Genomic DNA, 269,729 nt, shown 5'->3' with positions numbered 1-269,729 from the left:
AACTCTAAATGGCTAAAAAATGAAAAAAAAAAAAAAGGTTTTGGAGTGGTCTAGTCAAAGTCTGGGCTCATATCCCTTGGAGAAGCTGTGACATGACCTCAGACAGACAGTTCACCCACAAGAAACCTTCCAATGTTGCTGATTAAAACAATTCTGCAAAGAGGTGTGGGTCAAAATTTCTTCAAAGAGATTTAAAAGACTCAGACAGTTATATCCACCACCAAAAGTGGTACAAGCAGTTATAGGGCATAGGGGGCCTTTATTTATTCACATAGGGTCAGGTTGTTGTTAATAGCGTTTTTCCTTCTAAAAATAAAATAATTTAAAAACTTTGTTTTAAGATTGCCTTTACTTGAAAACTTTGATGACCTGAAAATTATAAATAAGGACAGAAAAAACCTGATGAAATCAGTAACGGGGACAAACACTTTTTCCCAGCACCATCTGGCAATGATGCATGTATTACCATACGACATTGAATCTTATCAGATGTTATTAAATATAATTTTAGCTGTGTTAAACTTTCGACAGATTAGTCACAGAGGATAAACTCGTCTCAAATACATTACCCAGTCGTCCTCTTATCTGCTCACACTGTGATAAACAGCATTTTTAAGTGTTTGAATGCTTAAATGAGTTCAGTTTATTTTTTAAGATAAAATCACACTAAAGCCAAATACAGACAGCTTAAAAAACTGTTGCCAGACATGTGAATGATTTCCAGATTGCCAGGGATTTGAGCTGTTTTTTAACCAGTAAAATAATTTTTATAAAGCAGAAAACATTTTAGGTCTTACACATTCACAGATAATTAGCTGACTCTGAGAATTGATTCATTTATTTTGTCACAAAAACATCAAAACAAGACTCTGCTTTCATTATCTTCCCACTGAGTCATTCTTGGAAATAATTTCAGTTTCTGAAAAGCCAAGATGAACTTTTGTAATTAATTCTGGCATTTAATATGAAGAGAATGGACAGAAAGTAACTGGTAATAAAAAATACAATTTGTTACAGACCTTGAAAGCAGCAACCTGTTCCAGCTTATTTTCGCTGAGAGTCTTATTATATCTCTGCCTTTAAAATGCCACTGCACTGCCATGTGACCCCACGTAAGGCAGGATTTTGAGGGAGTTAAATGTGACATTTAAAAAAAAAACCTATTTGGCACGGTTCACATTTATAAAAATTGCCCACTATCATGTATTTTCCACTGGCCTTTGATAAGGACAATGTTTTCTAAAAGGGTTGTTGAAGCTGTGTAACGAGTGACATTTTGCTGACCTAAAAAGTCCTGCTTGTTCCATCTGTCATCACAGAAAGAGCTGAGTAAGCACTTCAAAGCTCAAGAAATTGTAATAAATTATTTTATTTATCTGTAAACTCTACAGCAGCAAGGTCTTACATAATACATGTACAGAAAATCTTGAATGTTTTATGACATTAAATATGATGTTTTTATGTATATTTGGAATAATAAAACCTGTGAGGATTCTTTGATTGGAATTATAGATTTATTAAAACCTGTTTCAGGATTTTCTCATGGATATTTTATATTAAATTTGCATTTTATTCTGCATAAATGGTAGATAAATAGGTGAGGTCGTTTCTTATTTTGTGTGTTGCCTTGTTCACTGTTTCAAAGTATTTTGAAGACAGATGGAAAGATTTGATGTCATGAGCTCCAGGGACCAATAGAAATATTTGCATAATATTTGTTAATCACTCAGCATGGAATAAAGTTCCTTGCAAAAGTATTCAAACCCCTTTAGGTTTTCCACATTATGTAACATTGCAATCATAAACCTAAAAGTAATAATTTTAGTTTTTGTGATAGACTACTAAAAAGTAATTAAAGAAAAAAAATATATCTGTTAAGAGGTGTGTGTGTGTTTGTATTCACTATCCTCGACTCTGGTACACCTAAATAAAACGGAGTGCATCTAAGAGCCTTCAGATGTTACCTAATTAGTAAACAGAGTTTATCTCTGTGCTATTTAATTTCACTATAAATCCAGCTATTCTGTGAAGTCAAGTTTATTAGAGAAGATTAGTGAGCAAACAGCTTCACTAAGAACAAGGGACACCTAAGGCACGTCAGGGATAAAGCTTATAAAACAATATCCTAAGCTTTAAATATCTTATGGAGCCCTGATCAATCTATCATTTGACAATAGAAAGGGTTCGGCCACTGTTAGGTATTATTTAGTCAACTCAGAGGCAAGAATGATACAGTCAATTTTACTTGCAAGGGTAGCTCTGCAGTACAGACTACAAAGTGTTGGCACCCCTGTCTATTCATACATGCTGGTTCACACACAGTTCAACAAACATTCAGGGTGTGTGTGTGTGTGTCTGTGTGGGTCAGAAAGGTTAGGGTTCATGTGTCTTGATTTTAAACAGAGAGGGAGTGAGGACTTGGTAATCATAACTCACTCGCCTCCCACATATTCCTTTCTGTGGCATGTAGGAGGGAAAAGCACTTAGAGCAGACATGAGTGATAAACAATACAAAAGTTTTCAAACCCTAACAGCCACCATCCAAACTCAGGCTATGCAAGAATAATATTACTCAGAGAAGCCCCCAAGACGCCCATGATAACTCTGGAGGAGCTGCAGACATCCACAGTTAGGTGGGAGAATTTGTTGCCAGAACAACTTTTAGTTGTGCACTCCACAAAGCTGAGAGTTGTGGAAGAGGATCAAGAAGAAAAACTTTCTTGAAAGAAAACCATGTGACATTTTTTTTTTTTTTTAGCAGAGACAGGGAAGCTGGCCAGAGTTGAAGGGAAGATGGACTGAGCTAAATACAGGAAAATCCTGAATGTACACCTCTTAGAGATTGCATAGACATCTAGGATGGAGGTTAGTTTTTCAGTAGGATAATGACCATAAACATACAGGTCCTTCTCAAAATATTAGCATATTGTGATAAAGTTCATTATTTTCCATAATGTCATGATGAAAATTTAACATTCATATATTTTAGATTCATTGCACACTAACTGAAATATTTCAGGTCTTTTATTGTCTTAATACGGATGATTTTGGCATACAGCTCATGAAAACCCAAAATTCCTATCTCACAAAATTAGCATATTATTAAAAGGGTCTCTAAACGAGCTATGAACCTAATCATCTGAATCAACGAGTTAACTCTAAACACCTGCAAAAGATTCCTGAGGCCTTTAAAACTCCCAGCCTGGTTCATCACTCAAAACCCCAATCATGGGTAAGACTGCCGACCTGACTGCTGTCCAGAAGGCCACTATTGACACCCTCAAGCAAGAGGGTAAGACACAGAAATAAATTTCTGACCGAATAGGCTGTTCCCAGAGTGCTGTATCAAGGCACCTCAGTGGGAAGTCTGTGGGAAGGAAAAAGTGTGGCAGAAAACGCTGCACAACGAGAAGAGGTGACCGGACCCTGAGGAAGATTGTGGAGAAGGGCCGATTCCAGACCTTGGGGGACCTGCGGAACCGGTGGACTGAGTCTGGAGTAGAAACATCCAGAGCCACCGTGCACAGGCGTGTGCAGGAAATGGGCTACAGGTGCCGCATTCCACAGGTCAAGCCACTTTTGAACCAGAAACAGCGGCAGAAGCGCCTGACCTGGGCTACAGAGAAGCAGCACTGGACTGTTGCTCAGTGGTCCAAAGTACTTTTTTCGGATGAAAGCAAATTCGGCATGTCATTCGGAAATCAAGGTGCCAGAGTCTGGAAGAAGAATGGGGAGAAGGAAATGCCAAAATGCCAGAAGTCCAGTGTCAAGTACCCACAGTCAGTGATGGTCTGGGGTGCCGTGTCAGCTGCTGGTGTTGGTCCACTGTGTTTTATCAAGGGCAGGGTCAATGCAGCTAGCTATCAGGAGATTTTGGAGCACTTCATGCTTCCATCTGCTGAAAAGCTTTATGGAGATGAAGATTTCATTTTTCAGCACGACCTGGCACCTGCTCACAGTGCCAAAACCACTGGTAAATGGTTTACTGACCATGGTATCACTGTGCTCAATTGGCCTGCCAACTCTCCTGACCTGAACCCCATAGAGAATCTGTGGGATATTGTGAAGAGAATGTTGAGAGACTCAAGACCCAACACTCTGGATGAGCTAAAGGCCGCTATCGAAGCATCCTGGGCCTCCATAAGACCTCAGCAGTGCCACAGGCTGATTGCCTCCATGCCACGCTGCATTGAAGCAGTCATTTCTGCCAAAGGATTCCCGACCAAGTATTGAGTGCATAACTGTACATGATTATTTGAAGGTTGACGTTTTTTGTATTAAAAACACTTTTCTTTTATTGGTCGGATGAAATATGCTAATTTTGTGAGATAGGAAGTTTGGGTTTTCATGAGCTGTATGCCAAAATCATCCGTATTAAGACAATAAAAGACCTGAAATATTTCAGTTAGTGTGCAATGAATCTAAAATATATGAATGTTAAATTTTCATCATGAAATTATGGAAAATAATGAACTTTATCACAATATGCTAATATTTTGAGAAGGACCTGTACAGGCAAAAATACCATACTTTAGACCAAAACATGCTCATGTGTTGGAATGGCCAAGTCAAATGGCAGCCCTAAATTTAATTGAGAATCTGTGGCAAGGCTTCAAAATTAACATTCACTGACACTCTCCATCCAATCTGACTGAGCTTGAAAATATTTTGTTTTGTTGACTAAGATCACAATCACACTATCCCAGATAATTATTTTAAGCAGATATGTCAAGTTCTTTTTGAGAAATCTGTCTCAATCCACAGGATCAGCTGAAGTTTCAACAAAGACATTGAAAGCCCCTGCTCCATCAGTAGGTCAGGACAATGTTGAACAATATATTTAACTTCCACACTGTTTATCATGACCTGCATGGTGGCGCAGTTAGTAGCACTGCTGCAAGAAGGTCCTAGGTTTGACTCCCAACCGGGGGTCTTTCTGCATGGAGTTTGCATGTTCTCCCTGTGCATGCGTGGGTTCTCACCGGGTACTCTGGGTTCCTCCCGCAGTCAACAGACATGCCTGTTAGGTTAATTGGTCTCTCTAAATTGCCCTTAGGTGTGTGAATGAATGTGTGCATGGTTGTTTGTGTGTTGCCCTACGATGGACTGGCGACCTGTCCAGGGTCTACCCTGCCTCCCACCTGGACTGCTGGAGATAGGCACCAGCTTCCCCGCGACCCACTATGGAAGAAGCGATTTTGAAAATGACTCACTGAGTGACTGACTTTTTAATTTCATGGTGTTGGGACCCAGTCATGGAAACAACATTAAAACTCCAGTACACACTTTTCTGGAACTTTCAAAATAAATTGCATTTAACTGACTTCCAGCAACTGAGGATAGGGGGGTAGCAGCAGACTTCCCATGATGCCACTGTCTGAATAAAAGCACCCCCTCTCCAACAAGCTGACCTCTTCCACTGTTCCTCTTTGTGGGACCAGGATCGGAGAGGAACAGCGCACTAATGTCTCTTTGCTGGCAAAAAGACATAACTCTTCAACTGGATCCAAGTGTCATAAGATCACGCGATCATATGCACAAGTTAAGTATGAGTGAATAACTGTTTTTGTACCTAGTATTCATCCATAAAAACAGGAATTAAGGTACACGCCTGGCTTGACTTTCTCTCTGAGGCCTGCAGAAGCAAACGGTGTCCCAGAGAAGTCCCTGCAGAGACGCTGTCTCTACAAGCCGGGTGAAGCGGTTTTCCTTGCTTGAAAGGAGGACAAACAAGTAGCCGCATTACGGCAGTTAACGTGCAGTGTGGTCAGCGGACAGAACGAGCCATCTTCCAGCCACTGCTCCAGTGGTTACCTGGAAGCTAACCCTTTGTTCACAGAGCTCTCTTCAAACTTCATCGTTGCTTGGACAACGTTCCTCAACGCAGTTCATGAGGTTAGGTTTGGGCAGAGCAGAGAAATAGCAGGATTTAGATTGAAGTGATCTAAACGTTTTTTATTTTATGAAGTTTGGTTTTGTTTGTGTTGAACTCAGCTATCTTGGTGCTAGCAGGCTATCTGCAGCACACGTGCTCAGGTTGTGTTCTTTGTGTGTTTTTAAAGTTAAGACACACTTTATTAAAGGGTGATTTTAAACAGAAGATTGACCATAACGCGCCGTCCGCTTATGCATTTTAACCCTTTTATCAACGGTAATTTTAAAGGTGTGTGTTTGATTCTGGTGCTAATCTATTAGCCTCCTTTGTTAGCTTAACTGCTAACAGCTAAGGACATGTGCTTGCTGCTAAATAATATTTACCCAGAAAGGTTTAGTTTTCAATCCAGTAAATAATGTGTCCCTAACATCATTTTACTAAATTTGATAACTAAGTAAACACCATTAAGCCCCATTCCTCCAGAAAGATTTGGCTCGTTTCCATAATATTCCCTTAATAATATTTCTTTAAATATTATTTCAATAAATAAAGGCAGCTAATGAGACACCGTTGAGAAATGGTCATCCAGAAGGTTGGTTTTATTCAGCAGATCATTCTTAAAACATTATTTTATTAAAATAATATTTTACCTGATCTTGTATTGTGAATGGTTGTCTAAATGTTGCTGATTATTGCTTAAGTTGGTTCCAAGACTAACTTAACTTCACTTCCAGATTCGTCAAGATAATCCTTGGTTCTCAAACATAAATAACATTGCATGGTAATGTTGCATCACTTTTTTGGTCATGGTTCTCAATCATCTTTAATCAAGTTGTTTATATTGTACATAGCTCATTAGTCTTTGTTATTCTTTAATTCTGCTTGGTAGTTTAGTTGGATTGTTTTAGCATAGTTAGGAGTTTGGTGATTGAAATACTTTTGAGTTGACTTATTTTTGTTAATAAATTCTTGTATTTTAAGAATTTGTGTGAATTCATTCCATGTGTGTGCAGAGTTTATGCTGTTCAATAATATCAGAGCTCGTCTCACACCTTTCTATTTTGTCCTAATACCATCGCCTTACTGGGCTGGTATTCACAGGACAACCCTTAACAGACCGAAATATTATTTGACAAAATATTAAAATATATATATTAAATATTAAATAATATTCTCAGATTCATAATCCCAACAATGGCTTAAATGAAACCCAACCAAAATATCTCTTGTCAATGAGTTGTTTTAGTGCACAAAACCATGGTTTCCATGCACAAATCTTGGTTGCTTTAGCATTCCTTCTCAATATTTCAGTTTTCTGTGAACACTCCAGGCAGTGAGTTAAAAAATGCAGTGCAAAAACATTAAAACAAAAACTGAAAGAAATACTCTACTTTTTTGTTGTTGTTTATGTTTGTTTTGCAAAATGTTCACAGTCATGTGGGCAGGATGTAATGCAAATAAATATTGAATTTAGCTCAATCATTGAATCTATTTAAAGTAACTGCAGGTATTTGAAGGTATATTGAACTCCGTAAAGCAGGTTTCATTTGGTAAATCTTCCAAGACGAGACCAGATATGAGGTCATTTGCTATTTTTCATAACATTTTTAACCTTCTTTCTTTTCTTTTTTTAATTTTCCTTTGTGAAAAGAAATCAGATATTCATTGGTTTTACTGCTACAACTGTGGGTCCATAAGCAACTGAAATGCCTATGCAAATGTTCCCAAACACATGTCAAATGTTCCCCACAGCCATCATTAAACTTTCATCTCACCTTAATATGGGTACAGAGCTGCCTCCTTTGTATTAAACAGTATTACAGAGTTGTAATTTGTTCATCTATTTCACACTCTGATTAGAGGAGTTGTGACTTTCAAGACGGATTGTCCTTCAAGAATGAGGGCGATGCCTCCGTCTTGTGTCTCTGGTCCAAAAGGAGGCTGCTTTTATCTCTCCAAACACCCGCTGCTTGATGAAATCAATGATTCAACTCTTTCTTTTTTGTCTCCATAATGATAGATGATAGACGCATTTTAAGTGCAGAGGTTTTTGATCTTCCAAGACATTTTTTATCTTCAAGCGCTGGTATCGTTCATGTTTTAGATGTGTCACTGCTCCAATGCTGCTAAACCAAGGGGCCGAAATACCTCCTCAGTATGTCATCAAGTTCTGCACAGGCCTGATTGTGGAGCCATTGATTTTATGAACCAGGGAACCATCTAACATGTGGGACACAGGCTCTTAATAAGTGGAGTTGGCTATCCTGATCTAGGTCGTGCATTTCAGCATATTTACCCATATTTACTGGGAAGTTGCATCCTGAAAGACAAATTCCTTGAGACCTTTGAATTCAATACATTAAGTTCCAACTGTGTGTGAATCAAAGATTTTATTAGGTGAGGAATAGCTGAATTCAGGTACATCAAAAAGTTGTGTCATAAACTTCAATATATTAGATTGGAATTTCTTGTGACAGACCAAGACAAGGTAAAAATCAAAAAAGTGTGACATGCATTTGCATTGGCCCCCTTTCAATCAGTAGCTCATATGACTCTTTTCCATTCTCTTTTCCAGCACGGCTCCACTCCACTCTACCTCACCCTAATGAGCATGAAACGTATTGTGTTTCAGCATCGTGTCATGTGCAAAGTAAAAAAAACACTCATCATCGCACATCATGGCCTCTTACAAGAGTAAAAATGCAGAGTCCAGACCACCTCCTATCTACAACTCACAGGATGATAGCAATAAATAGAGTCCATGATTCTGAACCACCTCCATGGGTTTTGGTTTTACCCGCTCCAGCCATTGTGGTCCTTAATATTTTTGTAGTCCCTCTGTGCGGTAAAATCTGTGACTTGTCATTCTCTCTGCTATCAGCAAACACCTTCTCATTACCTCTCGCTTCGTTGAGCTGCCACTGAATATTGTAGTCAGACTCATATGGCTGACCACCCAAAGGCCAATCAGTAACCAGCATTCTGCTTACGTCACATTTTGGCCATGCTCAGCCCCAATGGGGAATGCTGCCGAGCAGATACTGAAAAAGCCAGTACCAGGCAGGAAAAGCCAGTAACGGAAGCGGTTGCAAAATGGGCTGGGTGGAGTGAAGCCGTCCATAAAAAAGCCAATGGAAAAGAGGCAAAACAGCCATTTTTCCTTGAACTCTATTTACTAAAGAGGTGACTTCTGAAGATAGTTAGCACTGGATTTTATTTAGGTGTATCAGAGTTATAGGTCTGAATACATCCCAGATTTATTTTTTATCGGTGAAGCATTTTTAAAACAATGTATTTTGCTTTACTTTCACATTACAACTATGCACAAGATCGTGTTGATCTAATCCAAAAAAACCCCAAAAGAAACATTGAAGTGTTGAAAGATGACAAAATGTGCAAAAGTTCCAATACTTGGCAAGTGTATTTCTTTTGCAACTGTATTTCTAAGCAAATGGTTGATGGTGAACATAAAACAGAAAAAACACCCTAAAAAACAAATGGAACAGCCTTAATATCTGTCCTGATTGTGTATTTCCAGAAAAGCACGTGATCAAATAAACTCACGTCTGCACCCATTGCACTGGTACATGGTTTACGCTTTGTTCCCTTCACTGGAATGTCTTAGTTTCTGTATTCACAAGAGAACATTATTACAGCAATCCTGTTTGCACATATCTGGCATTTTGAAATGAGTCAGTTAGAGAATTTCTTTTTGGTGATTCTGTAGAAAAGATATTGATCTGATCATTATGAATGTGATTACTTGGAATGGGAGGAGAGCCAAGGTCTGAAAATCAATTTTGTCTCTGTGGCACTTAAATATTTTATATTTTTACGCCCAATTTTCTCCCTGTCCAGTTTTTTTAGACTCAGGTCATTTTCGATAAAGCTGCCAGCAAAACATGGAGGATTATCTTTTTAACATGGCAAGCTTTATTTCATTAATGTGTCACTGGGAATGGAATCAGCCCAAGCCATGTTGGCCACAAAATCACTCTTCAAATAGCAACACGGTAGCTTAGCTCTGACTGAACTCTTCTGTTGGGTTGAGAGAATTATGTTGTCATTCTCTTCCCTCCACCACAAACATAAGGGAGCTTATAGGTTCATGCTCTGGGTATTAACAGAGGGATTAGCGAAGCAAGCTTCTGGGATGCTCCAGTCTGTGATGCACAGAGCAGCAAGCTCTTAATTGTTGAGATATCTCCTTGATGTAACACAATGAAGTTTTTATTTCAAACGCCCCAGAACAAGATGGCAGGGGATTATAGATGCATTCATTTTTCATGTGGGAGACCCTAACATGATATGTGGGGAGGAACTGTCTTGCTTTAGAAAGCAGTCATAGCTCTATAATCTGAATTAAAACTATATGCACCGATAAGACGCCCTGAATTCTGAGAGATGTGGGTCAGATAAACTGTGAAGCTGAATGAATTAACATTATGACGTAACAAGTGCTTCTCTTCGACTTCATTAAAACACTGAAGATAGAACAACCAAAATTGGTAAGAGAAGTAGGAAGCCGTTAGAACTGTTGCCTTCTTGTGGTGGGAGAAGGATGTAGCAGGTCAACGGCAATGTTACAGAGACAGTAACAAAAAACATTGTATTTTTTCATGCTGAGAAATATTTTTAAAGACAAAACATGTTAAAGAAAACTAACATATAACAATACCATATTAGACACTAAATTCCTGTTCATTATTGTTGGTTAAATGCAAGCTGGCGTTAAGCTCTTCAGCACAGATAGCTGCAACAGGAAGTTATAAAGTAGAATTAACAACTTTCTATAGGTTCCGTTGTACAATGGTAACAATTTATGCAGTATTTACTGTAGTAAACCTGTTTAGTAGTTTTAAATTGGTAATGTTGGTTTAACACTGGTGGTTAAAATCCACCATAATGCAACTCCTGCCAGTTTCTATGGTATGTAATGTCTGCAAAAACGTAAAACAAATAATACTCTGCTGGTTATTTATGAAGCACAGTGCTTTTCAAAAGTACTCATATGCACAAATCTGACTTTTATTAAAAGGTGGTAAGAAGAAAGCCATTGCTGAAAGAAAGTTAGTAGAACTACTGGTTTATAACAACCATTGTGGAGGACACAGCAAGCATGTGGAAGGAGGTGCTTTAATCCAACTACAATCAAAGTTGATTTTTTTTAGGGTACAAGTAAAATGCTATTTGTGGTTAAAAGCTAATATGGCGCATCACCCTGAACACACTTTGAAACATAGTGGTGGCAGCGTCATCCTAGGGGGATGTTTTTTTTCAGCACATACAGAGAAGCGATACTATGGAGTGGTTTAGATGATACCATATTCATGTGTTAGAATGGCTGAGTCATAATCTAGACCTGGACACGATTGGGAATCTGTGGCAAGATTTAAAATGTTGTGTTCCCAAATGCTTTTCATTGCATCTGGCTGAGCTTGAGATATTTTGAAAAGCAAACTAGAAAAAAAAATGTTTATCAACATTCAAAGCTGATGGAGGCATCCTCCACAAAACTAACAGCTGTTACTGCAGCGATAGGTGGATCCACAAAGCCTTGACCCACCTCCTCTGGCAGGAGCCCAAGGTGTCCCCAGGCCAACCGAGATACACAGTTCCTACAACGTGTCCTGGGCTGTCACCTGGGCCTCCTCCTGGTGAGATGTGCCTGGAACACCTCCTGGGGGAGGCGTGTAAGGGGAAGAAGGTGCTCTGATCCAACAAAAACCATAATGGATAAAAACAAATGATTTATAAATATTATAATACATACTATACATTGAAAATTTCTAATTTCTTGAAGAATAAATGTTGGTAGCTCTCAACCACTGTTCCATTAACTCGTATTTCACAATATAAAGATCTGACAAGCTGGTATTTCTTAGGCAGGACAGTTGTCCTCACATTGTTCATTAATAGCACCTTCTGTACCAAGGAATGATTGGCTCACATCATGCACACCAGAGCACATCCTTATCACAGATGCTGATGATAGCAAGCCACATGGTTCAGCTTCTCTGTACCTTACAAATGTTTAATTTCTATTCATCATACCACAGGACAGTTTCACTTCCAGGCATCTTAAAAAAGCTGAGACCAAGCAAGGACTACAGTCAAAACTGAGGGAAGTTTTTACTTCTATTTGCATTCAAGAGGTGCAGAGTGAAGTCTTAGCAAATGCAGAAATTAAATTAGGTCATCAGCAATAGTTGTATTTGTAAAGTTACAAATACACAAGATAGTGTTACTTAAAAAGGGAAGATTGCATGGGAGGATTACTTTTTATCAACGGAAATGTCAATAAAAATAAACAGATATCTGATCCGAGCATCTGTACATCCTCAGCAGAGCTGAGAGGTGTCAGAAAATGTTTCATATTGCATGTGCTGGTGGCTACCTCAGCAAATTATTTATTCGAACTTCCTTCTCCTTTCTTCGAAGAGATCAGGAAGCTGAGTTTTTTTTTTATTATTTTCATTTTTTTACAACTTACAGTAAATGAAATAGGTAAAGCACACACAGTTTTTCCCGCGTCATTCCAGTGTGCAGTCATCTCCAAACTCTTTCAGTTTGTCCACAAATGGCTGCAGATAACAAAGCAGAGCCGCTCTTGTCTTAGCAGCACCATCTTGGAGCTCTTTAACAACACAAGAGCTCATACTCTCTGCTCTTAACAGCCATGACAATTGGACTCGAAAGTGGCCTTTTTCGTTGGGTGCAGAGGAATAGACACAGGGCTGGTTGATTTTTTTAAAACGTTTTTTCAGCTTCTGTACATTTTGTTTAAATATGTTTATACATTACACTCCAAAAGCACCTCAAAATCCCCTTTAGTATAATTAAATTCTAGTTAGCAGCTCCATTAAGCATAATAACTCAACCTCTCCAGTTAACCTCTGAACCACCTAGGGAAGAAAAAATTAATCTCTAAACAGCCACATTTGGTTTGATAAAATTAAGAGAGAATTTTCAGAATAAACTCCTGACCTAGCAAAAAAAATAAAAAAATAAATCACTTTCAGTCTTTTCATAAATTATTTTAATGGGAGCATCTTTGTGTCTTTCATCAGTGTTGCCTGATACAGTCACACACCATTACTTTCTACCCGTTGCTTTTGTAATGCATGATTTTATTCTTGCTGCTCCAGTAACCACACAGACTGCTGCTCTGATGACTTTTCTCTGTGAACCCCTGCATCACTTTTGAAACATGTCCTTGTTCTATTCTCTGCGTTCTGTCACAAATATCAATTTATTGCATCAGCCATGTCCAGCTATGTTGTGAGCACCTCAGGTTTCTGATGCTGTTGTTCATAGCCCGTTTTCAAACTGACCAGAGCTGATGGAAAATAGTTATTTTTCCAGCAGCTGACTGGAAGCTTAATCTTTATTATTGCATTAGTATGAATAAACATAACACTCCTATGAGATGAAGCAACCCTCTTTAACGGCAGAGGTTGTAACCATTTTTGTCAAGTCACAAACACAAACTTCAATCAATTTCATTGGCATGTTATGTGATCGACCTACACAAAGTAGTGCATAATTGTGAAGTTGGAGGAAAATCCAATCGATTAGCCAAGAGGCCCGTGGTAACTCTAGAGTAGCTGCAGAGAGCTGCTCAGGTGGAACAGTCTATTGACACAACAAGGACTTGTTCACTCTACAAACGTGGCCTTTTTATTGGCAGGGACAGGATGGATGTCAGAGTTGATGGAAAAATGAATGGAGCTAAACACAGAGCAATCCTGGAATACAATCCTGGATTAAAGTTTAAGAAGAGCAACCTTAAAGATACATTACAGCTAAATTGTGAAGGTTTGATTAAAATGATATTCATGTGTTCAAACAGCCCAGTCTAAGTCCAGACCAACATCTAATTGAGAATCTGTGGCAAGACTTGACAATTGCTGTTTGTCCAATCTGACTGAGCTTGACCAATTTTGCAACAATTGAGCAACAATTTCATCTTTATATGTGCAAGACTAGCAGAGACATAGGCCTACTCTTAAACAGTTAATGGAATAATTGCTGCAAAAGGACGTTTTACCATATCTTGGCCTGTACCTGTCACCCTTTTCAGATTTTAAAACTTTAAAAACAAACAACCTTTACCCTCAACAATTATACCTTTCTTTTTGTTGGTCTATCAGACAAAATCCCAATGTAATACACTGAAATTTATAGCTGTAATGTGATAAAATGGAAAAAAAAGGTCAAGGGTTTTTACAAACTGTATTTCTGCTACAGCACCTACTCCCATGACCTTTTTTTAAATAGTTTCACTGTGCTGATTCTGAATCTGTGGTGACCAGTGAAGTCATGGAACCGCCACACAGAACATCTAAGTTAAGTGTTGACCTACTTTTTACTTGAGATGCAACATCAGAGCTAAAGGTTCTTCTATAAGACAGATTTAGAGATTTTAAGGTTTTTTCACATTTTTAAAACTTAGTAGAGATAAAAAAGACAGAAATGTACCTTTACTTCTCACTTTGGATCACCTTTGCTATTTCTTCGCTGGAGTTAAATTTACAGCAAAGAAGACAAATTGGACCTAATGTTACCATGCAAAATCAAAGAACAACAACAGGGTATTACATAAGGATATGTAGTCAACATGCGTAACGCAGCACCGTTGTTCCTATTACGTCACAAACAGCATCACCATGTCTTATTTCATAATGCCTTATGAAAACAGAACATTCCACAAACTGTCACACAGTCTGAAATGACGTTGTTATTTTCTCATAAATTCCTATTATTTTAGCCACAGTTGCTTTTGTGCTATATGTACACTAATATATGTGTGTGATGAAGGGAGTATATTAAATTTTGGCTTTGACTCACATTCAGCTTTCAAGAACAACTGAAATCTGTTGGTTATTAGACAAACTATTGTACATGCATGGCTTCTGGTTGACTGGACATCTTTGAAACAAGCGATTTTTACTGCTTTATGTTTAAACCATGATCCTTCATCAGTTGAAACAAAGGCTAACTTTGAGTTGTCTATTTAAACATAAGCTTTATTATACAGAGCTGAAAGTAAAAATCCAAAAGGATGTACAGATGTCACAATGGTCTCAAAACTCAGGTCCTATTCTTCTAAATTCTCATTTCCTCTGAGAAGTGTGCTCTTTGTAAAACTCAAAACCTCTCACAGACCCTTTAGCATTATTAACACTCATAGAAAAGATGTGTAAAAAAAATAAAAAATTTAAATCATCTTTATTACATACATTCCAATTCGATCCTGATTGTAAATACAGCAAGTTCAATTTATCATGCCAACTGGTAAAAAGTTGGCTATCTATGGAAACGAAGCACATTACATTGAGTCACTGACATTGTAGCAACCTGAACTACTAAACATTAATGTGGTGATAGTGGAAAGGAAAGACTTCCTTTTGATAGGAATAAGCCTCCAGCAGAATATTTGGATTTCTAACAATGTAACAATGCTTTTCCTTATTTATGTGCAATTCCTTTTTAAACCACATCTGCAGATCATAATGATAGCTGAAGCTATTGCATTTTTATGTGAAGGACACAGTAGCACCACTGTGCAGTGCATCACCATAAGGGTTCCGTAATACTATAAATATACTTTAAAAAACTCTCTCTCAAACACACACGCACACACACACATACAGTTGATGGGGGGAATATTGGGAGGGGGCTTGTTTCTTTGACTTTGATTAGTTGGCTATAGTTAACAATAAGTTGGACACGCAAACTTTTAAAAAGTTAGCAGTCTGAATTCATCTAGTCAGACAGATGTTCTCCCTGAGGAATACAACTCAGATGGAGTTTGGCAAAGATTACAGAGGGAGTGTTCCAGCTGCAAGGGTTTCAATCTCATTTATTTGAACCAGAAAAGGAATTTACAATTTTGCAAGAAGAGATGCCGAGGCTGAAGCAAGTGGTGACCGTGATAATGATTGCTTAAGCTGATACAAATCTATTTTCATTCCTATTTAAGGTGTTGATTTGATTGATTTCCACACATTTAGCAATAGTAAATGTTGTATTCTTGTCATGATTCCAGCCCTTCAGCTCACCTTGACTGTGCTGATTACTCATTGCCTTCACCTGCACTGGGCTGCTCCTGTTTGATCAGCTGCTCGTCACCGGCTCAGTGCGAGATCGTCTGTTGCCTCTGTCACAGCTTTCAAGCCTTGATTCATGTTTCAAGAGTTTTTTCTGGTTATCTGATCCTGCCTGTTTTTTGACCACAGATTTCTGCCTTGTCCTTCTGCTGTTCGGAAAAGTCCTGACCTCACGTTGCTGAAACCTGCCTGTCTCTGACTCTGTCTCTGGATTACTGGACTATCCCTGCCTGAAACCCTCCAGTGCTTTACCTTGGATTGTCTCCCGCTTCTGCATCTAGTTGGTGGAAATATTCTCTGTCTCCTGTTTGTTCCTGGAACCCCCAAGACCTCCTGTTGTCCACTTCCCCTTCCTCCCCGGCTGGATTTCAATTCCCTGATAAACCTCCATTCCTGTCCTTCCTGTCTGACCGCTTCAGTGGAACCTCTTCTACCCAATTATTATTATTATTTTTTATATTAAAACTCTTGGTTAACCATTCTCTTGTCTGGCTGCGTTTTGGGTTCTGGTTGAGTAGCAATTCTGCCAGTATCACCCCACCTGTATGTGTGACCAGGTGGTACAGCAGTCATAATGACATACAAATGTACATAAACAGAGCTGAGGACTTCATATTGTGCATAACAAAATTGGGTACTGTGTTCCAAATGCTCCCTAGTTTACTCGCTGCAATATACCTCACTCCTTGTTTCAATTAATAACATACCTTTGGATCGTGTTTAACAGCTGCAAACATGATAGGGCTGACTGGTCGAAATAGACGTCTCATCAGGCTGTCTGCTTGCTGATTATTCTTGGTAGTTATCGTTGATGATACAGCAGTGACATGAGTTTGATTGATTTTAAAACGAAGTGTGGTGTCTGAGTTTAAAATAAACAGCCGTTATGTAAACCTGTTGAAACCAACATCAATTCATTGTTGCAGTTCTCTCGTTGTAACCTTTAGAGATTTTTTCTACCTTCCATACCAACTTACTCTTAATGTCTTGGCATAGGAACTTATAATAAAATCTTGTTTTTCACAGCTACAGTTGCTTCAAAGAGCTAAATTATTGCTCAGACTATAGCAAGATTAGGGAAAATTATATTATGTGGTAACTTTGGTAACTTCTTTGGCAAGATAAACACACTTTTACGTTATTTTAACAACCTACCAACAGGATTGTACACGTTGAAGTCTTTGTTGGATACAATCTTTCTGACGTTTAGTACATCTAGACTTTACACATGCACTCCCAACATTCTTTGCTAACTCAAATCTTAACTGTACAGGTAAGGATTGTATGAGGATTTCTTGTAATGTAGCTTTTTATGCCTGTTTTTTTTTTTTATATTTTAGCCAACTTCATGTTGTCAGACAGGTTCTTTTAAGTGTTTTCTTGAGTCAATAGGTCATGCCTGTAGGTGAATAGTGAAAGTAAACCCAGCTTGGGTTATATCAAAGTCAATTTAATTGATTTGGTTATTAAAATGTGATTTGGAACATTTAAGTGTGACAAAAAAAGCAAAAAAAGAATAAGGGGCAAATACTTTTTTACAACATTGCATGTATATAACATCCAAATGATAGGGTTAATAAATTTTTTTTCACAAACCATAAAATCTCAGATCTAACATTTGCTGCTTTATTACACAAAAAGCACATTATAAAAGTAGTTCCAATGCTGGTAGGGGTAACTTTAATAATAAAATAATGTTCTGACTCAGATGGCATTCAAGAAGATAAGAAAATGTGAAAGTCCAAAGTGGTACCCTGTATGCAAATTCTTTTTGATTTGCTCTTCTGCCTCCTGCCAAGAGCTCAAATTGTCTCTAATTCCTGAAGCAGTGTTTCGTAAGATGATGATGAAATACCACGCACCATCACGATTGAGACGCTAGTGGTCAGACAGTGTCTCTAAAATTCCCTGATGTCACTCTGTAAAACCACTTCTTACACTGGTAAACAGCCGCTTGCATAATGTACCATGACTGTCCAGGATTGTGCGAGGAATGCTAAAACTGAGATAAAAACACAGTGTGTGTTTTTTTACCTTCCCTGCAGTACAAAATAAATATGAAGATCAATAGCAGCAATTAGACATGAGTGGCAAAGTTAAAAATGATTAATAGATAGGTCTGGCAAAATACCTGAAACTTGCCCTTGCAAGTCAAGTGTTTAAAGAATTACTTCAAGTGAATGTATCTTAGAATGATTACTGTACATTAAACAACATCAAAAGGACTCTATACTCCTCTGAGTCATTATAACTTCAAAAGCCTGCGTAGGTGATTTTGTAAAAATTAACCAGGACTACCTGTGCCTTATCTATCACCTAAACCTGCTGCTCCAATTTTAAATACATGCAAAGATGATTTCTGACATGCATGAGAGTCTTTCAGGTGCAAAGTATAAATATAAACATGTTCTTATAAATGTATTCTTATAAATGAAATCTTAAGCAGTTTAGTTCAGTTTGCACTATTTACTTCTTTTATCACATGGGATTGCAAGCCTCTGTTTGTCAGCCATATAGCTGGCTTTACTACATGTTGTTGCAGGGAGGAACAGCTCTTACAGATCACCTCATTTATCTGCGTCATGTGATGACATGAGCTACTAAAAACGATTTAACCATCTACAATCAAACTGGACTGCAGAGATGTTTGTGACAGTCATAGAGCGAAAAGGCCAGTTGTTACCAGGGAGACCATGTTTGGCAAACGTGGGTGATAAACTGTGGCGGTGTCTCACTAATAATAATTTCTATCATCAGCTGTGAATGTTTGGATTATCATGTAAATAATGAGCTGTGCCAGATGAAGGCAGATTGGAGCTGAAGTCTGGTGAGTAGAAAATGTCCAAACAAAAAACTGAGCAATCAGGGCATGTGGGTTCTTCCAAGTAACTCTGCAGTGGAGGTAAGCCACCTATGCAATTTGTTTTGAATCGTAAACTTGTGGTGGTGGGACACGTAAACTGAAAGGAAAAAAAGCCACCTCATATAAAGAGGAAGTTTACAAGTTGCTTCAGTTAGTGTACTTCTTTGGTTTCATCACAACCTGTGGTAAGGACGTAAAACAATGCTTCCTCTTGCTTTATCATAAGTCTATAAGAGGTGAGCTTCAGCCACACAAGGAAACCTTTCAATCGATGCAGCTGTTTAAATAAAAGGTAAGAGATTTCCAGTTTTTAATTAAATATAAAACACATCTAAAAACATTGAGATTTTTTGCACTTGCGCTCATATTTTCTTACATCTTTAAAAAAATTGCAGAATGTAGATAATACTAGAGTGTTTCGAATATATTAAAAATGTATTAGAATGGTGCCATCATGTTTTAAGACCATTTTCTGGGGTGTAGTTAATGACGGTAATTTTGTTTCACAGCATGAGCACTATTGGTAAAAATAAACCAACCAAAAAAACTTAACAAGGAAATCCCCGAAACAATATAAGAATATACAAGTTTGGTAATTTTTATTTTATTTTGTTTTTGCAGTATGGAACCGTGATGCTTAATTTATTTAAGATTTTTTTTTTTCACAACTTTTTAAATGACATAAAATGAATGGAAATAATGTTGCTTAAAAGGAAATGTTTCCCAAAGTAAAATTAGCTTGACAATAGCTGAAACACATCCATGCTTGATTTTCGACAACTAATTAGAAGAGGATCCAACTTCTGGTTCCACTGGTTCCATTTGGGCTTGTTGTAATTTGTTCTATCCCTAAAAACGTTTTATGAACCTTGCATACCTATAAAAAAGCAAGATGGAAACTTACCTTATTATTTAGTTGTGTTGAGTTATAATTTAGGGGTCAAAATTAGCTTGTTAAGAAGCCCAGCCATGTGTTGAAACAGTGTCATACCAGGTGAGAGTTAAAGATTTATAGCATTTTTTTATAGCATATTTTCATTTTTCCTTTGAAGTAACTACTTTAAGATTGAGATGTGGCTTCCAAGGCTGCTCTGTTTAAAAAGAAACCTAGTATTTTGCATTTGCATTTGTTTGTTTTTGTTGTCGTACATATCATGGCCTACCATGATCCAAAGAATTGTGTTTAGGTTTACCCCCATCTAAGTCATGCAATACAACTGAAAACTGTATTCAGTTATGATTGGGGTGCCAAAACCTTTAGCAATCCAACCCATCACACATGCATATCTCCTACTAGTAGATTGCCTGGGTAATTATCCAAAGAAACATTCAGGCCAGAAAAATATGCTACTCAGATTAAAGATTTCTCTTTATCAGAGATTTTTGCATTGCTTTGATAAATCAAGATATGTAACAGACTGGTGTTTATGATCAGTTTCACTCTGCTATTTGAAAAAAGCAAAATACTATTAATAAAAAACCTGAATAAGAACTTGTAAAATAAATAAATAGGTCCTTAAATATTATAGTGATATGATCTACCTTTACCTGCTTCATTATAAAAACACAATTTTTTTTTTTTCCATCCGGGTGATTTTGGCTAAAATTAAAAGTATAATGAATAGTATAGCTGTGTTTTAAAACGAAGTAGCAATGGACCTGTAGGGTGAAGTACTTCACTTTGTTGCACAGTGCAGTAATCTCTTTCTATTCTTTCTTATCATCAGAGCTCAGAGCCCTCAAGGAAAAGATGAGCGCCAGGTTACTGGTGGGGACAGTGAAACCACCTTGTCTTGTCGGGTTGTTTCCAGGCCACTGACCAAATAAAAAGCCTTTGTGTCCTTTGCTTTGGACTGCATGATCAAACGTCCCTGTGCAGTGGCCCATTTATCCCCAGAGTCAGAGTCAAGGAAATAATGTGACACATCTCAATCCCTGACAGTTTGTAAGAAAAACTTTGAAGACAACATGCAGGAGTGCAACACTGGGCTGTGTCTCTCTGTCTACATCATTACATTTGTGCTGGGCTTCCCCACCAATGTTCTGGCCTTCTACACCTTTTGGAAGAAAGTGAGGCAGAGACCCACACCAATCGACATCCTGCTCCTCAACCTGACCATCTCTGACCTCCTCTTCCTCCTGTTTTTGCCCTTCAAGATGCAGGAGGCCATGAACAACATGCAGTGGGACCTGCCGTATGCCCTCTGCCCTCTGTCTGGCTTTGTCTTCTACATGACCATCTACACCAGTACCTTTTTCCTGACTGCCGTCAGTGTAGAGCGGTACCTGGGTGTTGCTTTCCCAATCAAGCACACCCTGAAGCGTCGACCCATTTACGCTGTAACCGCCAGCATCTTCTTCTGGATCTTTACCTTCATCCATCTAAGCATTGTATTTATAGTGCCATTTATTGGAGATGAACCCCTTCCAAATTCCACCTATGCCATTGCTGAAAGCAAGAAGGACGTGTGTTATGAAAATTTCACTGCGGCTCAACTGAAGATCCTCCTGCCTGTGCGTTTGGAGCTCTGTGTGGTGCTTTTCTGCATCCCCTTCCTCATTTCCAGTTACTGCTACATCAACTTCATCAGGATTCTGTCCAAGCTGCAACACATTGACCGACGCCGGCGCCTGCGGGCCATCGGTATGGCATTGGGAACACTGATTGTCTTTGCCATGTGTTTCGGCCCCTACAATGTCTCGCACATTGTTGGCTTCATTACAAAGAAGAGTCCCATTTGGAGAGACACAGCACTGCTGTGCAGTACTTTCAACACCTGTCTTGACCCTTTTATTTTCTACTTCTCCTCCTCTGCTGTGAGAGGAACTGTCAGCAAATTGAAGCAAGGGGTTAAAAGTCGCCTCTGCAGGTGCATGTCCTGTCACATGCTCCAGGCCTTGTGTGGGGGTGCTAACAAGACTGAGAAAGATAAGGAACACAAACAACAGGAGATCAATGCTATCACAGCTGACAGGAAAGGGACTGGGAGCAGCACCCTCAACTAATTTCTTCATCCCTGCAAGCAGGAAATTAATACCACGTTTATGTTTTTACTCATGTGAAAATGACTTTGCTGTGTACACTGTGGCAGTGTTTGTTTGACTCTCTGATGAACTTGCAATGTGAGGCAGCCTTTGTTTGCCTGAGCAAGCTGCAGCAATTTTTAAACGCAGCGTAGTGTGTAAAGCTGCAAAGACAGGCCCGCTTTGAACTGTCACATTTCATGTCGCATTTCTTGCATTACGAATGCAGTGGGCTGTTGTGAAGATGTGACATAGAGATTGCAAAAATGCAGCATCTAAGCAATAGCTTCAACTGTCATTTTCTTGTGATAATATATGAAGCTTGTTTTTTTGTGAAGGGGTTTATTTCCAGCTTTAATCAAAAAAGCAACATGTTGTCAGTTTGTGCTCATTATGTTTCAAGCTTTGGTGACGTTTTCATGCAGATTATACATTATATTTGCAGTGTGTACTTCAAATGTAAACATAATTTTTTATACATGAAGATTATAAAAAGAATTTTACATAACCGTTACTCAGAGTGTTTTGGGAGAAGATCAGCCATATAACACTGGTGTGTGTGTGTATGAGAGAGAGAGAGTGCCCAACAAGATTGGAAGAGGAAGAAAGCAGGTTACTGTATAAACTGAATTTTTATAAATAAATCACAAAATAATTCATTTGATTTACTATAACCATGCAGCAAGAAAGAATGCCACTGTATGTGAGTGCAAGAGGAAGTAGAGATAACAAGTAATTTGTTTTTTAAAGAAGCAAAAGAGAAGCATGACAACTGTCTGGACACACTGCATCTCATCACTTTAGATGCCATCATCAGATCAGTCATGGTGTGTAAGATGTACACTACTTGTATGTATTTTTGCATTCATAAAAGACAAAAAAAGATTAAATATGATTAATCAAAATTCAACCAAGTTAAAAAACAGCCTGTGTTTGACGTCACTAATCTGCTTATACTGTAGATGCATTTGCATGCTCTTAATATAATGTTCACAATCTCTGGCAATAGTTTTTCTTTGTGGTCAGGGCTATATTTATACTGTAGATCCTCCAACATGTGAATCAAGAGAGCCACCACATGTTCCAAACAGAAACAATTCTCTGACACAAGCAAAATGTTGGCATAAGCTGTGATCCTGTTTGGTGAGGATTGGAACAGCATGGAGGTTAAGCTAATCACTGTATCTGGTTGACAGGTGGATGACAAAATCTGTGTGATGAATTCATTTTGACTCCTAAATGCCAGTGAATGACAAACATGGGCAGGCTACCAGCCACTAAAGCAAGGGAAAAACATCCTAAACTACATTAACCAGCATGGCGCAGTGAAAGAGTTACGATATGTGTAAGAAGTGTAAGAAATCGGTATCAAATATGAGTAAAGTGAATCTTTTCAAGTCAAATGTGTACAGTTCAAATTAGAAGTGTAACAGTTATCATGGGTGTAAATGTCTTGTTAATTTTTGGCTGTTTTTGGGCTGAAATACACATACAACAAACTACTGTGTGTTTATTTTTAAACAATGATTGGGTTTTAAATTGTTCTTGGTTTTCCCAAATGTCTCCTTGCTACTTCTACCTTGACCACATGCTTTTTGCAGTTCCTGAACATTCATTGATAGATTGCAGCCTCTATACCCTCGTATCCGATCATAGCTGCGGGAAGGCTGGGGCTTATTTCCAGCAGTCATTGAGTACACCAGAGTTGGGTTATACCCTTCACAGGTCATTGGTCTATTACTGGGCAACATAGAAACAAGAAAAGCAACCATGTACATGCACACTCATAAATAAGGGTAATTTAGAGAGACCAATTAACCTAACATGCATAGTTTTGGACAGTGGGATGGATCAGGAGCACCCAAAGAGAACCCATGCATTCACAAGGAGAACATGCTAAGTCAATGCAGATAGAACTCAAGTTGGTATTCAAACTCAGGATTTCCTTCCTGTAAAGCAACAGTTCTAACAACATTGCCACTGTGCAGCCCTGTTCCTGAAAGTCGTAATTATTTCTATCTCAGGGTATCATAATTTGAAGGTGTTTGTTTTGGTTTGGTTGTTATTGCAAAGACATTTGACTTGATAGTCATAAAAAGACGTTAAAGATCTTTACTGAGCTCCTTTCTGAGTATTGGTAAATCCAATTAGTGCTGTCAAATAAAATTTATAAGTTTTTATAAGTTGGCCATGTCATGTTAAAACACATTTAAAAACTAAACTTAAGTTGTTAAAAATAATTAAGGTTATGTACTGGTTTGAGCCTGCATATAAAGTTTTGAGCCTTGTCTTGATGAGACAAACTTGGGAATAAATTTAAAGATTCCTACATAATTGTGTTTTTCAGAATCATTGTAGTTATGTTTTATAATCATTACACCCTGGGAAAGAGTGATTGTAGCTTTATAGATCATATTAACTGCTAACTCAGAACGAATCATATTCTTCCTATGATGTATTCCAACTTGAATTTGTTTGTCGAAGGTTGGTCTGCTGACAAAAAACACCCAGAATGCCAGCAGCCCTTTTTTATTTCCCCCCCTATTTGATTTTGTGCTTCCTGGAAGACAGTAATTGGTTATTCCGTCAGTGTTGGTTTTTTCCTAACACTGTGTGCTAAGTAACAGTTATAAGATAATAAAAGAAACAGCCCTGAGAGACAATATCACTACATGTACGTGCGTCCGTGTTTGCCAAAGGTAGAGGAACGCTGCGATCACATGACTGTGGAAAACAAGACTGCACAAATTGAACAAGGTTCTTTAATAGCATCTTTGTTTCTTCTTTTGTTGCTTCTTAGATAGTTGTTTCACCTTCCAGGAAAAATCTCAGCCATCGCAGAGAGGAAACACAACTTTACTGTATGTTCAACTGTCCAGTCAACTTATTTGGTGTGGCATCTGGAAGCTCAGGCAAGAAAAACATGCCATTTATTTCTCTGTTTCATCAACTTATTGAGACTGATACAAATATCTGAGCGAGGCTAAAGTGGATTAGGTGGACACACATTCCTGTCTTTGCTGGCAGTTTTAATCGTTGGATGGGTAAAAATCATTAATTTGCCCTACTATGTTGAATTTCAGGCAATCTGATGCCTCAGAATAATCAATCTCTAAATAGATCAGGCAGCTTAAGTAAAGTCATGTCAACCAGAACCTCTACTTCAGTGTAGAATGAGTTGATTTGCAGAGTGGGTTATTACCTTTTTATGGGTTAAAACTGGATGGCTAAATGTCCAGTTTATTGACTGGGTGTTTAAAGTCCTCAGTTAATTGGATAAAATGGAAATCTCACAGCTGATTTATCCGGTTTTGAGAAGTCTGACTAAGCTGCAGTACTAAATACCTGGCATAGAATAATACGTTATAATGAAAAAGTTGCACACTCAAATTAAATGAATTAATTGCAGACAGAATGATTTATTTCAAGTGTCTCTTTTTCTAATAAAGATCCATAACACCAACAAGACAAAAAAACTATTGTTTTATATAAAAATATCAGCCTACTGAAATGTCCATGTACGGTACAGAATGAACACCATACAATGTCGGTATTCTTTTTACATTATTAATGCAGCAGTGCGGTGTGGGATCAGGTTACGGCTCTGTTGAGGAGTTAAGGAAGTCCAGGTTGCTTTAATGGCTTCCTAAATCATCACTGAGTATGGAAACCTCCTGCTGGACCTCAGGCTACTTGGATTGTATGCCTCTTTACTCTTCTTCCACACTTTGGGACCTTAATTTAGAAATAATATGCAAATTATATTTTATCTAAAAAGCAGACTTTGGACCACTGAGCAACAGCACAGTCTTGTTTTTCCTTGGCCCGGGTAAGATATTTCTGACCATGTAGCTCATGTTTTTTCCTTCCACTCAACTTAACATTAATATTCTCGGACACAGCACTCTGTGAACAGCCAGCTTCTATAGCAATGACTTTTTGTGGTTTACCCTCCTTGTATCTCATTGACTGTTTGTTGGACAACTGTTAAGTTAGCTTCCCAATGATCCCCATGTAGACCTCAATGTAAGATTAATGTTAAAGACATAATTTTTAGTGGTTATAAATTGGCTGATTTTCTGAGAGTTTGAATTATGGGTTCTCATTATCTGGAACACATGATCATTAAAATGAAAAGAAATAAGCATTTGAAAAAAAACTGTGTAACAATTTATCTAGTGAGTTTTTCAATGGAATTACTGAAGTAAATGACTTTATTGATTATGTGTCATGATGTGCGGTTGTGGGTAGGAACAAAGTGCAGAGAAGACTGCAGGAGTCAGATGAATAATGGTAAGTCAGAGATTTATTGTTCTCACTCACGGACCAGGCAGGGAAAACAGAACCAGGCCAGGACGTAGGATGTACGACCCAGGAACAAAGATAAGCACGACCAGGACACAGTGGGGAACAAAGTCAACTAAGGAACTTAAATACAAACAGGAAAGAACCAATAAATAACAAGACCAGGTAATTAGGAGAAAGAGGAAACAGGTGCAAGCTAGGCTACAGTAAACAGAAGGATACAAGACCAGACCGGGTAAAATAAACAAAAACACTAACTCAAAACACAGACACTGGCTGGATACGACATGATGTTTTTATGGAGTGATTTACCAATAGAAACTTAAACATGGTCAAATACTGAGTGAGAAGGTAAAAGAAAACCTTCTGTTTTATAGGTTTCATGAAGCCTAAACACATTGTGTTTTATTTTCCTGGAACCATGTTAAATGAAGTAGAAGTGGCATTTATTGCAATGAATTGTGCCCCAGGTTTGAAGCCGTGATTCATGCCGCTGACAGCTTTCCTTACAAGCAGCAGTTATCAAAATATTTAGAGCAATCTGTCATATTAAAATGAAAAAAAAACAATACATCGTTAGATAAATTGCAGGTGCGACTAGCATATATAAGCTTTTGTGATGTTATGCTACCATAATAGTTTCAATAAAAAGAAATTGCCTGCAATACCCAATGTGAAGGAAAGTCAGAGTAGAGTTCATGGCAAGGTGGCCCCTAACCTATATAAATGTTATTCCTTCCTTTAGGGACTCCGTTCTGGGGAGGATAATACCACTAATCAGCTTCACTTCCAGATTTGGGTTGTCTGTCACAAGAAAGCGCTTTGACTGGCGTGGAGGAATGGAGTTCACCGACAAGCCTAAAGACAGCAGGGCTCTGCCAGCAGGAGGCTCAGGCATGCTGCCTTGAAAGCTACTGGCAGGGAGGGTGAAACTGGCATCTGACAGAAGATCGATATCAACTGCTGCGCCTCAATACGTCCAGGTGAGGGAGAGTCTGCTCAGCCTAGTAATCGCCCTATGTATAAGGAGTCATCTGGAGGTAGGGTTTAGGAGCAGAAGGTCAGGCTAGTATTTGGAGAGGGGTACAAAACCAAAATAACAGGTGAGATAAGGTAAAATAATAAACCTTTCTTCTTTGTACACACAATTAAAATAAAATACTTTTAAAAGTATATGGTGAGAAAGATTATCCGTTTTATGTATTATGGAAATAACAGAGTAATAGGAAGTTAAAATGCACAAAATGTCATAAACACTGATGAGACACCAAACAGGTGAACAAACAAACTCTTACTCAAACTGTAACAGCATTGTCTCATCCACAGTACCTTTCAAAAGTACTCATTCACATTTAGGCACATTGCATAATTATGAAGTGCAAGGACAACGATACCCCATTTTCAAGTGAAATGTATGGAAGAGTGACAAGAAGAAAGCCTTTTTAAAGCCAGAGGACAATGGAACAGTTTTTAGAAAGCATGTTTCTGTGTCAGACTTGCCTAAAGTCCAGATTTAAATCCAATTGACAATTTGTGGTAGGAAGTTGAACTTTGTTATTTAGAGACATTCTCCATTCAATCCACCTGAGATGGAGCTATTTTGCAAGGCAGAATTGGCAAAGGAAGTATAGAAAGGCTTGTATCACCAAAAAGAGAACTTTTCAGAAAATGAATAAAACAAAATGAATAAAAACGGAAAGATATTTGTCAGACAGTGACGGTATGACGTGAAAGGTGGCTCTACAAAGTCTAATCGCAAGAAGGCTAAATTCAACTGGAGACCACATGTTTCAAATTTTATTTTGTAAAAAATGTAGCCTTTTCCTTCCACTTTACAATTTATATTTTGTATTGCTCTGTCTTCTAAAATCCTGACGTTTGTGGCAGTAATTTAACAAAATGTCAAAAGGTTCACAGAAGTATGAAAGCCTTTGTATCTGATTCTTCTTTTAACACCCCTACAGTACTGAAAACATTTTAGGCAAACAATAAATAACAAAACCTTCACCTACAACAAATAAAGTCATAAATTGAAACTAACTAAAGTACAAAAAAAGACAACAGCAAGAAAAGGGATTAAAATAACAATATAAACGTGTAAAACATGTTGGCTATTCTGTGGGGACAACATCCAGGGGAAATCAAAAGAAAGCTTTTCTTCCGCATGAAGGATTTCCACATAATAATTTGGCCATCCCTCCTCGCCTTGTTTTCTGGTGAGTTTCAATTCCCGGGGCAAGATCGATACAAGGCACAGCGAATGGTGCCGAGGTGATTATTTCTAGATCTGTCATGAAACTGCTCAGGCAAAAAGATGAACTCTGAGGGAATTTCACTACTTGAATTTTTATAGATTGAGCCCGGCCATGCCGTTCTTTCACGGTGATGCATGGCCCTCATCAGGACCACACTAAACAGTGTAGCACTGGTGCACAGAGGATACAAATGAGACATAATTACCAGCACAGTAACATCTCCCAAATACGGCAGGCCTAATAAATTGCGGCCATGTTCATTTCTGAAACAGACTATTTGTTTCTCACCCAAGGCGAGCAGCTTGGTCCCATTTCCCAGCTCTGGGTCTTTCTGTAGGATGTTCACCACCCAGTAGTACCACCCACAATCCTCCAGTGTCACCTCAGTGATCACCAGAGAGTAGGTTTGATTCTTCTCCACAAAGATCTGCCTCGGCGACTTTGGGATGAGCTGCTTTTCAGGCTTCATTTTGAACCATTGAACCCCATACTTAAGGGACTTGACGTTGAATTGACAGGATAGGGTTGCCATCTCGCCCAGTGTGACAGGGAGAGATGGAGGATACTGTCTAACCCTCAGTCCTTCGGGTGTTGCTGTCAGGCCTAAAGACAGAGCCATTAATACAATGTGTTATACAAGGTACTTTGACAACAAAAACTTTAAATGTGTTTCTAAGGTGAACTGACAAGGGTTAATCTGGGATTTGTCATGTTTGCTTGTGGGGAAGGAAGTCACACCTATATATATTATATTAGAGTGAAAGTTGAAAATAATGAAATCTTTCTATAGCAATAGTGTTACAGCTAAAATATATTTTTGTAATGTAGTGCAACTGATAGGTTGATTTGAATTAAAATTAATCAGTCTCAAAAGCTGATTAAGAATCAATCTTTTTTTTCTCATAATAGAGGCATCATATATTTTAAACAAAGAATGACTAGGTTTTGTAGATTTATCAAAAAATATTTTATGATTAACTGTAACATATTCCCTCCTTGACATGTAGGTCTTCCCAATGTGTCACTGTAGCTGCTGTGTTGTATAAATTTTTTTTCGGGAGGATTGGTTTATCTTCTATCTGATAGATGTCATTCTGTTTAACAAGTCCACTGTTCAGCCAAGTTTTAACTTCTGTTGCTGGTGTCAGTGTGAGTCTTTCAGGATGTCCGCATCTATAAATAACAAATCTGACATGTTCAGTGTGAGGGGAAGTTTAGATGCAGCCTTTTGCGGAAACATATGCAAAGTTATTTTTGCTACTTTCAACAGTGTCAGTGCTGTTCCTGCAGAGGTTTTAAAGCCTCTGTTTCTCCAAATTCTTATTATTCTTTTTTATCATATTTTATTTTATTGGGGACTTTATTTTATTTTTTTAATAAAGTAAGTCCTTATTACATTTAAAAATGAGATCACTATTTTTGGTAGTTGCTATTAATTTAAATAGTGCTTGGTTTAGTTCTTATAAAAAAAAAAAAATACATAAAAACTCACTCACTGATGAACACAAAAAATGAAGGGCATATTATATCTTAGTTTGTCTTACCCAGTTTTATAGATACACCGTACAGTTTCAGTCAGCTTTGTATTTAGTTCAAGTAACTAAAGTTTGTTTCAATTAACTCAAGTTTTCTCTATTTCAGTCCAGTCCAGTAATTCTGTTAAGGTTCATTTCATCTTGTGTTAAGTTTGAGTGTAATTCGATAATTTTGAACCTGACTGGAAAAAGTCTAAACGTCTGTAAAAAATTTTTTTTGTTTTACCATAGAGAACTAACCTAATATTATTATGGTAATGTTGAGGACTCTAATTTTTACATAACATGAAACAGACATTTATTTCACAAAAACAGAAAGTCAAATACAGACATTTGGCCACATGAAAGTTTAAATAACCTGTTTGTAAAAGAATTGTGAAAAATTGAAGACGGGTCTATGAACTTTCTTATGGTTATCAATATTTTCAATACAGGTAGAACCTTTGCTATCTTTATATGATTTTTCGGAAAATATTTTGGAAACCTTATTAAGATATAAGTTTGGCAATGATCATCAGAACATTAGACCTTTATTAGCGCTTTTAAGGTCCCTCAAAGATGCATTACAATGAAATCAGTCATTCCCATTCACACACATTCACACACTACTTACTTATTTCTCTGTCAGAGTAATTTTATTTGCAAAAATTTGAACATAATTTGACTTCTATTATTCTTAAAATGCACATCGTTTCCTCATAACCCCTTTTGTTTCCACTAGGTCTGTTTTGGACGCTTCAATTCTTTTTTTTTTATTCAGCAAGAATCAATAAGGTGGTCTTAGTGGGTCCACCTTAAAGGTGTTATCTGTTGGGTGTCATGTTATCATTGTCAGGTCAGTGAGGTTCATAAGTCAGTCAGAACCTTGGTCATTTGGTCTGTGCACATAATGTTTCATACATCCAGCCTATGATTAGTCAGCAAAACTTCCACCTATAGCAGAAAAATTGATTGTTAATGAATGAGCTGCATTTCCTAGGAACACTGTCTTTCTCCTGGATGAGCATCACCTGTTGAAAAACTTTCATCATTGTTTGTTTCACATATTCACTCAGATCTTTATATTATACCAGTAGGTGAAGTTGTTAGTATCTCATGTAGACTGACATATACTGTTGCATTTGGAGAAGATCTCAGATTAAATAAACATAGTTAGAGCTTCAATCCAGGTTAATTTCGTGTCTGCAGACTTTACCCAATTTCTCTTTTTTTTTACATAAAGAGCAAGATTCAAAACATTTTCAAAAGGCAGATTGTGGCAGAATGTAGACAAAACTGCTTATTGATTGACAAAATAACATTCAAGCACACAATCACCATATCAAAGGCTCTACTTCTAGAGAATCACTAAACTTCTGGGGGCCGGTTTTGGCCTGCGGACCTTGAGTTTGACACATGCAGGGTAGAGTTACAATCTTTATCTCTCAGCAGCATCTCTGTGTCAAGGTCATTTCACAGAGCTGAAATTTAACTTCTCTCAAAGAGGAAAAATCAAGAATGCACACAATTTGTGCCAAATATGGAATTATTGTGTCATGCAATATATAAACAAACATTCATTCCAACAAAACAAACACAAAACATCAAAGACAGACATATGGCCAAATTTGAAACTTCAAGAATTCAAAGACATTTTAAACCATCTCTTTTCAGAATATGTTTTCTCAGCCATATCTTTTAATGCTGTAATTGATTAATCATATTTGCTCCTAACCCAGTTCATAATCAGCTTCAGACAAACATTATGCTAAAAAGCCGAAAACAAACAAAAAACACAGATCTGTTTTAAAATAAAGAAAAAGCATGCTTAAAAGATTTGGTACTGTGGTGGAAAATAACTCCACAGTTCTGAAGGCCTTTTCTATGCAGTCTTTTAGGAAACATGAGATTAGTTTAATTTTTGTGCGCTCCAGTTTCTAACTAGCCTTGCTGAATTATCCTATCCAGCTCATAGGTTATCATGCTGGTCTTGTTACAAATGTTATTTATAACTCACACTCACACTGACTGTCACTGATCTCACAGCCTGCTCATAGCTTCACGGGACTTTTGACTATGTGTTTTTAAGATTTACCACATCTGTAATCTGGTTTTATTGAGACAGAACTCAAATAAAACACAGCATTCAAACCTTTGTGTTTTTTGCCCGGTCTTAGCTTTCTGACTCCAGAATACAATGCACAACCTAGGGACTTTTAACCCTATTTTAAGGACTCTAACCTTGTTTTACTGGTTTATGGGGACTCGAACCCCGCAGAAGGACAATAACCTTCTTTTACTGGTTTATAGGGACTCGAACCCCGCAGAAGGACTCTAACCTTCTTTTACTGGTTTATGGGGACTTGAACGCCCAAGGGGACTTTAACCCCAGAATTTGTAGTATCTCAACTACAGGCCTCTAACCCTTTTACAGTACCATAATGCATACTTTACACATGTTAAATTTAGCAGAACATTTCACTTACTCAGACATCTGACACCAAGAATTTAGGCCCATCGACAATGCCAAAAGTGCAGAGTTTGTTTAAACAGGTTTCTGCTTACCTCGTTTCTGCTTACCTCGTAAGAAGTGCGGGGGTACCCCGGTGTCAGAGTCTTTTGGTGAAGTTCTGATTTAGCCGAAAGTCTCCGCTTTTCCCAAATCACGTCGGGGTCACCAAAAATGTTGGAGTTATCCCTAAACTCCTGCATGCTCGTTTGTTTGGTAAAGCTAAGACCTCCTATACTGTTATTAATAAAAAACAAAGTAATAAAAGAAACACGGAGACTGCAGTCTTTAGATGCCTGTACAGGGAGAAGATCGTCCGAATCCTTCTGAAACTTCCGAAACGTCTGATTACTTCCCCAAAAACAGCAGTCTTTATTCAAAAGCCTGGCGTATACTTGTACATGAAAAAACACACATTTTAATCGACTGTCTGATTTCATATCTGGAGCTGTCTGACACCCATTCAGCTGACTTTTTGACACTTCCTGTTTTTCTACTTTTGACCTTTATTTACATATGTAGAAATATAAACATATCTTGTTGTCACTGGGCAAAAGTAAGTCTTACATACAGAAATATGTTCTTGTCGTTAGGCAGAAGATTTACAGAGACACATCCAAAAATATCTTCAGTTACTGGGCAGATGACATCTAAGTCCAACACACACAAATATAAGCCTGCTTGGAGGCCTCTAAGTTACACAATACATTTTATTTCACACATTATTAAACATACTTAAGCATAGCCATACCAATCCTATAAGCATAGCATGAATATTTTCCAACACTTGGGTGACAACCCTCTATTAGACTTCAGCATGAAATGAGATATTCCCATACATTGAAAATATCATTGCTTAGAAGTAAGAAAATAAATAATATTTTTTTTAAATTAAAATAGATATTTTGAGGGTTTTTGAATTAGATAAACAAATATTGCATCAGTTAAATATTGCAGTGAAATTTGTCACAGTATTTAAGGTATACAAATGCTATATTGGCAACCAAAACCCCACCTGCCCCCATCACCCTCTGTGACTCCACAATTGACATTGTGGAATCTTTCCGCTTCCTGGGAACCATCATCTCCCAGGATCTCAAGTGGGAGCCAAACATTAGCTCCCTCATCAAGAAAGCCCAGCAGAGGATGTTCTTCCTGCAGCAGCTGAAGAAATTCAATCTGCCAAAGACTATGATGGTGCACTTCTACACAGCCATCATTGAGTCCATTCTCACCTCCTCCATCACCATCTGGTACGCCGCTGCTACAGCCAAGGATAAGGGCAGGCTGCAGCGTGTCATTCAGTCTGCTGAGAAGGTGTTTGGCTTCAGTCTACTGTCGCTCCAGGAACTGTACACCTCCAGGACCCTGAAGCGGGCAGGGAAGATTCTGGCTGATCCCTCCCACCCCGGTCACACACTCTTTGAGACTCTCCCCTCTGGCAGGAGGCTGCGGTCCATCCGGACCAAAACCTCACGCCACAAGAACAGTTTTTTCCCATCTGCCACCAGCCTGGTTAACAAAGCCCGGACACCACCCTGACACTCTCCCCCCCCCCCCCCCCCCCCCCCCCCCCCCCCCCCCCCCCCCCCTTTTTTTTTGCTGACAGGACACTTGTAACTTGTAACTGCGTTACATTAACGCTCAGCTTGGACTCCTGCTTTACTTGCACTGCCATACTTGCACAATGATCACCTGCACTGTTGTACTGCTCTCGCACCCAATACTGCTCTATATTTACTCTCACTCACTTAAAACTGTGCACATATATTTATATTATATTGTAGATATGTTTATACTGTTTAATTTGTATTATATTGCACCGACTACGCCAAAACAAATTCCTTGTATGTCCAAAAACGTACTTGGCAATAAAGCTTTTCTGATTCTGATTCTGATAAATGGTTTAAAATCGTTTTTAAGCTTCACTTTTATCAGTGCTGTACAAATATATTTTTTCATTATATCCAAAGTTCTCTGAATTAAACCAGAGGATTGTTCTTATTTAGGGTTCTTTATGAGAGATCTGGGGGTTCTTGAGTAACATGATCTGTGGCTTTGGTTTTTAATAGCAAAAAAGTATTGTCTAGATAATTAAAAAGACAGGTAGTTTGGTTGCTAACATCAGCCAACATGTTATGTTCCAAGTTAATGTGACAAAATAGTAATATTTAGTATGGCGGTGTGGGGGATGGGGAGTGCACTTAATATGTATGACTTAAAATGGAGAAATTGAGCTGTAGCTCCATTAATCCAGTGATCCAGCTAACCAAGAATTTTTGTCTGAAACATGTTAAAAATATTGAATGTTATGCAATGTAGTATTTACTAATTTTAAGTAGGAAAAAAAATCATTCCAAACAGACCTCAAAAATATTTAAAAATCTAATTAAATATTGTTGTAATCTAAAACCAGTCAAATATATCCAGTTAAATACAAAAACACTTTAGAACATGACTGGCTTTTAGTCAGACTGACCTGTCTTTGGGCTTGTTTTGTCATGCTGCTGTTGTTCCTCCCTCCAGTTCTGAGTGGTAAAATAATCTCTTTGAATCAGTGAAATCTGAATCTTGCTGAGCATTAAATTCTCATGGTCTCAGCTTTTTTAATCCGTCACTCTTTAGTTAGCACTGATGGTTCATTAATAGGTCATGTCTCAGCACAAACCTGCATCTCAGTGACCGATGGGGTAAAAAATTACATATGTCAGTGTATTGGAAGACAATTATGCAGTTTGTCTGCATGCTGACATAAACCGCAATGCAACAGTAAGCAATTTATTATTTTTCTGCAGGTTGCTTTTTTCCTCCAGATTAGTCTGGACACCTTCAGACAAGAGGGATATCATACTGTATGCAAGACATGCCTGTATGTTTTTAAGAACAGAAAATCCTTGATATGATCTAGAAACAAGATTTTCTTCTTTTGCAGAGCACTTGTATCAGAGCCCTGAAGGTGCAAAAGGTTTTTAAAGGTCTCACTGAGTTTTTTCTTGTAAAACAGCTTTAAATGCGTGATGTGCCCTGATGAGCTACAGTAAAACCTAAATTTGTCTCCTGTGTGGACCAACTTCATTTCAAGTTCAAGAATAAGCTGTCTGCTTAGAACCTTTATTTGTTTAAGTGAAACAGGACGAGAAACTCCTTGAAAACATTTTATTTACAGTGATTTAAAGACCGTGCATTCTGACAGTTAAAGACACACCTGTCACAAACATAGCAAAAATTGTTACACTGAAAATCAGAAATTACTATAAATTATAAACACGCACTCAACATATGCACATACTCATTTAAATGTACAGTATTTGGGTTAAGGATGAATACTGCTCTACAAGTTTAACAAGCTGAAAATAACCTGAGCAAATTTGATTTGAAGTAAAATGATTTCTGCAAAACTCCCATCTGCATTTACACATAAAGTTAGGTCATTTGATTATATTGAATTTGAAATTTTAACAGTAATATGTTACAAATCAATATAATTCTGTTAAAACCGAGTCTTAATTGCCTGGAATTTTATAGGATAATGTTAGGATGCATAGAAATTGTTTGAGAATGAAGCAGGTTGCCCTATTTCCCTTAAAAAAACTGAAATATCATTAGCATCTGTTGTTAAATTACATAAAAATGTAAAAAAAAAAACATTTGTTTGTTTTAATAGCATCATTGATATATTGGTTGTTTGCTGAACTGAGGTGATTTTCTTCTTTAACAATGGCTTGCCAACACATTAATATCCCTTTTCTCATTTTCGAATTTTGTCACAGTACAATCACAATCTTTAATGTATTTCATTTGGGTTTAATGTTATAGCCCAACACAAAGTAGTGCATACTTTTGATGTAAAATTAAACGGATACATGGTTTTCCTTTGTACATATATATATTCTTTTAACAAATGTTCCATTTGGATCCAAAAATCACAGCTACAGAAATTAGACCCCACTTGTGTGTAATCTAATCTCACTATGAAACCAGTTGTTATGTGACAGCCTTAAAGAACAATAGGGATTATGAAGACAGACAAAAACACTATACAGATCTGGGGATAAGGTTGAGGAAAGATTTTAGGCATGGTTAGGTTGTAAAACAGTTCAACACGTCATGCAAATATGCAAAAACATATAGCATGACTGCAAACCTACCAAGACATATCGGACCTCTTATACTGACAGACCTGGCAAGAACAGCATTAATCAGAGAAGCCACCAAAATGCCTATGGTATCTCTGGAGGTGCTGCAGAAATCCACAGGTCAGGTGGGCTAGTCTGTCAACTGCACAGCTATTAAATATGCATTCCACAAATCTGACCTTAATGGAAGAGTGGCAGGATGGAAGCCACAGTTAAAACAAAATCATAAGAAGTCATATAATGCAGTTTGCCGCTAGCTATATAGGTGACACAAAACTGGACGTAAGAAGGTGCTCTGGTCAACTGAGAAAAAAATTAAATTTTTGGTCTACATGCAAAACATTGTGTGGAATTACTAAGCATCACCCTGAACATAATCCCCACAGTAAAACATAGTGATGGAATCATCATTCTATGGGGATACTTTTGTACTGCAGGATTGAGAAGGCTGGTCAAAGGTGATGGGAAGATGAAATGAGGTAAATAAGGAGTAAACCTGGAAGTTAACTTGCTAAAGCAGGGATGTCCAACGTCAGTCCTCAAGGATTGGTGACCTGCATGTCTTAGATATGTTTCTGCTCCAACACAATGCATTTCAATGGCTTAACTAGCTCATCAGCATGTTAACAAGTTATCCAGGAACATATCAGAATCAGAATCAGCTTTATTGCCAAATTCATACATACAAACAAGGAATTTGACTCCGGGACACTTTGCTCTCTGGGTTTTTTAAAAAGTTTTATAAGATATATTTATGCATATATCTTTATGTCCTTAAATATATATACATATATGCAAAGGTGCATTTGCAACTTCAGTATGCAGTTGTTTGGTACTCTATTAAATGTTCATCAGAGAAACAGCCTGGGGGAAGAAACTGTCTCTGTGGCGGCTGGTTTTAGTAAACAGCGCTCTGTAGTGACGGCCTGAAGGCAGGTGTGTGACGTCTGCAGAGATTGTACCAGCTCTTTTCCTTACCCTAGACCTGTATAAGTCCTGGTTGCATTCGTTGCAGTCTGGACCTGTCCTGTTTTGTGGATGAGCCAAACCACACTGAGATGGATGAAGACAGGACAGACTGAATGATGGCAGTGTAGAAGATGACCAGCACATGAACTACCCATTCCTTTAATTCATGTGTACTAAGACAAGCTAATAAGTAAAACATGCAGGACATTGACCCTTGGGGACCGGGTTTGGACACTACTGTGTTAGAGGCTGCAAGAGCCTTTGTGGTTTACCATTATCCAAACATTTTTTTGTTTATTAAACATATACAGCTTATACAGTTTAACAGAACCAAAAAATGCTTTCAATATTCCACTATTAGGAAGATAAACATAACAGGAAAATTAAAGAATATTCCTGACAATAATCATAAACACAGTATACAGAACATGCAGAAATACTTAAACAAAAAAACATCCCAGTTCTAAAGTTCTGAGCCCTTGGCATATTCCTGAGTCAATTATCAAAAGATTTTATGCCCTATTTATTTAACAACATAATTTCTAAATAACGTCAAAAGTGGAGAGGTGCAGGTGCATATAACATGCAAGAAGGACAATTACTTTTTTGTTTTGTTACGCTTGAGAAACCTATTTGGAACATCTTTTGTCCTGTGCAATGCTTTCAATGTAGAATTTTGTATTGTATAAGCTGAATGTTGGCATTTTGGGTAATTTGTTTGTGCAAATTTTACTCTAATCGCTAAATCAACCTAAATCAACATTCCATTTACTAATAGGAAGTGAAACTGTTAAATATAATTCTGAAAGTTTTATATATGTAACTTTGGGGGTTGGAGTTTAAGGGAGCTAGTTATTACTAGAGGAGTTTGCTAAATTGTACATTTGGACAGGATAATGGATTTTAGCAGGTAATATTGAATATTTATTTTTGAAATGCCTAATGAATCTTGTAAAACATTAAAAGTTGTGGCCAGTTTTAAGTATCTGGGTGTTCACCTCAACAATAAACTGGACTGGTTCCATAACACCTACGCCCTGTAGGAGAAAGGCCTGAGTCTCCTTCATCTTCTGAGGATACTGAGGTCCTTCAGTGTGCAGGCCTTTGCTCAGGACATTTTATGATTATGTGGTAGCCTCTGCCATCCTCTTTGCTGTCATCTGCTTGGTCCCAGGCATCAAAGAGCAGGACAGTAAGAGACTGAACAAGCTGGTAAGGAGGGCCAGCTCTGTTCTGGGCTGCCACCTTGACTCTGTGGAGGTGGTGGGTGAGAGGAGGATGTTAGCCAAGCTCACACCCATCATGGACGTAACCTCTCACCCACTGCACCAGACTGTAGAGGAGCTGAGCAACTTCCTTCAGTGGCTGACTGAGACACCCTCTGTGCAGGAAGGAGCGCTCCCGCAGGTCCTCCATCCCCACCGCTGTCAGACTGTTCAGTTCTACTGTATAATAAGTCATGTGATATCCTCTTCATTTGCAAATACCTGCAATCAGTGTCACTTTAGCAAAATCACCTCTGCTTTTTATTTTTTGCACATAAGTTATTTTTCTTTTATTTTATTCTATTATTACTACTTGTTTTTGCACATTTACCTTGTTCTACTTTGCACGTTTTCCTAACTATCTGCAACCTACTTGTGTGTTACAAAGATCTGCTGTAATAAGGTAATATCTCCATTGTGAGATTAATAAAGTCCATATTCTCTTCTCTTCTCTTCTCTTCTCTTCTCTTCTCTTCTCTTCTCTTCTCTTCTCTTCTCTTCTCTTCTCTTCTCTTCTCTTCTCTTCTCTTCTCTTCTCTTCTCTTCTCTTCTCTTCTCTTCTCTTCTCTTCTCTTCTCTTCTCTTCTCTTCTCTTCTCTTCTCTTCTCTTCTCATTTTCCATCAAATATGTCCTCTGATGATTTTTTTTCCTTTACAGTTCCATGTTGAAATGTTAAGAGCTCCTCTAGTTTTCAGGATGCCTAGGTTGTTCCAGATGGCTGTTCACCTGTATGGAAGAATTGAAGGCCTATTAATTTCGAGATATTCCCACCAGGCTAACAACAGTGTACTGATATTGACGCCTTTAAAACAGGTATGTTGATTAATTAAAGTGCTGATAATAATCTGTATAGATTTCAGCTGTAAAATTCTTAAAAATGGGTTGGAGAGTGACCTTTAGCCAGGACAATAGCTATTTATTTAAAGCAAATTAATTAATTAAATAGTCTGGAAAGGAAATGAACACCACACATGCAGTGACAGCTATAATTTTTACATCAAAAATGAATGATGATGGCTGAGTCAATCAATAACTTCACAACAGATTGTTGTTTTTGGTTAACAAATTGATGCAAGCCCGAAATGAAAGAGTACTAATAAACCACACGTCAGATATTTCTTTAAGCAAAGAAAAAAACAAAAACAATGACAACAACACCTCAAAAACAATCTTGCTTACACTCCAAAAGCAGAGACGTTTTATCACAGCAGGAAGCCAAAAACAAGGTAAAGCAACCAGCTGACCTCACTTTGCTTTGAATCACACACACGCGGCCCCATTTTCAGCAATAAACCACTCAAAACTGGTCTGTTAAAAACAAAACTGTTTTATTTTTTGTCTCCCTCCACTTGATATCATTTTCCACTTTGTGGATTTTGAAAAAAAAGGAAAAAAATACCAACAGCAATAAAATAAAGGTTAAAAAAAGACAAGATCCGCAGCTAAATAAAAAACATACAATCATAATTTTAGAGCACAGAGCAACACCTTTCAGGATGGAAAACAAATGTTTTGTTCCTTTCAATCTGTCTTAAGTGTTTACATTGATAAGATCTCTAGGAATGTAATAAAAACTTGCATTCCAGGTGTATGTTATGAAAGAAACAAACAACCTGCCCAGCGGAGCTTAGAGAGAACACAAGCACACAGATGCACACATACTGCGCACATATGAGGCCCTTGAAATTTCTAATGGATAATGCATATTTAAACATGCATCACTTCAGCACTTGTGCTAGTTTATACACAATACATCTCTATAAAAAGCAAAAAAGTGGGTGTACCTGTAGGAAAGAGGGGCGGCAGATCCTGCAAAACAAAACAGAACCCGGATGGTAAAACCCATGAACCAAAGAATGTGTGTATAGAGAAATGGGCAATGAGAGGAACGAGGAGAGATGGGTTTTACATTCCACACTTATTCAGTTTATTCCAGCAATTATACACAGTGGGACTCCTCAAGTAAAATTTGTTATTAGTTTCCAATTGGACATTTTTCTCTTTTTATTCCCAGCAGTAATTTCCTTTCGGAGACACACAGCCCCTATACTATCTTCTCACGTATCCCAGATTCTGTCATATTATCCTGCAGCTGTGACTTCACATTAGCTTGGTTTGCAACAGAACTGTAGCATAAATGTAATATTAATAAGCACAAAAATACCAGTTGTGAAAAAATATCTATTTTTTTTTCTCCCTGTCAGTCCTTGTGCTGCAACCAATATTTACCCATCGGTTGATTGACAAGCAAACGCAGAGCGTGGGACGGTTATTCACAGAGGCCAAGTAATGGTACACTCTCTATGTTAATGATGCGAGGTGGGCGACTTAATGACTAGGAAAGACGTGGTGGGTGAGATTCCTGCTTTATGATGTGCGGCCCGCATGAATTTTCTTGTTGCCCAGCCAGTGGAGTACGGCATGCTGTTAATTAGACAGATGCTTCTGCTCATAGAGCGGGGAGTGATTGACAAGATTGCATCTGTAGCCACATATCTATCTATCTATCTATCTATCTATCTATCTATCTATCTATCTATCTATCTATCTATCTATCTATCTATCTATCTATCTATCTATCTATCTATCTATCTATCTATCTATCTATCTATCTATCTATCTATCTATCTATCTATCTATCTATCTATCTATCTATCTATCTATCTATCTATCTATCTATCTATCTATCTATCTATCTATCTATCTATCTATCTATCTATCTATCTATCTATCTATCTATCTATCTATCTATCTATCTATCTCTCTATCTCTCTATCTCTCTATCTCTCTATCTCTCTATCTCTCTCTCTCTCTCTCTCTCTCTCTCTCTCTATCTGCCCGTCCGTCTGTCCGTCCGTCTGTATCCACCCAGTCATCCATACTGGTGCATACATTAGCTGCTGTAATGAAACTGTATTGCGCCTTAATAAACTTGCAACACTGACTTTGCCCACGAGAGCTGAATGGGCCACGGGATAGCTGGTAAACAATGGATGATTGGGATAATATATGGGAATTAGGCGTGCTTTGCAGTAAAGGACATGAGCAGGGGATTTAGAATAATGATATTGATTCATATCCAATTATCACTCTGGTGTAGCATATCCTTTTGGTTTGCCTCTAGTTGCTGTGAGGCCCTGCTATATCTCACAAATTAAACTAATCTCGTACACATAATTTATTGTTCCTGCGCATGGTTTCTCCATATAGACATAATAGCTAAATGTAAGTCTGTATAGCAGTGATCCTGTCACTAAATTGCACATGCATTGTTACAGGAATGTCATGTACCAAAACAAACAATAAAAATACAAGGCTGAATTGAATTGAAAGGGGAAACTAATGATTAATTATTTCCCTGGATGTGACTCGTGCTTCTGAGTACAGAGTTTACCAAGCTGACATTACAGCTTGCCCAAATAGTTTTAGAGAAGGGCCTAAAATCGAAGTGCAATTAGGGGTGTCTTGTGTCAGGCATGATGAATTATGCTCTCTGCTCTAAGGCTGGGTTATAGACACTTGATCAATCGAGTTTCTGAGGCTGCGGCGATATTGCTCTATTTCAAAGCTGTTCAGTCAAATGTATTGATTAACTATTGTGTTGAGGATTGAAAGTCTATTCCAGTATTTGCAGTAAAGCTGCTGTAAGAAGGGCTGTGGTCTAAGCCTACTGCCATATATTAAACAACATATTATATTAAGGTTGTTCCAGCTAAACCTACACTACATTAACTTTTCTACAGTTAAATATATTATTTTAGTACAGTACTTGTATTTAGTACAGTACTTGTATTAAGAGCTTAATTACTTAACCCTTTTTGTAAAAAGCAGATTCCTCTGAATACTTTCTAATCCATTTTCTACAATGTTAAAGATATGCCACATAAATAAATAAATATCAAACTAATCCATTCATTTAAAATTCTTTGACTAAACCTTTATGAGACAAGTGAAAGAACCAAAGTACAGATTTTAAAGTGCATTAACATGCTACATACTGTAAACCGGCTGAAGTTTTGCGATCTCTAAACAACAAGGCCTCTTATTAAGAATGACTCAGTAACTAGATCATCATAACCTTCAGCTACAGGAGCCAATCAACACTTTCTCATCAGGGTACGCCGAATGTAATTAGGGACTGAAGAATTGTCTTGTTTATATCACTGTAAACTCATTGCAACCCAGTTGGGGTGTTATTTACTCCAAATAGGCCAGACTGCATTTGTGATCAAGGCTATGTTAATGATGTTCATATTACATGGTGCAACCATAAATAGAACGTGCTACATCCTCCCCTGGGGGACACCCAGTGCTCAAGTTTGGAAATGCAATCTAAATGCCTGTCTGTCTTCTTCCTCTCAATGAAGAGTTCACTGTCTGGTTAGCGTCATTGCATCTCTCTCTGGCTTTGAACTTTTGGATTTGTATTGTCAGGGTATCATCCCACAGGACCATTAGACTGGTTTCTTTCTCAGAAGGAACTTCATCTGCCCTAAAATTTTACACCCCAGGGATCTTCTTCCAGCCACAACCATCTCTGCATGTCATGATACTAGTGTGAATCATGTATGGCTTTAAGCAAAGCCCTAAGCTTGGGTATATAGAATTACATTTATGACAAAATGCAACAGAAAGACCCGTTGTCATCAATCTGTTGCTCACACATTGATAATAAATATTAAATTATAGGTTTGCAAAAAAAAAACAACAAAGATCTCTACCTAAAGGAGTGGCCACCTCAAGTTAAGCAAGGGTTTTAGTAATGGTTTAGGTTTTATCTGAAACTGGATGCTATAAAGACGGTTTGAGCACTTAGTATTTTGTAGAAACAGAAAGAAATGTTGCACTAATGCCTAATCACAGGGAGGTAATTTCAAGAGCAAATTACTTTGTTTTGTGCTTAACTTTTTGGGTGTGAAGTGGGGCCACCAATGGGGAGATTTAGCACAGACCATGCGTCAATTCATACTCACCAGGAGGATGTGAAAACACTTTATTGGCAAAACAACTCTAGTCCCAAAGATTTTATGACTTCTTGTGGTGTAAAAGCAACAACAAACAATGATTTGATTATTGATTTTTATACTTTGTTACTTTATCCACCAGTTAGTCTTGCGAAGCATTCTTAACACGTTTCTCTTTCCAGTACGGGATTAAAACATTTTGGCCGATAGCCCACAAACCTCCCAGATCTCTGGTGTCAATAAATAAAATAAAGATGTCAGGAGTGTAAAAGTTTATGAATTCTAATTCACACAATGAATAGCTAATTCTACAGTTTCGCCTGAAATAGGACATGCAGAGAACTCTCCTGCAAGATAATGACTGTTCGTCTCAAGACAGTCCAGAAAAATCCAAACTAGCCAGTTGAAAGGTGTCAAAACTGCCTTTGGTACTAGCTGTTAGCTTTGCATAATCCCTGTTTTACTACACTAAAACATTCAGAGAGTGATCCACAGCAAGACATCAGATCTAAGTCTGATTTGGCCTTACTTCAGACATTCTATTTTCCAACTATTATTTCCCATGGAGCATTTTGGTTAATGGACTGCAAACCTTGATCTTCAATGAAAATAACTGCAGAGTTTATAGTAAATGTGACAGCGGTGTAGGGATTTATAAATTCAAAATGGCATGAAATGTTAATGATTAAAATTGTTTTAGCATGGGAGAAATGAGGATTGGAGCCATAATCTCTGTTTTTCCAAACTAAGATGTTCAAAAAATTATCTACTCAAATATTTCAACTGCTCATAACTTTTCCAAAGCGTTTATTTTTAAAAGCTTTCTCTACACCTTTATTGTTGAAATAATTAGAAAAATAAAGGCCACTAGTGCCGTAAAAAGTCAAACTCTCCAACTGAAAGATATCAAAACAGCCACTTGCTGTTGGCATGACTAAATGTCACTCCTGCAAGATATCACCCGCTAATGACACCTTAGTTTCTTACTTCTTAAATCCAATGTATCCGGGTAAATGTGGTAAAATGACTTAAAAATCTAGAAGAATGGTAACAAATTCCTATTTGAATCAACGGAGAACTGAAAAAAATTTAAAGTAAGTCAAGTTAGGTTTCCAAGTTGTGAAGCCAAATAACTTGTAAAGAGAGATGTACTATGGTACAATGAAAAAACTGACTATACAATTGCTTTGAATCAGTTTTCAACCAATACCCCTTTTAAGACCTTTCACCATTAAACATGAACATAACAGACACAATTATATATATTTTTTCAAAATTCACCCACACAAATACTGACATGCTATTTTCAAACACACGCTGACAAACATGACAGTATGTTGTTTTTTTGTCCACAGTTTTTTATATCTTCATTTTATCTTTATCAACAACAGATTATGTACATACAGATGTTAAGGACCACTAAAAACCCTCAGTGGAAAGCTGACATGGGACAATATGTTAATCTAAATAAAATAAAAATGTAATAAAAGGCAATAAGGGTTTGAAAATATGGCAATAAAAGATTTACAGAACAAACAACCTGCTATTGTGCTTGAAATGGAATCCATCATTGTTTTGGGAGCAAGTAGTTGCATGCACAAAATGTGTTCTTTAACACCCAAATACATCGCAGAGGAAACGACATGTAGTTTTCTAGATTAAGGGCCATTTAAACGGAGCTTCACAATCATTTCAGAGGACTGTACACAGTAAAAGTACAACAACAGACTTTTGATAGAGCTTATTAATGGCAGATCATTTCTGAAATTACACCACAGATTTGACCATGATGGAAATCTCTTGCACAGTAAACTTAGGGGTTATTGCTGATTTGAAAAAGAAAAAAAAAAACCCAAAAGAAACAACACAAAAACACATTCACACATTTGATTCAGTATTGAGTAATTCCCCTGTTGTGTTTTAGGAGTCAGGGTTCAGCTGGGGTAACCTCATCCCTCGGTGCGCACTTGCTATGGCAAATTTGCATATAGTCTTTGAATGTGAGCTGAACAAAATAAATGGGTGCAGCCATGATCAAATACGGGATTTCCTCTCACTGTTTGTGCTGTACAGGGTTTTTTTTTTGTCACAGGTACACACTGGAGGGAATAGTGGTGCACTAAGGTGAGATTTGTCCTTGAAGAGGATTCCTGTCAGTGGCAGCGTTGAGCTTGATTTATAGGGGCCATAACTGAGCGATGGAAAGGACAGGTGGAGCCCGGGCTCCTTCGCTTAGCCAGCCACAGGTAATGGCTAATTACATCTTTATCTCCCCGTGGTCTGGCAGAACAAGAACTGACTTACAGCCATAGCCAGGGACCGACATGGATCCAAATCATTTATCTAGCTGGTCGGTAAAGGACACACCAAGACAAGCGGACAGATGTGCTGTAAATGTGTGTTTGATGCAGTTAAAAGCATGACAGAAAAGTCAAATACATAAACTGTTCCAAATTATAAATTACATCACCAGCCACCGCTTCAGGGCCTGAATGAAATGACCCCATCGAACTGTTTCAAATGTGATTTTAAAAAGCTTGCCATGACAAAATAGACCACATCACTTCAAAAACTTTACACATTTTTTTGTTCTGTTTTTTTTTTATCTTCATTGAAGTCATTCGATGTGTGTGAGCAAAGTAGAAAACGTGTCTTTTTTTCCCCCACGCACAACTTACCATCATATTTTGTTCATTTTTTTTTCCTTACATGGAATTACTATTTAGAGTTATTCAAATACTTATTAACATCATCATCATCATCATCATCAGAAGTAGTAGTAGTATTAACACCAAAAAAGTAAAAGCAGCTAACCTTGCAGAGAAAAAGCAGACACAGTGCAGGGAGCATATGGACTCACAACGGGAACATCTCTAACCAGTACATGCTATCAACAAGCGACAAAGAGGATGGAGCAGAAGCTTTGAAACAGAAGATATTTTTTGTCAATAGACAGTCTCTTGCTGCTTCAGAAGACTTAAGTGTAGTCAAGGCTTACAGAAGATCTTGTGAGGGGCAACCTGATGTCGCCAGCATGGCCTCTGTACTGCGTTTATTTACAGTGCAGGAATGAAAAGCGGGAGGACAATGGTTGTGGGGGCGACGCACAGCTGGGAACACTACAGCAATATGAAGGGCAACTAGACAAAGCACTTTTAACAGAGAGGCAAGGAGGGTGGGGGGGCTTAAAAAAGGTCTGGGTAGTGAGGGCTACATGCGAAAACTTAGTATAAACCTCCCCGAATTACATGAAGGGGACTGACTGACGCCATCACCACCCATCCTTTTTTTTTTATACATTTTGACATCATTCATAGCAGCTTCACTGCTACACTGGTAAAATAAAAAAACATACAAGTGTTGTCACTTGGTTTAAGTGTGTGATCATAGGGTGAAATTTCACATGACAGCCAGTATCACATCATAACTATCATTTCCATAAATAACCACCAAAATATTGTGATTTCATGTATTATTTCCATAAGGCAAACATTGTTGGTCAGTCAATAGTCTGTGTTTTATCTTACATAAATGACCATACAGTTGTTAGATTATCTATTTTCTTATTTGTCGCCGTGGTCGTTAATATACACTTTCCATCAACCTCACCTCAGTGTGAGTAATGGGGGAAAACAAAGGGTGGAGAAGGGAAGTACCAAGTCAGACGAGTCTGCAAGGCTAAAAGGACAAATTGTATGCGTGAAAGAGAAACAGAAGAAAGGGATATTGTGACAAAGTTGAATTCATAATCGAATTGAGGCTGTGTAGGGGAGGGGTTCAAGGGAGTAGTCGTGTTTGATGCAGTGATTCAATGGCTCCTGAAATAATGCATATTCTTTTTGTTCACAGTGATGGGTTCGTAATTAAAGAATTTCATTTCCGTTTTCCTTCCGTTGAGAGGAGGGAGGGAGGAGAGACAGAGGGAGCAGAGGAAGAAATGGGGCTTTCAGGGAACGTTTGAGGACGAGTCCAACAAACAGAGCTTCACACTTTCACCAGAAGAACAGCAGCGAGGGAAACCCAAACGCACAGGCTGGCTCTCATTCTAGCATGTAAACCGGCCCCTCGCCCCTGGAGAGCTCCTGGTCCTGGATAAAAGAATAGGAGATTGAAAAAGAGAAAATTGAGAGGGGTGAGGGAGAAAAAGAAAAAAAAAAGCAAAGTTACTATCGTATAGAAAATGAGTTTTTACACTCTGAAGGACAGAATCTCCACATCAGTAGCGCTCACATCCACCACAATTTACATCTAGATTCTGAGATTTTTCACACATGACTTAATGCATATCGATTTGTAATCTGATTCATAGTAAAAATACATTTTTTTCTAGCTTTTGACTATCTGCTGATTTATTAAATGATAAAACCAGGTATCCAATTTCCTCTCTGTATATGTCACTGACTGAAACATGGCAACTAAATGTAACAAGAATTTCCAGCAGAGCTTCATCAAATGTGCAGAATAATTGACATTTTAGTGCACTTGTAATGCAAAAATATGAACATATCTATCATGTTAGACTATAAATAGCAGGCTTGCACAAATTCTAATCTATTAGGTTTTCATGTTTTTTTAAAAAATCTTGACAAGCACATGTTGCACAGGGAGAAACTACAGATGGCTCCATCCATCACTCAAATCTCTCGCATTGTAAAGCTTAAAACCAACGAGATTATGATTTTTACTTGTTGCTTTATTAAATGACATTTGATAACAATGATTAGGCGCAGCAGTCATTAATATCACTTTGGTGCATTTGTGTTCGACACATCAGACACATAAAGGTGACATTAATGTCCTGATTTAATAACCTGAACATGCTGAATCCTGTGTTATGAAAGCATGTGTGAACACTATCAGGGCTTTTATTGTGACTCGTCAAATAACACTCATTTGACATCGGTCAAAAAATACCGACACTGATTGTCCTGTGGCAATTTTAGTTATCCCACTGAGGCCTTATACACTATCAATGTCTCCATAACCAGACAAAGATAACTAATACATAAACTTATTAGAAGAAAAAAAGGTATCTAAACCAATGATTATTGACTGACTTGTAAAATCACAAAAACACTTCAACAGAACCTGTCTGACAACATGAAGCAGGCTAAACAAACTCAAAAAGCAACACTGCCCCAATATAAAGAAATTCATGAAAAAACAAAGTGACTGACATCTGTCATTCTGGAAAGACAAAACTATTTCAAAGGCTTTGGGAAGTGTGAGCCATCATCCACAACTAGGAGAAAACGTGGAACAGTGATAAACCTTCTCATGAGTGACTATATGTTACTGTATGTGGATCAGAATAAATAAACATCAATTCAATCCACTGATGTGTATCTATATAATTTTGTCAATGAAACATGTAAATGTGTTGGAATTTAATGGTCCATTTGGTGGTTTGTGAGACTCATGAGTGGATCTTCACTGTTCAAACTTTATTTTTCTAATACATGGGTGTCAGTGTATCTCAGCGATCATCATTTGAATAAGCAAGCCCATTCCATCCAGCTCAGAAGTGTTCAATAATTAGTGCATTGCACACCGTCTGATACAGGAATTATTTATATTCCAGCTCAGATGGGGTTAATGTGGGGGTGTCTTGGTTAATCTGATATAAACCTAACAGTATGTGATCAATGCTGAGTCAGACATACAGCAAAAATAAAAACTCTACAAACATGCAGCTGACCACTGCAAAGCTGTTTGGCTGGTTAGCTCAGTTGGAGGCAAGAAGAACTTCAGAGCTGATCACCCAGCTAAACTTGTTTTCTTGATGATTTTGACTTGATATAATTGTGAAGTTGTCTGAAATCATTATGTAGGGGATGTCCATCATACAAGACTTAGCTATCTATTAATAAAAGTAGGCCTGGTCCGACATAAACTTCTCAGAGAATAGCAATCTTGAGTAAAAATACTATAATTTCACAGTATCATGGTAATTGTGCAAAGGTTTAAAACAAAAATGTATAACATGATCTAATGGCATGCACTGGCATGTAGGGTTATACTTACTGATACAAAAAGAACATAACCAATTGATAAGTATAGTTATATTAATGTTTTAAATATAAGTTTTGTTTTTATTCTTGATTTGCTTTCCCTGTTGCACTTATATAAATGTAGATTCTGGATTGTTGTATTTTTATTCCAGTTGATGGTGACTTCTGGTTATCAAGTAAAATGGCGTAACAAACAGTGATGGATTGACAATAGTTTTGAAAGATTTGGAGTGGTTCAAGTTCAGCTCTTTAATGAGTCCAAGACTAGCAGTATTCTTAAAAGCTAGTTTTTTGTTTTGGTTCCACTAAATTGATATTAAAAGGTTGATAAGTAATAATAATTATTTTCTGTTTATATTGGGCTTGGGCTACATTGTTGATTTAATAATTGTTTTAGGTGGTGAGTATTTGTGTCAATCTGGTCAATATTAGGATAGCACTTCCTCTGTAGATTCTCCATTTACTACCAATCATTAAATAAAAGCAGATTTTTATCTGTAGTGTCTACTGTTCAAAATTAGAATAGTTAGTAAGAGTAAGTCTCGAGTGAAGGTATAAACCTCTTGTTAAGGAGACTTTAAAGTTCAAAGACACATTTTTTGCACTTAAAACCTTGCACCCTGATTTTGATAACCAGGCTTCGGTTCAATGGAAGGAGAGGAAGCCCGGCCTTCTAACAACACAATGCTTTACATGCTGTAATTTATGTGACATCAAACTGTGGTCTATATTTGGTTCACTTAAACTCTAAAAGAAAAAAAAGTAAAACACAAATGTTTAAAAGATGTCTTAGATAACCCAAAGAGAATCGCAAATACTAACTATTTATGGCAGCAGAGGTTAAAACAGAGTGGCCATAAGTACTAGCAAATCTCACATAAAAAACTCTCTTGGTCCCAGTGTCTGGTGTAACCCTGAAAACCTTCACACAAAGCCCCTGTTTAGTGTAATGTGTGTGTATTTGTCTTGAAAAAGCCAGTGATTATTTATTATATCACTAGTAACATGTTATCTGAGCTAGAGGGCTGGATAACGCTTAAATGGCTAACTGTAAAACCCCTAATTAACCTTCTGTCTTCCTATTTGAACTTGTTTTAGAGTTCATATTGATAAAAGCAGGTATTTTATGCTGTACTGTGTGAATGAAAGGTGAAAGCTACCAGTGACTGCCAATGGCCTACGCAATGTAGTCACTAACAGAGTAATTTTAATAATGTTCCAATTGTGACATGATTGAGGGCTGCTGGTGTTAAAATATTGCATGTGGTACCCTTAAAATGGTAAAAAAAAAGAGGTACAGTAGCAGGAAAGTAGGGTGAGGTGATGACAGCGAGGGACAGAATATGAACACAAATACCACAAAAGGGTTCAAATTATGGTCCGATTTTTCATAGCTGATTGAGTAAAGTAGCAGGTTTGTTGTGTTCTAATGATGGCAGGAGAAGATTAGGAGGGAAAAGGAGGCAGAAGGACAGATGACGGAGAGACAGGCTGACAGAAGTAACTGCGTTGGTGAAAAAAGACAGCAGAAAGATGTATGGGTCTGGCAGAGCAGTGAGTCATTGAAGGGAGACTGGACGAGATAATGGGGAAAGGAATGGAAGAAGAAAAGGGATAGATGAAGGACTCACTTGAGATGGTAATGCCAAATGCACTAAAGGGAGGGTGATGGGAAATGGAAGGGTAGGAAATCGCTCATTGGGGACAGTTAATGTGAATTGGGCTCTGAGAGAAATGACAACTTCTCGGGTAACAGGACAGAACAGAGCGACAGTCTGTGTGTACAGGCGGGTGTGCGAACAGACGAGCGATGGCAGGGTAGAGTGTGAGCGCACAAAAAGAGAAAGAGGCTGTAATATAGGCAAGCAAAGCTTAAATGGGGCGGAGAATATCGTAAATGGGAAGAAGGACGGAGTGAAAAGGCTGAATGAAGGCTGTGCAGTATGCAGAGCAAAAACAGATTTAGAATATTTTTGCAGCAGACAGTCCTGTCTAACTCCAGATAGTCCCAAAAGATAAATGTGAGCATATTTGGGAACAAAAATCAATGCACTTGTACACACAGGTGTGTGAGATGTGTGTGATAACTTACGAAACAGCAGCATACTGGCGTTGGAAGCACCCAGACGGTTTGAAGCGAAGCAAGTGTAGTTGCCAAAATGCTTCTCTGTCACGTTGGTGAACAGCAACAGCGAGCGCGTCTTCTCGTTTTTGATCCTCAAGGTGTTGTCATTCTCTACTGGCCTGGGTTATGTGTGCAAAAACAAAGACAAGAAGTGGAGCGATTAAGTTTTTTAGAGACACAGATAGAAAACACATCATAACATCACACCTCCTGACTCAGTCTGCAGAGAGGAATACTGTACATTGCCCAGTCTATCATTTGACAGGTTTGCAGATTAGCTCCCTCTAATCATTGTCTTACTTTGTACCAACATTAATCTCACTGTAACAACAAAGGCATTTAAAGAAGCCCATTTTACTGCTCCTTCTTACAAAAGCGTTCTTTCTATTAGTACACAATACTTTAACTGATGCCAAAATACACCACTCCATCTATGTTCTTTGATTCAGTTCTACTGATTTGTACTTATAATATAACTACATTTAATATAAATAAAATTTTTGTTAGCAGTACACGCTAAAGCAAGGTGTGTGTCAGCAATTTTGACTGCTTTCCTGACCCAGTTAAAGAAAAGCATCCCCACAGCATTATGCTCCCACCACCGTATTTTGCAATGAGAGAGGCTTGTTAGGTTTCTGCCACATGTAGCATTTTGCATGTAGGCCAATAGGGTTCACTTTTGGACTCTATTGATGGGAGCAGCTTCGTCTACACTTGCACTTGACTTTAGACTACTTCTGGCACTTTTTCAGCAATGGCTTTCTTCTCGCCACCCCAACAACTAATAAGTGTCATGTTGACAGATTCTCAACAGAGCTGTGGATCTCTGCAGCTCCTCCACAGTGACCATGGGCCTTTTAGCTACTTTTTATGCTAGGTTTGCATTTGTGCCATACTCTTCCCACCTTATCCCTGCCTTGTCTAGTATGTTTGTTTACTAATGTTCTCCAACAAGCTTCTGAACAAACCTTCACAGAACAACTGTATTTATATTGAGATCAGATTGGAAACAGGTAGACCCAGTTACTAATTTGTGGGACTTTGAAGGCAGTCGGTTGACTAGTCTGTTAGTCATAGTTTTTTAAGGCTATCACAGTAAATGGGGCAGAAAAATCTTCAGAGTAAAAAAATATTTTTATTTATAATAACCATTAGGTGCTACTTTATCATGGTCTATCACATAAAATCTGGTTGTATTGTAATAAAAAATGTGAAAAAGTTCAAGGCGTATGAATACTTTTCTCAAACACTGTACTTTTGCCATTATTAAGAAGATTGTATTCAAATTAAAACTCCTATGTTTCCTCCTTATGTTTCATTATAATGCAGTTGACCATGCCTCATAGGGCCTCATAGACCTTGTATAGAGTTTCATTTACAGCAATAAGATTACCGTCTGAGAGTGGATGGTTTCATTGTTTAAACATTTTTAAAGCACAAAATGCGTAAATTGATTACTTAAGGTCTGTGTTCTAAGAGGAAGACTGGAAAATAAAAATTTTTTGTAGAAAAATATAGAAGATTGTGGAATCTGTTCTTCTCCTTTGGGGAATTAGTAACAAATCATTCTGAGAAACGTTAGACAAAAGCATTCTCAAGCTCCTGACTTTTATATGGCGAAATGTGCCATTTTACTTATTACAAAAAACACAACCTTTAAAGTCACATTTTTCAGAGATGGCTGCTGAGTAAAAACACACAGCACGTCTCCGAACAGCAGACTCCAGAAAGAAATCAACACTGAGACAGAACAACTGAGCTTTTAGACATTCTTGATAAGCAAACCTTATTTAAATGCTACACAGTTTTACCACACATTTCACATCTGAATACAAAGTTTTTCTCAAGCATGTTTAGTCTTTTTAAGTTCCTTTCAGTGTTGGCGATTTCTTGCAGGACCAAAGTGCAAATAGGAACTTGGGTGAGTTAAAATATTTAATAATAAATGAACTGGTAAATTTAGAAAGGAAAAAACAGGACATAGGTGCATAGGCAGAGGCTCAGGCAATGAGCCAGGCATGAACAGACAGGCAAACAGTAGAATCCCACAGTGAGCAATAAAATCCAGTGAGTTTAAATACAAAGGCAGGGTGGAGAAATGACCAATGAACTAGACAGCTAATCTGATGAAATTTGGAGCAGCTGTGGCAGGGAGAATATAGAGCAACTGATGGAGGGAGGCTTAATGACACAGATGAGCTGGAACACAAGTCCAGGGCAGTAGTAAAAAAAAATGATAATAAGAAAAACACCTAACAACTACAAGCATAAAGAAAAGAACTAAAGAAGGCAAGACCTAAGGAACAAAGTAAACAATGTAGAAATACTCAAAATACCAGCAAAAGAAACTCCTACAGGTCATGACACTTCCAGATTGAGACTCTAAAAACTCTGTTTACTTACAGAATGACCCGACCAGTATTGGGTCTGCTTGACATCTCGGTTTCCAGAGTTTATTTTGAAATATCTATCTGTATAGGTAAGCCTTCCTTTCGACGACTAACTGCATTTTTTTGGGCAAAAACAACTTATTCTTATCAGAATCAGCTCATATCTTTCAAAAACAAGACTACTATTCAAAGTTATTTAAGTCTAAACACGTAGCAACCAATATGAGTCCTTCAAGTGTGCCTTCCTGTTTCTCTCTCTCAGAGTCAGTGCCACTGCTGACCACCATCAGCAGCCAAGGCGGGTGAAATGTCTGAAGAGACAGACGGAGTGGGGGGTTCGAACCCACCAGTTGCAGGATGAACCCCTACCACTTGAGCCACTCTGCATAGATACAGATGTTCTGTGAAGGCCGTAGAGGTTTGTTAGAGAACATTAATAAATAATTTGCCTTTTAAAGACCAAGGAACACACTAGCCAGGTCAGGGAAACAGTTGTGGAGAGGTTTAGGTTGGGTTGTAAAACAATACCTCAAGCTTTGGACATCTCTCTGCTCTGTCCTTCATCTCAATGTAAAAGGAATATGGCAATCAATACATGACTATTCATCTAAACTGACCGGCTCGGCAAGGAGAGAACTAATCAAAGGAGCAGCCAAGATGCTCACGATAACTCTGGAGGAGCTGCAGAGATCCACAGCTCAGGAGAGAGAATGTGCCATCAGCTCAACTTACAACGTGGAGGAAGGGACTCTGGTCAGATGAGACAAAAATGTTACTTTTATGCCCATAGAAAACTAACACAGCACATCAACCTGAACACGCTATCCCCAAGTGTGGTGATGACAGCATCATGCCTTCAACAGAGTCATAAATGCTCAGGGTAAATGAGGAGATAGATGGGGCTAAAATATAGGGCAATCCTCCAAAAGTAAATCGCTGTTAGGCCAAAATACTTCAGACTGGCACAGAACTTCACCTTCAACAACCTTGGACAACTTTAAACATACAGTCAGCGTTACAATGAAATGGTAGATTCAACCAAGTTAGAATGACACGGTCTAGATATGACCTAAATCCATTTGAGAATCTGTGGCCAGACATGTAATTGCTGTTTTTGGACACTCTCCATCCAGTCTGACTAAGGTTGAGTTATTTTGCCAAGAAAAATGAGCATAAATCTCAGCCTACAGATATGTAAAGCTGGTTGACGAACATGCCAATAAACTAACAGCTGTAAATGCAGTGAAACGGGGCTCTACAGAGTATTGTCTCAAGGATGGTGAATACAAATGCAAAAAAAAAAATATATAATTGTAATATATAAATATATACATTATATAAAGTTTATGCTTGTTATATGCAACAGCATGAAAAAGAATGCAAGGCATTGTATGTGGTGAGACTTTGGGCCACTCTAATTCTACTAGATATACAAGTTGTGAAGTGCTTTCCTTTCAAGTGCAAACAAAGCTTCAAATAGTTTGTTTTTACACATTTTCATAACAGACCTAAAGTGTGGATCGATGTTACCACAGTTCCCTTGTGAAAAAGAATTACGGGTCAAAACTTGGGTCCGGTTATGAAGAGTATTTATTAAAATGCAACCAAGTAGGTTCTAAAAGTTTATCCAATGGCTTAATGTGGTCATAATAAAATAATTTCAACAACCCTGATCTGCAATCCCTGTAAACTTTGGCAGTCTTACCTATGATCTTCTCTGTACCATTCAAATGTGGCTGGTGGAACTGCCATTGCATCGCATCTCAAGATAGCTGTCTTCCCCAGGTTTGCAGGCATGTTCTTCATGTCTGTGATCATTGGAGGGTCTGGTGAGGAAAATCAGGAAAATAAAATCAGCAAGAGTTGGTTCAGTAATTAGTATACACTGGCCTTTACTGAATAGCCAAGTGAGGTCTAATAGGGGTTGCATACATTTTGAAAAATGCCTACAGAGAATGAGATTAAAATGTGTACAAACTAATGCATTCGAAACATTAACATATATTATTAATGCATAATTATGCACATGAGGTTGAGCTGAATTATGACCACTGGGCTTTTGTGTCCTGCAAACAGGGGGGTACTTACAGTTTACCGTGACTCTGACCTTTTGCTGGTCAGGTGGAGCCACGCCATTGTGGGTGATGCATTCATAGTCCTCAGCCTGCTGCCTCTTGATCTCCGTGATGTCCAAGAACTCTCCCTCGCTCACCAGCCCATCTAATTACAGAAAGGGTAAAGTCAAAGGTCACTATACATCAAGTACAAGGTGACTCAATGTGCAGATTTATAGCTCACTACTTAAGGTACAGCATAGGTCCTTCCAGTTTAAGACAGTTTAAGAGCATGCAGAAGGCCAACATGCAAATAACTGCAAATGAAGCATCATTCAATTCTGCCAGGCAATACTGATGTAGAAAGATATGGGATGTGGTGGAAATCAATATCATGATAATTAAAGCCATAACGACATGATGAAATGGTGGTGTATGATGATATTGAATTTATCAAAAGGGACACAAATGAAACATTTGTAATCAAGAAAAATTGATCTTATTGCAGTTTTTGCCAGCAGCTGGTTTAACAACAAAAAGAAAATACCTGCAGTGGATCGTGCAGAAAAACCAACACTCTCTGACATAAATGGCACGATAACTTTTGAAATGCCAGGGGATACTGGCCATATTCCAACAAAAAACTGGATGAGCTGGGGTGTAACAGCTAATTCACCACATTACATGGTGAGAGGAATATTTGGCTGTTATTTGATGTTGACAAACTCCCAGGTGCAGCTAAAACCAAATTAGTCAGTCTAGCACTTTTCCTCAGGCGTCGAACATCTCTTCAAAGGTGGAGAGTCGAGGGAATAGACTGCGAGTTATTGCTCCTTCATGTGAGGGGAAGGGATTTCGTTGGCTCGACGGTGTCAGAGGCAGGAAAAAACAAAGGACGAGACTGACGATGCACTCGTTCCTTCCAGTGAGCCTTAGCAGCCATCTGTCTCTCAACCTCTAAAACCATCAGGCCTATTTTTCCTCCTCTTTAACCAATTTAAGAAGTCAGACTGTGTAACAGCATAACATATAATCTAACAGCTAGCTAGAAAATCCAGCTAATAAATTGTTGCATACTTTTTTCCATTTGAACACCCCTCTAAGGATAACAAACAAAACAAAAAAACTACTGTCAGCATGTAGACCTTCAGCTCTCATCATGAACAGATCTGCAGCAGGGAATTTAAGGACAACAGAGACACACACACATACACACCAAAATAACACTAAACGCCACGATTATTCCTGTCAGAGATTAGCTCTGCGCCTCTAATTGAAGATTATACTGGAGGATTATTAGTGCGGCTACTGAGCTGGAGACGATCCATCATGGCTGAGCAGCAAACGTTGACGCGATGACGGCTGAATGTGCCACCCAAGAGATCCCAGGCAGGCGCTAAGTGTTGCGGTCGGTTGAGTGCAATGTTATTTACTCATTCCATTAGTGAAAAAGCTGTACACTGTGGGCCTTATGTGACAGAGTTTCTCCAATGGCTGGGCAAATATCATCAAGTCAAGATGTGCCATGCTGATTGAGTCCTACCTGAAAACGTCTGGTATTAAAATCCAAATGTGGTTAAAAATGTATTAGTTTAAAAGTATGCGCATTTATGTACCCATATTACTTTAGTTCTTTAGCTGTTATTTTTTTACCCTGAAAAAAAAAAAAATGTATGCATTTTTATTTGAGACATTAAAGGTGGAAAAAGTTAGAAAATTACTCTTTTTTTTTTCCAAACTTTTTACATTAAAAAAACAAATAAGTGAAACTGGTATTTTAATAGGAGACATGTAGATTACTTATACTCACTGCACACTAATGACATTAACAGATGAATTGTAAGAAATAAAGATGACAAATGAAATAACACACAAGAGTAATCAGGTGCTAGATTGTGCATTGCAGACAAAAAGACTGATAATATGCAACCGTGGAAAGAAGATGCAGAGATGAAAGATAAGTAAGATGGAAAAATGGCACACAGAGGAAAGCAGTGAGGTGTCAAGTCGGGTTTTTGAAATGGTTGGTTTTTTCACTGACATTTCATCGACAGCTCCTACAGACTGTATGATGTAATATGACAGCCCTCTCTTACTCCATCCCCTGAGATCTGCAAACCTGCCTTGCACACTTCTTTGCACTTTGGCGGGAGATCATATCTTAGCAGAAACGGCCTCTGGCACTCCTACAATGGTCAGTAAAATACAGCTCCATCAACCACTTAAGGCTTTTGAAGGAGGCTAACTCCTGACCACCAGAGATAATTGGATTCCACCTTGGAGGAGATAGAAAGGGGGGGGGAGTGTGAATGAAAAAACATGGGAAAAAGGATCAGGATTCTTGGCTTTCCCCGGCAGTGAAATGGTGCTCTATTTCTTCTGCGGCACTGAAAGCCTGAGTGGATCTTCAGGGTGCTTGATTTCTGGGCTCCTCTGATCCGATTCCATTACAAAAACTACAGTAACGACAAAGAGGTCTGAAGTTAGGCTGAAAAAGAGAATAATGGAGAGACTGAAAAGAATTTTACTAGGAACTGTAAAAGGGTGGAAATGCATGTTTGTGTTTCGTTTTTTGGTACTTGGAACTACAGTGCTGATCTGATTTTTTGGCACCACTAGTAAAAATGTGTAAATAGTTTCTAAAGTAAATTACTTTTTTATTGCAATTGTAAAATATTACACTGAACACTTTTTGAAAAACTCAGCCTTTTAGTTAAGTACATTTTTTCAGTGGGGGAAAAGATTCACAGAAATAAATGTTTAAAAAAAATCCCTGTTGACACAATTATTAACACCCTTACTGTCAATAATTGGCACACACTAGCTGCGTTTTCATTACAAATGTACACAAAACTTTGTAGACATTCTACTAATGTGGAAAAAATCACATATTTGCAATTGTTGTTTTTCTAATAAATAAGAAATGCTATTAAAATCATAAGTAAATAAGTTTGTTCATGCGATAACATCCCCCTCCTACTATTTTCTGTCATCTTTTTCGTCTTTTTCTCCAGTAATAACATCCAGTTATTGATCATGTGACTCATGTAAGGCGAAATAAAGTTTTTGCATTGCAGTTTTGTGAAACACAGCAATGTTGATAAGGCCAGAAAAACACCTCATCCTAGCGCAAAAACATATTATTGAAAAACAGGAGTTTTTTCCAAATTGCTGTGTTTCAATTCAGCAAATTTATTTTCGGAATTACAATTTAGTGCAATTTGATGGTCAATGGAAGTGATGCTAGAGCTTCTGTCAACAGGACAGCTCTTAGTCCTTTCCTATATTATTTTAGAGTTGGAATAAAAACAGAGAGATATACAGGGGTTGGACAATGAAACTGAAACACCTGGTTTTAGACCACAATAACTTATTAGTATGGTGTAGGGCCTCCTTTTGCGGCCAATACAGCATCAATTCATCTTGGGAATGACATATACAAGTCCTGCACAGTGGTCAGAGGGATTTTAAGCCATTCTTCTTGCAGGATAGTGGCCAGGTCACTATGTTATACTGGTGGAGGAAAACGTTTCCTGACTCGCTCCTCCAAAACACCCCAAAGTGGCTCAATAATATTTAGATCTGGTGACTGTGCAGGCCATGGTAGATGTTCAACTTCACTTTAATGTTCATCAAACCAATCTTTCACCAGTCTTGCTGTGTGTATTGGTGCATTGTCATCCTGATACACGGCACCGCCTTCAAGATACAATGTTTGAACCATTGGATGCACATGGTCCTCAAGAATGGTTCGGTAGTTCTTGGCAGTGACGCGACCATCTAGCACAAGTATTGGGCCAAGGGAATGCCATGACATGGCAGCCCAAACCATCACTGATCCACCCCCATGCTTCACTCTGGGCATGCAACAGTCTGGGTGGTACGCTTCTTTGGGACTTCTCCACACCGTAACTCTCCCGGATGTGGGGAAAACAGTAAAGGTGGACTGATCAGAGAACAATACATGTTTCACATTGTCCACAGCCCAAGATGTGCACTCCTTGCACCATTAAAACCGACGTTTGGCATTTGCATGAGTGACCAAAGGTTTGGCTATAGCAGCCCGGCCATGTATATTGACCCTGTGGAGCTCCCGACGGACAGTTCTGGTGGAAACAGGAGAGTTGAGGTGAACATTTAATTCTGCCGTGATTTGGGCAGCCGTGGTTTTATGTTTTTTGGATACAATCCAGGTTAGCACCCAAACATCCCTTTCAGACAGCTTCCTCTTGCGTCCACAGTTAATCCTGTTGGATGTGGTTCGTCCTTCTTGGTGGTATGCTGACATTACCCTGGATACCGTGGCTCTTGATACATCACAAAGACTTGCTGTCTTGGTCAGAGATGCGCCAGCAAGACGTGCACCAACAATTTGTCCTCTTTTGAACTCTGGTATGTCACCCATAATGTTGTGTGCATTTCAATATTTTGAGCAAAACTGTGCTCTTACCCTGCTAACTGAACCTTCACACTCTGCTCTTACTGGTGCAATGTGCAATCAATGAAGACTGGCTACCAGGCTGGTCCAATTTAGCCATGAAACCTCCCACACTAAAATGACAGGTGTTTCAGTTTCATTGTCCAACCCCTGTATTTGGCCATTCCTTTTTGCACAGTCTTTCTAGATCAGTCCTCTCCTGTGTGCTGTTCCCTTCAGGTCGGCCCAATGGTTTTTATCAGGATTTAGGTCTAAGGCGTCCCTGTCGGGAGTGCTGGATAGTGCCCCTCCCGGGAACTCCATTGTTCTGCTGGGGGACCTCAACGCCCACGTGGGAAATGACAGTGACACCTGGAGAGGCGTGATCGGGAGGAAAGGCCTCCCCGATCTGAATCCAAGTGGTGTTTCGTTATCGAACTTCTGTGCTAGTCACGGATTGTCCATCAGTGCACTTGGCACCAGGACAACCTAGGCAGGAGGTCCATGATTGACTTTGTTGTAATATTGTCAGATCTTTGGCCGCATGTTTTGGACACTCGGGTGAAGAGAGGGGCTGAGGTGTCCACTGATCACCACCTGGTGGTGAGTTGGATCCGCTGGAAGAGGAGAAACCTGGACAGACTTGGCAGGCACAAGCGCATAGTAAGGGTCTGCTGGGAATGTTTGGCAGAGCCCTCGGCCAGGGATGTATTTCAACTTCCACCTTCTGGGATGTTGGAGACATAGAGTCCGAGATGACCATGTTCTCCGCATCTATTGTCGAAGCTGCTGCCCATAGCTGCGACCGTAAGGTCTGTGGTGCCTGTCGCGGCGGCAATCCCTGAACCAGGTGGTGGACACCGGCAGATTTATTAAGGAACGATAATTAAGATACATCATTATCTTGTTGAAAATACTGCTTTAAGAAAAGTGAGAGGGTATTGATCTCAGTCTTCACCTTTACATATTTAACTGATGCAAAATGTACTGCATAAGATTGCTGGTACATATGTATTAAAATTACTTATAAGAGAAAGATGAGACAAAGCTGGAGCCATTTTATTTCCCTAAGAAAAAAAAGGTTTTACAAAGCCATAGCTCTTGTTTGTAATTGTTGTTGAAGGACCTTTAAGACTGCATCTATCATTTATCATTAGTGTGTCAGAATTATAAATTCTAATTTGTCTTGCTGCCACATGTTAATTCAGATTCAGAAAACTGTATTCATCCCCAAGGGCAATTAAATAAACAGAGCAGTGGGTTTTATATAAAACTAAAATAAATGCTGTTTTTGGTGTCTATGAGTATGCAATCATTAATATTAAAAGTCTAAATGGCAGTAAGCTTAGGAAACATGCAACAAGCAAGATAAGCCTGCTATTAGGATAAGAGAATCCATGCAAAGTTTTTTTTCAGAAAAAACTGAATCAAAATATCTAGTGTTTTCTCACATGTCCTTCTGTGAACAGTAAATAAGACTTTGCTTGAGGTAACTGCCCACAGTTCAAGGTGCATTGATGTACTAAGGTTACTAGTGGAAACCATGAGGTATTTTATAACTAAAGCCAAACAAAGAAGAGTGTAATTACCAGCGATAAAGTAAAATATAAAAACCAAGGTCAGGCATTAACCTGTACTGTGCCGAACTAAAGAGCAATACACACATCCCACGTCTGCTGCCATGGAGGCAGGTATGAGCTGGTCTGTTTTACAAGGTATACAGTTATGGATGACATGTGTCAACATTGCTTTTTGACATGCTCCTTCATTTCATAGTCATGCTATATGATACCCAGTTTTGGTAGGCATCACATCTTGTTGATGCTTTATATAGCCCAATCCTTCCATTCTTGCTTGAAAGATATGATCCCATTTTAACTGCAAAAATGTGCTGTGTCTGAGCTTTTTGTGCTTCCTTGAGATCTCTCTGATGCTTTTCCTGTTGATATTTTACAGTATTTAAATGTGAACTTTCAAATTTACATACTTGATTTTCAAGGAAGGCTTTTCTTTTGGTGGCTCCTCTATGAAATTAGTTTTTTAGGGTGGTATGGGTAAATGAAAGCTAACCCCTTCTGTGCTGAAAAAGGCAGCCTTGAACATTTCTTGCAAAAGGTTTGTTTTGTGCAGACCTCAACCTGACCTCTGTTGTTTCTGCATTTTGTATATATACAGTGCCTTGCGAAGGTATTCGGCCCCCTTGAACTTTTCAACCTTTTGCCAAATTTCAGGCTTCAAACATAAAGATATAAAATTCTATTTTTTGTGAAGAATCAACAACAAGTGGGACACAATCATGAAGTGGAATGACATTTATTGGATGTGTCAAACTTTTTTTAACAAATAAAAAACTGAAAAGTGGGCGTGCAATATTATTCGGCCCCCTTGCGTTAATACTTTGTAGCGCCACCCTTTGCTGCAATTACAGCTGCAAGTCGCTTGGGGTTTGTCTCTATCAGTCTCTATCAGTTTTGCACATCTAGAGACTGATATTATTGCCCATTCTTCCTTGCAAAACAGCTGGAGGTCAGTGAGGTTGGATGGAGAGCATTCATGAACAGCAGTCTTCAGCTCTTTCCACAGATTCTTGATTGGATTCAGGTCTGGACTTTGACTTGGCCATTCCAACACCTGGATACGTTTATTTGTGAACCACTCCATTGTAGATTTGGCTTTATGTTTTGGATCATTGTCTTGTTGGAAGATAAATCTCTGTCCCAGTCTCAGGTCTCTTGCAGACTCCAACAGGTTTTCTTCCAGAATGGTCCTGTATTTGGCCCCATCCATCTTCCCATCAATTTTGACCATCTTCCCTGTCCCTGCTGACAAAAAGCAGGCACAAACCATGATGCTGCCACCACCATGTTTGACAGTGGGGATGGTGTGTTCAGGGTGATGAGCTGTGTTGCTTTTATGCCAAACATATTGTTTTGCATTGTGGTCAAACAGTTCGATTTTGGTTTAATCTGACCAGAGCACCTTCTCCACATGTTTGGTGTGTCTCCCAGGTGGCTTGTAGCAAACTTTAAACGAGATTTTTTATGGATATCTTTGAGAAATAGCTTTCTTCTTGCCACTCTTCCATAAAGGCCAGATTTTTGCAGTGTACGACTGATTGTTGTCCTATGGACAGACTCTCCCACCTCAGCTGTAGATCTCTGCAGTTCATCCAGAGTGATCATGGGCCTCTTGGCTGCATCTCTGATCAGTCTTCTCCTTGTTTGAGATGAAAGTTTAGAGGGATGGCCGGGTCTTGGTAGATTTGCAGTGGTCTGATACTCCTTCCATTTCAATATGATTGCTTGCACAGTGCTCCTTGGGATGTTTAAAGCTTGGGAAATCTTTTTGTATCCAAATCCGGCTTTAAACTTCTCCACAACAGTATCTCGGACCTGCCTGGTGTGTTCTTTGGTCTTCATGATGCTCTCTGCGCTTTGAACAGAACCCTGAGACTATTACAGAGCAGGTGCATTTATACGGAGACTTGATTACACACAGGTGGATTCTATTTATCATCATCAGTCATTTGGGACAACATTGGATCATTCAGAGATCCTCACTGAACTTCTGGAGTGAGTTTGCTGCACTGAAAGTAAAGGGGCCGAATAATATTGCACGCCCCACTTTTCAGTTTTTTATTTGTTAACTAAGTTTGACACATCCAATAAATTTCATTCCACTTCACGATTGTGTCCCACTTGTTGTTGATTCTTCACAAAAAATTTGAATTTTATATCTTTATGTTTGAAGCTTGAAATCTGGCAAGAGGTTGAAAAGTTCAAGGGGGCCGAGTACTTTTGCAAGGCACTGTAACATTAGCAGCAGAGGCATTTAAGTGAATACCACTGTTCTCCTTAACAGGCTTCATTAGGGTTAGTTTTTCAAATGTTAAACTGCTGTTTAGTAAAACCCATTGCTGTTGATTATGAGTATAAAGTTTGAAAAATGATAAGATTTGGATAACCCGAATCTTTGTAATAGGTATTAAAAAAACATGGTATAACCTTAACAAGCTATTTTTTTCTGAAGAGCTTGCTTCCTTTAATGTAACAAAATGTTTTATTCCTCTGGCTTGGGCTTACAAAGAATTATGAAAAGCTTGTTCCATTCCTATTTAATTATGTTCAGAGATTAATTTATATGTATAGATATAGTTTAGTATAGTTGTCTGTCTGTCTGTGGTTTTGTTTTTGTCCTCAGTATGTTCTTGCTTCTAACCTCTGAAATGAATCATTGTAGATTGATCCAGAAGGCCATCTGTATCTTTTTTAAATAATTGCATGCCAATATATAAGACCAAGTGCCTGTTTTCTGCTGTTTGGGTACTGGCTTCAGTCAAGTAATAATAATAATGGTGCAGCACAGTATCACTGCAGCATGCAGGTAAGGTCTCAGGAAACTAAGACACACTCTGAAGGTATCAGGGACTTTGAGCAGGTCCCTGTGACCTCTGTTGTGCTCCGGCTCCTCCTAATCCACAGCCTTCGCGTGTAAATTCACACATAAACACACACACTTTCCATCCAACTTAGACTCTTCTCCAGAATGCCCTCCATGCAGTTTTTCCTCTGCAGTCTCTGAGTAATGGGGACAGATGGCTAGCAGCTTCTTGCTGTTTTTTTTTTGGGCTCAACAACCTCCCCAACCCCTATCTTCAGCAACCCCTGGTCTCCTACAACTGATGGCTTGGTTGTAGACACTCCCATGGAATAGCAATGTGGGTGCTATCTCATTCTCTGCTCGCTGAGGGGTTATGAGGGGGTAGGGGAGGGGTGGGAGGCAGGGTGAGATGATGGGGGGCGGCTAGAGAGGGAGGATTACTGCTGACAGAGGAGAAATGCTGTAGGCTTTCAAGTGAGGATAACCGCACAGAGTTTGTGATGCGAAGTTGTGTCTGTATGTGTCTGTTGCAGGTGTGCATTCATGCGTGCTATCCTTTTCTCTTGTATACTTCTATGTTTCTGTGGGTGTGTATGATCTCCACTGGGCTTGTCCCTGCCCGAGGTACTGTACTCTACTGTGCAGCATCACAAACAATAATTGCGCAAAGAAGGGCAAACTCAGGTAGGAACACAGGAGCGGAGGGGGATCCGACCTCTAAACAAGCCTATAGCTAACTGTACATACACCTGTTCAGTTGTTTGTGAATATATTAGCCCTGCAGTATAATTACAGTATGTTCAGTAGTTGTTCACACTGACCTATTTATTATTGCTATCTTGCTAGTGCTTTATACAGTACTCCAGCTTTTGAAGCAAAACATAGCATAGCACAGAGTTTCAAATTATACAATACGTACAGTACTAGGCAATCAGTGTGAGTGTGAACTCGCATTGGAACACTATTTAAGTCATATTAAATATATTTTGTTTAAATTTGAGACATATGTATTTAACAAGCACATTTAATACAACTGTTGTTGAACAAAGTACAATGCATAAAATAACAAATCACTAAAATAAAAATGCCCAAAAAATTAAATTCCTGACACAAAAAATGACACAATAAAATTATACAGAATTGAAGATTAATACCGTTAAAAACAGGCAGCTTGCTTAATAGGGGGAATTGGTTTTACAGTTTAGAGTATAACTGTGTGTCGCTGTGGACTTCCAGGCAGTTAAAGAAAGCAACTAGTATATCTATGTGAGCTGAGTGACACATAAATACATTGAAAACATTTTGCCCATCGATTGTGTCACATGATTAAGTCAGGATCCAGGGGAAAAAAATGCTTTTTTTACATTTACAATGGCTACACACATCTATACAAGAGGCAATGCATGTATCACTGTATTGAAACTTTATTATTTCAGTTTTGTCCTTTTTATGACTTAGGGAGATTAAAAACATTTAGCTTTAGCCCCTGAAAGGTAACATGTAGTATGTTTGTAGAAATGAAGCTGCAATATCTCAGACATTAGGTCCTCGCAGGGGATAGTGAGGGACTGCCTTTAGTCTCCATCCAGGATCTGTTTTAGATCAACTACAGGAACGGGAACATTGTCAGAGACTCCACATGACCTCTCCAACTGGCACAGCACTGTCAAAGGCTGAACCACTAGGCTACACAGGTTTCTGCCTTAAGCTGTTAAAACACCAAACTGCTGTTAGCCGTATATACTTTTAATTATTGCATTTTTAATGCATTTTAATTTGTTATTTTTCATATGTATTTTCTTTTTTCTATTTATCCTAATAATTGTTGTACAGTTCCTTGTCAAAATATTAGCATATTGTGATAAAGTTAATTATTTTCCATAATGTAATGATGAAAATTTAACATTCATATATTTTAGATTCATTGCACACTAACTGAAATATTTCAGGTCTTTTATTGTCTTAATACGGATGATTTTGGCATACAGCTCATGAAAACCCAGAATTCCTATCTCACAAAATTAGCATATTTCATCCGACCAATAAAAGAAAAGTGTTTTTAATACAAAAAACGTCAACCTTCAAATAATCATGTACAGTTATGCACTCAATACTTGGTCGGGAATCCTTTTTCAGAAATGACTGCTTCAATGCGGCGTGGCATGGAGGCAATCAGCCTGTGGCACTGCTGAGGTCTTATGGAGGCCCAGGATGCTTCGATAGCGGCCTTTAGCTCATCCAGAGTGTTGGGTCTTGAGTCTCTCAACGTTCTCTTCACAATATCCCACAGATTCTCTATGGGGTTCAGGTCAGGAGAGTTGGCAGGCCAATTGAGCACAGCAATACCATGGTCAGTAAACCATTTACCAGTGGTCTTGACACTGTGAGCAGGTGCCAGGTCGTGCAGATGGAAGCATGAAGTGCTCCAAAATCTCCTGATAGCTAGCTGCATTGACCCTGCCCTTGATAAAACACAGTGGACCAACACCAGCAGCTGACACGGCACCCCAGACCATATCTGATTGTGGGTACTTGACACTGGACTTCTGGCATTTTGGCATTTCCTTCTCCCCAGTCTTCCTCCAGACTCTGGCACCTTGATTTCCGAATGACATGCAGAATTTGCTTTCATCCGAAAAAAGTACTTTGGACCACTGAGCAACAGTCCAGTGCTGCTTCTCTGTAGCCCAGGTCAGGCGCTTCTGCTGCTGTTTCTGGTTCAAAAGTGGCTTGACCTGGGGAATGCGGCACCTGTAGCCCATTTCCTGCACACACCTGTGCACGGTGGCTCTGGATGTTTCTACTCCAGACTCAGTCCACTGCTTCCGCAGGTCCCCCAAGGTCTGGAATCGGCCATTCTCCACAATCTTCCTCAGGGTCCGGTCACCTCTTCTCGTTGTGCAGCGTTTTTTGCCACACTTTTTCCTTCCCACAGACTTCCCACTGAGGTGCCTTGATACATCACTCTGGGAACAGCCTATTCGTTCAGAAATGTCTTTCTGTGTCTTACCCTCTTGCTTGAGGGTGTCAATAGTGGCCTTCTGGACAGCAGTCAGGTCGGGAGTCTTACCCATGATTGGGGTTTTGAGTGATGAACCAGGCTGGGAGTTTTAAAGGCCTCAGGAATCTTTTGCAGGTGTTTAGAGTTAACTCGTTGATTCAGATGATTAGGTTCATAGCTCGTTTAGAGACCCTTTTAATTATATGCTAATTTTGTGAGATAGGAATTTTGGGTTTTCATGAGCTGTATGCCAAAATCATCCGTATTAAGACAATAAAAGACCTGAAATATTTCAGTTAGTGTGCAATGAATCTAAAATATATGAATGTTAAATTTTCATCATTACATCATGGAAAATAATGAACTTTATCACAATATGCTAATATTTTGAGAAGGACCTGTATATCCCAGAAAAAGTTACATTGTTTTGCTTCTGTTAGGTGTACAATGAAATAATACATTAGTTTCAATTCATTTCACACTTAATGAGTATCTGTGCAACTATAAAGAGACATGTGATATGACCTTAAGATTGAGCCAAGGTGGAGCATATAAATGGAGAATAATTTTGGTTTGAGAGCAAAACCCTATTGATCTCCAGAGAAGCGAAGGACTGAGAAGAGAACAGATTTACCAAAGCTTACAAAGAAGAGAGACTAAAGAAATTCAGCTGTGCAACATTATTTCTGGTTGTGGCAACCCGAAATCCATGGTTATGGAAATTAAACTAACACCACCCATCACCAACAATGTTTTAAAACTGCAGTTGCAATCTGGAGCGTCATGTGTTGTAAGCTTGTTCTACTTGTGTTACTCTAAAGGGCCGAAAAGAGATTTAGTTCCTTATTTTTTTATGTATGAAAATTAAAACAACAGTAAATTTATGTAACAGATAAAAGTATCAGAACTGTAATAATCAAATCAATATTTGGTGTAGCCACCCTTTGCCTTTAAAACAGCATCAATTCTTCTAGGCACAGTTGTGCAAAGTTTTTTTATCTTGAAGAACTAACCACAGATCTTCTGTGGATGTGGACTTTCTCACATCCTTTTGTCTCTTCATGTAATCCCAGACACACTCAAAGGTGTTGAGATCAGGGGTCTGTGGGGGTCATACCATCACTTCCAGTAAGTCTTGTATGCTGAAGATATTTCTTAATGACTTTGGCTGTACGTTTGGGTTCGCTCACTTAGCAATTTGTAAATTGATAAAAATAAGCAATCAGCATTTATGTTTTTGAAAGCATTCTTTGTTTAGAGAATATTTCCACACCTGCCTAAAACGTTTGCACAGTACTGTACATACTGTAACAATGTACTATTCTTACACAAGGCTGTCACACCGGGAGAATTTCATACAAGCCTAATTGAAGGTATTGTGCTTTATTCATTCAGCAACAACTGTCTTATTGTGTGATGCAGTTAAATCAGCGCTCCCAATTAAAGCTCTAAAACCAGTCTTTAGGCTCAGCACTCAGCAGAAGCCATGGAAAGATTGTCTTGTCTGACTCAGAACTGCCGATGACAAAGATGAGAGATTGAAAATATCTCATTCATATCAAAAACCCTGAATTCAAACAAAAGCAAAAAATGATCTGATTTAATGCCAAAAGTAGCTGTGTGGCCATAGCGGTGCAGACTGAAATGGTGGATGAAGACAGATGTTGATAATTATAGGTGATGCAGTGGGAATAATTATGTGTAATGTGTTTTTTTTAGAACAAAACATTAGGGGAAATACAAAATAATTTAGGCAGAGGACAGAATAAACGGCTAGATTTAAGAATGACAACATTGCGACAAAAGATAAAGCGATGGATGCAAGCTGAATGCTGATAAGCCTGCAGGTTGAAAAAGACAGCATGGATAGACTTTAGCAGACAGAACAGGGACAGGGATGAGTGTAAAGACTGGGAGAGAACGAGAGGGTGTTAACATAAGATATGTGGATCTAACAACAAGTAAACAAGAATATATAGCTTACATTTCTGGTCCTTCCAAGTGACAGTGGGCTCGGGCCGGCCAATAGCCAGACAATAAAGGTTTACGTTCTCTCCCTCATTCACTGACACGCTTTTTGAGATGTTTACGATTCTTGCTGGCACTGAAAAACAAGATTCCACCATTAAAACCCGACCTCAAAATCACCTTTCGCTTTCATAAATTATTGATAAGGTTTTGCCTAGCAGTTTATTAAGGTGTTAAGGTCTTTGCCTTTCAGAGACAGGCAATCAGCTGATTAATGATCTGACCCAAGGCACTTGCTGAACTGTGCAACAATATGGTTGACCATCTATTTAAAATGCAATAGATCCTAAACCACTGCAAATGAACATCAAAATGCCATCCTTCTAACACTTGATCTAATTTGATCTTTTGCTCGGAAGAGCATCCATAATGCTATTCACTTCTTGGAGAAGATTTTACTTGTATTTCTTTAATATAGTGACCCTAAACACAAAGCACTGGTGCACTACATATGCTCTTAGTCTGACAACATGATGGACCTTGAATTAAAATGACCCTGTATCAATATTTTTAATTAGTTTAGCTCAGAAATTTGTAACATGAACTGAGGATTTTTATGTTATGCCTTTCCTGAGTGGAAAGCTTGCAGTGATAAAGCACAGATTGCAGTGCTGCTACTGCTTAAGGGTATAATTATTTTGTGTACTATCAAGCTCTGACTTCAATTGCAGGAAACTCGGAACCGAACATATGCGGTCATCTCTGCCAACATTTAGATCCTGCAGACATGGCTGCTGTAAAATGTGTTAGGAAAGTGGCTCATATAGTCACCTGTGACCAACCCATATCTTCTCTATTCCAGTAAAATGTTACTAATTCACCTATAAAAAAAATCTTTATTCTGTTGACAACATATAACTAAGCTATTAACCAGACTATAAGCTATAAACAATGGGAAAATACAGGGTGTGAGACATTCCTGGCAATCCTGCATCAATACTTTGTGTCACTCAAGAACAGTCAGTTTCACTCACTAAGCTGACTTGATGACTGAGCCTCAGTCACAATCCTGCACTGAGAGTCACTGCATTTAGTCAGATAGTTGGACAGCCTGCAGTGCATTTAATCTACTCAACACCCATGCTCTTTCATTTGAAACATGCCTAAAAATCTGTTTACATTTTATGGAAACTTAACAGACTACAGAAAAAAATAAGAAATGGGTTCAAGTCTTTTTAAACCTCACTGTCCTCCATGACCTGCAAAAGTCTTTTCTTTTGTTAATTGCAAAGAAATAAAACTACCTTAATGTTTATATCACAAACAATCCCTAACAATAACAATTAATTTAACATTCATTTGTAGCTTTAATGAAAAGTCCACATACAGTTACAATGGTATAATTGTTAGTATAATTTTGGGTCTGCTTAAAGATGCACTTATATGATTATTTTCTTGCAACAAAGAACACATTTACAAAACAAGAACTGGCTGCATAAGGTTAAATTTATTGCAAAATTATACATATAAGCTTAAATAAATACATGCACCCCATCTAATGTTTGATAAAGCTCCCTTAGCAAGTTGCAGCTCAACATTTTGAAGCTATTAACAAACATCTCACATAATTCTGGCTGGATAATTGATTAATGTTCTTATCAGAATGCGTATTTTCCTGGTCTTGACCTGACTTTTAAGTTTAGTTTAAAGATTTTCAATAGGGTTGAAAAAAAAGGGGCTTTCTAGAAGTTTAATGCAGTCTTCTTTTCCCATTTAAAAACTAAATTAATGTGTGTTTGAAATTACTTTGTTGTAGAAACACTCAAAAGTGTCCTAGTTTCAAGCATCTGACTCAAAATGTCACCCTCAGATGAAAGAAAATTGTTCAGAGTGACCAGTAGCAATCTATAAATCATCAAGACTCAGGCCCACTATAAAGTGTAAGCGGCTGAAACACCAGTGTCACCGTCCACAGTGGAGCAAGTTTCACATCAACGTGGACTGTGAAGTTGCCAAGCAAGTGAGAAGACACTTCCTAAAATCTGACCTTCAAGCTTATCTATAAATCACAGCTGCCCAAAGACAAAGGCCTAATTCTTTCTTCAGAAACGTTTAATTGTCAGAGTTTTATTGTTGTCATTTGAGCTATTTGGCCACAATGACTAGAAAGAGGTTTTAAAAAGTGAAGCTTGTGATTTCACACTTACAAATACTGTACTGTCTCTCAAACACGGGGATGGTAGCATTATGCTGTGGGTTGTTTAACTGCTATTGATACTGCTAGAAGTGGTTGGAACAATGAAGAAGGAAGATCAGATCCAAATTCTTCAACTTCATCTTAGCTTAACACCTAGATGTTGGAAACTTGGATATTTGGTATGTTTTAAGAGGACACTGATCAGAAACATTTATCAAAACAGATTTTAGAATGGATAAAGCAGATTAACAATAAGCTTCTGAAAACAACCCTTAAATCAAATTAAAATGTGTAAACTATGCATAAAAGCTGAGTTCTGGCATAAAAAAAACCCAGCTAGTTTAAATAAACTTTACAATTGCTGATACGAAGACGGGTTTAACACCCAGACAGATTTCTACCAGTAATATAGTTTTGTTCATGGCTATAACCCTGTGTTGTTTTTCTGTAACTTGCTGAGGGTCATTTGACCAAATACTAATGGAGTTGTGTGTGTATGTTTGAGTTTTATTCATAATTTTGATTATTTTTAATTAGAGAGAATTGGCATTAAATTTATTCCATCTTTAAAAATTAACATTCAATCTTAGAGGTCAAAAATTAATATGACCGTACACGATGAATGTATGTAAAGTTTTCCTTTGCACAGTATTTGCATAGATAAATTCTAAAGTTCCAATATAAATCCAAAATGCTGGCTTTGAATGAACCTTCATTCATATTAAAATTCAGTTGTGACATCTTAGCGGCTGACCTTGGACTATGAGGTAGACATGGGCGATGCGGGGTTTGTTGTTGGCTTGAAATGTGCAGGTGTACAGTCCCTCGTCCGTTACTTGCACCTTGTCGATGTGAATAGAAAATTCTCTGTTGCTGGTGTTGACCAGCGTCACTCGCTTGTCCAGTGACCACTTATCCGTTCCCGCATAAAGGATGTTTGAGCGGTTCAACCAAGCTTTGTGGGTCACCTCCTCGTCGATCCGACATCTGTGAGATGACATTGAGTGATTAAAATGTGGGAGGAGTTTTCACTGCACAACATGTAGGGGCAAAATCATAATCTTTTCATGTCTTAAAATGCATTAGAGAAGGCATTAGAGGATAAACAGATACAAACATAAGGTTTTCTTTTTTTTCTTTTTTATTAATTCTTCTACTTTTTTCGATAGTAAGCTGACAGGAAAAGGGGTGGAGAGATGGGGAAGATATGAAGCAAATGTTGCCTGGGCTGGGAGTCGAACCCACAAGGGGATGCTTCGAGGACTGAAACTTCTGAGTATGAGTCGTGCGTTTTACCACCGCTTTGCCCCAGTTTTCGTTTTTTAACTTAAAACATCTATTGCCACTTTCTGAGCAACATATTAGTTTATGTCAATTTTACATGTTAGAAAGAAGAACAGCATAATGCAAACGTTTTGGCAACCTCAAAAATGTGGGCTCGGACAGTCTATTCTGATATAAGTGAAAAGAAGTATCTTGCAGCATAATTCATACCACTTGACAATTTACACATTATGTCACATTACAACCACAAACTTAAATATGTAATATGTATTATGTATTAAAATGTATTTTATTGGAATTATATGTGAAAGTCAAGCACAAAGTAATGCATAATGAAGTAATAGTATAAGTAAATATGATTATCAAAATGTATTACAAATAAAAATATGTGTAGTGTGCATATTTAGTCAACCCCTCTGATTTAATTATTTGTAATATAACCTTTCATTGCAGTTACAGCTGCAAGTCTTTAGTGGGTATGTCTCACACAGCTTTGTACACAACGTTTTGTCCATTCTTCTTTGCAAAATAGGCTGGGCTTTGAATGCATCTAAGATGCCTCTGAATTTTTCAAGATTGCCAAGTATTTAGCTCCATTCGTCACCCCATTATCTCTGAGCAGCTTCTCTGTCCCTGCTGATGAAAAGCACCCCCACAACATGATGATGCCACCATAATGTTACCTCTTTCATTAATGGCTTCCTTACCACCACTCTTCTTTGTGAAGTGCATAAATAATAGTTATCCTGTCGACAGATGATCGCACCTGAGCTAAGGCTCTCTGCTGCTCTTTCACATTTACTCCTCTGGTTAAAGCTTTCCAAGTCAGTTGAGCTACACTTTCCATGGTCAGATAATAGATTAAACATTAATGAGGTCCTAAAAGATTTGGAATTTTTTTTAAACCTAACATTGTTGTAAATGTTTTTAACTAATGTTCTCTAACAAACCTCAGAGGTCTGTATTTATAGCTGTATTTATAACAAAAAAGGGATAGACTGTATTTATTAATTAGGGGATCTCTGGAGGCAATTGATTGGACTGGATTTTATTTACGAGTATGAGAGTTAAAGGGAACACATTTCATATTTTAATGTTTAATTTTATTTTCACTTCACAATTATTTGCTACTTGTTGTTGGTGTATCACAAAACACCCAATAAAAATACGTTAACGTTTGTGGTTATTTTGTTGTGCAAAACGTTTAACAATGAATGTGCTCTCTATTTATTTCAGGAAAAATGCTGTGACTGCAAAGGCAACAGCACATCATTTACCTCATTATCATTCCCATCAAACCATTCAATGACCCAATGTGCTGAATCAGCATCGCTTTGTCTAGCCACAAATTTTGCACCACCTCTTTTTCTTTAATTTGACTTTAAACTCTTCTGCAATGAATTCAAACTTTTTATGCCCCACTCTTAGAGAAAAATTAAGTGATAAAACATTTGGCTGAGATCAGTCATATGTCCAAAAACTGCTTGTAAGCAACGCATTGCATGCAAAGAGGCTGTATTATTCATAGCTTAGTAATTTGTTTTGTCTGGAAGCAAACTTTGAAAACCTATTTGGTCTGCAATTCAAGAAAGTTTTCTTATCCCCAAATTAAAGTTAACAGCAATAAATTGAAAAATCTGCCAAACAATGAAAAGTAAAATTGCACTGCTGGAGCACTGTGATTTACTTTTGTGTTGTGCAAACCTGACAAAAATGCCAAAGCTCTGACATCAAATGCTTAGATTGGCCACTAGATGTCCTTACCCAGCTTTAACCAGTACGAAAACAGTCTTCTGAAGTCCTCATGTTTAAATGATATGACCTGGATAAATATCTCTGAGGTAGATCACTTGCCAACTTACAGGCAGTGGCACAATGCATAACAACCACAGTACAAGCGAGCTTGGAAGTCTTCAACAAATAGACTGCAAGGCACTGATGTGTTCAGGTTGATACAAGACCAAAAAGCAAAGTGCTCCTTATCATACTGATAAAGATTAGTAGCCTGTTTGTAGCTTGTGGGTTTAAATAGAGAGACGTTTAGTGATAAATCCCTCCATAACAATTCATTATCTATGTACACACATCGTCTAATAATCTATTTTTAAAATTAATCACTTCTGCACTGATGCTGTTGTGATGAGACTGTGTGCCCAGAGGAAATGAGCACCATAATAACATCAACTGAGCCTCATCTTAATGGGCTGCATCAAAGCCAACACAACAGCATTGTCTAAGGCATAACAGAAGTATTTGTGCCACTTGGGCATAAGCAATTTGCATGAAAAGAAAGCTGTTAAGTCTTTTGTTTAACAGCTATGCACTGACCAACACAGACTACAACCAAACAGATATGTTTTTGTAATAAGTTGCACTGATTAATCCATGTTGCAATCGTCAACACTAGAAATGCAGTTTGCACTTGATAATAAAGTAATAAAAACCTAAGAATAGAACCCATAAACCTAAAAATAAGAATAGATTAGAATGAAAGAGAAAAAAGTCACACTGAGAGGATTTTACCGCTTAAGTTTGTGCTTAAAAGAAACCCTATGTATTTGACTTCACATCAATAAAGCAGCTTAAGCCAACACGTCCTGATGACAATATAGATCTTGCTTCTTTGGTTTCCAACTTTGGTGGAGACTTGTTGATGCTGACAAATATTGACCGAGTTGTATTTGGCTTCACAACAGCATGTATGATTTTAAAGGAAGGCCCACTCCTCTTTCAAGGGAAAACTCTGGGACAAAAAGACAAATTTGTTCATATTTGTTAGAGATGTGTACACGCAAAGGTGATTTAAGCAATGTTGACTGTACTTTCTTTTGGTATTGCTGAGTGTAATACCAAGCGAGGTCATATCCAGGGGAAAAAAGCAAGTTAGCTTTTTTACTCAGTTGGGAGCCAGAAAAAGCTGTGCTTTCTACTTTATCACGCACAGTCAGATAGGTATGGTTTGGACAGAGAGGATGTTCACCCATCCATGGATGAGGACAAATTTATTGCCTCCTCTGGAAAACTTGGGCAAAATGCTGTAAAGGAAATGATTTCTTATGGAAGTAGCATAGTCTCACTCTGAAACAAAATTCAGCCTTTAATGTAAGGAAAAGTAATTTAGAGGTTGGAAAAATTCCATCTTTGATTTTTGACAAAATCTTAATTGGTATACATGAATTAACTTTTAGACTAGTCTGGATAAGGTTTCATATTGATCTTGCAACCATGCACAGTGAGCAGGAAGGTGAACCTGCTGTCAAATTCTTATCTTGCTATACACGTTGGCATACACAAGTCTTAAATGCTTAAATGCATATTGTAGGATTTCTAATTGAAGTTATGAGACAATTGGCAAATAAAGCTGTGTGACAGGTGGTGGAAGGGCAAACATGTTTTTCATATAATCAGTTGGTGCAGGTGTAGGATCAGGAGTTACCTCAAAGAGACGCTTTCGCCCTCCAGCACTGTGATGTTGTCCGGCAGGTGTCCGAATTCTGCTCCTAGCACACTGGACCCTGCCAAGAAAAATGAGAGAAGAGTGCAATGAGCATCCAATAATGACACCAGATGCTCCACGGCTGCTCATCAATCTTTGCTCAGGTGTTTGAAGATGCAATACCTCAACAAGTAATCTGCAGTGGGGATGTGTCCTGCATCCTGCTCACTTACTTCTAAAGGAAAAGTAATAACTATACAAAACAAAAAGAGAGTCATAACGTCTGCACTGACCTCCATACTTGAATAATAATTCGGTTTTACCCAGCATTCTGGTGGGATGCGCATTCATTGAACAGCGCTGATAATGAGCCAAGGGAAGAGGATTCACACGGAGCTGCCGGAGCATGAAATGAAGGGACAGCAACGGTAACAGAAGGGATGCTCATTCTGCCTACCAATACACACACAGAACTGGAGCACATGCGTGCAAAAGCACAAACATATACTGTATCACCAACTCTCACAAGAGCAAACACTTTGTGGAAGCCATTAGCTGAAGTGGAAAAACACAGTTGGCATCTCCGAGCGTCTTATTGATCTAAATTAGTTTGTCTGCAAACAATTACAGCTAAAAAACTATAAGATGGATGTGATGTTGCATAGTAAAGCATGCTGCTCCCCCTGTAGGACAGGTGGCACTTTTTATCTCAACTTTGCTAAAACACAACAGGACACCAAATATGCTGGCTCGTATGCTCCCTCCTTCTCTGATAATCTTTTATTCCTTCTTCGTGTAACATGACCTCAATATCTCAATAGGTTTTTGCTGGGACCTATCCTGGAGGTTTAATAAATGGTGACTTTATGAAATGAAGCTGCCGCTCTCAAGTGCTAAGAAGCACCTCAAGGTTTTAAGTAGATGTGTAAAGTCAGAGACACGTTCTGCACGGCAGATGAGAACCTGCTAAAGATGAAAGCCAGAAATGATGGCAATACACATCTAAGAAGATGAGAAATATGGGTTTTAAATTGGAGATGGTTCTTTTGAGGAATCATTATTTGATTGCATTGAATAATGAGACAGGGTTTCATATTATAATGGGCATCTTGCATCAGTAATCAAAAGTTCTTAAAAAGCGTAATAAAAAGTACTGCTACTGATGCTAAAGAAAAATTTATCATTTCTTAATAAATACAAGCTATTCTTTGACATTAGGACAAACAAAATTGCTGTACAATGCCTTGTAGAGGTATTCACACCCCTGGAACTGTTTCTCAATTTGCCATGTTACATCCACAAACTCCAAGGTATTTTATTGTGACTCTATGTAACAGACCAATAAAAGATAGAATGAAGTGGAGGAAAAACATCAAATCGCTTCTGTTGCTTTTCTTGCCAGCAGAAAAATCATTTGGCATGGAGCAGGGAGAAAAGTGTGTGAACCGACACATTGGTTGGTGTTTTGTGTGTAACACATGCTATCGTATCAGCACCTAACCTCCTAAAAGTCACACACCCACTTAACACAAAACACATGTGATGTTTGAGCCAGGTATGCTATGTGCAGTCAAATATTAACACCTGAAAACTACATCCCCACAGCATCATGCAGTGGGGAAGCATTTCTTCTGCAAGACAAGAAAGCTGGTTAGAGTTGAAGGGGAGGCAGAGCTAATCACAGGTTAATCCTGGAAGAAAACCTGTCAGAGGCTACTAAAGACTTGAGACTGGGGCAGTGGTAGAGACACACAACAAAAGCCTTGCAGCTGTAATTTCACAACATCGAAATTGTTCAAAGTATTGACAAGGGGGGGGAGTGAATACCAATCCAGACCACACTTTCCAGATTTTATCTGTATCATATCTATACCCTTTGTTAAATTCCACCACTATGCATTATTTGTGTTGTCCTATAACCTAAAATCATATTATTATACACTGCAGTTTCTAGTTGTCATGTGACAAAATGTGAAAAACTTATGAATACTTTTCCAAGACAATGCAGATGCTTAAAAGGAAAAAAATCGTTAAAAGTATCAACATAAAAGAGGCAAGAGATACATTTTCCGTTGCTATAGTGAGAATTTTCAAAACACAGGGTGAGTGAGAGTATGTTTTCCAAAGTGTCATGCTGTCAACAGAGGAAAAACAAAGGCAGGGGATGTGTGCGTGGGAAAATGGTGGTGGAACGGAGGAAACAAAAGCTTGTGGAGAGGTTTTATGTTGAGATTTTATGGCTCTTTTGTGTTTTTGTAAATGTAAATTAGGTTTGTCTTCCCTGTATGGATAGAGCATGGTACTGAAGGCTACACACTTGCAAGTGTAATTGTATATTTCAGTGTGTAATGACTTGTGTGTGTTTCATTTTGCTGTGTTGCTCCTGACAGATGCAGGGTATGATTGTGTATGTTTTTGTTTGTGGACACACCAACAGGCAGAAAGAAAAGAGGACAAACTAATGATGCCTCAGAAGAAAATTGGCCCTGAAAATATCCCACTAAAAGCTGTAATCGCATTAATGGGTGCTGCTGCTGCCACTGCTGCTGCTGCTGCTGCTGCTATCTAGGCCGGCCAAAGATCTGAGAACTGGCTCCAGTCATGAAAGCCTTGAAGGAGGGGCATGGTATATTAGCTGCTGCATCCAAAATTCAGAGACACAAGTTTTAGGTTTCTTTTCTTTGAACACTGAGGAACAATGTTGCATTGCTTTAATAGAGTGTATGCTTCCTCTTTTGTAGTTGTCAGCTGTGTTTCAGCTGTTCCCTTTAAAGTGCTTCATACTCCACACACCAGGCTTTATTTGGGTTAATTTAATTCAGTTCCGGAGCTTGGAGACATGTATGACATGCTGTCATAAAACATCACACAATTGCAATTATAGCCACACACATAAAGAGAAGATGCTCCCTATTGTAAAATATAACACTGGGGCAAACCATTCTACACATGCACACACACACACACACACACACACACACACACACACACACTTGTTTTGATAAAATGAATGCTATATGGAAACACTAAAGGCTCCAAACAACATTGTGAAGGTTGCAAACCAGCAGGGGGCTATTCCCATTTCCCTACTTAATTCTCATCTTTGCAGCTCAATTGGCACCACAAATTCTAAAACCTGCATCACCCAGTCCCCATTCCAAGGCAATGCGTATCGTGATAACCAGGTCAACACATCTGCCACGTCCTCCCTCTTCCTCACACTGAATCACCGGACAAACTGCAGACAAGCACGTTTGGATACACACAAGAAATGACGCAAGATGCCACACATGATGGAATTCACTGTGACATCAAAATCAGAAAAGATTCCTTTCATATTTCTTAGATAAATAAGACACATACACATGTACGCTTTTATTTGAAAACTTCCACTCAATGATTCATGCACTCACCTGCTGCACTATATAACCCTTTCTGACCTCTGCCGCTCTCTCTAAATGCATCAGTGAAACAGGACCTGCATTTCAGCGATGGGAAACCACCTCTCTCCTCCCACAAAAGTGCCCTTTAAAAATGCTGGGATTTCAATACCTTTTGTACCTGAGATTTCCTTGTAAAGTATCATACAGTTTAATTGTGAAATTGACATACTCATGGGCATGAAAGGTATTCACTGAGTCTTTAATGAATTGTTTAAACCATTTTTTTCAGCATAGAATGATCACAGAACAAACTACTTCAATGTTTTTTGTGGATTTTCTTAGAGCCACCCTCACTAAAATCTGGATAAATGTTCTTTAACATGTGCCCAAATGTGCCACGCACTTTTTGCAGCCATCAATAAGCTTATAACATAATTCTGGCCTGATAATGATCCCTTTGCTTGGGAGAATTTGTAGAGTTTATTTAATTTGGTTGGTTTCCAATCCTGGAACTGGCCTTTAGGAATATTCCACACACTTTCAAAAAGGTTTGGTGTCAGGGCGAATTCAGAGGCTTGATGTGTAGGTTTGTGGTTTGTGGCCTGTTGGAATGTCCAATTGTGTCAAATGTTAACTGTGTTCCTAATAGATAGAAGTAAAGTTGAAGAATTTGGGGGTAGTTCTCTTGCACTATTCTGACAACTGTGTGCAATGCATTGATACAAGAGGATGAAAATACTTGTGACGATTATGCAGATATGATCAGAGTTAATTAGATCAAACAACTGATTGTTACATGTGACAAGCCCTGTGAAAAGCAGCTATATAATAATCACAATTAGTTTGGCAGATGAATGTTGCTTTAGCCCATTTTCCACTGGCTCAATTTGGGTCTACTCGACTCCAATCAGCCCGCTTTGCGAGTATTTCCATTACTATTTTTCCCGTACCGGTATCTACTTTTTTGGTCCCTGCTCCTGAGCTGGTCTGACCGGGGCTGAGTCAGGACTACACATGATGTGAACAGACTGCTGTGCACTGATTGGCCATGGGACCAGGAGAAATGACGTTTTTGCTGAGGTAGTGCAGGGCAAAGGTAGTAAAGCTCAAGAGCGACTACAATAATATTAAGGAACACATTTGTTGGAGCGGGTCATACAGAAATATAATTTTACTCTTTACAAATTATAAACCATGTCTGAAGGCTGAAAGAAAAGAATGAGGACACATCAGCTTCCTTAATGTTATGCAGGCGGGGTGATATATTTAACAGCATCCTAAACCAGCTGATTATACATAAAATCAGCTGTTCAGATGCACAGATATTTCCCCCAAAACACACAAAACAATACCACCATGAAACAACGTGTTTAGTGCTGAAATTTATTGACCATACTTTAGCAAACCAGCATCTGCAGGAGGAGGGAGCAGGCAGAGAACAGCTGCCTGTAATCAGACTGGCTGCATCGGATCAAACAAGAGGAAGAGCCCACTGAATGTGCAGAGTGCAAATATCCAATATCCAACCTAAAACTAATTTCACCCTGGTCAAAAGTCCTCAATATTGTTAAGTTTTTCCTGGGCTGTGATCCATATAATTATCGCATTGGATCATTTTATACATAAAAAAAACAACATATAAAGACATTCTTGTATAGACAATAATGCAAACATTAGTATTTAGTTTATTTATGGGTTAGGGTTAATATTGTCTATTAAATTATTTATTTTGTATTGTTTAACGCAGGTTACTTTAATGTGACAAATGTCACACAGTAACATTAATAGCAGCACAGTGCACTACAATAACTGCTGGAGGCGGGGCTTCAACTGCCATAGCTTCAGCCTTCAGTGGGTCAACTGGTACCATACCGAGTAGAGCAAAACTAAGTTGAGCAGAGCTGCGCTGCACTAAAACAGAGCCAGTGGAAAAGGGGCAATTGTTAACGTCATGGAACACTAAAGCAGTAGCGAATGTGCAGCTCATCTTCCTGTCCTATGCAGCTCACAGCAACTTGACTGACCTGTCATGGTTCTCACTTTAGCTGCAGTTTGTGGGGTATTTTATTTTGAAAAAGTCTTAATATTAACTGCATGGGTTTGACTTATTTATACTGCGAGGATGCTTTACACACGCCATCTTTATTGCAGTGAATTCAACCAGTCCACTAGAGAGAGCACAGTTACACTAGAAAGTTCTATCACCTCACAACACAAGTTGGCACATTGCTCTTTAGCGAGCCATTTTTGCACACATCCACCATAAAACCTCCTTCCTACCCTACCAGAACAAGGAAAAAAAGAATGAGAAAAAAACATATGCAGCCTCAACTACTCATCTACTGAGATTTAGCCATTCATTTCAGACACATTTTGCCAGATTTAGTCGCAATTAAGGTCAAACTTTTCCCACTTGCCCATCATTGAGAGCCCAGATATACTTGAATGTGAGTTAGGTGTTATTGTGGCATGATGAGTCAGAGAAGCACAAATCTAAAAGAAAATATGAAGATGAGCATTGAACATTTTTATCTGAGTGGGAGGAATTGTATTTCTTTGCTGAAAGGAATGGGAAACCCTTCTGCTTACTATGCCAGACATCACTGTCACATTTGAAAGCTTCGAACATAGAGCGCCGTTTTTCTTTGCAGCTTGGCTTCAAGTTGAGAAATGGGGCACTGCCCTGTGTGATCCTGAGAACATTTTGAGGCTTCAGCTGTTTGTTTTTTCAACTAGTAGTTAAGGAATAAGAAAATCTGATATAGCAATATTTAAAGCTGTTTGGGTTTATGTCATAAGGCATGTGAGTTATTAAAAATGTGTGGATATTTTGTTGTGCAGCTCTTTGCTGCTGGATTTTATTCAGTCTCTTGACGATGAACTGGTTGGCCACCTCTGCACTAGAGGGATAAACATGCTGCTGTGTGTTAACATTATTAAAACCAGCTTTGCCACATTAAACAGTAGCCTGAAAGCTACAGAGTTTCTTCTACATTTTTAGAGTTGTACGTTTTCCCAGTACAGGTGAAGGACCACAGTGAAAATACATGTACAGTATCAAGATTAGATTCATTTAAAAGTTTTCTGTACAGTGAGGACAGATTTTACAGGTGTGTTGATGAGACAGAATGACCTCAAGTTACGTTATTAAGGCTGAAAAAAAAAAAAACTTAAAGTCAGATTGTTTGGAAAGGTGCAGCTTTATTCAAAAGTGAATATTTACATCAGAGACGATGTGAGACCAAAAGTGTAACCTTTGCTGATGTTCTCTTTTCCCACCAAAGTGAATAAACACACAAGAGTTGTTGCTTGCATACCAGTGCTTGGTGAGTAAATGGTGGTTGGTCAGTGATGCACTTACAGGAAATGACTAAGGCCACTCAGCCCACTCATCTTTCTGAAAATATCAGTCCCATATTCCCAAACAATATTTTAATTGAACAGAAAAAAAGACTATGAAGTATTATAATATAAAATAGAATATAGAAGCCCATAACATGTAGGGTAAGTTACATATTATGGGTAAGTTTCATGCACACAGGTGACCAAAAGGACAGGGAACAGTACATATACAGTCCTTGTTTACATTTGCTTTGACTAAATTGTGCTCTTTGAATATATTTATATTTATGACAAGTTTAAGAATTTTGAAAAATTCTTCATTGGCAGCGGCCAGTTTACATTTTTAAGGTATATCTGTCATAATTTCTTTTACTTGTTTGACTTCTGGAGGTTCTTGTAATTTTGTTCTGTACATTCTTATGTTTCTGTTCACTTTTGTGCAAATTTAGGTTAAATTTAGTTATTGTCGGGTGGCCTTATGTTTTCAGTTTCTTTGCCACCTTTTGTCCTTTAGACTCTTTACATTATTAAATCTTCATACACCTCATGATTATGGCCTTGTCCACATGTAGGCGGATATTTGGGAAAACGAGTAACTGTTTATGAGTTTTGGCCTTTCATCCACACAAAAATTCTGTTTTACATCACTAAACAACAATAATTCTGAAAACTCCAGCAAGAGATTTATAAAAAGTTTTTGAGCCTGCGTGTGTACATGATCAAACGGACTTTTGCAATTAGGCGCATCACTGTCTGCGACAAATATTGTGGCGCTGACTTCAAACCTGCTGATACATGGAGGCTGTGAACTGCTCCATCTTGCCTAGAAGCACGGGTCTTTTAGTTGTCAGAGTAGAGTGGCGGCTGGGATGGAGGTGACAAGTGACTCACTGTTCCACAACCAGAGGCTCTGCGAGCCCCAGAGCCTCGCCGTTAGCTATTTCTAGCCTTGATTAACCCTTGACAGGCACCCTGTGGCAAAAAGGCTTGTCCCAATATCGCTTCATCTCCTTCATGCAAACAGGAATCGCAGGCATGAACTGCTTTGATGGTCCGTGATGAGACATCATACAAATCCCTCTCCTTGCCCCTGTCAACTTGCGATGCAAGTCACTCAATGACTAGTTGACTTCACGCGGTTCCGTAGAAGGCTGTGGTCGCATGTGCTGGGGTCAGCCAACGACTCCTGCGCATGCTTTACCCTCATGCATACTATGCAGATGAGGATTCCTCCCTGAGATGGTCAGTCCACAGAAAGCTGTGCAAGGCCAGGACCCGATGTCCTTAGTCCTGCCACCACCCGCCTTTCCCTGAGAGGAACCAACGGTTGCCCTTTGGCTAGCAACAACAGAGATATGATCCAAGTATTAAAATGGATGTCCGCCACAACGCAAACACACCCCTGTAAACATTTTTCTTTATGAAAAAAACTAAATTTTCTTTTTTTTTATAGGTCCAAAAACCATAAGAACCCACGTTCAGGACTAACCTTGACAACTAAGTCAGTGAACAGTTAAATGGGTAATCCAGGCTTTGGACAGCTGAAAGAGCTATTTTGATCTTCACGTGGAAAAAAATCGAGAATGCCATGTGTAGAGCAGGGGCACTTATAAAGGGGGAGAGTGCCCCTGTGCCAAGCATGGATTGGTTTGTCAATGACAGACGTGGTGGTATTGGAGCTTTCATGATTGCTTACACCTGAAGGCGCTTGCCATTGTGAGATACCGATCAATGTTTGAAAGAGAACCCGGCCTATTCCTGATCCCACAACCCAAAAACATGACTGTTAGGTTAACTGGTTACTCTAAATTGTTTGTGAGCATGAATGCCTGTCTGCATGGTTGTTTGTCCTGTGTGTCTCTCTGGTGTCCTGTCATGGATTTGCTAACTGTCCAGGATGTACCCTGCCTCTCACCCAATGACCGCTGGAGATAGGCCCCCCGCGACCCTGCAAGGACAAGCTGGTATAGACAATGGATAGATGGATGGTTTCATAAAAAAAAAAAAACAATACATAAAAGTGACAATTAGCATTATTTATAAAAAGCAACTGGATCATGTTATATATTATTGTTTTACAGCTTTGTGTTAATGCTGTCATCTCATGCCATTCCTTAGATTGAAAATGTTGTACCACCTGACATTATAAATTGATCTAATTGAAATGCAAGTATTAAATTTGAATCAGTCTGCATGATTAGACGGATTTAATTCCATATTTCTCCACATACATTGGACCAATTGTCTTGCAAAGTACCTTGAGATGACGTTTGTTGTGCATTGGTACTGTGTAAATAAACTGAGTTTGACACAGATGTTTGCATTTATTTGGAACATGTGAACAACAACAAATACAGTGGAAAGACTACTATACATATGGAAGCAGGAGATGCTAGAATCCTAAACAATTGTGCATAATTGTTCATGGCCAAAGTTGTTTATAGGTTTTCTGACTGAATAGGAAATGTGCATCTGCAGCGCTAACTAGGTGGTAAAACAATAGATAATTATAATATAGCTCAATGACAATGTGTACCCAAACCATGATTCATTTGTAAATGAAGTAGCCCAAAAAATAACCACAAATAAGAAGTGAAACATTATTGAGGCTAGATCCAAAACTAAAAACATTACCGTCACCTTCAGCAGTAATTTTTTTAGTCTTACTGATTACTGTCTCAAATTCTCATTTTCTCTGCTCCCTCCTGGGTTTGGCACACAGGCTGAACTACACCCACCAGGATGATTCAGGAGTATTGGCCACCAGAAAGAAGGGTGCATGCCAACAAGACGCTTAAACCATCACTCTAAATGAGGAAACACAAAATGAAAAGATTGTTTTCTTTGCCACTTTATTACTCTTAAAACAGAACTGCAAGCAAAACCTAGTGAGTCAACATTTAAAAACACTGACAACAAATGATAAATACCAATGTAGAACAGAGCTGGAGAATGTTTCTGCAGAACACCGCAGTGGCCTCTCATGTTGTTGTTGCACACCAGCATATTGAATTTCCCCTCTTGCTGCTGTCTCCAGCAGATACAGTCTGGTTTGACTACTGGTATCTCTTGTCCTTGCCATGACCTGCTTTGCACACAAATGGAACCGCCACTAGTGTAGCCCACATGGGTAGACAAAAACGCTTACATAAATGCCATCCAAACAACCACCTCAACCTTTTATCACCACAAAGTTATGAGCCTCAAGCCTAAATTTGACATTTTTTAAAAAAGAAAAAAAAAACATTTTATGGACCTATCTATGGGATTGCATGCAGAAAATCATGCAGATTACTGTTCAGCCGTAAAGCGAGTGTTTTATTGGTTATTCAACTCTGTTGTTACACACAGCGGTAGCAGAAACATGTTTGGCTCAACTGAGGATAATGCTTTATCTGTCGCTGGCCTAGACATTCACACTATTATCCCGTCACTTGCTGTTTAATTTTTTGTCTCTAGCACACTTTGTCTCTCATCTGTCAGTATTGCAAGGCTGCTTGCTCCCTACCCACAAGACAACTATTATATGATTTGAATTCTCTTGACTTTCACATGAGCCTGTTTGTAATTGCACTTGCTACAGGCAGAAACTTGTGCATAGAGCTGTATTGAGCTCTACAACTTTACCTCACAAACCCCTCAAAAGGCTGGCTTTGTACTATTTATCTGTATTGCATTTACCTTGACGATCATGTAAACACATGGAGAATGGAACGCTACATCAGAAAGCATGATTGGCGTCATGGTGGATAAGATGCAGAGTGTATAATGGTTCCTATATTAATAATCTGTTTGAAAGGGGGCTGCCGTGGTTTTTGAAATTAAAAAGAGAAGAAGAGCACAAGGTGAAAAGTAGAGGTGGAGATAGATAACCAGGGTGAGGTGAGGACCTGAAAAGGAAAGTTACTGAGAAGAAGGAAAAGCTGTAATGGAATAGGGTATTATAGAGTAATGGTAACATCAGTCAAAGCAGCATAGGAATCTATTCAGACATAATAGCTGTGTACTCAGCTTCCACTTTTTCAGGTACAATTGTTCAATTGCTTGTTAACTAATCAGCCAATTACATGGTGGCAACTCAATGTATTTAGACATCTACACATGGTAAAGTTGACTGGTCTGAATATTTCAGAAAATGCTGATTTATTGGACCTTTTCTCCGAAAGGGAAATAAATATTGGTTGTACAGTGCTGTTTGCCACTAGTGTAGTGAGATACTAACCAATAAAAGTACAGGTTAATAGTTTATACCTGAAAAAATGTGCTGCATTTTATATGTGCAGGAGCTACAGTAGAAACTAAACTGAAGGCTGCATGGAGACCTCCAACTTTCCAGATTCAAATCCCAACTTCAGGGTGTGTTCTTGTTGTATTTCTGACTACAAACTCAGAATATCTAACTTCTGAGTACAAAGAAAACAAGCCATAAAAACTGTCCAATGTGCATAGGGTCAAGGGTTAGGTTACCTCATTATAGCTGCATATTTGTTATTAACATGGATAACAAACAATTTAAACCTCCTAGCATAGATATGGGCTTTAAAGGTTTTCTCTGGAAACATAAAATGCACTGCTTGCACAACAACAATTCGTGAAATAAAGCAACAATAATAAATTTATGAGCCCCAACAAATTTATGGACCCTGGGGTACTGCCCTGCTAAGCCTTTTCTAATGTTTGGCACATTTTAAACACCATAGCCTTCCTGAGTATTGTTGATGTCAATATCCATCCCTTTATGAACACAGTGTATCCATCTTTGGATGGGTACACTGGTCACCGGGATTCCAATTCATTAGGGCACCTTTGGGATGTGCTGCAACAGGGGTTTCACATTATGAGTGTGCATCCGACAAATCTGCACAGCTGCCTGATGCTATTATGTCAATATTGGCCAAAATCTCTGAGGAATGTTTCCAAAAGCTTTGTTGAATCTATGCTACAAAATATTACGGCACTGCAAAAGAAAACAGGGGTACTAGCAAGGTTTATCCAATGAAGTGGCCTGTGAGTATATATAGCAATGAAAAAGAAGCAACAGAAAGCCATCAATATGAAGTGGAGAGGACAAAGTGCTGCTGGAAACAAGAACAAATCAAACACAGACACACCCGCATAATTAACACCGGCATACTGCAGCCAATTAAATATTTACAGGGGCCCTTCCCTTCGACACCTTGATGATGAAGAGAGGCAGCCCAAGGATTATCAGATGCCAGAGCCGCAGGCAGGAAACAAAGGGGTTGGGGATGAGGGATTAAACATTAACAGGCACAGATATTCCTTTCTCTTCCATGTCTGATCCCATTAACTCTGGACGACCAAAATCCAACCATGTCCACCTCCCTTCCTGCCCTCATCTTTCCTATCCATCTTTTCACTCCAGCACTCATTCAGCCCCTCTATTGCCTATGTATGAAACCCCAGACTCCCCTCCTAGGCTGCTTCCACCCTCAGCACCACCTGTCAGGGACAAAGCAACAGGAGAGCAGGAAGAAGTGATGGGCAAGCGGCGAGAAGCCACCTGGATGCCTCGTGCAAACAGCTCAACAAGATGGATATACAGGTCACTTGCTTTTCACAATTGCCGTTGAGGCAAAATGGATGTCGGCAGGATTCCGTTTGACAGGAAATCTAAGAAATGTCAGAGACGTCAGGCTCGATGAATTGTTTTGAATCTGTCTGGTAATGTTATTTTTTTCCTCCTACTTCAATAAGTATGCTTTTTCTTTTGAAAGAATTTAGTGAAATGAAAAAGTTAATTGTATTCTGTTAATGTGATTTATTCTGACATTATAAGTGTTCCATTGGGATTGTTCAAGAGCTTTGACTTGACATCTCATTGCTCGTCCTTCAAGGTCATTTTGTTTGACAAGGAAATAATGCTTAACTCATCTTAATTTTAGATGCATTATGAATCAAAATATAAACAAATGGAACACATTACCCATTTGTGTCTTACCAAAGATGTGACATTGGCTTCTTTTCATAGTACACATGCTGCATCCACAATTCTGCCTCCAGTCACTTCCTCCAACCTAGCATCTTGCTCGCTCCCTCCCTCCCTCCTATCTACTAATCCCTCTTCACACATCAATCAATAAAGGACTGCAGTGCACAGAGCCATACAGTACTCAATGCAGCAGTTGTACAACTTCAATGGGCAGCCACAGATCTTTACCACTGAATCAAACGTGGCTAGGGAAGAAAACCCGAGCATGCTAAAACCTGGGACGAGCCCTGTTTCCCTCACTTTTACACCCTATTTTCCCTGAACTGACATCAAAACCCCTTAGCACTCTTGAAATCAATATCGCAGCTAAACAGTTACTTCCTTTTCCTGGTGAGTCCACTCACAGACACGCGTGCCTGCCTGCCATACACAAGGCCCTGTAGACTCCCTTAAATACACCCTGTGCACTGGTAATTTGACAGACTTGTGCAGTAGTGTTGACACTTCTTTAAAAAAGAAACACACAACAAAAAAGCAACCAAAAGGAATGTGATATCTGCTACACAAGAAACCCGACAACATCAATGTGGTATACCAAACAAACACATCTATGAGTCAACTCCTCCCTGATCCATAGAGGCCAACCGGCCATTATGTCAACTCAGCCAGGTAAGACTAAAAGAGGCCTCTATAAACTACTGCCACCACAGGCAGCAGAAGGTATTACAACGCAACACCCCTACAGAAATAAAATTAAGAATAAGACTTTTTCTTTTTTTTTTTTTTACATGAGAGCAAAATTCCCTGCTTTTATTAACCAGCTGCACAGATCTCTTTAACAAGCCAGAGGAATGTACAAGTTACTATGGAGTCATTAAGTACAACATCCTAAACATGACTCGCCAGTTTGAGCAAAACATTTTAGAGGTTTTTCAGCTATGAGCTGGTATAAAATTCTGACAGTATAATAAACTTAATACAGTTCAACTGTTTATTTATATCACAATGATTCAAAACAAATGTCACCTCAAGTCACTTTACAAGGTAATCATGTTTAATTCATCTCCAGAAATATACAATTAAACTAATACAATGCAATCTAGTCATACAGACACATAAAAAATTTAAACAAAAATACTGTTTTTACAGCATTGTGGTAACAAAACAGTAATTTAAAACAAACTTTAAAAAATATGTAAATTTCACTAATTACTTATTTTGACAAAGATTTTATTATTGCAAGAATTACATTACCTGTTTAGAACTGATTATTGTGACAAAGTGACCGAGCAGATATACAAAGTGGCATAGAGAAAAAGCTTTTCACAAGTAACATTGGACGCCTAACAAGGCAATGGAAGTATGTTCAATATATGAATCTTCTGCCTATGGTAAACCAGCTGTAGGCTGTATATTTAATCGACAGACTCACATGGCTTATTGCAAACATTTATTTCAAAATGTCATTTTACAGCAATAAAATGTCAAAATATTTATTGTCAAAATGTAGCCTATCTTACAAACCACCATCTAGTTGATGTGAGCAGGTGAATTTGTTTTTTGAAACAAAGTTCTGTTCTCCCATGGCACTAACATTCATCCTGAGTGATCTGACTGTGTCTGAACACCACTGAATCGGATGTAAAAACACACTCAAGAGGCATTGAAGACAGTTTTTCTTTGACTACTTTCTGAAGTCAGCAAAGGTTTAGGAGTTTCAATGAAATCCATCTTGGAACACATTCAGGGACACATTCAAGGACCACTGGCAGAAAGACTCATGATTAAAAAAACAAAAACAAAAGTAACTTTTGTAAATTGCACTGTTGTTAACTGATTTACTACTACTAAACAGCAGTCTAAACCCTGAAAACTAGTTTCTATCTGATGCAGACTTTTGTTTTTGTTTTGTAGCTGTCTTACCCCTCTGCTGTGTACTCATCCAAGAAAAGCTATTTTTGATCAGTTTTTTTAACGGGTTAAAATCTCTTGGTATCTTGTGCTATTTGTGAGCTTTTTAAGGTTTGTCTCATCTGTTAGGCAACACAGGAATGTTTTAGGAGCTTGTAGTATAAATAATCCTAAAAATGTGAATGAGGGGACGGTAAGTGCCGTGGCAGTAGAGTGGGCACCCAATATATGAAGGTTATTAGTTGATGACGCAGCCGTCCAGAATTTGATTGCCAGCTTTTGGACCTCTGTTGTATATCTTCCACCCTTCTCGATCTCTGCCCGATTACTTTGAATAAAGGCCACGGAGAAAAGGGACTGAGATGAATCTTGGGTGTTTTTGATATCTGAATAAATATGTAAAACTCACAGAACGGCTTGGAAAGGTCAGGACATGAAGCATTGACAAAAACAAGCATGAAGACAAACATGGGCATTGAGACAGTCATAGGAAAGGAGCAATTCACCAAAGAAGCAATCACCAACAGGAGTTTAAATAGCAGGGGAAACAGGTGAGTGGCATGAGCTTGATGAGCAGGCACATGTGGGCTGAATGAGCAGGACTGCATGACGCTATGGCACCGGGTAGATGAATAATTACCAAGAATGGATCTGAACAGCAATGCAAAGACGACATGAGGAGAAGAGATAAACTGAGTTCTAACAGCGATAATTCAAAATGTATAAACATAAGAATAAAACTAAGAAACTAAACACAAAAGCATGAACTAATAAAGTAAGACCCCATTGGCAGTAAATAACATGAACCCAGAGAAAACACTGAAAGAAATCATAAGAAAACAATCAATATAAACAAAAACCCAAACACTTGATGATTGTGACAATTTGTTAGCATATAAAGTGATGTAAGTGTGATTCAATTACTTGGGATGGATTTTAGTGTAAGATGTGAATGGTTGCTGTAAGGTTCATCAAAGTACGCCCTGATCATGTTGATAGAGCAGCTCTCAGCACAGCCTTAGCATGCAGACATGGGAGTGAGTGCTATACAGGTCCTTCTCAAAATATTAGCATATTGTGATAAAGTTCATTATTTTCCATAATGTAATGATGAAAATTTAACATTCATATATTTTAGATTCATTGCACACTAACTGAAATATTTCAGGTATTTTATTGTCTTAATACGGATGATTTTGGCATACAGCTCATGAAAACCCAAAATTCCTATCCCACAAAATTAGCATATCATTAAAAGGGTCTCTAAACGAGCTATGAACCTAATCATCTGAATCAACAAGTTAACTCTAAACACCTGCAAAAGATTCCTGAGGCCTTAAACACTCCCAGCCTGGTTCATCACTCAAAACCCCAATCATGGGTAAGACTGCCGACCTGACTGCTGTCCAGAAGGCCACTATTGACACCCTCAAGCAAGAGGGTAAGACACAGAAAGAAATTTCTGAACGAATAGGCTGTTCTCAGAGTGCTGTATCAAGGCACCTCAGTGGGAAGTCTGTGGGAAGGAAAAAGTGTGGCAGAAAACGCTGCACAACGAGAAGAGGTGACCGGACCCTGAGGAAGATTGTGGAGAAGGGCCGATTCCAGACCTTGGGGGACCTGCGGAAGCAGTGGACTGAGTCTGGAGTAGAAACATCCAGAGCCACCGTGCACAGGCGTGTGCAGGAAATGGGCTACAGGTGCCGCATTCCCCAGGTCAAGCCACTTTTGAACCAGAAACAGCGGCAGAAGCGCCTGACCTGGGCTACAGAGAAGCAGCACTGGACTGTTGCTCAGTGGTCCAAAGTATTTTTTTCAGATGAAAGTAAATTCTGCATGTCATTCGGAAATCAAGGTGCCAGAGTCTGGAGGAAGACTGGGGAGAAGGAAATGCCAAAATGCCAGAAGTCCAGTGTCAAGTACCCACAGTCAGTGATGGTCTGGGGTGCCGTGTCAGCTGCTGGTGTTGGTCCACTGTGTTTTATCAAGGGCAGGGTCAATGCAGCTAGCTATCAGGAGATTTTGGAGCACTTCATGCTTCCATCTGCTGAAAAGCTTTATGGAGATGAAGATTTCCTTTTTCAGCACGACCTGGCACCTGCTCACAGTGCCAAAACCACTGGTAAATGGTTTACTGACCATGGTATCACTGTGCTCAATTGGCCTGCCAACTCTCCTGACCTGAACCCCATAGAGAATCTGTGGGATATTGTGAAGAGAACGTTGAGAGACTCAAGACCCAACACTCTGGATGAGCTAAAGGCCGCTATCGAAGCATCCTGGGCCTCCATAAGACCTCAGCAGTGCCACAGGCTGATTGCCTCCATGCCACGCCGCATTGAAGCAGTCATTTCTGCCAAAGGATTCCCGACCAAGTATTGCGTGCATAACTGTACATGATTATTTGAAGGTTGACGTTTTTTGTATTAAAAACACTTTTCTTTTATTGGTCGGATGAAATATGCTAATTTTGTGAGATAGGAATTTTGGGTTTTCATGAGCTGTATGCCACAATCATCCGTATTAAGACAATAAAAGACCTGAAATATTTCAGTTAGTGTGCAATTAATCTAAAATATATGAATGTTAAATTTTCATCATTACATGATGGAAAATAATAAACTTTATTACAATATGCTAATATTTTGAGAAGGACCTGTATGCTTGACACTGTATCTGTATATAGGACTTCAACACCTATAAGTCATTTGTGTAGCATTTTCAATAATAAGGATGGAAAAGACATGATATGAATGATTTGTACACACTATGAGAATAGCATACCTGTTTAACCAGGACCTGCTAAAATTAGCATTGCTTCTGTGTTTCCTATAAGTGCTAAACTAACGGCTATTACACAGTTTTAGTTTTATGTGTGTAGACTGCTTTGGTTATTTCTAATTTAAAAACTAAATTATGTTGACCAATTAAACTTAGTAATGTATCATACAATGGAGATTATTTAAAACAAAATTTGAGATTAACTTAACCTTTATTCAACCTATAAAATTCAAAAATGAAGTATTTTAATTTCTTTTTTTGCATTAGGACCATCATAGAATCATGTATCATTTTGTCTCATGAGCTGAATGCATTTAGATATTTCTACAGGTGACTAATTCAGAGGAAAGGTTTAGGGGAACAGATGGGGGCATGCTCCTCTTTGCTACAAAAAGCTGATGATAAATCGTCTCTTTCCCTACCATCATGTTGAGGGATTTAAACCACTGTATCGGTATGATGAAAGATTGTGCTTTTACTGGGTTTTCATGCGATTTAACTTGTTTCGGCAGTAAATTGGCAACAAATATTGAGAATACTTTCCACTTGATATCTCATTCATGTTGGTTTGGTTAAGATTAAAATCATGTGGAGAGGTAACATACATGTTTTTGCAACTTGTTTTATGCCATTTTGGTAATAATTTGCCAAAATAGTATATGACCTATGGGTTGCATTTGTATGTTTTTTGAAGAAAAAGTATACAAGAAGTTGTCTGCATCTGAACTATCTGACTACATTAGGGTCCTCCCCTTAGCATCTTTACCACAAGACAACTTTTAGTATTATCCTAATAAGCAAACACTCTCATGCTTTTTATGAGGGCAATCTCAAAAAGTCACATATGATTCTTTTTTTACTACCATCTGCTAGGCAGAACTTTGGATTTCAAAACCTATTTCACACTTTCAGCTTTTAAAGATGATTCACATCTAAAACACCACTGATCAGAGCATAACTTTATTTTATTTAGTCCTAAACTATGAAGCACTTTATAAATCTGGCAGTTCTTTATAGTATAAAATTCTAAATATCAATCATATTTTAGTATACCCCCAATCTTTATTTTAGGTTGTTGTGAAACTAAACAATTGGGCATTTTCCAAACAGTATCAAAGGTCATACTGTAGCTTACACTTCAGCTTTTTAGAGGCTACAATGAAAAGCACAATTACCAGCTTGTGGTGACAGGTGACAAAGAAGTGTAATAGCATGGGAGCTGTTAAATTTTAAAAGGACTATTGCTCATAAAGTGGAGTCAAAGGGAATGAGGCATGAAAAAGTTAGTTGAGTGTTTGGGAACTATGTGTGTGAAATGGATGACGAGGCAATCCAAGCTGACCACAGTAATTTATTGCACACTTGAAAAGTTGCTCTAATGAGAAAACAGAGTTTTGACAAGAGCTGTGGAGTTGGAGCCTCTCTTGTTAATCAGGACGTTAATTTGGGAGAGAAAAATCATGCAATTTCTATCAAAGCCAAAGTTATAATGCACTGAAAATGTATTCAGTGGATTCCATAGAAAGTCTTGAGTTATTGTGGAGCTGAATAAAAGATTTCATTTAGCTTTTTGTTTGAAATGTTTTTTCTATGCATAAGCCTTACAGCTACCAATACTGACTGAGCTTATAAATTTTCCCACTGCCATTAATTTCTGTCTGATGACATATTTGTGTGGAAAACTGTGAAACATGTAATATCCTCAGACAGAGCAATAAGAACGGTTAATTGTAATGACTGAATGGAGGGCAATTAGTGACTGTATGAAGCAGCCATGCTAATAAGCAATCTAAAATAAGTCATTCTCTGTGGCTTTTGTGAACAACAAAACAAAAATTTTAAAAACTGGAAAAGCACTGCCAATTTCATATGAACTTCATCTCCAGTACATGCAAAAATTAATATATGCCAAAAATGTAACATGCACTTGGGTTATCGCTCTTAATGCAAACACAAAATCCAAAATCTTTAGCATGGGTTTTATCTTTCTTGTCAGTTGTTTCTGGACTTCGATGGCTCAACTTAGCATGCATAGGTGTTTTTTTTTTTTTGTGTGTGTGTATGGCTTAATGTTTTCTGGACCACTAGGCTGCTTGTCCTGGGGCCCTGCTACTTGAATCACAGGGGGTTGGTAAGAGTGTGACAATGAAAGCACGAGATCCAAGCGGGGAGGAAAGGATGGAGGGGCAAGGTGCAGGATAACGAATGGGAAATAGTCTAGGGGCCAGAACGGAGAAGATGGTGGGGACCAGAGCTTGGAGGTAAGGAACTGATACTTCACAGCTTCAAGCTTTGAGTTTTATCTGTGTTTTATGCCAAGGCAATCCTGGTCCTTGAGAACTGTTTTCATGCTTGTTTTGGCTCTTTCCCTGCTGAACACACCTGAATCAAATTTATTGGTCATTAAATGACTCTATTAGAAATTGGTGAAAAGCTGAGGAGTTAAGTTATGTAGGCAGAGCACAACTATAAACTGGAAGCAAACTGACACAAGTTTTTAAAAACCCTGAAATGATTATCCTTTGATCTAAACGACGGCATCTGTGGCTGTATATTCAGCATTGTTGTCCTGCTGGAACATAAACCTATCACTCAGTCAAGGCTTTTGCCGCCTTTCAGGATTGTGCTGTATTTATCACTGTATCCATCTTCCCATCTGCTCTGACCAGCTTCTCTGTCTCTGATTAAGAATAGCATCCCCACAGCATGATGCTGTTGCCAACATGTTTTAATGTGGGGATGATATTTTCAGGGGGCATTGTTAGTTTCCCACCGCACATAGTATGTTGCATATCGGCAAAATGTTGGTTTCATCTTCCGCCTATTTTATGAAGTCTCGACATGCTTTATGGCAATCTGCAAGCACAACATCTTAAAGCTTTCATTCAACAATGGCTTTCTTCAGGCCACTCTATAATTTCCAGATTTGTGGAGTGGCAGGGATCTGACAGATTCTCTCACCTGAGATGTGGCTCTCCGCAGCTCACCTGAAGTTACCATGAGCCTCTTGGCTTTTCCTTTCAGTTCTGCCACATCAAATCTCAATAAAATACATTGAGGTTTTTTGTAATGTGCCAAAATGTAAAAAAATGGTAAGAATATTTTTACCAGGCACTTTATGTCATGCTCTATGATTTGCATTACATCTTTAATCATTTTTGGTGCACGTGTTTGTGTGTTTTAATAGCAATGCAAGAATTAACTTGAACATGTGTCAGCAAGCTTTTTAAAATCTCTGCATGTGCATTTTTATTCTGCAAAGTATATGTGGGAGCATGCATTTCTCTGCAAGTGTTTGCACACTTACCCTTTGTTTGTGTGGAGTACGATTTTGCTTGGCTTTGCCCACAGTCATCCTTACAGCAGTGGTAGAGGTTCATTTGCATCTGGATTCACAGCAGCTCCTGCCATTGTTGCTGTATTGCTGTGACTAGTTGCAGCTTGAACCAGTACACACAGCCGCAGTGCCAGTTCTGTCTGGCTGCAGTCATGCTGGGGACCATGTGGCAAACATTTTAACCAACACCATGAGCTCGAGCCTGAGTCTGCAAGTCAAAAGGGAAGTTGGCTGACGTGAATTTCCTCGGCGCTCTGTTTGGTTCACCAGGCAAACATGTACTCCCCTTCTACAAATCCTGATGCTCTCCTCTCTCTGTCCTTGTCCCACACCAGATGGGAGGCGGATGAGATCTCAGCTAGCATTTGGCACCACCATCACGACATCCCCATGACAACATGATAGTCTAGTTCATGCTCAGTGGTCGTCCTCTTATCTTGATGAGAAAAGAGGGCCTTTGAGTTAAAAATATTCCCTGACTTTCAAGACATGTCTGCCCCCTTTTTCACCCTCTAGCCACTTCTTTCATTCTGGGCGATGGGACTTTGGGTGTTTTTGAGAGGCCAGTACATAAGAAAGCAGCAATCAATAGAGAGGCCATTTAATCTTTGTAGCTAAACAAAACTGAGAGGGGTCTTGTGTATGACGTGCAGAAAAAAACTCACAAACACACTCAGGAATGAAAAACAGGGATGAGTAAAGATGTAAAGGTGAATTAATGTGTCATAGCTGGTTTGAGAAGGTACCACGTATGCAGCTAAGATAAATGGAAAGCTAAGCTGTCCATTTATGTCGGTCCTGGTGGATTGAGCCACTTATGAATCAGCTGGCTTATGTTCCCACTGAAGCTGTTTTAACAAAGCCCGAGGCTATCAAGCAATAGGAGGAAATCAGGAGCATAACTAACACTGTGACAGAAGTAACGTGTAATTAAATGCAATGCCACTGGCTAATTTGCCTTTCATTTATCACGACACATCAGTTTCTTGTAGCGTTTTCCAAGTAGAAATGGTTGCATGTCTCCCATTAGCGTTTATTAATTTTCAGTACACTGTAACAAACATAAGCAAATTTATAAGTCTCCTTGAAGCTGTTGTAAATTGGATTAGTGCTCCTTCAGATGAAGCAGTAGAAACAATCTCTGTCACTTCTTTCCCGCGTATGCCACTGAGCTGCAAAACATACTGACTGCTGTGCAATAAACATATGCAACCTTCTAAATGTGAACCTTATACATATACAGGTGTATCTCAATACATTAGAATATCACAAAAAAGTCAATTTATTTCTGTAATTCAAGCCACAAAGAGAAACATATTTGTGATACATAGATTTGTTACAAACAGAGTGATATATCTGAAGCATTTATAACTGTTAATTTTGATGATTATGTCATGGTTGTGGTTGAAAAGGACCCTAGAGCAGAGCATGGTTCTGGCACAAAACGTAGTTTAATAATGAAAAAAAAAGGGAATGTGAAGAAGTAATCACTGAGGAACAGGAGCTTAAATAATGAGGCAGATAAATGACAAGCAAACAAGGAGAGCTATTAGTGGAAATGTGGACCAGCTGTGGCAGAGGGAAGGCAGAGCAGCTGAAGAAGGGAGACAAATTAACAAGCAGACATCCAAACCAAACCAAACTGAAATCTAAGAGGAAAAATACTAAATGTAAAAGACTACTGAAATAAAACACAAAAGGAATGATTTAATAAGGAGAACACCTAACAATAATAGGTACAGAGAGGTAAACTTACGAAGACAAAAAAATCAAACCCAAACATGTCAGTATAGTTGCAAATTATAGCTTACAGCTAAAACCTCAAAATGCTGTTTCTCAGAAAATTGGAATATCACAAATTAAAACAATAATTCTGGGGGAAGAGTGAAAAGGCAAATAATTTTAGATGCCTGAGGTTCAGGGGGCTTTACAAGGTATTTAACAGATTTGTTGGATTTACATTAGCAGTCAACCATCACCTTCAAAATGAGCATGAATTACTGAAGCTTTTGATGATATTCTAATTTAATGAGATGCAGTTATACATGCATACACTTTTTAACTTGCTATGTCATGGTGCAACTGAATATGGTGGTAATTAAAGTGAGTGAAAACCTTTTTTCATCTTAAGCAGGCAGTGAACATGCAATTACCCTTGTGCAACACACTGTAAAATGTTCATTGCAACGGTGTTATGGTGTAAGAAATGTGCTAAATTGAAGGGCTACATCACTGTTTAAAAACTCTGGACTAGATTTAATCATCTCTAGTTCAGGATCTAGGACACCTAATTATACATTAAGACATAGTTTGAGATTTAAGAACACCAGTTCATTTGTAGAAATGGAGAAAATAGCCTTTTTAATGTTTTTTTTTTAAAAGAGAACTGCAAAATAACAGCTGCTTGAAACACAGCTTCAATTTGTGGAACCTTTTATATATTTCTGTAAACAAGGAGGGGGTCACCCATGCAAGAATTGTCACTTTATGGCAAAACACACTGAGCAGACCGAATTCTATGCCAATAACAGTGGAATAATGAAAAGAAATGCTCTGACAATGACAGCGATTGCTGCCTAACTAAAGTCATACTAATAAATTTATGTTAAACGTCTTGACATCCCTTGTCTATTCTATAAGTTTTGTATTAATGTACTGCAACAACCTTCATAGCTCCAGTTTATAGCCATAAAAGATACTAAAGACTTTTAGACATTGTTTTTAATTCTCATGTCAGTATTCATTATTCTTATTTTATATGCACAAGTGCAAGAGACTGTCATAAGCAAGATTGCTTTATATCACACAATTTTAAACATTTTTACAAGCTGTCTCATTATCCTCCCTCACCCCATAACACAGTGGAACTGACTTCATCTGCAAATGACCCGAGAAAACATTAGCCAGATGTTTACTCTCTGCAATTGCACAGTCGTCTGGGTTATAAGATTAAAATCCACACTAACCTCCAGAAAGCCATGACTGTGCATGACTCATGACATTCAGGGCGTAATTGAAAAAACAAGAACCTTTTGATCGAAGAGAAGATGCCGCAGATACGGTTATTACCAGAAGGGGGAAAAAAATCTCAGAAATAATTATTTTACATTCATGGAACTTATCATATATTTCTTATGCTCAGTGTGTTCCAAGAGTTCTGTGACAAAGTAATTTACTCTCTCTGGTGTACCCACTTTACAGCAATCTGGCAAACCTACTTTCCCTAAATTTGTGCATTCCTTGTGCTGCTTGTGAACAAGATGTCACATTTAGAACATTTTAGAAATCTTCCTCCAAAATCAAATTTGAACAAACGTTTATTTTATTCAGTTAAAGATAAGATAATTTTTCAAATATATAACTAATTCAAATCTGCATAGCAACAAATATACATTTTTGCACAACGTTAATCTCTTGATGATCTGTCTTGGACTGCATAAATTGTCACTTTGTTTTCTTCTTATTTCATTCTGAGCTGCCCTGCTGTTTGTTCAGTTCCTTTGCTCTCTCACTGAATTGGCTTGTCAGTTTTTGTTTCTTGCAATACGGTGCAAAGTTTTGTTTTCGTGTATAACAATGCTGATGCAGAAGGATTTCACACTTGCATGAGTACATACAAGCTGACAGACTGTCTGTATGGCCGTTACATTTTATTTTTTCACAGATAACTCTGTAGCTGCATAGTTAAACACAGATGCCTGACTTCTGTTTTTTTGATTTTACTTCTGTTAAATGAAAAGCAACCCTCGCTCACAACTAATATAACAAGTTAAACAGCTTATTTTCCAGCAGTTCCTATGATTATTAATCTCAATTTTTATCTTTTAGGAAGTCTGCTAAACAAAATAGAAAATTATTTTCCTTTTATTTAAATCTTTTAAAGCTAATTATGACATATTAAGCAAAAAATATCTTCAAGTGTGCCATGCAGCCTTAATACTTTACCATGACTTTACCAAGGTTTGCTGAATGAAACCAGCCTAATGCTGCCAGTATTTCTATAATTAAGCTAACAATGGCAGAATAAAAACCTACGGTTTTAGACAAACATTGGAGATGCAAATGACAATCCCACTTAGAGACAGTTATATTTGAGAATTACTGCCAGTGAGAAAGAAAATTTGGTCTTAATTCCCCAAATTCCTTGCTAGCTGGGACTTAAAAATACTGCAGCAGAACTTCGAAAAATGCTTTGAAAAATTTTCTCCTGCGCCAAGTTCTCAACAGAACTGAAAAGGCAAGTTCAAACAATGTTCAGCCCGGCTATTTCAGATACTTTCTAGAGTAGGCAAGGGTGAGATTCCAGCTAGTAAAAATCCAATAGTTTCATTGTATCATATGACTTTGATAAAAATGTGATCAAATATACAATGAACCAATTATTTTGATTTAAAACAGAAAAGCAAGAATTACTCATCAATTGCTGCTGTTGAGATACATATAACATATGTATTGTTACTGTAAGAAACCTAAGACAGAACGTTTTACCATCTAGCATATAAAACTGAATTTGACTCCATTGGATTATAACTAGGAATTGCAATATATTGAATTGAATATGAATGTTTCTATATTATTAGCATGATTTGATTATACTGAATATATTTCTGTATATAAATCAGATCTGCTTGTCTTGTGAAGTACCTTGAGATGCCATTTGCTGTGAATTGGCATGTACAAAAAATTGAGTTGAATTAGTATCTGTAGCATTTAAACATTGTTTTTAATTTCATACATAAAATTAAGCAAAAATATTGAATAAACATGCCAAATTTAGTAGTAATAATTTTCGAGGTTTTACTGCTCAGAATATCCTGGTTACCATTCAGTTCTTTATAGAACAACACAAGCATAGCAAGCTCCTAATGGGTGGTTAAGATATATAAGTTAAGCTGCGGTATTTGGCTTGACAGACATGACACTCATTGCTTCACAACTGTAGTTTTATAAAGGATAAGTGTAGTGAAAGAAACCTTTCAAATTTCCATGCCACAATAGATCAGACATTTGCCAAACAACCAAATTTGTCTTTCTTTTAAGCACAGAGAAAGTGGATCACCTTTTGTCACCTGGTGAATGGCAGTGTGGGAAGGGGCAGCGCTGCATTATTTTTTGCTCTATAGAGCCAGATAAAACTCTGTTCTCTCAGGCTCTTTTATAAGTTTGGAAACGGTTAAAATATATTAACATCAGGGTGCACCTTAATACAATGCTTCTGCTATAAATGCTGTAAGAGTATCATGAAACTTAAAGCATTACCTAGTTCTTAACAATTTGTTAAATGTTAACCTTGTTTGCTACAGCTAGCACACATAGTTATACCAAAAAGAACTGAACCTTGGGAATACTTTACCTTCATTAATGTTGCATACCGGCTGCCTCCAGAACATCCTAATAGCTATACTGCATCGTCCATTTAAGAGTAATAATTTATGTTTGACTATACGTTTTACCTGATTTATAATGCATTAGAAATCATCTCAAGCCAAACCATAATGTATTAATAATTGCACTAATGTACTGTAGCCTGTCTCTTTGCTGTTGCAAATTTACATTAAAAACATTTGTAAAATCATTGTTATATCATAGAACAAAGCCTGACAACTATGGTGGCTGCTTAAAAGAAACAACAGAAGAGAAAAGAAGAGTGCCTTGCTGTTTTTCCAGCTTAATATACCAACACCCAGTTGGTGAATAAGTTGGGTTGCCTCATAAATCCAAAGAATAAGAGAACTAGAAGGAGAAGTTTAGCTGGTTCTAAACATAAGTATGTTGTTCCTCTTATTTGTTATTATTTGTCCAGACCCATACATATACAAAAATGAATTATAATGCTCAAGTTTGAATTAAAGGAAACTTTTTAGTACCTTCATTGTAGTTCTTGACTCTTATGAAATGATTATGATCTCTGATCAAACCATAATAACAATAAATGAACAAAACACCATCGTAATCCTAAGATATTGGATAACTTTAAATCTTTACCTGTCAAAGTGTCTGCAAAAAGACATGAAAAAAATGTAAGAAAAGACACATGGCTTGTACAACTAAACCTGAATCAGATGACAACATTTGGTAGTCATGATTGTCTGTGGGCCAAGAAACAAAAGCAAAGCAGCAAAGTAACCAACAACGTTCTGAGCGAAGCTAAAGATTGTCATTAAGATTGTCACCATTTTTACCATCAATCCGTCCGTCTACTGTCTATACAGTCCATATCATTGCAGGTCGGGCCTCTAGTAGTCATTGGGCAAGAGTCGGGGTGGACAGGTTGCCAGTCCATCACAGATAAACACAGGACAGAAAACCATGCATGCTATTACCTATGGGCAATTTAGAGAGACCAATTAGCCTAACAGTCATGTTTTTGGACTATGAGAAGAGAGCCCATGCATGAACAGAGAGCACATGCAAACTTTATGCAGACTGGGACCTTCTTGCTGCAAGGCAAGCACATAACTTAAAATGTCATACATGTATTGACAACTCTTTCTTATTATCTGCTAAGCCTACTGAGGTTCTAATTTAACAGTATGATGTAGGAACAAACGTCAAAGAAAGAACAAAATGTATGACTCCTGAAAAACCTAGAGTAATACCATAAAGTGCAAAAATTAAAACAACTGAAACTATCAGCTCGTTACTTTCTCCATCTGTGTTCCCAACACCTACAATAACATTGCTGATCTCTGCTTCATCCTAACAAGCCTGTTTCCTCTTTTCCTGTTCTGCTGCTTTTCCGCTTTTCTCTTTTGCCTCCCTCTGCTCTTATCTTCTCACATAAGCAGTTGCTCATCTCCTCTCTCCAGCAGTGCCACAGCTGATCTTCTCCTATGTCTAATTCCGTCGCTTATCTGAGCATACAAGTTCCACAAAGGCCTGCGATCCCTGTCACCTTGCTGCCCCTGTGGGAATCATAAGTCAGCGCTGCAGATAGATGATGATGATGATGTTGGTGTGGGAGGTAGTGGAAATGGCACAAGGATGATGACAATGTTGAAGAGACCCTGTGAAACCAGAAGAGCTCTTGGGTTTTGAGGTGTGGGTAAAAATTTGTCTTCTCACAATTGTTTGAGTACAGAAATGTTGCCACATTTAAACTACTTGTGTCTCCTGCCATTGGAGATAATCAGGGCATTATTTAAAAAAACTTAAGTAGGGACGAACAGAAATGGTATGAATGAGAGAATATAAAGTAAAGTAATGAGGAAAGAGTGGATAGAGCATGAGAGGCACAGCTCCCAAGATAAAGACAGAGACAGGCAGAATGTCGATGTTTGAGATTTGGTGAAGATTGTGTCACACAAATCCAGATCTTTAGTCAAACTCTGACAGGCACAAAGAACATCTACCCTCTAAGCAGAGACTCCCTGTTAGTCTTCCTCCTCCCCGTTCTTCGTCATCGACTCCCTCTCTTTGGCTCCCATCCCTCGAGGATCCATCTCTTTTGTCACTTGTTCTCCGCCTCATTTCTCCATTTGCCTCACTCCGTTCCTCGCGTTTTTCTGTTTCGCTCTGCATCGTGTCTCTCTGCACTCATTTTCTCAGTGCACCTACTTGACACTGCTCTGACACTCTTTCCTACCGCTTTTCCGTTTTCTCATTGCAACTCTTCAAAATTCTTTTGAAAAAGATGTTCCATTTCAAAAAAGCTTCAAAACACAGATTCTGCAGCCCTCTTGGTCCCATGCTCCTTCCTTCCTGTCCTTTTCTCTCCATCTGTGGCATTCTCTTGGTAGATATTTGCTCTTCATCTCGCTTATTCTCTGCACTAATGAATTTTGGGCACTTTGCAGCCACAGATGGTGCAGCAGGCAGCCCCTGGTGGCAGGGCCCTGGCTTGACAAAGTGGATAGAGAGAGGAAGACAAAACGGTGCAGCAACAGACCGTCTGCCAACACCTCTCTTTAAATAAAGTAGATAGAAACACATGTGAATATTTTCTCATTTAAGTCCCACTTCCTCCTTTGCATGGAAATATGTGCACGCTTCAGGCAGGCAGGTGTTCACAGCACACACATCACGAGTTTTAGAGAATCTTTGCCTTTTGTTTTTCACACCCACACTCTCATCATCCTTTTTTTCCAAGGTGGCACTCCAGTTAATTGCAATTCCTTGTTTCTTTCTGGTGAGCCTAAATCCTCTTTCCCTGTGGGGATGGCTTTGGGCAAAGAGAACAGACCTCAAGTTGCTCTTGCCACCTCTCCGACCATCAAAACAACCTTATCTGCTTTTCATTTTCACCCCACATATAGCTTGCAGGACTCTATGCTTAATTCATTCTGCCCTTGGACTGTGAAAGCTTAAAACACAACTTTAAGTCATATCAAAAATTATAGCTTCCCTCTTATCTAAGGTGTTATGTATTGGGGTGTGATAATACTATTTTTTTCACCAGGTTTTGAAGTTCAGAAAAACTCAGCTGAACAACAAGGGATGTTATATTAAACTATGTAACATTTTTTTTTTTTAAACTACACTTTCCAAAATAAAAAGAGACATTAGAAGCAAGCTATTATTTTCTTTAAAGGACATATATAATCATTTTTACACTTTTCAGTAGTGTTCAGACCTGTGGCTCATGGTAGTTAGATTCATTTACGTGACAGAAATCCAGAAATATGTAAAAACAATGACACAAAAAACCTCATTAGAATAAAGCTAAAAGTTGCCAAGAGATGATGTGGTCTTGTTGCAATTGTTTTTACTCTGCACATATCCTGTCTATCAAATTATGCATTATCATAATTTGCTGTTTATGCTGATGACAGGAATGCATCAGCATTTGGAGTGGAGGTTGTCACTGTTGCATAACAAAAAGGTCTCTGATTCAAACGTCGGATATGTAAGCCTTTTTGTGAAAGTTGTTTTACTTCTGCCTGTCTATTTGTTTGTGTTTTGTTTCAAGCCATTTCTTTTTGCGATCAAACATGCTGAGTATATGGTATGGAATTTCGTGACCCTAAGCTGGTCTGTGCAACTCAAGTTTAAGAACTACTGATATTTATAAATCTGGCAAAATGAATTAAAATGATGTCTCCGTGGTTCAAATTGGTGCATGTACTAATCTGAGATGGTCTCAGGAGGTGATCATGTTTGCTTTAATTCAGCGAGTCCAAAGCTCAAACATAAATAAAAGATAAATAGAGCTAGTACTGTAAACACGGGGTCATTTGAAGGAATGTACTGTCTTGTTCGAATGTCCCTATAGGGTCCTACCTTCCTAAGGTAATACTGAATGATTTATGAATTTGGGGAGATATAACATGCTCAAACAGCATTGCTCAACACTATTTTTTGTTAACCTCTATAGAAAGCTATGTATAGTACCATTGGGTATATAGGTTAATTGTGCTTACTCAAGGGCGTCCCAGCTTTGGTGTCCTTGAAAGATCTACCATTGTGCGTTTAAAGGCCAAGCAATCCTTCCCCTTTCAGCTTTTCCTCTCCCCTTTTTACCTACTTTATTTTAGAGACCCTTCCATTTCTCCTGTGTCACTAACCCCTGCAAACAAACTGCCTCGTCATCAAAATCATCATTTCCCCTGACAACGCTGCTTGCTTTCAGAGCCCCCCTCGGGTGAGAACTGTTCTCCAACACAGAGACTGCAGATGTTAAGTGCAATGACTGCAGAGAAACTTTGCAGAAAAACTGGGAAAACATCAGCTTGATACTATTAGATAGTGATGACATTTAAGATAAATTGCTTGCGATACAATAGAGTGGAGGAGATCCCTTGTGTTGAATGTTTTTTTTTTATGTTTAGGGACACGACAAAGTGTACTCATGAATATTTAAAACTACCTGCTCTCTGTTTGACTCTATTATGATTTGACACCTATAGTGAATTGTAAAAGAAGCAGTAAATGTTTTTATATATTGTTTTACTGCAAACAAAATGTTATATGTATTTAATTGGGATTTTATGTAACGACAACATACAGCATTGCATAACTGAATTTGAAGAAAAATAATGCTTGGCTGTTATCAACTTTTCCAATTAAAAATATGTGAAATGTGTGGATTTAGTATTAGGACTCCTTAAATTTACAGCCCCTATATAAAATCCTGTGAACAAAGTCCACTTTTTCATTAATTTCATTTTTTTAAATCTCTGAATAAATGCAGCTATTGTGTGAAGCCCTGAGAGGTTTATAAGAGAACATTAGTGAACAAACAGCATAATGAAGATCAAGAAACACACCAGAGAAGTCAGCAATAAATTTGCGGTGAAATCTAAATTAGGGTGAGGTTACAAAACAATTTCCCAGGCTTCAGGCATCTCAATGAGCATGGGTAAATCCATCATCAATAAATGGAAAGAGTTTTGCAAAACTGTAATTCTACCAAGAAATTGCTGTCCTCCTAAACCAACAGGCCAGGCAAAGTGAGTGCTAATAAGACAAGCAACCAAGAGGCTCAAGGTAACTCTGGAATAACTGCAGAGGTCCACTGGTCGACTGTAAGCATCTGTTGAGAGGCCAACTGTTAGTCGGGCACTCCATAAATCAGCCCTTAAATTAAAAAGTGGCAAGTATAAAGCTATTGTTAGAAGAAAACCATAAAATTCTCCTTTCAAGTTTGTTATAAGCCATGTAACGAACATTAGCGGAGGTACTCTGATCAGATGAGACCAATATTGAACTCTCTGGCCAACATGCAAAAAGCTACATGTGGAGAATAACTCTCTCCTTACTTCATCCTGGACATGCAATCCCCTTTGTGAAACATGGTGTTGGTAGCATCATGCTGCAGGACTGCTTTTGTGGCAAAGATGACATGATGGATGGAGCTAAATACAGGACAATCCTGAAAGAAAACCTGTTAGCGAATTCACAAGAGTAGAGACTAGGATGGAGCTTCACTTCCGGCAAAACAAGCCTAAACCTAATTCCAAGGCAAGCATGTGATGGTTCATCATGGCGTATTTAAAGTCCAGACCTGAGTTTAATTGAAAATCAGCGAAAATGCTTGAAAATTGCTGTTCACAGATGCTCTCCATCCAATCCGACTTAAGCTTAAGCTGTTTTGCACTGCAAAAAATAAATACAAATAAATGTAAAATACATTCTGGATTACCATAAAAATTAAAAAAAGATATTGCTCCACAGATTTGACAAAATTTTATATTTCAAATTAAATACCAAGAAATGTTAAAGTATTTTAGTGGTAAGTCAGTTTAGTCTGACATTTTGTTTGCATCATGATAAGTGCCCTGATTGTTTGTGTGACAATTAAAAAGTCCCACTGTTTAAAAAGCAAAAGTTCTCATTGATTTGCAGCATTGTCTTGAATAGACAACAAGTAAAAGGTTTAAAGGAATACAATAGACTTTATAATCCCCAATTTAGCTGACAAATATATCCGAATATCCTTCTTCAGTGTTTCCCAAATATGGAAGCATGTGAACACTCAGCTTTCTCAGTTTTTGCAAAAAAAATGTCTCATCACATTGTCTTTCCTATTTCTATTATTATTTCTGGAATAAACAAACCAAAAAACAAGTTTGCTCAAGTATTTTCCCCCAATTCATCCCCCATCCCTGAATTTCTCCTCTGTCTTCCACCTTCTGTTTTCTCATTCTGCCTCACTGGGTAGGCGGCATGGCGGGGGAAACTGACAGTCATCACTGCATCGTTTGTCGTCCTGGCTGCTAATCTGCATGGCGTTAATAATTGATTGAAGGCTGCAACCAGAGATCTATGATGGACTCTCTCTCTTCCCTTACTGTTATTCGTTCCATCTTTTCTCCTTCGCCTCTAAACACACTCCCACTTCACTTCCCCTGTAATATCTGAATCATATTCCAGTCTTATTTTCTTTCCCTCTTGATAATTTAACTAAGCCATCCAAATTCTTCTCTGTCAGCCTGAGTCTCTCTGACGCATACACATTCTCTCTTCCTATATGTGCACATTTTACACGTCTGTTTCAGCTTTTAATCCACCTGTTTGGAGTTTTTGTATTGAACCATTCCAAATTACTCAGCTGTCACTGCCAAATGAGATGGATTTACGTATCTTTTCTCCATCAACAACTAAACGTTGCTCCAAATGCTTCGTCAAGGCTTTTCCACCTGTCCTATCGTCAGCAATACCACATCAGGCACATATAGGCAAGTGAATACACACATTTTATTTGACATCATAATCTTGCCATGCAACAATCTGTGATTTATGGGACCCAGTTAAATGGATGTGAGGGTTCTCTCTTCTTCTCTCCTCTTTGTCTCATTTTGCCTCTCTCTTTATATCTCTAAGGGTTGTTTATGTTCGCATAAATCCGTTATGAGAAGGGCTGTAGCTATAAGGTACACTTTGAATCTAGACAATTGAAAATCCCCTGTGATTTATATCCACAAGTTCTTTCAACAAAGCAGTACATCAGATACACATGTAGTCCCATAGTGCCTAAAAACGTATCTGTGCCCACTGAACTACAGATGCTGTTAAGTTAAATCCACAATCTTCACTGTATTATCTCTGATAGACCAATGAAAAGTAGAATATAGCTGTGTTACATGCGTTTCAAAATGTTCTGTAATTCAGAAAATTCATAAAAAAGTGGCATGCATGTGCAGTGAGTCCCCTCTATTCTGATTCTTCTAAATACAATCCAGTGCAACTGATTGTCTTCAATGTGCTCACCTAAGAGTCGAACAAGATATTTACCAAGTCATATCATTCTGTAAAACATGGCAATGGCAGCATCATGTTATGGGAATGATTTTCTCCAGCAGGACAGGTAAGCTGGTGTGAGATGATGGGAAGATGAACGGAGATAAATACAGGCCAATTTTGCAAAAAAACAGAGACTTGGGCAGAGGGGTTCATGTTCCAGCCGGACTGCAAATCTAAGTATACAGTCAGAGTTATGATGGAGCGATACAAATAAAAGCATATCCACTTGTTAAAATGGCTCAGTAAAGATTCAGACCTAAATCTGTGGGAGGTTGTGAAAATTTATGTTCACACAAGTTGTCCATGTATTCTGAGCTTGAACTACTTTGCAAGAATGGCCAACAATTTCAGTCTCTATATGTGCAAAGTTAGAGGACACATACTACGAAAGACATTAATACATACAGTAATTGCAAAAAAGGTAATTTTGATAAGTGTAAAAGCACACACACTTTTCAGCTTTTTTATTTGTAAAGAAACCATGTATCATTAGGCTTTCAGTTTCACTTTACAAGTATACACCCAAAATAAACTGTGTAATTGTTTTAACGTGACAAACAAATTAAGCAGTATAAAATGTTTTGCAAGTATAAACTTTCAAACATGCATGAAAGCAATCACATGAAAAATAACAAAAAAGAGAATTCCCTTATTGTGTAAATTTACACAAACACAGACCACTACAGTTTTTCCTCCTTCTGAAAAAATGGACATTGCCTGACGATGAGCGCTAAGAACTATTCCACAAACTTATGCTAAACTCACTGCACTTTATTGTTCTTAAATTGAGACACAGGGGCTTTTTTCCCCCTCCTATAAGCAGATCTCAACAGTGGAACTGTGCCAACACATTTTGTTCCCACATGAGCACATGGGTAATACCCAAACAGACACGTATAGGCAGGCTATTTAAAGCTTGTTGGCAATTTCCTGTACAAGGAAGTTGTTAATGAATTTGTGGAATATAATTTAACAAATATTTTACAAAAACCTGTTAATATTTCTCTCAGATTTTGCAATTTTACATTCAGTCCCAAATGTTCCACCAGTTTCCTGTTTGCTGATCTCCCTACCCTGACCCCTCATTTGAAGTCGGTTGTCACAAACCTAGGTGTTAAATAGATGCTGCCTTTAGGTTTGATAACCATGCTAATTCTGTGATAAAATTATCCTTGTTTTCATTTTAGATGTCTCTGCCTAGAAACCTATTATTTCTATGCATGACATGGAATCAGTAATCCATGCTGTTATACCCTAATGTCAGGAAATACTGAGTGTTTCCAGGACCAACATGTAGATCAGGAGCTTCAAGTTCCATGTTGAGTTGATAAGTTCTTTAAATTAACTAATACAAGAAACCTTACAGACAGGCAAGGCACAGAACACGGAGAAGAAGTTAAACGATACGATCCACTAGTGAAAACAGAAAACCAGAGAGATTAATACTGAGGTAAGGAGGACAATGGACCACTTAACCTAGGGAACTAATCAGTAGGAATATGAGACAGCTGGTAACCAGGAATACAAGGTAACTGACGGCAGAGGTTGATTAACACAAATGACCAATGACTTCAGGGGAATAACAAAACATCCAAGAAAACAAAGAAACTAGCATAAATAGGATGGAACAGATCCACAAGGAAACTTAAAATATCTAACACAACAATGAATAGTGAATTTAATAAACCTGAAATGAAACAACAACTGAAGAACATGGCATTGCAGAGACAACCAATAGAATTCAAACTCAAAACCTAACAAAGGCGGATCATGACACCTCTCTTTTAACAGGAATTAGCCAGGTCACTCTGTCACACCTGCAACTAGTCCAAAATGTGGCTGCATGATTTTTAACAGCAAATTCAACCTGGAAACTCACAAGAGAAGACAGGGATGCAATTAGAAAAGTTTATTAGTGAATGTTTATATCTTTGGCGCTCGGACCCCAGTGGAAGACGTGAATGCTGAGAATGACATGGGCTTGAATGAACATTTTAGGGTTAGATTTAAAGATGTCTTCCCCCCTGGAATCCGATCCTGGTGGTGGAGTGGAGGCCTGAGGAGATTTGGAAAGAGTTTGGAAGCCAAATGGTGGAGATGGGGAGGAGGAGGGTCAAAGTCCAGCTGCAGAACGGAGGGTTCATGGATGAAGATCTTTTAAAGCGGAGCCTTGAAGGATGAATGGCCAGGGAGCAATGCAGACTTGACGCTGATTGGTGAAGCAGAGCTGCATGGAGGAGTAATTAGACGAAGCTGGAGGTAATGGTGAGTTTTCCATGTTGAATTTTCGTTTAAACTCCATGACACAAGAGCACATCACCTTGGTGTTAGCCTCTCTCCACTAGTTGCCTATTTATTTCAAGATAATTTTTAAAGTTCTTTATTTGTTTTTAAGTCTCTTAATGACCTTGCAGCAGCACGTTTGTCCAACCTGCTGCAATGCCCCCTCTCGTTCCCTTAGGTCAGCTGACCAGATGCTGCTGGTGCTTCCTAAATCACAAAGGAAAGTGAGAGGTGATCGAATGTTTTCTGTTGTGCCCCCAAAGCTCTGGAATGAGCTGTCCCTGCACATAGGGCAACCTCCCTCAGTTGATGTTTTTAGATGTCACTTGAAAGCACACTTTTACTCTTTGGCTTTTACCACAATGTGAGCCTGACATTGATTGTACTGTTTAGCCTGATTTAATAGTGCTTTGCAAGTGTTTTTAGGATTTTAATTGTTTTGTTGTTTACTTGTTGTGCAGCATTTTGTCAACCATGTGCTGTTTTTTAAAGTGCTACATACATAAACATGGTATGGTAAGGTATGAATATCATTTAACCAGCAGGACTAGTGGAAAATTGTGGGTCGGAAAAAAACAGGGTAAAGATGACACTGGCGCTTTTCAACTCTATCTTGTGCTCTTTTACCTTTTTGTTACATTTTTAGATATTCTCCTGTCATTAATGCTCATCATTATTCACAGCAAAAAAATTATTTTTTTATGACTGCGCTTCATAAAATGTGTTTTCATATCAGTCGGGACACTTCTGTGTTGATCTTCTTGCCCTCAAAGGCGGTTGAAGTCTGATTCCAGACTCTTCATTTAAAAAATTTCAAATGTATTTTCTGTTTTGACATTTTACTGCAGACTACATGCACTTTTTCTTACTGGAATTTTAGTGAAGAGATCCTCTCTCATGATACAAGCTGCTCTGACAAGGTCCCACGGTGCACTGACCGACAAACAAAGGCCAAAGCATTACAATCCCTACTCAAGTGTGGGGATAGCGATCTTGGAGCTGAACACTTTTTTTCCTCTGCCAATAGAAAGCCAGGTCTCTGTATCAAGACAACTCTATATTTGTCTCATGTGAATGAAGAACTATTGGATGACAAGTGTATGCAATGGCTAGACGAGCTTTTCTGTGCTTGTCTAGTTGAAGTGGAGTCCTGCTTCACCGGCATTAATTCAATAAGTTTTCCTCGCAGTAATCCTGAGGCATTGTGTTGCACTTGACTCCAAACAGAATATTTGAGTCCAAACAGAAAATTTGCTACATCTTTAATTCTTCACACTTCTGCTTCCACCTCTCTGCCTGCTCAGACGCTTTTCTCCTAAGCTCCTTGCTTGCTAGCATTCTTTTACTCCTAACTTTTTATCTCTAAGCCAAAATTTTGGAAATATTAGACTAAAACTACTTCTAACCAGCAGCTCCCAAGGATTATTATTATTTTAATTTTATTTTTTTCTAAAAGATTTTGATGTTTTTATAATCAAACTTATGAAAATCCATCGACTAGAAGTGAATGTGGAGGTGAATATGGGGTACAGAACACTGAGAATAAACCTACCCCCCTGGCATGTTTTAGGCGCATGCCCAAAAAAATCAAGGTGGAGGACTCACTGGAAGATCTCAGCAATTAAATAATTTAGAATGGCCAGAATTACAGAGAAATGCCCCCATTTCCGCTGGGAAAAGGAGACTTTGACAGCGAGCTGCTGTCACAACAACTGATAGAAGTGAGACAGCTGGAAATAATAGAATTCCACTCCAAAACAGATTTGTCCCACTACAGAATGAAAAACAGGAAAATTATCCATCTTCTGAGAACAATAAAAGGTTTGAGAACAACCTTCACTCAAAACAGTCTTCTCCTAAGCTGCCAGAGAAAAAGCGCAACACAGCTGTGGATGGGATTAAAAACTTCTGCAACAAGAAAAACACAGAAGTTATGATTGGTACCAGTAACGTGGTGTCTGATATCTCAGAGAATATTCTTGCAATCACAGAAAAGCGCCTGTCTCTAGAAAACCTTATTATACACTGGAGCCATGGATGACGTGGCCAAGAAAAAATCAGGAAGACTGAAGGAGGATTTCACTAGTCTTCTGAATATTGTTGGAGGTCTCAATATCAAGGTGTTTCTCAGCGGACCCTTTGCACCGATTTTCTGTGGAGATGAGATTTTTTTGAGACTTATGATGATTAATAAGTGTTTGAAAAAAACATGTGGTACTACATCTGTGAACTTCATCGACAACTTTAATATTTTTTGGGAAAAAAGACAACTCTTCAAGCAAGATTATTTCTGTTTGAACAAGCCAGGAGCCAGAGGTCTTACATCTAATCTCTTCTATTCAGTAAATAATCCGCCAGCAACTTCGACCTTCAGCTGCGAACATGGAGTATCAACAACAATGATAACGCTGCCTCCAACACCTCCAGCAGAAACAACCAGCCAGTTGGCTGAGAAAGAGAGGTCATCACAAAAGGTCTCCCGGTCGAAATCCACAGGAGAGGTGGACGCCCCCGTTATACACCCCTCCCCCAAAACCCAGACCCAGACCGACACCCTTGGTAAACCCCCCTCACCCCAGACCCCAACCCAGACCGCACAGAACTCTCCCATCTCCCCACTGAGCCCACTTTTTGCTTTACTGGATTCTGATAACATGAAAGGAGCTCTTAAAATCGGGACCCAAATGGGTCTGACATCTCCTCCATTCAACACCCCCTGTGGCCGAGGCCCTGCTACTAAACCAACATTTTCCAAAAGCCGCAGAGTTCCACCACCTCCTTATCTATCTCCTCCTAATCAGGACTTTCAAATCACTTCTCTGTGATACAGTCTGGGCCCCAGTGGTAACTCTATCAGAAATGAGCATGTCCAGGAAAAACTTGGGCCCCTAATAGGAGATAGTTGTAAAATCTCTGTTCTTATACGTGCCAGAAAGAACAAAGCCAAAAGGATAAGAGACAGTAATAAACAATCAACAAAAGCCATAAGCTGTCAGGTACAACCAGACACAGAGTTAATATCAGCAACTAAGTCATAAACTGGTGTTATTGAACATTAGATCTCTGTCAGGAAAATAATTTTTAATAAATTACTTCATTACTGACCACAATCTTGATGTTAGGTTTTTAACAGAAACATGGTTACATGAATTTAATGAAGCTCCCATTCTGATACAGGCGATGCCTCCAAACTACAATTTTCTTTATGAGAGCAGACAGCAAAGAAAAGGTGGAGGGGTGGCCACTTTGTTTAAAGATTTATTACAGTGTAAAAAAGTATTTTGATGCAAATTTGACTCTTTTGAATATTTGGCTCTCCAGGTAAAGAGCCTGGTCCGAACCTTGTTCTTGAATATTTACAGGCCTCCTAAGTCCAAAACAAATTTTTATCAGTGATTTTAATGAGCTTTTATCTGTGATATGTGTTGATTATGACTGTTTAATTATTGTAGGAGACTTCAACATTCACATGGACAATCCTGAAGACAGAAGTGCAATAGATCAGTGCAATAGATCAATGTGACACTCTTAGAAATTTTGGTTTGACTCAACATGTTAAAGAGCAAATGCACAAACAGGGACATATTTTGGACTTGATCATCACTAAGGGTCTAAACATATCCGAGGTGTCTGTAACTGATGTTGCCCTATCTGTCCACTTTTCTGTTATTTTTGAAAGCATCATCTCCAATGACTCAGTTTGCCAAAGAGACATGATAAGAAAACGCATCTTTAAGGACGGTGCTGCTGAAACCTTTAACCAGATTTACTCTTCTACCTCCACTTTGCCCTGTAACACTGTAGATGAGCTGGTAGATAACTTTTCATTCTAAAATCTCGGACATCATTGATTCAATTGCTCCAATTATAGTGAAAGTTGTTTCTGGGAAGAAACTGTCTCCATGGAGAAGTGCTCCACCAGTCAGAAGTGAAAAAAAGGAGTGTCAAAAAGCTGAACGTAGGTGGCGAAAGACTGGACTCCAGGTTCACTATATTATCTATGAAGAGAGACTATACAGATATAACCTACAACTGAAAAATGCAAGGGAATCTTTCTTTTCTGAGATCATCAGCAGAAACATAAACAATGCTCGTGCATTATTTGTCACGGTCGACAGGTTAACAAACCCTCCTGTAACTGTAGCATTTGAACTCCACTCTATCAGGGCCTGCAATGAATTTGCTAAATTCTTTACTGAAAAAACCCAAAAGATCAGAGGGGCAGTCAGCACATCCACATCAACTCCAGTACCAATGTTGTCTCCAACTAGAACTGATTATGTCAAAATTTCCCAATTTCACCAAATAAACTACAAAAACTTCGTACAGCAACTAAGCTCTTCTTCCTGCTGTCTCAATGTTTTACCCACAGCTTTCCTTAAGAAAGCTTTGCCTGTAATAACAACTGATTTAACACAAATAATAAACACGTCCCTTTTGTCAGGTGTGTTCCCCCAGGCCCTGAAAACAGCAATTATCAAACCTCTATTGAAAAAGAACAACTTGGACAAGCTGCTACTACAGGCCTATATCAAACCTCCCCTTCATCAGTAAGATTATTGAAAAAGCTGTGATTCAGCAGTTAAACAACTTCCTAACAACGACCAACCGCTTCGATGTCTTCCAGTCAGGCTTCCGTGCTCACCATAGTACAGAGACTGCTCTTGTCAAGGTGTTCAATGACATCTGTATAAATGCAGACTGTGAAAGAACCATAGTGCTGGTATTATTGGACCTTAGTGCAGCATTCGACACTGTTGATCACTCCATTTTATTAGAGCGCCTGGAAAACTGGGTCGGCCTTTCTGGTACAGCACTCAACTGGTTTAAATCCTACTTGAAGGACAGGGACTTTTTTGTGTCAGTAGGTAACTTTACATCAGAGACCACAAAAATCACATGTGGCGTTCCCCAAGGGTCCATCTTAGGGCCCCTTCTATTCAATATCTACATGCTCCCCCTAACTCAGATTTTAATAAACAACAACGTAAGTTATCATAACTATGCAGACGACACACAGCTATACGTTACGATGTCACCAGGTGACCATGAACCCATTCAAGCGCTGGGTAAATACTTAGAAGAAATCAATGCATGGGCGGGCCAAAATTTTCTTCAGCTGAATCAAAACAAAACTGAAGTAATAATCTTTGGACGAAAGGAAGAGCGTTTAAAAGTTAGTCCACAGCTTCAGTTAATACAGCTAGAAACCACCAGTCAGGCTCAAAACCTGGGTGTAGTGATGGACTCAGACCTGAACCTTCAGAGGCACATAAAGACAGCAACAAGGTCGGCCTTCTATCACCTAAAGAACATCTCCAGGATTAAAGGACAGATTTTTCAGCAGGACCTTGAAAAACTAATTCATGCGTTTATCTTTAGTAGAATTGATTACTGCAACGGTGTCTTCACAGGTCTGCCTAAAAGGTCGATCAGACAACTGCAGTTGATCCAGAACGCTGCTGCCCGCGTCCTCACTAGAACTAAGAAAGTGGAGCACATCACCCCGGTTCTAAAGTCCCTACACTGGCCCCCTGTAGCTCAGAGAATAGACTTTAAAATACTTCTGTTAGTCTATAAATCACTGAATGGCTTAGCACCAAAATACATTACAGACCTGTTGTCAGTTTATCAACCACCCAGACCTCTCAGGTCTTCTGGCTCAAATCTACTCTGTATACCCAGAACCAGAACCAAACATGGAGACGCAGCTTTTAGTTATTTTGCTCCACTAATCTGGAATAAACTCCCAGAAAACTGTAAAATCGCCGAAACCCTAATCAAGATTAAAAACGTATTTGTTTAGAGTGGCCTTTGACTGTGCCATCTAAACATTGTTGGTTGTGTTTTCAGTCCAATTTCCCTTTATTATATGTATTATTGTAATGTTTTTCCGTATGTACAACACCTTGAGTGCCTTGTTACTGAAAAGCGCTATATAAATAAACTTGTCTTGACTTAATTAGAAGTTCTGTTTCCCTGTTTTTGGTGTTGAAAGTCTGATCAGGTGAAAACTATAAAAGTTTAAAATGCAGCCAGCGGATGGTTTAAATTTACACTCCGGACCACCTGTTCCACCACATCCTAAAGATTGATATCTGTTTAGATTCATATCTGGTAAATGCAGAGGCCACTTGGGTACAGTGAGCTTATTGTAATGAGGAAATAACAGTTTAAGCGTTATGGTATAGTGCATTATCCCCGTTGAAGTAGCTATTAAAACTTGGGTATACTGTGGTCATAATAGATAGACATGACCAGCAACATTACCCAGGAAGGCTGTGGTATTTAAACAATGTTCAACTGACACTAAGACCAAAGCGTCCTAAGAAAATTGGAAATATCCTTCACACTATTACATTCGAATAAAGGACACTTCAGAACATCCTTACACTGTCACCACCAGATAAAAAGCAAAATGGATCCGTACATCCAGGTTTTTTCCAAATTCTGACCCTGCCGTCTGCATGACACTGCTGAAATTGAGACTCATCAAACCTGGAAAAATGTTTTTCAATCTGTGTGGTGAGCCTGTTATACCTATTGCCTAGGTTTCCTTTTCTTAGTAGACACATCTGCCACCTGATGCGGTCTTCTGCTCCTGTAGCCCATCTGCTTCAAGGTTCAAAGTGTTGTGAGTTCAGAGATTGTATCTGACATACATTTGTTGTAAAAATTTATCATTTCAGCAACTGTTAGGTTTCTATTATCTCACACCAATTTGCAATTTCTCATCTGATATCTGACATCACCCAAGCATTGTTCTCTACTCAACTGCTGCTCAATGGATATCTTCTTATTTTTTTACCATTTTCTGTGGACCAGATTACACCAACAATCATGCCATGTTTCAAGTCACTTGAATCACCTTTCCTTCCAATTCTGATGCTCGGTTTGAACTTTGGTAAGTTTGTCTTCAGCACATCTAGATGTCGTACTGCACTGAGTTGACGCTACATCGATCAGCTGATTAGCAAGCAGTTGATATTGTTTAGTCATTTTCAGTTTGTTCTGGTAAAACTGAGTCCTCCTTGCTCAATGCCATCAGTTCCAACTAAACATAATTTTATATCTGCATGGTGCATTTTACTTGGTGGCTAGTTTAAATGAAAAACACTAGTTTAGACAGAGGACTCATATTGACCCAATGGCCCCCAGCAGGTTAATAAAGCGTTATCCTATGCTATAAACATAAAAATTCCTTTGAGCTGCAATCTTTCTCAGCAGCACAATCAATCTCAGCTTTTCACATAGATGTAATATAGGTTCACTCAGCACACAACAGACAGACCCCCCCCCCCCCCCTCACACACACACACACACACACACACTCTGAATCTTTACACACATTCTTTGCCCTGCAAACACATCAATTCATAATGATGTCTCCAAGCAACCATCTATAGCAACGTAAACACATTTGGATGAATCTAAACAGCAGGAAATATTGTGGTCTGTGTTTGTAGGAGTGTCTTTTTGGGGGTGCATGGAAGTCTCTGTGTATGTGTGTGTGTGTGTGTGCGTGCGTGTGTGTGTTGGAGTGTGATGCTCGCAGGAGGCCTGGCCGAAGCTGGGGTTTTGGCAGTAGCCAATCTGCCCAGGCTGTTACTCATGACAACCGTGGCTCCCAGGAACTGCATGGGTCATTAAGGAGCAGCAGCACAGCCGGAGGATGACCAAACAAAAGCACACACGGAGGAATGCTGATACACACAAAAAACCAAATGTGACATCGCTTGAGAAAAGCTGCACCCCATCCTTTGGCACCATGGTGGTTATAGGGCACAGAGAAATTGGATGGTGTGCAAAAGCACACACAAACTCCCACCATCTTCCGCAGGGGGAGCTGGTGTGGATAGAACTAGCCAAATGGGAATCATTTATTCAATTACTTAATTAAATTCAGAACCCCCGGTGACTTCGGAGAGGGGGATAATTGAGAGGATGAAATTCTTACCGCAACCTTAGTGCTGACATGCATCTACCTGAACTTTGCTTTACCTGGACCAAGAGGGAGAGAATGGGCAAAGGTCACAAGATATGATCTTCAAGCAAGTCAGCACAAGAAGGGTCATAGCTGGATAAATCAATAAGATAAGAGGATTAGTGTTGATTTCATGCTTCCCTGGAATAGTCCAGGTCTTACATTATGTATCCAGAATGCAACTAAATGGGGAAAGGGGTTTTAACCCCCCTTCGCCCGTCCACACACACACACACAAACACACACACACACACACACACACACACACACACACACACACACACACACACACACACACACACACGCACACACACAGCCATCTTTGGACTTTAATTGTGCTGATCTACTGTTCTAATAAAAGAAGCTGGGAAATAATCAGCATCCCGGGAGAGAATGGAATGGTTTGTATGTCATCGAAAAGAGATGCTACCCACCTGGAGGAAGGAGTTGTTGCCTGTTAAGAGCACTGAAAAAAGAAGGGAAAAAAATTTTAACAGTTTTTTAATTAAAATTTAATCAAGAGATAATTTTATCCCTCATCCATTTAGCAGAAGCAGATAGATGAAGCTGAGTAGAAAGCAGAAAAGGGGAGCGTCTTGGCCGTGATAGATTGGATGTTTAAACCCAACAGAGAGGCCATCACTGGCGTCTTGTTAAAATTTAATCGATCAGTTGATTCTCAACGACACTGCCAGCTCCTAGAAAAAATGAAGCCACTACACTATAAAGGTGAAATTCTTCAACGTGGCTCACGTCCACTCATTTCAAGATGTGTATCTAATGTGCTAAGAGACAAAAGTCTCAGGAGAGCACTAATAAAGATCTCGTTACTTTAATATGAGGTCAAAAGGAGAAAGTCTTTGAAAATGTATTTATTCCCCTAAGTATGAATATAATTAATGCATTAGTTCCCTCTTGAGCTCCCATATTGTTGTTGATAATGTCACCATCTCCTAAACAACCACCAAAAATGACTCGACCTTTAAACAAAGCCCCTGTGCTCAATATGTCTTTATTACTTTATTGACTTCACCAGCTTAGTAGAGCAAGAGCTGCATAGTAGACATTTCATCCTGAATGTCACATTGCTGATGTCACAGATGACCGGGAAGTTGGACCCATCTTCATGAAACAACAGAAGCATGTAATCATCTAACCTCTCCTGCTCTGCTCCATTCTCTGCTCTTTAAAAGATGCTCGTTGGAATGTGAAGTCTTGCATTTAGGCCTGAAGCATGACTACATTACGTTCCCCTCACTGATGTGCTGCAATAAACAGAAACACCACCAGTAATTATATGATCGTATTCACTCAGCAGCTTAGAGCAGCGGTGGCTAGCTGTGAGGCTGGGAGCTGCACGGGATTACATTTCAGCAGACTGTTTCCTGGCATTACGGCTGGCTATTACTATTATCACCTTCTCTTGCAAGGCAGGATAACAGGAAAGCGGCACATAAAGTGAAAATGTCATGGCAGTTTCAGCCAGTAAGAAGAGGTTTGGAGAGGGAGAGCAGTGCGGGGCTTCGGTGCAGAGGGCAGAGTGTCTTTCTGACATGGTGTGTGATGAGGAGCATCGCACCGACCTCTGCTCATGAATAAGACATGGGCTGAAAGGACTGCTGGGGCGCCCAGTGTCCATTTGCCATTTGCACGCATGGCTGAAACCATGGTGGATGGCTGGTGAGGGGGTCACTCTAGCAATAAGCATGGAGCTGCAGAGTACACAGAGGAGACTGCAACATGCAGCTGTGCCATTGGTGAATTAAGGTTTTAAGGTCTACTACCATCTCTTAATTAATTACAGGGTTTCCTGATTACATGGGCACACACAGCAAGTCAATTTGATTGAATTTTGAGGAGGGAGAGCATTTGTTATTCTCATTTGTATGGCAACGGTGTCTTCCTGCATCTTAGACTATGGCTACAGCAGGAAATGTTCTCCCTCCGTGTTCAGAGCCAGAAAAGCGACAACAGTCTTAGGTGAACATAAAAGCAGAGAAATGGCTGCAGGGCAAGATTTAGTAATGCTGTGCAGAACATTCCCAATACCTACTTTGGACACAGATGTTTAAATTAATATTTTCCGAAGTTGGCCTTGAGCTTACAAATTAATGTCCTTCAACGATTTCCAATAACGACTGACACCCTGCAGTTGCACCGTTTGCAAGTTCGACAAAATGGAAATTGCTGAATGTTGAATGGAAATTTGAATTTTGTGGTAGCATTTAGGATTAAAATAAATAAATAAAAATAATTTTGTTAATTGTATTTCCTTAACTCAGAATAGACCAGCATAGATAAAGGGCCTTCATCAAAAATTCATTCAAACCCGCACCCAAGAGAAGTGAAAACCAAGATCGATCCACCACTCTCATTCCTGTCTTTCTCCCGCTCTTTTTCCACCCAACCAAGGCAGATTGGAATCAATAGAAAATCAAGGAAACAACTTGAAAATAAGTTGTTCGTGAAATGTTCCAAACTGAAGTTTTATATCAAAGGGAACCTCTGAAACAGGGAATGTGACAGGCGAAACCATCACAAGAACTTTGAAGCCTGGGTCTTTGGATGTGATGCAGCAAATTGAGGTGAGGAGTCAGAGAGAGGCTGCTGGCAGCACAGATAGAGGATAAGGGGTCAAAAACACTACAGATGAATGGGACAAATAAGTGTTCTGCTGTTAACACAACCGGACATCAGAACAGAGAGGCTAAACCTTGTTCAACATCAATGTTTCTGACTATTCGTAAGACAAGGGGGTTTGCGGGTTTTCAGCCTGCTCTTCTGACAGCTTCATAATGAGCAGATACACAGCATGCTGACAGAAGGCTTCTGTCTTTTTCTTGAAGTTATGACTGCATTTCACACAATCTTCCTAAACTACACTGTGACTCCTGCTTCTCCTCCTCAAAGCCTACTCAAACATCAACATTCCAAACTGGTGGACTCAGTGTTTAACCAGTAAACCCATGGGTTTTCTGCTATTACATTTTAATACACCTTTCAGGTGATAAATGAGGATTTCAGGAGGAAGCAGGAAAGTTCAAGACAGCTGTTAACCATTGACATTGTGACTCTGTTAGCAGAGCATGTCAGATGCTACTACACTATACAAAAAAAATATAAGCTATTAACAAGGCGAAAGACTGGAGGCATACAGCTAGGAGCTTAAACAAGAATGCCTTTTAGGTGGACATTCAGTGAGGCACCTGGGACCCGATACAGTGCCTTAAAAATACATAGCTTTCTCTTCCACATTTTGTTACAAAACAACCACAAAATGTACTTGTTTTGTTATGCAATAGACCAACACAAAGTAGTGCATAATTGTGTTTTTTATTAATAAAATCTGAAATTTTTTGCATGTTGCAAAAGACTAAAGACAAATGTTACATTACAAATAATAATAGTCAAAAAGATCAGTGTCTGTGTGCATGCTGCACTTTTAAAAAATGATTTATGTATTCTTGTTCCACCACTTTACTATGGAAGCAAATCATTACCATATTTCAAATGAAAAAGCATTTTCAGAAATGCTTTTCCATTTTAAGAATGTGGCTGCATTGTTTGACTCATAAATGAAATTAGTAATCGATAATCCTATTTGCATTTTAATTTTCTTCTTCAAGACTGCTCATTCTTTCACTTGAGATTTATTTTTCAAAATGTACCCAGCAAATAGATACCAAAATTCAATTTGAAATGTAAAATTTGAAAATGAAAAAGCATTTCCAGAAATGCTTTTTCATTTTAAGAATGTGGTTGCATTATTTGACCCATAAATAAAATTAGTAATCAATCATCCTATTTGCATTTGCATGTTCTTCTTCACGACTGCATATTTTATGCCATAATCAAAAAGAAAATAAAGCAGACATTCGTTTTCGTGGTCTGCCCGCAAAGTACTGCCCAGAACTCGAAAACGAAAAAGCATTCCGAGCAGCGGGCGCAGCAGAGTGACGTCAGCAGCCGCTCTTTCTCAGCTCCCTGCTGACCGAGCTACCCATCTTGTTCGGTAGGGGGCGCTGTGCACGTCTGCATTGCATTACATTGCAAACGTGCCGAGAAATTGATTAAATTGCAGCAGGGCCGAGCTCAATTTGTGGCAGTGGCAGGCAGAACTGGTAGTTCTGACGTCACTCTGCTGCGCCCGCCGCTCGGAATGCTTTTTCGTTTTCGAGTTCTGGGCAGTACTTTGCGGGCAGACCACGAAAACGAAAAAGCAATGTCTGCTTTGTTTTCTTTTTTATTATGGCATAAAATGTGCAGTCGTGAAGAAGAAAAGGCAAATGCAAATAGGATGATTGATTACTAATTTTATTTATGGGTCAAACAATGCAGCCACATTCTTAAAATGAAAAAGCATTTCTGGAAATGCTTTTTCATTTTAAAATTTTACATTTCAAATTGAATTTTGGTATCTATTTGCTGGGGTACATTTTGAAAAATAAATCTCAAATGTCTTTTTCTTTTCCATTTTAATTAAGTGAAAGAATGAGCAGTCTTGAAGAAGAAAATTAAAATGCAAATAGGATTATTTATAACTAATTTCATTTATGAGTCAAACAATGCAGCCACAATCTTAAAATGGAAAAGCATTTCTGAAAATGCTTTTTCATTTGAAAAATGGTAATGATTTGCTTCCATTCTTTATAATTATATACTACTTTGTGTTATTCTATCACATAAATCCCAATAAAATACTTTGGGGTTTTTGGTTTTAACACAATAAAATACAAAAAAGCTATATAAGTAAGGTAAGGTAAAATAGGTAAGAATGGTTTTTCAACTAACTGTGCCTTATTATCTATCCAATAATGAGATGTTCGTGGTATGGATGCCGGTTTGAAACAATTCCCAGTGTCAATAGAGTTGGTTTACTAAACCAGCAAGATTTTAAAGTAACAAATACAATGTGACATGTTTAGCTGAGTGTGCAAACACTATGATTTAAAATCTTCAATGTCAAATCTATCATCTGAGCCTCAATGACAGATTTGCTTTATATTGCTTAATAGTCTTAGAAAATGAAATGACAGAAGAGTAAAATGAAATTGGGACTCTTGGGCACACATTATGTAAGAGATACGTATTTAATGAGAATGCATTACATGTCTGCTACACCTTCAGTAGGGAGAACTCCGAGTACTACAAAATGGGTGTTCATATCAGACAGCTTTTAATTAGAGGTGAATGAAAAATATGTAGAGGACTGGGAGCTCAGCGGGGACTTGCCATGCTTGTGTGTGGAAGAAAAAGATGAAACATGTCAAGAAACAGTTGGGCAAAAAAGAGCAACTTGGGTGATAATTGGGAACAAGTTGGAAAAGTGTAAACTTCTGTTGGAGGATTGATGGAGTGGTTGGAGGTGTAAGACAATCAACTGTAGGAGGGAGACCTTTGGCAAAGTCTGTAATTAAAAGTGATAAAATGAGGGTCTTCAGACTGAAGCATGTAACAGAAAAAGGAAGTGGACAGGAATGGATGCAAGCATAGAGGAACAAAGGTGGGGGTGGCAACAGTGGTGTTGGAGATGTGGCGTTGTAATTGGCTGGCAGACACCGTGGCTCAGCTGATCTTTGCACTCTGTGCCAATTTGGTGTGTGTGCTGGAGGAGCAACAAAGAGAATTAATCATCAGATTTGTTCATTCTAATGGAAAAGATATAAACCCTGTAAAGAAAAAAGGTTTAAAAAAAATTAGGCTCATCTAAATCTGATCGAGGGAGAACAAAAGGGTTACATGGAGCAGTGGAAAAAAGGGGCAAAAAATAGAAATTGTTTGAAGATGAGACATCGGGAGAAAAAACTACTGAAAAGAGCAGAGAAAGCAAAAGAATCTCATTGACTCATGGGAGGATTAGGAGGCGAATGCAATGGGGACAAAAACAAGAAAAACTAATTTACAGAGGCCAGTGAGAGGCATCTTCAAAGTTTTAGAGTCGATCACGGAATTTCAAATTGGCCTGCCAGATTTCAGCTAACTAATACAGAGTTCACTGAGGGACCAAAGATATCGCTCTAAATTCAGGTGGCTCATAAATTGCATGTTCAAGACCAGTTCACACCAGTCTTTATTGTCTAATTATAACTCCAAATAGTTCAGCCTTACTTTGACATTTTTAATAGACACAGGAAAAGGGCTGCCAGGAGCTTTTAACCTTCCCCCAAAAAAAGGGTAGAATAATTATAACGGTCGAGCAGAGTGAGGTGAGGAAGCCACAATAAAAACTAAAATAAATATCATACACCCGCTTAACTATAACCTCACATCCCATCTGACCTTTTTAATCTACAACACTATGAAGAACATGTCTATCTTTGCTACAGTTTTCATAACTTCTTTCATAAACAGGATTTGCTCAGAACAACATCCTTGACACTAAACCCTATATGCAATCCTGCTAAAGAGACCTTGAAATCAGCAATTGTCAAATCTGATCAGGACCCAATGGCAAGTGATATCTGACTTATTCCAGATGTCACTTTTTGGGCACACTCAGGTGAGGCTCAACTGACAGGTTTGTGGGAGAAACCTGATCATATCACAGCACGCTGCAACAGCACTAGTCATTAACAATTAAAGCAAAGGACTTATTTTGTAAAGTAGAAGAGCAACTCCTGAAAGTTCTATCCAGACATGATTGATTGCAACAATAAAAAAAAACATGTTATGTTCCAAATGATCAACATTTCATATCAAAACAGAGTCGTCACTATACTAAAAAAGAACACCACTAATATGATTTCAGACAAGAGACATGAATGATAAGAATGATTTAGCATTCTGCCAAAGCAATATAGTGGGATTGCCTGTTAGTCACATTATTTGCATTATTGTTGCTCTATTTTCTTTGTGTTCATTTGAGTTTAGCTGTAGTTCTGATTATTCCATTTTTATTACTTATTTCCCTAAGTCTTCATACCCTGCATTCATGCCCCTGTGTCATTAGTCTATTTGTTCCTTTCCTCACAGTCATCTCACCAGTGAGGCATTCCAGTAATCATGACTGCAGTAGTCATAGTAAGTAAAAACACTTTGATTAGTGTGTATTTGACTGCATAAAGACAGCTGATGAACTGGAACACAACTTCCTTCAAACCTTCACAATAAAAGTCTTAAGCATATATAGTGCACTCTCAATTTTGAATTGCAAACTTTAACAGATGGGAGAATCTTGAAAATTAATCATAAATGTCATTTACTTTTTAAACAATCATAAAATACTTTTCTCATATTGCAAAGCAAGTACTCATACTCGGGTCGCGGGTACAGCAGACTCAGCAGAGAAGCCCAGACGTCCCTCTCCCCAGACACCTCCTCCAGCCCCTTCGGGGGGAGCCCAAGTCGTTCCAAGGCCAGCCAAGAGACATAGTCCCTCCAGTGTTTCCTGGGCTGTCACCTGGGCCTCCTCCCGGTGAGATGTGCATGGAACACCTCCCGAGGAAGGCATCCAGGAGGAATCCGATATAGATGCCCGAGCCACCTCAACTGGCTCCTCTCGATGTGGAGGAGCAGCAGCTCTACTCCAAGCCCTTTCCTGATGGCCGAGCTCCTCACCCTATTTTTAAGGGAGAGCCCGGCCACCCTACGGAGGAAGCTCATTTCAGCCGCTTGTATCAGGGATCTCGTTCTTTCGGTCATGACCCAAAGTCCATGGCCATAGGTGAGGGTAGAAACGTAGACCGACCGGTAAATTGAGAGCTTCGCTTTTCGGCTCAGCTCTCTCTTCACCACAACGGACCGCACATTGCCCCCATTACTGTGGCAGTCGCACCGATCCGTCTGTCGATCTCCCGCTCCATTCTTCCCTCACTTGTGAACAAGACTCCGAGATACCTGAACTCCTCCACTTGAGGCAGGAACTCCCCTCCAACCTGAAGAGGACAAGCCACCCTTTTCCGATCGAGAACCATGGCTTCGGACTTGGAGGAGCTGATCCTCATCCCAGCCGCTTCACACTCGGGTGCAAACCGCCCCAGCGCATGCTGTAGGTCTTGGCTAGAGGGGGCCAGTAGGACCACGTCATCTGCAAAAAGAAGAGACGAAATCCTCTGGTCCCCAAACCAGACCCCCTCCGGCCCTTGGCTGCGCCTAGAAATCCTGTCCATAAAAGTTATGAAAAGGACCGGTGACAAAGGGCAGCCCTGCCGGAGTCCAACATGCACCGGGAACAGGTCCGACTTAGTGCTGGCAATGCGAACCAGACTCCTGCTCCGCTTGTACAGAGATCCGATGGCCCCCACAGGGCATCACGAGGGACACAGTCAAATGCTTTCTCCAGGTCCACAAAACACGTGTAGACTGGTTGGGCAAATTCCCATGAACCCTCGAGTACCTTGTAGAGGGTATAGAGCTGGTCCAGTGTTCCACAGTCGGGACGAAAACCACACTGCTCCTCCTAAAGCCGAGATTCAACTATTGGCCGGACTCTACTCCAATACCCTGGCTTAGGCCTTACCAGAGAGGCTGAGGAGTGTGATCCCCCTGTAGTTGGAACATACCCTCCGGTCACCCTTCTTATGAAGGGGGAACACCACCCCAGTCTGCCAGTCCAAAGGCACTGTCCTTGACCGCCACGTAATGTTGAAGAGGCGTGTCAACCATGAGGCAGCCCCCACAACATCCAGAGACTTGAGGTACTCAGGGCGGATCTCATCCTCCCCCGAAGCCTTGCCACCACGGAGCTTTTTAACCACCTCGGTGACGTCCACCTGGGTGATGAAAGAGTCCAACCCCGAGTCCCCAGCCTCTGTTTCCACCAGGGAATGCATGATGGCAGGATTGAGGAGATCCTCAAAGTACTTTTACTTTTAATTTCACTTACATAATAAAAACTTTACCTTTTATTTCAGAAAATAGAAAATTGATGGTGGACAATAACTTTGAGATATTTTTCAGTTGGACTCTTTTAACATGGATTTACATATTTAATTAGTTAAAGAATATGTCTGCTTTGTTAAACATGAAATCCTGAAAAATACAAATCAGCAATTTGGGGAAATAAATTAGTAAAGTTTAAAAAATTTATACATATATACGATTTATTTAATGTACAGTGCCTTGCGAAAGTATTCGGCCCCCTTGAACTTTTCAACCTTTTACCACATTTCAGGCTTCAAACATAAAGATATAAAATTAAAATTTTTTGTGAAGAATCAACAACAAGTGGGACACAATCGTGAAGTGGAATGACATTTATTGGATGTGTCAAACTTAGTTAACAAATAAAAAACTGAAAAGTGGGGCGTGCAATATTATTCAGCCCCTTTACTTTCAGTGCAGCAAACTCACTCCAGAAGTTCAGTGAGGATCTCTGAATGATCCAATGTTGTCCCAAATGACTGATGATGATAAATAGAATCCACCTGTTTGTAATCAAGTCTCCGTATAAATGCACCTGCTCTGTAATAGTCTCAGGGTTCTGTTCAAAGTGCAGAGAGCATCATGAAGACCAAGGAACACACCAGGCAGGTCCGAGATACTGTTGTGGAGAAGTTTAAAGCCGGATTTGGATACAAAAAGATTTCCCAAGCTTTAAACAGCCTAAGTAGCACTGTGCAAGCAATCATATTGAAATGGAAGGAGTATCAGACTACTGCAAATCTACCAAGAACCGGCCGTCCCGCTAAACTTTCATCTCAAACAAGGAGAAGACTAATCAGAGATGCAGCCAAGAGGCCCATGATCACTCTGGATGAACTGCAGAGATCTACAGCTGAGGTGGGAGAGTCTGTCCATAGGACAAGACTATGGTACTATAGTACACTGCACAAATCTGGCCTTTATGGAAGAGTGGCAAGAAGAAAGCCATTTTTCAAAGATATCCATAAAAAGTCTCATTTAAAGTTTGCTACAAGCCACCTGGGAGACACACCAAACATGTGGAGAAGGTGCTCTGGTCAGATGAAACCAAAATTGAACTGTTTGGCCACAATGCAAAATTATATGTTTGGCATAAAAGCAACACAGCTCATCACCCTGAACACACCATCCCCACTGTCAAACATGGTGGTGGCAGCATCATGGTTTGGGCCTGCTTTTCATCAGCAGGGACAGGGAAGATGGTCAAAATTGATGGGAAGATGGATGGGGCCAAATACAGGACCATTCTGGAAGAAAACCTGTTGTAGTCTGCAAGAGACCTGAGAGTGGGACGGAGATTTATCTTCCAACAAGACAATGATCCAAAACATAAAGCCAAATCTACAATGGAATGGTTCACAAATAAACGTATCCAGGTGTTGGAATGGCCTAGTCAAAGTCCAGACCTGAATCCAATCGAGAATCTGTGGAAAGAGCTGAAGACTTCTGTTCACGAACGCTCTCCATCCAACCTCACTGAGCTCGAGCTGTTTTGCATGGAAGAATGGGCAAGAATTTCAGTCTCTCGATGTGCAAAACTGATAGAGACAAACCCCAAGCGACTTGCAGCTGTAATTGCAGCAAAGGGTGGCGCTACAAAGTATTAACGCATGGGGGCCGAATAATATTGCACGCCCCACTTTTCAGTTTTTTATTTGTTAAACAAGTTTGACACATCCAATAAATTTCATTCCACTTCACGATTGTGTCCTTGTTGTTGATTCTTCACAAAAAATTAGAATTTTATATCCTTATGTTTGAAGCCTGAAATGTGGCAAAAGGTTTACCAGTTCAAGCGGGCCGCGTACTTTTGGAAGGCAATGTAGCTCTTTTTGCACATTAGGTTGTTTTGTATTATTGTCTGGGTGTCTGTAACCTTTTATCTTGATAAAATGATAAAATTGATTTGCTGTTACATTGTTAATTTTGTTTATTCATGTGTGTAAAGTAAAGCAGTTAATTTGTAAAGGCATAAAAAGTAAGTTTAAGGAAAATTTTCTTTAGACACCAAAACATCTGAGTTTCATTAAGGCCATGCACAATGGCTCGGTAAGACGGACATCAAACAATACATCCATACACCGTTGGCGACTGTTTGGTGAGTGATACTCCTAAGGTGTGGCGTCCAGTGATTCTTTTCAAACCTGTTCCACTCAGATGGATCAACTGTTTTGATAAAACCAAACACAGCTGAAGTCCAGTAATCTGCTTTCATTGATGTGTGTCCCCCCTCGGGGTCATAAATAAACAAACATAGTTATTGTTAATTTTTTTTCTCATAAGTTGTCAGCAAATGAAATAAAATGGATTTCCTCATTAGTATTAGTTGCAGACCTTTGTCCTCATCTAGAAATCTGATTTGGACCTATGAACTTGAAGTCTGACAAGCCCCTGCTTTAAATCCCTAACATAAAGAAGAGGCTTGCCAGTGAAATTACTATTTGTAAGCCTTGCTTTGAAAAAAAAAGTATTTTAAAAGGCAGGGATGCTATTCTATTTCACATAGATGTGCCAGCCACAGTTATTTTCAGGTAGATGCTAAAACAGCGCTTTTAAGTGAAACACCAGTAGAGCGAAAAGCAAGCAGATGACAATGAAAATAAAAAAAGAACAAAAAGTAAAGGTGAAAAAGATAGAAACTCCAAGTGTAAGCCAAAGCAACCAGGAACAACAAAATGATAAAAACAAAAGCTTAGATCTGTGTCACAATGCAAATCTCTCCAGAGATAAAGGAGGTGAGGTGAAGGAAGAAGAGAAGATGATAATAATATTGCAAAAAAGTCAAGCAAAAAAACGGCCCCCAGTTTGTCTACCAGTACTACTGCCAAGCTATCAGCCTGTCCCCTTCAGGCAGTTTTTTCACAACACAAACAGACACCCATATTCAGAGAAAGAAGGGAAAAAAACTTTTCTCGCGGCAGATAATCAAGCTGCAGTTGCATGGTGCTGCATATGTAATGTGTTTTCCATGCTCGGGGATATATTTCAGGACTGAGGGATTCTTCAGCACTTACATAGCCCTGGTCACTCCGCTGTCGAGATTATAGGTAAGACGTTGATAAATCTTCCATGAAACTGTCTCAAAAAGTGAGCAGAATAAATGTTTAAGCCCAGCGGGAGGGTAGAAACAGACCAGTCGGAGAATTTTAATAAGAAAAGGAAAAGACAGAAAGCAGATACTGAAAGAAATCAGCCTAAACTCCTGACACTTTCAACATACATGTCAGGCTTTCAGGTTGAAACATCCCCCTGACCCTCCTTTAATGGCAGCACATTTTGCAGGAGATACTCGAATGTCAATCTGATCTGTCTATAGAGTTTAAATAAACTGCTTTAACCAAATGAAAAGCAAAAGTCAGGGAGACAAAGATAAGGATCATAGAAAGCAACTGTTGTTTTTTTCCCCAGTATTTTGAAGAGCAGCCTTCCCAACCCTTTAACGTCCCCCCAAAACTCGATGTGTCTGTCCCCTGGAGGCCACTAACTTTTCCTATATATTTCCCCTTTTCAATGCCAGAAACTGGAGCTTGTTGCTATAGAAACAGCCTTGTATAAGAGGGGTGGGGAAAAAAATCTCTGCAGCATAGCTTAACTTGGACTACTGTTTTGTATGTGAGAGTGTGTCCATGTGTGTATAGAGACTCCATGAATGACTGTCTAATCAGGGAGTTGTGGAGAGATGATGCTGTGTGTTTCCTAATATGCCTCGGCGAAACAAAAAAAGGAAGGAAGACTTAAGAAAAGAGTTTGCCTGTTAAATATTTTTAAATGTCTGGAAAGTAATTTTAAACACCAACTTCCTTTCTATGCCTCGTATTTCTGTTTGTCTCCATCTGCAGAGGTGACAGTAGGCTGCTACTGGCCTAATTACAGTCCATTAATGTGCAGCCTTAATGTAAATGAGACAGGTTATTTGATTAGTGGCATCACTTACATTCGCTGGACGCATGGCAGGTCCATTACACACCCCAGACTGGTTAAAGCCTCCGAGCCAATCCAAGGATTGCAGTGCTGGAATTGAATCTGTTCAATTTACTTCTGTATTCCAAAGACTTAAACGGTCTTTACTGCAGCAAAGACCCCCCCCCCACACCCCACCCCGAACCTTACTGGCTCAACATCTCTGGTGAGTGAGGTGACATATTGTATTAGACCATCACACAGAGGTTACTGAGCCTTGGTTTGTATCCTCTGTGATTCTCATTCAGGCCCATACTTGCCTCTCTTGCCCCTCCAGGCGTTCAGCAGCCTGGCAGCAACCATTCTCTATTGATCCCACAATCTCATCAAGCATGTTTCCTGAAGATGCAATTTCCAACACATCAACACACAGGGCCCGAGCACTTTGTTCTGGCCGCACCCGCCGTGTCATTGATCTTGTTTGCCGCCTTCGTGCAGGCTGCCAGTGGCCTCCTTCGAGTTCTGCTATCATCGCACCACTGCCAGCATCACCTCAAGCAACCCCACATCAAAACAGCCACTCCCCACTTTCGACACCATGCGATACATGCCTTTCCGTCTTCTCTCCAAATTCATTTTTCCACTGCTGCCAACATTTATGACTCAATGAGCTTCAGAGGAGGAGTGTAACCCACAGGTATGCGTACAAGTTCAATCCCGAGTCAATCTTATTTAATTCGATTCCGTTTATGTAAGACTTATTCACATCAAATGTCACCTTAAGTCACTTTAAAAGAAAATTAGGCCAAATTCATTCCAATGCAGTCATATAGACAGATTAGATTCAATGACACAAAGTCCAATCTGATCCTAATTTTAATACAAGACCATCTAATTCAGTTTCAAAAGCCAGTTAATAAAGATAACTTAATTTGTTTGAGAAGACAGAAAGCAAACAATAAAACAAAAAAAACAAAAAACAAAACTGATCCTGGAGCATAGAACATGTGCTTTATGATACTACAATGTGTAAAGGATATAAAACCATGATAAACAAATATAAAAACATACCACAGAGGTAAAGAAGAAAAATAAAAATAAAATACAATTTAAAATACAAACAATTACAGTGTCAACCATGGCTGGAAATCAGAATCAGAAATCAGAAAACAGAAACAGACAACTCAAAATGATAGTGAACAGGTATTCTCACTTTCTGTCTCTCACTGGGAGCCTTAAGGCAACATGTTCCAAAATCTGGGAGCCCAGACTGGAAATAAAATAAATATGCTGCTGACTTAGAGCTAGTTTTTTTGGACAACCCTAAGAAAGCAATCAGCTAATACAAGGGGCCAGGCAAGGAAATTAAAGCTAAAACAGATCAGATAAATATAGAAGAGCAAGACTGTTTAGGCATTTACAAAACTAAAAAAAGTTCTTGGAGTAAGACGTAATCGTGTTTTCATATTTCAGTTAGAAAACGAGCTGCAGCATTTTGAACAAGTTGCTGGCACAGAAATAGGCCTTAATGACGCCACTGCAGTAGTCAAGTGGAGAATTATTCTCTCCAGGTCTTGCATTGATAAGTTGAGATATTTATCTTTCATAAAGAAAGTGCTGTTTTCAGAGCTATTCATGCCTTGATGTCATCAAGACATTGTAGTACGGGCTGAATGGACCACAAAGTATTTGGTGTTAGGGGCAGATATATTTGCAGTCATCTGCATAGCAGTGGAAGCAGATGCATAAAGGGAAAAACAGGATCATTTCTTGAAGAAATGCATAGGGAAGACTCATTGCAGTAGATAGAAAACATTCTATGTTAACCCAGAGATGTCTGTTACTGATGTACAAGCAAAGCCAATTCAATGCACCTATAATCCCAGCCCAATGCTCCACTTCACACACAGGCACACAGACACAAACGCTGGCATTTGACCTCAATCAAAGCTGTGGCAGCAAAGGCCATGAGACCCCACAGGGATGTTGACAGGTGTCCTCGTTCTGAAAAACTAAAAAAAGTGCTTTTGTGAAAACTGAGTCACCATTGATCAAATCTCTGTACCCGCAGCAGCTGCCATGGACATAATATTTGTACTGTACAGCAAACAAAGACATAAACATAAGCATTCTCTGTATATTGCTTTATATTACAAGGTTATTCCACTTATTCCCCCTTTTCTTTACATGCATTTTTAAACAAGCATAAAAAGCTCATCCTCTGGCCTTTCAGTGGTGAGGTCACAGCAGTCTAAGCCTACACCTCGGGGCCTCCGAGACCTCATCGAATTACTTCGTCCTCCTATGGCTTCTCCTATGTCTCCTCGCCTCTCGCCCCTCTGTAATCTCCTCCTATTTTTCTTTTACATAATCTTGTCACAAATGTGTTTCAGATATGACTAACACATCCACCGTCCATTCCCCTTTCCCTTTCTTCCACTCCTTTTTCATCCTCTGTCTCTAATTACCAAGGCAATCACATTTACCAGTTCTCCTCCGCTTGTTTATGCCTCCCTACAACTGTTTGAATATTGAAATTGCTTTATTTTCTCTGCATTCTTGAAGAAAAGGGAAAATGTAGTACAGAAGCCTGGGAAATTTAATTGAGTGGGTCAGTGGCTCTGGGATGAATTATTAAATAAGCAGCAAATTCTGTTGATAGTAGTGGATAAAGAAACGCAACATGTTTTTGTGGGCCGCTTACACTGCCCATTGCCCTGAAACCCTTTCACTTTTTCTCACATCAGCATTTGTAATGCTCATTACAACTTTATTCAGGCAGGAAAACAAGAAAAGAACTTCTGCAAGTGGCCTTTGCTTTTCTGGTAACCATGATTTCAGGTGTACTAAATAAACAAAAAATCATTAAAAAAATTATTTTATTTCATTTACTCAATTCAAAAGTAAAACTAAGATATTATATAGGAGTTAATGCAAACAAAATAAGAGCATTTTATTTATGTTAAACCAAAAATGCAGTAAAATTGAAATACTACGTAAGACCAACAAAAAGGAATTTTATAACAAATATGTTATATTATTATGGGCTGCAGTTGGTAGCACTGTTGCCTTGCAGCAAAAAGGTCCTGGGTTCGATTCCTGGCCGGCGGTCTTTCTGCATGAAGTTTGCATGTTCTCCCCGTGCATGCGTGGGTTCTCACCGGGTACTCCGGCTTCCTCCCACATAGGTTAATTGGTCACTCTAAATTTCCTTTAGGTGTATGATTGAGTGTGTGCATGGTTGTTTGTGTTGCCCTGCAATGGACTGGCGACCTGTCCAGGGTGTACCCCGCCTCTCGTCCATACACTGCTGGAGATTGGCACCAGCTGCCCCGTGACCCACTATGGAAGAAGCGGTAGAAAATTATGTTATATTATGCCCATGTAATGGCCTAAACAATCATGGGGAAGAGATCTGATTTGACAGTTGTCCAGCAGACAGACGATCAACGCTATCAACGTCACAGAACATTGATTGCAGAACAGTTGTATTTTATTTTTTTAATTTATAAACAGAATCGGCCCCATGAACTCATTTGTGAACTCAGCAAAATGTGCCCTTGGGAACACCGACTTTGGTTTTTGCCTTAAGTTTGCCTGGTGCATCTGACTTTCCCTCAAGGTGCCCTGATGTAACCCTTGCCTTAAGCCATGAGTAACCATTGCACTGCATTCTGGGATATGTAGTGTGATTGTTATGTTCTTTATATAATGAACTGGCGGGCCATTAATAATAGATACATGAAGTTATCTTTCAGGCTTCTGCTTGACATTTCTGATATAGAGGGAGACCTGATGAAAAATTGAGTGCATATACTGTGCAGTACGTAGACATAAAGTTGAGCACAAAATATTTACACCACTGGTAGATGTGATTAAAAATAATTTTGACCCACTTTAATTTATATTTTATAAGAGATGTCAACATTATTTATACCTTGGGACAAGTGATATGGCAAAAAATATTATATTGTGTTTTTTATACTGTACAATCATGAATTTATCATGATTCCCTCAACATAAAAAGGTCAAAGACCATTTTTAAACATATTTGAATTGGTTTGCACAATTTCCCAAATTGTGTCATGCTCAGTTGGGATTTATTTTTATATTGGCATAATTGAGACTTAAAGTACATATAATCATGTCTCAAACTTTTTTTGCCTGACTCAAAAAAATATATATATATATTATTTAAAAACACTATCACTCAGGTAAGGTCCACCCTAGCTACATACAGGGGTTGGACAATGAAATTGAAACACCTGTCATTTTACTGTGGGAGGTGTCATGGCTAAATTGGACCGGCCTGGTAGCCAGTCTTCATTGATTGCACATTGCACCAGTAAGAGCAGAGTGTGAAGGTTCAATTAACAGGGTAAGAGCACAGTTTTGCTCAAAATATTGAAATGCACACAACATTATGGGTGACATACCAGAGTTCAAAAGAGGACAAATTGTTGGTGCACGTCTTGCTGGCGCATCTTTGACCAAGACAGCAAGTATTTGTGATGTATCAAGAACCATGGTATCCAGGGTAATGTCAACATACCAACAAGAAGGACGAACCACAGGATTAACTGTGGACGCAAGAGGAAGCTGTCTGAAAGGGATGTTCGGGTGCTAACCTGGATTGTATCCAAAAAACATAAAACCACGGCTGCCCAAATCACGACAGAATTAAATGTGCACCTCAACTCTCCTGTTTCCACCAGAACTGTCCGTCGGGAGCTCCACAGGGTCAATATACACGGCCAGGCTGCTATAGCCAAACCTTTGGTCACTCATGTCAATGCCAAACGTCGGTTTCAATGGTGCAAGGAGCGCAAATCTTGGGCTGTGGACAATGTGAAACATGTATTGTTCTCTGATGATTCCACCTTTACTGTTTTCCCCACATCCGGGAGAGTTACGGTGTGGAGAAGCCCCAAAGAAGCGTACCACCCAGACTGTTGCATGCCCAGAGTGAAGCATGGGTTGGATCAGTGATGGTTTGGGCTGCCATATCATGGCATTCTTCCCTTGGCCCAATACTTGTGCTAGATGGGCGCGTCACTGCCGAGGACTACCGAACCATTCTTGAGGACCATGTGCATCCAATGGTTCAAACATTGTATCCTGAAGGCGGTGCCGTGTATCAGAATGACAATGCACCAATATACACAGCAAGACTGGTGAAAAATTGGTTTGATGAACATGAAAGTGAAGTTGAACATCTCCCATGGCCTGCACAGTCACCAGATCTAAATATTATTGAGCCACTTTGGGGTGTTTTGGAGGAACGAGTCAAGAAACGTTTTCCTCCACGAGCATCACGTAGTGACCTGGCCACTATCCTGCAAGAAGAATGGCTTAAAATCCCTTGGACCACTGTGCAGGACTTGTATATGTTATTCCCAAGACGAATTGATGCAGTATTGGCCGCAAAAGGAGGCCCTACACCATACTAATAAATTATTGTGGTCTAAAACCAGGTGTTTCAGTTTTATTGTCCAACCCCTGTACTTGGAACATAACAATATAAAAAAGTTTTATTATCATTGCTAGAAATGTATAAAGGTTTTAAGTTTGACTTCAGCATAAATGTTAACACTAGTTAGTAGTATAGTAGTATAATTAGTTGTAATCAATTTTATTATTTCATTATTCAAACAAACACACTAAGGTCTTCTGCATTACATACCTGTCAGGGATTAATTAGGGCCTGTTTTCAGGGCCGGTACGGTTTGCTGTCCGGCTCTAAAAACAGAGGCATAAAGCATTGTGTTATTATCTTGGTGGCCCTCCCAAAATGAAAGTGAACCGATACGAAGCCTTTCATTCAATACATCTGGCACACTAGTAACAAGTTGCGCAGAAAAGTCAGACCAAGAGCACAAACATCCAGCTAAATGTTTACTTATTTTTTCTTTGCATTAGCTAACAGGCAGGTAAAAGCTGCTTGATGAGTCAATTGTTCTTTAGTTTCCTTCTGCTTCTAGTTAGGATAAAACTTCTTTATTTATGAAGCTGTAGGGAAAGGAAGAAAACAAAACTGATGTGTCTGGGAACATAGAACTTAAATTCATAGAAAGGACGTCATGAATGATCCCTTGATCCCTCTGCTTTACCAGCTCGTCAGCACTTTCTAATCCTTCAAGATCTAATATTGTCAATTCTCCTACCACTTTTTATACACTTCTCAGTTATCAATATAAAAATTATTTATTTGCATTACAATACTCATACCCTACTTATAATTGTTGACCAGTTTTTTCATATTTCCACTGGTATTTAAACGATTTAAGTTTGGTAAAGAGCTCTAGGTCTTTGAGGTTGGATTGTCTCCCTGCCATCCCTTTAATCTTTAGCTCCTCCCCCAGATTCTATAAAAGATTCAAGCCAGGACTCTGGCTGGGCCAATCCTGTGTTGCAATTTTAGAAGAAAAATTTAAGAAAAGTTAAATATAACTTTAAACCTAAATCGGGATATGAAATATGTGCATTTAGCAGGACAACGTTTCTGTAATCCAATTTGTATTGCTCTTATATAATACTGTAATGCTGTAAGAAAATAAATTTTGGGCTTTTATTAGCTGTAAACCATATGAATCAAAATTAACAAAAATAAACAGTTTAAACATATCTCTGTATTTAATGAATCTCTAAATGAGTTTTAGTTTTTGCATTAGAGAGATACATTAATCCCACTATAATCTAATTTATTCAGATGCACATTTCTTTTCCTCAACATTTGATTAGCATCACCTTGAGTAAATCCATGAAAACACAGTGGAACAAACATTTAGCAAATTAGTAATCATGACACATACCCACATACTGCGTATTTTTAGTTATGTACAAGACAGGTGGATGCAATGCATGTCCTTATAAAATATTTGCAACCACTGGATGACACCAAACTAATGGTGCAATAATCCAGGGTAGACCACAGTGATGTTGCTTTTCTTTCACTCTCATCTCTGAAGCTTTTATAGCCCCAAGCTATTTTATCCCATACAGCATATAGTAGGGCAAAGTATTACATCATACAGCAGAGAGCAATGTCCATTTACACTGGAAAACTGTGCAGTACTATTTACATCAGATTGCTTTTAAGTGGTAGCTAAGATTACTGTTGTCCTCATGAACTGGAGTTAGAGAGCGTGGAGCTGTGTCCAGTTTCTAATTTCAGAATAATCTGCCATAATTCTTGCATAGGCAGCCCATCATCAAGGACTGGCATGGTTGACACATTTTGCAATCAGCACAGAGCTTGTCTGGAAGCCAGCCTGATTACTGTGTGGGGGGTAATGACATTTCTGAGTGCAAATAATCACATGTTGAGCACCACTTTTCTTTGCACAAGGAAATTATATAAGACATATGTATCAGAGGCATTATAAAAAGCCAAAGAGTGACTGCTGTCTCAGCTTGTGTTTCATTTGCATTCTGTTACCTGGTGGTAAGAGCGACAAATACAAGTGCACTATCTTTCAATGAATACATTGACCTTGTTTCTCCTTACTTATGAAACAGAAATTAGAAAGCCTCCAACGTCTGACCAGTCCTTACGGGTGTCTCGTTGCTGGGCTCCTCTTGCTTTTAATCAGTAAAAGGATGGGACTTGCTGCTTGTCTGTGGTAATCAACATCAGGGGCCATAAAGCGATGCTAATTGAATGGTCTCCTCATTGTTATGCGCGAGGGGTCTCTCTTTTCTACCTCTCTCCTTTCTTTCCCAGACGTTCACTTTCCACTCTGACTCTCCCACTGCCTTTTCTCTCGTATTCCTCTCATACAAGTCCCTTGGAGACCCTCCATTGCCTGCACTGGCTTTTCCCACCGACAGCTCTAAGAAAACAAGCCTTGTCTGAAGTGAATTGTAGGAGCTGCGGAGGGAGTTCAGCCCTTGTTAGGATTCAAATTTAAGAGAAGGGGTGTTCAAGAGGGGGCAGGCAGCAAAGAAAATCATTTGAACCTTCTCATGGAACCAACATGATCTGCAAGATTTTAAATGTTGTTAGACGAGCAGCAAACAACTGTTTTTTCATGAAGAAATATGAGTACCACTTTAAAAGTTGGATTTGAGGAGGAAATTACGAGAGTAAGTGTTTTAAGAGTACTTCCTACACCTTTACCCCTCGCTCAGATCCTGGTTTGAATACCCACAGAAATAAGTAAAGACTGTGACCAAGAATATTGGCTTAAACAACAGGCTTTTAGATGAAAGGAATTAAGGCCATCTCACACTGCTGCATGATGGCACATTGGTGATTCACAGTGAAGCAAATATTGTGGGAGGACATGTTTTTCTGTTCTACACGTCATTTGACAAAATATAATGGTTACGTAACGAGTTTGTTTAACCTGAACAAGCACCATTGCTAATGTTTGAATCACAGAGGCAATCCCAACTGAGGGTTCTTCAACTAAGCCAACACCGCAGGGGAATGTCATAGGGGGTGGCATGTACATCATTTCCAAAAGCAACTCCACAAAACCCAGCCTGTGAAACAAAGTCATTCTTGGTACCCATGCAGTACAGGGCTGGCTGTGTTTGTCGACCAGTGGCTCAAGCAGTCACACCATAGCATCCCGCTGACAATTGATTTTCTTTTGTGTGTGCCCATTTTCACCTGGAATTGCATGAAGGCTGTAATCTCTTCCCATACCAACACCACACACAGGCCCACCTCCCCCTGCAGGCAGCTGATGCTCATGCTGCCATCTGGAGAGAAGCTGACCACTGCTTATCAGCCCCCTGGCTCATCACACAGCTGGCACTGTGGCACACAGTGCGCATGTGTGTGTACGTTTGTGTGTGTGTGCGTGCGTGTGTGCGACGTTGGCGAAGGGGGCAGAGATGAAACTGAACAGTTACTGAAACATAGAAATGTAGTTGTGTAAAGAAGGTGAAAAAAGCAACAAAGAAATAAGGAAAATTTTGAGTAGTAAATATGGGGTAAGAATGCTGTCATTAACAATGTGTATGTAAAGACAGAAATGTGTGCGTATTAGTCAATAGTTGTGCATAAGTAGAAGACTTATACACAAATAGAAAGAAATTCAACAAATTACAAAGACAAAGTTCAAGTTTACAGTTGTGGTTTATTCTTTATGAAAACAATATGCTATAACAGTTTGTGAATACGATTTCTTTTCTATGAGAATACGAATTTACATCAGCGACTTGTGGAGCACAGAGTTAGTTGATTCGTGTTGCGCATGCGCTGTCACACTCCTCACCGCCAGTAAACGTAGCACTAGCGCCAAGATGATGGACCAAGAAACTACGCTACAAAGCCAGGTAATGTTAAAAAGTTTATATATGTCTTAATGTCGTTAATATATGCTCTTGGTTCGTCATCTTGGCCCTAGTGCTGCTGCTTCTTCTTCTTCTTCTGCTGGCGGTATTCAACAAATTCAGAGGTGCATACCGCCACCAACTGTACATAATTGTATAACTCTACCCACTATATTCTATGTTTTAGTTTTGTATTTCATAAAAATAAGAACAATGCTTTATTTATAATACTCTTGATTTCCCCCACTATCTCCCCTCTGTTCCTAATATTCCTTTTAGACTGAATTATCTCCCATTACCGTTTTCCGTCATCCAATCCAGGCACTACGTTGACTGGCGGTGAGGAGTGTGACAGCGCATGCGCAACGCGAATCGACTATCTCTGTGCTCCACTGACCAGCCTGAGATCACGTGACGCCAAGTCGCTGATGTAAATTATATTCTCATGGAAAAGAAATTGTATTCACAAACTGTTATAGCATATTGTATTCAAAAAGAATAAACCACAACTGTAAACTTGAACTTTGTGTTTGTAACTTCTTGAAGCTGTAACATTTTATTTTGTATTCTTATAGAAAAAATATACAATACCTCTTTTGGATTTTACTTATGCACAACTATTGACTAATATGCACACATTTCTGTCTTTACATACACATTGTTTTTGACAGCGTTCTTGCCCCATGAGTAAAGGTTACAAAACAAAATACAGTGCCTTGTGAAAGTACTCGGCCCCCTTGAACTGGTCAACCTCTTGGCACATTTCAGGCTTCAAACATGAAGATATAAAATTCAACTTTTTGGTGAAGAATCAACAACAAGGACACAATCGTGAAGTGGAATGAAATTTATTGGATGTGTCAAACTTTTTTAACAAATAAAAAACTGAAAAGTGGGACGTGCAATATTATTCGGCCCCCTTGCGTTAATACTTTGTAGCGCCACCCTTTGCTGCAATTACAGCTGCAAGTTGCTTGGGGTATGTCTCTATCAGTTTTGGTGCACATTTAATTCTGCCGTGATTTGGGCAGCCGGGGTTTTATGTTTTTTGGATACAATCTGGGTTAGCTGCCGAACATCCCTTTCAGACAGCTTCCTCTTGTGTCCACAGTTAATCCTGTGGTTCGTCCTTCTTGGGGGTATGCTGACATTACCCTGGATACCGTGGCTCTTGATACATCACAAAGACTTGCTGTCTTGGTCACAGATGCACCAGCAAGACGTGCACCAACAATTTGTCCTCTTTTGAACTCCGGTATGTCACCCATAATGTTGTGTGCATTTCAATATTTTGAGCAAAACTGTGCTCTTACCCTGCTAATTGAACCTTCACACTCTGCTCTTACTGGTGCAATGTGCAATCAATGAAGACTGGCTACCAGGCTGGTCCAATTTAGCCATGAAACCTCCCACACTAAAATGACAGGTGTTTCAGTTTCATTGTCCAACCCCTGTATACTGCAGATCCTAAATCCTAAAACGGTATTGATGAGTACTTGTGTTATTTGGGTACAGGCAACACCTCACATTGACCCTCAGAAGGAAAGTTTAGGCTTAGACACACCTGGACCTAGATGGATGGAAACATGAATAAATGTTAATCTTAGAGGATTCAATTGCATTGTATGCTTAACTAAAAGTAGACAGTGTTTGAATTATTAGCCCAAATGGTTATTATTTTTCAAAATATTATTGATAGTAGATTTTTGTAGCGCCACCCTTTGCTGCAATTACAGCTGCAAGTTGCTTGGGGTATGTCTCTATCAGTTTTGCACATCGAGAGACTGAAATTCTTGCCCATTCTTCCTTGCAAAACAGCTGGAGCTCATTGAGGTTGGATGGAGAGTGTTTGTGAACAGCAGTCTTCAGCTTTCCACAGATTCTCGATTGGATTCAGGTCTGGATTTTGACTTGGCCATTCCAACACCTGGATACGTTTATTTGTGAACCATTCCATTGTAGATTTGGCTTTATGTTTTGGATCATTGTCTTGTTAGAAGATAAATCTCTGTCCCAGTATCAGGTCTCCAACAGGGTTTCTTCCAGAATGGTCCTGTATTTGGCCCCATCCATCTTCCCATCAATTTTGACCATCTTCCCTGTCCCTGCTGACGAAAAGCAGGCCCAAACCATGATCCTGCCACCACTATGTTTGACAGTGGGGATGGTGTGTTCAGGGTGATGAGCTGTGTTGCTTTTATGCCAAACATATATTTTTGCATTGTGGCCAAACAGTTCGATTTTGGTTTCATCTGACCAGAGCACCTTCTTCCACATGTTTGGTGTGTCTCCCAGGTGGCTTGTGGCAAACCTTAAACAAGACTTTTTATGGATATCTTTGAGAAATGGCTTTCTTCTTGCCACTCTTCCATAAAGGCCAGATTTGTGCAGTGTACGACTGATTGTTGTCCTATGGACTGACTCTCCCACCTCAGCTCTAGATCTCTGCAGTTCATCCAGAGTGATCATGGGCCTCTTGGCTGCATCTCTGATTAGTCTTCTCCTTGTTTGAGATGAAAGTTTAGAGGGAGGGCAGGGTCTTGGTAGATTTGCAGTAATCTGATACTCCTTCCATTTCAATATGATTGCTGGCACAGTGCTCCTTGGGATGTTTAAAGCTTGGGGAATCTTTTTGTATCTAAATCCGGCTTTAAACGTCTCCACAACAGTAGCTCGGACCTGCCTGGTGTGTTCCTTGGTGTTCATGATGCTCTCTGCACTTTGAACAGAACCCTGAGACTATCACAGAGCAGGTGCATTTTATACGGAGACTTGATTACACACAGGTGGATTCTATTTATCATCATCAGTCATTTGGGACAACATTGGATCATTCAGAGATCCTCACTGAACTTCTGGAGAGTTTGCTGCACTGAAAGTAAAGGGGTCGAATAATATTGCATGCCCCACTTTTCAGTTTTTTATTTGTTAAAAAAGTTTGACACATCCAATACATTTTATTGTACTTCACGATTGTGTCCCACTAATTGTTGATTCTTCACAAAAAATTAGAATTTTATATCTTTATGTTTTAAGCCTGAAATGTGGCAAGAGGTTGACCAGTTCAAGGAGGTTGAGTACTTTCACAAGGCACTGTAATAAACAAATATCTCTAAAATTGCCAAGGAAAATAACAGAAATAAATATAAAAATGGTTCAAACTGAAGAATTATTGGACTTGGGTTGGGCAGTTGGCTTCACAAATTCATGTTCGTAGCAGCTATTGATGTCAAAACAGTCAAACAGATCCACTCAGGTCTAGTAAGATTAAGCAATTTTGCCTCAGTTCATTATATTTCTTTCACTGAGTCTTTTATTACAGCTCATTCAGTTTTCAACTAAAGAGGAAAAATTTTGTGCAGTACATAATTAGTAGTTGACCTATACCTGCATACGTCCGAAGAATGTTGAATGCTCATGGTATCTCCTCCTGGGCTTTCTCTCCTCCCTTTAGTAATGAGACTTCATGTTGCCACGAGTCACTGTCAGTCAGCTCACTTAGTGTGTCTGTCAGGCAGATTGTGTGTGAATCAGCGAGTGTGTCATGTAGGTTAAATGGTACCCAGACCACTGTGTGTCTCGCCACTATCTATCATAAAGTACCTGATACTGATTTTCAAAAAATCAGTGTACAACTTTCATGTTGATGAACCTAACAAAAACCCTTTACAAAACAGTTCCATGAAAGAACTGCAAAGATAAGCTATTGTCTAAGCCGCTTCTTGCCATTTGTAAAATGCCAGTCCAGCTCATTATGTCCCACATATGCATGAGCTTTCAAAAATTTACCAAGGGAAATGTGGAATGGAACTAAAAATTATATAAATTGGCCATCTCTGTTCAGTTTTTAATACTACGGAAGAAAGTACTCTAAGCTGAAAGATATGTTCTGTATTGGTGTACTTTGCTGCTACCTATCCACAGTCTTGCTGGCAAGAGATGATGTGCATGAAGCACTGTGCTGTGGTATTCTAGTGTGCTTCTGCCCTAACTTTGCTATTCAGCCAGCCCTGTACATTGTTTGTCATCAGTACATAACACCTTTGAGGTTTGAAGAAGGTTAACTCGTCAGTCAGTCAGCCCCTCTTTCACAAAACAGGTTCTATCATAAAAGACATAAACACAAGCCCCTCTCTTAGCTTTTTCTGACTGTTCATAAATTACCAATCACACCAGGTATGTCCAATTCACGTGAGCTTTAAAATATGGAGCTGGCATCTTGAAACTAAAGGACACAGCAAATGTAACTAAGCAAAGGAAACACAAAGCCTCCTTCAAAATCTCAGAGGTGTAACAGTGGTGGGTTGAGTTCAATCTCCCCTTGTCATCTTAGTCCTTTCAGAAAACACACAGAGAAGTGCTTTATGAAACATGCTGTAGGGTCTCTCGCTGTTGAGAGGCGAGAACTCTGATTTCCCCCAAGGCTGGAAAATGGACTCTATTTTAACCCTTTTGTGTTCTTACTCCTCTTTACCTAACATAAATTCATGCCATGGCTCTGGAAGAATGCTGGCAAAGCTTTTTGAAACCCAGTTTACATCTTGCAGAATCATATGGTTTCACCAGTAAGTTGTACTGGCAAGAAACTCTGTGCTTTATGTGCTGAGCCAGTCTTATTTCCATTAATCAATCATTCAAGTTGGCTCTAAATTGGCACTCTAGTGCCGGGGTCTCCTGCTGGGCCTGCAGCTGGGGGAGCATGTTGAGACTCTGTGGGCTAGTGAATCTCACAGGAAAGGGGTTAGCCAGCACCAGCTGTGGTCCAAATTCCCCCTGAGAACCCAACTGGCTTCCTCATTTCCTTCCCATGCCTCACTTTAATAATCAAATTCAACTGGTCATTTGAATAATGACTCTCAATGCCTGTTCCAATTTAGTTTTTAAGTCCTGAAGACATGTCCTAATGAGATGATAATTGATCAGTACCTGACGTTGTACATCCCCAGGAAGAGGCATTAGCTCTTATCTTGGGTAGAGTAGATAAGCAAGATGCTTATGCCAAATCTCTCACCTGTCTTAGAGACAAGAAGTAAACACCCCAGTGAAAGACAGGCAAACCAACATGATTAAATTAGATTTATTTTTTTGTGTTTGTCCCAATTGTCTCTGTTCCAGTTTGCTACCTTTCTAGAGAGCCTGTGACAGGGGAATGAGGGGAAACTTCAGGAGCAGAAGCATCAGCTTTATTCTTGCTTCCTCAAAGGAGATTTTAGGTACCTGTGAAATAAGTTCAAGGAAAACACATGGAATTCTCTTTTTCACTTCATATCAGCCTGCAACCATGAAATTAAGACAGGTCCCAGGGAGGAAAAACCAATAGCATCAGACATCTTGCCACACACCAACCAGCCTTGTTTCTGCCTGTTCCCCCTCCCAGCATAAACATTTGGATGGTCTAACAGCTTGTTAGCCTGAATCTAGTGAACTAGTCTTGAAGGAGGGTCCAGAGAGTATAGTTGACTGGCAAAGGCAAAGGTCAGAGCATTGGACAGGCTTCGACCGCTAAACAGCCGCAGAGATGATTTACAGTGATCCCTTTAATTAGTGTGTTCAAGCGTGTTAATATTCCTGCTTTGCAGACCGGAGCTGCCTTATTACATATGCACTGTTAGACAGGCAGTACTGCTGAGCAGTGGTTGTGATTTATAGGATGTGTAGGGGTGTTTTATGTGTCAGAGCACGTCTTAAGATAGATGTTTTACAATGGTCCTTGCCTTTAATACTACCTGATACTACCTACTAAGCCTGTTTGTCACCAGACTAACTCATGTGTATAACTTTTCCAACCCAAAAAGACTGGTGCAATTTCAAGTGTGCTAAAAAATACTGGATCTGTATGCATGTGTGGCCTCTACTCACTACAATCTTTTAAAGTTTGTAGTATTGCTTACTCCTTATTCCTACTGTCCCGTGACACTCATTTCTGCTTAGTGGATATTCTAATGAGTTTTTGGCACAGCTTGGACTGATGCACTAGGTGTGGATATTAAGAAGGCTTTAATGCCAGGTGGTGAATTGCTCCATGGAAAAAAAAGATTCTGGGGTATAATTGCCCTCCGAAGAAACCTATCCAGCTGTATAAACAAATGAAACCTAATGATTTACTGTGTGGTTTCAAATAAATTAGGCTCATAAGTGCTAACACGTATGCTACATCAGCAGAAAAACTATTTGAACTACAAATTGATACATTCTCCTACCTAGACCAACACCTAGGCCAACAAATATATAATATAATATAGTCAGTCAGTCAGTAATTTTCTATCCCTTAGTCCATAGTGGTTCACGGTTGAGCTGGTGCCTTTCTCCAGCAGTTTTTGGGCGAGAGGCAGGGTACACCATGGACAGGTTGCCAGTCCATCACAGGGGAGCACACAAACAACCATGCATACACTCATTAATACACCTAAGGGCAATTTAGAGAGACCAATAAACCTAACAGGCATGTCTTTGGACTGTGGGAGGAAGCCAGAGTACCCGGTGAGAACCCACACATGCATGGGGAGAACATGCAAATTCCATCCAGAAAGACCCCTGGCCGAGAATCGAACCCAGGACCCTCTTGCTCCAAGGCAACAGTGCTACCAACTGTGCAGCCCACATATAATATTGTCGGGGAAGGACTGTGGGTCGGACCAAAGCGCAGACAAGAGCTCGGTAGCCGCATCATAGTTACTTCCTTGTTTATTCATAAAAAGTCCAAAAGGAAACAAAACACACTGCAGGGATGAAACAAGGACTAGATCAAAACTTGCGCAAACCTGCAGGTACTCATAGCAAGGCATAGCATAGTCCAAACGAAGCATAGGTATCCAAAGCGTAGCATAAACGAAGCATGAACAAAGCATAGACATAGAAACGTAGCATAAACGAAGCATAGACATCACCGACATAGAAACAAGGAACCAGCGACGAACTAAACAAACAGCACAACTAATATACACAGAGCACAGAGAGGGGAACAAAAGGCAGGTAATCAAAGAAACAGGGAACAGGTGTGACAAGGAACAGGTGAAACAAATACAAAGGCTGAGGATGGGTGAAAGGACTGAAACAGAAAACACAAACTAAGCAAGAGAATAAATCAGAGGAGGAAATAAAGAACTAGAATAACTATGAACTAAAGTAAACAGAGAAACTAGAGGGGAACATAGAAACAATAACTTAAGAAATAATCAAAGAGCCATAAGGAGAATCAAAATTACAAAATAAACCAACAAGTCCAAAATGTCACTCCATGACATAACCCCCTCCTCAAGGTCGGATTCCAGACGACCACTTGGAGACTAAAACAAAAGTTCAAAACAACCCGACCAGGGCGGGCGGAGGGGGCCCCGGAAGGAGGGCAAAAGTCCAAAATACAAACCACCAAACCAGGGTGGGCGGAGGGGGGCCTTGGGAGGAGGGCCAGAGTCCAAAACAAAAATAACTCCCAATAAACAAAACAACAAAACCAAAGTCCATAATCTCCAGGGGCGCATAACAAAATCCAGGAGGCCGATGATCCGGAGACCTGCGACGAAGTAGCCAGCGAAGTGGTTGATGATCCGGAGGCCGGCAGTGACGAAGTAGCCATCGAAGTGGTTGATGATCCGGAGGCCGGCAGTGACGAAGTAGCCATTGAAGTGGTTGATGATCCGGAGGCCGGCAGTGACGAAGTAGCCAGCGATGAAGGAGCCAATGTCTCGGAGGTCTGCGGCGAGGATGCAGGCGCCTCGGAGGTCTGCGGCGAGGATGCAGGCGCCTCGGAGGTCTGCGGCGAGGATGCAGGCGCCTCGGAGGTCTGCGGCGAGGATGCAGGCGCCTCGGAGGTCTGCGGCGAGGATGCAGGTGCCTCGGAGGTCTGCGGCGAGGATGCAGGCTGCCTGGAGTCCGACAGCGGAGATGCCAGGCAAACCCACGAAGCGAGGAGTCAAGCAGTGTATGACGTGGCGAGATCCTCAGAGACTTGGCCCTGGCGTCCAACTTGGACCCAGGCAGAAATCCTGAAGACTTGGTCCTGGCGTCCGGTTCGGAGTCAGGCAAAGAGTCAGGCAAAGAGTCAGGCAAAGAGTCAGGCAAAGAGTCAGGCAAAGAGTCAGGCAAAGAGTCAGGCTCTGGTGTGTCAATCTGTCAATCTCTGTAGATCCGGCGGCGGCCGGCTGAGGCTCTGTAGATCCGGCGGCGGCCGGCTGAGGCTCTGTAGATCCGGCGGCGGCCGGCTGAGGCTCTGTAGATCCGGCGGCGGCCGGCTGAGGCTCTGTAGATCCGGCGGCGGCCGGCTGAGGCTCTGTAGATCCGGCGGCGGCCGGCTGAGGCTCTGTAGATCCGGCGATGGCCGGCTGAGGCTCTGTAGGCTTAGCTGCATGCTGTGAGTCCAGAGGCATGGCTGCCTTAACGGCCACGAGAAGAGGATCGAAGGGACCTCCAGCGGAGAGTGGAGCTGGAGCGTCTAGCCATCCCTCTGCAAGAAACGCATCTAGTAAAATAGTGTGCACGTCAACCAGATCCTGAGGATTGATAGTCAAGTGAGGAACACACTCTAGGCAACGTGACTTCATAAGTTCCTTTTTGATCTCCTGCAACCCGGCCTGAACACATGGCGGAGCAGGAGGTCGTACCGACGACCGGAGACCAGCAGAGGGCATGACGAGCTCAGGTGCTGCTACTGCTGCTGCTACTGCTGCTGCTACTGCTGCTGCTACTGCTGCGGACGTGGCAAGCTCAGGCGCTGCTGTTGCTGCAGCTGTGGACGTGACGAGCTCAGGCGTTGCTGCTGCTGCGGACGTGACGAGCTCAGGCGTTGCTGCTGCTGCTGCGGACGTGACGAGCTCAGGCGTTGCTGCTGCTGCGGACTGCTTGTGGCGCCGGCGACATCTCCGACGAGATGGGGCAGGCTCCGAACTGGGAGAGTGCGCTGCAGGCAACTCTGGCTCCAAAAACGAGGAGGAAAAGTAGACTGGAGCCAGTGACTTACTCCGGGGATGAGGAGAGGGTCTGTGACGCAGCGGACCGGTACCCGGAAGAGGCCTAGCCAGTCTTGTGCCCCAAAACGGTGACCGCTGCTCTCTCTCCTCCTGATCTTGACGTGCGCTCTTCTCCGCGGCACGTCGGAAATTCTCAAACAAGGTAATCATCTCTGGTTCTGCTTGGTCCTCTTTTGGGCTGGTTCCTAATGTCGGGGAAGGACTGTGGATCGGACCAAAGCGCAGACAAGAGCTCGGTAGCCGCATCATAGTTACTTCCTTGTTTATTCATAAAAAGTCCAAAAGGAAACAAAACACACTGCAGGGATGAAACAAGGACTAGATCAAAACTTGCGCAAACCTGCAGGTACTCATAGCAAGGCATAGCATAGTCCAAACGAAGCATAAGTATCCAAAGCGTAGCATAAACGAAGCATGAACAAAGCATAGACATAGAAACGTAGCATAGAAACGTAGCATAAACGAAGCATAGACATCACCGACATAGAAACAAGGAACCAGCGACGAACTAAACAAACAGAACAACTAATATACACAGAGCACAGAGAGGGGAACAAAAGGCAGGTAATCAAAGAAACAGGGAACAGGTGTGACAAGGAACAGGTGAAACAAATACAAAGGCTGAGGATGGGTGAAAGGACTGAAACAGAAAACACAAACTAAGCAAGAGAATAAATCAGAGGAGGAAATAAAGAACTAGAATAACTATGAACTAAAGTAAACAGAGAAACTAGAGGGGAACATAGAAACAATAACTTAAGAAATAAACAAAGAGCCATAAGGAGAATCAAAATTACAAAATAAACCAACAAGTCCAAAATGTCACTCCATGACAAATATAATATAATATAATATAATATAATGATATTTTTACTTTAATAGAACCCACAAATCAATATATCCCTCATAAATCCAATCAGTGTTCTGGTTTAATAAAATAACAAAATAATCGTCTTCTCAGTTTTTATGAAGATGAACACTTAGAGAATCTGCTTTCAACTTTGTGTTCTGTACTTTGGTTTACTAAAAAGAAGCATGTTTAACTTCATCCAAATAGTAATAGTTTCTTTGTCTCTGTCCTAAAGTAACCCCATGCATGGAGAGGTTTTCTCCAGGTGCTGCGGTTTGCTCCCTCAGAACAAAAACAGCCATGTACAGGGGTTGGACAATGAAACTGAAACACCTGGTTTTAGACCACAATAATTTATTAGTATGGTGTAGGGCCTCCTTTTGCAACCAATACAGCATCAATTGGTCTTGGGAATGACATATACAAGTCCTGCACAGTGGTCAGAGGGATTTTAAGCCATTCTTCTTGCAGGATAGTGGCCAGGTCACTATGTGATACTGGTGGAGGAAAACGTTTCCTGACTCGCTCCTCCAAAACACCCCAAAGTGGCTCAATAATATTTAGATCTGGTGACTGTGCAGGCCATGGGAGATGTTCAACTTCACTTTCATGTTCATCAAACAGTAAAGGTGCACTCATCAGAGAACAATATATGTTTCACATTGTCCACAGCCCAAGATTTGCCTTCCTTCCACCATTGAAACCGACGTTTGGCATTGGCATGAGTGACCAAAGGTTTGGCTAAAGCAGCCCAGCCGTGTATATTGACCCTGTGGAGCTCCCGACGGACAGTTCTGGTGGAAACAGGAGAGTTGAGGTGCACATTTAATTCTGCCGTGATTTGGGCAGCCGTGGTTTTATGTTTTTTGGATACAATCCGGGTTAGCAGCCGAACATCCCTTTCAGACAGCTTCCTCTTGTGTCCACAGTTAATCCTGTTGGATGTGGTTCGTCCTTCTTGGTGGTATGCTGACATTACCCTGGATACCGTGGCTCTTGATACATCACAAAGACTTGCTGTCTTGGTCACAGATGCACCAGCAAGACGTGCACCAACAATTTGTCCTCTTTTGAACTCTGGTATGTCACCCATAATGTTGTGTGCATTTTAATATTTTGAGCAAAACTGTGCTCTTACCCTGCTAATTGAACCTTCACACTCTGCTCTTACTGGTGCAATGTGCAATCAATGAAGACTGGCTACCAGGCTGGTCCAATTTAGCCATGAAACCTCCCACACTAAAATGACAGGTGTTTCAGTTTCATTGTCCAACCCCTGTATACTGCAGATCCTAAATCCTAAAACGGTATTGACGAGTACTTGTGTTATTTGGGTACAGGCAACACCTCACATTGACCCTCAGAAGGAAAGTTTAGGCTTAGACACACCTGGACCTAGATGGATGGAAAAATGAATAAATGTTAATCTTAGAGGATTCAATTGCATTGTATGCTTAACTAAAAGTAGACAGTTTTTGAATTATTAGCCCAAATGGTTATTATTTTTCAAAATATTATTGATAGTAGATTTTTAAATTGTTTTATGTTGGTTAGAATGTCAGACTAAAATCCATTAAAGCGAGTGGTAAAATGATGAAAATGCATTGACTACTAAACTTTAATATGGGTAACTACCTTAATATATAATTTATAAGTTTAAGTGATTAATAGCATTATTTCATAGCAAATTTAAAGTAAAAAAAAAAAGCCATCTACATACCATGTCATTACCTCACTTAAAGTGTCTGTTGTAGTAAATGGGTAATTTTACTTTTATTTAATACTGTATCCCGGACAGTACAGTGCATCTACAAAAATAAATCACTGTATTTATTCCAGTATCCCAACAAATAGATAAGCTCACCTGTAAGGCATGCTTCTCATAACCTTTTTTATGAAGAAATTGACTTAAATGGTTATATCTGAGACAATGCTTATTTGTACTAACTTGTCCTTTAGTATGATTACCTTGATAGAAAAAAAATATATAATTTCATTTTTAAACATGTAACAAGTTCATTGGGAAATTTGCAGATGGCTTTTAAGAATAAGTTAGATAAGTACTCCCCTAAATATTTCTCCAAAATTCAGTTTTGTCCCTTTGTTTCAAATTCTGTTTAAAATTGTCAGCACATTTTCACCTAAGAAGCATCTAAACATATGGGTAACATTCTAATATTGTAAGAGAGTATTCATATATTATGTGCTTAAAAATCTACCTGTGAGTTATTTATGCATATTTCTGTGAAAAAGTAAATCACATGTATTACATATGAGAGTGAAGAAAGTAAACATTTCTCAACAATAAAAACTCTCCAAATTAAAGTATTAGATTCTCTATTTTAGAGGGATTGTGTCACATTTAACTCACAAATGACATTGAGGACACTGGAATGTCTTCTTTTTTTCTGGACAGTTAGTGATATTTTGTTCCTGTATGACAGCTCTCTTTGCCCTAACAGGATTAATTGCGGTTCAGCCTGATATGCACTATCGGTTTAAAACATTTTTACCAGACCCAGCTCTGAAATGCTCATGACTGGAAAAAAGATGAAAATAATAATACCAATTGCTGCAGCCACCCTCTGTAGCTACAATTTTCAAAGAAAACACTGCTTGATATTTGTTGTTGTTGGTTGCTGCAAGAGACCCAAATTCGCTGTTGGGGAGCCTGTGGCACTAAACGACGACAGAAAATTGTTTAAAGCTCCTGACTGATTGAATGATTTTCTTACAATTCTTTCACAACAAAGAAAATTGTCTACAGTAACCAATAATTGCACAATGTAAACCTGACTGACACGTCTAACTGCTGCTTTACATTGTGGAAGATTTTGCTGTACTGGTCTGCTAATGCTAGCCTGCTTCCCCTCTGTTTTTATAGCACTCATTGATAACTGACTCATATTTCAACATGGTCTCATGGAATTATGTGTGGACAAAACTTACAGAAAAACATGTTTTCCCATGCACAAACGCAGCACTTTGGTTTACTCTCATAATTCATAATCAATAGGGTTTCTTCTGTGCTCTATGCTATGTTTTTTTTTTTCAAACAGCCTTTTTGTAAAAGACCTGAGAGTGTTTACAGGAGCACCATACTTTCACTTCTCTTTTACTGTCACCTTCAGTTTCGAATTGAGCAGCTTCTTCCTCTGGCCGTGCAAACAGTTGATGCCAAAATAGAACCTTTTCTGAAACATTATTTAGACTTAAACAGATTAAAAAAGATTTGTAAGCATCTTTGCAGTAACAGACCCTGAAATTGTTTATTTTATAGAAAATTGGATTAGTTACACCTATGCCCCTCCTTGAACCGCCACCTTATCATGGTGGAGGTGTTTGAGTGCTCGAATGATCCTAGAGGCTATGTTGTCTGGGGCTTAAATGCCCCTGGTAGGGTCTCCCATGGACAACAGGTTCTAGGTGATGGGTCAGACAAAGAGCGGTTCAAGACACCCTCATGAGGACCAAAACATCGAGGCACGTGACGTCGCCCGGTACGGCGGAGCTGGGGTCCCACCCTGGAACCAGGCCTGGGGTCGGGACTTGTTGGAGAGCGCCTGGTGGCTGGGTTGCTCCTCGCGGGACCTGGCCAGGCCAAGCCCGAACGAGAGATGCGAGGCTATCCCCCAGTGGGCCCACCACCTACAGGGGAAACCGTGATAGGCTGGTGCAAAGAGATTGGACGGCAGATGAAGGTGGAGACCTTGGTGGCCCCATCCCATGCTTAGGCTGGCTCTAGGGATGTGGAATGTCACCTCGCTGGGGGGGAAGGAGCCTGAGCTTGTGCAGGAGGTCGAGAGATATCGACTAAAAATAGTCGGGCTTACCTCCACGCACAGCGTGGGCTCTGGAACCCATCTCCTCGAGTGGGGCTGAACTCACTTCTTGTCTGGAGAGGCCCACGGAGAGAGGGGGCGGACTGGGGTGGGTTTGCTTGTTGCCCCCTAGCTCAGCCGTCTCGTGTTGGGATTTACCCCAGTGGATGAGAGGGTCGCATCCCTGCGCCTTCGGGATGGGGACTAGCCTCTGACTGTCGTTTCAGCCTACAGGCCGAGCGGTAGTGCGGTATACCCAGCCTTCTTGGCGTCCCTGTCGGGGGTGCTGGATTGTGCCCCTCCCGGGACTCTATTATTCATGCTTGGGGACTTCAACGTCCACGTGGCTTTGTTTTTGTATCGTCAGACCTCCGGCCGCATGTTTTGGACACTTGGGTGAAGAGAAGGGCTGAGCTGTCCACTGATCACTACCTGGTGGTGAGTTGGATCCGCTTGACGAGGAGAAAGCTGGACAGACTTGGCAGGCCCAAGCACATAGTGAGGGTCTGCTGGGAATGTCTGGCAGAGCCCTTGGCCAGGGATGTATTCAACTCCCACCTCTGGGAGAGCTTTGACCAGATTCCGGGGGATGTTGGACACAGAGTCCGAGTGGACCATGTTCTCTGCATCTATTGTCGATGCTGCTGCCCATAGCTGTGGCCGCAAAGCCGCGGCGGCAATCCCCGAACCCAGTGGTGGACACCGGCAGTAAGGGACGCTGTCAAGCTGAAGAAGGAGTCCTATCAGCTGTGGTTGGCTTGTGGGACTCCTTTGGTGGCTGACGGATAAGGATCCAGCCTGTCGTGGGCCTGGCTGGGGCCGAGGCAAAAACTCGGGCCCTGGAGGAGTTTGGTGAGGCCATGGAGAAGGGCTACTGGTTGGCCTCGAAGCAATTCTGGCAAACCATCCGGCGCCTCAGGAGGGGGAAGCAGTGCTTCGCCAACACTGTTAACAGTGGGGGTTGGAGGCTGCTGACCTCGACTGGGGACATTATTGGGTGGTGGAAGGAGTACTTCAAGGATCTCCTCAATCCTGCCATCACGCATTCCCTGGTGGAAACAAAGTCTGGGGGCTCGGGGTTAGACTCTTTCATCACCCAGGCTGAAGTCACCAAGGTGGTTAAAAAGCTCTGTGGTGGCATGGCTTTGTGGGTGGATGAGATTAGCCCTAAGTACCTCAAGTCTCTGGAAGTTGTGGGGCTGTCATGGTTGACACGCCTCTTCAACATTGGGTGGCGGTTGGGAACAGTGCCTCTGGACTGGCAGACTGGGGTGGTGGTCCCCCTTCATAAGAAGGGTGAGTTGAGCTGAAAAGCAAAGTTCTTGATTTACCGGTTGGTCTATGTTTCTACCCTCACCTATGGCCATGACCGAAAGAACGAGATCCCGGATACAAGTGACCAAAATGAGCTTACTCCGTAGGGTGGCCGGGCACTCCCTTAGAGATAAGGTGAGGAGTTTGGCCATCCGGGAGGGGCTCGGAGTAGAGCCGCTGCTCCTCCACATCGAGAGGAGCCAGCTGAGGTGGCTCAGGCATCTATACCGGATTCCTCCTGGATGCCTTCCTCGGGTGGTGTTCCAGGCACGTCCCACCGGGAGAAAGCCCAGGGGACGGCCCAGGACACGCTGGAGGGACTATGTCTCTCCGCTGGCCTGGGAATGCCTTGGGTTCCCCCCTAAGGAGCTGAAGGAGGTGTCTAGTGAGATGGACGTCTGGGTGTCTGGGTGTCTCTGCTGAGTCTGCTGCTCCTGCGTCCCGGATAAAGCGGAAGACGACGAGTATGAGTACGAGTATGAGTTATACCAATGGTCATTGGCCAGTAAAGCACTGACAACAATTCATTCTCTTAAATCGGCTGATTTCAATGTTGTGAGTTTTAGAACATCTACAGCGTTAACATGTCTTATAGTGGTAGATGTCAGGAGATGCGCATATCAATGGTCCAATACTGATAACAGTTCCAGTAGATAATAGCTTATTTTGTAGCATTATAAGTCCATTTGCATGAAATGTCATCATGAATGCAGTGAATATGATAAGATTTGCCATATCTATATGGATAATGGGGTTTCTGGCACAGCAAAAAGAAATGAATTAGCCTGAACATAAATCTTGACACAACATTCTTTTTGTATGCAGATGAACTCTTGTCAGAATGAGGGAAAAGGGGATACTGCTAATTATAGTTATTAAATGCATGTCTGTCAGTATCAGCTTGCTAGGAGGCAAACACAGAGAAACCACTTAATTTGCTAATTATCTGAACAACCCCAGCAACTTATAGGGCTTATAGAAAACATTCATCCTGAAGTGCAGATGCTGTGTCCCTCACTGTGAGCCAAGGTCCTCTGCTGGGTTTTAGCACATCTACACTGCCATGTCAAGTCACACTTGTAAAGCTTTAATGTCATTCAGAATGAAAAATCATGTGCTATTTCCATTTTATTGGAGCATAAAAATGCATGGTGGCGGACCACTCACTGTGTGGACACAAGAAAAAAAAACTTGTCAATATGAGTGACATCCAGCAAGCTGGAACCAACGCATGATTGAACTCCACAAACCACCTTCTGGGCGAAGGGTCAAAAGAGACTGAGACCCTGACAGAATTCTTGAAGTCAGGCTCTTAACTCATAACTAAGTTTAATTTGAGGAAGACAACAAGGGCTGTGGCTGAAAATAGCAGCTAATGAAATGTGCCCGGCAGTAGTGTTGTGGAGGAAGTGACAAAGTGATGCTAAAGCAATAGGACATTTGATGGGCTGAGAGTTAAAATAGAAAGGAAAAAGGAGGAAAATGCCACTCGATTTGTATGTCTTTCACACTGGCTTACTGTATTTTTTCTGGCACTCAGAGACACATGCACACCACAAGCTCACACTGGCCACGACAAGTAAGGAAAACCCACAGGTCGCCCTGAGTGCTCTGCTTATGGGGGACTATTACTCTCAGTGACCTATGACCTTCCTCTTGCCACTTCATGTCACAGACTGTCTTTTAGCAGATATGCAGAGGCTCATTTTCTCTGTGAGCTACAGTCAAATAACAAAAATAAATGCAAACATCTGCACTGATTCACACTGTGTGTTTTTTTTCACTTGAACCCAAACCGATTGTTTGCCAAACAGGTTTTTGACATAAAGAGCATTGAGTGCATATACTAAGTGCTTAAGTAGAAGGCCACTGGACTTCTTCCCATCTTTCTTAAAGACATTTCCCCTATCAAAGGCGTCTTCAGTCCTGAACTTCAGTTTAGAGGTCCAGTTGCCTTCTACTTAAGCACTTTGTCATTGCCTGGATGACTGAGAATCTACACCAGTCCATGGACATCCTTTTCAGTAAGCCAACATTAAAAATAATTTATTTTATACAGTATTGTGCAAAAGTTTTAGGCAGGTGTGAAAAAATGCTTTCAGAAATATAAATGATGATTGTTTATTTTTAGCAATTAACAAATTGCTAAGTGAACGAACCCAAACATACAGCCAAAATCATTAAGAACTATCTTCAGCGTAAAGAAGAACAAGACTTACTGGAAATGATGGTATTGCCCCCACAGAGCCCTGATCTCAACATCATTGAGTGTGTCTGGGATTACATGAAGAGACGGAAGGATGTGAGAAAGCCAACATCCACAGAATATCTGTGGTGAGTTCTCCAAGATGTTTGGAACAACCTACCAGCCAAGTTCCTTTAAAAACTGTGTGCAATTGTACCTAGAAAAATTGATGCTGTTTTGAAGGCAAAGGGTGATCATACCAAATATTGATTTGATTTAAATTTCTTTCTTTTTCATTTACTGCTTTTTGTTGATTGATGAAAATAAATGATTAACACTTTAATTTTTAAAGCATTCTTTGTTTACAGCATTTTTTACACCTGCCTAAAACTTTTACACAGTACTCAAAGTTGGACATAAACATGTCATTTACTGAAAAACTGAAGTTTTGGGTTGTCTTCTATTAGCTGTAAGCCATTGTCATTCAAATTCAATTCGATCACAATTACTAGAAATAAGCCCTTGAACTATATGACTTTGTGTGTAATAATTTTGAGTTTCAGCTTTTAAGATATACAGGGGTTGGACAATGAAACTGAAACACCTGGTTTTAGACCACAATAATTTATTAGTATGGTGTAGGGCCTCCTTTTGCAGCCAATACAGCGTCAATTTGTCTTGGGAATGACATATACAAGTCCTGCATAGTGGTCAGAGGGATTTTAAGCCATTCTTCTTGCAGGTTAGTGGCCAGGTCACTACGCAATACTGGTGGAGGAAAACGTTTCCTGACTCGCTCCTCCAAAACACCCCAAAGTGGCTCAATAATATTTAGATCTGGTGACTGTGCAGGCCATGGGAGATGTTCAACTTCACTTTCATGTTCATCAAACCAATCTTTCAGTTTCATTGTCCAACCCCTGTATTATTAAAATAATAAACTTATCAATGAAACTAAAATTTAATGAGGTCCACCTGTACCTTCTGTGTTCTCTTCCTCTGGTGTAGTGAGTTGATTTCATGTGCAACAGAATAAAACGCAAAAACACACACTTACAGGGGTTGGACAATGAAACTGAAACACCTGTCATTTTAGTGTGGGAGGTGTCATGGCTAAATTGGACCAGCCTGGTAGCCAGTCTTCATTGATTGCACATTGCATCAGTAAGAGCAGAGTTTGAAGGTTCAATTAACAGGGTAAGAGCACAGTTTTTCTCAAAATATTGAAATGCACACAACATTATGGGTGACATACCAGAGTTCAAAAGAGGACAAATTGTTGGTGCATGTCTTGCTGGCACATCTGTGACCAAGACAGCAAGTTATTGTGATGTATCAAGAGCCACGGTATTCAGGGTAATGCCAGCATACCACCAAGAAGGACGAACCACATCCAACAGGATTAACTATGGAAGCAAGAGGAAGCTGTCTGAAAGGGATGTTCAGGTGCTAACCCGTATTGTATCCAAAAAACATAAAACCACGGCTGCCCAAATCAGGGCTGAATTAATTGTGCACCTCAACTCTCCTGTTTCCACCAGAACTGTCCGTCGGGAGTTCCACAGGGTCAATATACACGGCCAGGCTGCTGTAGCCAAACCTTTGGTCACTCATGCCAATGCCAAACGTCGGTTTCAATGGTGCAAGGAGCGCAAATCTTGGGCTGTAGACAATGTGAAACATGTATTGTTCTCTGATCAGTCCACCTTTCCTGTTTTCCCCACATCCGGGAGAGTTACGGTGTGGAGAAGCCCCAAAGAAGCGTACCACCCAGACTGTTGCATGCCCAGAGTGAAGCATGGGGGTGGATCAGTGATGGTTTGGGCTGCCATATTATGACATTCCCTTGGCCCAATACTTGTGCTAGATGGACGCGTCACTGCCAAGGACTACCGAACCATTCTTGAGGACCATGTGCATCCAATGGTTCAAACATTGTATCCTGAAGGCGGTACCGTGTATTAGGATGACAACGGACCAATACACACTGCAAGACTGGTGAAAGATTGGTTTGATGAACATGAAAGTGAAGTTGAACATCTCCCATGGCCTGCACAGTCACCAGATCTAAATATTATTGAGCCACTTTGGGGTGTTTTGGAGGAGCGAGTCAGGAAACGTTTTCCTTCACCAGTATCACGTAGTGACCTGGCCACTATCCTGCAAGAAGAATGGCTTAAAATCCCTCTGACCACTGTGCAGGACTTGTATATGTCATTCCTAAGAGAAATTGACGCTGTATTGGCCGCAAAAGGAGGCCCTACACCATACCAATAAATTATTGTGGTATAAAACCAGGTGTTTCAGTTTCATTGTCCAACCCCTGTACACCCCAGTTATTAGAAATCACAGCACGTAAAGAGCAGAAGCCTCAGAGCTACCAGTAAACACTGAGGAAAAAGTGATGCTGCAATTAGTAAGTCTTGTTTTTGTGAATGTTTTATATTGTTCTTTTCCCGCTGTCTTTTAAGTCCATCATTCCGCCATCACCCTAAATGTGGTACCCTCACATGCATGCGAATTGGCTAATTCACTGCCTCGTCTTATTTCCCCCCAGACTCATTTGTGAGGCCTGGCGTCTGCCGAACACAAGCTGGATGCACACCAGCAGGTTCACAGTCAATTAAATAAAACACAATGCTACTGTGATGAATAGAAAGCCAATGGATCTGACAATAATTGCGCTCTTGTAGCATCGCATGAGGAACTTTGCTTCTGAAACGTTCTATGATGCCATTATTGCTACAAAAAAACAAGGAGAATGAAGAAATCCCACGAAACTGGTGGCATCAGCATCCAACTTGTGTAACAGTAAGGTAGTTATAAAAGGCCTGTGAGTGTGTGGGTGTTCTGCTTTTAGTCAAGTGCAAACATTTTAGCCTAAAGAGGGAGACCTGTCAGAGTCCACTGCCAATATGAATGCACCATCAACACCCACACTGTTCCCAGTAACTCAAACCCACACCTCATACATATAAACAGCGCAAACACACACACCAAACAAGCTCTCCACATACTTTTACATTTGCATGTCATTACATGCTCTCATGTGCATTTCCTCATGTTTCCACATTGGGCAAATAAGTGAACACGCAAAATCAGAGAGCAGACTAATTAAGCTGTTACAAAGCAGGCAGTGCAGTACCTCACAGAAGGTAATCTAATGCTCTTCTGAGTAGGAAATGTTACAACTGAGGATCATTGTATCACCCAAGGACACCACTAATGTTGTATGAGAGTTTAATAGCTTATTCCTTAATATAATATTTGGCCATAATGGGTTCTGTCTTGCATTTGAGTGAGAAAAAAAAACTCTATGACCTTTTTGAAAATTGCATGTGTAGGCATTTTTAATATACCAGTTTAATTATTTTATTATGCTTAGATCTATGTCGGCTTCTGAGTTGAAGATAGAGGAAGATTAGCCTTTATGACTACTTTTTACCGGTGAACACATCTTCCTTCTGGAAAAAGAAAAAAATATATTGTACGAAACCCTTGTCAAAAAAATTCCATGATTTTAACAAGATAAAAATGTGTTCCTATAGATTAGTTGTATACTATGACTATTCTCTAAATTAAGTTTCTCTTGCTGTTTACCGAAATATATTTACTTTGACACTGCTGGCTGTAAAATTAGCTAAAATTGAGAGTCTGTCTAACTGTTAGGTACAAATTAGGCCATCCAGATGCTGATGGACACATTATTTATTATTTTTAGGATGCTTTCAACTTGCCTATTTTGGCCCGTAGTGCAAAAGGTTTGAACACAAATGCTCCAAATCATATAAAGGTATTTAAGGCCTAAAGTAATACTCTTAATTCTCCAGTTGTCTGAAGTGTGTCCAGACCTCTGCACAGTTTTTTATTGCTCAAATACCACCACCACCAAAAAGAACAACATCATCTTATGTACATATATTAAATCTTGGCCTGTAAAAAATATATTTTTGATAGGTATTGTAAATTAAAGGTAGCTTAATTAAAGCTCTAATCCAGCTATACATTATTGCTATAATGCATTAAATCCTCCAGATAAAGATATAATGCCCATGTCACTTAGAATATGTACAGCATAGAAGAAAAATATTAGCAACAATGTTTAATGAGTGTGACAGTGATTGTGAGCCTTGGTGTGTGAACTCTGGTCCTCACCATCTGTAGGAATGAAGGTCGCCACGACACTGTGAAACAAGCAGTTCACCCCGTCACAGTGTTGAGCAGGCGATGTTCCTGGTTCCCCTTACAGATCACCTCCTCGCTGACTAATTAGACTCATTCATATAATTGAAAGTCTTACTTTCACCCATTGTTCAGCTATGAGACTGAGGTCGGGGCGGAAAGACAGCGGCCATCACAGCATGAAATGTTGACGCAAGTTGACACCACATTTTTTCTTCTCCATCCTTTCCCCATCCATGTTTCTCATTGGTTTAGATAAGTCCCCCTCTTTTGCTATTTGTGCTGTAAATGACAGCCAGCCCACACCGGTCGTCCTGGGAGCAACTGGTGTAACAAGCTAATTAACTAATTAGGTCCTCGTTTGGGGGGCCTAACCAGGAACACGGACACTCATTTGTGTGAATTTGGACTACATTTGAATAACTAAAATGCATGTGTTTATGTGCAGAGGTCAATAAATGGAAAATAAAACGCCACATAGTGTGCACAGGTTTTTGCCAACAGCCACCTCCTTTTGTATGCATGAAGCAAAGAAGCAGAGATGCTGCAATATGGTGATTCATTTATTCTAATGATACTGCTGACATCAGCCAAGTGAAGAAGAGGATCAGATGTGGCTCAGTGCGGGTGGGAGAGTTGAAGCTCTTAGCCTTCTGACTCCTAATAGCATAGGTGCAGGTAAAACTGTAAACAGACATGAGCTGAATAGTTACTGTTTCTCCCACCGTCCGGTATCAATCTACATCAGGAGAAATAATGCCCATTGATCTTGCAGCTTGGTGCAGGCTTTGATGAAAAGGCTCTATAAATTAGGCCTGTGTCATGGAAAACTGAATGTAAAATGTGCCCCACCCTTGTTTATTGGATAGTGAATATGCAATGCATCAAATCACAGGGCCTCATGATTCATGTTCTAAGAAGTACAGGGCACATAACCTTGAACATCCCTCTGTTGTTGCTGTCTAAACTTGCGAATACTGATTGATTTGCTAAAAACGAGCAAATCAAATCCATAATTAGTAGATCATTTCATTCTTCAGGATAAATATCATATTTCACAATTTTATTCTTTGAAAAAAGAAAATAAAAAATGTAACATACTTTCTGGAAACTACAATAGGTGGAGAATTCACAAAGCAGTGGAATTCCTCTAGTTTTTGCAACTGTATTGGACGAGCTGTAGGCTTTATTTCGGCAGATTTAAAAAGCAGATTGTACTACTTTTTTGCAGATGCAAACATACCAATCGAGTTCAGCAAATGCAAGCAACTTGTTTTGGTGACAGGTTGCAATTCCCTTCACTTCAACAACAAACTCAGAAGGTACAGAAGTGATCAAAGAGATAGAGAAACATATTTCATGATAGCAAACTCCTGTCTCTCAGAAAAATCTGACTGTATTAGGGAAGAATCCCGCTTGAATGGCTTTTCAAACTCAATAAGAGATGTGGATATTTTTATCAAAATGCTGCATAATGGCTCACTGGTCTTGCCCTGATGAACATTCACCCCAAAATCAATCAACAAGGAGGTGATAAGGCAGTTTGATGAGGCAGGCTTTGTTTTCCTTTTTTTTTATTATTTAGTGTAATTAGTAAAAAAATAGGCTATGTAGGCATATATGTATGCTGACGTGTGTCGCATTGTGCAAGTTGGACCTTATGTGGGGCAGATGCACTGTTTTTGTGCGCCATGCGCATCTAGCTCCTGTGGCATATTTGTGTGGGTCAGGTGCAGTGTTGTTGGTTGTGTGCGCCATGTGTGTGATGTGCGTCGAGGCTGTGTCCGTGTGGGTTAGGTGCGGTGATGGTTATGTGCGTACCCTCCAATAAAATCCTACAGGTGTTCCTGTGTCTCACAAGTCATTATCCAGTTGATGAGACTTAGTCAGGTGATAAGCTATATTATCATAGGCCCCAGATATGGAGGTGAGTGTTTTAAGCTTGTTGCCATATTGACTTTTAGTCCCATTTCCATTGGAGGGCCTTTCAGCCATTGAAAGGTATTTTAAAAGCCCTCCATGCATTTCGACAGAAATTTACCCGAGTAATTACACTTTTCTGAGTCCAAACTGTCACGGATAAAAGGGCCCGTCTGGGGTAGGTCTTTTCAGATTAACCCAGAATTGTTGAATGGGTGGGGTTGGAAGGGTTGAGTATAGAAATGTATATATTTTTTACTATTAATTAGTCACAAAAAGTAGTTTTAAGATGTTTTCAGATTGTATCTGCGCAATCAGTTAATAAAGAATGTTCCTACATTTTAAAATTAGCTTTCAGAGGAGATGAGCCCCTCTCTGGCTACAGGCATACTGGGTGGTTAAAGTGTGTTTTCCCCACCTGATCTTGGCATGACACTCTGTCATTTTTCGCTCCTTGCTATCTGTTTGTGGCAGCTGAAAGTGGATATAAAGTGTTTAGTATGTGTGGTGAATAACTGCAAGCTCCAGAATATAAAATATATTCTTTTTCTCTGAAACTTTAAGACATTTTAAGTCACTATAGGTATGTTAAAAATTGTCACCACAGTTTTTCCTTACACTACAAATACATTTTATTTATTTCTTGCAATTACTTGACATCTTAATTCATAATAAAAAAGTGTTTTAGTAGAGTACCCCTTAATGATCAAAAAGAGCACTATTACTATTCCTTATACATAAAACATACACATTTGCCTAAGATTGGTTTTCATTTAAACCTAATTTAGTGTAGTGTGAACTATTATTTTCCACTTTTCATAGTTTTATGCAGACAACTCTGCAGAAGGAGAGACCACCCTCGTGTTCTGTCACTGTCTCCTCATCTTCTTTTACATTATTTAAATATTTGCTTATGATCAGATAGTCAAGATATCCATTTCCTGTACTTGCCAACTGACTAACTGTTTATTCTAATACCCAAAATTTCTACTTAAAACATTTTGTCTCTGTGTGTGCTTTATATATCTGCTATGAGTTTACCTAATGATAAAAATAAAATAAAAATAAGTTTGTTAATCAGTGTGTAAATGAATCATGCAGTAAAGCAACAACTCTGGCCAGATGCAGGTTGATAAAAATTTAAAGTAAAATAGTTATTTAAACTTTTCTTGCTAATGGATTGGGTGCAAATTTAAGGAATAGTGGAAGGATTTAATCAAAAGTATAACACTAAAGCTGGTCATTATCTACTATTATTTGTCAGCTGAGGCAAAAAAAATTATCTATGAGCAAATTGTCATAAAGCAGTGAGCTCTCCATCTTGTTTTGTGAGCAAATGGCTGGATATGGGCTTCTCTTAGTCACAGCTAAATGAATAACAAGAAAGAGTTTTTGCTTTATATTCCTTCTGCATGCTTTTTGTCAACATGATGTGTGCCATATTGTGTTTTGTTGTTATTAATAAAGATTGATAAAACAAAAAAATATAGGCTTCTTGGTTGGGCTTTACCTGTTTGGTCTTTGGTTTCTTATTACTGTCACCTGCTGGACTGGAGGTGTAGTGCAGTTATGTTTAAAACTTTCACATGCGCCGTTAGGCTGATTTGAATAAATGCTCCACAGTCTTTCAGAGCAGTGGAAACAGAAAGCACAAAAATACCTTGTATTCCATTTACCTGGGTAAAACAAAATCCCAGGTATTCAAATTCTGGGACTTACAGTGGAAAGGGGGCTTTTGTTCAAGACTGGAAATGGTGAAAGACCAAATGCAAACAAAACAATAAACAAACATACAAATTTAAGACATTCATAAATACTATAAGTATTAATATGTAAAATCTGGACATATTGAAGAGTTTTAAAGACCTAAAATGTGAAATAAAAGACTTTTTAAGACCCTATAGAAACCCTAGTAGAAGTCAAAACTACACTGGATTATTCTAGATTAGAGATTCTTCAAAACACTGTTTGAAATTTGTGAAACCTTTATTTGTGGAAACAGACAAAAAAATGTGGGTTCTTTGATTTCCCAAGAATTTTGCTTATATTTTGATTCATTTCGTGAGCCTGAGAGATTTTGTTATTTCATAAGCTGAATATATCATTACACCCCTAGACAGACAAAGTCTTTATGTTGCAATAGATGATCATGTGTGGTGAGTTTGCTTCCAGTCTTGTATAAACTAAAGTATTTTTGGAACTTCTATCCACTGAATGGAATAATGTCACACCTGGATGGCAGCAGGTAATGGCAGATGATGGGATCATGTGTCAATGGGTAAATCACACATGACAAGTTGAAATGTTTTGTCTGGTGGTGCAGAAGTGATGCGTAGAGTGCAGGGCTTTCATGTCTTTAAAAAAAGTACAACGTTTTTTCCAAGATAACAGTGCAGTGAGCATCCGGTTTGCCCCGAAAATGACACTAGGCTCAGTGCCATGTGTGTTATTAAGTGTTGACTGTAAATCCTTATCTGATAGAATCAACACTGTCAACAGCCGTGACTCTGATCAAGTCTGTGGCTAATCCTCGATGACTGAGCCTCCAATTTATGCACAAAATGGTAGGGGTTGAGATAAAGAGTATGCATATACTTTTTGTTTTTGTTCATGCTGCAATATACATATCAGAGCATACAAAACATAAAAAACGTTGAAAGATAAATGATATGGGAGGTAGAAATATGAAAGATTGGGTAGGAGATTGTTTGGATGAAAAAATAATGCTGAATGGAAAGAAAAGGCAGGGAAAGTCATCTGATTTGAGAAAAGTGTTGTTTGACAAAAATAGCTGTAGAAAATTGTATTTATGATAACAAAGATGGGCGAGGGACCAGAGTGTGACCTGTGTTGTTGATGGTTGTGATAACGACAGGGTGGTGCAGGATAGAAAGGGCTGAGGGTTGACTTTTGTTTTTTTGTCTCTCTTTATTTTCTGCTGGAAGTCAGCAGTTTCGGGTGTGGACTGAGGGTGAGTCGATCAATGTGAGTTTCTCCTGCCAGAATACTCTCCTCCATCTCTGACAAGCTCTGCACTGGTATGATAGACCACTGGGACCGTGGATGGAGGTAGTAAAACAAGAAAATGTGAAGAAGTGTCTAGAAAAAGCGATAGTGTAAAGATCATTATCACATTTTACAGTCTAAAAGGGCAGATGAATCTGTTTTCTTCACTGTGTCCTTTTACTGCTACATTTTCTCACCAGGGTGATTTATCCTAGACGTTCACAGCCACTACATAAGCTCACTATATTGATTACACACTCCTAATAAGTAAATGTAAAGTCATATCTGTTCAGGGACTGTCTAACTATAAATTAATTAGCTGCATGAATAGGTAAAAGGCTGTCCAACATGTAGATCAAGCCTTAATGCGCCTATGAAAGCTCACACAAACAAATACAGTTTAACTACTGGTAATAACTAACCTCCCTGCTACTGCTTGTGGGATGTTAATGGAAAACCACAACTCTGCCATTTAATGGACAGCATGAGTGCCTTCATTTCCCACTGCGATTCTGTCTCTCCTCTCATGCAGTGCATTCTATGGTAAAGTCAATACAAGAAAAATGTTTTGTGAAAACAAAGGGCTATATTCTACAGCCATTCCAGGTCCTTCAAGCCAACGAAGTAGAATAAAGTTCCCATGTTGTCAGACTTAAATATTGCAGATCAATCAAATTTTCTTATCAGGCAATGATAACTTCAGTAACTACAAAAGTGTTTTTTAAATGAAGAGTATATTTACTAAGGGAAAAATTGTATCCAAACCAACCTATCCACATTTCTGGATCAATTTCATTTTTGAATCAATTTCATTAGCCACACCCAAGCCTGTTTACTGTCTGACCTGTAGAATTAAGATACCTCTTGAGTAGTGACTTACAACATGGTGGGGTCAAAGGTCTTAAAAAGAAACACATTGTACTCCAATCTAAGGAAATTCTAAAACTGATGTTATTGATATCTATCAGTCTGAAAGAGACTACAAAGCCATTTATAAGGCTTTTTGATGCCAGCAAACCACAGTTTTAATCATTATCCACAAAATGAGAAAACATGGAACAGTGTTGAACCTTCAGCAGAGTGGGCGACCTACCAAATTTACTCCAGCAGCGCATCAACGACTCATGAAGGAGGCAACTTCTACCCAGTACTGTAGATGTTGCCCAGAACAAATTAGCATCACTGCAAGCCTCACTTGCCTCAGTTAATTTTAATGTTTGTGATTCAAAGATCAGAAAGAGACAAGGCAACAATTAATAAGTTCCAAACGGAAAATCCCAGCTGACTAAAATGAACCCAAATGCCTCCTCACATTTCCCCTCATAACATCTTGACAAGACTTTTGGGAAAAATGTTGTGTGGACTTGCAAGAAAAGTGAAACATTTTTGAAGGCATTTTGTTTACACCCAATACATTGCGTGTAAAACTAACAGCATTTCATGAAAATAATATCATGCTGACAATCAAAATTGAGGGTGGAAGTATAACTATCTAAGGTTGCTTTGTTGTATTTGACGAAACCATAAATTCTTCAAACCAAAAATCCTGTAGGAAAATGTCTGGCCTTTAGTTCGTAACCTAAAAGCCGAACCATTCTTGGATTATCCAGGACAATGATCCAAAGCACACCAGCAAGTACGCTTCTGATTGGCTCAATAAATAACATAAAATAAAGGTTTTGTAATGTTTTTAAAGTCTGGACTGTAATTTTATTCATGTGCTGTAGAATTACATTAAACAAACTGCCCGTGTTTATAAACCCCTCAGTGTGGCTGAATAGACTGGATACAATGATTGATTGAAGAAAGACTCATAGCCAGTTATCACCAACACTTTATTCAGGGTATCTTTCCCTGATATTAACCTTTGTTTGATGAAATGTGATAAAAAAAATAAATAAATAAATAAATAAAAACATATATATATAAGAAATCTGGAAGAGAACAAATCGTTACTTTATACATATTTATTCACACACACACACACACACACACACACACACACACACACACACACACATATAACTTCCCATGCAGAGCTTGCATTGGTTTCCAAGGAGAACATACTACTTAGCCACTGGGGCAACAAAGCTAATGCAACATCTATTCTTCTATGTTTAAGGTTGAAGCCTGCTATTGAGCCACCTGTTGAAGAGCCCCAACACAAGAAAGAAAAATAAACTGAAAACTCAGTGGATACAAGGAGGGAGAGTATAACATCTACGGTGTCCTTCAGGAAGCTACTTAACCTAGCAAACTCAGGCAGTACTAAGTCACGATTGTGCACTGTATGAAAAATTTAAGTGGCTTAAATTGCATTAGATTATGGCAGCCATGAAGCGAGTAAGTGACAGAATAAAACAATAAGCCTCAATGTGAGTGTTCCCAGCAGAATGGAAAAGCATGTGGCATTAGTTCCCAGGTCTGCTGATGCTGCCTCACCACAGGCAGCAGGCTGGATATGCACCACTTCCAGGTGTAGGAGGATGTAATGCTTGTTACCTTGTCCTCTGTGTGAATATTGACTGAAATTACAATCTTATAACCTGATATGTGGTCTAGCAACTTTGTGTTTTATTTATCTACAGTACCGCTACAGTGATTTCTGTCACTGTGGTGCTATGCGGCTGAAAAACGTCAAAGTGCTGCACTGCATTTTTTTACCTACTGCTTTTAGTTTTCTGCAGCGCAAGATGGAAATGTACTTTGTATACAGTGAGTAAGAGGTTATTTTGTCCCAGGTTGTTTCTTTTAAAGCAAACAGTAATTCACCAATACCTAAAGCAGAGCTTATAACACATTTGCAGGTATTAATGTAAGCTGCTCCGTCATTGACCCTGCCTCACTCTCTCTAGTTTTATTGAAGGCATCATTGTGTTGGAATTGGAAGTAATTGGAAATTCATTATACATAGCCGTGTTGAGGGAGACAGCTTTACAAAGAGAATAAATGCATATATTTCATAAATAGATTTCATAACACAAATCCTGAACTTGTGTGTTATATTTTGACAGGCTGTGCACATATTCTACAAGTATCTTTAAGAAAGGGTTTATTGTGACAGCATTAAGCAGTCTCTAACTGAAAGAAATGACAGGAACAACCCACAAAATAAAAACTAGTGGGTGAGTTAATTATAGTAAAGACATCTAATTTTTGTCTCAGGGATGAGGCTTTTTATTTTCATACAATAACTTAACATGTTACAGCAGCTCATAAATTCAGCTTAAATAATATTTGCTGATTAATTCATATTTCAGTCTTTGGTGTAATTTAAATAATAAATGAAAATGTTGTAGGCATGACAATGTTATAGCATAACTATCAATCACTGAGACAAGTATTTGTTTTAACCTAACCAACTGTTGGTATTAGATTAAAAATGATTAAATATAAATGCAAAGACAGCAGAGAGTGATAGTATCTTAGAAAAATAAGTCTCTTTCCTTTTGCTCTCATTGACAGATCTTTCTGGTGAATATTTCCAGTAACTAAGACAAAAGCACAGTTTTTTCAGTCAAAATAACTTCTATGTTGTGCCAGTAGTAGTAAAGATGGATGAAAAGTTGGGGTGTGGCAAGAGCATGAAATTATTTCTGTTTAAAAAGAAAGCCATCTCTTAAAGCGCTAGATTTATGAAACTTTTATTCTATTTTTGCCGCACAAAAAAAGCTTTTTAAAAGTTTTGTTTTGGCTTTAGGACCACGTTAAATAAAGGCAAGCATGAAAAACCACAATATGTAGACTAGTCGAACCTGGACTAAAGTATTGTGCGTTGTTTACAGATATTTAAAAGGCAGCTTGTAATCCATGAAAGCTTTATTCTATTTTTTTAAAACAAAAACAAATATTTTAAGTTTTTAACAAAACTATTGTTAAAATCCTTTTGTCCTGTTCTCATAAACCCAATATTTTGTATTATCTTGTCATGTGAGTTGGATCTATTGTTATATACCTCTAATAACAATGCATACAATATGAAGAACATTACCAAAACTAGGCTGATCCTCTGATAAAAAAAGAAACTTTATTCTTATAAACACATTCCCATAGGAAGAAATCTGCAAAGGTTTTACTGCCCTGCTTTAACCTAATATTCACTGTTGTAATATATATTTTAATAAAAATGTTCCTACAGTGTAAAACTTTGAATACAAAATGTACTGTAGAAATTAAACAAAAGGTTATTAATCAAATAAACTGAAAGTCAAATTTATTGCCTTACAACTGAGGTATAGGTTTTACCTGTAGACTAAAACCAATTTAAGATGACTGGAAATTGTGTACTATCATTATTCTATTTAAATCTGTGAGGTTTTCCTTATTGTCTTCAAATAATGGTGTAGAATGCAAAACTATCAATGCATTATGTGGAAATGGTTTTTGTGTCCTTTCTCAGCTTAGGCCTTTTTCTGTTAACTCTATTCAGTTGTTCAAGACTGAAGACAGAATATTTCCCTAATTGTCATTCAGCGAGACTTCCAAAATACAAAAGAAAAGAACACCATGATAAAGAGTCAAGGTAAAAACTGCAGTAAAGTAACTGTTCAACAGATGTCCTTCCCAGTCACACGATCTTCACCTAGTCTTAATTTTCACCTGAAACCACATCTGTCACTCCCATGGTTTTACACCAACTCTCTATGCAAATTTTAATTAACACCAGACTGTTTGGAAAAAGAAAGTAAGAATAAGCATCTTTCTATATTAAGAGTTCATTCATCAAGACAAACATGTAAGGTGCTAATTGTCCTGCCGGGAGTCATTCAATTAGAGTAGAAAATTGTGAAATGTTATGAAATTGTAAGAAACAGCAGATACAAGGAAATACGATATCAAGTCTGTCTCATTTCTCAGTATATTTACAGTCTGGGACTCTGGATTCCTGGTGACCTGTCTGTGGTAAACTCACTAGCCCCTTGTAACTCTGACAAGGAAAAAACATGTATAGGCATTAGATTGATGACTAGGACTCTCTCTGTTTGCTGTAATTAACGACACCTACTTTTCACCTCCACTGTGCAAGCAAAGCTTTGCAATACTTATTTTCTACATTTCTTAATTGTGATTTTTGGCAAAAAAAAAAAAAACATACAATGGGAGTACTGGCAAAATTATCTTTAGAACCACTCAAATGTTCTAAATATTTAAGCTTACAAAAACAGGGAGATTTTTTCTGCGTTTGCTTGAGCTACAGCCATTTTAATATTTTGTTTTCCATGTGGTTTTCTTTGGGTTTTCATGCATCCCTGATTTGAATTATTTTCTCCTTCTTATTTAACAAAAAAAGAGAAGCAGTGTTTGAAAAAACAAGGTTATTCTTACTCCTTTCATGACAATTAGAAAGACAAGTAGCAGCCAGGGTCTGCTAATCAAAGACCCTTGATTAACTAATCATCAGCCTTGTGACCACCTATTAAAAAAAAGAAATGTCTGTTAGTTGATGCTCTGGAACATTTAGAAATGGGCTAACATGATGCGCAAAGGGAAAGGAGATCAGTGTTTATCTTAGAGAAATAAATGTTGAAAAGAAACTGAAAAGTGTCCATAACTCAAGTAGAAAACATTCAACTGAAAGGGTGAGTTATCCAGCACCACCAGCATTATGCAGTCACTCTCAGTGATAGTTGGAAGAAGCTGATATTTTGCCAGAAATGTTAAGCTTTAAGCAGAAGAAATGACCAAATTTACATGAATAGATGCATGTAAGTGTAATATTAAATCATGATTAAACTCTTACAGCATTGCTGTTTAAGCAGCAAATCTTACAATAACATTTTGATGATAATTGAAAATGTTTCAGTCAACTGTACTTTCATTCCTCCTGTGCTTTATCCAGAACAGAATAGTAAAGCCGAAAGGTATATGAATATATGAGAGGTGTAGACCTCTCATATGTCTTATCTGTCTGACAGATTCCAGTTTGTTCGTGTAAATGATAAATCATCTTTAAACTCCAGGGTTAATTGTGGAGTACCACAGGGCTCAGTACTTGGGCCAATTCTCTTTACTATATATATGCTTCCAATAGGTCAAATTATTAGGCAGCATGGGATAAATTTTCACTGTTACGCTGATGATACTCAGCTTTACTTATCCATAAATCCTGATGAGCCCAACCAGTTAGATAGACTACAAGCATGTCTTGAAGATATAAAAACTTGGATGACGTTAAATTTTTGGCTTCTAAATTCAGACAAGACAGAAGTTGTCATCTTTGGACTGGAGTCTTTAAAAAAGAAACTGCTTAGTCAATCACTTAACCTGGATGGCATTAAATTGACCTCTGATAATAAAGTAAAAAACCTTGGTGTTATTTATGTCATTTAAATCCCATATTAAACAGGTTTCTAGGATTTCCTTCTTTCATCTCTGGAACATTGCCAAAATTAGAAATATCCTATCTAGGAGTGACGCTGAAAAACTAGTCCATGCATTTGTTACTTCAAGGCTGGACTATTGTAATTCGTTACTATCAGGATGTCCACAAAATGCAGTTAAAAGCCTTCAGCTGATTCAAAAGGTTGCAGCAAGAGTTCTGATGAAAATTAAAAAGAGAGATCATATTTTTCCCATTTTAGCTTCCCTTCAATGGCTCCCTGTTAAATCCAGAATATAATTTAAAATTCTCCTCCTCACATATAAAGCCCTTAATGATCTAGCGCCATCATACATCAGAGATCTGATTGTTCCATATGTTCCTAACAGAGCACTTTGTTCTCAGACTGCAGGTTTACTGGTGGTTCCTAGAGTCTCTAGAAGTAGAATGGGAGGCAGATCCTTTAGTTATCAGGCTCCTCTCCTGTGGAACCAGCTCCCACCTTTAGTCCGTGAGGCAGACACCCTGTCTACTTTTAAGGCTAGGCTTAAAACTTTCCTTTTTGATAAAGCTCATAGTTAGAGTGGCTTAGTTTATCCGGAGTTATCTTCCTTATTTTTTACCTCCGTCTTCTTCCCTCCCTGTTGGTTGGAGTAAGGGGGAGTCAGGTTTAGCCTAAACCGGCTCAGTTATGGTTGAGGTGCAAACACACCCTCCATTTCTGCTACCTGTATGACCCCTTCTCTTTTCCAATGGTTATAATCAGTCTGACAGAGAGAGGTATCCCAATCCTTGTGGTTTTTAGTATAACAATGACCAGCAGAGGGACCCTTTGTGGGGTGCCTTGAGACGACATTGTTGTAAATAAGCGCCGTTTAACTAAATAATCTGAACTGAAACTATCTGTGTAGTTATGCTGCTATAGGCTGCTATAGGAGAGGGGAATCGTCCGAGCTTCTGCTGGCAACACCTTAATGCTCACCCTCTACCGATGATCCACATAGCCCTGTCTTTTAGTGTTTAACCCTTTCTCTCTCCTAGACATGGCGATTGACTGAGCTTTTACTGTGACTAACTCTATGTGCTCTCTTTCAGACTCTAACCTTGAAAACTGGCTCAGAGTTTATCTGTTCTTTCTTTCTAGGTGAAACGACTAAAGGAGCTACATCCATTAACATTTACTTTTCCTTCCCATAGAAAGTACTTCTAGATCAGTGCTTCTGTGTTCTTTTTGTGTCTCTGCTCTGTTCTCTCAAACCCCCAGTCGGTCGTGCCAGATGGCCGCTCACACTGAGCCTGGTTCTGCTGGAGGTTTCTTCCTGTTAAAAGGGAGTTTTTCCTCTCCACTGTCGCTACATGCATGCTCAGTATGAGGGATTGTTGCAACGTCAACGCCAGTGACTGTCTCTACATGCTCATCCAGGAGGATGGAATGCTGCAAGTCACTGACTGGATGCAATCTGCTGGGTTTCCTTAGATAGAAAAACTTTTTATCCAGTTTGAATAAATAACTAACTCCGACTGCACTGTTCAATTGTTAGGATTAATTGGAATGTATGTACCTGACTGTTGTGAAGTGCCATGAGACGACATGTGTTGTGAATTGGCTCCATATAAATAAAACTGAATTGAATTGAATAGACAGACTATGGCTTGTTTTAAGAAGGAAACATAGGTGACCTCTGTGGAACTTGACACGTAAGTAGATTTCTCCTTACCAACCAAAAATAGTTTCCATTGCCCTAGGATTATGAGATAATGGTAATCTTGAAGAAAGGTCCGAGCCAGGCCTACAGATAGCTCAAGCAGGTGTAAACAGCCAGACCATTAGTGCGACTAAAGCTATTGTTCATGACACTAAATCAGGTAAGGGAATGCCTACTCATTCCAAAAATTAGTTAAAGCAGGATGATTTTTTTATTCTGTGTCAGCAGCAAATAAAGGAGAAAAGGTTTGCTCACAGTTGTCATCTGAGTATTTCAATTTTACGTCTAACCATGATGTGTAGCATTTGCTTGAAGTGAAGTCTTAGGGCCAAATAAACTATTATTGAAAACAAGAAAATTACCTGCAGACCGATTTATAGAGTTCTGTGTGTCCTTGGTATAATGGTTTGGCAGCTACATAACATTACTGCAGTTAAACTCTCACAAATATAAACATGGACTGGTAAGGTAGAGAAAATGCAAATGCACATACACTGCTTTGCTCTATAACATAAAGTCATTCTTCCATGTGAATGCTGCAAGAATTTCAGTGTTACAGTTCCTTTTTTTTTTCACAAATTATCTTTTTAAAAGTTGAGAATTACAGGCAGACTGACCTCACTAAGGAAAGGTTTAAAATCCTCCAGAGTGTGCCAGTTTGTTAGGTCTTCAAGCTATTGCTTCCAGACAACATTTCTTTGGCCATTGTCTTTCTCATTGAATAAATCATCATATAAATCATTGCTTTATTTTATTTTCACTAGTTTTGTCTCGAGGGGGCATTTTGTTATGCACTGATGTCCTAGTTTGGAGATCCAGACTTAACATGATTACTTAAGTGCAACTTTCGGCTGTATTTCTGGTTGCCTTTGTAACGTTTTTCTTTTTACACCGGGTTTACATATTTCTTAATTTCAGACATGGAAATTAATATAACTATTGTGACCTATAAGCCTGAACACAGGTGGAAAGGAAACGTTGTAAAAATTATAACACATGTCTTTTGAACTTGGGTAATTTACACCCAGAAAAAAAAACTTAAAATATACCCAAATAAAATGTATGCATTGTTAAATCAGTTTTATTGTTAAACCCTTGCTTTATCAGTACATAAGCAGACTGTACACTTATCATAGTTAAAATGTATAACAAGGGCTACATCTTAAACTTTATATAGATGTCTGAATTAGCATTTTAAAGTTTTGTTTGTGTAAAAAGTCTGTAACAATCTTTTCAAGACAAAGGCAAAATAGTAGATGTTTCCACCTATTTCTCGCTAGGCTTGGTGAAAAACAAGCACAGCACCTTAATAATACACACGAGCAAATAGATTACATAGGAACTTAGCTGTAAAACTAATATGGGCACCAGCATTACTACTGTTAGCATCGATAGGAAGATAGAATCCTATATACATGTTAAGCAGAAAAATTACAAGACGAGTATTGTCACTAAAAAGCAATGTTGCGGGATTAGACTGCGCAAAGGTTAATTCAAGCTACAACCTTTGAACTAGGTTTAAAAACTGTTCAGTTGCTCCCATGTCAGCATTGTCAGCAGCTAAACACATCTCTTAGCACTCACCAAAATATGAAGGTTAGTCAGTAATGCAGAATGAGGAGAAAAACTTGACAGATTTGAAATCATGTCATGTGGGAAGTTGTGATCATTTGCAAAGCCATCAACTGGATGTCCTTTTAAATCTGAAGTCTCTATCACTCATGCACACTGGGGATCTTAATGATGGCTCTCTTATTTGCAGTTATTTCAGGAAATTCAATGACTTACTTGCCAGGGTCATGAGCAAAATGAACAAGACAAGCATCTTTGATGATTATGATAATGGGAAAGGAGGGCACAATTCGAATTGTTTTAAAATTCACCCGCACGTTCCACATCTTATTATCCTGCCACTTGGCAGCCAACTATTTTCAAAGACGTGATAAAAATACACATTAGATATATTTGCTGTGACCGCTGTGTGGTTGAGAATTTTATGGCTTGTGCATTCTGGCATTTCAAAATGAGAGAAATAAACACTCTTCCCACAAAAACTAAAAGAGAAGGATCAGAAATCTGAAGATAGATGTTGGTCCATCTGTAAAACAGCTATACTAAGCACAGGAGATGAAATTTAGTCGTGCATCATATAATTTACTGTGCTTGGATTTTGAAGCTAAATGCTACATACGCCTATACTGAGATGAAAATTGATACCTCTCATTCTTGGCAGGAGGCAGACTATTCAAGGCTTAATACGACACTGAACTAAGGACCAGATGGTGCAGACTAAAACACGCTTTAGGAGGGAGGATACTTTTTTAAGAGGAAGACACATGCAAATCAGGTCTTCAGTGAACTGTTGACTCGTGCAATTTTTTTTGTGTTTACCAATACCAAATTGGATTGGAACATAAATAGGGCTTTTCATGTAAAACCCTGAATAAAACTAAACGTTTAGAGAAATGTGTTATTCTAGCTGACCCCAGAGCTGAAATGCTACATTAGCAAATTATGAAAGGTTTAGTAGGTGCTCTGCATGTAATGAAAGGGAAGAAAAGGACACGGCGACCTCCCTAAACACACACACACACACATTAAGAAAATGTCAGCCATGGCTTTTGATCTGTGCAGACTAAATAGGTACTGACTAAAACATATGCAATTACATTGGTGAGGGAGAAACATCTGAGACCGAGTGCCCACCCGTGTCACAGACAGTGTGGCTCAACACAAAATTATTCATCTCATTCTGAACCTTCAGCTTCTTCGCTTCACAAGTCCATCTGGTAATTAGAGCTGTACAGAATAGGTTGTCTGCATATCTCTGACATCGTTTTAGTTGGGAAGCAAGGCATTCCTCTTTAGTGGAAATTACTTTGGATTCGGAAGGTTACAGCATGTATTGTCAGAATTCCTGTACATGTAAACACATGTAGAAGATGATCTTATTTTCATTTGGTCATATCACAGTATATATATATATATATATATATATATTTACACAATGTAAAAAAGCTTAAAAAATTTATTTTATTTTAGATTCGTTAAAGTAGCCGCCCTTTGCTATGATGACTGAAATATATCCAAAGACTCTTTGGAAAACCATTTCAGGTGACCACCTCGTGAAGCTCATTGAGAGAATGCTAAAAGAGCAAAGGGTGGCTGTTTTGAAGAATCTAAAATATGACAATTTTTACAATTATTTCACACCTTTTGTTAACTACATAATTCGATGTGTGTTTATTCACAGCTTTGTTGGCACCGGTGAGAATCTACAATGTAAATAGACACACTATAGGCTGATCCAACTTTGATGTAATGTCCTTAAAACAAGTCAAAATGAGGCTCAGTATTGTGTGTGGCCTCCACGTGTCTGTATGACCTCCCTACAACGCCTGGGCATGCTCCTGATGAGACGGTGGAAGGTCTCCTGAGGGATCTCCTCCCAGACCTGGAATAAAGCATCTGCCAACTCCTGGACAGTTTGTGGTGCAACGTGACATTGGTGGATGGAGCGAGACATGATATCCCAGATGTACTCAATCGGATTCAGGTCTGGGGAACGGGCGGGCCAGTCCATAGCTTCAATGTCTTCATCTTGCAGGAACTGCTGACACACTCCAGCCACATGAGGTCTAGCATTGTCCTGCATTAAGAGGAACCCAGGGCCAACCGCACCAGCATATGGTCTCACAAGGGGTCTGAGGATCTCATCTTGGTACCTAATGGCAGTCAGGCTACCTCTGGCGAGCACATGTAGGGCCGTGTGGCCCTCCAAAGAAATGCCACCCCACACCATTATTGACCCACTGCCAAGCTGGTCATGCTGAAGGATGTTGCAGGAAGCAGATTGCTCTCCACGGCGTCTCCAGACTCTGTCACATCTGTCACATGTGCTCAGTGTGAATCCGCCTTCATTTGTGAAGAGCACAGGGCACCAATGGCGAATTTGCCAATCCTGGTGTTCTCTGGCAAATGCCAAGCGTCCTGCACGATGTTGGCCTGTGAGCACACCCGCATTTGTGCACGTCGGGCCCTCATATCATCGTGGAGTTGGTTTCTAACCATTTGTGCAGACACATACACATTTATGGCCTGCTGGAGGTCATTTTGCAGGGCTCTGGCAGTGCTCCTCCTGTTCCTCCTTGCACAAAGGCAGAGGTAGTGGTCCTGCTGCTGGGTTGTTGCCCTCCTACGGCCTCCTCCACGTCTACTGGTGTACTGGCCTGTCTCCTGGTAGCACCTCCAGGCTCTGGATACTACGCTGACGGACACAGCAAACCTTCTTGCCACAGCTTGCATTGATGTGCCATCCTGGATGAGCTGCACTACCTGAGCCACTTGTGTGGGTTGTAGAGTCCGTCTCATGCTACCACGAGTGTGAAAGCACCACCAACATTCAAAAGTGACCAAAACATCAGCCAGAAAGCATAGGTACTGAGAAGTGGTCTGTGGTCCCCACCTGAAGAACCACTCCTTTATTGAGTGAGTCTTGCTAATTGCAAAAGATTTCCCCCTGTTGTCTATTCTATTTGCACAACATCATGTGAAATTGATTGTCAATCAGTGTTGCTTCCTAAGTGGACAGTTTGATTTCACAGATGTTTGATTTACTTGGAGTTATATTGTGTTGTTTAAGTGTTTCTTTTATTTTTTTGAGCAGTGTACATTCTACATAACCTTAAACAAAACCCTGGGTGTGGTTTCTCTCTACTAATTTAAAACAACTAAGCCTCACTGAAGATCTTTAGCAGAAGAGGATTTTTTATTTGTTCTTCTAGAGAGCAGAGGTTTTTGGAATATCACACTTTGATAGATTCCTCCATGACCACTTCAATCTCCTGTTAATGAGAATCTTCCAATTTTACAACCAGTGAAAGAAGCCAGCAATGTGAAATCCTTTGTACCTATTTAAAGCTTTCTTATATTTTCTTAGACCCCCCCCCCCCCCCATTCTCTCCACAATTCATATGGTTCATACAGATCAGTTATTGCTAATTCACAACTACAGTTCTGAACAGAGTTGCTCAGGTCTCATGCCACCACATCTACACAAGATACATTGCTCCACCAAAGTGTTGCGCCCAAGTCTCATCTATTTCAGCTTGTTGGATATTAGGAATGTGGCAGTAGATAAAGAAGTTTGGAAGGACACAACAGACTGCAGGGAAGATGGGCACAGTATATAATGCAAAGGGGTGTGATGAAACCAGGTGCTGTGAAGTGTAAGGCTCTGCCCTCCCAGCTGATGATCAAAGACAAGCATAAGTACCACTGATGACTGTGGCTGCTAGCCAGACAAATGCACAACATAGGCAACATTATCTTCTGTATCAAGGGATAGCAGTGCCAGCCAGAAAAATACCATTACTGGCACCAAAGCACATTCACACAGAGACAAAAAAAAAAAAAAACACACAATGCATCATCAGTTATTCACATAATCCTTTTTGTGCTTTTACTAACCCTATTTTCCCCACATTTCTCCAGTTATGACTTTGCTTTGATTTGACATTTTAAAGAGGTTTTGCCATCTGGGGATTATTCAGAGTCTGATATTAAGAGAGTCTGTCCCACCAGTCAGCTAACAGAGATACTAGTAATGAAGTCTTGTGGGATCTTCTACCAGGACTCCGAATGTAGGCCCAGAGGGGTCCACTGAATCTTCCAAAGCTTTCCGATAATTCCTACCATTACTACTCTTTTACAGAATGAAACTCTTTAAACATCTCATTAAAAACATCATAGCATGATTATATATCATGTCAGATTATCAGAGCTCTGGTCCTGGGAAGACCCATTTCCCAGTTGGCAGTTACTGAGGGAGCTTTGGCTGGGGAATCTCATTGAGCAAGAAAACAGAAACAAAACGCTCAGCTGAATGCGTGAGTGCTGTCATGGTGTCCCAGTGCTCTACTGTGGAAAAGTGGCCACATGAGTAAAGACCATTCATTAAACTGATGACTTTTGGCATGTTTTTTGCTCTGAACCACCCTTATATAAAGGAACATTACAGCACTTCAGTTCATAACCAGAGCTGTAAGGCAAAATCACAGTAAATCCTACTTCAGCCATAGTAACATAGTCCCATGATAGTCAGTATTACAAAAATATGAGCACATGTTTAACTTATTGATGTTGAATTGAATTCTTCGAGGTTCACATCTTTAGGAACAGATGAAAGCTTATCTTGCTGCTGTTTTCTGACAACCTTGTGCAAACAAATGGGATCATGAGTTGTTAATTTTGTTGTTTTGATTTATATGTTAGAGGTTAATGTGTCTATTTCTAATTTAAATTGTATTTTCAGTTTTATTTTGTAATCTAGTTTTCTCATGGTGTGTTTAGTTACTGTGTTACAGATCCTCATATTCTCCTTGTGTTCTGCCATTACCCCACTCATCTCCTTCAGTTTATGATCCCCCACAGCTGTTCCATATTTGGTTAATCGGTCTCACCTGTTCCCACTCTAGTAATCATTATCTCAGTATTTAGGCTTTCTATTTTCAACCACTCTTAACTGGATTCTCATGATTACCTCTATGCCTCTAGCTGTTTCCCTCCAGTTGTTTATTCTTTTTATTATCTGTTATCTTTAAATCACTTCTAATATGATCCTGCATAACTCCTGCAAGGACTTGGGTCCTTCTACAACATAATGATAATAGCAAATAAATACGAATGTGTGTATTGTATTTCAGCCCAGTAATTTGAACTTAATTTGTTCAGATAAATAAAATTGCCTGAAAAAAGAAAACTCCGGCTTGAAATATAGATGAATTTCGAAAAAATACAGATTGTCTACTGTCAAATTACTATGAGGTTGAGTTTAAGTCTGCTAAGCATTTTAGTTAAAAACAACTTACTGTGAGATCTGTCATGTTTAATTAGCTATTTGAGCCATAATGCTCAATATTTTTTCCTTTGAACTGTTTGAAAAAGGTGTTTTATCCATTTCTCCTCCATGTTTTTCTAGCATATATTGTTGTTGCATATATTAAAAATAGATATGGGAATATTTATTTATTTATTCTTTGATATGCAACAAGTAATACAATACATACAACTCTTTTCTAACCTGAAACCGGATTATCTTTTACAATGAAATATTTAGTAATCTGCAGAAAAAATTTGAAAAGAGCAGGTTCTTTGAAAAATGTTTTCAATCAGTTTCATTAACCTGACATCTATCATTAGCAAATTTCCATCTGTAGATCAGAAAACAAATGAGCACATACGGTGTTCACAAGCTGCCACAGTGTCTGTGAACATTTGATAAATTAACCAATGGCTTTTGGTCTATTCGCCCCTTTGCTAATTCATACCCTACTTCCTTTTCATACATGCAAATGCAGCATACCAGTCGATATTTTTTGTAATTGACTGTTTTAGAAATTCTGAATAATAATTTTAAAGATGCCTAAAACTAGTTTAATTTAATGTAGGTATATATTATTCAAATGTTATACTACACCCTGTTCCCGTTGAATGTGGTTCTTGTCCCTGTTTGGACCTGTTGACTCATAAGCAAAATCGCGATAAGTTGTTGAACATTCTTAACACATTACAAATCTCCAGTAGGTGCATCAAATCAGTTGAACACAACGTCAAGTGCACTGTGGAGGATGTAAAAGATAACAACCAGCCTTTTTTGGAATGTTTGGTGCCCACTGAGAGAGACGGAAGAGTCAATATTGAAGTCCACCAAAATCCTAGTGCTCCAAAAGACCAGCACTTGCTTCATGAATCCGGACACCAACTAGAACATAAACTATCAATCATTAGAGTTCTACAGCATCGAGGCAAATAGGTCCCGACAAGAACTGAAGGGAAGGACATTAAGCACAAATACAAACGTAAGCAGGCTTATGTTAAAGCATCAAGGAAATTCAGAAAACAGTCAAATCATTCATATTTGGAACAGGGCATTGCAGTACTGATATGGAGGGATCTATGTTGAAAGAATTAGTTCCTTTAAAGCTAATTTAGTTATTTTTAGGTAGGTTAATCTGAACAGAAAATATTTTGTAAGATAAAGTTTTTTGTTTCAAAAAACCACATAATTTTATTAGTCATTCTCGGAAAACAGTATGTTTGAATAATTCTAGGGTGAGCAGTATACAGAGACACATTTCAAGTAGGAAGCTCACAGCTGAACTGTAATAATGTCTCATCATCAAGTCTAATCAGAGAGGGAGAGGCTGCAGAGATGCACTCAATGAAAATACATGTCCTTTAAAGTTTCTTTTGTTCATGCTCACATTAGAAAAGCAGATTATAATGCAGCTCTACTTTAATGTTATTTTAGGATTGAAACATGTGTTTCTTGTTAAAATTGTTAGATGGCACCATCAAGTACATGAAAATTGAAAATGAAGCACTGCCTGTGACTGTGGCATTTTGGTTTTTCGGCCACTATAATCCACCAAAAGCATGTAGTTGCACTTAGGTCCCATTTTAAACTGTAAAGACAAAGTAATGTCATGGATGCACAAAGACATGTAGGTTTTTCTGGGTGTTGGTCATTTTGCCTTTTCATGCTTTCCTAATTTTGCAGTCCTCTTTAAACAACTATTTTGGGTATAAAATAGAGCTGTCTCCTACAGAACATTTCAAACCAACCGTGCATCAGCTTTTACCCGGCCAGAGGGAGGTGACAACTGATGATCTAAAATATTTTTCTGTATTCTGCTCAAAGTCTACTGCATGGAAGTGTTGTTATGTGACTTCAATAAATAATAACTGGCAGCATGTATTTTGGTTTGATCTGGGATTATTATCACTCATGCAATATTTCCTAAAAGTCAATTGTTCTAAAAAGGGATCAGAAGAAAAAATCAATGAAACTGGGATGTAATACGAAATCGTCAGAGTAGCATAGAATATTATATAATTACATTGGGTTATATATAAGCTTTGAGTATTCTTATGGTTATTTATCAACATAATTATTCAAAAATACAGAATTACCATGATAAATAAATTGAAAGGCAATGTAGCACATGAGTGCAATAAGTGTTTGTCTATGGGCACAAAACTGATGTAAAAAGAGATGATCCATATGGTATGGAAACTGGGTAGGCCTAAACAATATTTATTTGTTATTTATTTAGACTCCATAGCAGCCTTTGCATAGCACGAAAACAAAACCACCTTCCAAAGCAAGGTCAAGTGCATATTCAACACAGTATTTAATTTAACAAGCATGCCAAAACATGGCAATAATTAAACACATTCACAAAGATCAGTAACAACAATCCTCAAAGAGCACAGGACTATGCCAAGAGTCCTCCCCAGTTTCACAAAATTTGGATTGGTAGTTTGGTATGATGATTTTGTTAGACAGAAATCAGGAAAGAAAAAAAAAAAAAAACAACAATCTGAAAAATACTGCCGTGATGCCAAGGGCTCAAGTTGTGTAATGGATACTAACTAAGTGTTGATGAGATGTTTACAGACAAATTTTAACACCTATCAAAGGTATCATATGAAAAAACCCAGATCTATTTCAGTCTAAAAGACATAAATATATAGAAATCAGCAAGTATTTCAAAGTTCATATCATAAGTGCTAAGATTTGAGAAAAGCAGTGATGCATTCAGTTTGGTAAATGGTAGTGTACAAACAAAGTACTTTGGTCATTAAATTCCATTAGTAGAATCAGCAGTTTGTGCAGCTTCCATTAAACATGAAGGTGTATTGATAGCAATGCTGCAAAACCTCTTTCTCATAAAGTACACTAGCCATGCTAAAGTGCTTTCTGTTCTATCAGTGGCATTCCCTATGAAGCACTCAAAGATTATTACAAATAGGAATACCAGCTTGTGGAGACTGGAGGCTTCATGAAAGACTCTGGTGCGTCGAAAGAAGAAGCTGGAATTCCCATGGACTCACTTTACAAAAGTTGGGAACTCCAGCATCTACTGCACACAAATATATATGTATAGGCACACACACTCAAACAAACAAACAAAGAAATAAACAAACAAACAAACACACAAACACACACACACACACACACACACACAGCAAGGACAGAGTCATTCATTCACTGCAGGAAAATCTGTGTATTTCTTCGGAGTTAACCTCATTTCTCTTTAGATTGCATGTACTATACTTGATTTAGATATATCTAATAAACTTCCTATAACAAAAGGCTCTACCTTTGTTGTTCTATAGACTTTTTTATTGGGTGAGCTTATGGCCTGATAGTATGAGCTGAATGTCATGCTCTCCTTGGGATGATCAATCCAGGCAATCAGATATTAAACACCTGGGACACTGCTCTAACCACAGATCACTTGCTGGCAGACTCTCTCTGCGGGCACTGAAATACAATTGAGACACATTGTTGATTATTTTCCAAGCACACACACATTTGTAAAGAATTCACAGAACTATGAGCAAAATCATGGCTGGGGCCAAGGACGTGAGGTTGTCAGCAGAGTAACATGCAGAGGCGAAAGGTTTATTCTCCTGAAACATTCTTTCTTCTCTTTCAGCCATTATATTATCTGCATGTCAGCTTGATGAGACGTCTCTCAAACCGATACAACCCTCTGTTCAATGCAATTGTGGCACTTGTCACATCCTCAGTGACTGAAAATTGCGTACCTTGCTCAAGGTCACAGACACTGGTTTTCACTCAGGGGTACAAGGAGCCAGACGTGCAACTCCCTCTTTTCACACGTCTGTGTCTGCTTGATTTCTAATTGCCTCCGTGAGAGGCTGTGGCCTGTGGGGGGACAATGGGACAGCCGGCAACCATTTTCTATTCCCCTGTAAAAGTCATTCAAAACACAATCAGCAATGGTAAACATGCAGTATATCCTCTGTGGTAGTGTTGATGGCAATCATTTTGTTAGCAGATCATCTGCTTCTAACCAAGTGGGATATCTGTAACTCACTTGTAAATGTAAGAAAGAACATGCTTACCAAGATCGCATGAATGCATATACTTTGCTTTAGATACTTACAAAGCTCAAAGATTGTGTTCACATTACAGAATTGGCATGAACAACTTTAATGTCATCCCCTTATTTATTTAAAATTAATATCCATCATTTCAACTTTGACACTATCTCCTGTTACTAATGCCCTTTTTTCTCATTTGTTCTACTTTCCAGCAGTTTCTTCTGACACTGCCATTAATGCTCATGTCGATTTGAACAAAAAACTCTTTAGTCTTGATCCTTAGCTCTTTCCACCCAATTCTCTGACATTGTTTTTGTTTTCTCTATTCCTGCATATTAGTCCCCAACAAGATACAGCTGTTTTAAACAAATTGCAACCATTCATTTTTCCACGACTCCTCTTAACTCCAATGAAGTCTCTGAAGGTTTCCAATCTATATGACTCAGCATTGCCAAACACCCTGGGAATTATATCAAATAAAGGGCCATATAGATAATAAATTTTTTTTAATAAAAAGAAAAAAAGTGACAGTGCTTGATGATGGACTTCATTTTGGAGACTTACTACAGTTAAAAGTAAGAGCGAACTCCAATCCAAGTTACCATGGTTGTGTATTTGTGGGACAGTAAAATCAACCGGGCTACCTCCCAAAACATTTAACAGGGTTAATCTACCTTGGTTTTCCAGATAATCTGGTATTTGGGAAAACATTGGTGGATAAGAGGAACTGCAGTGATGTTCCTTAGTAAATCAAACCCAATCTGAGAGTCTCCATTTACTCCCCAGTCACAGCACAGCCAACATATTGAGCCAGTATCTTAGTAGATAGTGGATTAATTGAATAAAAAGACACGGGGATACCATTATGTGCTCATTTGCAGTGTTGGGTAACACTACTTTAAAATGTAAATATAAATGTGGAAAAGGACTACTGCCTTGAAAGAGTAACCAGTTATTTAGCATGTTCTTATGCTTGTTTGTAACTACATTTCTTGTTTGTAAAAAAATTTTAATCTTTTTTATATAACACCAATTCACAAAATGTCATCTCAAGGCACTTTATAAGCTAAACAGGTTCAATTCATATCCAGTAATGTGGAAATATACAAGTAGATCAATCTAGTTCATTCCAATGCTATTAAATGATATACACAGGTTTAATTACATACATTCCATTTAGTTGAACATAAAATGCATAATGCAATGCATCAAATCTTTGACATTGTTGCAATCTATTCTCCTGAGCAAACACATACAACATTAACTATACTTAGAAATCTAAGTGATTTAACGAACAATAAAAACTAAAAAGAAATACATTTTACAACCATCAGGTGAGGAATAAATCAGTACATCCCCCACACAAAGGTATTTTGCATCATCAGAGCCAACTGTGGCTCACCAGAAGAGCAGTCATCTTGCAATCCGAAGGTTGCGGGTAGTTGGTATGACTGAAAAAGTGCTACACAAGTTTAGTCCATTTACCACATCATGTGCACATAAATAAAAAATTGTTGCTCAACATGTTTAAGAATGTTCTGCCTTGTTTGAACATAAAACATTTAGTTTGATGTGCTCCTGATTGTTCAAGTGAGACTGAACACCATGTTGAGATTGAAGGTATTTGTGGTCTACACAAAGAAGACTAGCAGCTTATGAGTCAGATAAGATTTTAAAGAGGTCTCAAAAGAATTTAATAACAGCCAGAATAAAGTTTGCCACATAGTACATACAGGTCCTTCTCAAAATATTAGCATATTGTGATAAAGTTAATTATTTTCCATAATGTAATGATGAAAATTTAACATTCATATATTTTAGATTCATTGCACACTAACTGAAATATTTCAGGTCTTTTATTGTCTTAATACAGATTATTTTGGCATACAGCTCATGAAAACCCAAAATTCCTATCTCACAAAATTAGCATATTTCATCCGACCAATAAAAGAAAAGTGTTTTTAATACAAAAAACGTCAACCTTCAAATAATCATGTACAGTTATGTACTCAATACTTGGTCGGGAATCCTTTTGCAGAAATGACTGCTTCAATGCGGCGTGGCATGGAGGCAATCAGCCTGTGACACTGCTGAGGTCTTATGGAGGCCCAGGATGCTTCGATAGCGGCCTTTAGCTCATCCAGAGTGTTGGGTCTTGAGTCTCTCAACGTTCTCTTCACAATATCCCACAGATTCTCTATGGGGTTCAGGTCAGGAGAGTTGGCAGGCCAATTGAGCACAGTGATACCATGGTCAGTAAACCATTTACCAGTGGTTTTGACACTGTGAGCAGGTGCCAGGTCGTGCTGAAAAATGAAATCTTCATCTCCATAAAGCTTTTCAGCAGATGGAAGCATTAAGTGCTCCAAAATCTCCTGATAGCTAGCTGCTTTGACCCTGCCCTTGATAAAACACAGTGGACCAACACCAGCAGCTGACACGGCACCCCAGACCATCACTGACTGTGGGTACTTGGCACTGGACTTCTGGCATTTTGGCATTTCCTTCTCCCCAGTCTTCCTCCAGACTCTGGCACCTTGATTTCCGAATGACATGCAGAATTTGCTTTCATCTGAAAAAAGTACTTTGGACCACTGAGCAACAGTCTGGGGAATGCGGCACCTGTAGCCCATTTCCTGCACACGCCTGTGCACGGTGGCTCTGGATGTTTCTACTCCAGACTCAGTCCACTGCTTCCGCAGGTCCCCCAAGGTCTGGAATCGGCCCTTCTCCACAATCTTCCTCAGGGTCCGGTCACCTCTTCTCGTTGTGCAGCGTTTTCTGCCACACTTTTTCCTTCCCACAGACTTCCCACTGAGGTGCCTTGATACAGCACTCTGGGAACAGCCTATTCGTTCAGAAATATCTTTCTGTGTCTTACCCTCTTGCTTGAGGGTGTCAATAGTGGCCTTCTGGACAGCAGTCAGGTCGGCAGTCTTACCCATGATTGGGGTTTTGAGTGATGAACCAGGCTGGGAGTTTTAAAGGCCTCAGGAATCTTTTGCAGGTGTTTAGAGTTAACTCGTTGATTCAGATGATTAGGTTCATAGCTCGTTTAGAGACCCTTTTAATTATATGCTAATTTTGTGAGATAGGAATTTTGGGTTTTCATGAGCTGTATGCCAAAATCATCCGTATTAAGACAATAAAAGACCTGAAATATTTCAGTTAGTGTGCAATGAATCTAAAATATATGAATGTTAAATTTTCATCATGACATTATGGAAAATAATGAACTTTATCACAATATGCTAATTTTTTGAGAAGGACCTGTAGACAAAGAGGAAGATCTCCGGAATAATGTCCTTTGGACAGATGAGTCTAAAATGTAATTACTTCCCAGAACAGAAGATGGCTGCAAGAAGGCTTCACTGAAGTTATGTTAAAGAAAGGGGATGAAAACATTTTCTTTGGTTAGAATACACATTTTTAAATCTTTTGTTTAATGAGTAAAACAAAGTTATATTTGAGTATTTACCTGTTTATTCATCAGTTTTCTTTACAGAGATAAACAAAAAAAGACATCGATATGTGAACATTTAGTTTTAAAGAAAAGTGGTTTTGCTTGCTGTTCTATTTTTTTCACAGAATAAAACATGTTATGCCATAAGACTTCACAGTCCTTTTTTTAAATTGTTTTTTATTTCAATAGATAAAGGCGCATACTGTAAAATGTCAGCTCTAACTGAGAAAACAACAGATCATAATGGGAACTAAGACACTACCATATCTTGATGCCGTATAGTTTTACCTGAAACATAGGTGTTCTAACTAAAGTTGACTGACATAGGAAGATGATGATATTGATTGTAACTACCCCACATTTTCTAATTCTTTTCCATCTTTTGCATCATCACAATGTTTTACTACTGTAACTAAAATACCTTAATAAGATGTAGGCACAAAGCTTACATCCAACTGGCTAAATATATTTTGGACATCCACGGCATGAATGTGTGGTACTTACATTCAAGCAGTCCTTTTGTGTTATGATATTGTGATTTGATGTATTGTGCTGCCCTAGTTCTAATAGGTTCCTCCTGATTTTAACAGCTACAAAGCATTCTCATATATCGCTTTTCTAAACCTACTTATTGCCTGTTTAAGACTGTGTGCACAGGAGAGAACAGGCAAACTCCAAAAAATGTAAAAAGTGAAGAAATTTAAATTAATTAAAGAGGGCATTTGGTTGCACAAATAAAAGAGAAAAGAAAAGAAGACAACAAAATGAATGCTGATATTCATACAATCCTTGGAAGATGCATTATGTTTGTTTTCTGATGTTTTCCCTTTGAAACTAAAGCTGTATGTAAACTATCCCTACCTACAGACAGGCTCATACACATGCACAACAAAATGCATCACTCTTTCACAAAGGCAAGGAGGGCGATTAAATTCATCTTTAAAGAAATAGAAAGAAAATTAAACCTACAAAACTTCTTTACAAGACCATCTGGCTCAAGAGCTTCAATCTCTGTTACACCTTTTTGCCGCCGCCTGAACACAAACGAGTGCTAGTGGTATTGATCCAGCCGTATACTCTTTTTATTATCTCTTCTCCCGTCCAAAGACAGCTTTTTGCTTTGATAGCGCCACTGTTGTAGAAAAGCATAAATTCTCAAGCTCATTTGCTGTGAGGGGGAGGATAAATGGATGTGAAATCAAGCCATGAAAAGCCAACATGGCATGGTGAGGAATTTTATCCTGAGCTCATTAGACAAACATGTTTCTCTCCTTGCTTCTAATGGTGCACAGTATGCTGAGATTTTTTAAATCTGTCTGGTTCTCAGGTTTTAATGAATTCATTTGATTGGGAATGTTTATTGGAGCTTTTGTTTAGCAAATACAATTTTTGGCATACAGTCTGTGGGAGAAATCCAGCCTGGCTGGACCCAGTTTGTCAGATTAACAGTGGGCCATAGAGGACTTGAGGAAGTTTGTCCTGAAGTCTCCCCATGCTTTATGACAATAGGCCAGCTGTGTGTCAGGGAGACCAGGGTAAATAGGGCTGTTTGTAGTTGCAGATCTACCCTGATCAAAGGCCTCTCTCTCAGCTGCTGTCAGTTCCTAACATCCTCTCCGTTGCTTCTCTGCCCAGTCTTTCTCTGACAGATTGACTGGCAGAGTCACTAGACTAACATGAATAGAGGGTGGCCTTAAAAGAAAAATCAAAAGACATTGATAGCAACACACTGTTACATGGAATCAGTTTGTGAGGAACCCTGAGGGTGCAGTAGGTTGGAATTCACAGTTCCTGCAGCTGTCTGTTGCCTTTATGAACCAATGTTGCCTTTTAGGATTCCTGACCAATGAATCCTAGGGTCCAGACCTAAAGCACACTGTCTTTTTTTCAGACTGAACTATAGTTAAATTATTAATGAGTTGCTTCCTCTAAGTTTTTTTTTTCTTGTGCAATTTCCAGGCCTTTGGAGACTGCTGCAATATGCATAGTTGGTATTGCAACAATGCATGCCACAGTTGACAGTTACATGTGTGTAGAAGCGTTATAATGCACATACCTAGAGAAACATATACTCTACAGAAAAATCCATTCTTTTCAGCCATGAAGTATTTTTATCTATTCTTTTGCTAGGTATAGTTCACCAACACTTCGGATAGAAACTTCACACTATGCTTCCACTACAGCTACTGCCTAGTGTGCATATCTTGCTCTCTTTCCTACATGGTGGGTTCCCACTGAGCTGATGTGTGACTGTTCATGATTGAGCCCCCCTGAGCTAACAGCTGCTATCATCTCTGCAAACCTTCAGCAGCTCCTCACACCAATAACCCCGCAAGAGGTGAATAAGATTACCAAATGTATGAATAATCTGATCCCAAAGACAAGCACAGTGTGAAATTCCAAACCAGAGTGGGTTGTTGCAGCAAACAATCACAATTTCAGAAACTGAAGAGTTGTCATTGGATTTCTATAGACCAACCCTTGTAATGTAATATTCTTTGCTGAGCAATGTGACCATGATTCAAAAGACTTGGTCCTGAATGGCCAAGTATGAGGGACATAGTCTGTCTGCACTTGTTTGAGGAGACCCTTTGTTAGCAATCATGTAATTCTAATCATTTAAATACGCCTTGGCTGCACAGTGGTGCAGTTGTTAGCACTGTTTAACTGTCCTTGGTCCGGATCTCGGCCAGGTGTCTTTCTGTGTGGAGTTTGCATGTTCACCCTGTGCATGCATGAGTTCTCTTCAGGTACTCTGGCTTCTTCCCACAGTACAAAAACATGCATGTTGGGTTTCTCTTAATTGTTTATTATAGGGAATAATAGCATCTTATATACAAGCACATACGTGCATTTGTCCTTTGTGTTTCTGTGTTGCCAGTGACAGACCTGTCCAGGGAGTAAGCAACCTTTTTGCCCATTGACGACTGGAGATAGGCACCCAACAGCCCGTTTTATGCATGCTTTGAACATACATAAAACTTTTGTGGAGAAATTGGGGGATACATCATTGTGCATTTATACAATAATTTATACAATAATCCTATTGCAACTCATAAAAACAACCAGAAACAGTAAAACAAACTTCAGGCTTCAGAGCCTTGGTGTGATTATTAAAACCACACTGATTTTGGATTATGTGTGCATGATATCCTCACACTGCACCCGCCGAGATATAAGCACTAAGTATTACGCCAGGTCAAATTGATAACACACTTGTGGTGTGCATTCCCTTACCTTATGTTGCTAATGAACTCATGAAAGCCCTGAAGGTGCTTGATCTACCTCACCTAGATCTACCTCACCTACCTAAAACTGATGGTGGAGATGCAGATCCCTGATCCCCAATATCATTAGGATATTGTAGATTGTGAAGAAACATAGTGCTAATATGATACCCATGGCTGTAGAGCTGTGATAGGATGACCATGAAAGCAGCAAGAAAAAAGCTATTTGGTGAGTACTATGAGCCCAGTAACTGCCTTCATACTAAAAGTAAGTTTTCCAGATTTGCTATGATCCTCCTACACTGTAATACATTTTATGTCTCGTGACTGAGAAACAAAAGTTCAAAAGCTGCCTTTAAACTATGAGTAAAATAAATTTTCAGATTTGCCTGACTCAACTCTGACAAAGTTAAGCATTAGAAAACTCTCAAACTTACATTCTGTGTAAAAAAAACTCCCTACAAGTGGTGTTTAAGACATAAAATAGGTGCATTTAACCTAAGGGGGATGTCAGTTTTTACAGTGTACATTTGAACATACTTGGAAGTCCTGAATACCACAGTAGTGTTTTTATCTAGTATGAAGGGATCCTAATTTGGACCTAAGGTTTCTTTGATTGCATGCCTAGTTCACTGAATGTTGAGTGTTTGGGAAGCTTGCCTACAAGTTGGAGTCATTTAAATTGTCCAGAGATTACTCAAAAGCACCTTCATTCATCAGGAAGATAAATGTCTATTGACATAGAGTGAGGTGAGTAGGGCAATCTCAATAAATCTCACTGGATGCCTGCTGGAGCCGAGCTCTGATCGCAGGACAAGGATCTAAAAACTAACCCTCGCCATGTTCCCCTCCTTATTGTTCCTCTGGCAACTCAACCGCATGCATCTCCAGGTTTTACCTCCACCTCCCTTCAAATTACCGTCTTTACACCTGTAACACTGGATGAGAAATGATTTCACCTACTTAAGCTCAAACCCACCTTAGAGTCAGTCTGTCTATCTATCTATCTGTCTGTCTGTGTGTTTGTCTGTTTGTCTGTCTGTTTAGCTGTAGAAGGTGGAGAATACTTTTCTGAACAAAATACATCAAATTTAGGTTGCTTGTAGAGACATCAACAAGATTTTTAATAAATATACGATGTAGACATCTTTTCTGCTGCCATTTAAAGCTTAGCTGACAAATTAAAGGTGATGTCTCCCACAGATTCTACAATGAACTCCACAAGAAAGAGACATGAGAGCGTGGCTAACCTCCCCACAGTCCTAAGGGCAAACAGTGAGAAAAGACAGAGAAACAGAACCACCATGGAAAGATTGAGGTTGAAGACATGTAGAAAAAAAGTACAGGAAAAGTGATGGGTTGAAAAGAGGGGTATTGGTGGTTTAAAAAGAGATGAGATGCCTTCATGGTAAGGTGTATGGGGGGGTAGGAGTAAGGAGGGGACACACAAAAAAAGCGACACACTTTCCTGGCTTATTTACACGTAGCTGCCAGTATGACAGGTAATTTGGGCAAATTCTCTACAGAGCCTGCAGCAGACGGTGAGGGGATAAAGACGAAAGGAGAGAGCAAAAGAGAGAAAAAAGGCATGGGGGACGTGAGCAGACTACCTGACAAGGTCTGAGTTAGGTCTGAGAGTGAGATAGCAAATGGGTTTCCAGATTCCAATCAGAGGAGAGGAGTGGGGGTGAAGAGAGGGAAGGATGAGGGTGTGTTCGGCGGGAGGCGGAGACGGTGAAATAGGGGCGGAAGTCATCGTGTTGACAGAGTCTGATCATTTTATTTATCTTCAGCAAAGAGGAGATATCAAAAGTCCTTTTTAATTCAATTTCTATTTTCCTGTTGAGGCTGAAAGATCAAGAAGAAGGCTGGAATAGCAAAGGGAAAAGGGAAGGGGGCGAAAAATACATCAAGATCTCCCAATTTATTCACACTCTGATTTATTCGGTTGTTTGTGTCACTCGTGCCTTGTGTGCATGTGCGCATTCGTCTCATTGAACTTTCAGGTTGAGTCAAAGAAAGCTTGTATTTATAGAAAGCTCACATTTGCATGGCTGCCTGTTAACGTCAAAGCCAATTAGAAAACGTGTGTTAAAAAGTCTTCCTTCCTGCCATTTTCTATGTGTGACTTTATTCTCCTCCACTGTGAAGATGAAGATTTTGCCTTTTAATGTATTACTTTAATGTCATACCAGAAATGTCAGCTCCACGATTTTGATACACAAACAAAAGGTGCTGGAGCTCCCAGTAATGCCTTTTCAGGAAACCACAAGAGAGTGTTAAGATGCTCAGATCAGCAAAGGCAGTTTTTAGCCTTGTTTGTCATACAAACAAGCAAGGCAAATATGTATGGAGAATAGAAGACACAGAGACACTATAGCCAGTAGAATCAATGTACGTGATGACACAATGCAGAAGTTGAGAGGAGAAAGTCAGCAAAGTGGTCAGACATAAACAAAGCCAAGACAGCAAAAGATTAAGCCATTGAACCAAAGCACTCAAGTAAACACCTCTTAAATTCATGCCATCACCACAAGCATTATGTTCTTTGTAGAGAGATCCTTCTAAGGAATCATTGTTTTAACCTCAGCAACAACAGTCGAAGTACAGATGACAGCAGATGAAATAATGAGCTATTTGGCCCTGTGGGTGGAGGCCCAGTCTGGGGCTATGTGTGCATCCGCTTCTTGTGGTGACTTGAGGTTTGTAGAAGTGTTTAACACGCACTGGCCTTTTCACGTTGTCTTTTTATAGCTGCTCAAACCTTCAGGTATCACAAACATGACCTGGCCTTCATGTGAAAAACACATAAGAGCATGGTGCACACACATCTGTCAAAACAAAGGTATGTTTGCTAATACATAGCCTTTATTACACCAGCCTTCTTTCTAGAATTTCAGATTGACTGACACTATATTGCCAGAAAAATTGCCTTTTTACCTACACAAGAATTTTAGGACATCCCATTGTTAATAGACTTTATCATGGAATTGGCCCACCCCGTAACAGTGTGTGCTTATGGAAATATTTTTTCAGGAGAGTATTTGTGAGGTAAGGAACTTTCTGCCAAGTTGTGGTCAGGACTCTTTGCAGGCCGTTCAATTTTCTCCACAAAAACTGGCTTATCAATGCCCTTCTGGACCATACTTTGTGAACTACTACTTAGTCATGTTGAAACTAGAAGGTGCCAACCCTACACTGGTCCTACACAGCTGAGTATATGACATTCCCTAAAATATTTTTTTTTATTGCTGCACCCTGTGTGTTCCTTTTACTGGAGCTATGGGGTCAAGCAAAAATCTTGATAAATAACCCAACACCATAGTCTCTCCTCCAATAGTTAGTCAAGTAGTTTTCTCCTGGCAGCCACCTAACTCAGAGTCATCCATAGACAAGACAGATTCGGCATTCATGAAAAAATAAAACTCCACTGCCATAGAGGCGGTAGCTACCGATTTTGCGTGTTGTGCTCTTCAGTATGAGATGTCTCCACTCTGTGATATTACATGGCCCAATACATCCGTACCTCAATCTGTACAAGCACAAGCAAATTACAAACAGCCTAGGTGGTGGATTTTATACACATTGGGCCATGATGAGGACTGCAACACCTGGATATAATTACTTGGAAAGGTGTCTCAATATTTTTCATAATTTTTGTGCCGTAAAGCTGCACACAGTCTTCGCCTCACACATCTCCGTACAGAGAATTAAGTTCCAGACGTAAGCTTGCATTTTGCAACTGGAAGAGTAAAAGAGGTCTCACCAATAAAAATCACTAAAGGAGTTTTAACTTTCAAAATTAAATGTTTGGAAGTAAGACAAAGACAGAATTTATTTAAACAAGAATAATTTGGAGTTAAATATGAGTTAAATAAGTCAGGAGAATGAATGAAACTTGTGAGAAGTATAAGTGCATTGGGTGGCTTTGGGTTAAAGAAGGGAGCAACAAAATATAATCATAGTGGGAGAACGGATTACCTCTTTTGCTTCAGTGGAGTATGTAATTGTAGCAAAAAAACACAGACTAGCTGCAACAACAAAACACAATTGTGCTGCAGAAAACCAAGAGCGATGCAGGGAATTAACAGCAGCAATAAAGAGGGAGATAGAAGTGAGACGATGGGGTGGACAGATTGAGCTGATTATTGGCGTTGATGATAACAGTGTAGGTGGTTATCATAATGAAGGTGGTGAGGATTAAATGTGGCATAATATCTTGATAATATGACAAAAAAAGATGACTTGATTAAAATTGCTACTGATGCCAGTGATGATAATGGTATTTTTGTTGGCAGAATTTTAATCACACAGATATCTGATTTCACATATTCTGCCATAATTCAGTGCAGCAAGAAGCTGTTATGTTTCACATAATTCCTTCTGGGGTTTTTTTCCCCCTCATTTCCGAACACAGTGCCCCATTTGACTTTATGAATATTCAACAACAAATACTGCCCTGGGGTGCCAACACTAGTGTCACTCACTTGCTTTTATTTAAAATCTAGTATGAATACTGACAGTAAAAATTAAATTAGTCCTACATGGGCCATTTATACCCAGAGAAGAAAAGCTTTTAAGCTTTTCAATCCTCCCCCTTCAGTCGTTGAAGGTACTACCCAGCCCTTGCCACGCATACTGATAAGCTACTATGCCTGAGGGCGAGGAAACAGAAAGAGAAAAAAATAAATATGTGACATACATCATACAAAAATAGAAGCATTTTATTAAATCAAAAAGCTATTTAACAGTTAAATTGAAATCAATATGTTGAATAAGAGAAGATTATTTACATAGGTCTAGGTTTTATGGGAGAATGATATTTGAGTGTCTTCACTGGAATAAATAAGTGCTGAGAAACAATGTCTGTTAAGCGTTCACTCTCGCTTAATGATTTGTTGAAGCTCTTAAGTGTAAAACATAACATTTAAGCCACAGAGGGTAGATGACCCTTGGCAAGATGCTCTTTCAAGTAGAACAAAATCTGCACCCTTTCCATAAAAAAAAATAAAAAAAATCTCTACATTTTTAAGTTGATAACCAATACAGGTGTTGGTATACCACATATTTCAGAAGTATCATACTAGCAATAAACTTTAAAACAGTGCTATACAAAAATGTATGTACAGGTCCTTCTCAAAATATTAGCATATTGTGATAAAGTTCATTATTTTCCATAATGTCATGATGAAAATTTAACATTCATATATTTTAGATTCATTGCACACTAACTGAAATATTTCAGGTCTTTTATTGTCTTAATACGGATGATTTTGGCATACAGCTCATGAAAACCCAAAATTCCTATCTCACAAAATTAGCACATTTCATCCGACCAATAAAATAAAAGTGTTTTTAATACAAAAAGCGTCAACCTTCAAATAATCATGTACAGTTATGCACTCAATACTTGGTCGGGAATCCTTTGGCAGAAATGACTGCTTCAATGCGGCGTGGCATGGAGGCAATCAGCCTGTGGCACTGCTGAGGTCTTATGGAGGCCCAGGATGCTTCGATAGCGGCCTTTAGCTCATCCAGAGTGTTGGGTCTTGAGTCTCTCAACGTTCTCTTCACAATATCCCACAGATTCTCTATGGGGTTCAGGTCAGGAGAGTTGGCAAGCCAATTGAGCACAGTGATACCATGGTCAGTAAACCATTTACCAGTGGTTTTGGCACTGTGAGCAGGTGCCAGGTTGTGCTGAAAAATGAAATCTTCATCTCCATAAAGCTTTTCAGCAGATGGAAGCATGAAGTGCTCCAAAATCTTCTGATAGCTAGCTGCATTGACCCTGCTCTTGATAAAACACGGTGGACCAACACCAGCAGCTGACACAGCACCCCAGACCATCACTGACTGTGGGTACTTGACACTGGACTTCTGGCATTTTGGCATTTCCTTCTCCCCAGTCTTCCTCCAGATTCTGGCACCTTGATTTCCGAATGACATGCAGAATTTGCTTTCATCCGAAAAAAGTACTTTGGACCACTGAGCAACAGTCCAGTGCTGCTTCTCTGTAGCCCAGGTCAGGCGCTTCTGCCGCTGTTTCTGGTTCAAAAGTGGCTTGACCTGGGGAATGCGGCACCTGTAGCCCATTTCCTGCACACGCCTGTGCACGGTGGCTCTGGATGTTTCTACTCCAGACTCAGTCCACTGCTTCCGCAGGTCCCCCAACGTCTGGAATCGGCCCTTCTCCACAATCTTCCTCAGGGTCCGGTCACCTCTTCTCGTTGTGCAGCGTTTTCTGCCACACTTTTTCCTTCCCACAGACTTCCCACTGAGGTACCTTGATACAGCACTCTGGGAACAGCCTATTCGTTCAGAAATGTCTTTCTATGTCTTACCCTCTTGCTTGAGGGTGTCAATAGTGGCCTTCTGGACAGCAGTCAGGTCGGCAGTCTTACCCATGATTGGGGTTTTGAGTGATGAACCAGGCTGGGAGTTTTGAAGGCCTCAGGAATCTTTTGCAGGTGTTTAGAGTTAACTCGTTGATTCAGATGATTAGGTTCATAGCTCGTTTAGAGACCCTTTTAATGATATGCTAATTTTGTGAGATAGGAATTTTGGGTTTTCATGAGCTGTATGCCAAAATCATCCGTATTAAGACAATAAAAGACCTAAAATATTTCAGTTAGTGTGCAATGAATCTAAAATATATGAATGTTAAATTTTCATCATGACATTATGGAAAATAATGAACTTCATCACAATATGCTAATATTTTGAGAAGGACCTGTATTTTGTTGCTCTTTTCACCAGTGCACGATGCAAAGCTGAAGATAAGAAATGTCATGTGTTTTCTTCTCTAACTGGGGGCAGCCCAGCTGCATCAACTTACAGAAAAAGAAGCCAGCATCATAAAATTAGCTGAGCAACAGCAGCATTAGAGCTAAATGATGTGTGCTGCATGCGTTGCCTCTGGTGCACAATTTGTGTATCTTCTCATGGCATATCCGCTTGGATTTGGCATGTTTTGCGAAAAGTACAAGTGAACTGACATGTACTGATATTTGTCAACAGAAGCCTCATCATTAACCAAGCTTCCAGTTCAGCTCATGGTATCCAGGCCATACAAACCTAACACCAAGCTAAACTAAATCTTGACAACTGCTGGTCAGGAGGGCACATAAATCAGGGATAACAGTATGATGTCCAATAGTCTGTTATTCCTGTATTGCTGCCAAAACAGCCTCTCAGCTGCAGATCCTAGACTTGTTATCAATTCACATCAAACCGCTTGCATTGTTAATGCAGTTAAGGTAGCATCAACCACTAATGTTAGTTGACGCATATTCTAAACATAGCTCGCCACAGTCTGTGTATTTCGCAATTTTGCCAATTTGCAAACTAAATACTTGTAACGCTAAATAAACTACTACCTCTAAAACACAAATACTTTATATTTTTATATAATTTAAGCTAGTAAGGGGTTAAATCCTGAAAGATCCAAGATGTGCCTCCATTGATTGCATAGCTTTGTGCAGCAACTCCCACAGATGCTGAACTGGACTGAGACCTGGAAAACGTGGTGGCCAAGTTAGCACCTCAAACTCATTGCTGTTCTCCTCAATCAACTCCTGAACATGTTTGCTTTGTGCCAGGCAGCATAACTTGCAAATTCAGGAAATACATCTAATTTCCATGACCTACAACAATTCTTGGGTAGATGTATGTGTCAAAACACAGCCACTGACAAGGGAGGAACAACCGGGTTATATGTCCCGGTCCCATGGTAGAGGGAAGAGCGCCCAGAACTGAGACAACCATCAAATTATGGTCAAGAATATCTTTTCAAAAAAAGGCCTGTTTGTGAAGAAAAATGTGGGCCTAATATTTATTAGCATAAAACCTTTTTTTCTTCTTAATTGTCATTGCAGTGGTGGGGGTGAACTACCCATTTCAAACACAAAAATGGTTTGGTCGCTGACGCAACATCTGATTTTGAGTCCAATAAGCCGCCCAAGTTAAGTATAAAATGTTCTGTGCACCACAGGCATAGAGAGAAACATTTGCAGCCTGAATCTATACCTATTCTCTGGGTCAGGCAGCTACTTCATCTCTTTGATATAATTAAACAGAACCACAACTGTTACCTGGAAAACAAGCCAAAAACCACAGATATGATACCTCCCGTTTGCTCTCGAATCAGCATCTCCTAATGATTACAGCTGGACCTCTCATCGCATTAACAAACTTTGCAGTTTCTGTCAGAGACATGTTCTGTATCTTTGCTGGAAAACGTTGCAATAAGGTAACATTTGGAGGCAGGTAGACCTGAATTGCTGCGCTGCTTCCTAATTTGCTCTATATTAACATTACTACCAGGTGACCGTGCACATAGGATTTGTTGCTGATGGTGAATGAAATGATGACACTGCTCTAGACCCTTAACATGAAAAGATTTTTAGCCTTTGGAGCCATTTGAAACCATTTAGACCTCAAATCTAACCATGTCATACAAGCAGAAGCCCAAAATACAAAAGCTTTGGACCACCAAGCCTTTTTGGAAAGACTAAAGTGTCACAACTCCATAAATTAAAAAGTCATAATATTTATATTTATACATGTGAAAATATAAATGAAACTGTATATGCGTATATCAAATAAATTAAATAAATAGATAAATATACAAATACATATTTTTTATTTTAATTATTAGTAATTATTTCATATATAGTTTTGCTTCAGTCATATGCTGCAGCATATCATGAATTAATTTTTTTATCTCTGCCTTACAGTTGTTGTGCAGGCTAAACAATGGCATATTAGGATTTAATTTAGTGAGACACAGCGGCAGTTTCAAAATATAAATAAATATATGTAGACTAGAGGTTAAAAACGTTTACCATATCTTTAATTCAAAATTTGATTAGACATCCTAATTTTATTTGCTTCATTAAGTAATGAACAGGGGGCCTTTAAAACATTTAAAACAATATGTATTTATTTGATAAATATATATTTTAAATTTTATTCAAATTATACCATATAATATATAATATTTAATGCCTACATTGATCCAGAGTAAGTAATGTTGCTGGCTCAATAAGTGCTCCATGAATAAACTACTTTTTAAGCTTTCACTACTTTGTGTGTTGATATTTGACTTATAAAGGTGAGGTTCTTGTGTCAGTTTTTGCATAATAGGTGAATTCCTGTGTATATTTATTTGGCTTGTTTTAATTTTAAGCTTTGATTATTTAGTTTCTACATCTGCAGGGAGTACACCTGTCATTCTTCCATATACCCACTCCCCAATGCTTATATTGCCCGATTTTCTTAGTCTAAAATCATATCCTCCTGTTTCTTGTCATGCACCATTTTTCTTAGTTTCTAAAATTTGGTATCTGCTTGTATGGGTTTGGCCACCTTTATGTGACAGTTTGTGATGTGATGACTTTGCCTACCTCTGCCAACCGACATGGCCAGTAGCTGGAGTAAAGGGTGAGTGGTCATGGCACAGATCGGCTGACTCTACAACATAGTTCACAGGTTCAAGACTTCCCTCTTTTCTGCATACCCTCTCACTGGCAACTTTCTTCTTTTCATGTTTTGGTCACAACCATTAGTTAGGCATAGAAGTTAAAAAATACATTATCAGAGTTAAAACAGAATAGATGGCTACAAACCGAAACACTTTTACACGTTTACAAAAAAAAATAACACCCACAATTTGTATTTATTGTAATGCCACACTACAAAACAAATGCCTAGTAATAATTTACTATTTGACACCTGATCTCATCTTCAGGGCCATTAGCCAACTTCAGTAAACGGCTATTTTGTTAATGGCGTTTATACTGTGGACAACACGGTGCCATCCACAACCCACTGACTAGACATGACAATAAGCAATAGAAAAGGATGAAACTGTCAAATAACTTTTGTTTTCTCTTTTCTTTTTTGATGCTCACTAAGTGGAAGGTGTCCTGTGCGATGAGCCATATTGCCCATATAAAAAAATACCACTGTGAAAATGTGACAAAGGCTGTCAGCATCCCTGCCTTTCTGTTAAGAGTTTTGAAGTTCTCTCTGTGCATGTGTAGATTCTCTCTGGGTGATGTGGCTTACTTCCCCCCACGGTCTAAATATACATCCATGTTAGATTAATTTGCCACACCAAACTGTCCTTCAGTATGAGTGTAGGCAAAATAATGTGACTGACTACCTGTCCAGACTGTAACCTAGGCCCTTGTGTAATGACAGCCCCCCACCTCCACAATCTGCATTTTAAAAACTCGACTTTCTAGCAATGTTGAAGACCTGACGTCAGTTCCTAAATCAGTTTCTTCACTTTCATTTTTTTTTCCTTAGCTGTGGATGCAGTTTACAGTGTTGTATAAATGTTAAAAACATCAAAATCAAGATGACTTGACAAAAAGCTAAATTATGACTTTTAATCAGAACTCTAAGAAACTTTGTTACACCAACAAATGTTAATTGTGGCCTTACTTCTCTGCCTGTTTTATAATGTCGAAATCTGCATATCATTGGTTTCAGATTTCCCAATCAGATTATATTGTCTACCTGAAAGCCCTGTGTGGTTAGCAGAATGCTTGTGTAAACAAAGCTATGATTAACTGGTCTTTACTCTGACCCCAATCTTAGAAAAGCCCAGATAGGCCCTAACTCTACATTGCTTTACACAGGTAATGTGAGGGAGGTCATCAGTCAACCATATGTAATTAACTGGGTGGACTGAAAATGCGCCTTAAGGATACCATTAACCCATGTGAGCTTAACAAGCCAGAGCAAACATAGTCCAAATACACCAGCAAACACATCTGTGGCTAGAATGAGTGGGTGAGCAGAGAAAAAAATCCATTTCATGAATATTGGATTTCATTATGAGGGTGAAAAACAGCTTTGCAGTGGATCATTCTTTAATGACCCTAAAGTCCACACACATGAATCTTTTAGCAGTCTCTGTCTTTTTGATATGGTGAAAAGAAAGGGAGAAATAACGAAAGGGGAGAGTTGTTCCCCAGAGGGTTTTGATGAACCACCAGACGGGTCTCAGGTTGTGCACCTCAATCACGATCTCATACAATCTTTCAGACAGGTGGGTCATCCTGTTGGCGACACAAAAAGAAGCCAACCGGGTTCAATTCTCATTTATGCAAATATGTCGAGGGGAAACAACAGCTCCTGGGTCCAGAATAAAAGTTCTTAATAAATATTAATGATGTGAAAAATAGATGCTTATAAACACATAATTGCAGGAACATCTTTTCTGTTTTATTTAGTGTAAGTGAGTGGCTTAGTTACTACCAGTATAAAATTAAAAGATACTTTTTTTAAAGATTTATCTAGTTTTAAAGTGCACCACTTCTTATTTTCAATACAAACTTTTGTTGTAGTTGAGTTATTGCACTTAGTGTGCTTTGTATGATGCAAGCTTTTACACAGAAAATATTCTAGTGCTTGCTGCACTGAGCAGCATCCATCCACACATCAACCATCACTCAGTAGGTAAAAGAACCCAATGGAGAAACTTCACACTTGAGGATAATGTTCCTGCAAGATGTAGAAGGAAAATTGTATCTAGCAGCTTTTTGTTGAACTGTTTTATAAGGTGGCACCATTTCAGTGATTTACAGAGTTCAGTGCAAAAGATTTAAAGAGACATATGTTTAAACTCTGCACACTCTATAAAAAGGAAAATATTTGACATAACATTCTTTCACGTATTAATTTTAGATTTAGCATTAGCTAAGAGCGTAGTTAATTACTCTAATCAATCAATGTTATCATAAGATAAAACATTACTATTATAGCATTAGCATTATGATTTATATAAAAACTGTGATACTTTGTAATATGGGTAATTCAAAACATTGCTTTAACAAAATTGTGTCCTTTTGCATCGTTTGTACATGGGAATCAATTAAGCAGGGAACTTTAGTTGCTGTCACACTATTTCTTGTATTGCCACCTACTTTTTTGTATCTGAAGAAATACTTTTTCATGGATCCACATGTGAAGCACATTTTGTGAACCCTCAGGTCCGGTCAGGTATATGAAGTATGTGTATTGTTTGTGATGTATCCCTGTTACATACATTTTGTGTATTGGAAAGAATGTTGTAAAATATACAATGTGTTGCTAACTAAAAAAGGTGTAAGCTATTAGGTTTTTATTCTGATGTCACTTACTCTCTTGTGCTGAACGTTCACTGCTCTATACCATTAGTTCCTTCCAGGAGGTCAAATAATCTATTTATTCATCCATTTTCCATACCCGTTCATCCCAGCAGTGGGATGCCAACCATAGGGGGGCTGGTGTCTATTACCAGCAATCACTAGATGAGGAGAAGGGTACACAATGGAGAGGTCACCAGTCCTACACAGGGTAACGTGGATACACAATCATGCATGCACACACTCAGAGCTAAGAGCAATTTAGAGCAATTAATTAACCTCAAATGATTTTGGACAATTTTGGACAGCCAGAGTACTCGAAGAGAACCCATGCATGCATGAGGAGAACGTACAAACTCCATGGAGAAAGACCTTGGCCAGAAATTTCTTGATAGAAGGCAACAACTGCACTAACTCGCTGTGCTAATCAAATATTTTTAGCTAAATTACATAGAAGACAGGTTCAACAACCACTCCATTTCAGCCACTCTAAGCATTCGGCATGTCAAGATTAGCAAATGTTCATCATTGTACACAGGGCATCAGCTTAGTATAGCATGCAATCAAAGGACATTAGGTTTGGGTCATTGGTACTACATTTGTGTCACATTTATATAGATTTTGTGGCAGCGGGGCCTGTATGCAGTATATAAGTATTACATTTTTCAACATGTCAAAAAGTAGCTGCCTGCTTAGCTGTATATCACACTACATATGCTAAAGTACCACAAACAGAAATAGGTGTTTCTATTGCATTATTTAATCAATGCTGCACATATCTATACACTATAAAAACATAGATATATAATAATGCAACCAGAGTATATCTAAAGATGCACAGAATAATTGAGTTTTGATTAAATTCATCTGACTTGCTGCTTGATAGGTCAATCTGAAACTCTAAAATCGGATATTTTTACCAGAGTTTTTAAGAGAGTACAGCAAAGGGATGGGTATGCTTTGATTTTAGTGATACTAGCTACATTAACCACAATCAAATTATTTCCAAAATGGATGGTTGGTTGGATGGATGGATGGATGGATGGATGGAAAAATATTTGTGTGCTCTTTTTAAATAGCACTTAAAGAGAATTCAGAATTACCTCAAAAGTCAAAGTTTTACAGAACCAGTGAAATCTGCCACCAAATTCTGCTTTGTGCACCTCTGTGTAGAATTCCAAACACCTTGCCATAATCTTAAGGGATATATGCCACTTATTTCATATGTCACACTTTGGTGTATTAGTGTAGGAAAAAATGATAGCACAGTTTTTAGCTTTTTACTTATGAGCAGTTTGTAGTTTATCTGCAGCAGAAGATAGAGTCCTCCCTCTCTGCCATCACAGAGTTTTTTTGGGGACCAGAACCACAGAACCAGTGAAATCTGCCACCAAATTCTGCTTTGTGCACCTCTGTGTAGAATTCCAAACACCTTGCCATAATCTTAAGGGATATATGCCACTTATTTTATAAGTCACACTTTGGTGTATTAGTGTAGGAAAAAATTATAGCACAGTTTTTAGCTTTTTACTTATGAGCAGTTTGTAGTTTATCTGCAGCAGATGATAGAGTCCTCCCTCTCTGCCATCACAGAGTTTTTTTGGGGAAAATCTAGGCCAACTGATGCACTCAATGGTAACCCAGGAAGAGCGCAATTTTTTCAGTCAATAAGCATATTAAAGCTCAAAATTGAACCTGTACTCTGAGTTTTTACAGTGCCACTGATTCAGATTTTTGCATGACAAATTTATTTGAAGACACAGTGAAACACATTGTACATTGCAATAAGACTGAAGGAAATTGTATAAGTTGTTGAATCAGATCCTGAAGTGACTATAGTTCAAGGCTTGAGTAATATATTTTCTTAAAAACTGTCTTGAAAATGGTCAGAAAGGCTTCCAAATCTGAACATACTTTCACCTATTATTCTAGAGGACTTTCCTCTCAATTCATTTCCACTCATCAGTGTGGTGTGCTGCTAGTTATTTAGAAACATTTCACCATTTTAGCCATTGCAATGCATACAGACACACCCAGTTTGTGATGATTTGAATGTTAGGCTGATTTGTATGCACCTCAAATCCAGCAGACGTTTATTTATTTATTTATTTTTTAGATAGTTATGTTTTAATACATTTTCCTTCTAACAAGTTCTCCCTCAGTAAGTCATCGTACAGATGAGTGAGATTATGATGAGCATCTACAAGCAACACTGGTGAGAAATGAAAAAGGGAAACTAGCAAGTCAGAGAACATGATGTAGCCAAATAAGAGACAGGGCAGGTGAGAGCTGTGCTGATTTGTCATCTTAAAATGTTGTGTCCTTGTAGCTCATATGGGGATTTCTGGTTATGTTACAAAAAATATTTAGCTCAGAATATATAAACAGAATATAGAATGAGATGAAAATGCCATTGTGGACTTTAAACGATTAGAGCACAACTGAACACATTTAAAACGTCATTAATCACTTCATGTAGCTTTTCTCCGCTGTTTGAGGGAGAGCCTGTGCTTCTTTATTTTGAGTTATCTGAAGTCAGCAACCTCAGCTCAAGATGCAGGTGTGGTAACACAGGCATGAAATTAATGTTGCAACCAACCTGGCAGAGCTAATAAATAAAACAACCGACTACAGCTGGACACAGTCCTCCATATGGTGTTCTTCTATCTCAATCTGCTGCCATACATCCTAACTGCGCAATACACAGCCAATCTCAGGAGTGGTCTCATACACTCCAGCCCGGTTTCTCTTCTCATCTTCGACTTCTCCAAATGAGACAGCCGGCACAGGTTCTGCTACCTTCCTGAACTACAGGCGGGGAAGATTCATGAGTTTAATAGGCCTAATGCATTAGGGAACCATTCAGTGACACCCTGGTTTTACAGCATGGGGCCCGGGTGCCCTATAGGAAGTGCATTAAGCTGCTTGAAAGCAAAATAAAACATTCTCCTTTGTATTGTTTTTACTCTACAGTCAGGGACAAATATACATTTTTATTTTATTCTGGCAAATTTAGGGAGCATTTTGTTCTGTACGACACATAGATAAATTATCAGCTTCACATCAGTCATTACCATGATTTACTTTTGAAATAATTTCATCTGTTCAATAAACGTCTCCATAATCATACCTACATGTTATTTTCTAAAACTGATTTACATTTCATTTCATCATAAACAGGACGAGTGCTTCCTACTTCAACAGAGTAATAATAAAATATCTGTTTATGTATGTTACTAGTTTGATGCAGAAGGCCTCTCTGGTATATTTCCTATATCAAAGAAACATAGAAAGCAGAACTCAAATGAGAAAAATAACTATGAAATATCAATCTAACAAGGGACACTTCCCACTGCCTCAATAAGCACTTTTGGCTAAGATAATGTCTACAAAATACTTAAAAAAAATAACATATCAGTGAAATGGCTTGAATAGATTTTAACCAGAATTTAGGCAATGTTAAAGCTAAAATAAAGGTATTTAATAATAAATAAAAGAACATACATAATTTGATCACCACATGAGCAAGCCTGCCACAGATTTATGGGCGACACTTGAGACCTGTAACTCTCCCATACCGCACATGTGCACCACTGCTACATAATCAATGTGACTCAAATCATGACCCAAAAATAATGTTGAATAATTTCATACTACACTACCACGCCTCTGACAGTAAAGTGAAACTTCAGCCATCACTTGCTGTATAATTAATATGGTTAATAATTATTTCACTATTTGGGGGCACTCATAGTGCATTGGAATTTAATGCCCAGTGGGTCAGTCAATCCTTGTTTTAAAAAAAATAAAAATAAAACGAGATTGTGATGTAATTTACCAGTATTTACTATGTGATGTAATTTACCAGCAGGCCATTTACCAGTATATGGTAAATGACCTGCACTTGTGCAACGCTTTATCAAGTCTCCAGAGACCCCATTTCGCTTTACACTACAATCAGTCATCCATCCATTCATACACATATTCACACACTGATAGTGGTAAGCTATATTGTAGCCACAACTGACCTGGGGCTGCCATACAATCGGCCCCACCGGGCCCTCTGACCAACATCAGCAGGCAAGGCGGGTGAAGTGTCTTGCTCAAGGGCACAAAGACTCCAACCCACTGGTTACAGAACCAACTCCTACCACCATCGTCACCGTCGCCACGTATGTACTATGCACTGGATGTTCCACAAAACCTTTTTGATTTCACATTCAGACCCGTTTATGTGGTTTTCCTTTTATGATGCTAACACCAATTAGAGTCTAAGTGGGCCTATTAGGATTGCTCATAGACTGAACTCAAACAGCTCACTTTCTGGATGCCAATCTTGACAAAGCAGAAGAGCGTTAAACCAAAGAATTTGTTATTCTGTGGATGAAATAGTGGGTTGACATGCAAACCAAAAGTACAGCTTTGGAATCTATCACTGCTGCAAACATTTTATTTTTCAAAAAGGAGTCCTTAGATTACATGGGTGAAAAAAGATGTATATAAAACATCAGATGGTAATTAATTCCAAACCTCTTTAATAGAAGCAACTCCTAACATGTTGCTTCAATAGCTCTTGCAGAGTTCATAACATGCCTGAGTCAATATATACCTTTTTACTGCACTGCCAGTAAAGCACCCCATAAAGGCAAAAAAGCACTACGTAAGCGATAGAAAACTGCTAAAATTGTAACTATACTACACTCAAATCTGGGCCAAATCTATACTGTGCTTACTTTCCAATGGTCTTTGTCTAAAAATGCCAAAAATGTGTTTTTTTGGTGTCATTTTGTTAAGTGCCACACTGACCCGCCCTGAACGATAAGCCTGTCTGAGGAGAATATTTGCCATTTTCACCCACTTTGATGGAATTAGCCATGAATGAGGCCATTAATATCCACCACAGCAGGGGAAATACAGCTTTTATTAAAGGTTGAGAGGATGTGGTTTGGTCCCCTGGTAATTAGCACAGACACAGCAGGGCTCACAGGTCTGCTGGTATTTTTTTTTACCACATATGCCTGCATCCCTATAGGCATCGAGCGGCCCCAGAAAAGGCAAACAGATGGCCTTAGGTTGTGCGCTCGTGTCTTGAAGTGTGAGCTGAGAGCAGGAAGCAGGGATGGGTGAGTGGGCACAGTCAGAAGGCCTGTGGGGTCCCCAGGGCTGAGCACTAAGCACAGAGTAAAAAACTGACTGAATTATAATAAATGTGACAGTGCTATAATGCAATTCCATCCCCTTCCATGTTTGACTGTGTAATTGCTGTTCTCTGAATTGAAATATTGCATTTTCAAAGGCGCTGCATTTCAAAGCTAGTCAGTCTATATGCTCTCACAATTTGCGTTACACCATCTTTGCTTTCAGCCTGAGCTGTACACTTGTATAGAAACGTTTCTTGGTTAGAAGACCCGTCTTTAGGAAAAAGAGAAAGGAAAAAAAAACTACTGCGCTACATCAAAAGGCACTGTCAAAATCAGGAGCACAGACATGTATATGTGCTTGAGAGTAAAAACCTCATAGAAACGCAACGAACACAAATTAGGTTTTAAATGAGAGAGGTATAGGATAAAGAACCTCTTATTTAGCTTATGATATCAAACCTTTTTTTATTACGCACATAAAACAGAGCCTTGCTATAGTATTTACACCCCTTGAGCTTCTTCAAATTTGTCCCATTACAAACACAACATTCCATGTATTTTATTGGGGCCTTATGAAATTCAATTCAATTCAATTCAGTTTTATTTATATAGCGCCAATTCACAACACATGTTGTCTCAAGGCACTTCACAACAGTCAGGTACATACATTCCAATTAATCCTAACAATTGAACAGTGCAGTCGGAGTTAGCTTTTTATACAAATTGGATAAAAAGTTTTTCTATCTAAGGAAACCCAGCAGATTGCATCCAGTCAATGACTTGCAGCATTCACTCCTCCCGGATGAGCATGTAGAGACAGTGGACAGTGACTGACGTTGACTTTGCAGCAATCCCTCATACTGAGCATGCATGTAGCGACAGTGGTGAGGAAAAACTCCCTTTTAACAGGAAGAAACCTCCAGCAGAACCAGGCTCAGTGTGAGCGGCCATCTGCCACGACCGACTGGGGGTTTGAGAGAACAGATCAGAGACACAAAAAGAACACAGAAGCACTGATCCAGGAGTACTTTCTATGGGAAGGAAAAGTACATGTTGATGGATGTAGCTCCTTTAGTCGTTTCACCTAGAAAGAAAGAACAGATCAACTCTGAGCCAGTTTTCAAGGTTAGAGTCTGAAAGAGAGCACATAGAGTTTGTTACAGTTAAGCTCAGTCAATCGCCATGTCTAGGAGAGAGAAAGGGTTAAACACTAAAAGACAGGGCTATGTGGATCATCGGTAGAGGGTGAGCATTAAGGTGTTGCCAGCAGAAGCTCGGACGATTCCCCTCTCCAGAAAGATGTCACAGGTAGACACAGAGCCAGGCCAGGTGTAGCTTCCAGGAAGAGAATAGAGAGAACAAAGTTAAAAGCTGAAATAACAGCAAATAATGCAAAATTGGAGAGTAGTGTGAGAATGTAGCGAAGAGGGTGAAAGCGGTCATTATGTCCTCCAGCAGCCTAAGCCTATAGCAGCATAACTACACAGATAGTTTCAGTTCAGATTATTTAGTTAAACGGCGCTTATTTACAACAATGTCGTCTCAAGGAACCCCACAAATGGTCCCACTGATGGTCATTGTTATACTAAAAACCACAAGGATTGGGATACCTCTCTCTGTCAGACTGATTATAACCATTGGAAAAGAGAAGGGGTCATACAGATCAACACAAGGCACTGCCTCTCTGTGAAATCAAAGATACATGTTTGATGATTTTCACTTGCAAGAATCTATTTAGTCTCAGTGAGACAATATTTTCTAGACTCACTTTTCCTTGCAATTGCAGCTGCTGTTCTGTTTCGAACATCAATTTTTAAGTCTTGTCACATTCTCAATTAGATTTAGGTCTGAACTTTGACTGGGTCATTCTAACATATGAATACACTTTGATCTAAACCATTCCATTCCAGCTCAAATTATTTGTTTAGGGTCATTGTCTTACCAGTCTCAAGTTTTCGCAGCCTCTAACAGGTTTTCCCTGAACTTAGTTGTATCTTCCAGTCAGGTTTGACCAACATTCCTATCCCTGATGAAGAAAAGCATGGTACCACCACTACAATCTTTCACCATGGGGATGATGTGTTCAGGGTGGTGTGCAGTGTCTTCTGCCACACAGTGTAATACATATATGTCCAAGTTCATATATGTCAAACTTTGCAGCTCCACCAGAATTAACATAGCCCTCAGGGCCACTTTCCTTATTACTGCTTTTTTGCCAGGTCTGTCAATTTAGGAGGGCAGTAATGTCTTGGTATGTTTGCAATCGTGTCATACTGTTTTACATTTTTGATGATCGAATGAACAACGCTCGATCAAATGTCCAAAGCATGGAATGCTTTTTTATAAGCTAAGCCTGCTTTTAACTTCTCCACAATTTTTGCTGACCTGTCTGATAGCGTTCTTGATCTTAATAGAGTTTAAACAAAAATTCAGAATGAAAGACTCACCCTCACCGTCTCCGCCATCCAATGACTTCCCCGTGCGTCTCCCGGCCTTCCAATCAGCATCCTGTCCACCTGATTCATCATCCAATCACCTTCCGACGCCTTGCTTTTAAAGGACCTTCGGCTGTGTTCCTCCTCGCTTCTCAGCTGAGCTCATACCTCCTCCACCCCACCTACACCATCTTCCTCCACCCCACCTCCACCATCTTCCTCCACATCTATTATGGCTTCCTCGCTCCCTGGCCGCCAATCCACCACCAGTGTCGGATCAGGGGGAAGACATCTCTAAATCTAAGCCTTACAAATGTTCATATCATTCTCAGCATTCATGTCTTCCTCCCAGGTCCGAGAGCCAAAGATGTAATTATGTAATTCCTCATCATTAAAACTTTTCTAATTGCAAACCCTCTCTCTGTGAGTCTTTTCAGATTGAAATGTGTGTTCACTAATGTTTTCTTACAATCCTTTGACGCCTTCAGAGAACAGTTAAAATTACACAAATCTATTGACATCTATTTACTAATCAGGTGACTTGTGAAGGCAAGTGGCTGCAATACATTGTATTTAGTGGTGTCAGAGTTAATACGAATGAATATAAAAGTTAGACTTTTTTTATTTTTATCCGTAAACAATGTTGAAAACCACGTATCGTGTTTCCGCAACTTTAAGGTTGTGTACTACTTTGTGTCTGTCTAGCACATAAAATCCCAATAAAATATACTGAGGTCTGTGGTTTCAGCCTGACAGATGCAAACAAGTTCAAGGGGTATGGAGACTTTCATGAGGCACTGCATTTGCAGAACATTAAGCCAAATACATTCCATACTGTGAGTCATGCAAGTGATTTAGCTGGGTAAAATAATAAGAGCAAGTGTTCACCCAGAGTCTGAGGTCTTCACATTAATTTACCATGCAAAAACACTGTGGAACAAAGTCTAATTAACGGAAAATCAATATCCCCAGCACAAGCAGCAGAATTCCCCCTAACATTTTTGAACTAATAACTGCTCCCTACAGCCCAATGACAATGCAGTTTTCAGCTGAAACTTTCACTGCTGCAGTCGATTAGCACCTATCTTTCTTTTTCTCTCAACTGTCAAAAGAAAATCTTAATAGAAGCCCACTGTCAATATGGCTTCATCATGATGGATTCAAGGGAGGATCAATCACGTCTGCCTGATGGAGAAAACACCTGCAGGCTCTGCCCAACATTTGTCATGTCAAGTTTAGCAGCCTCCCTGTAGCATACAGATCAATTTTGATTACAGTTGTCACGTTCAAAATAACAAACAAAGGTATTTGAAGATGCGATAAAGCAGATGTTTATGATACATGAGGCTTTAATAACAAGCTATGAATTGGGCTGTTTGTCTTCTGTGGCTCAGATAATGTCGATTCACGTCAAATTTCAATCTTCACAAGTCTGGCATTAGCCTGATAATGATTCTGTTTTATCTTTTCTTTTGCCTGGCTTTAATTTGATTACATTTACAGTCTTTTCTTTTTTAATCACTTATACTAAGCCGTCCACTGCCGCAGGAACAGACCCAGTGAAAAAGAACAAATCTTTCTTAAAACATGCTTTTGACGTGTGGTGCATGTGTGTTGTCAGGTGAATATATTGACGTGTCAGCAAATACGTGTTGCATTAAAGTACTGTTGCTCAACATTAAGCAGCTAATTGCCCTTTCCTTATTTCTTAATGGAATTGGAGGTCTGCTGGCCAGAGAAAGGTCACATCGATACAGGCTGTGCCCCCTTGATAGGGCGAAAGAAGATGTTCTACTGCCGTGACAAAGTGATTTCAAAAAGTCACTTCTGAGAGGCTGCTAAAATATGTGCTTTTATGCACGATTATTTTCCCCATTTCAGCGCTGCATTTTCTCACTATATGCAGCAATAGCTTTAATGTTATGGCCCAACAATTCAACAGTACTAATAACTGATGGTATCTCACACAACATTATAATTATCACAGCAGGACTAGATCTTCTTAGAGTCGGGTATACAACCTTAAAACTACAGTAATTCTACTTTTATTGGACTAGCACAATCACACTCTGCATCTAGGTAAATCTAACCTTTCATTTGCCAATAAGACAGACCATAGTCTTCTCCAACAAAATTTCACAGGATTATTCAGTAGTTAAAAGAGCTAATTCAATCATTTGATTCGGCTGTGTCAGAACAGGGATGTAGCTAGAAGTTGAATGACAGTACCTCTCGAGGACTGGAATTGGAGTTCTAGAGTCCTGTTCTAGATCATTTCCAGCATCTATGGTAAATGGCCGGCACAGTGTAGTCCGAGGACCAAAAAGCGTTTTGCACTACAATCAGTCATCCACCCATCAACACACTGACAGTGGTAGACTACTTCTGCACCTGCAGACTGACAGAGCGGGGTTTGAACTGGCAACCCACCGGTTACAGGACAAACTCCTACTACCACTGACACCATCACCCCATGATCTACTCTTCTATTTAGCTGAAACTGATTTGCTAGCCCTCCCCATCCTCCATACGCACTTAATTCAGGTTGTAAAACATCCATCAAAGAAGATGATGCATTGTCAGTGGTCTCTGATTTCTATGTAAAAATACATGACTTCATGTGTCCATGTGTGTCATATAAGCAGATATCAATCCCATTAATAAATAGTTTTTTATACCTGTTAAGGAAGAACAACATTTTAATACAAATGTATCCTGGTGAAAGTCTACTTTGATATATTTTCAAAGCATTTCAACTTTAAATAATGTATTTACTTGTTGGGAGTTATGATTATTGATTGATTAATCTTGATCAATAATTATAATTAAAAATCATAATTTGACAAAATCAATTTCTTAACCAAAATCCTCATTTATAAATCGAGACCAGAGATGTTTCTGGTGTAATTGTGGCTCAACGCCTTTGACAATTACAACCGTTAAATAATTAATAACTATTACCAGAGATGTCACTGTTTAATCGACCGTTTCTGCCGAAACGTGTGGAACTTTAACCTTATCTTGACTGACGAATCACTCTTGTACAAAATAAACACAGAACGCCTTCTGTTATCATCTATGTGAAAATGTATTAAATCACCGCCTGATACAATCCGTTCTTCCGATTTAATAATCTACACCTACTCAACATGCAAAGTTCTACATAAAAGGGGTAAAATATCTAACTAAGCAGAAATAAAGCAAAACAGCAGTGGGTGTGTATGGAATCAACCAGCAGTTATGGCAAAAATAACAATATGACAAGGGGTGTGGTGGTGAGGGGCGGTGGGGCGCAGCTCCACTGTAACTCAGTGATACTCAGTCATTATAAAATTTTTGGCGGCAAGCTAGCAAGCAGTAAGGTTGAAGACAAAGAAAATGGGGAATTTCACCATGAGGTTATTTTAGCAGTCCAGTCTCACAGCGCACCTGCGCTGGCTCTCAGATGGTAAATACCCCACAAAACACACACAGAGCTGGGAGCGCAGCGGCTTCCAGATGTCAACACAGCACATCAAAGTTTCAATAACAAGGTTACATGCACATATCATTCAGAACACATTAGATTCTAACTGCACTAAAAATCTCCTCTACCCTGCCCGGCTATTCCTAATAAAGAAATAAAAAGATTAAAGGATGGGTATTACTTGTTGTCGGCTTTCTTCTGAGCGGGGTTGCGAGCGAATGGGGGGGGGGAGTTGGAAGTTAACTGTGCGTCCACAATTGACTTCAGGAAAAGCGGTCAATCTTCGTCCTCTGGCCTCATTGGCGAAAAGGAAAAATATGATCTGACAATCAAAGTTGACTTCGGAAGAAACACGGTGGCGGTTCGTCTCCCCGAAACTCCGTGTTTTTAGTTACGTGTTAAACTCACGTCGATCGGCAAAGTGAAATTTCTGGCCTTCCTAGTCCAGAAACCTCAGTTATGAATTGTTTCTTTGGCCAACGAGAGAGAATAAATGAGATCCACTCGGGACTCTTCTCCAGGTGATGCTTCAGATGTTGGTAACCGAACCCGGTCTCCAGCTGAAAAGCGGGGTGTTCAACATGGAGGCCCTGTTATATAGTGTCTTGTGACGTCAGACTTGGGACGCCTCATAATATCAGTCGTAGTGTTCGGCGGGATATGTCGGAGCGGACTGTCCTGGATACAAAATGGCCGATGCCGTTGGAAAGGCATAGTTACGTCCTGCACCGTGCAAGTAGTCCAATATTCAGCAAACAAGTGGTCCAACATCCTGTATTATACTAGTACTGACATAGACATATGATATGGTATACAGCTGATCCAACATACATATATTCAATACAAATATTCAAGAAAACATTATATATACTGACAATTAGCATGCTTGCAGATATACTCTGATATTTAAAAACTGAATAGGCCAACATATATTTTTAAATGTCCTGGTATTTTAAAGAGTTCCTGATACTTTAAAAAAGTTCTCATTGCCTTTGCTAGAGAAACAAACTCACAGCTTCACCGATCACCTGTTGCAATAGTAGTGGGGATGAGGTGCTTTTCTACTTGGGTTTGGGACAGTCGTCAAGGGTGGGATGAAGGGATGGCTGGGGTATGTTCTGCTGCTATGATAAAGTGATTTTAAATATACTTTCTGAGGGCAAAGCTGCTAAATAATTAGCTTTTAATTTATAAAATAAATTGTTCTTGTAAAGCAGTTGTTCTTGTATTGTGGTATTGTAGCAGTTAGGACCCAACAGCAGCTGAACAAGAAAAGTAAATTGAAGAAATATGTAGAATATCATGCATTTTTTTGACAATTCTTTTAATGTATTGCTGCTCAAGCACAAGACGGCAGGGGGAAATAAAGAGGATTGAGCTTTTATCATTCATCCACATTAGACTGAAATTTTACAAGAAACTGATTTTTGGAAAGGACTTACAAAGCTATAGCCTTGCATTGATATTACTCAATAAATTAGATTGCACCATTCATTCATATCTCATACAATACGGCAGGAAAATCAGATTGAAGTCCAATTTAAAAGTACTGTGCACCCTTGAAATTTCTTAAATAATCTAATTCAAATACTGTTCTCAGGTCCAACTAATAATAGGATTCTTTTCGCTGAATTACAAGATCAGAAATAGCAAAAAAAGGCATTTAGGGTTATCTAACTGCAGATCTAAATATCGTAACAGTACGATACAACTGCATCTTCTTCAAACCCAATTAAAGGTCTGCAGCAGCACAAATATTTGATGGAAGTACACTAGACTTCAATTATAACAGCAACACACATTTCTAGCCTCTTACAAAGACTATTCCTGTGATCTTTTGTCAGTAAATATGAGGAACTATTTTTCACCACCCGATGACTGGAAGCCAGGGTAAGCAGAATCAGACTTTTTCAAGATGTCACAGTCTATTTATGGACTGTCACATACAAATCCTTGTTGAGTTTTTTCTGTCAGAATGTCATGCTAACATGGACACTTCATTACAAGAACTCCCATCGGCACTTCCACTGCTGGAGTTGCAGGCATGTGTCTCCATTGACGACGGGAGAATTGATATATCTATAATCACAGTGTGGAAGGAGACAATTGGTAAACGTAACAGCTTCTGCTCAGTGTTGACATTGTTGTTTTTTTTCTAAATATGTAGATTTCTTCACTGCAACAGCAGATCTTGTAATATTGATATTTGATTTTGTGTTGCTGGTTTTACATACAGTTGAAATACATTAATAAAGTGAGGTTCAAACCAAGTAGCAGGATGGGGTAGAAAGGGAATCTTTGAACATGGCATGGTTGTTGGTGCAAAACAGGCTTTTCTAAGGTTTTGACAAAATGCTACTAATGTCATCAAATGTTCACATACCAGAATTTTTCAGGTTTACAGAGAATGTCCGAAAAGAGAAATTATTCAGTAAGCAAGAGTAGTGTGAATGAAAATAACTTGCTAAAATCAGAAAAGAGTACAGACTAGTTTGGGATTATAGAGAGGCAACAGTAGCTCTAATTGCAACAGGAGTCGATACAGTTTCTGAAGTGTTGGGTAAGAGATGATAAAATAAGCAAAATATATTGTTATCACAGTATCACAGTAGGCAATATCAGCATTGCCAACAAATGCTTGGACTCCAATAAATGTTGGCTACTTACATGGATAACATTGATGCTGTCAATGCCAGTGTTATATTTGGTGATGCTTATTGTTTAATGAAGCATAAAAATATTTCAAGATGTTTTATTAAAGTCATTGCAAAACTACAATTGTTAGATTGCCAAAACAGCAGATGTAGCCTTGATGTAGCAACTTTTTCAATAAAACCAAGCTTTACCGTCATTGCAGCATTCACCAACATTAACAAGTCACAAACCTTCATCTCAAAATGCTTTCTTGGATGTTTCTTGGAGTTCACTGGACTCAAATGACCTCCACAGCCACCAGATTTTAATCCAATGAGGCAACTTTAAGATGTGGCTGAAGCGGAGATTAAAGCCGACAAATCCCATCAATAATGCTATCATGTCAACTTGAACCAAAATCTATGTTGAAAGGTTCTGACATCTTATTGAATCCATGCAACAAACAATTATGATAGTTCTGAAAGAGAAATGGTTTACAGTTTGATACTAAGGAAGTGTAAGGTGTTCCTAAAAAAGTGACTGACTTTATTAGTTGACATTTTGTTCTAATTATTTATTTTTCTACATAGAAACAGCAGATCATGTAATATTAGTATTATATTATTTGTCATTGGTTTTGCATACTGTCTAAATATAATAACGTGTGTAACCTGTGTATTTATGACAAGCTCTAAACAGCTTATTATGTGGGCGCACAGCTCTGCTGTCTTATTAGAGGTGCACTGCATGACTGAAATGACTCCCTAACCAGCAGCGTATCGCATTAGCACCAGCTCCTTAACGTTGCGATATCACACAACAAGTGACCCTGCTCCCACTCAAGCAGCAATATTACCAAACTTGGCCTTCATTGGCTGAATAAACCTGCCATGTATTTTTTTCGCTCCACCTTATCATCTGCTTCTAAAATGAATCTATCTCTATCACCGCCTATTGCGGGTCTTTGCATCCCTCTTCCTCGTCCTCCCTCACGCCATCTGTCTCTCTTCCCTCGCTCCCTCTCCCCGCAGCCCTCGCTTCAATCATTTTTTCATAACTCCTTCATCTCTGCGGCCTGTCCATCCTCATATGCTTTCCCTATCTTTTTTTTCTCTCACACTGCTTCTGCTCCATGCATTAAACACATGCACCTCGCTTCTCATGCGGCACGTAATACACTTCCAGATTGAGCAAATTGCAGTACATATCAGCTGATGATTGGCACTGACGACGGCTGTGCCTGATGAACGGTGACACGTTGGCCATCTCAGCTGTTGTGCGGCTCATTATCATTTAGAAGTGCTTGCTGCACAAACTACACTCCCACACAGTCTGCCGCTAACTCCTGACAGGAATTAAAATTAAGTGAAAGTCAGCGAGGGACAGACCCTTACAGTCATTGTTATAGTGAGCCAAACTTTCAGACCGCAGCCATCTCATATGGCTTTTTGGGTTCCCTTGGAGGACAATGTTGGTATGTGGTGCTTGTTAGCACGGCCTGTGTCTCTTTCTCACTCCTCACTCATGCCTCCTCGCTCTGTCTATTAAAGTCTGGGACCAAATTATCCCCATTCTCTGTTGGTCTCTTTCACCCTCCATCTCCCTCTGAGCTCGCTGTGAATAAGAGTCTGGAACACAATAACCCCTGTTCTCGCTGTCTCTCTTTCTTCCGCTTTATCCATCCCTCCCTCTCTCTCTGTGTGTCTGCCTCTCCATTCTTATGGCTTACAGGGGAAGTCTGTGAAGGGAGCAGATGCTGAAATATTTATTGATCTGTTTCCCTTAGTTTTATTTATTTCCCTCTCTTTCCCGTTGCTCTCCCATCCCTTGTGCACAGACCCAGAAACACCTCCAACGCCGTGAGACAGCAGAGGCAGGAGGAGAGGCTGAAAATCCACAACATAAAACTATTATTTAGCATTTGTTGCACCCAGTGGTTTCACCTGTGTAAACAAAAAATGAGAGGCACGAGCGTGGGATGGAGGCTGAAATGTGAGGGGAAAAATCGGCAATGTTGACTCCAGCTGGAACAGCAACCTTGGCATAGATTGTGCCATGAGACAGGTGGGCCGTTCGGCACGTTTTACTGCCGGCATCTGCTTCACGGGGTTGTTGACAGGAAACATTGATGCTTCTCTTTTTTTCTGCGCAAAGGAAGTTGTTCACAATTGCTGGCTATTGAAATAGAAGTAGTCATGGCAACAATGCTCTGACAAATTATAATTACAACAGCAACAAAGTTAGTGCTGGTTTTGATATGGGCAAAATGGCTCTCGGCCCGGAGCGGCAAGGCCTGAAAGACGTCAGGAGGGGAAAAAAAGCACCATGCATATGTTTTCTATTACTTATTTGCAAATCCAGTCAATGGGGAGTGAGTACCCCTCATGTTATGCACAGTATAAACACTGTAAGAAAACATGGCTGTACACTGCAGCTTATAGATGATAGTGAAGTTAGTATCGAGTCCATATTTCTATTCAGAGATAAGATAAAGTGCTATTTCACAGTTTTTAAGACATCTGGACTACATTTGATCAGTTATTTTCTTTTCCTGCTCTCGGTGGAGGTGGACGCTTTTTCTCTGTCTCCCGCACCCTTCCCATATCTGCCCTGCTTCAGCTCTGTGTCTTGTCTTTTTTGGAGCCTCTTTTTGCACATCTTCCAAATTCTTCCAAAATATGGATTTGGTCAGCTGGTCTCTCAATGCAATTGATCAAATTTTCTCGACGAGAAGACAGGGGTCGGGAGAGCCCACTTGCCCGGACGGGACATTTTTCTCCGGATACACGATGGACTCCTGGCAGAAGTGGAGGATTGTGTGTCTGTCCATAATGTCAGTTGAGGATGTGGAAGACGTGTATATAATTGGATGTTTGACATCAGGATTTCTGCTTTTTGGAGTCAGCGGTTACCTGGCATATCGAGAAATTTGGAGAATGTCAGCAGCTGTTCTGGCCATTGTAAGGCTGCCTGGCATGTGTGATGGGATCTTCAGAGCCATCAACACTCAGACTGAGATGTTACGTGAGCTGAATCGCAGACTGGATGTGATCCTTACACAGGATCGCAGGCAGGTTGCGGTTCCTGGACTAAGGGGTGAAACGGGATAAATCTTGGAGAAAGTTGTTCGCTCGGATCTGGCAGAAAGACCAGGAATTTGGCTGTTTGGATTCGCCTCAAGGCTGACGGAAAATTAAGAGTCAGCCTAACCCAAATAATTATTGTTTTTCTGAATCTGGCTCCCCTGCACGGCCTTGATGGCTGGCTATCTTCAACTTCTCCTGGAAGTTATGTAAACATGATGCTCTGCTCCCTCCGCCCCCTCGCTTCCCTGAGGACATCTGTGGACCTGCTCAGAACTTGGCCGGTTGATGTACATTCCAACGAACCATCAAGGACAATGGCCTCTGTGACAGTGCTTCATGGACTTACTTGCACACACTCACTTGCACACACACACATGCTCAAGATAAACCTATGCACCCCCTCACACCACCTTCACCGTTCCCGGCATGATGTTGTTTTGTCAACTTGTTGCTTCTTTGTGCTGAGGTTTTTTGCAATCTCAAACTGTATCCTGCTAAGGATAAAGTGTGAAATATGATTTTTTTCCCTCTACTTACCTAATGTGGCCTCTTTTCTCATCTAGCAAGGGCAGCGCCTGTGAGTGGGCAGCAAAGCCTCGGTGACCCGTCCCCCCCTTGTCTTGTGTCATGATGTATGTTTGGATGGGTTGTACTGGAATTCTAATTTACCCTCGGGGATCAATAAAGTATCTTTGAATTGAATTGAATCGAATATGTAAAAATCTGATTTATTTAAACTGGTCAAGCTTCTTTTAAACACAGTGTGGATGTTGTTTTTGCCATTAGGAACTTTTTATATTAGCCTAGCATGAAAACAGGCATGAAAACCACAAGTAGCACATAATTGTATGCAGTTTCAAAAGTTGTTTGAAATAAATGTTTTGTTCCAGTCTTCTGCAGAAGAAAACGGTTAAAACTTCAGCAGACACAGCAAAGTGTTTGTCCACAAACACAGCACATGGGCACAGTGGGACATAGAAAACACACAAATACAAAGCTGAGTCCCTTCACCAGACATGGCCTGCATTAGCACGTGAGCCTTTTCCATTGATTTGTCAGAGAGCACCTTGTCTTTTGGTAATGAGGACAGGGAGGAAAGTGAGACCCTCGTCCCTCAAGAGAAGCCGCTTGCACTAATCTGAATTGGGTTTCAAATGATGCTAACTCCCTGGCACAAAAAAAAGAACAGAAGAATGAGGAGTGGAGGAAAGAAAATCACACAGAGCTCTCCCTCCAATAGAACTCACTCCTTCTAAACATGTAAAATCTACACATTGCAAAACAATACAACACCTCTTTTTCTTCTATTCTTATTCTGTCTGCAAATATCTTCATCTGCAGAGTAAAAGCTGAAAAAACATAGGGAGGTTTTTTGTTTAACTCAGTATGAATGTTTTTAAAAAGAGGTTTTTGGAAGTATAGTCTCAAAGGTTTAAGGTTTAAGCAGGAACATTTGTCAGAGAAAAAATAACAAGTCAATGCGGCCATGCACTCCTATGGAAGCAAATCGTTACCATATTTCAAATGAAAAAGCATTTTCAGAAATGCTTTTTCATTTTAAGAATGTGGCTGCATTGTTTGACTCACAAATGAAATTAGTAATCAATAATCCTAAAATAAATAGCACTATGTGTATGTGTGACGTGTTGAAAGGATGACGAAGATTTATTGCACAAACAGCCGGTTTATTATAGAGCACGAGCGGCTATTCTGAATTGTCACTCACAGAAAATTATAAATAAATGCTTAAAAACACGCTGGATGTCACAGCCTGCCACCGGAACTACCAGTTCTGCCTGCCACTGCCACAAATTGAGCTCGGCCCTGCTGCAATTCAATCAATTTCTCGGCACGTTTGCAATGTAATGCAATGCAGACGTGCACAGCGCCCCCTACCGAACAAGATGGGTAGCTCGGTCAGCAGGGAGCTGAGGAAGAGCGGATTCTGACGTCACTATGCTGCGCCCGAAGCTGGAAATGCTTTTTTGTTTTCGAGTTCTTTGCGGGCAGACCACGAAAACGAAAAAGCAATGTCTGCTTTGTTTTCTTTTTGATTATGGCATAAAATATGCAGTCGTGAAGAAGAAAATGCAAATAGGATGATTGATTACTAATTTTATTTATGGGTCAAATAATGCAGCCACATTCTTAAAATGAAAAAGCATTTCTGAAAATGCTTTTTTGTTTTCGAATTTTACATTTCAAATTGAATTTTGGTATCTATTTGCTGGGGTACATCTTAAAAAAATGAATCTTAAATGTATTTTTCTTTTTCATTTTAATTAAGTGAAAGAATGAGTAGTCTTGAAGAAGAAAATTAAAATGCAAATAGGATTATTGATTACTAATTTCATTTATGAGTCAAACAATGCAGCCACATTCTTAAAATGAAAAAGCATTTCTGAAAATGCTTTTTCATTTGAAATATGGTAACGATTTGCTTCCATACACTCCAACAAGGTTTCCAGGGCCTTTCGAAACAGTCCCAAAACATCACAAATCCTCCACCATGCTCAACAGGGAAAATTAGGTCATTTTCCACATACTCAATTTGTCTGTCAAACCAGAACCCACAACTCAGTGTTCGTCTCGTTTAAGTTAAAACTTCACACTTAATGTAATTCCTCCTTTGAAGAGCGATTACAAGAAACAGGTCTTTGTGTCATATTGCATTAACTGAGGTTAAAGGTTGCATTTACCACAGGTTTTCATTGGGAAATTATGCTGCTGCAATAATGGTGCCAGTAAGTCTATAGGGCGTGGTATGTAATTCTTTTAAAAATTCTGATTTTTTTTTCTTTCAACCAAAATGTGAGCTAATGCTTTGTAACAGTCAATCTTGGACTTAGCTTTTTCAAAAAAACGAGCAATTGCTCTTTGACTGAACCATCAAAATAAAGTACGCATCTTAATCAGTCTGTGTTTGCTGTAGAAATAAAACTAAACGTCTTCTTAGAACAATAAAAAATTAAGTTGAATCTGGTGAACCAACTTAGAAAAGCTAAATATTTTACACTGTCAGCAAGTGCACAGCAAAAAAATATATATTAATGCTATAGGTTGCAACAAATGTAATTCAAGTGCAGATCATAATATAGAAATACCATATCCCTTCATGAATAAGGTTATGATGTCACTTGATCATAGTAGAATGACTTTTTGAATTTTTAATGATGCTGATCTTCTTAAATATTTTTTTTCTGCTTGTGGTAATCAAGTTTTCCTTACAAACTCTTTGTGGCTTACTAACATCACTGGGGTAAATGTTTCAAAACTTTGTTTTTGATCTTTTCAGCTACATGCTTTCATCTGGCAGTTTTCATCCAAGAATAGGATAAATTTCATCTTTTTAAAGGTCCCTAGCCCAAATAAACCAACCATTATTCAGTGTGTGTGTGCAAAAGTATATTGCTCTGCCCTTGGCTGTGTGTGTCTGTTTTGTATAAAGCGGCTGAGGCATCACTTATTGCTTCTTTGACAGCCACTCCTTTTTTCCTCGTGAACTATCCATGCCTCATCATTAATAATAGATTATCTTTCTCAGTTTGCAACAGTAAGAACACTCAAACAATGTTTGTAGAGATGCCAAAATCTGTGCAGATCTTTTTGATGAAACTGGGATACAGGGAGGTTCAGAGAAGGCTGTAACAAGGCAACAACCTCGTTTAATTTCAATGAATTTGTAGATGTCTCTGTCCTTTTTTAGATAATTTTTGTGTTTTTGTAAGTATTAAAGCTAGAACCCAGACTCACTATGATGTCTGGCAACCATACTTTAGATTAGACTGTTGCCTGTCGAACACGTCATGCTATGTATTTCAATGTATTTTGACATTTTCCTGTAAATTTCTATTTACAATGGTGACCTGACCAGGGTATACCCTGCCTCTTGCCCTTCGACTGCTGGAGATAGGCACCAGCTCCCTTGCGACCCACTATGGTAGAAGCGGGTATAAAAAATGGATGGATGGATTTTTATGTACTCAAAATAAGGTCTACCCTTACAAAACAAGACTCCACACATGCACATGCCTCTGGTGACATCACAGCTGACCACATTTCTTTCCATCAGAGAACACTGCGATTCATCCACCTTATTTTATTTTATCTTATCAGTGCATCTTTTCATATTTATCTTTGATTTGATTGGCCTCTTTTTTTCCTCCTTCAAAAGTCATTCCTTGTATTTTGAACAGCTGCAGCAAAATATTTGAGTTATATGTGAGAGCAATGTATGGACTTTAGCAAAGTGATGGATTTCAGCGATCGCTTTGAATCAAGTAGTTGTAAAAGTCATATGATTTGAATGATGAAATGCATTCAGATAATTTTCAAGTCCCAACTGTTTTCTGCAGAACTACTGCATAGCCTGCTACTTCCAGGGAAAATGATCACCAAGAGGAGAAACCAATATTCAGCCAAATCCTAGCAGTTAGCCCATCCATGCGGAAGCACAGCTTGTACCATCACATCACTCCTGCCAACTCCAGAGGGAAGAAGCGAGAAAAAAATCTCGGATCACTCAGTGGTATGAGAAAAGTCATTCCAGACTGCATGCAGCAACAATGTACTCGTAAATTACATAGCTGTTTAAGGGGAAACATTCAGAATGTGGAATTTACTCAAAAGTGGCAAATATGCATGGAAGCCAGATAGATGTAAAGCTTAATACTGTCAGGCACAGCAATATCCATCTCGGCTAAGCAAGTCATCAGTCAAACTGTGGCTCCAACATGTGAGGCCACACCCTTGCATCTCAAATGCAAATCAGTACTTCAGAATGTATGTTAAAATCTGTCCAAAGGCGCTTTTCCACCATAGTGTTTCCAAAGCCAGAATCGCTTCAAGGCCAGACATTTACGGCCGCAGCTACGGGCAGCAGCATCGACAATAGATGCGGAGAACATGGTCCACTCGGACTCTGTGTCCAACATCCCCCGGAATCTGGTCAAAGCTCTCCCGGAGGTGAGAGTTGAATACATCCCTGGCCAAGGGGTCCGCCAGATGTTCCCAGCAGACCCTCACTATGCGCTTGGGCCTGCCAAGTCTGTCCGGCTTTCTCCTCCCCCAGCGGATCCAACTCACCACCAGGTGGTGATCAGTGGACAGCTCAGCCCCTCTCTTCACCGGAGTGTCCAAAACAAAACATGCGGCCGAAGGTCTGATGATACGACAACAAAATCGATCATTGACCTCCTGCCAAGGGTATCCTGGTGCCAAGTGCACTGATGGACACCCTTATGTTTGAACATGGTGTTCATTATGGACAATCCGTGACTAGCACAGAAGTCCAATAACAAAACACCGCTCGGATTCAGATCGGGGAGGCCATTCCTCCCGATCACGCCTCTCCAGGTGTCACTGTTGTTTCCCACGTGCGCGTTGAAGTCCCCCAGCAGAATAATGGAGTTCCCAGGAGGGGCACCCCCGACAGGGACGCCAAGAAGGCCGGGTCCGTAGCTTGAAATGATAGTCAGAGACCTCTCCCCAACCCGAAGGCGCAGGGATGCGACCCTCTCATCCACTGGGGTAAACCCCAACACGAGACAGCTGAGCTGGGGGGCGACAGGCAAACCCACCCCAGCCCGCCGCCTCTCCCCTTGGGCCACTCCAGAGTAGAACCGCAAACCGTCCGGAGCCTCAGGAGGGGGAAGCAGTGCTTCGCCAACACTGTTTACAGTGGGGGTGGGGAGCTGCTGACCTCGACTGGGGACATTATCGGCCGGTGGAAGGAATACTTCGAGGATCTCCTCAACCCTGCCATCACGCATTCCCTGGTGGAAACAGAGGCTGGGGACTCGGGGTTGGACTCTTTCATCACCCAGGCTGAAGTCACCGAGGTGGTTAAAAAGCTCCGTGGTGGCAGGGCTTCGGGGTTGGATGAGATCCGCCCTGAGTATCTCAAGTCTTTGGATGTTGTGGGGCTGTCATGGTTGACACGCTTCTTCAACATTGCGTGGCGGACGGGGACAGTGAATTTGGATTGGCAGACTGGGGTGGTGGTCCCCCTACATAAGAAGGGTGACCGGAGGGTGTGTTCCAACTACAGGGGGATCACACTCCTCAGCCTCCCTGGTAAGGCCTACGCCAGGGTATTGGAGAGGAGAGTCCGGCCGATAGTCGAACCCCGGCTTCAGGAGGAGCAGTGTGGCTTTCGTCCCAGCCGTGGAACACTGGACCAGCTCTATACCCTCTACAGGATACTCGAGGGTTCATGGGAGTTTGCCCAACCGGTCCACATGTGTTTTGTGGACCTGGAGAAAGCATTCGACTGTGTCCCCCGTGATGCCCTGTGGGGGGTGCTCCAGGAGTATGGAATCGTGGGCCCTTTACTAGGGGCCATCCGATTTCTGTACAAGTGGAGCAGGAGTTTGGTCCGCATTGCCGGCACTAAGTCGGACCTGTTCCCAGTGCATGTTGGACTCCGCCAGGGCTGCCCTTTGTCAACGGTCCTGTTCATAACTTTTATAGACAGGATTTCTAGGCGCAGTCAAGGGCCGGAGGGGGTCTGGCTTGGGGACCAGAGGATTTCGTCTCTTCTTTTTGCAGATGACGTGGTCCTGCAAGCCCCCTCTAGCCAAGACCTACAGCATGCACTGGGGCGGTTCGCAGCCGAGTGTGAAGCGGCTGGGATGAAGATCAGCTCCTCCAAGTCCGAGGCCATGGTTCTCGACCGGAAAAGGGTGGCTTGTCCTCTTCAGGTTGGAGGGGAGTTCCTGCCTCAAGTGGATGAGTTTAAGTATCTCGGGGTCTTGTTCACGAGTGAGGGAAGAATGGAATGGGAGATCGCCAGACGGATCGGTACGGCTGCCACAGTAATGGGGGCGCTGTGCCGGTCCGTTGTGGTGAAGAGAGAGCTGAGCCGAAAAGCGAAGCTCTCGATTTACCGGTTGGTCTACGTTCCTACCCTCACCAATGGCCATGAACTTTGGGTCATGACCGAAAGAACGAGATCCCGGATACAAGCGGCAGAAATGAGCTTCCTCCGTCGGGTGGCCGGGCACTCCCTTAGAGATAGGGTGAGGAGCTCGGCCATCCAGGAGGGGCTCGGAGTAGAGCCGCTACTCCTCCACATCGAGAGGTGCCAGTTGAGGTGGCTTGGGCATCTATACCGGATGCCTCCTGGACGCCTTCCTTGGGAGGTGTTCCAGGCACGTCCCACCGGGAGGAGGCCCAGGACACGGCCCAGGACACGCTGGAGGGACTATGTCTCTCGGCTGGCCTGGGAACGCCTTGGGCTCCCCCGGGAGGAGCTGGAGGAGGTGTCTGGGGAGAGGGACATCTGGGCGTCTCTGCTGAGTCTGCTGCCCCCGCGACCCGGTCCCAGATAAAGCGGAAGACGACAAGTACGAGTACAAGTACGAGTGTTTCCAATGCCTGCTGATGAGCTCGATTTCTGTGCCTCTTTTGAAGTCATCGGTAGAAATACTCACAAACCTACTGGTCAGGATGGATGGATGGATGGATGGATGGATGCATGGATGGATGGATGGATGGATGGATGGATGGATGGATGTTTTCAGACTGTGTACAGGACTCCTTTACTTTTCTTTACACCCATCTCCATATTGTCTTACTGTAATCAAGCATTTTTCAATTGTTCAATACACTATGAGTAATTGCCAAGCTCCTAAGCCCAATGTGTGTGACCAGATAGCGGCAGTCATCAAACTAACAGAAGAAATCTCAAGGGTATCAAGATGGGGCTGCATCTCCTATCTTGCACAGAGCCACTGTGGCCAGCCAGCCTCAGAGGATTGTAACCCGTGACCTCTCGCTCACTGCTCTGACCTGAAAGCTGCTAATTCCATGAGATGAAGAGAGCTGAATCCAGCTTCAGCCTGACATATCACAGGGTCCCTGGCTCATTGGTTATTTATCTCTGTCTAACAAAAATTCAGAAAACCTTACAGAACATTACATATTAGTTTATTTGAGAGCATTTTACACTACTGCTTCATGAACACCTCTAAAAGGTTAGAGGTTACTTTTTTACGTAAGAGACCATGTTGAACAATGATCCATTAAAGTGTGTATTTCTAATGAAAATGTGCCTATATTGTTGGTTTGTTGTCTCACAATTTTTTACCATTTTACAGACCAGACTTGTTTGTCTGTTTGACTTTTTTGTGTCTTTCTTTTCTGCATTGAATTGCTTACCTCAAATCTGCTTAGGAGTCAGATAAGATAGTTTGTTGCTTTTGTTTCATTATGCCTCCAGCTAAATTATCTACTGTGGCCAAGAAAATTAAAGCAAAATGTTTTTTGCTTTTTACTGCTGTGGTTTTGTAACAACTAGAAATTCAATACAGGCTCTGCCAAAGGTTGCCAGCTTTACTGCTATTCCTTGCTCTGCATTCACAAGACTGAAGTCAAGGTACAATAGCCACTTCACACCTGAATGAGCGAGCAGTAATTTAAAACAGATAATTGAAGTGATTCTGGACAATCTTCACTGGGTAACAGGGACTCTTTTCAAGAACCTTTGGTGAATTCACAAAATCTTTCCCTTACGTACAGACAAACAAATCACAAGTTTGTTCTCAATTTTTCTGTCAGGCTGACCTGAATGTTTTGACAACACAAGAGTTGCCATGGTAACATCAGGCCAATGCTTTTCTATCTTCCTGAGTTTAATAAATGTAGTGTGAAAAAGTTTTCAAAAAACATCCCATGAAATAGGAAACAGTAGCTCAGTATTAATAGATGAAAGTACTATTAGTTAGAGAAGTATTGATCAGGCTTAGCTAATACCTATTCTAGGCTATCTTTGGGGTCTGACCTGCCTATTCCGATTCCCTTCATTATTAAACCCTAAAGGAGGGTACCGAAGAATACTGATGCATTTCAAGGCTAAAAAAGGGTGGGAGTCATTTGCTTTAATGCAATTAATGAATCGGCTGATTCCAATGATGCAGTTTTACTCAGCCGTATGAAACATTGAGTAACGCAGCAACCCCTCCCTTCGAAATGTTGCTGCAGACTGCCAATCAGGTGGCTGAAAGAAGGCTTGTACTCTTTTCACTCCCTGACAAAATGGAACTTTATGGTATGAAAACTATGAAGAAGCACTACACATGACTCTTACAAAGGTACTGTGTTAAAAATACACTATAGAAGCTATGCGCAGCATCTCTGTTAAGCAGCCAACTGCAGACCAGCTACCTAAGAAAGTAGTATATTACTTAACTAGATAATGTTATCTTGTTATATATGAATACATATACACACCACACATTTATTCACCATTTTCATTTATTTAGGTTTAAAGATTTTGAAAACCATCTATCATTTTCCTTCCAATTCACAGTAATGAGCTACTTTGTGTTGGTATGTCAAATAAAATATTAATAAAATGTGTTAAAGCTTCTGGTTGAAAAAGTTTAAAGGGTATGAATATTTTTGCAACCCTATCTGAGAGATTAAAATAAAAACAATCATAAAATCTTAAAAAGATACTGACTGCCAAGCAGCAACCTTAAACTTGAATCTGTCTTCTTGATGTTCAGGGTTTGTTACATACTCAAACACCCACACATAGATTTGATTTCACTGAAGTTTTAATAGAAGTAATAACATGTCTAATTGGTTCCCTCATCATTGAAGAATTACTTAAAAAAGAGACATCAAAGACCAGAATCTGAGGGGAATCAACCCTGTTCTCAACTATGTTCATTTTAAGTCAGCTTCAATGTATTTTTAGTGTATAATTCAATGATTGTTCTAAACATTGATTAAAATAAGCCTTAGATTTATTTATTTATTTTTTACAATATTTGTCTGTTATTTAAAACGTTTGATTTTCCTGAGGTTTGACCTACTCCATCGGGTATAAGCAACCCATTTAGTGTAAAAGTGACAAAAGTGGTGCACCACAACACAACAGCAGAGAAAGAGGAGGAGAAAGAAAAAAAGACACCTTTGGGGAAATATTCAGACCAGAGGCCCTCTCAGTTCTGGTTATACCTTCTACCCTTGTCCCAAAGGCTCTTTAGCCCTCTCACTTGAACACTGGCAGATAAATAAAAATCTGCCAAACCAGCAGAGCATTTCTAAGCCAAACATGGAGAACAACAGCTCACAGACACCATGGATTTCAAAGGGAGGGAGAAAAACCAGAAGCCCCTCCAGAATAGGAGCGTGAGGCATCTGTTGATGCTGGCAACTCTCTTCTCTTCATCTCCAAGCCAAGACTGTTGATCCAGTCGAGGACTTGTGTGTGTGTGTGTGTGTTTATGCATGCATGTGTGTTTGAGCATCCAGGAGCAAGAGGGATGACTATCTGCTAACATGTGCCATGAGCATTGACCCCACTTGGCCCCCATATGTTGCTGCAACATGAAGGATGGTGGGGTACAAAGTGACCGGCGACCTACCTTCTACACTTCCTGTTACCAGAGCTTCCAGTATGCTGCTAGCAGGACCAATCTGTTGAACTGGTTCAATGGAATATATATATTAAAATCTGTGTACAAATGGGTTTGAAGCTGGAATTTAAATTCATTTATGGATAAGGGAAAAACAGATTTACAATGAATTTAAAATTAGCACCAAAATTAAAATTATTTGATGCAAATTTAAACCTTTTTCGACTGAGACCCAGTTGATGTATACCTAAACATCTGAGGGGGTCAACCTTTCTCCACAATATTAAAGTGGTTCTATACAAAACAAAGGCATGTGCTAGATCTTTTCTTGTTTTGACACAATGTCTGCCATTTATATGAATTACAATGAATCACTTCCAGTCCAGCAGTTCATGGTGTAGGAACTAAACATCTTTGTAATGCAAGTTTATCTACCAAATGTTCTTGTGCAAAACTGTCAAAAACACCAACAATGTGCTACATCCAAAAATAAACACTGCTCACTAATAATTATATAATGGTTCAATAATGTAATCTATCAGCTATTTTCCTTGGAATATTTAAATAAAGGCCAGAAAACATTATTCCTTACAATTTTATTAAATATTTGGTTCTACTAATAACAGCAAATTACAAAATATAAAAAGGTTAATTTATAAATCACATTTTAAAGTTATTAGATTATAATAGGGTGTTGGTGAAAAGCTCGATCTTGATTTTCTTGTCATTTTCAATAATGCCAACAATGTTTCAGTAATTTAAAAACAATTTTTATTCCTTTTATGTAGTTTTTGATAGTGGTGGTCTAAATAAAATGTATAGGAATAGGGAAATTAACCCTACAAGTTAGAAGTTAGTCTACTTGGCCTTGTGAGAAAGGAATCACTGACAATGGCTCATCTGGTGAGCTCCTAAAAAATATTCCAAAAATATTTCAAGTGAAAAACACAATGTTGAAATAAGTATCACTTTTGAGGTTTCCAGTGCTGTTACACATGTACTCCTCAATTAAATCTGTAAATCAGATGCTAACCTCAAAATATAATGGAGATCAGCAATTTAGGATTGCTAAGGCTTATCAAAAGTACAACTTAAGGCAAAAGTTAGCTTAGCATTCACCTTCAAAGACTTTGCACAGTGCAAATTAATAAACCCTGAAGGGCAATGTTGAAACTGAATTAATTGAAACAATATTTTCTGTACTGTTGCTAATTCACATTTGACTGTGGCACTTTAGTGCAGAGGTTCATTTTATACCAAATTATAACTGACCACGGTGTGAAGGTTAAAATAACAGTAGGGGGTGTGAAATCCTAACTAAAATTTGTTCCACACCTATTTTTAGCATATTTGTTGTAAATATATAAACAGTCCAGGTAACTGGTAAATAGGCTAACAACAGGCCTTCAGATTGAATAATGGCCCAGTGTTAGTTGCCTACATAGGTTTGATTCAATACATCTCTGGGTAAATATGGGACCAATGAGTCTTTGATGTGTTGCTACATTTAAACAGATTTTTTGGATCCCATTTGAGATCCAGGCAACACCTTGATGTTCATTGTGAGGCTAAGCTCACTAACCTTCCAGTCTGAGCAAAATCCTGATAGGGCCCATATATACATGCTGATTATTTAAATTGTAGATTCTCACCAGAGACATACAAACCTGTGAATTAACACACATGGAATTATATTGTAAACAAAAAATTTGAAATAACTCAGAACATTTTTATATTTTAGATTCTTTGAAATAGCCACTCTTTGCTTTGAATACTGCTTTGCGCTCTTGGCATTCTCTCCATGCGCTTCATGAGGTGGTCACATTAAAATGGTTTTCCAAAAATACTTGAAAGATCTTCGCAGAGGTTTATTGACAGATGTCCAAAGGTTAATATTTCTGGCATCACAGCAAAGGGCAGCTACTTTAAGGAAACTAAAATATAAAACATATTTAAAGCTATTTAGCATTTTTGTTGTTTGCTACATAATTCCAAATGTGTTCATTTACAGTTTTGATGGCTTCAGGGAGAATCTACGTACAATGTAAAAGTCACAAACATAAAGAAAACCATTAAAGGTTCTAAAACTTCTGACTGCTGGTGCATGTTTTAAAACCCTCCTAACTGTTATGTTTAACAGGTTTAGGAAGTCCAGCACCCCCTCCTCTCCTGCCCACTTCACTATACACTCTGCTCAAACCATTTTAGCACCTTAAGCAAATTATCTTCTTACCCCCCACCCCCCCCCCCCCCACCCCCCCCTTTCCATGAATAATCAATAGAATTATTCTCTACATTAAATATTGAAGACTTCTATTACAACAGGACTCATTTTCTAATTTCATATGACTGTTTGTATGGATATATTTCAGCCATAATGTCCTGTGCCTGGTTTGATTTCAGTAATGAAACAGGTTTTGAGTAATCACAGACGCTGTACGTGCCAGATATTTTGCTGTGTATTTCAGTGGGCACTCGGCCATCCATCAACAGTAACTACATTTGTGTATTTCACATAATAAGGGCAAATAAATGAGAAAGGCAAAGAGATGATGGCATGCCAGGACCTGGACACCACATGCGTGGTGTGGTTTGTGCATTCAGATGCCAGGTCTGTAGGAAACCTTTGAAAAGCTTAATGGTGTTTTGCAGCACAGAAAAATCCTCTGGCACGCATGCCATTGTGCAGGTCTGAATCACATTTTACTGTTTCTCAGTGCATGTGCAAAATGTGTGCAACTCTTGTAAAACAGTTTTGTTGTGCAAGATGTGAGACTAAAATAATGAAATATTAAATAAATAGAATTATGTGAAAACAGTACAATAATTTAGAGAAATGTGTCTTCTACATCATTAAACAGGCAATAATAACTCACATACAATCTGCTAAATAATGCTGGTAAAGTATTTAGGCAATCACACATGTCTCCGGGGCCACAGATATGAAGGATTGTTCCTCTGCTGCATGATTTATAAAACATTGAATTGCAGCCTATCAACAGTTCTGTTCTTCCTTTATAATGCATGGTTTCAACCTTAAATAGATGGACTTTTGAAAGGCCTTACAGCACCTTGCATTAGCAGTCAGTATCCCTCTCAGAGATGATTCTGATTCACATGTGAGGCAATGTACTTACATCAATGTCCAGTCATTCCTCAACCGTGCCTGAGATGATTGATCGAAACTTTGTATTGTAAAAAACGCCACAGGTTACAAATTCAGACTAATTAAATCTGAAATGAGGCCCACTTTTTGTTGTAGGTTTGGTTTGTGTGACACCGAAGCCCGCTGTGGTTTTGTGAGGTGTGTGTACTTCCTGCAGGGCTGTCCATCTGCTGTCTGCCTGGACTGGATACGAGGGGCTTACTGCGGGAAGCCAAGCATGACCAGCTGGGCTTTATTGCCCACAAGAAACTCTGGAGCAGGAAGGTATAGGCCCGTCTGCATCTGCAGATTGTTAACCTCATATCTCATTGCACTGACACATCAATTATTGTTATTAACCGGACAGAGTAATTTATTTATATACTGATTTCCCACCAGACAGAGGCAGGACTAATTGAGACAGGTGTAAGGATTCAAGCTAGTTAGCCCAAGGGAAATAAGAGGATATGGTAAGGATGGTATATGCACAGGTAGTGAGTCATGGAACATCCTGTGGCAAAGTGAGAATTTAGTGGATGATATTATAAAATACATCAATAAAGCACAACATTATGACCACCTGTTTATTCGTGCATTGGTCCCCTATTTGCAAAGCAGACCTGGCTTCTTAATGCATGGACTCCACTAAAATCCCAAAAGTGTGCGTTTATCTTTGGCCCTAAGATGTTAGCAGCAGATCCTTTATGTCCTGTAAGCTGCAAAGTAGAAGCTCCATGGATCGGACTTGTTTGTGCAACTCACCCCGCTTATGCTGGATTAAATTCAAATTTGGGGAATTTTAAATCCAAGTTACCACCTCAAACTTGTCGATCCTAAAACCATCCCTCCATCCATTTTCTATACCCGCTTCTTCCATACTGTGTCGAGGGGGAGCTGGCGTCTACCTCCAGCCGTCTACGGGCGAGAGGCTGGGTACACTCTGGATAGGTCGCCAGTCCACCGCAGGGCAACACAGAGACAAACAGGACAAACAGCCATGCACAGACCCATTCACAGCTAAGGGCAATTTAGAGAGACCAATTACAGTCATGTTTTTGGATTGTGGGAGGAAGCCGGAGTACCCGGAGAGAACCCACACATGCACGGGGAAAACATGCAAACTCCATGGAGAAAGATCGAGGACCTTCTTGCTGCAAGGCAACCTTGCCACCAACTGTGCCACCATGCAGTCCGTACCTAAAACCATTCATGAATATTTTTGTTAATCAAGGACGTAGCCATAAATGGTTATTTTGTCCATGATCAAATAAACATCTTTGACCCATACCCAGGTACGCAGTTAAACTTGCAGTTAAACCCGGGCGGAAGCCCCGGATGTTTTCTGAATAGCCCCGGACTTCTTGATAGAAGAAAAAGATGCAGCCACAAAATGGTATTGGACTTCACATTTTTATTTAAAAACAATCAAATTTTTTCAATTGTGTTCCAAATAATTACGTCCCGCTCCACCTAACTTGACAATGAGTTAAAAGGAGAAGACAAAAAATTGTTATTAGTGCACCCGAGGCACCGCTAATGCGCAACTACGCACACAGCCAGAGACGGACTCCATTCTGGAGAAGTCCAGAACAGCAGTTTATTCCAGGTCGACCTGCCTCTTTCATTACCCTGAAGGTTATACTGAGCGCCTCGAACAGGGTTCATTTCAGAGCAACCGCGGAGCCAACCGGAGAGAGGGAGCCTGGTGGGTGTGTGTTCAGGAACAGGTGGACGCCGAGCGGTATAACCCAGGAGAAGATAGCGGTAAAACTTGAATGCCGACTCAGAATGGGCTAATTGTACATTACAGCTAATCACTTATTCACCCAGCAAGACATGAGGTGGAGGTTCACTCTAATGAGCATCTTCAGGTTCATGATGAGGAACTTTCACCTGAGCTACAGGTGAAGTTAAATGATCTGTGATAGAAAACAGCAGCAACCTTCTCTGTGAGCTTCTAGCCGGATTTGCATCATAATGTGAAAATATCTGGTCCTTTACTTCAATCAAAATAAAAGCATTTAATCCTAACGTATCTGAACACATTAAAAGGTCCTTCAGATCAACACATTGATCTCATTGCTGCAGCCAGTCTTGTAGTCTAGTTCAACATGTAGACAGAAAAAAGTGTTGTTCAATAAACCAAGAAAATATCTCCTCCTGCCAGTAAGACGTAGTAGAAAGAACAAAAGTAAACCTCCCTCTTCTGTTTCATATCTTCTGTGCTGATTCTAAACATACAGCTCTTAATTTAAAGATGCAGTATAATTAGGAAATAAATCATAGCAATTAATCACAGGTGGACCATTAATTAGTTAACTATTTTATTTTTCTGAATTACACATGTAATATTATATAAACTAAACTAATTAAACAAGGATACAGTTTTACTGAAGGTCAGACATACATACCATATGTATACAGTTATTCATAACTGTAATATTAGTACTGATAAGGTCCAGGATGAGGCTCTATGGTATATTTTAAACACGACAACTTAATACCCTTTCCTCTCAAAGTGTTTAATAGTAAGAACTACACTAATGTCTCACCTGTTCAGTGCAGAACAAAAGACTGTGTTGTAAAGTGTTTCTTTTATTATTTTTGGCTGGCCAAATGTCTTCAGAAGTGGAATGAAGGGCTGAAAAGATGGCGATAAAAGAGAACAGGTTCATAAAAGAAGGAACATTGTTAATAAAATGTTTTGAGAGCTCTTGGCATAATTAAAATAAATGTATTTTAGGATTTTACCATTTGACTAAAATTTAGGAAAATCAACTTTATTCCACTTTCCTTTTTTGAAATGTAAGAATAAAGACAATGGAGCCTCAGGAGTGAAACACTTTGATGAGAATGTAACGTTTAAAAAAGGTAATTTATGTAGATGACAAAAGAAGCACATTTATCTGGCCCAAAGTAAACATCTCTGAGTTTAAGAAAAACTTTTGACAGTAAAAATTCAGATTAAGTTATTTTCTAAATACCTCAAAATGTGTCATTATTTGCTTCAGCAAAATGGTTCTTCATCAGGACTAAACTTTTTCTCCTTGTCCTTCATTCAGCTTCTAACAAAAATAAAAAATAAAATTATTGCAAACCTTTTTTTTTGATTCACAATAATTTACATTCAGTCTAAAACCAGCCGAGACAGGGAACTGGTACAATATGTCCTATATTATTTTAATTTTACCATTATTTTAATTACCTATAAATTGTCTTATTGAAATCAAAATATTTTGGATTTGTGCTAAAGCCCCCAATGTTTTGAGACCCTAAAAACGCCCCTGCCCATACTCCTCTAAATTCTCTACAAAACATTGTCCACAGGCCACACTACCTCTGCTAACTTTCCTTCTTCCCATAGTGTATCCTAGTTCCATGTGTTCCCCAGGGAGGAAACGCACATTCACCATCCATGTGCTGAAAAATAAAGTGCAATTCATCAGAACAGGCCACATTCTTTCATTGTTCCAGGGTCCAAGTCTGATACTTATGTGCTAACTGTTGGTGCTTTTGGCAGTGAACAGGGGTTAGCATGGGCACCCTGACTGGTGGCTATGGCTATGCACTCTTCTTATAACATACTGCACTGTATATTCTGAAACCTTTCTATCAGAACCAGCATTAACTTCTTCAGCTATATGAGCCACAGTAGCTTGTTTGTTGGGATAATGTGAGCCTTCACTACCCATGTGCAGCAGTGTACTGGCCACAACCCTGGTTTCAATTCACCAGTGTTCCTTCTTTGGACTACTAATAGATGGATATTTTCCACTGCAGACCCCATACGAGCTATAGTTGTGGGATGATCTTATCCAGTTGTCAGGCAACTACACTTTGACACGTCAAACTAATTATGAATTTGTCCATCAATCCTGTCAGCTTTGTATCTGTCATCCATTGATCTATCAATGTATCAATCCATCCATCCATCTAATCATTCAGCCATCCTCCTAATTATCCATCCATGCATGTTCTTGCACAGGGGTCATTGATAGAATCATCTGTTGACAGTCCATTTGGCAACTTTAGTTTTATTACTTAAAATGGGCAAAAATGAACTGAAGACTCATCTGGAAAAGTCTAGAACTTCGACATTAAAAATCTGTACTAACGTCATTAAAATACTGTGTAAGCACCATGTCTCTGTTATAGGTGCAATAATTTTGGCGCATGTGCCTAAAATGCGCTTGCCTCTTGCGGTGAGCATAAGGAAAATGTTTTATGCCGGCATTAAAAGAGAAAACCCAGGCTGTTCATGTTGGACCACACCAGCATCCCGAAATGTCCATCAATCTCTCCTTGTCTCTCGACCTTGGTTTTGAGGAAGGAACAAAAAGATTGTCTCTCAGCGGAGTCTCTCTGCATTGCTTCGACCCGTGCTCACATTAACTCCACGCAGCTTCCCCCCCTCCCTCCTGCACATAAAATGCGTCGTGCGCGTGGGGATGCCGCCGGCCCATTCAAGTCACGTAGTAAAGGAATGTTCACCGAGAACCGAGGGATAGGAGTCTATTCCTCCCCCCTTCAGTAAACATTTCAGCATGCAAAACTCGATGCCCACGCTAAACCACGATGTCTACTTGTAGGTGCAAACTGCTCTGCGCTCTGTGTGCACAAAGCGTGCGTGCTTACAAACAGCTTTTCTTCACATCTGTGTGTAAGCAAACAGAAAACAGCAGTCACGCGTAATTTACATGCAGGTATGGACCTCTATCCTCCTCCTCTCCCTTGTCATCATTATTATCCCCCCCCCGGCAACGAAATAAGTGTGTTAAGCTCACTGAAAAAAACTTACCTTTAGACAGCAGAACCAGGATCAGACCAGCCAATGCGTTCCGCAATACAGGGCAGCCCATGATGGAGTTCTGATTGATTTTCTGCACAAATGTAACGGTATTCCTCCCTTATGGAACTGCTGCGGGAATGTTGTTTGTAAAAACGACAAACTGGATGAATGTCAGCAGAAATAGTCCAGCTCTTCTACATTCGACTTGTTTTCTTTCTTTTAAGAAGTCCCGTTAGACAGAGAGAACAGATAGGAAAAGAGAGAGAGTGGGATTTTTTAATGTCTCTCAGCCAGAAAAATATTACAGCAGAAAACCCAAATATCCCATGCAGACTTAGTTTGGCTCTCAGTTCCTTGAAAAACAGTGCAGATTCTCTCTAAAAACGCATGCGAATCAAATGGTAAGCGTTCAAACCTTCCGATAATCTGATTTATTGTGTTTCTTTTTCTCAGAGAGAGGGTTAGACTCTGTGCGTCCTGGCCAAAAAACCGAGCCGCTCCGTATGTAGCTCTGTTGGTATGCAGCGCGTCTCCTCGCTCCGCACTCAGCGCGTCGCAGAGAGCAGCGTTGAACGCGAGGCGCACAGCACGGAGCATGATTGGCAGCTCAAGTACGGACCCTCTCTCCCAATCGCTGGCCGCAAGGATGGAGGCGGGACGTACGATTGCACCGATGTCTCGCAGACAGAGGCAGATTGAGGAGCCGTGCCGGCCAATAGGAACGCGGGGTGGGCGGCGCGCCAAGCGAGGCGAAGCGCGGCGCGGTGATAATGCAATGTGATTTATAGCCAGTGTGGCGTTGCTGCAGTACTGAGAGAAGGTAGTCCACCAGAGGAGTGGGCGGGCATCCGTGATAACTACCGGGAAAGAGGAAGGAGGATGGAGTGAGGAGCTGGTGGAATCCTCACATCGACGTGACCAGGCTGGAAAAAGCTGAGGTTAAAGCAGACTAGGCATATCATTATGACCTCCTTCCTAGAATCACAATCAGCTTTATTGCTAAGTTTGTGCAGACAAGCTAGGAATTTAACTCCACTACAATTTGCTCTCAGTAAAGATTTTTTTCAATATAAATGTAAATAAAAAATATAACATATCTTTAAAATGTATAATACATATATAACAAAGTGAGTTTACATAGAAGATAATGTGAGATCAGTCCAAGATTGTGAAGTGTTCAACAGAGAAACAGCCTTGGAGGAAGATTACTGTCTCTGTGGTAGCTGACCTGAATGTAAAAGCCTAAGCAGTTTATGTGCAGAGTGTGTGGGGTCTGCAGAGATTTTAGCTGGCCTTTTCATGACCCTAGACAAATATAAGTCCTGGATGGAGGAAAGGTCAGCCCTGATGATCCTTTCTGCAGATCTTTCTGCAGATTGGTTGGCAGAGTGTGTTTGCCCCCTTTTGCTCTTTGACATAGCCCTGAGCCACTGAAGTATGATCTCCACTAGACTCCCGTGTTGTACTGGGATTTCTGGTAACAAGATGTTAGCAGCAGATCATTTAAGTCATTTAAAGGAGTACTTAATGATTTTTTTATAAATTTTATTTTTCAATTAAGAACAGACTTGCTTTTCACGATAGTTTTAAACATTTTCATGTCAGAAATCCAAACATTTGGGAAAACCATTTAGGAAATATATCTAGCACCTGCAGCCAAGATTGCAGCGGAAAGATAAGGAATGATGGTGTTAGGTTTACAACCTCGAGCTAGGGGATGAATGTATAGCCCTCGGCCACCCAAGACAAAAGTGAGGATACCAAGGTCTCCAGCTCCAATTTGAGTCTGTAAAGTGAAGATGTATTTGGGGATTTCTCTAGTGAGGTGGAGGTAGTCAGGTGAAATGTTAGAGAGCATGCTTAGAGAGAAAGAGAGACCTAACAAACCTGCACCCTACAGGAATTTAAAAGCTATCTGTGGTGAGTCCAGTCATTCTATAATTCACTAAAGTGATGAATGACCACTTGTAACAAAAACTGTAATTCATTAAACTTAAAATTATGGCAGTATTCAGGTGGACATTGCAATTTCTGCTCCATTTTTGGCCAGCATAAACCACCTCTCACATTACTTAAAAAATACTGTCAGAACAAAACAACAAGCTATGCAGTAATTGATAAAATGATCCAGGGACCTCAGCAGATGTTATGTACAGACAAAGAACACATAAAAAGTAAAAACAGCTGTAAAATAAAGCAATTTCTTACCTTATAAACATTATGTGCACAACAGCTGTGATGGCATTATGGTCTGGCTGCTGAATGTATTTCAGCTATCAGTTATGGCTGTGACATGAACTGTGTTATGTGCTTTTTCCTCATATTTTGATATTTCCATCCCTTAAATCATAGATTACAATTGCTAGTTGACAACTGTTTCCTACTCTGGCCCACTTTGAATAGATACTGACCAGTGCAGACCCCCCAACACCTTCAGTATTGGAGATGCTGTAACCCAGCCATTTAGCCACTGCAATTTGTCTCTTGACAAACTTGCTTAAATCCTTATGCTTGACCATTTTCTTTTTTGACACATCAAATATTCAGTTGCTGCTCAATATATTCCCTCCACTGACAGGTGCCATTAAAAAGAGATAATCAGTGTTATTTAGTTCACCTGTCAGTGGTCAAAATATGTTACATAAACGTTATATGGTGAAGCTCTAGCTCATATAACTCAAATGCTCAATGTCAGCAAACAAAATAAGGTGAATGGGAAAAAAACAGAAAATCATATTAATGTGATCACTGTCTGACTTCTCTGACAATCTGATTTTCCTGCTTACTTAACAGATGCTAACATAAACCAATTTAGGTAGACACCTTCAGTTTATGCAGAAATAGGCAACTAATGAGCCATTTGTAGGCACATTAGTATCTTTGTCTCTAAGCTGCATCTTTCACTAATTACATAAAAGGCACTAGCTTTTAGTAAGGGGCCTTAGTGAGCAGGTAATCTTGTTTAAAATCTTGACGCCAACCACAGGCAGGAAGGTAAATGCAGAAAAGTTAAAGTTTTAGATTTATGCTAAGATTACAATTGACAACTCATTAAAGTCATAAAACATCACGTAGTTCTTGTTATTCAGCTCATACAGTGGCCTTTCCATTCTATATACAGTATCCCTAAATAGGTTATTTCCATATTAAATGATTTATTTTATTTTTCATTTTTGAGTGCCATGTTGTTTTTATTCCCAGAATAGCCAATTAATGCTTTATAACTGCTGAGCACATACGTAATACAGCAGTGCTGGCTGATTTATGTTATTCAGACAAAATTAGAACAAATACAGCTGGGGATAAACAAAGTGTATCTCTTCCTGAAATGAAGGATGCACGGGGAGGAATAGGCCAACATTAATAAAGCCAAGGACTGATTAGTGAGTTCGATGTTAAATGAGCTACAAGCAGTGAGTGATTTGCTTGAAAATTAATATTATTCTTTATAATTACCTCTGACACAGCAGAGAGCGTCTGAACACAGTCATTAGTCTCTTTTTAAACATTACTTTCTGTTTGTTTTTCTGATTTGAAATGACTAATCATACTCCCTTATAATTTAAAGTGCTTCTGGTTAACCCCAAATAAAGTTTAGCTGTTTTGGAGGCTTTTTCTGACCTTTTCTGAGTCTCACTTCAAAGCATCAGAGGGAGTTCATTATTAAAATATAGCAGTCAGAAGAAGTGTATCTATCTATCTATCTATCTATCTATCTATCTATCTATCTATCTATCTATCTATCTATCTATCTATCTATCTATCTATCTATCTATCTATCTATCTATCTATCTATCTATCTATCTATCTATCTATCTATCTATCTATCTATCTATCTATCTATCTATCTATCTATCTATCTATCTATCTATCTATCTATCTATCTATCTATCTATCTATCTATCTATCTATCTATCTATCTATCTATCTATCTATCTATCTATCTATCTATCTATCTATCTATCTATCTATCTATCTATCTATCTATCTATCTATCTATCTATCTATCTATCTATCTATCTATCTATCTATCTATCTGTGCAAAAGTGAAAATGCTGTAACAAAGAATGCTTTCAAAAATGGTCTTTCCGTTTTATGAACAAAAGAGAAATCTAAATAAAATCAATATTTGGTGTGACCACCCTTTGCCTTCAAAACAGCATCAATTCTTCTAGGGATACTTGCACACAGTTTTTAAAGGAACTCGGCAGGTAGGTTGTTTCAAACAAGAGCTAACCACAGATCTAATGTGGATGTAGGCTTTCTCACATCCTTCTGTCTCTTGGTGCCCAAACACACTCGATGATGTTGAGATCAGGGCTCTGTGGGGGCTATACCATCACTTCCAGTAATTCTTGTTCTTCTTTACGCTGAAGACAGTTCTTGATGACTTTGACTGTATGTTTAGGTTCGCTCACTTAGAGTTTTGTAAATTGCAAAAAATAAACAATCATTTATATTTCTGAAAGCATTCTTTATTTACAGCATGCCTAAAACACCTGCCTAAAACTTTTGCACAGTACTGTATATATAGATATAAAACGTTGGTTTTAACTGTAAGACAATTTGCTCATGCAGTTGTTCACAAAATGGTGAACTTCAGGCCATCCGCACAGTGGCCGGAGGGTGCAAACCAACATTACAAAATCCGAAACACTTTTACAAACCTATAGACAAATTAACATTTCAGAAAACAATTTAACGAGATGCGAAATACTTTTACAAGTACCGAAACAAATTTACATTTCAGAAAACAAATTTACATTTCAGAAAACAAAATAATACAAAATAATATCTCAGAAAACAATTTAACAAGATGCAAAACACTTTTACACGTACTGAAACAAATTTACATTTGACAAAATCAACCGGAAAGGGAATGTACCAACGGCGAAAATCAACCGGAAAGGGAATGTACCAACGGCAATGATGACCCGGAAATGATAACGGTTGCACTCATAGTGGGTGTGTCCTAATTCAGAGGCTGCATCCTTCGAAGGCCGTATTTGTAGGCCGATTACGTTACAGCGCGGCGACGAAGGCTGTCCCAGTTCATGAATCCTTCTGAGACTCCTTCAAATGCGGCAGACAAATGTGTCCTTCTTTTGCCCGATTTGAAAGATGGGTCGTGAGTATCCTTTGCGGCCCATCATTTCCCATGATTCATCGCAGGTCGAAGCGGATTGGTCAAGCAGGGGAAGCCATGATGGACCATAGCGGCAAAAGCTGAGAGTAAATTGTGAAAAATTACACTTTCTGTGACACTAAAATTAACTTCTACGTTTTAAGTGCGGGAATATAACTATGTAGACGTGAAATATCTGCTTGATTTATCTAGACATCGCTTAATTTCAAACGTGCTCCGACGTGTTCAGAGTTTTCCGTTCCGTAGTAACTGGCTTGCCTCGCCAGCCTTGCCGGCGGTGAGGCAAGCTATACTTGGAGATATCTGACCGGACCCCCGGCACTAAGCTCCCGCTGGCAGTCATCACAGTGAACGTTTAACACAAGGGATTTCAGTTTATGTTAATATTGTTTTAATTGTTACTGAAAATCGATTTAACATTTCAGGTGATATTAAGGTTAACCAGAATAAACGGACAGTTTTATGTAATCCAACTGTATCGCTGGAGAGTGTGATTGAGAATAAATAAGCTTTTCAATATTCATTTTTGATGAAGAAATGTGCTATATGTTTTAAAAGTTTATTTATAATTCAGCTAGCAATATAATTTCTGATTCCAGGTAAACCCAACGAGGAATATACCTCCAAAAGTAAGTGAATCTCAGTAAAGAAGTTAAAAGTTTGAAAGAGCTTGTTTTAGGCATTTAGGCATTAGGCATATAAATATTTTAATATTTTCTTCAAATTAAGACAAACGTAAAATTAAAAAAGGCTTTATTTTTGCTCTTATATGAAGCAAGATGTTTTTTTGGGTATTTTCATATTTTATTTATGGACAAAGGAGCAGACGGGCCAGTTTATTAAACTCAGGGGTGAGAATGGCCACCTTTTTACTGGAGCTAAAAACTCAGCCACCTGTGGCTTGGAGGTACAACATTCTTTGCAGTCAGTTTCTGTCCAGTTTCCAAAATCTTTCTAACTTTCATAACTTTCATAGATATCCATCCAGGGATTAACATACTTTTCCCTCTTTTCTTTTGTTTGTATTGAACAATTCTTGAGAAGATGGGCCAACAGGGGAAGGTCACCCCTTTGCAGGCCAAAACAAAGTGGGACAATTTGAATTTAGAGTATGTTGAGAAGTTATCATGACACACAAATAAAAATATTTCTAAAAGTCTTATTGGTTTCTCTGTTTAGTCAACTCTTTTTCTTCCTTCTAACTTTAGGATTGCAAGTATCCAGGGTCAGGAGAGGGAGTCAGTGAAAAGCCCACTGCTGCTATTGGCCCTGGTTTGTCCTTATGGATGAGGTGTTGGGACAGAGGTCTTCCACAACACCACCTGTCCTGATTGCCTCCATCCCTGAGGACACTCCAGGGCCAAGCGGAGCGGTGGGCAACCAGACGGAGAAGGAAGACAGTGAGCCAGCAGGAAGGGGTCAGAAAAGAAAGAGGGACAGAGATGATGGAGTTGATCAGGGAGGACATGAGGGCACAGAGAATGGACAGACTGTTTTCCAAAGAATGGCACCAAAATAAGGTGCTAGAAAAGAAATAATATTAAGTTTTGTTCAGATTGTTTCGTAAAGTTTTAAATTGTTCTAATAAATTTCAAAATTGTTTTTGTCACTAATGTTATTTACATTTGATCTAACAATACATCAACTTCATTTAAAGTTATAAACATAATTTATTATGAAAAATACAAACAGCACTTTAAACAGAATGGGGGAAGAAAACATTCAAACAGATCAAGATTACAAGAAACAAAAGGCAAAAAATAAAACTATGTACAAGTATTTACAATGGCGACAGCAGGATCAACCTGAGTGATTGGTTCCTGGAACGACTCTTCAACAGAACAAAGAGGCAGATGTCTTTCTGAACAGAAAGTCTGGTGGTGTGGCTAAATCTTTCACAAGGTCAGAGACTTGGATGGGACGCAGCAACTGAGACCTTTGGTTAGTCTTTCTGGATGGTGAGCGAAGCGTCACACAGGTGGTCTGCAGATGTTTGTGATGCCTCTCTCTGCTGTCTACGTCATCATCCATCAAGTGGGTTGAAAGGGCTGGCTGAATTGACAGCTGCCACATCACTAAGATGTAATCGGAAAAGTAGAAGTAGAAGATGGTGCTCACAAAATATTACAATTAGTTATACCCCTCAAAAATTAATCACATCTATAATATACTTGCCTGCACACAGTAGTCACGTTCTGGTGGTACCTCCTCCAGGGCAGACACCTCAACTGAAAGCTGGTCCTGCCAGAGAGCACCGCTGACTGCCTCAGTCCCGACCTCACCCTCATCCTCTTCTACAGCCTCCTCTGGGTCATCCTCTGGGGCCATGACATCCTCAGCACCAAGGCAGACGTGGAGGATGGCTCATGCTGTTATGACCTGAAAACAATTTAAAAGAGGGTGCATATGTGTGTATGTGTATATATTATGTATAATGTATATATAAAATGGATCTAGGTCAAAACTTACATGAGGTACAAAGGTGTGGTGCACCTCCAGCGCTTGCAGGAAGATGGCCCTGAATCTGGTTTTCATCATTCCAAAAACACGCTCTATTATAGAGCATGTTTTTGGAATGATGGCTGTTAAAGCGCTAGGCTCCCACACCTTGTATTGTCCTCTTGTAGGGAGCGATGAGGGGGAGTGGATGTTGGAGGCATGGGTACCCTCCATCAGCAAGGATAAAATGCCCTGGAGGAGGATAAACTGTACAGTGGGCTGTGGCGAAGCACCCTAGAGTCATGCACTGACCCTGGCCAGCCCACATACGTGTCAATAAAATGGCTCCGATGGTCAGAAACTGCTTGCAGGATTATGGAAGGCAAGAGTTTCCTGTTCCTCTAGCACTGACCATCAGGGCCACCTGATGGGGATATGGCAGCCGTCAATTGCACCCAAAGCTTTGACAAAAGCTCTGTGGCGTGTCAGCCCTGCAAACCCACGGGACACTGCCTCCAAGTCCTCAGTGGTGTCTGGAAGGTAGATGACCATTGACGAATGGCCACCACCTCCTCTGTAACTCTGTGGACGATGCGATGCACAGTAGAGCGAGGCATCCCAAACACTCTGCAGACCACTCTGTAGGATGTGCCACTTGCCAGCCAGAAAAGAAAAACCGAGGTCTCAATAGTTGCACCCCATCCATGTTGCCTATGCTGGTGCAAAAAATTAAGCAGCACTGCCAGAGACTCCTTGCTCAGCCGAAAATCGGGCCTGGTGTCCTCCTGGTTGAAGAAGTGTTTCAGGACTGGGACATTCAGATTGATCCTGCAGTAAAGGGGTCTGGTGTCTGGGTTCTAGAAAAGGGAAAAATGGAGATGGAAAAACACATTATTTTTAAGGCATGCTTCTGGATACTTTAAGAGATCAAAGCAAGTAGATACTAATACACCAAAAACACTGCAGTATTATATAATTATCTAAGACCAGCCAGAGGGGATCACATACTTTATAATTCCCATCTATCTTAAAATTGAAAGTTGTTGTTTATATATATATAAAATATGTGGACATACATTAGCCATAAAGTTGCTGTCTATTTGTTAATTGGCTAGAACCTTTAAGTTAAATCAAACATCTTTTTTACCTGAACATGATTGTCTCTCAGCCAGAGATAAAGGAGATGTCTGCGACAACGATAAAATTGCTGAAGTTCCTCAAAAAGCTACGGTTGCTAGGCGACAGCTGTTATGCTGAGGTGAGGGCGGGAACAGCTGGTAAAGGCTAGACCGTCCCAGTCCGCAGCTGCTCACTTCCAGCCTCCGTGGTTTTAGCCAGCGCCATAGAAAGACCCTTTCTCTTGCGTTGGTTTTAGCGGTCGACGAAGGACCCAGCCCACGTGGACCGGGTCCTTCGAAGGATGCAGCCCCTGAAGGTGACTTCCGGGTCAGCCTCAGCGTTGGTACATTCCCTTTCCGGTTGATTTTGTCAAATGTAAATTTGTTTCAGTACTTGTAAAAATGTTTCGCATCTTGTTAAATTGTTTCCTGAAATGTTAATTTGTCTTTAGGTTTGTAAAAGTGTTTTAGATTTTGTAATGTTGGTTTGCACCCCCCGGCCACCGTACATCCGTGCTTGTGAACAACTGAGCCTTTCAGTGATGCTCGTTTTACAGTGGCTTGCGAAAGTACTCGGCCCCCTTGAACTGGTCAATCTCTTGCCACATTTCAGGCTTCAAACATAAAGATATAAAATTCTAATTTTTTGTGAAGAATCAAAAACAAATGGGACACAATCGTGAAGTGGAATGAAATTTATCGGATGTGTCAAACCTTTTTAACAAATAAAAAACTGGAAAGTGGGGCGTACAATATTATTCGGCCCCTTTACTTTCAGTGCAGCAAACTCACTCCAGAAGTTCAGTGAGGATCTCTGAATGATCCAATGTTGTCCCAAATGACTGATGATGATAAATAGAATCCACCTGGTTGTAATCAAGTCTCTGTATAAATGCACCTGCTCTGTGATAGTCTCAGGGTTCTGTTCAAAGTGCAAAGAGCATCATGAAGACCAAAGAACACACCAGGCAGGTCCGAGATACTGTTGTGGAGACGTTTAAAGCCATATTTGGATACAACAAGATTTCCCAAGCTTTAAACATCCCAAGGAGCACTATGCAAGCAATCATATTGAAATGGAAGGAGTATCAGACCACTGCAAATCTACCAAGACCCGGCCGTCCCTCTAAACTCTAATCTCAAACAAGGAGAAGACTGATCAGAGATGCAGCCAAGAGGCCCATGATCACTCTGGATGAACTGCAGAGATCTACAGCTGAGGTGGGAGAGTCTGTTCATAGGACAACAATCAGTCGTACACTGCACAAATCTGGCCTTTATGGAAGAGTGGCAAGAAGAAAGCCATTTCTCAAAGATATCCATAAAAAGTCTCGTTTAAAGTTTTCCACAAGCCCCCTGGGAGACACACCAAACATGTGGAAGAAGGTGCTCTGGTCAGATGAAACCAAAATCGAACTGTTTGGCCACAATGCAAAACGATATGTTTGGTGTAAAAGCAACACAGCTCATCACCCTGAACACATCCCCACTGTCAAACATGATGGTGGCAGCATCATGGTTTGGGCCTGCTTTTCGTCAGCAGGGACAGGGAAGATGGTCAAAATTGATGGGAAGATGGATGGGGCCAAATACAAGACCATTCTGGAAGAAAACCTGCTGGTGTCTGCAAGGGACCTGAGACTGGGACAGAGATTTATCTTCCAACAAGACAATGATCCAAAACATAAAGCCAAATCTACAATGGAATGGTTCACAAATAAACGTATCCAGGTGTTGGAATGGCCAAGTCAAAGTCCAGACCTGAATCCAATCAAGAATCTGTGGAAAGAGCTGAAGACTGCTGTTCACGAACGCTCTCCATCCAGCCTCAGTGAGCTCGAGCTGTTTATCAAGGAAGAATGGGCAAGAATTTCAGTCTCTCGATGTGCAAAACTGATAGAGACATACCCCAAGCGACTTGCAGCTGTAATTGCAGCAAAGGGTGGCGCTACAAAGTATTAACGCAAGGGGGCCGAACAATATTGCACGCCCCACTTTTCAGTTTTTTATTTGTTAAAAAAGTTTGACACCTCCAATAAATTTCATTCCACTTCACGATTGTGTCCCACTTGTTGTTGATTCTTCACAAAAAAGTTGAATTTTATATCTTTATGTTTGAAGCCTGAAATGTGGCAAGGGGTTGAAAAGTTCAAGGGGGCCGAATACTTTCACAAAGAACTGTATACCCAATCATGACCCCGACTTGTTTCTAATTAACCTGCTCACCTGTGGAATGTTCCAAACAGGTGTTTTTTTAACATTCCTCAACTTGCCCTGTCTTTTGTTGCCCCCTTCCCAGGAACGTGTTGCAAGCATCAAATACCAAATGAGAAAATATTTGCAAAAAAACAATAAAGTTTGTCAATTTGAACATTAAATATCTTGTCTTTGTAGTCTATTCATCCCAACTTCCTTCGACTTGGGGTTCGATGAATACATAAAACACTACGGTTTTGGAGTTTCCCATTCAATGCCCAGACTTAAATCTGATTTTAAATGCTGTGGCATGATCTTAAACAAGCCATTCATACTCAATAACTCTTCAATGTGGTTTTACTCCAGTGCCACTAATGACAGAAAAAAGTATTACAAAAATCAACAATTTTTTTTTCTCACTTGACTTTCGGAGCAGAACAAGACAAAGCTTGCTTCAAAAATAAAACGAGATCTATTTTTCATAGCCAGAAAAAACTAATGGTATGCACAGTTCGTCAAATTTTGTACATCACTAGTTTAGTTTTTTTTTTTTTTTTGCTCACCTTTTAAAGAAATAAAAAACAAAACTTAAACATATTTTAATCTACATTCAATCTGAAAAGACTCACAAAGAGAGGGATGGCAATTAGAAAAGTTTTAATGATGAGAAATTACATAGTTATTTCTTTGGCGCTCGGACCTGGGAAGACGACATGAATGCTGAGAATGACATGAGCTAAGATGAAGATTTGTAAGGTTTAGATTTAGAGATGTCTTCCCCCTGATCTGACACTGGTGGTGGATTGGCGGCAAGTGAGCAAGGAGGCCAGGAGTAGATGTGAAGGAAGATGGTGGAGGTGGGGTGGAGGACGGATGAGCTCAGCTGACAAGCGAAGATGAACACAGCTGAGGTCCTTTAAAAGCAAGGCGTCGGAAGGTGATTGGATGGAGAATCAGACGGACAGGATGCTGATTGGAAGGCCGGGAGACGCAGCGAAGAGTCACTGGAAGGTGGAGGCGGTGAAGGTGAGTCTTTCATTCTAAATTTTTGTCAAAACTCCATTTCCCAGTCATGAGAAAGGAGGAAAAAAATTGCCAGAAATGGCACTGTGTAAAAAACAATTTTTTTCACTTGCCATTCAGAACTTCAATAGACAATATTTTTTAATATCAGTCAGAATTGCTATAGATATTAAAAGAGCTGATTCATAAAGAGGTTGCTGTAAACACCACACATTAAGAAAATAACGACTATGCTGTAGTTACAACAAACTTCAGTGTACTTTTTAGGTGGTTTTGACTTTTCGCTTTATGAATCAGAATCTCAAAAATGTACTGTTAATACTGAGCCCCCCTCAGTCAATACTTTGTCGAACCAACTGTTACTGCAGTTAAAGCAGCAAGTTATTGGGGCATGTAACAGCTTTGCACATCTAAAGCGTCGAGTTTCTGCACTTTTAGACTCATCTAACCATTGTGCCATCTCCAACATGTTTGCTGTGTTCCCTACATAGCTTGTGGCAAATGGCAAACGTTATTGTTAAAGGCAGTTGGTTGCATTGGATATTATTCAGGGGTGTCAAAGTAAAGGCGGCTGAATACAAATGTATCCCACTGTTTTTTTAAGTCAATAATAGCAAAACAAATTAAAACTATAACTAATTTTTCTTCACAATTACATGCTACTTTGTGCAAATCCATCAAATTAAATCCCCATAAAATACATTGGTGTTTATGCTCTTAACACTTCAGTAGATGTGAATACCTTTTCAAGGCACTGTGGTTGCCAAATCTACTACTTCAGATTAATTTTTGAGCTGTGCTTATTTTTCCATATGATGAGCTACATGTATAAATTAGACAATGACCATGAATATTATTGCTTTTTATTGGTGTCTAATTTTCTCCCATAAAGAGAAACACTACAGAGATCAACATGAGCAATCATTTTAACCCTTGATCCATGTGCAGCATTGCAGTGAGCACTGATCTGGAAATAAGGGGCTCCTACAGACTGGAAGAACTTGCAGAAACTAAGACTCTCACTAAGATAACCTGAAAGAGTTATACTGAACTACCATTTCAGACTAAATATCAGACATATCTCTTTTTTAGCAGAGTGGGAAAAGGAAGCAAGAAAAACAACAACAAAGTTGGAAAGAAAACAGAAAAGCTGGAAAGTTAGAAAATAGTGTAGATTATTCTGTAGTTTAAATGTTGACATTTGGCTAAGTAATATGAAGGACAGGGGAAAGCAGACCTGGCCCTGTATGGGATAATGTCTATGCTGAATCATATTGTACAACTGTCAGGGCAGCTTCTATTTAAAGAAAACAGTAGCGCTGAAGAAATGCAAGTAAAGGCCCTGTTACTCACAGAAGGGGAAGAGGATTTATGAGGAAGAGGAGCATTTCATCTTCTTCCGTGGTAACACTAATTAGCGCTGTACTATCACGGCCCTAACCTTTTGCACATTTTCTTTTACCTTTAGCTTTCTTTTACCTTTTAGTGTTTCTTTTTTTTAGGTGAGGGTTCTTTTAACGACACTGACAAATTACTATAACTAAATGTCAGTCAGTCAGTCAGTCATTTTCTACCGCTTATTCCATAGTGGGTCACGGGGGAGCTGGTGCCTATCTCCAGCAGTCTATGGGCAAAAGGCAGAGTACACCCTGGACAGGTCGCCAGTCCATCACAGGGCAACACACATACAACCATACACACACCTAAGGGCAATTTAGAGTGACCAATTAACCTAACAGGCATGTTTTTGGACTGTGGGAGGAAGCCGGAGTACCCGGTGAGAACCCACGCATGCATGGGGAGAACATGCAAACTCCATGCAGAAAGACCCCAGGCTGGGAATTGAACCCAGGACCTTCTTGCTGCAAGGCAACAGTGCTACCAACTGCACCACCATGCAGCCCTTATAACTAAACGTCTGACTTAATAATCTTAGTCATCACTCAGAAATGTTACCCTGTCTCCATCTTTATGTGTCATTACTTCACTGAATTACAGTTTTTTTGGCTATTTTTGAACAGAGCTAACAAGCTTCACAATGTTGTCATAGTGTAAGCTGAAAAGATCTAGAAGGCTTTTAAAATGTTCATCAGCCTTCTTGCTGTGAGCACACAGTGCCTTAGAAATGTGGGAGTATTAACTAATGCTGCCTAAAAATCATATGCAAACGTTTGGGCATCTCACACTATCTTTGTTAGTAGAGATGAAAGTGATATCCAAAGGACATGAGATGCTATTTTCAAAAGATTAAAACAAAAGTTTGCAAATTGTTCCTGTTATGTGATCTAAGAATGACTTATAATCTAACTTAAAAACCAAAGCTCTTTTATAGTCAGTTTTGGGAACACAAAGGTGCCTTAGGAGAAGGAGATGTTAAAGGTTTTATACAGAAAAATGTTAGTAATTAATTCATAAATATACTCATGAACAGAAATGTTGAACTAAATAACACAATAAAACAAACAAGCAATATTTCATTGAAACAGCACAAGTAGTCTGATTTTTGTTGTAAAAGGATCTATAAATCAGTTTAGTTCTAAAATGTTTGCCATATTGAAATAAACAAATACAAACATTTTTACAAATTTTCTGCATTTTTGGGTTAATTGCTTTATGTTTTTTGGTGTGGAACAATATCTTAGTCTATTCTCAGCAATTAGAATAGAACATGGAACACTCTTTCAAAAACCTTACTTTATTTAGTCAAATCTAATAAATAGTCTGCTTTTGAATAAAAGACCAGGGATGTCTGTGGCCCTAATTACTATGAAATAAAAATGACAGAAAACATGGTTCATAAAAGACAAATACTTTTCATTCTTACCCGAAAAATCTATTTCAAAAAATTTTAATCTAAATTATCTGCGGTGGGCTGCATGAAGTCGTTCCAAAGTGCCTGGCTTCGGACACCCCTGGTACAGAATTACATGTACAAGCAATAAAAAATTTGTATAGCTGGTCTTGCAGAGCTTTTATCAATCTAAGTGATGCCTGTATAGAGCCAACATACACAAGCCAATTACCTTGATTTGGTTTCTTCAATAGTTGGCATTTTAAATTACCATAAACACATCTGTCTTGACAGTTATTGTGCAATCAGCACTGGCAAATCCTGCTGCACTGACAGGGAAATCAAAATGTTGTTCAAAGCGAGCACCTATAAAGCTGTTAGTGGTACAAGTACAAAGTTTATCTGTCCACAGTTACCTTGCGAGTAACATAATGTGATTGTTATATAAATATGCAGGTGAAAAAGAAGATCTGTTTATTTTTTTTATTTGCAAGACTCCCAAAGTAAAAGTAAAAGGGACTGGCTGGATTTTGTTTTACAACAATTTCAAACATCAGTGTTGTTTGTAATAGGGAAATACATGACAGTGTATAATTGATGGCTAGAAGGAAAAAGATACATGGTTTAACTTATTTTACAAATAAAAATCAAAACAGTATAGTGTGCATTTCCATTCAGTTCTCTTTTCTCTGAGACCCCCAAAAATGAAATCCCATTAAACCAACTGCGTTAATTAGTCATCTCATTGGGAAATAGTATAAAGAGGAATAGTGAATGCTAAGAGATTTACTAAGAACATTGGTGAAAACGGCATCATTACGAACAAAGGAGACAGCAGACAGGTCAGCAATACATTTATGGAAATGTATAAAGCTATTAAGCAGGGTATGGAAATAAGACAATATCCCAAGCTTCATAACTAACAGGCTAACTTGGAGAGTATTATTTAGAGAAGCAGCCAAGATATCCCTGATATCTCTGGATGTGCTGCAGAATCCACAGCTCAGGTGGCAGAATTAGCCAACAATGCGACGATTAGTCATGCTCATTGGAAATCTTGTTTAGTGAAAGAAGACAAAAAGAAAGCCATCGTCAAAAGAAAGCAATAAGCCCCGCATTTTGCCACAGGCCAAGCATGTGGAAGCACACATGTAGATGAGTACAGTACAATTTTTTATTTAGTTTGTGAAAACAGATTGTGATTTCATTGGATCCTGGTTGCTGGAGAGTCTGGACACTAGTTTGTTCTGCACATTTGCATGATAAAATAAAGAGGGGATGTTTTTGGTTGGTTTTAATCAATTTTGACCATACACCAAAACCACAATTTAACAAAGCTGTAATTTTGAGGTTTATGGATATTAAACTTTGACCACCAAGTACCTAATCTCTTGTTTGGTATCCTGTGATAATGGCCATGTGTACAATAGCTTAGTATGGCTGAACACAGTGGATCTGAATGAATCATTACTCATCGGGGGCAGAAACTGTAAGGCCAGTTTGATGGATGGAACAAACATAGCTTGCTCAAAGGTCCATTGCGGCCAGTGTATCAATAGATTTATGCATGCAGAGAGCTCTTGCTTCAGTACGCTTTGGACCTATCTGACAATATCAGTTAGAGAACAGTTAGAGAACAGGAGGTGTTTGCTCACTTACATAGCCTCTGATTTTTATTGTGGCTTCATTTAAAATACGGTAAGACAGGCTATCATTAACTGGTGATATGTACAATGTTTACCAGGGTCTTACATTCCAACCTCTCCATAACCATGAGCAAGACCAAAGAGATGTCATAGGATGTCAGGGACATGATGATAGATCTGTACAAGGCTGGAATGGGCCACAAGACCATTGGCAAGAACCTTGGAAAGTTAAACATAAAATGACCACCAATCGCTCTAACTCTGGAGCTCTATTCAGCATCTGGCTTCATGGGGTGAGAAAGATCATGAGAAAGGGGAGGGATCAACCCTCGAGGAGCTTGTTAATGATCTGAGCCAGCTGGGGCCACATTCAACAGAAACACCTTTGGTAACATATAATAGTGGACTGAAATCCTGCGGCCTGCTACAATAGAAGGCTAATGGCCATATACAAGTCTAGTAATGAAAATTGTAACTACACAAAGAAGACTTGGGATAAAATGTTTTCATTAGATGTAAAATAAACTATCTAAATTGAACAATACATTAAGGCTGAAATACAGCAACAAGTAGAAGGAGATATAGTGTGCATTTCTGACCTCATGCAGCTAATCTGAACAGCAAGATACACTTTGAGTCGCCAGACTGTCCCAATAATAATTTCACACCTGGTCAGACACATACTATGACGTCAGATTATGGCATCTTGACTGTATCAGGACAAACACTGAAGGACAACTTGCGGAGCTTTGTCAGAGAACGGAAAAGTTTATGCAAACACGGCTGACTTGGAGTACGTCTGGCTGGGGCGATGTGTCCCTGAAGTGTCTGCTGTAGAGCTACCAGTTGGGCTGAGACACCCCAGCAGCCTGTTCAGCATGGTAATGTATGGAGATGCTGCCACAGACTCTTTTTCCCTCTTTCCCACAGCTCCATCTTTAAGCCTCCAACATTAATTGGCATGGCAGGGGCAGCAGTACCTTGGTTGTAATCACTGTCCCTCCGAGAACCCTGCTGAGCAGGGCGGAAGAAGGGGGACGGGGGAGGGTGATGAAGGAAGATTGAAAGAGAGGCTTTGGTCTCCAAGGGCTTGTCTTCTGAAATATTGTATCCTTAGACATGCGATGAACACAAAGACAGGATGGAAAAGTGAGGCAGGTGGACATGGAACACACAGAAAAATAAAAAAAAGCAGTTGGGAAATTGTGTTGAGCGCTTCCTGGCAGAGAAATAGATGACAAATAATGAAACAGACGGGGAACGTAGCCAGCAAAGGAAGACTCATGCAGAGGATTACTGACAGAGATGGAATTGTTTAGAAAAGCTGTGAAAAGCTGGAAGATGTTAGGATTTTTGATTGCCTTGAAGCATGAAGGCAGAAGGGAATTACAGGTCAACACATGATGATAAAAGTTTACTGACTTTAAAAATTGACCTATTTTAATTGTCCCCAGTGTAAAATGTCATTTAGACTTCTAGAAACCACGAAGATGGATAATCCTATTAATTACTCACCAAATGAGTCCACCTCTTTACATATACCCTTATTTCCACCATCCTATGAAGATTTTCCACTAACAAAGCAATTGATTCCTTTTCCATTGCCAGTGCATTCTAGTGTTCTAGTTTTTTATTATTTATTAATTATTTCTTCAATTGCAAACTAAAGAGTATTAAAGGACAACTGTTTGTCTAAGAGGAGGTCAGTCACATTCTTTAGGCATTTATTTTGCCTGATGCAAAAAAAATATATATATATGTCTTGATGTTTAGAAACTATCAGCATTTCAGCAGAGTTAGAGGAATATAGCCTTTTGCTTAACCTTGGTTTGTGATCCTTTTCAGTAGTCCGTGTCTTACAGGAGACAGCAATCAGTACATTCTTTGATTTGCAAAGCAAGAGGATGTGTTATGGTGAACCAAGCCAGAAACCAAAGATCACAGCTGCAAAAAGGGATCTTTCTGGATGTAAAATGACTGGAACAGTCAAAAAATCAACATCATATTTTGTGTGAAGCTGGGATAACAGTTTTAGGGTTTGTGGTTTAATATTTATGACATGGGTTTCTCTGCAGGCATCCCATGGTGGTTGTTGAAATTATGTTTTTTATGGTACCTTGAAATTGGAAATAACAGAGTTTTAGTCTTGCAACTAGTTTGTGTTACTTGATTACCATTTGTCCTGGACAAAAATTTAATGACAAAGTCAGGAAGGGAAAAGCATCACATTCTGACTTTAAAAGTCAAATTACTTATTAATGTGGTTCATTTCCACTGTGATTAAACCATGTTTGTAAGAAAAATGTGATGTTACATTCTGCTTTAAAGCACACAGTTGTTTTGATTACTGATTTCTTTTGCCGCAACATGATGTTAAGTGCTTTCATACCGAGAAACCTCTTTTCAAACTAAAACTGAGTTGACAAAGGAAGCTTGTGGAGCAATGTAAAAAGCAATGTGATGCCAGAAGAAAAAGGAAAAATATGACCAAAACGTTCTATCTTAGAGTGAAAATGTTGGAGTTGTTAGCCAAGGTTTTTAATTTTTGCAACTTTTGGATGAATATCTGGTAGGTATACGTGGGTGTTGTTGAGCATATGCAGTTCAATGTTGTTAGCCGTAGGTGGAGAATGATGGATTGTTAATAATGAAACAAGACATGGGTAGTCACCTTTTAAGCAGCAAATGAAGCCGGAGCGCATCAGAGAGCTCGGCCTTGAAGCCGGATCAAAGCCACAAACCGAGTTGTAATAGATGATAGAATTTAATCATGTCTGCTGCCTAACAGTCTCACCTTCATGCTTGTATTTTAAACGCTATAGATAGAGAGTCTATAGCGTTTAAAATACAAGCATAATTTTCATTCAATGATTTTAACTCTCCACACTGCACAATTTATCTAAAATTTACACCTAAAATACTCTTTAACTCTCAATTCAACAAAAAACAAAAACATATTAGTTATTTTGGGTGAGGTGCTATTTTAAACAAACTAGTCATGTTTCATGAAATATCATCAGCTTGGTTCACATTACATCATTTTTAAAATCTCAATAAAAGGGTTCTGAGTAGTGATCTAAGATAAACTTGTTTCACTCAGTGATTAAATAAATACAACATTTAAAAAGGTTGTTTTAAAGAAAAATAAAAATGTTTGCACACTATTTTGATTATCTTAATATTCGTCATACTCAAATTTAGAGCTGGTTAAGGGCTCTAAAAATGTCTGAAAACAAAATGAGCCTTGGAGCGGACATATCCAGCTTAGTTCATTTTCTTGATACAATGCACAAAGCAGAAATGTGGATAAACAGACTAAGATTATTTCTAAAAGGACCTCTATTCTCATGAATATGATATATGTAAATAGAATCTGCTATTTTTCTTCTGGCCATGAAGAGCTCTTTGCTGCAGTGACGTATTCGTTTTTCACTTTGTGAACTCATGAAGGCTGCCTCTCTCTCCTCAAGCTATCCCTCACTAATTAAAATATACCTAATGACCGTTCAATTGAGCATTGCTTCAACTAATAATAATCTACATATCCCCTTGATCTAGGACACCAAACAGTGAACCTTTAAGTGAAAAAAGGAAAAAAACAGTTAGTCAGTCAGTCATTTTCTACCGCTTATTCCATAGTGGGTCGCGGGAAGCTGGTGCCTATCTCCAGCAGTCTATGGGCGGGAGGCGGGGTACACCCCGGACAGGTCGCCAGTCCATCACAGGGCAACACACGTGTGTTTCATTATTATCAAAACAACTGTTGCATTCGTTTGAATCCATACAGGGACAGTTTAGCTGGTTCTTGTCTTGCCATGAATGTTTTTGTATCTAACAGTGCAGCTTATGTGGGTCCAAACATGAATAAATTAAGTGCATTTTGTCAAATGTCAGTTTCCGTCCCGTTTTTTTTTTTTTTAATCCTGTTTTGTGTTGCGTATATACTATAAGGGAATGAAAGAGGTAACGTTCACAGTATTCTATTGCATTTGGACATGATGTATTAAATTTAAAGTGACATCACTTTCTCATTTTATTTTTTGTGTGTTCTGACAGATTAATACCCTATAGAAAATGTTTGCCTACCCCAATTGGTCAAATAATTATTGGCTAAATTATTCCAAAGTTATGTCAGCATGCATAACTGGTTTGAGCTGGTTTGAGCATTCATCATGCAGAGGTGAGTAGATCTTCTCCAGACAGAGCATTGGCGGAGCATTGCATGACAGATTCTGTAGCACCGGTGGATAAATGCATTTACACATGGCATCTCAGAGATGTGACCTTCAGGCTGATTTTTTTCTACATGCTCAACAGAATCTGTGGCAGCCTGGCTGGGGTTGTGATCAAACTCTGCATACATAGGAAGAAAATGCTGGAGTTAATTTACTTAAAGCTATATACTTTCCTGTACCATGGAAATGCAAGGTAGACATGCAATATTGTGACATAAGTAAAGTCCTATTGGAAGTTTAGATGTAGTTTCTGACTATCCCTGCATGTGCACTGCTCTGGTTGACAGAAACCCTGATAGAGGACTAGTAAAATAAGTAAAATAACTTAAAGCAAATATTTTATTCATCACAGCATTGCTCAAATAATTGATCTCAAATATATTGAGATCAATTAAAACTGACCTGGCAAGGTGGTTAGACAAGAGGTGGCTACAAGAGATCTGTGCTTTTGTATGTTGTATTATTTCTACTATTGCAAGACTTACTTGTCGAGATGACAACAAAATTAAAAAGATTTTATAGATAAGCAAATAAACATAGGCCTATTGTCAAACTCAGCAACAACAATCATTATCTGAAGGCTCCCAAAGTTTTGTAAGTCACTGATGTCTCTGTGACTAACACCTCTCTATAGCAATCTAAGGTGTAGGAGGTGCTAGTGATGTCAAGTTTCCATGGATCTAAAACACTTTACACAGCTGGTAACTTATTGCTGATGTGAATGCTAACAGAGCCATAGCGGACGAACCCAGTCCAAATATTTAAAAACAGAATTGGTGATACCGTGAAGCTTTTTGCTGGGAGTCACCTGGAAAATTCATTGTCTGAAGAAAACACAAATGTGACACTGAAGAATCACTGGTTTCTCAAGGTGGATATGTATCAGTGATATCTACTCCACCAAGTGCTGCAATTCAACCTCTAATATGTGCTTGTGTCTGGCTCACATATCATTTTAGCCCCTCCCAGCCTCCCTAATGGATTCTCTACCCCTGTTGTCTGTGTCACTGTCTCTTTTATCCATTTTTCATTTAACCACAGTAAAGTGAATCACTGCTTTTTCCTCCTGTCTCTGATTTTTGTTGTTGTTGCTTCTCCCATCTTTTTTCATTTTCCTGTCTGTCACCCATTATAGCAGTTTCTAATCTCCAGCTGGCTATTTGTCTCTCTGTGTCTCTAACTTTGAGCTTGAGTTACCACCTCCCCAGCTTGATTCAGCAGTTGTGAGTGCTCCTTGAGGTGGGTCTGGCCCGAGGTGAGTTTGAGAGGCAGAGAGGTTAATGAGGATCGAAACATAATTTTTCTTTGCCTGGGGTATTAAGTAGACGGAAAATAAATGAACAAGGCCACCCACCCACACACATTTCTTAAGTTTGCTGAAGTAAGTTTAGTTGAAGAGCAAACCTAATGCCTAACTTATTTCAGAATATCAATGATGACAAGCAGGTGTAGTAATAAAGACAGTATACAGTTGCTGTGTCAATAACGGTAGTGGTAGTGTGATGGTCTGGGGCTGCCTTGCTGTTTCAAGACCTGGACAACTTGTGTAATTAAATGAACCAGAAATTCTGCTTTTTACCAGAAAACCCTAAAGGAGAATGCCTGGCAAATAGTTTGTGACTTTAAGCTTAGGCACACAATAATTAAGGTTTTGGAAAATGCTAGTGAAACTCCCGACTTAAATCTAATTGAGATGTTGAACTTAAACAAGTCGTTCATTCTTGGAAGTCTTCCAGTGTGGCTGAATTAAAACAATTCTGCAAAGACCAGTGGGCCAATTCCTCCACAGTGACTGTTCTGGCAAAAGATTTATGGCCCTTGATGGTACTAAAGGTGGCACAAGCATTTCTTATGTTAAGGATAAGTTTGGATTGCTTTCTGGCACTTAAAAATTAACATTTTCTTCAAAAAATTTGATTTTTGATTAACATACATAAGTTAACTAATACTGCATATCACTGCATGCAAGAGGTTTGAATGTATATTGTAAAACAAATAGCTTGATGATACTCTAACTTATGTTTACAATAGAAAGAAGCTTACAATAAAAAATGTTGCAATTGTAAGATTTTACTCTTTGTGTACTATTTTGAATAATAAAAGAATAAGGCCAAACTTTTGAATCAGTCATATCTTCTGAATACATTACCAAGGTTCCTGTGGTTTAGAAAATGTAAAAATCAAACAAGGACACAGTTTCAAATGCAAAAGGCAGCCCACATGGTTCAGCAGCTATGCCAACAGGAGGCAATTGAATGATGCCACTAACTGAGATTCTAATTTCTCTGAAAGACCACTTAGGACTGATAATGGTAGCATGGGAGGAAATGGGTTGATGAAAAAAAGAAAGAAAAAAATTAATTATAAAAACATTTGAGAAATGAAGGTGGTGCTTTAAAGCTCAAATCCAAATTAGACTGAAGCAAAACCTACTAAATCCGCTTCAAAGAAGTCTTTTACAAATTGATTAAACTTCTGAAAATTAATCTCTGTTCATTAAAATTACATATGAGTATTTTTAACAAATAATATGTTTATGCCTTGGAATGTAACTCCCGTGTGACTGATAAATGCACTTTTCCTTCTCGGGTTAGATAGGGTTAGGAGTTCTTGCTTTCTTTCTTTCTTAGGGTTTACCTTAATTTTCTGTTTCATGTAATAATGTTTTTTTTTTTCCTTTTTGTGCATTCAGCTAAGTTCTGCTTCTTGATTGTGAAATGAGAACACAACAAACTAAGCAAACACATTAGACACACACACATGTCTAATGTAAAATAATCCAGAAAGAAAGCAATGAAACAGCATATAAAGAAAGCCTCTGTCACTGTGTTGATAGCCTGTTTTATTTCTGAGCTGTGATCTGACAGATAAAAAAGGTCACAAAAACATGCCAATAAGGTCAAAAACCTGATTTTCACCATCCAGGTCTCAAAAAGATAAAATGCTTTGGTAGGTCTTGACAGTTGTTTGCAGCTTTAAATCCTCCTCTTGAATTTGACAGGCCGTTACTTTCTCCTCTGACCTGCAGACACTATTAGCGACATCTATTTTTCTGTCATCTCTTCCTCCACCTTGCCCTGTCTTTACTACCAACTCCACTCTCATCACTACTTGCTTTGTCTTCTTCGCAAATCAATCTTTCTCATTTGATCCCGAATTGATTTTGGTACTTCTAAATGTTTAGGTAACTCTGCAGTCTTCTTTTGCTAACTCATTTAGTCCTGTTCCATTCTGTCCTATTCCCGTCTAATACCATTCTGTCTTTTTCTGTACCTTTCTTGCTATGCATTCCGTGTGTAATTCATTAGAAATTACGCTTGAGACTCTTCTTTTGGTAACATTCACACAATTCAATGTCAGATTTAAAGGGAACATATCTTGCTTTTAAATCCTTCCATTTCACGCTTAAATTATTCAGTCATGGTCTATATAAAGTGGAACTGCAATGCTTTGGTTTGAATTCTTTGTTATCCACAGACCCCTCTTTTACCCCTGTTCTGAGGTCTGAGAATAACTTGTTTTGGTCCCTTTAAATGCTATTGAGGCACTTCACATCCCGCCTCCCTCCAGGTCAAAGAGCGTTCAACTCCACCCCAATCGGGCATTTTGGTAGATTGATAACAGAGGTATTATTATCTAGCAGCTCAGAAACAAGACAAAAACAGCAAAAACAATGCAAAACTCTTTGTGTAATAATACTGTTCAAAACACGCAGTACGGTTCTGTCCTCAAGGAGCTAAAAGCGAGAACACAGTACTAACATAAGCAGAAGGCCAAAAGACATACAGGTCCTTCTCAAAATATTAGCATATTGGGATAAAGTTAATTATTTTCCATAATGTCATGATGAAAATTTAACATTCATATATTTTAGATTCATTGCACACTAACTGAAATATTTCAGGTCTTTTATTGTCTTAATACGGATGATTTTGGCATACAGCTCATAAAAACCCAAAATTCCTATCTCACAAAATTAGCATATCATTAAAAGGGTCTCTAAACGAGCTATGAACCTAATCATCTGAATCAACGAGTTAACTCTAAACACCTGCAAAAGATTCCTGAGGCCCTTAAAACTCCCAGCCTGGTTCATCACTCAAAACCCCAATCATGGGTAAGACTGCCGACCTGACTGCTGTCCAGAAGGCCACTATTGACACCCTCAAGCAAGAGGGTAAGACACAGAAAGAAATTTCTGAACGAATAGGCTGTTCCCAGAGTGCTGTATCAAGGCACCTCAGTGGGAAGTCTGTGGGAAGGAAAAAGTGTGGCAGAAAACGCTGCACAACGAGAAGAGGTACCGGACCCTGAGGAAGATTGTGGAGAAGGGCCGATTCCAGACCTTGGGTGACCTGCGGAAGCAGTGGACTGAGTCTGGAGTAGAAACATCCAGAGCCACCGTGCACAGGCGTGTGCAGGAAATGGGCTACAGGTGCTGCATTCCCCAGGTCAAGCCACTTTTGAACATAAAACATCGGCAGAAGCGCCTGACCTGGGCTACAGAGAAGCAGCACTGGACTGTTGCTCAGTGGTCCAAAGTACTTTTTTCGGATGAAAGCAAATTCTGCATGTCATTCGGAAATCAAGGTGCCAGAGTCTGGAGGAAGACTGGGGAGAAGGAAATGCCAAAATGCCAGAAGTCCAGTGTCAAGTACAGTGCCCACAGTCAGTGATGGTCTGGGGTGCCATGTCAGCTGCTGGTGTTGGTCCACTGTGTTTTATCAAGGGCAGGGTCAATGCAGCTAGTTATCAGGAGACTTTGGAGCACTTCATGCTTCCATCTGCTGAAAAGCTTTATGGAGATGAAGATTTCATTTTTCAGCATGACCTGGCACCTGCTCACAGTGCCAAAACCACTGGTAAATGGTTTACTGACCATGGTATCACTGTGCTCAATTGGCCTGCCTGACCTGAACCCCATAGAGAATCTGTGGGATATTGTGAAGAGAACGTTGAGAGACTCAAGACCCAACACTCTGGATGAGCTAAAGGCCGCTATCGAAGCATCCTGGGCCTCCATAAGACCTCAGCAGTGCCACAGGCTGATTGCCTCCATGCCACGCCACATTGAAGCAGTCATTTCTGCAAAAGAATTCCCGACCAAGTATTGAGTGCATAACTGTACATGATTATTTGAAGGTTGACGTTTTTTGTATTAAAAACACTTTTCTTTTATTGGTCGGATGAAATATGCTAATTTTGTGAGATAGGAATTTTGGGTTTTCATGAGCTGTATGCCACAATCATCCGTATTAAGACAATAAAAGACCTGAAATATTTCAGTTAGTGTGCAATGAATCTAAAATATATGAATGTTAAATTTTCATCATTACATTATGAAAAATAATGAACTTTATCATAATATGCTAATATTTTGAGAAGGACCTGTAGACCAACATGTCATATCATCACATAATAAATGAATGTCTAAAATAAAGTTTGTTGTCATTTTAGTGGTATTTGCAGCTTACCTCTTTGCTGTGTCCATTGTTTCCATAGACAGAAGGAACTGACTCCTTAAGCAGATGAAGTCTTTCTGCAAATCACTTTTGATACTGGCAGAGGTTGCTGAAGAAAACATCCTTGAAGTGCTTCGCGCAGACGATGAGGAATTTCCTCACTGATGTGGGTACATTTCCATGGAAAATTAAATTAAACCAGACACTTCCAAGAGGTTCTGATGCTCGGGGATGGTGTAATGAATTGTGTTAGATAATACATCCAACAACAGACCTTTTAGACTTATCTACTCGCAGCTTTGGCGTACTGAAGCTTGGACAGCAAAATTGCAGCAAGAAATAAAAATGGTGACATGCAAAAGCCAGAAGCCGAAAGTCCATGACCTTGTTTAGCTGTTATGCAGCAAATACTGTGATGTAACAGTTCACAAAACGTAATGGAGAATAGAGAAAATGGATTGAATAGAAAAATAGAATCAGAATCAGAAAAACGTTATTGCCGAGTACGTTTTTGGACATACAAGGAATTTGTTTTGGCGTAGTCGGTGCAATACAATACAAATTAAACAGTATAAATATATCTACAATATAATATAAATATATGTGCACAGTTTTAAGTGAGTGAGAGTAAATGTAGAGCAGTATAGGATGCCAGAGTGGTACAACAGTGCAGGTGATCATGAAATATGACCCAAGAATATAAAGATATCTAGGCAGCACTTTGAGAGACTAAATTCAAATGTTTTGCAATCCTACAAACTCCAAGTACACAATAAAATATATGTAAAGGCTAAAAATATGGATGGACCTCTGGCTCACTGCTTTCGCCTATCTGCCACTTTTATTTCTTGTTGCGATTTTGTGATCTAAGCTTAAATATGCCGAAGCTGCAAGTGGATAAGTCTAAATGTTCAGTTTTTGGGTGTATTAACCCACACAATTCATTACATTGTCACCAAGCATTAGAACCTCTTCGAAGCGCCTGGCAAATTTTCATTTTCTTTAAAATGTACCCATATCAGCGGGGAAATTCCTCTTTACCCACTTTAAGGATGAGTGCCTTCAGCAACCTCCACCAGCATCAAAAAGGATTTGCCAAAACACTATGGAAAAAACGGACACAGCAAAGCAGTAAGCTGCAAATAACGCTAAAATGACAAACTTTATTTTAGACATGAATTTTCTGTGTGTTGGTATGATGTCCTGGCCACTGGTGTGATAGCTGTAGCATCATGCTTTCTGCTTATGGACTGAAATTATATAGCGCTTTTCCAGTCATACAGACCGCTCAAAGCGCTTTACACTAGAGCCACATTTACCCAATTGCACTCACTAACGCTCACACATTCATACACCGATACGCAGATCAGTAGGCAACTTCAGGTTAAGTGCCTTGCCCAGGGGCACATCAACATATGGCAGGAGGAGGCTGGAATCAAACCCACAACCTTCTGATTGCAAGACAACTACTCTTCCTACTGAGCCACAGTCGCCTTATGTTAGTGCTGTGTGCTGCTTTGAGCTCCTTGAGGATGTAATCGTACAGCATGTTTTTGACTTGTTTCTGTGCCACTAGATAATTGTATCTCTGCTATCAAACTACAGAAATGGTCAAAAAGGGTGAAGGGGAACGCTTTTTGACCAGGAGCCAGGCAGAGTGTGAAGAGCCTCAATAGCATTTAAAGAGACCACACCCAAACGAGTTGCTCTCAGACGCAGCTCAGAACAGAAGTAAAAGAGGGGCCTGTGGAGCTACAATAACAAGGAATTCAGACCAAAGCATTGCAACTCCACTTTATATACACCACAACTGAATTATTTAAATACGAAAAGGAAA

The 269,729-nt window shown here is 39.4% G+C and overlaps 2 protein-coding genes across 4 annotated transcripts; one reads left to right on the top strand and one right to left on the bottom strand.

Annotated features, from left to right (window-relative positions):
• Window positions 1-18,693: 18,693 nt before the first annotated feature.
• LOC124865296 (free fatty acid receptor 2-like) lies at window positions 18,694-23,376 on the top strand. Of its 2 annotated transcripts, none has more exons than XM_047360277.1 (2): window positions 18,694-18,814; window positions 20,578-23,376. In XM_047360277.1, exon 2 carries the CDS (start codon window positions 20,819-20,821, stop codon window positions 21,854-21,856), a length of 1,038 nt encoding a protein of 345 aa, XP_047216233.1. In that variant the 5' UTR covers window positions 18,694-18,814; window positions 20,578-20,818; the 3' UTR covers window positions 21,857-23,376. The 2 variants fall into 2 exon arrangements, with proteins under 2 accessions (XP_047216233.1, XP_047216232.1); XM_047360276.1 differs by lacking the exon at window positions 18,694-18,814 and adding an exon at window positions 18,969-19,142.
• Window positions 23,377-43,806: 20,430 nt separating this feature from the next.
• On the bottom strand, window positions 43,807-242,482 carry iglon5 (IgLON family member 5). 2 transcript variants are annotated; one of them, XM_047361422.1, is made up of 8 exons: window positions 241,846-242,482; window positions 77,056-77,134; window positions 73,090-73,322; window positions 70,155-70,274; window positions 56,407-56,538; window positions 56,024-56,144; window positions 51,896-52,047; window positions 43,807-47,880 (listed from the first exon to the last, which is right to left on the bottom strand). In XM_047361422.1, exons 1-8 carry the CDS (start codon window positions 241,904-241,906, stop codon window positions 47,777-47,779), a joined length of 1,002 nt encoding a protein of 333 aa, XP_047217378.1. In that variant the 5' UTR covers window positions 241,907-242,482; the 3' UTR covers window positions 43,807-47,776. The 2 variants fall into 2 exon arrangements, with proteins under 2 accessions (XP_047217378.1, XP_047217377.1); XM_047361421.1 differs by lacking the exon at window positions 241,846-242,482 and adding an exon at window positions 105,115-105,401.
• Window positions 242,483-269,729: the final 27,247 nt, after the last annotated feature.

The sequence above is a fragment of the Girardinichthys multiradiatus genome, chromosome 3 (assembly GCF_021462225.1).
Source record: "Girardinichthys multiradiatus isolate DD_20200921_A chromosome 3, DD_fGirMul_XY1, whole genome shotgun sequence".
Taxonomy (NCBI): Eukaryota; Metazoa; Chordata; class Actinopteri; order Cyprinodontiformes; family Goodeidae; genus Girardinichthys; species Girardinichthys multiradiatus.
Note: the sequence above shows the minus strand (reverse complement) of the source record. Positions and strands in the feature narration are given on the sequence as shown.

Bases quoted from the DNA above. Each gene is read 5' to 3' on its own strand.
- LOC124865296 (XM_047360277.1), top strand. From the start codon at position 20,819: ATGCAGGAGTGCAACACTGGGCTGTGTCTCTCTGTCTACATCATTACA.
- iglon5 (XM_047361421.1), bottom strand. From the start codon at position 105,283: ATGCAGAGCGAAACAGAAAAACGCGAGGAACGGAGTGAGGCAAATGGA. The intron at 77,135-105,114 runs GTAGATGTTCTT...TTTTCTTGGCAG, and splicing joins AGGGAGTCTCTGCTTAGAGG to GGTCCAGTGTGCTAGGAGCA. The intron at 47,881-51,895 runs GTAAGTTATCAC...TCTTTTATCCAG, and splicing joins CGCCAGTATGCTGCTGTTTC to GACCAGGAGCTCTCCAGGGG.